The sequence below is a fragment of the Osmerus eperlanus genome, chromosome 23 (genome assembly GCF_963692335.1).
Source record: "Osmerus eperlanus chromosome 23, fOsmEpe2.1, whole genome shotgun sequence".
NCBI lineage: Eukaryota > Metazoa > Chordata > Actinopteri > Osmeriformes > Osmeridae > Osmerus > Osmerus eperlanus.
Genome location: NC_085040.1, coordinates 9,654,508 through 9,942,865, shown reverse-complemented (window position 1 = coordinate 9,942,865; position 288,358 = coordinate 9,654,508). Strand labels below are relative to the sequence as shown.

General features: G+C 40.7%; 4 protein-coding genes and 1 long non-coding RNA gene across 8 annotated transcripts; 2 read left to right on the top strand and 3 right to left on the bottom strand.

Moving 5' to 3' along the window:
* Positions 1-7,490: 7,490 nt before the first annotated feature.
* larp7 (La ribonucleoprotein 7, transcriptional regulator) lies at positions 7,491-43,610 on the bottom strand. Of its 2 annotated transcripts, XM_062449602.1 has the most exons (13): positions 43,488-43,610; positions 42,907-43,138; positions 32,349-32,449; positions 32,081-32,164; positions 25,401-25,565; positions 25,167-25,272; positions 24,367-24,660; positions 21,288-21,420; positions 20,126-20,271; positions 19,874-19,986; positions 14,231-14,390; positions 7,988-8,079; positions 7,491-7,897 (listed from the first exon to the last, which is right to left on the bottom strand). In XM_062449602.1, the coding sequence occupies exons 2-13, from the start codon at positions 43,121-43,123 to the stop codon at positions 7,820-7,822; spliced, it is 1,689 nt and encodes a 562-aa protein (XP_062305586.1). In that variant the 5' UTR covers positions 43,124-43,138; positions 43,488-43,610; the 3' UTR covers positions 7,491-7,819. The 2 variants fall into 2 exon arrangements, with proteins under 2 accessions (XP_062305586.1, XP_062305587.1); XM_062449603.1 differs by lacking the exon at positions 32,081-32,164.
* Positions 43,611-73,947: 30,337 nt separating this feature from the next.
* c23h4orf54 (chromosome 23 C4orf54 homolog) lies at positions 73,948-85,049 on the bottom strand. The gene is made up of 2 exons (XM_062449610.1): positions 83,497-85,049; positions 73,948-75,322 (listed from the first exon to the last, which is right to left on the bottom strand). The coding sequence occupies exons 1-2, from the start codon at positions 84,770-84,772 to the stop codon at positions 75,231-75,233; spliced, it is 1,368 nt and encodes a 455-aa protein (XP_062305594.1). The 5' UTR covers positions 84,773-85,049; the 3' UTR covers positions 73,948-75,230.
* A 25,142-nt stretch (positions 85,050-110,191) lies between these two features.
* Positions 110,192-115,025, top strand: hacd4 (3-hydroxyacyl-CoA dehydratase 4). Its single transcript, XM_062449612.1, has 7 exons — positions 110,192-110,606; positions 111,023-111,129; positions 111,226-111,353; positions 111,508-111,620; positions 111,827-111,933; positions 113,077-113,208; positions 113,369-115,025. Exons 1-7 carry the CDS (start codon positions 110,602-110,604, stop codon positions 113,452-113,454), a joined length of 678 nt encoding a protein of 225 aa, XP_062305596.1. The 5' UTR covers positions 110,192-110,601; the 3' UTR covers positions 113,455-115,025.
* A 10,781-nt stretch (positions 115,026-125,806) lies between these two features.
* focad (focadhesin) lies at positions 125,807-275,285 on the bottom strand. 2 transcript variants are annotated; one of them, XM_062449575.1, is made up of 44 exons: positions 275,184-275,285; positions 273,158-273,229; positions 267,473-267,535; positions 267,147-267,301; positions 233,440-233,538; positions 221,799-221,900; positions 221,235-221,451; positions 213,448-213,657; positions 200,492-200,579; positions 200,185-200,378; positions 196,899-197,159; positions 195,199-195,303; positions 194,329-194,430; positions 193,977-194,107; positions 193,623-193,749; positions 193,007-193,141; positions 192,761-192,811; positions 192,254-192,337; positions 191,972-192,113; positions 161,231-161,419; positions 160,819-160,940; positions 159,073-159,165; positions 158,597-158,685; positions 158,124-158,165; positions 147,365-147,473; positions 146,884-147,000; positions 146,419-146,657; positions 146,248-146,337; positions 145,989-146,136; positions 144,653-144,772; positions 144,398-144,520; positions 143,578-143,655; positions 141,712-141,783; positions 141,503-141,605; positions 141,145-141,225; positions 140,891-141,019; positions 140,577-140,692; positions 140,163-140,423; positions 139,881-139,970; positions 139,339-139,516; positions 136,613-136,710; positions 127,542-127,793; positions 127,193-127,268; positions 125,807-126,809 (listed from the first exon to the last, which is right to left on the bottom strand). In XM_062449575.1, the coding sequence occupies exons 2-44, from the start codon at positions 273,212-273,214 to the stop codon at positions 126,736-126,738; spliced, it is 5,412 nt and encodes a 1,803-aa protein (XP_062305559.1). In that variant the 5' UTR covers positions 273,215-273,229; positions 275,184-275,285; the 3' UTR covers positions 125,807-126,735. The 2 variants fall into 2 exon arrangements, with proteins under 2 accessions (XP_062305559.1, XP_062305560.1); XM_062449576.1 differs by lacking the exons at positions 267,147-267,301; positions 267,473-267,535; positions 275,184-275,285 and having other exon boundaries at positions 273,158-273,212.
* Positions 162,590-188,216, top strand: LOC134009899 (uncharacterized). Of its 2 annotated transcripts, XR_009928280.1 has the most exons (4): positions 162,590-163,696; positions 187,542-187,736; positions 187,830-187,932; positions 188,122-188,216. It is a non-coding gene; the product is annotated as an uncharacterized LOC134009899 (long non-coding RNA). The 2 variants fall into 2 exon arrangements; XR_009928281.1 differs by lacking the exon at positions 162,590-163,696 and having other exon boundaries at positions 186,946-187,736.
* Positions 275,286-288,358: the final 13,073 nt, after the last annotated feature.

Below are 288,358 nucleotides of genomic sequence, written 5' to 3'. Positions count from 1 at the left end.
GGTAGTGTAGATTCACGCTCTACAACATCCGGAAGATCAGGAGTTACCTGACCTGTCTGATCATTCCACCCAGCTGCTTGTCCAAGCACTTGTCCTCTCCAAGTTGGACTACTGCAACTCGCTGCACGCTGGTCTCCCAGCATGCGCAACCCACCCTCTCCAGAGGATTCAAAACGCAGCGGCCTGCCTGGTCTTCAACCTACCCAGATGTTCCCATGTTACCCCGCTCCTCATCTCCCTTCACTGGCTACCTGTGGAAGAAATTGGGATTTCCTGTGTGCTTACACTAATCACTAATCAATAGAACTAGTCATTGGATACTAGTTAGTACGTTTATCATGTAAGCTTGCTATTAATAACAGTATATTGTGTCTATGTGTCAGGTTAATAGATGTTCGGGGTCAGGAGAAAGTACTGGCTAAACGGTCCTTGTCATGACTACAAGGAGAGCTCCAACTATGAACTCTCTAGTGTGAGAGTTGTCATGTGTTGGGAGCAGTGAATCTTTATCTCTGAGACTGTTGTAAACGTCATTACTGCCTGACTGTCACAATCTATGTTTACATTCTTGTGCCCTATTAAAGATGGTCCTTCGGCTTTCGGAGCGGAGAGAGACCTGGTTGAGACCTAAGCTTGGTGTTGTGTTGTCATTTATGGTCAGAAGACTGGTTTTCTCTCCCAATCTGCAGATTGATAAATACTTATTAAAATCCAAAACTCAACTGAACTTAGTCACTCCGTTTATGAAGAGACGGACAAAACACTTTCTTCATCATACCCATCATGGCCCGTATCAGATTCAAGACCCTGCTCCTTCAGGCGACACCCCCCCCCCCCCCCCCCCCCCCCCCCCAGTGTCAAGCAGAGAAGACTGCTGATTTTCTCACGATTTCAAAGCCTAATTTAACATACTTGTCTGTGTTTTTTTTCATTCGAATTTGGATGGGTAGTTAATAACACATTCGGTGTTCTTCGGTGTGGTTAACTTAAAACTTGTTTTCAATTCCACTTTACAGGATATTTAAATTAGGCTTTGAAATCGTGAGAAAATCAGCAGTCTTCTGCCTGGCCTGGGGGGGGAGGGGGGGGGGTGTCGCCTGAAGGAGCTGAAGCTCTGCCCCCTCGCTGGAAGGCGCTGCCTCTCTCAAGTACCTACGACCCAGATAATGGACGCTACGTCAAGCCAAACAAAACAGTATAGAATCAGAATGTATTTGTTCAGAGTGAAACATACAGATGCATATAAATGAAGCATGTTCCCCTGAGCTGTAACACAGGAGTAAAAATGGACACCAGAGACAGCAGACAGTGAGCTCTCCAACTACTTCTAGCACATTAGCTACCATTTCACCAAAATACCATCATTCTACACCGAGTAGCCCAATATCAAGTTAGTGGTTTGCACTAACTCATAGCAGAGATACCTCTGGAAAAGTTATCTAGTATTATCATAACAAGCACACAGAACTGAGTGATGAACTGCTGGCGGCGGTGGATGGTCCAGGTGCGACCAGAGGAGGAACGGCTGGGAGGACGATGCTCGGTACGGCTCCGCGCTGCAAGAGAAGCCATGTGCCCGTGAACCCCTTCTGTCTCTGGTCCATGTTAAAACTATCCGCCTTGAAATGGTCACTGAGGAGGCGACTGTTGGAGTTTATCCGAAGCTTTCATCAGCCTGGCTCTTTTCACAAAATCAATCCACCTATTTTTCCTTTCCTCATCAATAGGGAAATTAAATAGCGTTGCAGCGCAGCTGAAGTTCTTGCATCCAGGGAAGATGCAGTTGCGACACATTAATTGATCAAACGTGTCATCAGTATTAAACTAAATTAGAAACTGCATTTGTGCTGTACTATTTTACAATTATTAATGTCATATTATTCTTACAATAAAAAAAACAATCTTTACATTGAGACTGCTCAGCAAAAAGCAGTTACACAGTATGTAGGCCTATACTAGCTGGCTAAATAACAGAAAGACAGTATAAAGTGGACTTTATTTGAGTATAGATCTGTGAAATTTGCTAAATGAATGCGTTTACTGATGCAAAAACTCTGCACATTGCAAATTGTGCAGAGTTCTGCCTCCTTGGTCGGTTTCTTGAGGTACAGATAAAGCGAGCCGCAAACGGGCATATGACAGAAGCAATGTTCTTATGAGTTTAGCCTGCTCAGTCCGTTAACAATCTTATTAACATCAATGCAATACAGACAGTTCAATACTATATTACAGCGCTGTATGGTGAATTAAGTCTACAATTATGAGAACTGGCTCAGCCATTTAGCATGTAATGACTTATGTAATTAACTAAATGTCTAGATGTTTGAGGGAAAGACTATTTAATAGAGAGTTAACACAATATATGTATCAACATGACATCAGCAATTTATAATGTAGGAAACAGCAGACAATTGTAAGTTACATAATCATATGTATGAATCAGAGCCATAGAGAATTTTTCCAATATGGCCGTTCATGGAGAGCAAAAAAGTTCCAAACACAGTAGCAGCATCATTGAGAAACAGCTGTATGACGGCACTGTTTGAAGGTAAGAAGTTAAATTTGCACTCTTTGAAATTTTACATCAGAACTTAAAGTACAGAGATATGTGATCCTAGCTAGCAATATCTCTAATATGTCTTTAATTTCCCACGATAAGCTCAAGAACCTGGCACTCTGCAAAGTTCTTCTTCTGCATGTGTCCCCTTTATAATCAAACGGAGTGCAGTTGTTTGGATAAGCATTTCGACATCAAATAGCGAGTTTCCCACGAAAAGGCTCCCAAAACACCTTGTGGTGTATTTTTAATAATCCAATGGACTGCAGTACCAAAATTTAACTAATGAGATTAATAAAGGCATTCGCAATTAAAGTAAACGTAGTAAGAAATAGGGAAATTCTGTTTTGTTATTTCGAAGTGAATTCGCTTTTACAACCGATATACAGCTTCTTTCAAAGGGGCTGGCTAGCAAACAGAACGACAATGTAAAGTGGATATACTCTCAGTATAGATCAGTGAATTTTATTACTTAAATAAATGTGTTTACTGATGTCAAAACTGCCTGCACATTGCAAATGTACAAGTGCTGTATGGTGAATTAGGCATACAATTATGACAACTGGCTCAACCATTGTGCAGTAATGACTTGTTTGTGATGTTAAGACAATTTAACAGAGAACCTATATAGTACATTTTGATCAACATAACATAAGCAATTTATAACAGCACATTTATAAAAGCAGATAAATTAAGGCTACATAACAATTTGCATGAATGTAGGTCTACCGCAACATTGGCAATTTGACTACAATAGATGTGGAGGTTGTACTTGAGATGACAATTTCATTGTGATCTGAGAAATATAGGTACCAAAATCACTGAGAAGAACTGTCATCACTAGCTGCATCACAGACACTGCTTTTATCTATTATCCAGTGTTTTCCCTAACATTATATTGGGGGGGCGCCCCGCCCCCCCAATATTTACACGACGGCATGTAATTTCTGTCTACATGGTCGCCGTCGCTGCCCCCACCCCCCAAAGCTGTAAACCTAGGGGAAACACTATTATCTATAATTCCAGAATTCTGTGTGCGTCAGTGACATTATCAAGGGCACTGTACCTTATCTATAATTCCAGGAATCTGTGTGTGTCACCAATTTTATCATGGGCACTATGCACTTATAGTTCAAGGAATCTGTATTTGTGTTTCACTGAAATCTTCATCATGCACTGGACACAAGTGTAGTTATTTTAGCAAAAGTAATGCATAAAAGGTTACTGTAGCTAAACCAACTATTTAACCCTTGTGTTATCTTCGGGTCATTGTGACCCATCAGTCATTGTGACCCACCGTCGTATTGCGTCAAATTTACCGCATACAAAAACAAAGTGAAGCATTTTCTTTTAACCGTTGGGCTGTCTCAGATCCCCCACATTGCAAAGGTAAAAAGAAAATTATTTGTATTTGTTTTTGTATTGGGTAAAATTGGGTAAACACAACGATGGTTCGTTATGAACCTTTGGGTCATGTGAGCCGAAGGCAGCACAAGGGTTAAACAATGTGCTACAGTGTGTTATGAGCCGTTTATGTAATCTTTGTGTAATTTAGTGTGCTATTTATTTATTGAGACTAATCCAGCCAAACAAGTTTGTGAGAGGAAACGTAATAGAAATCGCTTTGTATGAATAATCTGGCAGTTGGTAATTGGATGAGATTAGGCTATACATAATGTCAAGGAACCATCAGACCAGAGTACAACATGGCTAATCTATTCATAATGTGAATGTTTACTAAGCAAACTGAGTTACAGACAATTATAACATACAGCCAATCATGTGATTATCAACAACTGCTTAATGTGTACAGATAGGTCCATAAATATTTGGACATTGACACAATTTTCATCATTTTGGCTCTGTATACCACCACAATGGATTTGAAATGAAACAATCAAAATGTGCTTTAACCCTTGTGTTATCTTCGGGTCATTCTGACCCATCAGTCATTGTGACCCACCGTCGTATTGCGACAAATTTACCGCATACAAAGACAAAGTGAAGCATTTTCTTTTAACAGCTAGGCTGTCTCAGACCCCCCACATTGCGATGGTTAAAAGAAAATTATTTTAATTTGTTTTTGTATTGGGTAAAATTGGGTAAACACAACGATGGTTCGTTATGAACCTTTGGGTCATGTGACCCGAAGGCAGCACGAGGGTTAAGTGCAGACTTTCAGCTTTAATTTCAGAGTATTTACATCCAAATCAGGTGAACGGTGTAGGAATTACAACACATTTTATATGTGCCCCCCCCCCCTTTTTAAGGGACCAAAAATAATTGGACAAACTAACATAATCATAAATCTAATTGTCACTTTTAATACTTGGTTGCAAATCCTTTGCAGTCAATGACAGCCTGAAGTCTGGAACCCATAGACATCACCAGACGCTGGGTTTCGTCCCTGGTGATGCTCTGCCAGGCCTCTACTGCAACTGTCTTCAGTTTCTGCTTGTTCTTGGGGCATTTTCCCTTCAGTTTTGTCTTTAGCAAGTGAAATGCATGCTCAATTGGATTTAGGTCAGGTGATTGACTTGGCCATTGCAGAACATTCCACTTCTTTGCCTTAAAAAACTCTTTGGTTGCTTTCGCAGTATGCTTCGGGTCATTGTCCATCTGCACTGTGAAGCGCCGTCCCGAGTTCTGAAGCATTTGGCTGAATCTGAGCAGATAATATTGCCAGAAACACTTCAGAATTCATCTTACTGCTTTTGTCAGCAGTCACATCATCGATAAATACAAGGGAACCAGTTCCATTGGCAGCCATACATGCCCACGCCATAACACTACCTCCACCATGCTTCACTGATGAGGTGGTATGCTTTGGATCATGAGCAGTTCCTTCCCTTCTCCATACTCTTCTCTTCCCATCATTCTGGTACAAGTTGATCTTGGTCTCATCTGTCCATAGGATGTTGTTCCAGAACTGTACAGGGTCTTTTAGATGTTTTTTGGCAAACTCTAATCTGGTCTTCCTCTTTTTGAGACTCACCAATGGTTCACATCTTGTGGTGAACCCTCTGTATTTACTCTGGTGAAGTCTTCTCTTAATTTTTTACTTTGACACAGATACGCCTACCTCCTGGAGAGTGTTCTTGATCTGGCCAACTGTTGTGAAGGGGTTTTTCTTCACCAGGGAAAGAATTCTTCTGTCATCCACCACAGTTGTTTTCCGTGGTCTTCCAGGTCTTTTGGTGTTGCTGAGCTCACCAGTGCGTTCTTTCTTTTTAAGAATGTACCAAACAGTTGATTTGGCCACACCTAATGTTTTTGCTATCTCTCTGATAGGTTTGTTTTGATTTTTCAGCCTAACGATGGCTTGCTTCACTGATGGTGACAGCTGTTTGGACTTCATATTGAGAGTTGACAGCAACAGATTCCAAACACAAATACCATACTTGAAATGAACTCTAGACCTTTTATCTGCTCCTTGTCAATGAAATAACGAACTCCCATGAGGGAATAACATACACCTGGCCATGGAACAGCTGAGCAGCCAATTGTCCAATTACTTTTGGTCCCTTAAAAAGGGGGGGGGCACATATAAAATGTATTGTAATTCCTACACCGTTCACCTGATTTGGATGTAAATACCCTGAAATTAAAGCTGAAAGTCTGCACTTAAAGCACATCTTGATTGTTTAATTTCAAATCCATTGTGGTGGTATACAGAGCCAAAATGCTGAAAATTGTGTCAATGTCCAAATATTTATGGACCTAACTGTATATAAGCACCTCTTTCTCCTCACAATAAGCTGGGAAGCCATAGCACACCCACCCAACCATTGTGAAATTGAAGATGCTAGGTAAAGGACAAGACTTAAGTTTAGACAAAGGCATTCACTTTATGAATGTGTCACCCTTAACACTCGTCATAGCAGAGACTATAATAAACATGTATTTTAATTCATGTATACAGTACATGACAGTCACATATGAGTTGTTGGCCTCTCACAACCCAATCCTTGAGGGTTAATCATTGCCCTACACATGCATAAAATGTTATTAAATCTGTTTTCCATTTCTATCAGTTCATGGTCATAATCATCTAGTGTGTTGTCAGTTACTAATGATTCAATACAATTTTAACTGTACAGTAGGGTAAGATTTAATACAAATGCAGATCAAATGACTTGTTTGGAAGTTACATTAAATAACACCACGTGAAGGGTATGAAGAAATCCTTAGAGTACAGCTTTCATACTGAAGATATTAATACTGTAAATTTGATTCCAAGAGTGGGAAGTTTTTAGGCAACAGGATACGTAGCTAGGACATTAGCTAAGAGTCTATTTTCCGACCAATTTGAGTTCATTTACCGTAATCCATGAATATTCCAGACGTCCCACAGGTGAGTTATCTTAAGATATCAATTCACATATACATTATGCAAATATTTATTTTTGTGGAGCTCCGCAATAGCTTCAGTAAGTTTTCCTATTCATTTTAATCTCTCTCTCGGTTTTGTTTGGAACTAGTTAGAGACACATGAAAAACGTGAACACCTAGCATTCAGAAAATATTGCTTTTATGCTGTGCATGAGTTAGAAGATGTGGAGATTGAACAAGTACTTTTGAGAATTTCAATTGTGATCTGAGAAATGTAGGTACCAAAAATCACCAGCTGCATCATGGGCAATTCCAGAAATCTGTGTCAGACATTTTACTCAACGACTGCGTCACAGGAACTGTGCTCGATCTATAATTTCAGGAATATGTGTCACTGACTTCATCAAAGGCACTGTGCACTATCTATAGTTCCTGCAATCTGTGCATGTCTCACTGACATCTTAAGCACCGACTGCATCATGTGCACTAGTTTCTATCAATAATACTTAACCCCATTTTGATGATTTTTCAAATCAGTGTTAAAGTGCTGTACTATAGTACTCCAAAGACCCATAGATGTTATAAAAAAAACACTTATTACCCAAATTAAATCTTTATTTCATGATGTTCAAGAAAAAATGTCTAAAATGTAATGAAGAATTAACAGCGGCATGTAAATGTATTCAAATTCACCTTTTGTGCACATGGCACATATTCCACAAGATGATGGTATGAATTTGTTTATGTTCCATCTATAATTGCATCTACACAACAACGCTTATTAAACAACATTATTAGCCAACCTACTTTAGGGGAACTGTCTTGGATTAAAAAATTTTTTTAAACAAGGCTATCAACCAATCAACTAAATGAGTGCCAAATGCAGAAGAAAATACATGTAGATCCCCATAGCCAATTATCATGCCACTATCAATCCTCCAGGAAGCGTATGTGCTTACTAGCCTCCTTAGCCCTGGCAATGATTATCTTCTCTGCTTTGGAAATCAGCTAGAAACAAAAGGAGAAAAGAGACTTAAGAAAGGAGACACATCATAATAGTTATTGTTGGAACATACATTTTAAAAAGACAAACATTACCTTCTCTGTGCCCCTTTTCTTTTCCCTTGGTCTGTTCAACTTGACTTGGCGGTCCACCAAGATTTTCTGCCAGTATCTTTGTTCATGGTCCCCTGTAATCCATGAATTCCATAATTAAACTTTCAAGTCTGGGCTTCCATCAAAATCTCTTTAATAATGCCAGGAATCTCTGTGTGTGTGTACAAATTAGAATGGGTTTAGTTTCCCATGATCATCTCAAGAACCAGGCAATCTGCAAAATTCATATTTTGCAGGTGTCCTTTTCATAATCCAACGGAGTGCAATGCCACGATTGACGTTGTTTGGATAAGCATTTCGACATAAAATTATGAAAAAAGAAATCACCGCCAGTTTGGCTTGCTCTCTTCGTTGCACTAAGCTAGCTTTCGCGAGCCGAAACGATAAGGATATAACTAGTTGAAAACAGTCATAAGACAAGAACAATATCATTTATCTCAGTGCGATACAGAAAATCCAAGACTTTTACTGATGAAATACTGACCAACTAAGAAAAATACTATATTTACAGTGGATGGTTTATTTCAGTAGGTGTAGCTGGAAGGTTATTATCTACAATTGTTGCTGTGTAGACTAATGGCTCTCGATTACACAAAGTCACAACTGTTTAGCCTAGAAAGACAACAGGGATTTGATTTTCATTGCTTTAGGCATCATCACTTGCTGAACAACCTTTTAACTGGCAAAATCACAAATACGTTTTTGGGTACCCTATAGCCTACTGTTATTTAGAAGCAAATTTGCTTTTTTAACCATTATGGCCAGGTAAGCAGTGCTGACTAGAGGTGCAATGGATCACAAAACTCACGGTTCATATCACTGTGTGTAAGTCACGGATCAAAATATTTCTTTCAATCTGAAATAAAGGCACATTTGACTTTTCCTTGCATTGATTTATTATCACTCATCACAAGGAACTTTTCAATATTTCAAGGAATATTTCTATAAAATGTTGATAAAATCTTAAATACTCAGTTGTTAAATAAAAGTGTACATATATAATTAATTTATTATTTATTAACACTTTACACAAGGACCCTTCCAGTATTTAAATAAAATATTAAATACTATGAAATAGGAAAATAGTGTCCACATCATATAAATAAGTAAAACTGTTTTAAAGGGTTTGAGTAGCTGGAGAACATCCTCTGCCACTTTCACGTCAGCATCAAAGGGAGTCTTGTCTGTCAGTGCAGAGTATACAGCTGCCAGCTGCTCATGATAGCGCTAAAACATTTCATAGGTGGAGTTCCATCGAGTTGTGACATCATGTATGAGTTTGTGGGTCGGTCGCTGTAGCATTTCTTGCTTGGTCTTAAGCACATGAGCGGCTGTTGTGCTTCGGTAGAAAAAGGAAACCACCTTCCGGATCCTTCCAAGGAAGTGGTCCATCTGGTTCACCGAGATTCCCCTTTGGGATGCTAAATTGATCATGTGCAAAGCAAGCCATCTGTGGGCCCTGTCCAGCGTCAATCACTACATTAACTTGGTTCTTAGCATTATCTGTGGTGATTGGGATATTACTATTGGGCCTCTCTAGCTTCCACTCTGCCACCTCTCCTGGTAGTACCTGAGCCGAATTTGACTTGTGACTCATACAGCGGCTGTGTCTGTAGCACCGCACTTCGCATCTCCCACTCATCTGTGGTAGGGATGGGCGTGGTTAATCGAATATCCCTAACACTATCCTAAAGTTAGTATTCAAATACTTTTTTCGAATACTTATGAGCGTAGTTTAATTAAAAAAAGTTTTTTTAATGAAAAACCGTCGTGTTGTGAATTCTAATAGTTGTGACGTTAGAAATGATGAACATAATCAAAAAAGCTAGGCTACGTGACCCTGCGTTCTGCTGCGAGTCCCTTTTCATTTCATTTGGCTTTGTGTCCTAGCTAAGCAGTACCTCGCAGCAACCTCAGTTCCTGCAAAGTCTTTTCTACGTCGGCCTGTTCGTAAAACGACTCTCCCCTGAACATGTTTATATGCTAATTTTCCTGAATAAAAATGCGTAGGGCTAATGCAGTTGTGGCTTATAATTTTTTTTTACCAGTAGCCATGTAGCGTAATCGGCTTTATGTTTGTATTGTGTGGTGGCGCACCGTATCCTATAGGATTCCGGTTCAAAGTTGATATCCAAGTTAATATACAATATTTCTCCATGTGTGTCTTTCGTTTTTATCATGGATAGCCTACCCAATGTGTTTAATTTCGTCCAATGTATTTTTTTACTTTTTATTTCACATAATAATAGGCTAAGCGCTATTCCGCCAATTTAAGAGCATGCGTCTGAAGACGCAGCGTTTTTTCAAGTTCATTGTCTTTTCGTCATGTTAATAAATTGATCTTTCATTTGTTTTTTTATTTAACCCTTATTTAATCTAATAGCTGAACAGTCACAATTATTGCCAGAATGTGTGGTGGTTCATGTGTTTACTGTATGCTTTGCGTCATGTCAGGCTAATTGCATAACGTAACCGCATTAATAAAAATAGATTATCCGGATAGTCGAAAATCATTTTGGATACTATTCGAATAGTGAAATCATTTCAAATCCCCATCCCTACTCTGTGGTGTAATGAGCAGTCACAGTCACGTAGCTTTCCGTTGCCCTGGAGGTACATCCGTCTGTGGTGAGGGCAACATAGGATGCCTTAGATAATTAGTCGACAATTTGTCTCTTTTCCTGTTCATAAAGATCTGGCACAATCTTCATACTGAAGTGGATGCGTGAGGTTATTTTGTAGCGTGGCTCAAGCACCAGCACCATATTTAAATCCTTTTTTCCACAACAGAATATGGCCTCATGTCTGAAGCGATAAACATCCCAATAGATTTGGTGATGGCTTTAGCCCGGTCTGATTCGGCGGCAAAGGGCTGCTTAAATGCCGCGGTGAGAAGTTGTAGTGTCTTTTTTGCTACCCGTCACTAAAACACCAGGGTGATGACGCTTTAAATGTGTGGCCATGCTTGATGTTTTTCCACATTCATACGATTTCCTTTTGTTACAGTGACGTTAAATAATGTCAGCTGCATACCTCTCCCAACTAAATAAAGTTAAGTTAAATGCCGTAGTACCGCGCTCATTCACTTGGGTGAGAGAGATGTGAAAGCAGAGACCGAGTACTAATGCGCCTTCATTTCTATGAAAAACAAAAAACAAACATTAAATAGTCTGCTTTGCCTGGCCATAATCACACGGCACCACTTTAAGAGTGCTGATTTTGAGTTCAAATACACAGTTACAGATCAAATCAAACTTTTTACCTAGTGAAACCCTACTGCTTGTGTGTTTTGAGTGATTTGGTTTTGACCCGGTCTCACCCTGCCTTGGTCTTGACTGTCTCGACCCCTCAAAGTCTTGGTCTCGTCTCGGTATCGATACACTCCGGTCTTGGTCATGACTTGGTTCCGGTTTAGGTGGTCTTCACTACAACACTGGTGTGTAAACTTAGATGTTATCTTTTCTTTTTCTTCAACCATGTTTACGTCAGGCTCTTCCAAACTCGTTTACCGTTCTTCTTCTTTCTACTCTCATGAGGCAGTTTGCCAGGACTTTTCTCTCGCTTACGGGCTTCTGGTTGGTAACCCCGTGTTTTCATGTCACAACGCTGTGATTTGTGCACTGGCAATTCCCGCAGGGAAAGTCTGCGAGAGAGCCCTCGTGCATTTAACGATTTGACAGTGGGACAGCCCTAAGACCTCACAGAGAAAGCGCTTCAAAAGTCTGTGAGTATGGACAATGGGATTGGGTAAAAGTAAAACATTTTATCAAGAATAAATACATACATTGGGTTGGCATATATGGTTTTGCTCACACCGGTTCTCTGCCGACCCAACTGATACTGCCTGGACATCCGAGGCAAAGAGCTGTGATACACATTCCCCCAAGGTAGAAGAGAAACAGATCCAAGTTGGATCTCTGAATATGTTGTAAAGTACACCGATTCCTTGTCCGGAATAAAGATGCTGTTTTTAGTGCTGTCAAACGATAAAAATATTTTATTGCATTAATGTCATTGTTAACTCAAAGTGAAAAGTGGATTGGATTGCTTAGTTAGTGCAAATGCTTTTTTTAAATTGAAAACATTGCCTGGCTTTGACGAGGGGGCGGAGAAATCGCATCAGCTGTGTGCTTGGCCATCAAGTGGTATTTCAGACTGGACGTGCTGCGATGATAGCTCAGTTCACAAAGACAAAACACACAGATCAATTTGGTCTTGTCAATGGAACCATTTGGCAACTTTTTAAAAGTAACCTTTCCATTCAGAATCTAATTGGCATCCATTTCGGCATCTCGCGCTCGCTATCCACTCTAAACGTAACGTTAGCCTACTACTCTTTAGCCGGCTTGCAAGCCCAAACAAGTGTGTGCAGGCGTGCCTGTTTTGTTTCCGGTCTAGCTAGATCCGGTGCGCTGTTGTAGTTTTTCTAACGTCAGTAGTCGTTGCAACATCATGTGAAACTACAAAGTTTGCTAGGCCAAAAAGAACGTTAATATTGCGATAAAAAAATGAACGCTGTTAAAATGGGTTTGCGTTAATGCCGTTAACGCGTTTAACTGACAGCACTAGACATCTCTTTTAAGACGAGGTGAGTATCTCACTGCACACCAGCAACGTATAGCCATGCCTCTGACTAACCTGCACAGACGGTGGACAAATCAGAAATAGCAGTGCATTCTTTGTAAAATTGGAATGGATGACCTTCCTGCAATTTTCAAACTTTTGCAAAGTCATCCATTAGGCCTGAGTGGACCTTTTAGTGGGCTGGTTCTGGCCCACTGGCCGTATAACTAGGGCTGTCAAAATGGCTGAAAAGCGCCAATCGACTTTCATACTTGAATCATATAATCAAATTATATTCAAATTGTTAAGACATTCTTTTTCTGTCAAGGGGGGGAGAAGGGTAATGTGTTGCCTCCTAAACCCATGTAGCGGGTGTAGATTGGTTAAAGTCAATCTTCATGTATGTATACAGGCCACCCGCTAGCGAGCCACTACCTTTTCGTTAGCGTAGCTAGCAGTGGTCTTGCTTGAGGAGTCGGAGGGTGGCAGGTTAATTCCATTCAACAGACAGCAAATGTCTTATGTTCAGACACATATGGCAAACTGCCATTCCAAAACTGACTTTCAGGATGAGATGACTGCATGTGTGTTCTCGTGTTTGATGTTATGGAGTTATAGAGCAGCGGTTTCTTTCACAACATACAAATTACCTAAACATCTTAAAAGTGCTGTGTGGCACTTCGGCTTCTGGAGTATCTAAGGCTAGATTGTTGACACAACCAACATAATTTGTAAGTTGTGTAAGAAACTGCTGCTATATCACTCCATTGCATGTGTGTTCTCAAGTTTGATGTAGTCTTCTCATCCCAAAGAGTTCTTGAGAATGTCAGTTGAATGACAGTTTGCCATTTTGTCAAAAGATCCTCTGCAGTCCCCACTCTCAAATAAATAAAATAATGGGTTAAGCTGGATAGACTAACAAAAACAATCCGTGTCAGCTACGTCATCATGTCATGCACACTTCCAGACACACCCAAAATTCTAATGCACATTTTTTGCATTTTGTTTTCAGATTCTAGTTCTGTATTAAAGACACCTGCTTTAAAAAGTCCACATAACACTGTGGAGTCAGATAATTTGGGAAGACAGGTGACAACAAGCATCAAATAAAGTATTTAAGGCAAATGATTATGCTAGACTAATAGTTACATTTACAACTAAGATTTTGCCATTTAGCTTCTAGTCTTCAAAATAATGCATTACTGCGTTGCATGCTAGTCAGGCTCAGTCACACTGCTGTCTATAGATACACAGCAACAGACAACATGGTTAGCATTCAATCAATTACGCTTCAAAGACAGGTAAGCTGTCCATCGCTTTTACACTATAAAATGCCTTTTTATAAATGAAATGTCCATGTGACCTACAGTTTGCCAAGGAGAAACATTAGAAGGACAAAGCGGAGGTAAATTGTGTGTGGGGGCCATACACATGTACTGTAGCATGACAGTGAGCCATTTACCATCATAAAATGCACCCGTGGTGGCTTTCAGTCAGAATTTAAATCTGGTTTCAAAGTAAACAGTGTGGAGCGTGAGCCAGGTTCTTATTTGTGAGTTATCATGGCAGTCCATCATTGAAACACATGGAAAATGACTGAAATTGAATGATACATTTGAGGTATATAAAGATGTATTTAAAAAGAACAAGAAGATTTAATACCAGAAAGGATTGCCAGTTGCCAGTTGTGCTTTTTTTGGAGCTCTGCATTTGCGTTGATTATAGCCTTGGCATCTTCTGGAGACTTGAAGCGGACATGACCCTCAGCATCTCCCTCCACGATATCCACATAAACCACAGGTGAAACTTCTGAGAGTACCTCCTGCACAATAATTGTCGGAATTAATTGTGTCTAGCATATACACAAATTAAACGTATTTCCAAGCATATGTTGACAATCACAATTTGTTTCTCAAATTTGTTGGTACCCTTACAGCTCATTTAAATAATTCTTAATTCCTCCTGAAAAGTGATTACCGTATTTCTTCGAATAAATGCTGCGGCGTTTTTTAAACAACGTTCATTTTTGGTGCAGCGTTTATTCGAGGGCGCGTTTAATTAGTAAGGGTGATCTCGTGAATTGTAGCTGCAGTGCAGCCATAGACAACTTTGTTGATGGCATTGTGACAAATTAACCGCTGTCTTCCTTGTCTATTCTTTGTCTATGATTGCGGCAACTCCCTTTCTCATTGGCTATCAATTAGATGTGCGTTGGTAATACTGTCTCAAATACAGATGTTCTACATTGTGTAGAAATCTGAAGCAGCATGCCTAAATGTTCATACACGTTAGCTTTCAAACAGAAAGTTATGTAGGCCCTACACGTGTAATGAATACTGGGGTTGAATTTAACCAATTAAATAACCGTTTTCAGATTTTTTGGGGGGCGGCGTTCATTACACAACGTTCATTTTTGGTGCAGCATTTATTCGAGGGAGGCGTTTATTCAAAGAAATACGGTACATTGAAAGCTATTGCATCATGTATACTTGCATGCCTTTGGTATGTCATAGAATAAAACCAACTGAAAAGAGATTCATTAAAGCTGATTCTACAAAGATATTGTAAAATGGCCTGGACACATTTGTTTGGTACCCCTTAGAAAAGCTAATAAATAATTAGATTATAGTGATTTACCAAACCATGTTTCTTTAATTAGTATCACACGTCTCCAATCTTGCAATCAGTTATTCAGCCTATTTAGACCTTGTCCACACAAATACGTTTTCATTTTAAAACGCATCTTTCTCTCTCCGTGTTGGCCTTCCGTCCGCATTGCAAGTGTATACATTTGAAAACGACGTATCGCTGTTTTGGCTCCTCCAGTTTGTGTCTTACATTTTACTCATGCGCAGTACAGACACAAACTTTTTAAGATGTTTCAGTGTGGATTAAAGAATGTATAATACATTACAGTACAATTCTTGAACTGTCATCACCAGCTGCTTCACAGGCACGGCACTATCTATAATTCCAGTTTTTAATATGTGGCATCTTAATCACCGAATGCATCACAGGCACTGAATATAGCAACAGGAACAATGTTCCTATGAATTTATAAAGGATGCATGTCTTAAAGTTATGTATTGTGCTTATTAAAGTTATGTCTTATGAACTTAGAAGTGTGCTCAGGCTTAAACATTGTGTTTCACACAGGGTGTGGGAAACAGGCTGTACTTTGTGTCTTAATCTCTCCATTTCAGAAGCAACCTTGAAACCGGGCTGAGACGGCACCCGAGCAGGTGGGATGCGTCGGCAAGAACAACTCCCTGATGCACGAGAGAACAAGCTCAACCCTCTTTTCATCTTTCTGTTTTAATTGCACTGTATAATATATGCTGGGGCAGGGACAGATAGCCAGTTGGACTTCGTGAACCAACCCAAACTCTGTTGCGGGTAGGGAAACGTAGACAACCCCAGAGCTCTGTACTTGTTGATTTCCAACTGCTGCATTAAAGCTGATATTATCGGACCTCTGTGACTCCAGACCACTCTTGCTAGAACACAGACTTGTGTCATTGAATACCATCAATACATATTGGAATCGACACAATGATTATGAGTCCTTCAGGATGAGCAATGTTTGGAATACGCTTGAAAACGCTAGTGGGAATGGAGAGCGTTTTGAAACGAAAACGCATTTTTCAAATATGTCTGGATTAATGTAGACGTAGCTTTAAATGGTAGAAAGTAGTTACTGTGCCGTTTGGCATCTTTGTGGTCACCGCACTGAACATGAACCAGAGAAAGCAAAAGCGAGAGTTGTCTGAGGAGATCAGAATGAAAAATTTACATAAGCATGGTAAAGGTAAAAATTGCTAAATCAAACAGCTTGATGTTCCTTTAACAGTTTCAAATATTATGAAGTTCAAGGTCAAATCAGACAGGGACATTGTTACTGACACAAAATGATTGCTAGATGGTGCTTCTTACGCAAGGTTGGAAAATGAATTTGCCTTTTTCAATCGGTCATTCATTTCCGTGTTGTTAGTCAGTTAGTAATTCATTATAATGTTTGTTTGTCTAGCCCTTCAAGCATTCAACAAAATATAATTTATTGGCTAAAGGATTTCACGCAAGTTGTGGGTTAGACTGCAGTTTGTCTATAAATGTGTATCCCGACATTATCAAAATGTTATAGTCGGCTGACTGATTGCGTTCTTGTCCCCAGTCAAAAGTATAAACACACAAGGACATACAATATTCAATGGTCTAATTAGATCCAGCTATCCTGGCAAAACATGTAATGGGGAGTCAGGTGGCTGAGCGGTGAGGGAAGCGGGCTAGTAATCTGAAGGTTGGCAGTTTGATTCCCGGCTGTGCAAAATGACGTTGTGTCCTTGGGCAATGTCCCTGTACTTACTGTAAGTCGCTCTGGATAAGAGCGTCTGCTAAATGACTAAATGTAAATGTAATGTACTCAATTTTTTTGTCAGGACAAAGGTCCAAGTATTGCAAACTTGCTGAGCCAAGTGTAATTAGTTTGGAAATTCTAGACTTGTACAATGTCTATTGTGGTTTTATGTAGGCTCCTGTCATATTGGGACTCCAGTTACAAGTGTGTATGGCGGGTTACGCAAGAGTAGTAGCGCATGTTTAAAACGAAAGTTGCATTTGATAGGACGCCTACTTGATTTATCTACTACAACTATCCTTTTGATTTGTATTGTTACATTACAGCTCAAGAATAAATTTAATTTAGCCTATTGCTACTTTTGTGCACCGTTTGTACAGAATATGGGGATTCACTGAAGCCAGATCAAAGTAGTAGTAAAATACTAATTTACTCATTTATACCTCTCGACATTGCTATTGTAAGCTATTTTATTGCATGGCCTGTTATTATATTTGGCAGGGTAGGAGAAAAGAGGTCATTTGATTAAAAATAAGGAAGTTGTGTGCGAAGATAGTGGAGACAAAGTGTGGCCGGCCGCATCAAGGAGTCCTGTAGTTTATCCGTGTCTCCAATTATTATACATAAGCCTACAAAGAACAATCGGTTACACTATTGTGAACCCAATGATCCTAACAGCCCACGTCAATGCTGTAGCCTAAACTCCTTTAATTAGGCCTACCTTATTATATTCGTAAAAGGTTTAGCTACCATTAGCAAAATAGTTGCAAACTATGTCATAATATTATTTATTTTGCTCAAGTGTGAAAATGCAAAATGCATTTATTAGTTATGTTTATCCGCTTTACAAAACATATTTGCATTTTAGCATTAAAACGATTGTTCCCGCTATGTCAAGACAAAAGAATTGCGTGTCGTTCGTGAACGATTAGTTCATTTCGAACGAATCATTAGTATGATTCGGGAGTAACGAGTAGTCAGAGTGATTCGATCATTTTCTCGTGGCCGAGATAAAAAATAAATAAAAAAAGCACAAAACCTGTAATTATCACTTGTGAACGAATATTATTCACGTCTTACTAAACCTAGTCTGGTGAAAGTGAATGAAGTAAACAAATCCTTTCTGTTTCCTCTTCTGAGTCTATGCAGGTCACGTGAAAAATGATCCAAAGACTCGTACCTGGCAGAGGAACGAATCATTGATACGAAGACTTGGTTGGCAGAAGAACAAACATTGATCCAAAGACTCAGTTGGCAGAAGAACGAAACATTGATCCGAAGACACGGTTGGGAGGTGAACAATTCGTTCATCTGCCGGCAGGGATGTAGTGGGGGCTAAATGTACGTAAACGCCGTTTACGCACCTCCCGAAATTCGGAAATAGCGTTTATCCACCTCTAAATTGCAGAAATTGCGTTTATCCACCTCTAAATAGCGTTTATGCGCATTTATGCACATGCAAGTTCCCTGCGCCTCGTATTCTGCCGTTGGAATAATCCGAAATAAATTTGGTGTAATTTTAAAACACCCAAGACTAAATTTCATATTGTTTAATATATAAACGCTGTAGTCTGAATCATTTCATCTGAGCTGTATGGTCTGTGACCCTCCAATCAATGCGTTGCGGCGCCGACACCAATCAGGATCCACGAAGTACACACATACACGTTGTGGATTAGTCTACCTGTTCGGAATGGATTAATTAGCCATGGATATCAGGCGATTTTTGAAGAGACCATCGAGTGCTCCCACTCCCACAGATGCCCGCAAAAGGCCTCAAGTAGAGTAGGATCAATTCACTTTTGTAAACGTTGTTTTGGTTTGCACAACATCGCATTAAGACAGGGACAAACGGCTTTTAAATACGATGATGCAGATACAAGCCAACCTTACCGGTTCCATCCAAATAGGCCTAATGAAACGTAAAAATGAATAAATAAACAGGGTTCTCAAGCCTCTGTGAAGGGGCTGAAATGCGTGTCTCACGGTCAATGTGTGGGGGGGGTGGTGGAAACAGACGTGAAAGCTCGTCTCGGGGGAGGGGGGGGGGTGCTTGACGACCCTGTAAATAAATAAATAATAAAATTCATAGTTTACCCACCTCTATTTTTACCACTACACCACTGTCTGCCGGGTACGAGTCTTTGGATAATTTTTCACGTGACCTGCATTAGTTACATTGTTGTCATCATTTTGTACATAGGCTAGGACTGTATATAAACTATACACACACACACACATATATATATACATATATATATACATATATATATATATACACACACATATACATACATATATATAAATATATATATATATACACACACACACACACACACACCTGATTTAGGCTACATCATCAGTGCCTGAATGGCAGACTTGTGCAAGGGAATATCTGTTAATAAAAAGTGAATTGCAGGGATAAAAATTGTGGAATGGGCAGCTGGCAGCAATTAAACCGCAACATGAGCTTAACAGCTATGAATTAGCTTTTCCCAGTGTGATTTAGAAAATGTACAAATACACATCTAGGAAAATGAAAGAAAGCAGGGTCCTGGAATTTAATCGAGTGCAACGATAAAAACAATTATTGTCTTTGATGGGGTCAAATGACCCCTGCTCGGTGCATCTGGTGTTAACAAGTGTAGAAGTCTAATTGAGAGCTACATAAAACCTTGTGCAACTAAATATTAGGTTATGGGTCCCATCAATTTTGTCCATGCAATTTTTGTTGTTGTTGATCATTAACAATATTATGTTTGAAAGCAAAAGCAAAGACCGATTTGGCAATTACCAGTTTCAAGTTATTTCAGAGGAAATTGTACATTCTTCGTTTTTTGTAGAGGGGTACCAAGAAATTTGGGCACGTCTGTATATAGAAATACATGTATATAATACACCTATTATATTATGTGTATTAAGGATTTTCGGTCGTCACATTGTCATTATACCTTTATACACTTTCTCCCAGGTAAAGGCATTGTGTGTGTTATCTTCACAATGACTCCAGACTCGAAGAGAGGCCCCTTTGGTTTGTCCTTAACAGCTTTTTCACTCTCATCAACTACAGGACAAAGACAAAACATTACAACATTTCTTAATTCTAGGTTCTAAATTTATCTTGAGATGATTTAGCCTAGACACAAATCTAGTTGTTGCATACAATGTAAAGAAAAAGAGAGATCGTCAGCCTCGGAACATACATGTCTGATCCTTCTGGAGAACGCTGTTTGCCTCCATTTGTTGTCGACCCCCCCTCTGGTGGATCTCGGTCATGCATTTCTTTAATGTTGACATACTCTGTTTTTGCAAGGTCAGATACTCCTGCTTAAGTGAAAGCCAGTCATGCCTTAATACAGACAACACGCGAGCGAGGGATAGATGGAAGAAAAAGCAAATAGTTAAATACAAAATAGAGGGTTGTTAATTATTTCCTCAGCTGGCCGTTTGTACACTTCACAAAAATAGGCTTGCTACTGCCGTTTCTATCCAACGCAACAAAGAGGGTGACTTGAACCTGTGATGTCTTCTTTGTTATCTGTCTATCTGCTGGCAAACTACCACTAAACTATACATATCCCCAATTATTATCATCCCCAATTATTATCATTGTCATTGCTATGACCATTTAGGTTTGCTCCCCTTGTCAGTCTTTGATTGTTACTACTGTTCTTTCTGATCTTGTTCCTTTGTGATTAAGTATTTTCCAAAATGTTTCAGCCCCCTATTTGTTCCAGTTTGTAACCATGTAGCATACCTGGGTTGCTGAGTGTTTTGTATTTTTTGAGTTAGTAATACATAACATTAAGACCACTGACAGGCAGGGCTTTCAAGCCTAACGCATTCCCGCAGCACTTTTCAGTTGAGGCGGCCGCCTAAGCAACACACGCCTGCCGCCTTAACTACAAAAAAAAAGACGGCAAACTTAGTATTTACCTGGAACCTTAATAAATATTACTATTTAAATACCGCTGGTAGTAAGTTGGTAACTACGGGAGATATATATATGGTAAATTATAATGTGTTATTGGGTAAATACCACTGCTACTAAGTAGGTAAAGACGGCCAAGCTCCAGCAGAATTACGAACAAAATACTCTACTATTACCCTGCAGTTACCTAAGGTTTATGTCGGTAACAGTCCACGTCTAATGAGAAGATAAGATAGTAGGCTACTTTACAATAAAATACCTTTTCAGATACATTTATCGATGATGGCCTCATTTACTTGGCTGGTAGGGGGGGGAGGGAGGGATCTCATTTACATCTTATAGTATTAGTACTACTTTACATAAGATGCAAAATATTTTAATACAATATTTATACAACCTAATTGGACACATGTGCTGTTGGTCGGCTTACTTACTTGGAAATAACTCTGAGCGGTGCTACCTCATCTCCCATCTTCAGTCTCTCCTTATTTTTATTTTTCCTTTTCCTTTTGGTTTTTAACAGAGAGTCTTCCCTCTTTTCCTCTTTATCACTTTTGACTACCATATCTGAGAATAAAGAAAGATGATAATAAAGCCTTTGCAGCACTAGGTCAGTCACTGCACATTGTTGAACACAACCTATACGTTTTACAATAAAAAAGTGAGATTTAAATCACAAAAGCCTACATTTACCATTCACTTAATGATAAATTTAGGCAACAATTCTGCAATGATCAAACACCCTTGGTTTTAAGTGATGAACCGAAACAACTACTACTGACAACACAAACAATCATGCAGATGTTGGTATAGATATCTCAGATATAAAATGGCAGGCCATTTGGCAAGGCACAACCTATATTCTCTCTCATATACATTTATTAATTGGTGTGTTTTAAGTTTCTGTGGCGAAAAGCGAAACTAGTTATCCAGTCAGAAACGTCAGGATGTTACGACCTCACACGACGCATGCGTTAATAATGTACATTAAATACAAGCTGTAATTCAATGGAGACCAACCCAGTGAACAAGGTTGAAGTAATTTTGCTACCTGCATAGCTAGCTACAGCTGACAAAAAAATACAGCTCAGGGGGGTAATTGCAAGAACAATAGCTGGCTACATCCGCTGGGTCTGACTTTTTTTGCTGATATTTTTCAGCCTTTTGTTAGCTAGCTGGCTAGTACCATTCCAGACCGCTTCCGGGCGGTGCTGTCTGTATAACCAGTGTACTACCACTCTATGACTGACTGGTAGTACTGCAAAACGACTAGACTAGCTAAACAACAAAAACTGCTAGATCGCATTTTACGACCATTTTTGAGACTGCGTTTTTTTATTTTTTTTTACAACTACTCACATGTGCAACCTCCAATTTGACAAGTTGAAAAACGAGGAGGGAGCGAGTCTGCCAGAGTTGGCCAACGTGTGTGAGGGGGGATGATTCGTGAGTGATTATTCAACTGACGTTATCTACACTCGTGTCTCGCTTGGGTGTCTTGCAAAGCGTGTGACGGGCAGCTAATATCTCATCTGCATTCAAGTTAAGAATCTGAAGATGAAGTTTAATTGGTTGTGTAACGTCGGATAGAACGGTAGACCGGTCACTGCATCAGCTCACAGCAGGCACATTCTACTGTGCAATAAGCGAGCATTTTGTAGAGAAATAAAAACATGTTGCGCCACAACAGTTATTTGCACTCCTGTAAGGAGTAGGAAAGATGGGAAAATACATATCTTTCTTTTGGCAGACAGCTGTGTGTGTGTCATTTATTCAAGTAGGCCTACAGGACAATACTTTTTGAACAGAAAATTAGCTGGTGAAGAGGTCTGTCCTTCAACCATTGATCAGTTAACAAACATTAAAGATAATGATTACTTTATTATTTCTATACTGTATGAAATGTTCTGAATATAATAAATAATGTTTGATCTATACCTTGCAATATTAAGCTCATGAGCAGATAACCAGGCAGGTAGCATTGGCTATCTTACAGCAACAAGTAGGCCTAGGAACAATCAATTATTTGAACAGCACAAACGCAAAATAAAGTTTGAACGTTGACGGGAGGCTGAGTGACGTGTGAAAAATAAAACGGTAATAACTAATAGCACAAATATTTCTTTTGACAGCACAAATCAGCACAAACGATTGCGACTATTTACAAATCAGCACAAACGATTGCGACTATTTACAATCAGTTTGGAGCAAGTGGGGGGCTGGTGACGTCATCGGCCATAATTAAATGTCTAATATAAAAAATACCACTGCAGCACAAAACAAAAATGTTAACGGCACAAACGAAGCACAAACGATTGAGACTATTTTGGGTTCATTCGGAATATGTGGGGGGGCTGAGTGACCTCAGTATGACCTATAAAACATTCTTTAATATCTAAAAAATGATAGCAGCACAAACGATTGAGACTATTTTGACGATGTTTTGCGTTGGGTGGGGGGGGTCTGTTACCTATTACCTAGCATATTGATTACTTGGTAAACTGAACTTGCCATGTTCATTTTAATACCAAGTTTATTTGTATACAGTAGACTAACTTTTTACAGCAGTGAGAGTAGGATGTATGAATGTCCACACAACAGTTGTATTATAAATGTTTGCATGCATGTCTGCTTATAACAAGGTAAATACAGTTAAATTGCCCCAAATTTTCCAGTTTATTCCTGTTAATTCCGGTATATTCCCGTTAAGTTCGGGAGCATACGCAAGCAAAATGGCCGCAATTTTGAGCCTTAAATTTGAAAAATCTAAAATAAGTATTTTTTATTTGTTGAGTACATAAAATAAATTGGCCTCTCCATGTGGTTATTTTATATAAAACCATTTTTTCATTGAACTTAAGGAAAATGCACCATATTGTGATATGAAGCTAAAATAGCTGAAATAAAACAGTACATTATCAGAAATGTGCTAATTATTGTTGTACTGCATAATATAAGTTAGCAAAAAGTATTGATTACATTTGAGAAAAATATTACTACATTAAAATAACTAATAATTAGACAAGCACAGTTGACAGTAACTACACTATATTAAAACCAAGTCACAGATGTTTGTGGAACTTGTGGACTGGGTTGCTTTTTTCCTCCCTTTCTACTTAGTGGACTTGACTGGAACATGTGTGACCTTCCACCGCAGACCAAATGATGATTGAACACGGTTCTGGCGTTTAGTGGAGAGGACTCCAGAGCACATCCACAGCAGGGCACTTAATGTGTTAGTCGGAATGCACTTTAAAACTGAAATTCCTACGAGGATGAGGTGGTGACGTTTTGATATTTTCAGTTCCCTTTCTAGGTTAGTCATGTCTATTTGTTAGGTAAGCCAGGGGGTGCCCTTGCTTAGCCTTCTCATTGTGGGGAGGCTCAGCAGCTCTCAGATTTTTCGTTTGTCACCAGCTCATAGTATTTGTTGTTCACTAAATCATACCCTAGTTTGGTGGCTGTAACAGGAACACACAACTATGGTAAGGCTCAACGTAATAAATTCTTTACCCTTCTCGTCTAACTCCTCTCTTTCCCACTGAGACTCCTCTTTCATTGTCCTCCTGATCTTTGATGGCAGGTCGTCCTGGACTTGGCTCTCCAAACTTCCTGATGATTGCGAGCGCCGTCTCTTTTTTTCCATAATTTGTGCAGGGAGCCTTTGTCTGCTGGCCATTTCCTCATCATTTATCATCTCTGTCATCTTCCCACTAGTCACCATTTCCTGTTCATTGACCTTAACTGATGTCTTTGCTTCAACCTTAGCACTAAACACAGACAACTTATTTGTTTGCTCTGCTTCACCTGCAACAGAGTGAAATAGAATGAGACAGGTAAAGATATGTTATATAAAGATATAGAAATCAGGGTTTCCCGCAGCACTTTGCAACTAAGGCGGCCGCCTAAGCAACACGCCTGCCGCCTTAGCTACATTGTCAAAAAATAAATAAAAAAACAGCGATATCCACCGTGGTACTCTGTCCCGTTTTCTCCCTTTCATTCCAAACCGTGACCAACGCCTCTCCCTTCTCTGCAGAACAAATTAATCGCACAAACTAGCCCCAGCCCCCCCCCCCCCCCCTGGTCTGACGGCAAAGCCCACCCTACCACCTTAACTAACACATTTTCTGCAGGGAAACCCTGTAAATGTTGAAGTGGTGCAGTTCAACTGACAGGGAAAGTAATGTACCATTACTGGGATGCACTGTACCATTAATCACCACATAAAATGGATGATTCCCATTGTACAAATATTTGCATCTACTTCCAGTTTTATGTACTCAACTTCTTCTATTCCACACTACACTAACCTTGTGTGACATTTTCAGTGTGTTCAAGGGGGATTTGCTTTCCATTCTTGGTTTTGGGAAAGATTCCAGGTTTCCTGGGAGCATCTTCAGGAGGATTATTTAGCATCTATTTGAGGATGAGGTTTCATATATTAATAAGAGACTTGTAGAAGGAACATTTACATTATAAAGATTTACTGCATATTTTAGTATTGATACATTAACTACTAATTGATAAAACGGATGTAATGTTACCTCTATAGCCTTCTGTGCTTGCTCTTCTGTTTCAAACTCGACAAAAGCAAAACCTTTCGACTGTCCAGAGGTCTTGTATTTTGGGATGCTGACATAAACCACATTCCCACATTTGCTGAAGACCCGCTCTATCCAGCCATGTTTGACATCCTTGGGCAGAAGTTCCTGTAATACATATAGTTTTGTTTACCATTATGCACTCAGTGAAGTTACCTATTTACAGATACACAACACTGAAAACAAGAAACAGGCAATACATGTTTTTAAGATTAATATCTCTATTAATGACAAAAATGTGTGTGTGTAAAATTACAATCGGTGTAGTTTCCCACACATCTAAAGAATCGGACATTCTACAAAGTTCATATTCTGCATACATCCTCTTTATAACCCAACGGAGTGCAGTGCCAGGATTGACGTTGTTTGGATAAGCAACAGGGGAAAAGAACATCCGAGTGTCACCTTTCAAAAGAGACCACCACCATGCATGTCCTCCAAATTGTTCAAGAACAGCTTTCAATTTAGTTTGGGTATGCTTTATTTAAAGATCCTGTAAAGTGGACCTGGAAACGAGCTTTAAGTTCGCCACACCACAGAATAATGTGTTATTAACTACCCATCCAAATTCGAATGAAAAAATAGACAAGTATGTTTAATTAGGCTTTGAAATCGTGAAAAAATCAGCAGTCTTCTCTGCTTGAGACTGGGGGGGCGTGTCGCCTGAAGGAGCTGAAGCTCCGCCCCTCGCTGCCTAGTGCCTACCTCCGACCCAGATAATGGACGTTATATCAAGCCGAACAAAACCGTATACAATTTGAATTTATTTGTTCAATGAGTGAAACATACAGATGCATATAAATGAAATGTTCCCCTGAGCTGTAACAGTAAAAATGGACACCAGAGACAGCAGACAGAGAGCTCTCCAACTAGGCTACTTCTAACACATTAGCTACCATTTCACCAAAACACCATCATTCTACACCGAGTAGCCTAATATCAATTTAGCGGTTTGCACTAACTCATAGCAGAGATACCTCTGGAAATGCTATCTAGTATAATTATAACAAGCACACAGAACTGAGTGATGAACTGCTGACGGCGGTGGATGATCCAGGTGCGACCGGAGGATGAACGGCCGGAGGGGCGATGCTCGGTACGGCTCCGCGCTGCAAGAGAAGCCGTGTGTTGGTGAACCCCGTCTGTCTCTGGTCCATGTTAAAACTGTCCGCCGTGAAATGGTCAGTGCAGAGGCGGCTGTTGGAGTTTATCCGAAGCTTTCCATGAGCGTGGCTCTTCACAAAATCTATCCACCTATTTTTCGTTTCATTATCAATAGGGAACTTAAATGGCGTTGCAGCGCAGCTGGAGTTCTTGCATCCAGGGAAGATGCAGTTGCGGGTGGTGGGAGACATCCTGAAGCAGCAGGAGGAGCCATTCAGTGATCTGGCGTAGATAGGGCGAAATGACGTAGATAGGGCATTTTTTGGCTCCGCCCATTAAAACCTGATCTGAAAACGGAAGAGAAACTGTTCTTCGGTTTAACTCCACATTTCAGTGTGACAAAGTTTTAGCGCTTTGCACATGCTTTCAGGAACTCATTTCACACGTATATAATGTACTTAGAAGCAAAACATGGAATTTACTTTACAGGATCTTTAAGCGTAGGTGAATTTGGCAGGATTGTCATAAGCATTCGCAATTAAATGAAACTAAGCGTAGCCTATATGAAAATAGAAATTCTGTTTTGTTATTTTAAAGCGAATTTGCGTTTAGGCTCCAACTGATATTCAGCTGCTTTCAAAAGGGGCTGGCTAGTTAACAAAACAATATAAAGTGGATATACTTTCAGTATCAGTTAATTTTGTTACATAAATGTGTTAACTGATGTCAAAACTGCCTAAGTAGCCTACCACGATTGAACTAATGCAATAAACAAAGGCATTCGTAATTAAATATAACAAAAGCAAGGAAAATATGGAAATTCTGTATCGTTATTTTGAAGTGAATTCGCGTTTAGGCTACAATCGATATTCAGCTGCTTTCAAAGGGGCTGGCTAGTAAACAGAAGACAATATGAAGTGGATTTACTTTCAGATATATAGATCAGTGAATTGTTGCATAAATGAATGTGTTTACTGATGTCAAAACTGCCAGCTCATTGCAAATGTACAAGCGCTGTACGGTGAATTAGGCCTACAATTATGACAATTGGCTCACCCATTGTGCATGTAATAACTTCTGTTGTGCTGGTAAGACAATTTAATTGAAGTTTACTTGAATTAACTTGAATTTGAAATGAACTTGAAATGAACTTGAATTTAATTCAAGTGCAGTGGGCACAGCACTATAGTTCCAGAAATATGTGTGTCACCAACATCATTGCGGGCACTGTGCCCCATCTATAATTCCAGGAATCTGTGTGTGTGCATGCCACCAATTTGATCACAGGCACTGTACACTATAGTTCAAGTAATCTGTATTTGAGTGTTTCACTGACAACTTAATCACGGGCACTGTGAACTAGTTTCATTAGTAAAGAAACCCCTTTGAAACAAGCTGATTCTAACAACGCTGTCAACTTGGCAGTATTTTAGCTGGAATTGCGATTCAAACATCGCAATTACATCTGCCCATTTCTTGCTGTATTGCAAAAAGTGTCCTGTGTTTCCTGTATCCATATAAATGTTCAAATTCTTACATTTGTTTGAGTTTCATCACATTTTATTTGTCCGGCCTACTGTGAGATTAAAATGACCAGTGATGGCTGGTGGCGATATTGGGTGGGTGGGCTACAAAAGTGTAGGCTATATTCATCTATAGTTCACGCTGCAGCAAATGCAGAATTATATCAGAGATACCAACTTACAACAAAATAAAATTATTAACTACACTTGCCGTTAGACAGTCCTTTCTTTCAAACCAACTTACACAAAACGTACTATTTTGTCATTTGTCCTTTTGTGGAATTTGGACATTTGGATGGTGTGTCAAGTCGCTTCACTTCTCATTTTTCAGAAAACAGAAGAGAAAGTCAATCAACCTCATTCAAAATGTTTTTTGTGAGGCTATTTGGTGTTGCTGCTCTAGGTGCCATCAACATTTTAAACAATCTGTTGCAAGGTTTTTTTAACAATAATTTTCTCCACTTTATTGTTAAAGATAGGGAGGGCTTAGCCCTGTTACCCCATGTATAACAACTGCCCCTGAAAATGACTGCAATGACATTAATGCAGAACACTAAAGCCTTGAAAACCCAATGTCCTCTACAACAAAAAAAGGGCTGATCACCCTAATGCGTTTTGCAGAGAAGGGAGACTGGCGTTGGTCACGGTTTGGAATGAAAGGGAGAGCGTAGTTAAGGTGGCAGGCGTGTGTCGCCTTAGCTGCAAAGTGCTGCGGGAAACCCTGATTATTTAACTTTTTCACTCCCTCAATATTTATCTTTGACACGGTCACAACAGAAGATGCCACTGGAGTAGTCAAGATGTTCGTATAAGAGAGTTTCTTCTTGTTTGCAGCACTGGCAGAGAACGCCACATTCTACTCTGGATGCTTTTTGAGGTGGTACATTAAATATGTTGTGTTGAACACCACCTTAAACAGGCTGTGTAATAGGTGCTACCGGCTACATCATTCAAAACGCCAAACACAGTAGCAATATGAAAACTGCCGCTATTGACAGCAGATTACGCCATCGATATGGTGAACTCAGATGTCCGTTGACCATTTTTGGGGGACTAACATGACCAAACAGTTCAGAGTGAACCAGACAATATCTGAGTCTCAATCAACACAGATGTTCAAAGATGTGCGAGTTCTCCCATTCTGTTCACATTATTTATGTGCCGTGGCGCATTTCAAGAGCGGCCCTCCACTCTGCCTCGCTTTAGATAGGTAGCTTCTTGACGGTTGAAGCCGCACAATTCACAGTGAAATATATATAAAACTAGAGAGGGTACAATTTCAGGGGAAATTGTAGGGTGTGCTTGCTTGCGTCGGTTGCACAGGGGTCCGTTTTTTAATGACATTTTTACAACTGATATTTCTGTATTTTATATAAAAATGCATACTTATTATTTATAAAGATTACATAGATTTAAAAGCATTTTTTTGCTGCTCATTTACAACTGAAAATACGAGTGAAGTGTAGAATGAAATGGATGTCTTCTCATTTCCCCTGCAAGAGGCAGCCTCATCGTTGAATCAAAATGAATAAATTTGGCAGACCGATGTACAAATTGACCTAATCTCTATGATTTAAACGTCCTTTTAAGTTTTTCCCTTCTCGTGATATTTTCATGCATTTAGCCTACTCATTGCATTCATTCATTAATAAAGGACCCCCTTTGAAGATTATTCTACGACGTTACCGGCAGTAGAAGATGGAATCGCGATTCAAACAGTACCATCTGCTAACTGAAAATATGCACCCCAAAACGTAAATAAGCTTGACATGTATTTAGTGGAAAATCGCTCATTCATAAAAAGCTCACTGGTAGCGATCATTGTCAGTAACAACGCAAAATGCGATATAGCCCTGTGTGGAGAAGCTGCCCCGGTAAATTGTACTACTACGGTACAGTACTAGACTAGCGTTACTGCTGTGTTCGTCTCGGTAGCGATTGCGTTGGTTGAATTGGATTTAACGTTCCGTTGTACGGTTTAGGCTGAAATTAATTATTTTCAGACTGACAAAGTTTAGGCTGTGGCAATGAAGTTCAGGTTAGTAGTTATATAGACTTTTGATTTAAGTAAGGGGAGTGCCGAACATGTTCTGTCGCCGTTTGACTTCCTACAGCTGTGTAGATGTTTTTGTAGTGTCTCGCGTAGGCTACAGCGTTGCAGTGATACACTGGATTGAAACCACAGGTAATGATAATTTCACCCACAAATCGTTTACTTGTAATCTAATGTCATAATAAATCCTACAACGAAAATGTATATGAGGAATGTTTATTTTAACGATTGAAAACAGATACATCATAGACCACTGTAGTATGTGTTGCCCGGGCAACACAGGCTAACGTCATGATGCTAATACTTCAGTGAAATAGTAGACTACTGTTTCCGAAAGTAGATGTACTTCCTTAATAATATCATCTTATATTGTACATTACACATCACAATTGTGTGTCATATCACAAAGTCAAATGAGTAAATAGTTATCACCCTGGCCTCTTTGCTTGTGGCGTTTCTGCAGCTGCCTTGCAGTAAAGCTATAGTTAGCCTAGCTATCCCCCAAGTTAACAGATGCGAAACGAATGTTCTGCCAAAGGTAGTCACGCGTGTTTTCGTGACGTTAGTGACGTAGTGACGTTAGTAACGTCAGTGACTGTGGCTAGCAAATTAGCCACCGTTAGCTTCACTTTTCGCCACAAAAACTTAACTTCAGCCTAAACCATGCAACGGAACGTAAATTCCAATAGAAGCAACTCAATCGCTACAAAGACAAAACTTTTGACACCTACTTTGTCTATGTAGGCCAAATATTGACTGAGTTTTAGGGGGGCAAAAAGAATAATAATAATATATATGTGAGAGAACAAAGGTTGTGCTCTCGCCGAAGGCTTGAGCACACCCAATAATTGAGGATGAACGTAATGAGTAAAGCTAAAAACCTTTTATCTATATCGCTCAAAACTGGTGTTTTAAGTGTATTAACTTTGTCAGAAGGCTACAGATTTTTGGGACCCATGAAGAGGTGATATTTGGGGACACCCCCCTCCCCAATTTTGGTTATGTCTGTTATTTAAACTATTTTTTTGTTTTTGAGCCCAGACATTTGGTTATGTCTGTTATTTAAACTATTTTTTTGTTTTTTGAGCCCACCCATTGGGGCCCTGGGTAGTCAGTCCCACTTTTCACCCCACTTCAACGACCCCTGGTTACAGCACAACAAATTAGGTTATAACAACAATGAACACTATCACCACAATAAAACCAGACAAAAAAAATAAATCAACTACATTTAGCCAATTTAGCATGCTCAAAAAAACTTTTACCTAGCGTACAAAATGAAAAATAATTCAACATAGGACAGGCAAAGTAGTTTAGAGTTGTTTGTTGATCTCACAAACTTGGCAATACAGCTACCGGGAAGAGCTCCTCGTCTTAAATGCTGTGGAGGACAGAACAAAACCTTTAACGGGCCTGGTGTAAATTGGCGCCACGTGGAAGGAGGAACAAAACACGCCACAGACACACCCGCACTTTTTTGTTTTATGCACTTTACTGCACTATAATTGTATATTTTTATGTGCAGTACCGGTCCTTGCACCCCCCCTAACGCCCCCACCCCCGGGAGAGCAAATTGGGGTGCCGCCCCCCCAACCACAACACGGACATATGACGTGGCGCGGTTGGCGCCCTTCGCTGGTAGTGCGGGAGGGTTAATTAATGGATGCACTTCGGAAAATGCCGCCCCCTCTTCATGCCGCCCTAGGCGGCTGCCTATGTCGCCTATAGGAAGGACCAGCCCTGCTTATGTGGTAGCATTTGTCAAAAATAAATGTACCTTTGGACAGAAAGTTATCTTGAATCCTGAACTAAACACGCAAACAAGCCATCAGTGGCCTATGCATCGGGGGGGGGGGGGGGGGGGGTTATATGAAACATTTCAGTTTTTCAAGTCAAATGGCTAGTTCTAAAATTGTAAAATGTAGTTGCCCTGAAATCTTTACCACATAGACTGTGCGAGTGTCAACATCTTTTGGATCATCTCCCAGTGGATCCTGTCTTCGAACTTTCGTTCCCTCCAGGTTAACCTAACATTTTTAAACAAATGAAGTGATATTTTAAAACTGCACCAAAAATTATAGATAATATATATATCTGGACCCATATCTTAAAATAAATGTGACTCGACAACATGAGTAGAATTGTTTCAGAAAACCTGAAAACCTGTATTTCAGAAATAAGGTTACAATTGTTAAACATTTCTACATTTACCTCAACTAATGATGAGTTTTTCAGCGCCCTTGCAATCAGCTTGCAGTCAGTTGACATCTTCTTCATTCGGTTGAAGGTGGTTAACACTGATAAATCTACATCTAAAATAAATATCACAAAATGTTTTTAGACAATATGTACATTTTCCACTGCAGAAATGTACAGTGCTACACTTAAGGAATAGGCAAGGATTCCAAACATCTTGAATATTTGGGTACTGTTAGGTTTTTGACACAGGCATGAGAATGACAATTTGTCTTTCACTTTCATGAAAAACGACAATGACAACACTTGGCTTCAACAGGATGGTTCACAATTTACTTTAGTCCATGTTTTTTTACGCTATTTAACACACGCAGCGTATTCGTTCAGCTTCATTTCCTTTTCCTGCTCTCCCTCAATCTGTCTCACACACGGCACACACACACAGCCCCCCTCCCCTCTGTGCACACCGCGTCTGTCTCCATGAAAACGAGATCATCCCTGGAAGCTTGGCCTACTTGGTGCAGAAAAGATGGCTGCCGAAATTCAAGTTCACAAAAGTTTGGCATCTCGTGAACACCTTCATACACAATCATACATTAAAAAAGTGTAATAAAAAATATTTTGTATTCTAAATACAATGTTGTCAGTGTGTTATTGTTGGAGCACCGACCCGACCCTTAGCAAACAAGTGATTGCGCCTTCTTTAGAAAGTTAACTAGTCGCAAGTTGCGGTAAAATGCAGTTGGCTACATATAGTGTCAAAACACTATGTAGCAGCTGTGAATCAAATAAACGTATTATAAATAATGCTGTCATTTTTTTACTCTTACGCCTGGGACACACAGCCTGCGAAGCGCCTTGAAGCGCCTTGATCGGCTACGACTGGCTCAAAGCTGTTCACACCAGACGCGCATTTCTCCGCGCCGGTCACCAAGCCTTTCAGCTACTCTGAGCTTTCCTTTACGCTGACATGGTACATAAACATGGCATTGGCTATATCCCAGCAATGGGCCTCATTCACCAAATGTTCTTAAGAACCAATTTGTTCTTAAATCCCACTTGCGCAGTTTTCACAAAGATTCTAGCATTCATCAATGTTTTCTTATTTGGGATTTGTTCTTAGGTAAGAACAGAATTTACGCACAGCCAAGACCACTCTTACACACATTTAAGAGCTGACATGTTTGCACAAAATAAGTAGTTATACTGTTTTCATCCGTTGTAATTTAAAATGTAATATTTCTCTCCTTTATAATTTTGCAACTAATAATTTACATTATTTTACACAATGTTTGTTATAATAAATACACACTACACAGTGTTTCCCCTACCATTATATTAGGGGGGCGCCCCGCCCCCCCAACGGCACCTCCCTCCCCCCCTGGAAGGTCAAGTAAAAAATATATATATACATTTTATATATAGCGCCCGATCACAAAATAAGTCCTTTCCTATAAAACAGGTGTATAGCTTGCTCTTTTATTAAACAAACTAAATGGTCTTATGTTATTTATCTTATTTACACGACGGAATGTCATTTCTGTCTCCCCCCCCCCCCCCCAAAGCTGTAAACCTAGGGGAAACACTGCTACACTTAAGCTCATTTGTAAAGCACTTTGAATTGCCATTGTGTATGAATTGTGCTATGCCTATATAAATAAACTAGCCTTGCTTTGCCTTCAATTCACATCAATTATGTTAACGGGGAACCTTGCATTCAATAATAAGTGACTTATTGCGGTATTTATAGTCCCAAAGTAGGCTTATTCCACACACTAGGACAACATCACACAATGGCGTATTTATTGCTGCAATTTTGCAGATCGTGCCCTGAGGAGGGAACGCATCTTCCATGACCATACCAATTTATTTGCAGAGTGACAAGTACCTGTTGGGACACTTTAGGCTACCAAGAGCAGTCCTCATGGATATTTGGAACAGTCAACTGTCTTCTAGGCTGTGTTTTGAAATATGTTTTTTTTTTTGAGCTGTCAGTTAAACGCGTTATTAACGGCGTTAACGCAAACCCATTTTAACAGCGTAAATTTTGGCAAACTTTGTAGTTTTTTTTCACATGCTGTTGCAACAATTACTGACATTAGAAAAACTACAACACCACATCGGATCTTGCTAGACCGGAAACAAAACAACAGGCACGCCACACACACTTGTTTGGGCTTGCGAGTCGGCTAAAGAGTAGTAGGCTAACGTTACGTTTTGAGTGGATGGCGAGCGCGAGACGCCGAAATGGATGCCAATAAGATTCTAAATGGAAAGTTAACTTTTAAAAAGTTGCCAAATGGTTACATTGACAAGACCAAAGTGATGTGTGTTTTGTCGTTGTGAACCATCATCGCAGCACGTCCAGTCTGAAATACCACTTGATGGCCAAGCACACAGCGCTTCCAGGCGCTTCGCAGCAGATTGCAGCCAGTGTGTCCCAGGCATTACACTGAATGTTTGCTGCTTCAATCCATATGAGTATTGAAAAGTATTTTCTGCGACTGAAACATTTTGTATAGGGTGTTAAATGTGTAGATTTTGGTTTAGGCGTTTGTGAAGGTGTGAATCATTTTTGGTTAATATTGGTCCGTGATATTTCTGTTAAAAACTAAACATGTCCCGCTTTCTGTATTTATTCAAGAAATTATGTATCTTATCCTGTACTATACACGATATAGCCTACCTACAAAAAGCATCCAAAGTTGATGTCAAATTATGAGATGGAAATAAATATGAGTGAGGGGTTGCCTAACCTATAATTTCTATTGCTGGGAAAATTGTTAAAGATCCTGTAAAGTGGAATTGAAAACGAGTTTTAAGTTCATCACACCACAGAAGAATGTGATGTTAACTATCCATCCAAATTCGAATGGAAAAAAAAAACACCGTCAAGTATGGCTTTGAAATCGTGAGAAAATCAGCAGTCTTCTCTGCTATAAACTGGGGGGGGCGTGTCGCCTGAAGGAGCTGAAGCTCTGCCTCCTTGAATTTAACAACAGCAACACTAGCTAAATCAATTGCAGACATCAGAACAGACCTACCTGCAGTCTCTGAGTGTTTTATGTGTTAGTTACTTTGTCTTTGCATCGTACCAGCTGAGTAACAGAATTCAACCGTCTGATCTGACGTAGATAGCGAAACGTCTGTGACGTAGATCGGTCGGGTTTTGGCTCCGCCTATACAAAACCTGAGCTGAAAACGGAAGAGAAACTGTTCAACGGTCTAACTCCACATCAGTGCGACAAATGACCGCGCTTTGCACATGCTTTCAGGAACTAATTTCACACATATATAATGTACTGAGAAGCAAATCATGGAATTTGCTATACATGATCTTTAAGTTTACTTACGAGTCCCCCCATTTGTGCGTCATGTCCGACCGTGCTGCTATCAATTACCAACGTCAACACAGCTGATACAGCTCTGCAGCTAGCTAGCCAACCTACTATCGGAATACACACTGCTAGCTTACTCCTATGTTCGTCAAGACATCTTAGAATGTCAAAGCTCTAATCAGCAGAAGATTGTCTGTGGCGACAGCTACTTTCTAATCCTCAATATCCATTCATTCATTCCTATTGGCCATATTTTTCCACAAAATATCTGAGCTCCGACGAATTAGATTTTCAATTTTGCCTGTTTTGTGCCCCACTGCCATTTTTGTTTCATTTTGCCTGTTTTGTTTTTTGCGATCATTTCATGGAGAGGCAGTGAGCAAGAAACTTTTGGGCTTTAGCCTATATTTGAGCTGTAAAGTCAACCAATCAGCCTGTAGCCATGTGAAAGTCCCAACCGGGGGAGTACAAGCGACAGTGCAGAATAAACCTCTTGCAAATTTATCGACGGAAAAATACCACCAAGGCATCATAATACGTATCGTAATAAAGTTAGGAACCGAAATGAGCCCACAATTCACAGCATTGTGACATGAAACACGAGGGTTACCAGGGGAAGCCCGTAATGAGAAAAGATCCCGGCAAAGCCACCTCATAACACAAGAAGAAGAACGGTAAACAAGCATGCATGGAAGGAGCAACCAACCCTAACGTAAACATAATTAGAAATACAAGTTAACATGTAAGCTCACTGATGCTTAATATAGCCAGAACTGTGTGTAGGTTGTCCTTTGATGATAAATTCCAAATATGATTTTCAGATTTGATCCAACTTTACAATTTTGACAGTATGCAGCAAAGTGCTGACCTATTCCAAATTATAGTATTTTGAGCCCTTGCATCCTCTTGCACTTACTACAGGCAGGGTAAGCAACCCTGGTCCTCTGTCCTGCATGTTTTAGATGTTTCCATGCTCCAGCACACCTGATTCAAATGAATGGTCATTACCCGGCTTCCACAGAGCTTGATAACAACACATTCATTTGAATCAGGTGTGCTGGAGCATGGAAACATCATGGAAACACCCCCCCCCCTGCCCACATGCACCCTGTGAAATAGCCCTGTGAACAAATTACAGGTTTTCTCCCTTTTATGGTATGCTCATGAATAGGGATGAGTATTGATAAGATTTTAACGATTCCGACTCCTTTTCAATTCCTGCTTATCGATTCGATTCCTTATCGATTCTCTTATCGATGTTCCCCTCTACAGCCAACTAGGTCTGTGCGTCCTGCACCCCCCCACACACACTCGTTCTAAACGAATTTCTCAAACTGGCTTTGACTGGCTCTGAAATGAGCTAATACCTTCCACCTCTAGGCCTCTTCAGGCCTCTGTTTTCAAAACAAAATCTAGTCGGAGATAGAAACTTTCAGTTTCCTTGTGTTCAAGCTTCTATTACTCAACACCAGTAGGACTTACAGGGGTCCTAACAACAGGGGAAATAACTTCAGTGTCACCTTTCAAAAGAGACCATTTACATGCATGTACTCCAAATGGTTCAACAACAGCTTTCAATGTACTTTGGGTATGTTGTTTAGGCGTTTTCAGTCACATTTAACAGGACTATTCAAAGGTTAAACAATTAAAATGCTAAGTTTCGCTAAAAATCGATATGCTCAGTTTAATAATGCGACACGCGAACGTTTGCTGATAACACACGCCGCCCCGATAACGTGAAATGATCACTAAGATCAATACTAATGGGAGACGAATGCCGGAGCTAAAATGTATGCTTCAAACGAGGGGACAGAAGATAACTTGATCGACTACACACAATAAAGGCACATTTCTTCACACAGTAACAAGTGGTTGTGATCACTTTAGCTCTACCTTAGAGATGAAGCGCGAACGTTAGCTGTGCTGCTGCATGCATCGAACACATGACATTCCAGTAACGTCATTCCATGCTGTGTGTTCAAATGCTTCTTCATAATGTAGTATTTCCTCCCTTCGACGAAATAGACTTTTTACATGCGTTACAAGTGGCGTTGTTGTCATTTTGTCGTGTGAAATACAACCAAACTTTAGAACGCTTCTTCCTAGTTGCCATGTTTGCTGCATGCACAAACTTTTATAGTTTATTTAGACAGACGTTGGCGTGTCCCATTATTAAACTGAGCATATCAATTTTTAAACTTAGCATTTTAATTGTTTAACGGCACAGAGAATCGTTAACAGAATCGTTAAGGAATTTTGCTAACGATTCCAAGGAATCGATTCACTGGGAACCGGTTCTAAACAAGAACCGGTTCTCGATACCCATCCCTACTCATGAATATATAGATGAGCTGCGTGCTGATTAGTTGGTTTACGACGAGTGAAGCTGCGGAGCAAAGACGCAACACGGCCAACGCTCACTGAAACATCGAAGATGGAGACTTGAAATAAAAACTTACAAATCTATTTTGTTTACACAACACTGTTTTCAACAGTGACTAGATATAATTTGAAATTATTACGTTAGTTGTTTCCACTTCTGTTGTCGAAACAAACAGGATCGACTTAGGTGGGTAACGTTGGGTAACGTGAAGAACAATACTTGGAATGCTGAAGCAGCATCCCAACAATAAACTGCTTAAGTATTGTAGATCTTGTAGTATTAATTTTTACATGCAGTTACACATTGTCGGTTAAAAACAAGAAAGTGGCTGGTAAAAACATTGAGTGGCCGGTAGATTTTGAAATCCACAGTGGCCGGTGGACAAAATGTTTTATTTCCATCCCTGATAGAGGACCCGCCAGCCTTTTTAAGATTGCAAGTTTGGGAAAACTTCTGTTTCCCATTCAGTTACAGTAGTACAGGCGAGAGTGGCGGATAAGACGAGCAGTGTGTCGGCGTTGTTCAGCAGTTGTGGGCAGTGACGTGCAGTCTGGGTAGACAAGGTAGGCACTGCCTACCCTGCCAAAATTCTAACGTAAAAATGTTTATTATATCATTTTATTTAATAAACTTGTATTTTTACTGTTTATTCTATGCAATATGTGTTTTATTCCAATTGTTTAAACGTTACGATGACAAATGTAGCAGTTACGCATAATCAAATAAAAAAAATTGTAGAATAAGCAGTGCTTTTACTGTACGTTCACTGCAGACGACAAGCGAAAAACTCACTTGTAAAAGCTACGGCCTTGCTCTAAGCGTAATCCCCGCAAAATTCAAGTCAAAATGACAGCAGCGGTGTCTGCCGAAATTTAGGAATTTCTCCAAGCTCGATTTTAATCACAAAAATGAGTTAAGAGCAAGAGGGAGGTCTACGCCAGAAAATTATTTTTATTTGTTTTTGTATTGGGTAAACACAACAATGGTTCGTTGTGAACCTTTGGGTTATGTGACCCGAAGGCAGCACAAGGGTTAATCAGATAGTGTGGCATTCAATACACGACCAGCACTACCCCCCCCCCCCCCCCTCTTCGACCCGACAAAGTGTCCTCTTTTTCACAAACTCAAATCTGGTCACCCTAATAAAACCATTGAGAAATGGTCCCCTAAATAACCTTACCAACATGCCAATTTTCATCATATCCAATTTTTTATCCTTATCCCACCAGGATTTATTCGCATTGAAGGGAGGAATCTCCCTTGTTTTAACAAAAAAGATTGAAAGCTGTCTGCAGTACCGCTCTCGGCCTCTACGCAACTTCGGCGCTCTCACGCTTGCCAGGCATAGACAGTAGAAGAAAGCACATGCAGCGATTGACTGGTTGGGCAACCCTGGATAAAGGACTGTTAACGGTGTGTTTTTCGCCTGGAAGTCTCTAGAAATCTAGCACCTTATTTAACGAATTTAAAGAGTGAAAGAGTTCACAGACACCAGAATGAACGTGTTCACAGTATCGTTCATCAGGCAGTAATACAGTACGTTCACCAAAATTATGAACCAATTCATGAACTTTCGTTCAATGAACGCATAGCGCAGGCGCAACACCGGATTTAACCCCTACTGGAGAGAGTTGTGGGAGACGACGATGATTGGTCAAAGTTGCGGGAAAATTGCGGTGATTGGTTAAAATTGCAACGTCGCGCTGAATTTGCGGGGAATCGTTGAATTCGCGTGAATTGGTGCGATCGCGAATTCGTGGAGGGTCAAATAAATGCTTTGCAGTGGCCCGATTGGGACAGTGAGTTGCTAGTTTTACTGTGCCGACGTTACTTTCTCCTGGCCCCGGGCCATCATTATTGTCGAGCCCTGCTACCACTAACGCTAGCGCCACCAATGGGTCAAAGTTGGAGGTGCGTTTATGCACTTAACTTTTTAACCATATGACCACTTTTTGAAAATGAGGTATCATTATCAGGGCTCGACATTAACTTTTTGAGGCACTTGTCCTTTGGACAAGTACATCAACGTTTCACTTGCCCATGCACAAAAGTCACTTGTCCGGGTAAAGATTTATCATTTTATTTAAAAAAAAAACATTATGTTGACGTTTCTAGCTAGCTAGCGTCGGCAGCTGTGTACATAGCAAGCATTTGTATCGGTTAAATGTACATAGTTAAATATCAGCTCATATTCAACTGTAAAGTAGGCTATACACCTTGTAATACAGGGCTGCCAAAGCTCACGCATTGGCCGTGAGACACGCAATTCAACCAGTTCACACGCTCTCACGCCAAACCTTGTACTTCTCACGCTAAGAAGGCAACGCCAACCAAGTAGTCCTACCAACGTTGTAAACAGTAATGGACGAGGCACAGGCAGAAGGAGTGAAGCAACATAGACGCACGAACACCCGTGAAAGCTCTTCTCGGGGCTATTTATCTTATTTTAGATACAGTATAAATTTAGCTAGCTTGCAAAAACTGAGGATAGCCTACCGAAGTAGAGTTAGCCAAATGTTGTAGCGATGCTAGCTAATGTTAGTTTCTTATCTGTATAAAATTTCACTGGGACTTAAGCGCTGCATGATTTACTGGAATTATTATGAAATGTTATGTTCTACTTGCCATTTTCTTACTTGAGCAAGTCACAGTATTTCAAAGCCCTGATAGTGTAACTGAGACGACACAGTAAATAATTCCTCTTTCAAGTAATAAGCCCCCGTTCAAGTGTTGAGCATGAAATTAGATGCATGGTCTGTAGAGATATTGGGACGAAGCCACTTCTTTTGTGTTTTGCTAATGCAGAATTCGGTCAAATAAAAATCGGTAAAATAGACATAATGAGTGGAAACATAACGTTAAACATAACGTGAAGTAACATGGCATTTTATTTTGTTTGAGTTTTAACTTGTCCAGTGGGGCAAGTAAATTTATCTTCCACTTGCCCTACAAAAAAATTCCACTTGTCCCGGACAAGCGGACAAGCCTTAATGTCGAGCCCAGAATCATTGGAATCCAACTTAGTCAAATTAGTTGAATCACAGGTAATAAGGGGAGTCAGGTGGCTGAGCGGTTAGAGAATTGGGCTAGTAATCAGAAGGTTGCTGGTTTGATTCCCGGCCATGCAAAATGACATTGTGGCCCTTGGGCAAGGCACTTCACCCTACTTGTCTCGGGGGAATGTCCCTGTACTTACTGTAAGTCGCTCTGCAGGGCTCAACATTAAGATTTTTTTATTTTATTTTTTACTTACTGGCCCCAAGACAATTTTTACTGGCCCCCCCTCCAAAAGTTGTAATTTATCATTGTTACAACAAAACCAAAGACTTATAAGTTGTGTTATTCTGTTGACATGTTTAACCATTTATTAAACACATCCTGGATATAAAAAGAACAAAAATGAAATCACATTTCTAGTGATAAAAAATAAAAAAGGTAATAGTCAGCAAAACAATTGACTTTTAACCTCAAACGTGACGTGCTCTCTTCCCTGCTGACAGCCATCTCTGCATAACTCTGGCTGAAACTGAAACCTCTGGTCCCTCAATGCTAATATATAAAAGCTTCCATAGCATTTCATCAGTATGATACTAAGTACCCAAGTCGACACCAATCTTCTGCTGCAGTTCAATAGCCTGGGGGAACGAGGCGAACGGCTGACCCGTCTTAATTACGTGATATGCCGTTGTTATAAATCGTGCAATAACACGATGGGCATCTACATTTAAATTCCTGACCAGCATGGTTAACGGCCTGGAAGATGGATTGTCAACCATCCGCTTAGGTGTCACGCAAACCAGGTGCTGTCTGCTAGCATGGCTGGTCAGGTATTGTTTATTTTTTATAAATTGTCGGTGCCTCTGTAAAATGTAAAAATATCCACTTGTGTCTGCTTTAGACGGGAACATACGACAGACGACACAGTGCATCTTCGTTCCATAAAAAAAGTTGCTTCCGTTTGAGCTCGTAGCTCTACTTTGCTGCCATCTTCACTTTATTGTCTCGCGCCAGTTGTTAACCCTTGTGTTCTCCTCGGGTCGTTCTGACCCATCAGTCATTGTGACCCACCGTCGTATTGCGACAACTTTACCGCATACAAAAACAAAGTGAAGCATTTTCTTTTAACCGTCGGGCTGTCTCAGACCCCCCACATTGCGATGGTTAAAAGAAAAGTATTTTTATTTGTTTTTGTATTGGGTAAAATTGGGTAAACACAATGATGGTTCGTTATGAACCTTTGGGTCATGTGACCCGAAGGCAGCACGAGGGTTAAAAAATGTATGGAGATTAGAGAATTACAATTTGACAACCACTCGTCACTCCTCAACTCTTGATTTGCCAAATGTGCGCCCCACGAGCTGCAAAGTTATTTATGCATTTAGCAGATAGCAAAACATATGAAGGATGTTAACTTTTACAATGCGGATTTTTTTCCAATCAATAATTTGCAGTGGCCCGATCGGGCCAGTGAGTTGCTAGTTTAACTGTCCCGACGTTACTTTTTACTGGCCCGGGCCATCGTTATTGTCGAGCCCTGCTCTGGATAAGAGCGTCTGCTAAATGTAAATGTAATAAAATTGCATTTATTTAGACTTTAAATTCTTCCCTAATTGTACGTGTGTTTTGAAGTTGTCCAGCAATTCTGGACAGCATACTTCCCCTGCACATGGCTACAGCGTTTTGAATTGATTTGGCTGCCAATCAAACATAGTCAAAGACAAAGTGAGTGCCTTGTAAAACCGATACGTTAGCGCTTGACTGTGTTTGATTAACTATTTGTTCCAATTTCTCATGAAGTTGCTAAGATATCGAGGTGATACTTAAAATTGTTACGGTTACTGTGTAAACTTACATCCATCTCTTGAATCTTCAATCAGCTGTTTTAGAAACCGGTCCTTGTGCAGGTTTACATCCCCAAACCAGAATTCAACTTGTTTCTTTATATCTGAAAGGAGCTGTTTCACTCGAGACCTCTTCTTCTTCTCATTTTCTCTGTTCTTGCTGCAAGGGTCAATGGAACAACGCTCCCCTGCGACAGCACTCATAACCTCCTCCGCAGAGTCGATCATTAATGTGCCTACGTACTGTAATCACATAGCAAAGTTAACATATAGTCTAGACTAGCTCTAACATTGACAAAACGCTGACTAAAAACAAAGACGTATGATCGATATGCCAAATTTGAGCATTGGTTTAGCCAGGAAACAGCCAATTACTACCTATCTAGATAAAACTAAGGCTCTAGCAACAGCTAGCTCTATCTAGCTAGACAGTAGGCTAAACAACGGCAAACTAGCTAAAGCTACAGTGGCTACTAGTTCGCTAACAAATGTTAAGGCATTAACACTGGGTATTCCGGCCACGTTGTGAGATCATTGTTAGACTATAACAAGTAGTTACAAGCACTCACAAAACATTTAGCTTGCTATGTACCTTGTCTTGTGTGAAGTCAAAATCCCTCGAAGCATGTGAAGCTAGCTAGCTAACCATTGCTAACAGTTTACCAGAGAATGTTTAATAGGGCTTAAACAGTACCCGGAACTCTCTCCTCAGGCCCCTCTTTTCAGGTGTAGAGAAGGTATTACCAGTATTACCGCCATCGCTGGTCGGAGGATATTGTAGTTTTTTTTTTTTTTTTTTATTGCTCGAAAAAGTACAAAGTATACAGATAATAGTACACAGATCAGTATACAAGTGTATAAACAACTGACATTTAAAAAAAAGACAACAATAAGATTGCCAGGGGTATTACAAGACAATCAGAATCAGAATTCGGTTTATTCGCCATGTATGTTATACAAACACGGAATTTACTGTGGCAGGGAGGTGCAAAACACTAAACATATACAGATCTGAAATTAAGTAAAAGTACAAAAGTTTAACTATTTCTAAGAACTAAACAATCTAAGAATACAACAATTTAAATATAAAATACAATATATATAAAAATAAGAATAGAATGAGCAGCGTGAATGGTCAACATAGAGGGAGTCAGGTGGCTGAGCGGTTAGAGAATCGGTTAGAGAATCGGGCTAGTAACCAGAAGGTCGCTGGTTCGATTCCCGGCCATGCCACATGACGTTGTGTCCTTGGGCATGGCACTTCACCCTACTTGCCTCGGGGGAATGTCCCTGTACTTACTGTAAGTCGCTCTGGATAAGAGCGTCTGCTAAATGACTAAATGTAATGTAAATGTAGTGCAATCGGATACTGAGTCCTTGGCCTTGTTGAAGAATATTAAATGAGGTCCTAAACGTTCTTAAGGCCTTTTTGTTGTGGGATTTGGAAAGTAAAGATATGCAAACTCACAAAGGAAAAGTATAAAATTCTTATTGCTGAATTTACATTTGTGAATGTGAAATTTTGTCATTGAGATCAATACATTTATTACAAAGTATTCATTTTCTTTTCTCTGATTCTTGTATAAATAAAATATCACATTTTCCCACATCAAAACAAAATCATTAATGGAGGATATTGTAGTCTATTTATATTAATAGGCTAATTTGAACTTCGGTTTTAGCATAAGTCAATAGTGTTTAACATAGCGGAAATAAGCATTGCAACTACTGTTACGTATGGCGAACATAATCACAAAATATTTTTTTTAATTATTAAATTAGCTGTCTAGAACCACATTTATATCATAAACATACAAATAAAGGGGAGATCATTTTTCGTTTTCATTTAGCAGACTTTTGGATAGAGACATTTTAAGCAGATTTCAACTTCCAGCTGCAGGCAACGATTGTTGTAGGCCTAGTGATCCAAACACAGGTAAGCCAATAGTCGCAAACTGCAAATGTTTACTTCTCGACAGGTCTGCAAATATGGCAGGCCGTTTTAACTTTTATTTCTATAAACGTACTAGTCACTATTTTAAAGTTACTAGTACTCATTCTTTAGTTACTAGTAACTAATCCAATAGTTACTAGTATCTATTCCCGTTTTACTAGTAACTTTTCATTAGATACTAGTACCTATTCTTTAGTTACTAGTAACTAATCCAATAGTTACTAGTATCTATTCCCGTTTTACTAGTAACTTTTCATTAGATACTAGTACCTATTCTTTAGTTACTAGTAACTATTCAGACATATCCCGAAACCAATAAGTATGGCAGGCCGTTTTAACATTTATTTCTATAAACGTACTAGTCACTATTTTAAAGTTACTAGTACTTATTCTTTAGTTACTAGTAACTAATCCAATAGTTACTAGGATCTATTCCAGTTTTACTAGTAACTTTCATTAGATACTAGTAACTATTCTTTAGTTACTAGTAACTAATCCAATAGTTACTAGTATCTATTCCCATTTTACTAGTAACGTTTATTAGATACTAGTAACTATTCTTTAGTTACTAGTAACTAATACAATAGTTACTAGTATCTATTCCCGTTTTACTAGTAACTTTTCATTAGATACTAGTACCTATTCTTTAGTTACTAGTAACTATTCAGACATATCCCGAAACCAATAAGTACTAGTAACTATTGCCAACAAGATATCTAGTTAACATGCAAATTAGCTCCTTAAGATATCTAGTTAACATGCAAATTAGCTTCTGAAGATATCTAGTTAACATGCAAATTAGCATTTGAAGATATCTAGTTAACACTACCCTCAAGTTCCTCGGGGTGAACATCAGTGATATGCAGATTTTCTATACATATGTGAGGTCTCTTGCTGTGGTCAAGAGGTCACGCAGCGGGCCTTTGACAATACACATATAGATCAGGGAATGTGCTCTGTTTAACCTTTGAGAAAAGTACAAACAATGAGTTATGACGCATCACCTGTGTGCTGTTTCTCCTGGGCATTAAGTTGTGAAATGTGTACAGTTTAAGGGCATGTTTTGGTGGTTACTATATCTGTATGGGCCAGCTCATGTATATAATGGACCTCTGAGAGACTTGTTTCTCACTCATGCTATCCCTCTGTCATGGACTGATGGCATGATCCGACGTCGTTACTAATAAAACCGAGTCAACCCTTTTTTAATTGTCGTGCCTCCTTCCGGCTTGCCTGGAGACAGAGATATCATCCTTACAATCAGCAATGATCTCACCCTGTCTGTTCACACGGACAAGGTGGTCAAAGCGGCCGTAAACGCCTATTCTTCCTGAGGAGACTGAAGAAGTTTGGCATGGACTCAGTTATCCTCACTAACTTTTACAGATGCACTATAGAGAGCATACTGACTGGTTGCATCACAGTGTGGTATGGGAGCTGCACAGACAGGGACCGCAAGGCCTTACATAGTGTGGTCCGTTCTTCTGAGTTCATCATCGGCAACACAATTCATGATGAATTCTCTTAGCCTTCATATATAGCATCATCAAGAAATAGCTATTAAATTGAAATGTACTCAAAACAGAAAATGTCACTGATAATCATCCAGCTTGTTGTAGTGCTGATTCTTTTGGCTTGTACATTTAGCCATTGAACCACAACTTCCACCAGTTATTCTTGGACAAAATACATATGAGATATATTAATTATACATTGATGATACCACACTGGTCCCATGGGAAAATACAAATAATCATTAAGATATATTGTCTTCTTTCTCTGGTGTCTCCTCCGCACCGACAGATCACGCGTCAGACATGCAGCCCGTTTATGAGATAATTTAATGTCTGAGTGTAAAATACAGAAGGCATATAACAAATGATCGTCAGATATGTCATGAACTATAATAACTGGTGAACAAAGGGTATCGATAGTGTTCCCTCCAATGTAAGAGTGGATGAACTACTGTACAGCCCTTAAGCCATCAACGCTTAATACAAGGCATTATTATGTCGAAGCTAACTCGAGCTCTGGCATTTTTCATTTATCAAAAACTTAAAAAGAATATAGCATGCAGCGTATGAAGAACGCGTTCAGCATCCCGCGAACATTGTTTAATTTTGAGGCTTGTCGCCTGCAGGCTATATAATTCTGACCGCGATGAGAAAAAAACTGCTTCCATTGTGAGTGGGCCGGACAAGGAAAGCATGTGGTTGTCTGCCTCATGTTTATTCATGAGAACATTTGAATGAAGATATCTCCAAATTTAGGATATCTCCAAACAGATTCTTACTAGTAACTATTGGATTAGTTACTAGTATCTATTCCAGTTTTACTAGTAACTATTCATTAGATACTAGTAACTATTCTTTAGTTACTAGTAACTAATCCAATAGTTACTAGTACTTATTCCTGTTTTACTAGTAACTTTCATTAGATACTAGTACCTATTCTTTAGTTACTAGTAACTAATCCAATAGTTACTAGTATCTATTCCCGTTTTACTAGTAACTTTCATTACATACTAGTAACTATTCTTTAGTTACTAGTAACTATTACAATTGGTACTAGTAACATTATTATTCTTACTAGTAACAAATGCGTTTTTACTCGTCATTGCTTATGACGAGTAAAAATGACTACTTGATAGTAAAATTTAAAATGTTACTAGTAAAACGGGAATAGATACTAGTAACTATTGGATTAGTTACTAGTAACTAAAGAATAGGCACTAGTATCTAATGAAAAGTTACTAGTAAAACGGGAATAGATACTAGTAACTATTGGATTAGTTACTAGTAACTAAAGAATATGTACTAGTATCTAATGAAAAGTTACTAGTAAAACGGGAATAGATACTAGTAACTATTGGATTAGATACTAGTTGGACACAAATAGTAGATATCTGTAAAGCAGAGCCCTATAGAATACAATTGTAAAATTGTGCAATTTGTTACTAGTAAAACGGGAATAGATACTAGTAACTATTGTATTAGTTACTAGTAACTAAATAATAGTTACTAGTATCTAATGAAAAGTTACTAGTAAAACTGGAATAGATACTAGTAACTATTGGAATAGTTACTAGTAACTAAAGAATAAGTACTAGTAACTTTAAAATTGTGACTATAGTACGTTTGTAGAAATAAATGTTAAAACGGCCTGCCATATGCAAACGCCTTTGTAAACCAAGATTTGTTAACAAATCGAGGCGACAAAGAATTTGCTGACCTGTCGAGGAGTAAACATTTGGTTTCTTATATACTATTATAATACGGGTGGTTGAAATCAAGCATTCTGATTGGTTGAAAGTGAGTCACGGGGTGTGCTTTATTGAGCATAAAGTACTGTACGGTGTACAGGTGTTTACAGTACGCCTGTTTACATTTGCCTTAAAATGGAGCGTTCCATATTAGTGCACACTCAAAATAACGGTTACATTTTTGGTTGTCATTGGTAATTTTCGTTGTCACTTGGTTGTCACTTGGTTGTCGTTGTCATTTTGTTGTCATTTCAAGATTAACAGTAAGCAAACATGTTTCATGTTAACTTCGATCTTTTGGGGGGAAGAACTTTTGATGAGTGGTTAGCCGAAGATGAGAGAGCAAGAGTGAGCAAGGGTGGTCGAAAGCGATGTCATCAGAGATGAAGGGGACATGAGAAACGTTTTCCATGGATGCACAATTAGTGGAAATATCCAAATCAATATAAGCAAACCGTAACATGTTTAGACCTAATGTTTAAAATAAATATTATTTTATTGAAAGTGTCCCATTGTCATTGTTGTTATTTTAAAGGCAGCTTTTATGAAATGAGCAAAGTCAATTGCGAGATCTAGCTAGCTAGCTAGACTAACAAACGTGAAGTTCACAATGCTGTTTGTCCGTTGCATAGCAACAGCCACTGTTTACAGGGACTATTTTCTCTCGGCTACTGAAATGCGATACACAATGTTTGTTGTCTATAACTATTTTGTGCTGAAAGGCAGCTTACTATTTATTTACTATTTATAATTTCGCTGGCAACCGTATTATAAAAGCAATAAGGTACGAGAGTGTCGGGCCTAACAACACCCTTGAACACGTACTTTATTGGCGATAAAGTACTGCCTCTCGTACCTTATTGCTTAACAACAATACGTGGGAAGATCCCAAATCAAACAAGTCGAATCTGGAGCAGACGCCATGTTGTCAGAGCAATCAGCTGCACTTGCACTGGTGACGTCACTACATCTCCAAGGCAACATAACAACATCAATTCGTCTTCGTCTGCTTCAGATACTTCTTTAAAACGGGAAGCGATTGCGGGGCGTTTGCGCAAAAACCATATTTGGTTGTTTTAGGGGTTTTTAGGCAATTTAGGCTACTTTGTTGCCGAGCAGATGCCACGTTGTTAAGGTCAATTGCTACATCTCCAAGGCAACCTCTTGTTGCTAGGTCCGTAAAAACGTTTATTTACCTCGAACTTTCAGGAGGTATATAAACCATAGAGTTAATATTACTAGAGGAAGCAACTTTTGTCTTCCCATTAATTTCTATGAAAAGTGCTCAGTGGCGCAGTGAGGCAAGCGAGAGCACGAAACTGGACCGCGCCATCTTTCCACTTCCGACTCTTCCGGTCTAGCTTTAAACAGTGGCTCTTTTTTTCCCTAGCTCCGAGACCTCGTGCACGCTTGCAACTAGCTGTACACGTCATACTTTGCGACAACCAGTCGCGAGCATAGATTTATATGCTTGCGAGCGTGTGAGCTAAGGCATTGCAGTGGCAGAATGGGGTACAAGTCCGATAAGAATCAGAGACATGATGCAAACTTTACGGAAATGTATGCTGTCACTGTATAGTATTCCTTTCACTTGGTTTTTAGAAATAGGCTATAGGGCTAAATAGGCTATAGGGCTATTCTAGATGGAACTCATCACATATGTTGCTTTTTTCTTTGTGATATGAGTATGATTTCCAACGCATTGTATCGGATTAAATAAACTGTTAACATGAACAGCTCCGTCGTTGTTCTCGCCAGGCAAAGAAAGCTTAATAGTTATTTTTGTAACAGAAATCTTCCATAATGCAGACTTACCATAGCTTACTCTCAACTTTATATTCAAACGAAATGCCACGAAATTCACACTGCCTTCAATTTAACATCAGTGTAGAAATGTGGCCTGTGTTTTATATGTTCAACCTACTAAACCAAACGCCTATTAATGGATATAACGTGATCTAACAAGACTTGGTAATAATGTAATCAATTGAGAAGTGTGTCTAAAATATAGTCTACTTTATTGAACATGTGCCTTTGAAAGGGGCATATTAACAGAACTATATACAAGACGTTTCCATCAGATATAAGTGGGGGTGAAACAGAGTCACTGAGGACCTTCATTGTCCCACAAAAGCAGTCTGGCTTGATGACACGATCAAAAAAAGAATAATGAGTGTGTTTAACAAAAGCTTCTGAAGGCAAGACTACTATTATTTAAATATATATAATTTCCTATTGTGGTTATCAGTAAAGTATTAATCTTGGTCTTTGCTCCAGATAGACATGTCAACAATCTATGCTCACGCTTAACATAATATAATATTTGCCATCATGTCATGAACGTTTTTACGAAAAATCAAATCTTTTTTTAAATAACGGGAATAAACTATATTAACAACATTTCATGTATGTGTGACTACCATTTGCTAAACTTGCTACAACAGGGCAGGCAACTCAAGCCATTTCTTTCAGCTCCAGGTAAATCGGCTATCGACCAATGTGAACTTTTGTGCTCGTGCCCTGTTAGTATCCGCCAGCACATTTGCAGGCAACTTTTATTGGCGTAAGCAAATAAATGGGGTGCTAGTTTACCCATTTCGGATTGGTTTCAAACTTAGCAAAAATCAGGAAAATGTATTCTATGAAAAAGCTAGTAGTATGAGCCAGGTTCGAGAATCGAACAAAAATTATTGGGGGAGATAGTTTTGTAAATGTTGACTGGAGTTAATAGAATAAAAACGACCGGAAGAGCCGGAAGTCTAACAAGAAATGCAATACCACCTACATCCACCGGGGCCGTTGCTTCAAGTCGAGGGGCAAGGGGTGGGGGCTTGGTCCCGCTTTGCGCTGTATCGCACAGCATTTTCAATATGGGACGTGCGGGACAAGGGGTGAAAATGCCCCCTACCAATAGTCTGGATCAGAGCCATAGAAAAAGAGAGTTGCGACACTTCCATAGACTCCCATTGTTATCGAGGAATGCGGAAGTAAAGCGTGTCACATGCGACCTGTAGTTCCAAACATTGCATTTTCCACCGTTCAACCCCATTCATTTTCAGTGTCTCCGAAGCAAGTTAGCTGGTAAATTGATGAAAATCCTTAATTTTTTCATATTTTTACCACCACATATCAATTGTTTTTAGTAGTATTTCATATAGCTAGCTTTAGATAAAGTTTATCGTAAGATTATAGCTTGTTTGATTCGAAACGCAGTTAGAGCTAGACTGTAGGTCTAGTATCTAACATAAGCAACACTTTTACTGAAGCTAGCTAGAGAGCACGTGTAATCATAACCAGAATTCAGTTGGCTTATAGTATGTCAAATTAGTTCTAGTTATTGGTGTTCATTGGCATACAAAGTAAGTCTTTTATAGAGCTCTTATTAGCCTAGTTAGTAGAGCTAGCAACAATGAATTGCAGATTAAGGTGTCCGAAGCAAGTTAGCTGGTAAATTCACGAAAATCCTGCATTTTTTCATATTTCGACCACCACATATCAATTGTTATTAGTAGTATTTTATATAGCCAGCTTTAGTTAAAGTTTATCGTAAGCTTGTTAGATTCTAAATGCAGTTGGAGCTAGACTGTAGGTCTACGTAAGCAACACTTTTACTCTAGCTAGCTGTACATGTATCATAGCCAGAAGATCACCGGATCACTACAAACAAAAGGAGTGGAAGAACACTGGACATATTGTACAATAAAATGTTTTATTGAATGCAGTTGGTTGCCTTGTTTATTCTGTTCTATTTACCAAACTCCTTTCTTGTCTTAAATTGAGCAGTTGCTGGTGATAATGGTTAGATTCAACTTGCATCAAGTACTACAAATATAAGTGTTGTTAATGTGGTAGGCTAAATTGTAAGTGGGCTGATGAATAAAAAAAACTTTAACAAGACCCATTTACTTCAACCGTCTAAGGTTAAACGTTAAGTGGAACAATATAGTCCTCATTAGGCTACTGTTTGGTATACAGTATGGTACAGTACAGTTTGTACAGTATAAGCTAGCATAGCCATTTCTAGCTCTGCTTCACAATATTGCGTTATGTATAAGTTCATGTAATACATACATGTTGACATTATGTGTTAATATACCGAAAATGTCCGTGAATCGAGATGGTGCTGCTGTCTGTCCCGCCGAAAACCATTCAAACAGGTTGACAGCAGTGGGGGTTTTGTTTAACTACAGGGAGCTACCGGAACCACGTGACAAAAAACGTCAGGGAGGACTGCCTTTTGTAGATACGAGTCTGCTGAAGATAGCCAGAATATCGGATTTCTTTAACCGAGCCTGTTTCATTCATCATTTGCCTGAGAAAGCGACTTCCGTTGGCCAACTTCATTGAAAACCATTCAAACCGGTTGACAGCAGTGGGTTTTTTTGGAACTACAGCGAGCTACATGAACCACGTGATCACGTGTCGGCGAGATCAAAGCGTCTCTCAACTCTTTTTCTATGGCTCTGGTCTGGATGAACTCACAGAGGCTGTGACATCATACATCAGCTTCTGTGAGGACTGCTGTATTCCAACACGCACCAGGGTGAACTTCAACAACGACAAGCCCTGGTTCTCAGCAGAGCTCAGAAGGTTGAGGTCAGAGAAGGAGGAAGCATTTCGGAGTGGGGATAGAGACAGATTCATGGAGTCTAAGAACAGGTTTAGCAAGGCGGTGAGAGAGGCTAAACGACTGTACTCAGAGAGACTGAAGCGTCAGTTCTCTGCTAACGACTCTGCTTCTGTCTGGAGAGGGCTCAGGCAGATTACCAACTACAAGCCCAGAGCCCCCCACTCCACTAACGACTCCCGCCTGGCCAACGACCTGAATGAGTTCTACTGTAGATTTGAAAGACAATTGGACTGTCCTGAACTACCCCTTCCCACCCACGAGGCCTCCTCCCTCACCCCCTCTACAGTGACAACTCTCTCCATTCAGGAGGGTGAAGTTAACAGACTTTTCAAGAGGCAGAACCCCCGCAAAGCAGCTGGGCCGGACTCTGTCTCTCCTGCCACCCTCAAGCACTGCGCTGACCAGCTGTCTCCGGTGTTCACCTACATCTCACCTTTAACACCTCCCTGGAGACATGCCATGTGCCAGCCTGTCTCAAGTCCTCCACCATCATCCCTGTTGGTCTACAAAAAGCAGTCCTCCGTGACGTTTTTCGAGTAGAATTGAGTGAAATACAAAATTGTTTACACACTGCCAGTTGGTGAGCCGAGTCTGACTCTGAGGCAAACGTCAAAACAATGTACCCCCGGGACGCAGTATCACTCCAATTGCAAGTCCACAAATCACAAAAATAATCGGAGCATCTGGCTAAAAGCACAATTCCCACATCTCCTAAAGGCTGCCCTCCTCGACCTTTTTCGTGTAGACCTAACTGTAAAATGGTGAACTTATGAACATGACGCGACCAAAACATGGCTGCCGCCTAAGCCTATGTCTCCCTGGCGCATAGGCTTATTACAAAGACTTTCACGCCCCAAATCAAAATTCGGAGCCGACAGGTCTGTGGGGAATTGCTTTTTCTCCTAAAGGCTGCCCTCCTCGACCTTTTTGATGAACAATTCGCAGAGATGCAAAATTACTCACTAATTAAAAACACAGAGGAAATAAGCTAGAGCTACAGTAGCTACTTTTCGAGTTCGGTTTTCCGTCACTCCAGACTCATTCAGCTTTTTTCTTCAGATCTAAAGTTCTAAAAGTGCTAAAACCTTCACCATAATTAAAGAGTAGTGTACTTTCACGAACCCAATCATTGATTCTAGCTTAGAATGTGTAAAAATAGGACTTACCGAACGTGGCTGCCTCCAACACTATCAGGCGATTCCAGTTGAAACAACAATGGCTGCCGAAAAATAATTTATATTCGTAACAGCGAGCTGCGATTGGAAGCGAAATGAAACAGGAGCTAAAAACAGAGGGTGGGGGCTTGGTCAGCACACAATTTCCAGAAAGGATGTGTGTGCATCTCACCAAGCTCGCGCGTGTGTCAAGTAGGGTGACCACCTGTCGCGCTTTGCGCTGTATCGCACAGCATTTTCAATATGGGACATGCGGGACAAGGGGTGAAAATGCTGTGCGACACAACGCAAAGCGCGACAGGTGGTCACCCTAGTGTCAAGGGGCAGGATGAGTCTGAGAATTTTGGAATGTTTGAAAAACCATCAGTCAAAATTATATTTGATTTATTAACACAAAGATATTGTGGCAATGTGGACATTTACATAAATACACTTCTTTCAGCCATTTTGTATTGCATTCCTTATTCAATTTCACCCTATAGAAAGACATGTATTCTACAAATCTGTAACAATTTTCAAGTTGATTGGATCTATGGTTCATGAGGAGAAGGGTTTTGAAGGTTGTACCAAATTTGGACAGTACAGCAAAATCTATCATGGCGGACCTTATGGGTTCTTGAGGCTTTTTTGTTCCCCATGAGAAATAAGGCATGGCATTTTGGAATAATGGGGCGCTGGGGAAATCACGTAGACTTTGGGCGTGGCTTATAGCGCCACCTATGGGCGTACATGTGCCATTAGCGGTCTGGGAGTAGTGAGTGACCTGTTGTATCATTGGGCCAAATTTGAAAAAATCGGGTCAAGGACTTTTTGAGCTATTGGGCCATTTAGCGGAGAAATATAATAATAAGAATAAGAATACTAACAAAACCAATAGGTTCCCTCCTACCGGAGGAACCCTAATAATAGGAATACTAACAAAAACAATAGGTTTCCTCCTACCAGAGGAACCCTAAATACTAACAAAAACAATAGGTTCCCTCCTACCGGAGGAACCCTAAATACTAATAAAGACAATAGGTTCCCTCCTACCGGAGGAACCCTAATAAATACATATGTGAGAGAACAAAGGTTGTGCCCTTGCCGAAGGCAAAGCACACCCAATGATGACATTTTGATTCTTGAGTCTTCCGGCTCACTGATGTTCATACCACTAGTACGGTCAGTCTGACAACGACCCATAGTCAGACATCCCAACCTGCAGAGACTCATTTCAGGGAGGTGGATCCCGGGTGAGATCGGCGGAGTTTGAGGGGCCCCTAATTGGCACGGGGCCCTGCCACCCACGCTATCTCTGCTTCTGCGAGCACGTCAACCTAGACACGTGGCTACCTAGTCTAGGCATGAACAAATTCGATTTTTGGGGCTCATATTTTCAATTAGTAGATGGTTGTAAGAAATATTAATTCTTATCAAGTATTGCACAGTCAGTCGGTGAAGAAGTTAAGAAAGTTTTATTGCTTGCGGCCAGCCCACAAGGAGACGCAACATCAAACGCCATGGTATTAGAGAGTTTGTCTGCTCGCATGTTGTGCTAGCTAACCTTTTAAACAAAACCGGTCTTCACAGTCATTGGTTCATACAACTGTCACATGGCTCTCCTTTCATTGGCTCCCTTGCAAAGACCTTGCGCGTGCATGCGTGTTTGCGTCCCTTGCAGTGGACATATACAACATCAACCCTACCCCCACTAGGTTACTACATTTTTTATTTTTAGTCATTTAGTCACTAGCTAATGGTCACCAGACCTCAGTCTCCCTTCTAGCTCAGTCAAACAGTCTCTCCTTTAAACAAACAAACCCCCAACTATTCTTAGTCCTCAGCCCCAAGATAAGGGTCTTTTATGTTTACCTAAGCCTGGACCTTGCCTACAGTTTCATTTTGGGGTGGCCTCTCTACACACAAGGCTAACCACAGTAATCATTTTATACAGAATAAAAGGTTACATCTTCAACTTTTGGTTGAAGATGGTTGAACAATGATACTGTTTGAATCATGATCCCATATACTGCCAGTGACAACGTTGTTTGAATCAGCTTGTTTCATTATTGGCAGGGCTGCCAACTTTTCTAAAAACCTTGGCGTGCGATTTGGTAGTGTTACCCCCCCCCTCCCCCCGGGGCGAGTTTTTGAGAGCTTCACTCCCCCCCAAGGCGAGTTTACACGGCTGTTTGCGCGTCAATGCTGCTTCACTCCGTTAACCTGCGCCTCGTCCGTTACTGTTTAACAACGTTAGCTTGGCTAATTGTTTGGCGTTGCCTTTTCAGCATGAGATATACAAGGTGTGGCGTGAGAGCGTGAGAAATGGTTAAAATGCGTCTGTCACACGGTGAAACCGTGAGAGTTGGCAGCTATGTATTAATGAAATGCAATATGAATAAACGCTTAAAAATAACAGTAGAAGGGGAATATTAAGCCATAGTTTAGGAAATTTTTCTTAGTTTTGATTCAAATGTTTCAACTAGGCTATGTGAGGCTCCCACATCACCATTAACCTACCTATTGCACGGAAAATAAGAGAAACATGTTTCATTCTACACTTTCACGCTTTGTATTTTGTAAATAAGCGCAACAATTGTATGTTGTATGCTTTTAAATCTATGCAATCTTCAATGGTAAGTATGCATCCTTTTTTCAAATATAGAGACATATGAGTTTAAAAATTACACTTATGTATTTAAACTACACTTATGAAAAATATTATCTTTCTGCAAATGTTTGGATGTTTGATATTAGTTTAAAGAATAGGTTTGGAGGCAATACAGTGGCAAACAAGTTCACCACTTTGGAGTCAAGTCTATGGAGAGAATTATGTGAAATTAAATAAAATGTAAATAATTGGGTAATTCCAACCTAGCAGCTGCACTGGTACCCTATATATTGCCTATGGCTTATCCTTAATGTCATAGCATGTTAAGTAACTGAATTAGATGTAGCCTTTTCAAAAATAGAGCTAGCCAGATGCAAAATATTTACGGTCCAGGCCCACAGGACAGAAACGCTGCCCCCTCTCCCCCAGTTAATGGGTCATTCTATGAAAACCTGCCATTTTGTGTCCCTTGAACCAAACTGCTCTGTAAATCAGAGTAAACAATAGATAAACAATAAAATATTGTGTAATGTAGATGACATGATGTCCTGTAACATAAAAACACATATATATGTAAACTGTATATATATATATAGGTATTTTTAAGTGGTGGGCCGTTATCGGCGTTAACGCGCGTTAACGCGCTGCGACTCTTATCGGCCGTTAATCTATTCTCAAAGTTGGGTTGGGAGCTGGGTCTATACTACGCAAGCTATGATGACTTTCACCTTGATATTTTAGCGCGGATGTATACCTAGCCGAATTGCACTGTAGGGGGCGAGAACGAGAGAGTCTTCGAACCTGTGTGTATGCCTTGTGTATGAAATTATCACATCAAACGTGACGTGCTAACATGGATGCAGCTATGAAGCCGCCTGGTTTGCTTCAGGGAAAATGTATTTTTAAGAAGCTTCCCAATGGAAACCTCGACAAGACTAAGGTTGTTTGCACCTTGTGCTATGCGGAATTAGTTTACTGTAGGAGTTCTTCCAGTCTCAAATACCACCTAAACGCAAAGCATCCCTTAGCTAATGCGGAAGATGCCGGGCCAAGCACTGATGTAGCGCAGGGGAAGAGTCGTCGTCAAACTACGATGTTTGAGTGCAACCGAGGCAAGCCCGTCAGCACAGCTCTATCAGCCAAGCTAACTAATCTAATAAACAGTTAATAAACACAAGTACATCTTATTGAACATAATTAATTTTTATCACCAATTATCATAGTAGAACAGCTTTCTCAAGCACTTTGTGATGCGTTTTGGAAACAGGAGATGAGCTCCTGGTCTAATGCCCCACCTGGCTTGAGAAACCCGTTCTCATTATTTGGGTAGCACACATATTCTGAATGCCTTCGGCGGAATTCAAATGAGCCATTTTAATCTAGATTAATCTAGATTAACGCCAATATTACAGTGAGATTAATCTAGATTAAAATAATCTATGCCCACCACTAGTATTTTTACACTTTTTCGTGCAAAGCATCTTTAAAATGACCTGTCCCTCAGTATGATATTTCTATTTTAACTAGCTATTAAAGCCAAAAAAAGTCAAACTTTCATTAAAAAAAGTTAAACCTACATAAAGCCTCAACTGTTGTTTCATTACTCCCTGTGAAATATTTTTTACTGTTGCTTGCTTTTCTACAGGTACACTTGCACTTATAGCGATTCATGTTGCTTAATTGTAACTTGTTTAACTACTTGCTCTTGTGGTTCTTCCCTTTGTCACTTATTTTGGTTGTTCACAATGTGTGCTTCATGTTTTGGCTACCCGCTACTTGTTGTTCTTATCAGTGACCTATGCACTTTGTAAAGCTCTCTCTTGGAAGTCGCTTTGGATAAAAGCGTCTGCTAAATGAATAAATGTAAATGTACTCATTAAAGAGTTTTAATCTTCATATGTGCCCAGGTTCTTGTCAACCCTGTTACTTTTCATTAAAACACCCCTTTCGGGATAATGGACTGTTCCGAAAGTTGCATCATTTCCAGGAACTTGTATCATCTGTCTTTTATGAAGATGATGGTTACATTTTACATTTAGTCATTTAGCAGACGCTCTTATCCAGAGCGACTTACAGTAAGTACAGGGACATTCTCCCCAAGGCAAATAGGGTGAAGTGCCTTGCCCAAGGACACAACATCAATTTACATGGCCGGGAATCGAACCTGCAACCTTCAGATTACTAGTCCGATTCCCTTACCGCTCAGCCACCCACCGCTCAGCCGCTTTTTTTTTTTGTAATGTGATGTCTGATCTCATTTGTAATGTGTCGTTTGTGTCAGCCCTGTTACCACAAAAGCATAAGTTAAAAAGTTATTTGTTATAAATTTTAAATATACATATATAACATAATTTACCTTTCTCATGAATGCACACCATGTGGTGTCTTTATCTTGACCACATGGCTAGTAATGGCTGCCAATACAGTTTTCCGTCAACCCTGTTACCGTCAACCCTGTTACCGTCAACCCTGTTACCATTCTAGGGTAACAGGGTTGACAAAAGTTAATGCTTTTGTGTGTAGCTACATTAATTATCTATTATTACAAGTTTCAAAATTAAATTGGTTACTGTTAACAAGAACGTTGTTGTTTTTAATATGATTTTGTTAGGATGCCTCTTTCTGCAGCTGAGAAACAGCGCTTGTACAGACAACGTAGAGATGCTGATCCCGAGAGACGAGCAGAATATTTAGAAAAGGAGAGGGCAAAATGGAGAAAGGACCGAAATACAGGGAAAAAACTGTCTGTTAGTGAACTCAATGATCGAGAAAGGAGAGCCAAGTGGCGGAATTGGAGAGCAGCACAAGTGAAATGCAGAAGAGCCAAAGTAGGAAATGCAGTAACAACACATCAATGCATGACGCCACCTTTAAGACCACATTTACACATAGCCGGGTATTTACAGAAACAAATATTTCTGCCCCCGTTTTCAAAAATAAAATTGTACACACAAGTTCGTTTTCAAAAATGTTTCTGTTTACATGAACCCGCATAAATACGCCCTCGAGCGCCATCATAACTATGCCAAACCTGTAGGCGGCAGTGTAACGAGAAGGATGAAGCCATGCAAAACAATCAGAATTCTCAAAATCAACAACAACTACGAATAAAACGATCGACTTCCTTTTCCTTTCAATAGTAAATATGGCCTCCGTGCAGTTCTTCGCCTACAAACAGGCCAAAAGGGTTTGCATTAACGCATAAATGAGCAATACCTTAACTGCATCCATGATCAGGAAGCAAACTAACTGTAAACATAGGACCCTCACATGACGTGATGCATTTTTTATGTCGCATACTGTGACGTTTGAGAACCTAAAACTACGTTTGACTTAGTGCACACGCAAACACAAAAACGGAGTTTTCAGAAAAATATGGTGTCTTTTAGCATTTTGTATATTTAAGTTTCTTATATACTAGTGTAACAATTGGACCAATACGCTGTTCCTATTGGTCCAGAAGATGTTCTCAAAAGTTAATAAATCCGTTTATATACCTCCTGAAAGTTCGCAGAGGTAAATAAACGTTTTTACGGACCTAGCAACAAACGGTTGTCTTGGAGATGTAGCCATTGACCTTAACAACGTGGCATCTGTTCGGCAACAAAGTAGCCTAAATTGCCCCCCAAAAAACTAAAACAACCAAATATGGTTTTTGCACAGGTCCGCAAACGCCCCGCAATCGCTTCCCGTTTTAAAGAAGTATCTGAAGCAGACAGAAGACTAATTGATGTTGTTGATATGTTGCCTTGGAGATGTAGTGACTCGACCTGTTTGACTTGTGATCTTCCCACGTATTGTTGTAGTATATAAGAAACCAAATGTTTACTCCTCAACAGGTCAGCAAACGCTTTGTCGCCTCGATTTGTTAAAACGTTTGTTAAACCGAGACCGTAGGTCGAGGTTTACAAACAAATCGGTTTACAAAGGCGTTTGCAGACCTGTCGACGAGTAAACATTTGCTGTTTATTAGTGTGTGTGCGTGTGCATGCGTGTTCATGTGAAAGTGGGCATTTGAGTGTGTTACATGCATAACGCTATATATTGATGATTATCAGTACAAATAATTGATGAATGTATCATTGTGTTGCAGACAACGCGAGGGGGCGTTTAAGGTCAAAGAGGGAGAAAAAGAGGCTCAACCACAACCTTGGGAAATTAAGGCGAAGCCTGGAAAAAGAACAACAAAAGACAAAATATAGCTGCAAGCAGCAATGGGGTGGCCAAGCAGGTCAGATGACCCAGAAGAAACTTTCGACATCCTCAGAAGAGTGTTCCGAATACACGCAGCAAGTTTGGCGTGAATCCATCAAAGATTTGCTGAGATACAACACAACTTTCTGTTTGGCGGCTCTGAATAAAACGGCATCCCCATCTTCTAAAGTCAAGCATCCCCTGAGCACCTCAGCTGTGTGATCACAAGCACGAAAACCCCTCACATTTCATACTGCACTGTTGAGGGATTTGAAAAGCAAATATAAAGCTTCACATGATGAATGAGAATGATGCAGATTATCTCCCAATTGGTATCTGGGAAGATAGTAAAAAAGTACCGCATGCAGAAATAGGGACAGAGTGCCATTGGTCTTCCAAGAAGAAGTTGGAAGACTAGAGAAATACACTTTCTTTTACTCGTAAAGAAAAGTTCTGCGTCCCAGCACAATTAAAGTCAAGTGTAAAAACCTTCTATGACTGAGATGATGTCAGTTGGCTTACACCTGGAAAAAAAACCATAACGCGACACAAAGTTCAAAAACAAAAGAGATTTCTTGTGGATTCACTGTTAAACCTTCACAGGAAATTCCAAGCTGAAAATGCAAACAGAGCTTTGTCCTATAGTCTCTTCTGCAGACTTCGTCCATTCTGGGTCATACATCCAACCATTCAGGACAGAGATACATGCATGTGCAAAATCCATGCAAACCTTGGCTTTGTGGTTGACAAGCTTAAGCAACTAAGTTTGCTTCTCAACTCAAACCTTGAGAGGTTAACAGAGGAGGTCTCTTGCAGCACCAACAATAACATTGCATGAATGGAGTGTAGCCTGTGCACCTCTTTCTCTCTCTCCTCTGTGCGCTCTTTTCCAGTGCCAATGACGTCACTAATTGGGAGTGGAGTGGGCGTCTAGTGGGCCACTTAATTATCGTAGAGGTAGGCGTATATAAATAGACACCTGGGGTCCTTACACCGGTAGGGTGTCACTCTGCTGCTGGCACTGGTGTTATGTAAGCCATGATCTGGGTGCTGTCTTAAAATACGAAGGTATGTCGAACCGTTTTTGTCCTCGACTATGAGTTTACTGTGGGTGAGCGTACTAAAATGTTTGTTTCAATAGTGTGTGTGTGGAGGTGCAGACGCTGACCAAACCGTGGTGTACCAGTGGTTGCGTGACTGTCCGTAGACAAGCACCCGCTGGGTATTGTGGCTGCCAAACGCACAAACGTAGCGCTCCTCGCAAATTTGTGACGTAGGCGGCAGGTACGAGTTATGCTCTGCCCGCAGTTGTGTAGCTCATTTTCGCTTTGTTGCCCTGATGAATGTGCATAGATATGGGCGCATTGGCGCTATGGCATATTTATTCTGTAATGGGTGCTGACTGAATCCAGATCACATTGTATTAACTATGAAATGTGACCGACCCGTATTAATTGTCTGTATGTTTTTAGACTTGTTCAACTGCAGCCGGCATTGTTGGTTGCTGTTCTCTACACGCATGATTGTGGTGTTGCTCATAGCCTAACTAGTGTATTGATTTGTTTTACCTGTTGATCAACCAAACCAACACCTCTATACTAATAAAGACTGTATTTTTATACTTTTCTAAGAGCCTGTGTCTGTACAGATTATTAGTTCAGAGTTCCCCTTGCTCTGGCATTAGCACAGACAAGTTTAGCGCAAGGGGTGGCGTAGTCTGCTGTACACTAGGGGGCGCTACAGGAGTGTCCCACATGCAAACTGAAAAGCATTCCACTGCCTACTGTTCATGATACCACAATGCCTGTTACATACACACAGTGGGTAATTGAGGAGAAAGAGAAGACCATACCACAAGAAAATAAGGCTGTATTATATAAAGTCACAGCAAAAAAAACAAATTGAAAGCTCTGTAGAAGAGCTCATTGAGCATTTCACGTGTCTACTGCATAAGTTCAAGAAGCATGTGTTCAACATCAATTAGCAGCAGTTGTCATTCTCCAGAGAACTAAAGAGAAGTCTGTCCTCACACGAATGTATTATACATGTAGCTACACTGGTTCAAGTAATTAAGTCCACGAATCAAACAGATGTTCCTTGATTTATTTGTATCTCTCTCTCTCCAAGTGACACCGTGAAAACTAAGAAAGCAAAAGACAAAAGTTTTAATCATTGATCTGCCATCTTAGGTGGGCTAAATGGCGCAGCATACATTGAAACATGCACAAACTTGAATCACTTTACAAACTTAATTACATGACATCATGGCTCCAATCAAATATAAAACACATTGACGGCAAAATAAAATAAAATACTGTGTACGCCTTTGGTGAACCATGTGCAGATTGTAGTTGTGACTCGTTCTTCTGCAGCCATTAACTCCTCTCTGACCCACAATGCCCTGTTTAACCCTTTGTAGCTCTGGTCACATGACTCGATCAAATAAAAGCATTAAACCGGAAACCAAAACATATTTCTTAGTTAGTAAACCCTATTATTATCCTTTGTTAAATTAAAACAGATGACTTTACCTTAAATAATTCTTGAAAACTGAAACCTGTCTCTCCAAGACAGTTACAATACATGTGGACTTCTCAGAAAAGGACTCGTGCAAGTACAGTTCGGAGATACAGACTGTGCATTTCGGTGCCTCGCACCAACAGGCAACAATGCACACAGGTGTGTTGGTGTGTTGAGATATGTTGGTGAAGTTGCAAGCCCTCTCTGTTTCTGCACCATCTCAGAAGCCAAGCAAAAAGGTCCTCCGGCAATCTGGCAACATCTTGAGCCAATACTGGACTATGTACAAGCCCATCATCCATATGTGTCTGTGGTCCACTTCTTCAGCGATGGTCCTTGAACTCAATACAGGCAGAAGGGTAATTTCTTACTGTTCAGTACGGAATTGAGCAAGAGAGGCTTTGAGAGTGACACCTTGAATTTCTTCGAAGCAAGCCACGGGAAAGGAGCTCCTGATGGTGTTGGGGGAGTGTTAAAAAGACTGGAAGATCAGCTTGTGAGTTAAGGGTGTGATATCCCTGATGCCACCACACTCTACCAAGCACTACTGACAACTTGCACCACAGTGAAGCTTTTTTATGTGGAAACATACCGTAACATGCCAGCAAACATCCCATCGGTCCCAGGAACAATGCGAATACACCAGGTGGTCACCAACAGAAAAGGCCACCTGATCTCCAGGGACGTCAGCTGTCTGTGTGCTACATTAAAGAATGGTAAATGGACTGCATTTATATAGCTCGTTTTTACCTTAGCGGCACCCAAAGCGCTTTACAATTTTTGCCTCTCATTCACCCATTCATACTCACACTCATACATACTGACGGCGGCGAACTGGTTCTGCCATGCAGGTTCTGCCATGGTTCTGCACATGTTTCAGCATTCACCACTTCATCTTCCCTCCACTGGCCCCTCAAATGATCCAGGTTGAGGAACCTCAAGCAACCTCAAACATCCCAGTCAGGTCTCAACCAACCTAGTCAGCAGTGTGCAAATTACGGGGGGGTTTGGGGGTGTCTGACCCCCCCCGATTAAGGCTCCGGCCCCCCCAAAAGAGGTAAAAACCACAGGTCGGGGGGGTCGATACATTTATATATCGTTCTTACCTGTAATCGTAAATATCACAATATAGTTACCATATTCATTCAATAACAGGTTGGCGATACACAGAAATGTTGACTTTATGGCAGGGAATATCACACACTATTACACTGACTGCCATAGTCAAAATTCACTCAATAAACACAGCGCGAGTGACCAGTGCCCAATAAAACTCAAGAAACACCGCACGCGAGTGACCAGGCAGTGTGCAATACAGAAGCTTGTTGAATCACCTCAGTGTAGCGGTGCGTTCTGCGTCGTGAGAAAGTGCAAGAAAGGCAAGTTTGCTATCCCTTTACCCCAAAAATCTGTCACAAATGTATTTGTAGTGGCAATTGGCTGTAGAATATTCACAAGAATGGTAATGATAGAAACATGGTTAACCACCAACTTAAAAGTTAGCTATCGCTCCCTCTATATCAAGCAAGATAGCTTCATTTGTCTGTCTCATTGCTTGTCAGAATCTGGAGAGATTTCCAACAACCCTATTTTGTGATGAACAGTCAGATATGTTCCTCTGGTAATTTTGTAAAGATCAAAATTTTTATTTAAGAAATAAATGACGAACAATAGTGTTTGTAGTTTTAGTATTGCGTTCGTGTGTGCCATTGTCGTGCCGTTTACTTGGTTGGGGCAGCGGCAGGGGTCAACTTCGTCCCGGGGGGGGGGGGGGGGGGGTCACTGAGTTGACCCCCCCGATTGTCATTGTATAATTCGCACACTGCCAGTCAGAGTAGCACCTGACAGAAGAACTTCCGGGATCCCAGGAGATCAACTGGAAAAATGAGGGGATAATTGGGGAATGGTGTGTCCTGCAATATGACAACGATCTATACCCAGGAATCATTGTGGCAAAAGACGAAGGATATGCCCAAGTGAAGTGCATGCACCGTGTTGGCCAAAATAGATATTTCTGGCCAGCCCGTGAGGACAGTATTTGGTACATGTTAGATTATATCTTAAGATTGATTCCAGCCCCTGTTAGAGTGACAGCACGGCACGTAGAAATACAAAAAGACATCTGGTCAAAACTTGTTGGGTAGGCAGACAAGAATGGTACAGCAGATGCAATATTAGGCTTTTGTTAAACATCCTGTAAAGTGGAATTGAAAACGAGTTTTAAGTTCACCACACCACAGAAGAATGTGTTATTAATAGTGGTGGGCATAGATTATTTTTTTAAATCTAGATTAATCTCACTGTAATATTGGCGTTAATCTAGATTAATCTAGATTAAAATGTCTCATTTGAATTCCGCCAAAGGCATTCAGAATATGTGTGCTACCCAAATAATGAGTAAGTCTGAGTAAGTCTTTGAGAACGGGTTTCTCAAGCCAGGTGGCGCATTAGACAAGGAGCTCATCTCCTGTTTCCAAAACGCATCACAAACTGCTTGAGAAAGCTGTTCTACTATGACAATTGGTGATGAAAATAAATTATGTTCAATAAGATGTACTTGTGTTTATTAACTGTTTATTAGATTAGTTAGCTTGGCTGATAGAGCTGTGCTGACGGGCTTGCCTCGGTTGCACTCAAACATTGTAGTTTGAGGACGACTCTTCCCCTGCGCTACATCAGTGCTTGGCCCGGCATCTTCCGCATTAGCTAAGGGATGCTTTGCGTTTATGTGGTATTTGAGACTGGAAGAACTCCTACAGTAGCCTAAACTAATTCTGCATAGCACAAGGTGCAAACAACCTTAGTCTTGTCGAGGTTTCCATTGGGAAGCTTCTTAAAAATATATTTTCCCTGAAGCAAACCAGGCGGCTTCATAGCTGCATCCATGTTAGCACGTCACGTTTGATGTGATAATTTCATACACAAGGCATACACACAGGTTCGAAGACTCGTTCTCGCCCCCTACAGTGCAATTCGGCTAGGTATACATCCGCGCTAAAATATCAAGGTGAAAGTCATCATAGCTTGCGTAGTATAGACCCAGCTCCCAACCCAACTTTGAGAATAGATTAACGGCAATATTTTTTTTATCGCCGATAAGAGTCGCAGCGCGTTAACGCGCGTTAACGCCGATAACTACCCATCCAAATTCGAATGAAAAAAAACACTGACAAGTATGTTCAATTAGGCTTTGAAATCGTGAGAAAATCAGCACTCTTTTCTGCTTGAGACTAGGGGGGCGTGTCACATGAAGGAGCTGAAGCTCCGCCCCTCGCTGCATACGTCAAGCCGAACAAAACAGTATAGAATTATAATTTATTTGTTCAATGAGTGAAACATACAGATGCATATACAGAATAGTAAATGTTCCCCTGAGCTGTAACACAGGAGTAAAAATGGACACCAGAGACAGCAGACAGTGAGCTCTCCAACTACTTCTAGCACATTAGCTACCATTTCACCAAAATACCATCATTCTACACCGAGAAGCCTAATATCAAGTTAGCGGTTTGAAAAAGTTATCTAGTATAATTATAACAAGCACACAGAACTGAGTGATGAACTGCTGGCGGCGGTGGATGGTCCAGGTGCGACCGGAGGAGGAACTGTCGGGAGGGCGATGCTCGGTACGGCTCCGCGCTGCAAGAGAAGCCATGTGTCCCTGAAACACGTCTGTCTCTGGTCCATGTTAAAATTATCCGCCGTGAAATGGTCACTGCAGAAGCGGCTGTTGGAGTTTATCCGAAGCTTTCCATTAGCGTGGCTCTTCACAAAATCAATCCACCTATTTTTCCTTTCCTCATCAATAGGGAAATTAAATAGCGTTGCAGCGCAGCTGTAGTTCTTGCATCCAGGGAAGATGCAGTTGCAGGTGGAGGGAGACATCCTGAAACTAGCTAGCTAGCTGATGTAGGCTACAATAACAGTACAGCAGGAGGAGCCATTCAGTGATCTGACATAGATGGGTCAAAATGACATAGATAGGTAATTTTTTGGCTCCGCCCATTAAAACCTGATCTGAAAACGGATGAGAAACTGTTCTATGGTCTAACTCCCCATTTCAGTGCGACAATGTTTTCGCGCTTTGCACATGCTTCCAGGAACTAATTTCGCACGTATGTAATGTACTGAGAAGCAAATCATGGAATTTGCTTTACAGGATCTTTAAGGCCAAACATGTTCAATATATTATTTGTTTGCAATGTAATTTCAATATCCTTCATGTTTTGAAAAAACTATTTGTTTACATTTACATCCGCAGTATCATCATAATGTTTCATCATCTTCTTGGCTAAAACCTCTTAATAAATCTTTTTCCAAACTATTCTGATTCATCATGTATAATTAAAGGTTTATCAATATCCCATTTTAACTCCATTACACTCATAATTGTAACTTAAACAAGCAGTATAACTAATATGGTAACTGTTGTCAACCCTGTTACTGAGGTGTCAGCCCTGTTACTTGTATATTATTCTAATATAATTTATAAACTGTAAAGACAATTGTCAAAGCAACTTACTGTTTTTGTTACGTAAGAGACCAGGGGGGTGTTCCATCAACGTCGATTAAGGAAAAGCTAGACTTATCTCGCCAAGTCTCACTTACTTTAGCGAGAGTTCCGTTCCATTAAGGTGGCTTATTTTAGTTCTAGCTACGTAACCAAGGTAACTTATACTTCGGAACTAGCCTGATCCGTGTCAGGCTAAAAGTCAAGCTAAACTAAAATGTGTTGCAAATAATTTCAAACAGGCGGAAACAGAATCTCAAAAGACAGTTCCGTCGAGTAAATTCCTGCGCGCAAACCACTTTAGTCCGTGTTCGGAAACGTAAATTCAGACTTTTTGAAGTGCAGACATTAATGATTTAGCTACATGTTTACTTCATCTCCAAAAAATATATTAATTTAAATAAACAAGTTAAGAAATAATGTCACTTTTGTTTTCAAAAGCCATTGGTTAATTGACATAAAATAAGGATTTAGAAACTAAGCAGAGCGTCTAGACAAGTTACAATCAATTATGGCGTATCCGTTCTTTGACAACCCTGTGGTGGATGAAGGTGCTCAGATTATACAAAGAGCGTTTATCCCACCAGCCCCAAGGGTCTTCAGAGACAGAAGTAATGGTTCCCTGACCAGTATCTGTGGAAGAAGTATAGGTTCAGCAGGCCCAACATAGTTTATCTAGATAAATGTAATTGTCATTCTTAAAAAAAAAAAAAACATAAATATATATATATGAAATAACACTTTAGCAACTCTTAAGGATGGCAATGAACACATAAGAGCAGCCTACCATCCTTTGTAAAAAGTAATAGAAAGGAGAGTAGACTATAATAGTAGAAAGGAGGGTAGTAGACTGCAGTCTATGTAGGTAGGCCTAGACTATGTAGTCTGCTGGAATCACACACAAGGAAGCAAACCCACTGTAGCCAAGCCTTGACACTGTTCAGTCTGTCTGCATCTGTCTATGTCTTTGCATGTGGGACATTCTTGAACGGGCAACTATGCCAGGAAATATGAAGGGTATACCTTGCTCCAAAGCAGTACCTGAATATTATCATCAGTTTTTCAGGTAATCTTGAAACGCAAAGAATCAAGGAGGACTTTTTATTCAATTGTATAAAGTATTTTCATTGTTTAAAGTAGCCTATATGTTGACAAGCCTCTATATTACCTCCCCCCTGGCTTCCCCAATATTATAGGTGCAATATACTGTCCCCATGGGTGTATCCGGGCCCATTGGAAGACTCAGGGGGTGACTGCCTGGTGCCCCCATGGTTGAAAGTGTTTCTAAAATGCCCAGTGGCAAAAATTAGACCAAGTGCCCTACTGTCTGCCATTCATATTGTGAAATATGCTTGAGTGCACAGGATGCCCCATGCAATAAATGACAGTGTGCCCTCTATAAATGTAAAAACATGTCTTTATGAGTTCCTTTATAGTATAGAAAATGTGATGCAGTACCCTATAAGGTGCCCTTACAATGGCCTAAATTGGACTGTTCCCATGCCCTTACTTCCAATGGAAAAAGGTGCTGTTATGAAGTGCCCTTTATGCTGCCCCTACATGACAGTGTCCCAAATGTTGCCCTTTCTAAAGAAGACAATTAGATTCTGTGCCCAACAGTCTCCCCTAATGTTCCCAGTAGGGCATGCTTTCCCAAAGTGAGGCTGTGACAACACTTGGCACAGCCACAGTCTGTCACTGTCCAAGCCCCCTCTGGATCTGTGGAGGCAGACTATGTTAATTGGAAATACTCGTAATATAATAATGATAGTCATGCTGAGCATTTTTAAATGACTGTTCTGCCAAACAAAGTGTGCAGTTTGGGTCACCTTCTGATCTAAAAAGTCAGTGCTGGATCTGTGCAATACTAGTCATTTCAGTGAATCCCCATTATAGTCATGGTTATCTTTCCATTTTATCTTAAAGCTCAGCATTTAGCCTATCAGTTAATAAATGTGTGTGGCAAAGTTATTTTGAAGTAATTTTTGATTTTGTTCAAGATGTGAAGACAAAAACATTATTAGCCCACATCAAGTGCAATTAACCATGGCCTTCTTCAGTGTTTTGAATATTATCCTACAATTTTCAATTGCTGCCACGTTCTTTTTTGGGCTATTATTCTCAGTCTCCTGTTGAGAATATCGACCATAGGCTAGCCTGTCAGAACGGTTTCAGACAGCTCATCAAATTACGCTAATTATCAGTAGGCCTAAATGCATATATATATGTTAAGTAGATTTGGTAAGTCTACAATTTACGCATTTTAACGGTCGTAATGGTTTGACAAGTTGTCTCCCTTGCCATGTTAATTGCGGAAACATTGCCCTTTTTGGGGACAAAAAAACTCAAAAAATCAATTTACGCTGCTGAAACAACACACCTCTGCTGCTTTACGCTATACTTTTTGCGACATAACTCCTCTTTTCGACGATCGCCTGATCTGGGCTGCACAGTCTAAGCTTATTGAGGTCTAGCTTGAATTAGCGTTGCCTGTTAGTGGAACGGAACGTTAGTGGAACGGCTTGAGGCTTAAGTCTAAGTTGACGTTTACCCAAGTGAGACTTATTCGTGTTAGCGCGACTTGCGTTAGCGACGTTGATGGAACACCCCCCAGTAAACCACTAAAAAAATATTAGGATAATAATGTGCTGTTTCCACAAACTTTTCTTAACCCACAAAGTGAAGCATTTTCTTTTAACCGTTGGGCTTTCTCAGACCCCCCACATTGCAAAGGTTAAAAGAAAATAATTTTTATATTGGGTGAAATTGTGTAAACACAACGATGGTTCGTTATGAACCTTTGGGTCATGTGACCCGAAGTCAGCACAAGGGTTAAAACAGAAAGTGCTGGAACAGTGTCAATTGTAAATAAACATCATCTTTGGAAAAAAAGTAAATTTCTCAATATTTTCACGTTACAAACACACTTAGTGTAACAAGGGGGAATTTATCTTTCATAATATATCAGATTTATTCTAAATATGGATTTAAAACTTTTTCAAACTGTGATTGATGTGCAGTAACAGGGTTGACGAAACACACACATGCATGTTGATTATATGTGAAAAGAATAAAAATAAAAATAGTCTAAGATGGCCAAACATTTTTCTGAGGTGTAAGGATCTACATTATCCAAATAGAGGCTTAAAAACTTTTAAAACTGTACTCTAGAAATCAAACATTAAGTATGGGAAATGGCACGTTTTCATAGAATGACCCTATTGTGCACTAAATTCTAACAAATGTACATTTTAGACTGATACACATTCCATTGTCACGGCCACAGCCGTGCCCCCCCGGTTTCAGTTTTTTGCCCTGCCCTAGTGTTTCCCTGTCATTGTCTTCACCTGTCTCGTTAGCTTCATTGTGTCCAACTGTGTGTCGTTTGGTTCTGTGTATTTAAGTTTCTGTTGTGTCCAGTCTTTGTCTTGTCCTTACTACCCATGTCCGTGTGAGTACCCTATCTGTTCCCCTGGCTTTTCGAGAATAAACTAGTGATGGAGGAAACAAAGCTTTCCGAAGCAACGAGCTATTTGACACAATTGTGTCGAAAAAGTATCGCTTTTTCGAAGCGTTCGATACATCTTCTCCATTGGGACATCTGCTGGTCGAATTATGGTATGACGATTGTATCGAGCGATGGAAGGAATCAAGTGACGTCAAGTCCTCGAGACGTCAGTCTCACAATTGTCATTGACAACATGATAAATAAAGGTTATGTGTCGATTTGTTAGTGTCAAAAATATTTTAGCATATATATTGTATAATAAACAACGTATAGTCTTTGCTATTTTACATTCATAATATTTTCGTTCCAGTTCTTATAGCAATATTCTCATGAACAGTTAGGTTCAGTTTGGCCTTGTGGTAAGAGCTCTGTCTTACAGACTGATCTTACGAGTTCGAATCTCGGTGACCTCGTTTAAGAGGAAGTATATGCTAAATGAATAAATTATTGTTTGGTAATGTAGACTATCGGCTCAGGTTTTGGAACATGCTTTTGCAACTGGGAAAGGCCACATTTGAAGGTAAAACTAGAGAAAGATGTATGTGCTTGTGTACACCTACTCTCTCACATCTCACATCTATCAGTTTGTCTCAGCTGCTCGTGTGACGTCCGAAGCTTCGGACATCACTTCGACACTTCGACAGGTGATCACGGGGTTTTTGCCCATTTGAAGCCACACTCGACACGTTTGTGTCAGTACAAATTGTTTCGAAAGGTCAATACCGCTTTGTGAGCACGGTATCGAGAGTAACATCACTAGAATAAACCCTTTGTTGTCAAAATGGCTGCGTACTCCCTTGCATTTGGGTCCTACCCCTCCTCTCACCCTGACAGAATGACAAGACCCAAAGAGGACCCAGCGGAGAGTTCCCCGAACCCTTTCATAGGGACCAGCCTCGGTCCTGCCCGGTGCCCCGGCCACTGCCTCCTCCGCCGGAGGAATTCTGGACACCTCCTCCGCCCGAGGACTTCTGGCCGCCTCCTCCTCCGCCCGAGGACTTCTGGCCGACTCCTCCTCCGCCCGAGGACCTCTGGCCGCTGCCTCCTACGCCTGAGGACTTCTGGCTGCTGCCTGCCACGTTGCCCGCGCTCCCAGACGCCCCCGTGCCCGCGCTCCCATATGCGCCCCCGTGCCCGCGCTCCCATGCGCCTCCTGTCTGCGCTCCCAGGCGCCTCCTGTCCCCTGTGCCCGTCCCCTGTGTCCGGCCTCCGGGCCGCCCCCCGGACCTGCGCCGGCCATCTGCCCTGCCTCCGGGTCGACCCCCGGACCTTCCCCGCCCTCTGCCCTGCCTCCGAGCCGACCTCCGGACCTGCCCCGACCCTCTGCCCTGCCTCCGGGTCGTCCTCCGGACCTGCTCCGACCCCCTGCCCGGCCTTGTGGGATGTCCGGTGACGTCCCTTGAGAGGGGGGTACTGTCACGGCCACAGCCGTGCCCCCCCGGTTTCAGTTTTTTGCCCTGCCCTCGTGTTTCCCTGTCATTGTCTTCACCTGTCTCGTTAGCTTCATTGTGTCCACCTGTGTGTCGTTTGGTTCTGTGTATTTAGGTTTTGTTGTGTCCAGTCTTTGTCTTGTCCTTACTACCCATGTCCGTGTGAGTACCCTATCTGTTCCCCTGGCTTTTCGAGAATAAACCCTTTGTTTTTGTAAATGGCTGCGTACTCCCTTGCATTTGGGTCCTACCCCTCCTCTCACCCTGACATCCATACATCATTGGAAAGCTACGATTCTTGTGCTTCCATTGATGTACACCATTTCAAAATCGAGTCGCAACAGCAAGTACACTTAACGTCTTTGTGATATACTACCTTTGTTGAAAGCCTGAGGAAACACTTTTTACTTATCTAATACGGCTCACAGCTGTCCAGTTATGCAAAACATCCCAACAAAAATGGTCTGGTTACATTCCCAAAGGTCCGAACTGTCTAACCATGTCAAGTAGTTCGTCCAAAACAATGTATTACCTCCACACATAGCGACGATCTTGTTGCATCATCCTGCCTTCGCCAGTCACTCACGCCAGTCACTCACGTATTATCGCTCATGGAAGGAGTTTCACTTAGAATATTTACAAACAGTAAACGTGATGATGGCCGCTACACTCTAACCTTTCGATTGACACCTTGTTTGACCCAATAGGAGCTTCCATGCCATGGTGATAGCCTTCTAAAGCCAACTAGGTCTGTGCATCCTGCGTCCTGTCACCGTCACCCCCCCCCCCAATATTTGCAACCAAATAATTGTTCATTTAAAGTCAGGCAGTATTGCGTTCTCTCTTTAATTCCCATTACTCCCATTTTTTTCAGGGCACATTTAAACTGTAATTTTGGTTATTTACGCACAAATGTTATAGACTGGGTTAAATGATCACAAAGATATGTTGTTACAAGATTTCATGTCCAAATCTATTTTGATGTTTGATGTTAGATGGGATAATGCATTTCTACATTGGTTATAAGAATACTAAACAAAAGTCCATACACTGTGAGACTGTAAAAACGTAAACTTAAGTTTCATACCTAAAATATTTTTGTATAATTCTTTGGGGTACATTTGTGATCAACCAAAGAACACAACAGATTTGACATTGTGACACAATAAGGTGGGGGTCAGATATAATTTCATGTTAATGTTGTGTCAGTGTCAAGGTTTGTATTCAGGTTAGGCATTTGTCATAAATTTGTTTGGGATATCACAAATTGCAAATCAAATACTGGAAATCATATTATTTTATTTTTTTATGGTGTAGCAAGGGCGTTGTTAGACATAAAGCTCTACTGGGGCACAGGCCCTATTCATATCCCTTTTTTTCTTCCAAGCTTGCTGCGCGCAATGCACAACTAGGCTGTAGAAACTCCCCTTGCTTAACCCACTATACAAGTGGCCGCAAGTTTAATATCAGCTTTGGCAGGGACATCAATAGTTAATGCGAGCGTGCACATTTTTTTAGCATTCATTTGAACGCAAATACTGTTTTTTGAGCTTCATGTAATATTGTTTTTATGTTTTTGTCAAAATAAGATGATCGGTAGGCCTATCATTTAGAAACGTTCTTTAGTTTTGTAATGTTTTCTTAGCCTACCTCAATTCTGACTTGTGTGCCGAGTCCGACACCTGGACTTCTGTGTGCGCGCTGCAGTGGCTATTTGGCAAGCTCAAGACATGGAATTCTGCAGGCATTGGTTTGTGTTTTTGGTTAAACTGCTTTGATTAACAAGCATTGATTGTGATACTGCGTTTATTTTTCCGGGATTATCAATCTAAATGAATGCACTGACTAATAGTAACTCAAATTTTAGATTTGACTGGGGCACAGCAGATTTATACTGGGACACGTGCCCCAGTAAAAAGGATCTAACGACACCCCTGTGGTGGAGGTCTCACAACTTACATAAGGAGTGCTGTAGTTATCCACTATACCAGCTCACACATTTTTTAAGACCAGACAAATGTACAGAACTATGTAAATCTGTAGAATAATACAAATAATTAATACAATTAATTAATTATGAATACAATTTGAGTAATTAAACATTCCAAGAAATATATATTATGACATTACATCGAGTACCTTACCTAAGAATTATTATCATTCAGCAACGAAAGAAGATATATTTAGTGTTAGTGTTATATTTAGTGTTTCAATTACATATTGTAAAACTGAGATATATCTCCATATGATTAAGTGTGACAACTCACCCACAGTATCCTCTACTTGAATTTAAAAGAACACAAAATAAAATGTACGTAAGGTTTATAAAAAAAACCTAGCCGAAGAGTTTTGCACAGTTGCAGTGTTACTTATGTGATACTGTTGCACTTCACAATGATGTATAATATCATACGATTACAATGTTTTACATTAAAGTGCTTAAAAATCTGATGTAAAATTAAAGAATATGAAAAAGAGTTGTATCTGGCTAATTGTCTCCAAATAATCTGATTCATTGTCTTTCTTTGACATTGAGTTAAAAACATATTAGTTCAAATTTTACTAATTTACATATATTTTGCAGTCAAAGGCAAGCTGGTACTTCAGAGAAGGCTGAGACAGCATTGATTCCAAGAGTAGATCACATGTCCTTCCTAGTGTAAACACAGAAGAAGAGATTGTGTGAGATAGGGAATACGTTGTTTTAATTGTCACAGGAACCACAAAACAAGAACAATAACGCTGGATTCAGGCAAATTTCATTTTTTATCTCACAAATGGCTTGAAGGGCAAGGCCTGCAGTTGAGACAGATTCAGTTCCTTCGAACCCTATCTTTACCCATCCGATACCTCATCAGATTTTCATGTCTAAATGTATTCTAACATTCATGTTAGCCATGCCATCCAGTACCAAAATATGAAGTACCAAAAAATGCTGTGAAATAATTGGCTGAATATTTCTGATTTAATAAAGTGCATGTCCACATGCAGTGGCAGATTAAGGTAGTCACGGGCCTCTGGGTCAATCTTTGTATGCATGCAGCGCACACATACACACACACTCTAATTGCACTGACATTTACTATATGTAGGCCTAGTATATGTACTGTACCATACACATTGCCAGAGTTTACTATAAACAGCAATACCATAGAAAAAAAACATTCTGTGTCTGCGCTTGTCTGCAAGCTCGCAACTTTTATATTTTTACTCACGTTTTCTTCATGGCCGATTACAGCTAAGATTAATTACTAGACCTCTGACTACTAGATTATGAAGATTTGGCAGCTTTGAAATAACCAGTCAATTTTTGTATTTATTTAGCAAATCTTGGTTGCGATGGTTCTTTAATCGCTGTGCTTTTCATTTTTGAGCTCCACTGTCTTATCTGACATTTCTATCTGCCTCGATGATTAGCTAATAGTGGTGTCGTACGCTGTATTATTTGAAAACCGGATCTGATTTCATCTATCAGTTGGGAATGATTCTTATGGTCCAATAGGGGTCAAGTTTATTTCTCTAACTAGAATGATGTTGTGTCACCAACATCATTGCGGGCACTATGCCCCATCTATAATTCCAGGAATCTGTGTGCCACCAATTTTATCATGGGCACTAAGCACTATCTATAGATCAAGGAATCTGTATGTGTGTGTGTTTCACTGACATCTTAATCACTGACTGCATCATGGGCACTGTGCAGTAGTTGTGTGAAAGTTACATCAAACAGGATGTCATGGGTTCACATGTCTCCCACCAGACATGTTTGTAAGACTTTTGTAAGGCTGACAAATACTCCCCTTTATAAGCTTGCATACATTTTATGCATCCACAGTAATGGTAGTATCTTGTAAGGCCACTTTATTCTCTTTTAATAAAAAAAAATGTACATTATGTAAATGCAGGCACTAATTAGAAATTGGTAGCTTGCTTGATTCTCTGACTAGCTTGTTTACGTAGGTACATATTAATAACATATTCTCAGTCTATTTTTATAGCACATATTTGGGTGTGCTCAAGCCTTCGGCGAGAGCACAACCTTTGTTCTCTGACATATATATTATTATTATTATTTATTTATTTATTTTTTTGCCCCCCTAAAACTCAGTCAATATTTGGCCTACATAGACAACGTAGGTGTCAAAAGTTTCGTCTTGGTAGCGATTGAGTTGCTTGTATTGGAATTTACGTTCCGTTGCATGGTTTGGGCTTAAGTTAAGTTTTTGTGGCGAAAAGTGAAGCTAACGGTGGCTAATTTGTTAGCCACAGTCACTGACGTTACTAACGTCACTACGTCACTAACGTCACGAAAACACGCGTGACTACCTTTGGCAGAACATTCGTTTCGCATCTGTTAACTTGGGGGATAGCTAGGCTAACTATAGCTTTACTGCAAGGCAGCTGCAGAAACGCCACAAGCAAAGAGGCCAGGGTGATAACTATTTACTCATTTTACTTTGTGATATGACACACAATTGTGATGCGTAATGTACAGTATAAGCTGATATTATTAAGGAAGTACATCTACTTTCGGAAACAGTAGTCTACTATTTCACTGAAGTATTAGCATCATGACATTAGCCTGTGTTGCCCGGGCAACACATACTACAGTGGTCTATGATGTAGCGTTATCTGTTTTCAATCGTTAAAATAAACATTCGTCACATATACATTTTCGTTGTAGGATTTATTATGACATTAGATTACAAGTAAACGATTTGTGAGTGAAATTATCATTACCTGTGGTTTCAATCCAGTGTATCACTGCAACGCTGTAGCCTACGCGAGACACTACAAAAACATCTACACAGCTGTAGGAAGTCAAACGGCGACAGAACATGTTCGGCACTCCCCTTACTTAAATCAAAAGTCTATCTAACTACTAACCTGAACTTCATTGCCACAGCCTAAACTTTGTCAATCTGTTCATGAAAATAATTAATTTCAGCCTAAACCGTACAACGGAACGTTAAATCCAATTCAACCAACGCAATCGCTACCGAGACGAACACAGCAGTAGTCTAGTACTGTACCGTAGTAGTACAATTTACCGGGGCAGCTTCTCCACACAGGGCTATATCGCATTTTGCGTTGTTACTGACAATGATCGCTACCAGTGAGCTTTTTATGAATGAGCGATTTTCCACTAAATAAATGTCAAGCTTATTTACGTTTTTGGGGGCATATTTTCAGTTAGCAGATGGTACTGTTTGAATCGCGATTCCATCTTCTACTGCCGGTAACGTCGTAGAATAATCTTCAAAGGGGGTTCTTTATTAATGAATGAATGCAATATGAGTAGGCTAAATGCCTGAAAATATCACGAGAAGGGAAAACTTAAAAGGACGTTTAAGTCATAGAGATTAGGTCAATTTTTACACCGGTCTGCCAAATTTATTCGTTTTGATTCAGCTATGAGGCTGCCTCTTGCAGGGGAAATGAGAAGACATCATATTTAATTCTACACTTCACTCGTATTTTCAGTTGTAAATGAGCAGCACAAAAAAAATCTTTTAAATCTATGTAATCTTTATAAATAATAAGTATGCATTTTAATATAAAATATACAGATATATCAGTTGTAAAAATGTCATTCAAAAACGGACCCCTGTGCAACCGAAGCAAGCAAGCACACCCTACAATTTCCCCAGAAATTGTACCCTCTCTAGTTACAGCATACTATTCTTTTTAGGAGGGGAAGTGGGTTGTGTACTCATGATGATTAGTTTCTGTAATTGCTGATCACTGGCCATACTAGACTTCTCCTCACTCTCTCCATCTGTGAATTGCTGTGTCCTATAAAAAGGTGACCCGGTTGAGGCCTGCACTGCTACAGGGGAGGCCTTGATTTCCAGCAGCAGCTGAACCCACTCTGTATCAGCATAACAAATGGCTCCAATGACCTGAACTTTAATTTCACTCAAGCCTTTGCCAACTGCACCTCTTCTCTTTCCCTATGCACAAACGCACACACCACAAACTCTGCAATGTACAGCCCATTATATTATTGTAAAAATGTTTTTTTCTAAGAATCAGTTATAACCCTTCATATGGTCTTATGTGCTTTTGGCTGGTTGTGGTTGGGGAGGGACGGACTGGGAATAAAAATAGGACTTTGATCCAGACCGGCCCACTAGAACCAGCCCCTGTATACACCACCACAGCTGCCCTGCTAATGCATACACATTCTGGGTTTGATGTGATTGATGCTAGTTAGGGACTTCCACACTTAATTTGTTGGCTGATTTGAGCGAAAAATAGTTTTTGGAGCTTTATGTAAAATAAACATAGACGTTTTTAAATTGGTAAAACCTTGTCTAGTGAAGGCGATGTCTTTTTATCTCTTAATTTTTCAGCCCCAAACTTACGTTTCTTAGCCTGGTTTTCCATCGTTATATTGTCTCTACTAGCTAGCTTTCGATCTGTCAGTGTCACTGTTGTGTGTAAGCGAGACTAAGAGGGCGGGGATAAGGGCTGCATAGACGTTCATTTGGAATAGACCAACCGGCCTGGGGGAAAGGGGGGCAGGCCAACCGTGTCGCTCAATCTTCTACCAACATTTTTATTAAAATCCTGTAAAACAAATTCCATGATTTGCTTCTCAGTACAGTATAGTACTGAGAAGCAAATAAATAAATTCTAATTCTATACTGTTTTGTTCGGATTGACGTAGCGTCCATTATCTGGGTCGTAGGTAGGCAGCGAGGGGCAGAGATTCAGCTCCTTCAGGTGACACGCCCCCCCAGTCACAAGCAGAGAAGAGTGCTGATTTTATCATGATTTCAAAGCTTAATTTAACATACTTGTCAGTGTTTGGATGGGTAGTTAATAACACATTATTCTGTGGTGTGATGAACTTAAAACTTGTTTTCAATTCCACTTTACAGGATCTTTAATAGTAAAAAAAAACCTATAAGACAAGCGGCCCTCCAGCCCGGAAGTGTTTAGGCCCGCCAGTCCGCTACTGGTTGTGGGTGCAAACTTTAGCTTTATTCAATCTGTAACACTGGTGTAACTAATCAGGGATGTGAATCTTGTTGTGTTAGTTTAATCAGTTGTGTTACTCCACTGTTTGGCTGAAACAAAAGCATGTACTTTAAATAGACTGCTAACATAACACAAACTCTACATGCATTGTACATAGTTTAATTTTGTTTCATAATTGTGTTTATATAGCCAGTATTTTATTTTTATGCAGTCTGTTCTATAGTTTGTTTATTAATTATATGGGCCTGCTTTAAGTTTGCCATCTTATTTTGGGATACAAAGGGACACATGCTAATTGATTAGTTAAGGTAAATTGCTTAAACTGGGAACACTAATGAACTGTGTTAAAGATGCTGTGAAGCAAATTCCATGATTTGCTTCTCAGTACATTATATACGTGTGAAATTAGTTTCTGAAAGCATTTGCAAAGCGCAAAAACTTTGTCGCACTGAAATGTGGAGTTAGACCGTTGAACAGTTTCTCACCCGTTTTCAGCTCAGGTTTTGTATAGGCGGGGCAAAACCCAACCAATCTACGTCACAGCCACCTATCTACGTCAGATCACAGACGGTTTATATAACCTGCATTCTGTTACTCAGCTGGTACGATGAAAAGACAAAGAAATTAACACATAAAACACTCAGAGACTGCAGGTAGGTCTGTTCTGATATCTGAAATTGATTTAGGTAGTTGTTGCTGTTGTTGCTAAATTCAATACATTTGAGGAGGCGGAGCTTCAGCTTCCCCCCCCCCCCCCCCCCCCAGTATCAAGCTCTCACGATTTCAAAGCCTAATTTAACATACTTGTCTGTGTTTTTTTTCATTCGAATTTGGATGGGTATTTAACAACACATTCTTCTGTGGTGGGATGAACTTAAAACTAATTTTCAGTTCTGCTTTACAGCATCTTTAAAATAGTTTACATATACTGATTGTTGAAATTAAGTCTATTGATGCAGCCTTAAAAATAAAAGTGAAAGTCAGAGTGACATTCATTGAGTGATGGAATTATAATACTTTTGTGACGTATGTATCAAATTACAAAAATACACAAAATCATTATTGAATCACTTAAATGACTTTGCGAGGTCAACACAAGCCAACACTGACATCAATGATGTAGGCTAGCAATATATATAAAAAAGTGAACTGTGTGACATGTAATAAAAAAAGTTCACATAGGAGACAGTTCAGCAGTGAACTGATCATTTATTTTAAATCATTGTCATGTAACAATTATTTTAATCCAAATTTTATGAAATTGAATGGAAAATCTGTTTACCAATGCAGCTCTCTAAATCTACCAGACAGTTCCAGAAGAATACCCTATTTTTTGGAAATAAAACTGTGGTTTATAACCAGATTTTACTTTTTTCTTGTGGTGGTGTGGTTTATATTTAGAAACGGCCTATAGAAAGATTTTATAATAAAACAACAGTAGAAACACTTTTTTTTTTTATGCTATTAATAGTTAATTCCCGGGCAATAGAAAACATACATTACGCACTTACTTACTTTCGTTTTCGAAGTGTGTTACACAACGGCATGCTGTACTGCCTATACTCATGCATTGCTTGGTATCATTGTTCCCGTATCAAGTGCAGCATACATTCCAGTGCGGTTTATAATCTGATTTACAAACACAAAGCTCCCATTCTGGTGGGGTATGGTTTATAGAAAATGTGTCTTATTTTCCGAAAAATACGGTATATTGCTGAAGCAAGACAAACAAAACACAACAATATAGGACATTGAATAACATAGTATAAGCACTTACAGTAGGTATAATGTGACCAGTGGTTTTATCTGTGCTCAACCACAAAGCTCATGGTTGTCCCATCAAAGGAGGGTGGTGCAATGATCCTAGGACCTTGCTGAGAGGCCATGTTGATGACGGGTGGCTTGTCATTGATAAATCCGAGTGGCGTTCTAACCTTTGTGAGGCGTTGAGGCAGTGGCGACTTCCCTGTGGCCATGTAGTATGGGCTCTCAATGTAGACCCCATCACTCTGCTGGGAGTGGGAGCCTTTATTTCCATTGTCAGCCTCAGAGTTCATGGACATCTGGGACTGCATTGTCCGTCCTGAGATCACTGTTGGTGTAGACATAAATCCTGGGTACATCATATAAGACTGCCCAAAAGCCACAGGGCTCAGTGCCAAAGGAGAGATAGACATGGGCATGGGCAAGGGAGTCATAGGTGGCTGCGGCATGGGAACATCTACATACTGGCCCGTCTCAGGGTCAAAGAGTCGTTTGGTTGCTGGCTGGACAGGTGTGTCGACTAGGTAGTAGTTTCCAGTGGTAGGGTCCAGAAGCATCTTCCTTTGGGTGGCCTGGAAGTGGTCAATGGTTGGTATAGTTGCCATGGTGGGGGAGAAACAAATGACCTGGTGCTGAGCTGAGGACATGGTCATGGGGAGGGAGTGGTGATAGATGGTGGTGGTAGGGGTGTCATGGGATTGTGCTTCCATGACAATGGTGGTGTGCTTTGGGGACTGTCGGCTCTCTTCCTGCCTCCTGACAGCATCAGCTTGGCTCGTATGCTCCGGTGGGCAGACAATAGTTTGGGTATTGGCACCTATGGCGCTGAAATTGTAAACAGATGCCTTATCATGGCCTGACCCTTCAATTTGTTCGGTGCTGGTGGTATGGGACTTTAAAGGTATGGTTAGATAATTCTCTGGTACAGCTGAGATGATGGATTGGGTGTGTGTAACTGGCCTCCCTGCCTCATTTATAGGTTTCTCACTGTCCTCTACTAGGCATCTTGCCTGAGAAATCTTCAATGACACTGGAACTTTAGGTGATTTTGTAAAGAAGCCTTGAGTGCTGTAAGGTGCTTGGGAGATGACATGAGACTGGGCTGTATTCATATTAATACTTGCAGTTGTGTTTATTGAAGTATTTTGACTGGAGCTGAGATAAAATGTTTTGCTACCTGTTCCACCACCTTGTTGTGAGAGCCATTTGGGACCATTTGTCACCACTCTGCTGTGAGGGATGTAAAATGTTTTGGTTGGTTTGTTTCCTTTTGTTATCTCCGTACTAGGGGAGGATGTCATTGCAGGGGGATGTTTGTCTGTGCTTGGATATGAGTCCCTTCTTTCAAGCTTCTCCATGATGGATGTTGGCCTAGCATTGCTTACATGTCCATCCTCTTCTACAGGCCTACCAAGTTCCTTATTGGTAACAAGGGAGAGGACATGGCTATCTGTTATGGGATTGGACTTTCTTTTCCATTCATTTCTATCAAAAACATACAACTGCTCCATGGTTTTCACTGCAGCCTGTAGTTTTTCTAAGGCAGCCTTGTTGGCCATCTTGGTTTCATTTTTTTTCACAGTTACATCAGGTGTTTTCTCTTGTTTTCTAGAAGCTGTTCTAGTTTCAATTCTCAATCCAATGTGTCCCTCTGACAAATCTTTTTGTGTATTACCTAATGGCACTATTTCTGTTGGTCGGTGGATAAGTGATGCACCCTCTGGAGATGACCTATCAATTTCAAAAGTATCCTTATTGAGTTTACATTTAGAGACTGCAACTAGATTTTCAGATTCCCTAACATTACTATTTGTATTCACAGACTGACACTTTATCACTATGGGGGAAACTGACGCACGGTTTTTATGACAGCTGTGTTTTTGAATCCTTTGCTCTGAATGAAGGTCCACTCCAAAAGAACTGAATTTGTTGTCGTTGTTATCCAAGGAAACAAAATGATAAGAACTTTTAACCAATTTACGCACATCTCTAACTTGATGTATGGGTGTTTGAAGCTTTCCCTTGCTGTCTCTTATGTCTCTGACCATAAAGTGTGGTACTTTGTCGGAGGACTCACCCTTTAACACCGGAGCGAGCGCATGGCACCTGGAGTCATCAGCTGTCTTTATCAGGTTGGAACTATTACAAACTAGGTTGGAAATAGGACATTTTGAGATGTTAAACTGGTCACTTTTGTTGTCTTCCAAACTCTTCAATTTGATTTCCGGTGATTTTGATGGAACAGAAGTTCTTGATGAATCTGGGACATATAAGGTATTGTCAGAGCGCAACCTCATGCCTTCTCCCTCTTTTTGATCGTTGGTCGCGCGTGTCGAATAATTCATAGTCTGCAGCTGATAATCAACTTTTCTCTCACTTGATGGTAGTTGGATATTTGGCACAAACAAATGTGACATTTTTGTCAGTTTACTAGTCCCCGAATCGGCGCACAAGTCTGTGTCTTCGAGGTTGTCTTTAGTCGAAGGCAGTTTCCACTCTGGGGTTTTATAATTTTTTTGTTCCTTTTGAAACTCTAGCTCACCGTCACTCCAGGATCTGAAAGCGCTATTTTGGCTTCGAAGCAACGTGCTTTTAGCCGCTTCGAATGCTCTTTTTTTAGTATCGAATCCCACTTCATTTGCCGACTCTAAATTAGTGCAAGAAGCTTGTCTCCCAGAGCCGCACTTGTCATCGCACGAACTGCTGTCCACAATGTCCCCTAATTCTTGAACACAAACTATTTTGTTGTCAGTACCGGCCTCTGAATATTTTGAGCTCTGCCTATCCCTGGACTCATTTGTTGTGCCATTTTCCTTGGGATTTTCTAGGTCTTGATGGACAAAGCAGGGTGATGAGACTTGATAGGGTTCGCATATCTCCCCCCTTTCCATTTTGCGCTCCTGCTCAAACTGCATTTTTTTGGAAATAACATTTTTAAGAAGACTTGATGCGAATACTGCTTTCTTGTGTGTGTCTTCCATGGTTTCCCTTGCATTACAGGGTCGTCTTCTAGTCTCACTACCCTGTCCGCCTGGCGAGGCGTTGGTAACTTCATCTGTGGAACGTGATCCTGCTGCGTTTTGTGCACATTTTGAACGCCTTTCTCCCCCAGGCACCCCTGATTTGACATTGCAGCGAAAATTTAATGTTTCTGTAAGCGTAATAACTCCACTATGGCCCTGCCCAAAGGTTCCCATGAGAGCTATTTTCTTTTTTGAAGCAGCGTTATAAGGATTGCCATTCAAATTAAACATATTGCTCGGGGGTGGCTTTATGTTAGTTAATGCACCGCCCTTACAACCTTGATTGTCTTTATTCTTTGCCATTGTACAAGATGACATTTTATGGGACATGCTATTTTGTCCTCTTCCCTGTGATATGTTTCCATATTTAAGGTCAACAAACGTTGACCACCTATTTATCCCCAGGCCACGTTCTGAAGCAGAGGAATCGCTGGAGGTGCAAAAATTTATGGAATCAAAATAGGGGTATGCTAAACTCTTGAACGCTCTGGCTGTCAAATTGCGCACTTCCTTGTCGGCGTCGTCAAGTTCACTCACAGCGCTAGATGCACTGCTGGAGTACTCGTTACCATCTTTGCCTTTTAATTTGCTGCCAAAGTGCAACCACCCGGGGCAGCAATAAAACACTTCGCATCATCACACAATCTATCCGCTTTCGCATCAGCACCTCTGAAAACATACCGACTCACGTCACCGGCGTGCTTAGCATGATGCAGAGTATTTTCATTTTGCTGGATGTTGCTAGGCTCATGTATAGCACAGGAAGTTGTTTTGATAGACAAGTGAATCTGCCCCTCAGAGTTCCCATTACACTTACCAAGACACTCCGAGGAGTTGCACGTTGCCTTACCACATATATCATTTTGAAGTACACCGCTTGCTATTCTGCCAATAGACTGACCCTGTTTGTTTTTAACTCTCTCGCCTATATCTCTCGTTTCATCACAATCAAAAGAAGCATAATCGACAAAAGAGTACATTTGGTTATCAGCCTCAATGTCCCAACAGGACCCCACTCCGATGTCATTATCCACTTCATGATCTGAAAGCTCAGAGAGCTGGATTTCATGAGTAGTAATGTAATGGGACTCATCCTCCATGAGGCACGGTACACAATCATCGGACAACACTATAACATCATCATCTGACTCACTTGTCCTGCTTAGATAGATATCTGTGTATTGCAAATCTTCATTGTCATTCCAAGTGTTTACAGTTTCTTCTTTCAGTGGTAAAATAAATCCAGCTGATTTCGAGTTGGACTCCTGATTTTCAGTGCATATTTCGTGTATGCCTAATTTGAGGCAATTATTAACATTTTCGTTTAAATGTAACTCGGATGTAAGTTCCAATAAGTCTTTGTTATCCATACATTTCTTAGCTTCGGTATTACTACTGCATTTGCTGACCGTTTTGGAGGGATTTACCAGATCTTCGTTTTCAGGAATATTGTCTCTTGCCTTCAAACTTGTATCACTACAACCTTTCTGAACCACATCATGGCACCCTTCTCCAGTAGAAGACACGTTTCCATTCGTTTCGCATGTATTTAATGAATTGTCTAAATCAACGTATTTCAATTCATCATGTGTCCCAGTAGCATACTTATCAGATAAGAGCTTATATTGCGTACCACCGATGCTACGGGGATGTAATGTATTCTCAGTTGCTTCCATTGTTGGCACTGCGGCTACGCTACTCACTTTTGGTCATTAGAAATGTAACAAGTGTCACGGACAGAAAGGAAAAATAGACCTCACGATTTGCAGGACTCCAACTTAATTATCTATTTCCCATTCGTCCACGAGTCAACCACTGGGATGAGGACCATGGTGCCTCTAGGCTATCAGTTTTATGCGAGTCGAGGAGACAGTTCGGATGCCATTGGTTACGGAAGCAGACTACACATCAACCATTCCAGATCCTTGCCTTGCCACCGAAAGCATGAAGTAGGCTAAGATATCCAATATCGTGTCAGCCATCAACCTATTTCCGAACCAGCGTACAATTACAAACCTCTAATTGCAGAAGCATCACCTTCAACAACGCCTTGATATAATAGGCTGGTGGTAATTTATTATTAATACTTCACACTGAACCGCACCATAGGCACATTTTCTGTCTGGACGAACTCGCCGCACGGAGTAGGCTACAGCTATGGGAGGCAACAAATATAGAAAAGGTGACCAAATGTCAAAACAGCTATTTTAAACAGCGATGTTATGTGCCAGGGTGTTTTATTACACACTTGAGACAGATCTTTCTTGCAGACTAACCCAAGTAACCGACAAAACAAATAAACGATTAGGCAGAGGCCTATGATCAACAAGCTACTTCCACAAGTGATCCAAAAAAAGGCTACGGTCAACTCGTTCACGCACATGGCTGTAGTCTCACCCACAACATTTCAGTTCAAATTGTATTAGACCCTGCATGGACATTTTAAAACAACATGGTATAGAGATAATTTTGTGGGTAGAATAAACTACAAGGACAAGTAGCCTACACTTGATCATGTTGGCTAAAAGCAATGTCTCAAAAACTTCTATTGTTTAGTGTCATACTAATAAGTATAATAATGTGAACATTAGTCTACCGACTTGCAACTATTTGTTTAGTGCAGTGATGCTGCCGGTGATTAAGATGTTGGTGAGCCTGTAGGCCTAGTTGATTCAGTGCTATTCTTAGCTCAGGTTATTATCATTTGATAGGTGAATTATTCAGTATTATTAAAATTCGTAAATTATACAGTTCATATAGTCTTTGATTAAAGTAACACTGTTAAGACTTATTTAACATAGGTTCCGATGATTTATAGGCCAAATGGGTTTAGATGGGTTAATAGGGATTGTCAGGAGGAGCAGGACCACATCATTCCAAGCTACCTGCAAAAGGCAGGTTGAACTTGAGGAGTTCAAGAGGTCACTGGAATAGAGTATTACACAAAACGTAGCGTTGTGGGTCATGCTAATTGCCATATGCCTTTGTACCAAGGCCGTAATCATAATATATATTGGAGGGGGACACATCCCCCAATATTCAAATCTGGTCAAAATGTCCCCCCCCCAATATATTGAATAACAAAAATAAATAACAATATATAAATACAAATATAAATACACACATAAATGTGCTACGCTACGACAGGCAACCACGCACGCTGTCCGAAATTATCATTAAAAAAAATATTTGGCCCCCCCAATTTTGACTCCATGGCTACGGCCTTGCTTTGTACTGTATACTGTGCCAACCAAAGAGCGTAGCCGCTTGAACCGCACACAAATCCAGATACTATACAATACTTAGAAATACAGAGGGACAATTCTATATATAATATCACCTGACACAGGACTAAATCATAAAAGACATGGGATTGTTAACACAGAGGTGCAGTGCAGTATTGCACTGAATCCTAGCTAGAAAGCCATACATTTTCTGACATATTTTTCTTGGTCGAACATAACCATGCTCAAAGTGGAAATGGGTGGAGAGCTAGAATCATGTTTCTGTGTAAACACGTTGGCATTTTTAGGGCCATGTATCCACTGGTCTTACTCCTTCACTATAAATAGTTCTCCTTTCACTATGGCAGCAGAAATCTCATCTGGTAGTGAACTCCTACCCAGAGACAAGAGTCCAATTAAAAACAATTTTGTTAAGGCATGTAACTCAAAAATATAACATATCTTTCATAAATCAATTCTTACGCTTTAAAGTGCCTGTAAAGTGACAATAAAATATGTGTTGAGAAGGAATGCGTATTGATACGATTTTAACGATTCCGACTCCTTATCAATTCCTGCTTATCGATTCGATTCCTTATCGATTCGATTCCTTATCGATTCTCTTATCAATTCTCCCCTCTACAGCCAACTAGGTCTGTGCGTCCTGCACCCCCCCAAACACACACTCGTTCTAAACAAATTTCTCAAACTCGCTTTGACTGGCTCTGAAATGAGCTAATTAAAATGCTAAGTTTAATAATAGATTAAAAATCGATATGCTCAGTTTAATAATGGGACACGCGAACGCTTGCTGATAACACACGCCACCCCGATAACTTGAAATGATCAATAAGATCAATACTAATGGGAGACGAATGCCGGAGCTAAAATGTATGCTTCAAACGATGGGACAGAAGATAATTAGAGAGGGTACAATTTCTGGGGAAATTGTAGGGTGTGCTTGCTTGCGTCGGTTGCACAGGGGTCCGTTTTTGAATGACATTTTTACAACTGATTTCTGTATATTTTATATGAAAATGCATAGTTATTATTTATAAAGATGAAATAGATTTTTTTTTTAAACAGACAAAAATGCTGCTCATTTACAACTGAAAATACGAGTGAAGTGTAGAATGAAATAGATGTCTTCTCATTTCCCCTGCAAGAGGCAGCCTCATCGTTGAATCAAAACGAATACATTTGGCAGACCGGTGTAAACATGTAAATGCGGTATAGCACTGTGTGGAGAAGCTGCCCCGGTAAATTGTACTACTACGGTACAGTACTAGTAGACTACTGCTGTGTTCGTCTTGGTAGCGATTGCGTTGGTTGAATTGGATTTAACGTTCCATTGTATGGTTTAGGCTGAAATTAATTATTTTCATGAACAGATTGACAACGTTTAGGCTGTGGCAATGAAGTTCAGGTTAGTAGTTAGATAGACTTTTGATTTAAGTAAGAAGAGTGCCGAACATGTTCTGTCGCCGTTTGAATTCCTACAGCTGTGTAGATGTTTTTGTAGTGTCTCGTAGGCGTTGCAGTGATACACTGGATTGAAACCACAGGTAATGAAAATTTGACCCACAAATCGTTTACTTGTAATCTAATGTCATAATAAATCCTACAACGAAAATGTATATGTGAGGAATGTTTATTTTAACGATTGAAAACAGATGCATCATAGACCACTGTAGTATGTGTTGCCCGGGCAACACAGGCTAATGTCATGATGCTAATACTTCAGTGAAATAGTAGACTACTGTTTCCGAAAGTAGATGTACTTCCTTAATAATATCATCTTATATTGTACATTACACATCACAATTGTGTGTCATATCACAAAGTAAAATGAGTAAATAGTTATCACCCTGGCCTCTTTGCTTGTGGCGTTTCTGCAGCTGCCTTGCAGTAAAGCTATAGTTAGCCTAGCTATCCCCCAAGTTAACAGATGCGAAACAAATGTTCTGCCAAAGGTAGTCACGCGTGTTTTCGTGACGTTAGTGACGTAGTGACGTTAGTAACGTCAGTGACTGTGGCTAGCAAATTAGCCACCGTTAGCTTCACTTTTCGCCACAAAAACTTAACTTCAGCCTAAACCATGCAACGGAACGTAAATTCCAATAGAAGCAACTCAATCGCTACCAAGACGAAACTTTTGACACCTACTTTGTCTATGTAGGCCAAATATTGACTGAGTTTTAGGGGGGCAAAAAGAATAATAATAATAATAATAATATATATGTGAGAGAACAAAGGTTGTGCTCTCGCCGAAGGCTTGAGCACACCCAACTAGATCGACTACCCACATTGAATCCTACTAAGAAAGCCGAGTAAACGCACTCAATGCACACATCTGCTACTGCTATTACTATCACAGCTATAATTTCAGCTGTTAAGACTATAATATTCTTTTTATGACTAGCTAGCCTAGGCCTACTTCTTCTTCTGTTTAACAGTTCAGCTTTCAGCTTCTCCCGCATTGTATTTCAGCTCTTAGCGTTGTTAGATGATGCAGTTCAGTTTCCACACTGCCTCTTTTGTGTGACTCACACATTTTTGACATTCATTTCAGCTTGCGGGTATTTTCTAATTTCTGTATTTTCTGCAATTTAAGAAAAATAATTTCATCTTTCAGCATTCCAACGCATTTTCAGCAGGAAATGCCTTTCTAGTTATTATTGGAATGCTGCTTCAGCATTCCAAACAAACTTCAACTTCCAAATCCTTCTTCTTCCTCAATCTTTCAGCTGGAGCCACCATTTAAACTTTAAAATGTTGACAAAATCCTAAACTATTTTTAAAAAATTCATCTTTTTGATATCTATTCAACTTTTTTCTATATCACTGATTATGTTTCATGAGTTTTTCAAACCGTTTCTGAGATTTACATGGGTTTCTATGTAGAGAGCTACTCTCACAACAGTGAGTTTTCACAGCGGTACAGATTTACAAAGGAATCTGTCATATACCTGAATGGGAAGGTTGGACCAGCAATAAAGCATGGAAGTGAGAGGAATTTTGCTGTGCCACCGCTTATCCAGCTCCTAGTAGCTTTGCGATTTTATGCTACAGGGTGTTTTCAGATGGTTGATGGGGAACTTTTCGGAGTTCATAAATCCACAGTCTGCAGAATTGTCAGCAGAGTGTCCAAGGCAATTGCAAGTTTAAAGGCTCAGTACATTCACTTTGAACCAAGGAGAGAGACAACAGCTGGATTTTATGGGAGAGCAGGTTTTCCAGGAGTAATTGGGGCTATCGACTGCACCCACATTCCCATTACCAACCCAGGTGGTGAGAATGGGGAACTGTTTCGGAATCGAAAGGGCTACTGCTCAATTAATGTCCAAGTTGTGTGTGATGACCAGGCCCAGATCACACACATTGTTGCAAGATGGCCAGGATCCACACATGACAGCCGAATCTTTGACAACAGTCAACTTTGTGCACTGCTGGAGAGGGGAGATCCGTGGACACCTAGTGGGGGACAATGTCTATGCATGTCGCCCATACCTGATGACTCCACTTTTGAACCCTCAGACCCAGGCAGAAAAAAACTACAACTACTCTCACATTCAAACAAGAGGGGTAATAGAGAGAGTGTTTGGGGTGTGGAAGCGGAGATTTCCATGTATACAGGAGGGACTCCGCACAAAATTGGACACTACCCTGACCATCATTGTTGCAGTAGCTGTTTTGTACAACTTTGGGAAGAGAGTAGGAGATGAGCTACCCGAGGAGGATGAGCACCCACTTGAGGATGATCTGGAAGATGCTCAAGTGCAGAATGCTGCAAACGCAAATGGCAATGCTGTCAGGAGAACACTGATTGAAAACCACTTTGCAGTGTAATTAAGGTCAGTATTGGCAGAATATTGTTATATTTTGATTGATATGTGCACTTATACAATAGATGACCTTAACCCATACTTATGAACTAATATGCTTCTTACTTTCTCATCCATACAGGGAGGAACTAATAAGATCAGCAAGACAAGGGGACAATTTCAGTTTCAGAATTCATTCAAAAATCTTTCTATTTCTTGTGACTGGCTTAGATCCAGTAGCCTCTGCTTCTGAAGAGTTAGGACCTCTTTCTGTAGCAACAGGACATCTTTTTTAACCCTTGTGTTCTCTTCGGGTCATTCTGACCCATCAGTCATTGTGACCCACCGTCGTATTGCGACAACTTTACCGCATACAAAAACAAAGTGAAGCATTTTCTTTTAACTGTCGGGCTGTCTCAGACCCCCCACATTGCGAAAGTTAAAAGAAAATGCTATTTATTTGTTTTTGTATTGGGTAAAATTGGGTAAACACAACGATGGTTCGTTGTGAATCTTTGGGTCATGTGACCCGAAGGCAGCACAAGGGTTAATTTTTGCATTTTCAATGTCGAGCATGCATCTCTCCTTCTCTAATGTGAGAAGCTCCTGGTGAGAGCTAAGCTTAGGGTGCTTAGCAGGGGGCTTCACAGGTGATGCTGCTGCTTTGATGTTTCCATGAGGCTCCACTTGCTCCAGTACGATGATAGTGTCAGCTAGACAAAACAAAAAAACATATAAAACATTAGGAGGCTACCTACAACTGTATATTCACAATGCACTTTACTCTTGAGGTCTCTTGAGGTCCAATGACATAGGAAATAACTAATTTAATAAATTACCATAGGCTACTAAAGAGAACATGGAACTGTTATTTCTGTAGTATGATGTGCTATTCAATTTGAAAATGATTAACATCTGAGGGGTATGTACAGTAATACATAGGCTCTAACAAATGCTTTGTAGGCAAAATTATAGCCTATTTTCGTAATTTTTGTCACGTTATTGCTGCAACCAACGGCGTTGAAGTTTGTAGTTACTGACTTGCAGCTTCTGTGGCTGTACTGTCATCTAATGCGCCGTCATCGTCGTAGGGGTTGGGGAGGGGGGAAATCTGCTGCGGGATCATGTCAATTATCTTCTTTGACAGAGGATCCGTAGCATTGATTGGTGGTCCTCCGCCGGTTTGAAATTGGCTACGCCTCTCTTCCGCCGCATCTTTTTTTGGCTTTAGCCTTGAGGTTTTTCCAGCAGGCTTTAAGTTGCGCCCTGTCCCTCGTCTCTTTAATACCGGTAGAGCCATTGAAGCGCTCAGCTAACCGGACCCAGTTCCGCTCCTTCGTTTCTAGAGTACTGCTGTCAGTCCTCTTGTCCTCAATTATTACCCCAAACTCCTCCATCAATTCAGTCAGCAACATCTTTTCAAATGTTGAAAAGTTTGACCCTCTTTGACGTGCCATAGCTAGCTAGCTCGCTATTTGTAACAGAGTTTATTATAGCCGCTGTAGTGGTAGCCTAGGCTATAAACGGTAACTAACGGTATCAGTAACGGCATTTATTCAAAAAGCAGCTAGTTTAGGAAAAAGAGCGCATGCATTCATTTAGGGCTATTTAGTTCCGTAGGCTATTTGTTAAACATACGTTGTGAATTCGTTTACATTTCGTCGGAATCCATCATGGCGGACATTGAACATAAACTAATCCTGTTTTAACCCTTGTTTAAACTAGTTTAACTAATCCAGGGTTAAAATTAAGATGTGCAACACATCTCTGATGAATTATAAACCAGTTTAAACATAGATTTACTAGCCCTAGATTAATTCTAAACCAGGATTAATTTAATCCATGTTGGTGCAACCCAGCCTTAGAGTGGAGGGCAGCTTCGGATGTCGTTGAAAAAATTTCTAGTTTGCCAGCATTGCCACAATTTTCGTTCTTCATGCTTCATTTTTGGATCAATAGATAGCTAATTTTATGCTGGTCGTAGACAGTTGTCTGTTGAATCCAACAGACGTACACATTTGTTCAGAGCCCCACGAAAGCGAGACAAAGTCCAACTCTCGCCCCATAGAGACCAATGCAAATCTGGTGACAAAATCGTCAGAGAAAGCAAAAAGAACAAGATTTTGAAACTGCCGGTAGAGTCGTATTTCTGACCGCACAGAACTATAAAGGACATCTGTGGTTTCGGCAGAGTCTTGGGTCTCGGAAAATATCCTTATTTTTTGGATTGGACGTATAGTTTTGCGTCTAGGTTAACTTGTTTGAGGTGTGGATTCTAGCTACATTTCTGTTATTCTCTGCCCTCAGCGCGTTAGCAATCATAGCTGCACCATCACCGTGGCAACGACAGACACGCACCACTCAGTCTCACGCAGGTGATTGGTATTAGCTGATTAGTGGAGTCACAAGACAGTTTGATAGTATTTCAACCTAATACAATTTACAAGAGGTGACTCTGCAGGTGCTGCTAATATCTCTTTTACTACTATTGCTAATGGAACTGTTTTATTCTACTACGCCACTGAGTGCGTTTACTTGACCACGAGAAACCCGATTACTAGCAATTGTCGGTTTATGCCATACGATTACTCCGTTTACATGTGTAATTAGTTATGCGATTACTCAATAAGCGCGTCTACATGATTCTTTTTATTAATCGTTGTATGCTCCACGGACAAAACTTGCACCATCATCCTTCAGCAACAAAGTGTCGCCGTGTCTTCCTGTATCGGCCCTACTGCTGTATGTTTCATTCAATCAGCACATTGAATCCTACTGAGAAAGCCGAGTTAACGCACTCAATGCACACATCTGCTACTGCTATTACTATCCCAACTATAATTTCAGCTGTTAAGACTATAATATTCTTTTTATGACTAGCTAGCCTAGGCCTACTTCTTCTTCTGTTTAACAGTTCAGCTTTCAGCTTCTCCCGCATTGTATTTCAGCTCTTAGCGTTGTTAGATGATGCAGTTCAGTTTCCACACTGCCTCTTTTGTGTGACTCACACATTTTTGACATTCATTTCAGCTTGCGGGTATTTTCTCATTTCTGTATTTTCTGCAATTTAAGAAAAATAATTTCATCTTTCAGCATTCCAACGCATTTTCAGCAGGAAATGCCTTTCTAGTTCAAGCATCTTCTTCTTCTTCTTCTATTTCTTCCAAGACACCTTTCAGCGCCTTCAAATCTTCAGCTATTAAAACCGTTCAGCTATCATAAAATTCAGCAGTTTCAGGCCATGGGTACTATGACTTTTCAGCTTTGTACCTCTTATGCTTGAATTAATATAAATCAATATTCACAATATTTTTAACATGGGTTTCCAATGGAGTTTTCTTTCAAATCCTCTCAAACTTAAAACTTCTTCAACTTCCAAATCATTCTTCTTCTCAATCTTTCAGCTGGAGCCACCATTTAAACTTTAAAATGTTGACAAAATCCTAAACTATTTTTTTAATTCATCTTTTTGATATCTATTCAACTTTTTTCTATGTCACTGATTATGTTTCATGAGTTTTTCAAACCGTTTCTGAGATTTACATGGGTTTCTATGTAGAGAACTAGAGTGACGCATTGGAAGGTTGCGCAAATTCAGAGTGACAGCAGAGTCCGAAACCGTTTTTTTTTTTAAATGGCACTTTTGCCCTCACGGTATGGCAAGCCGCACAGAACTATAAAGGACATCTGTGGTTTCGGCAGAGTCTTGGGTCTCGGAAAATATCCTTATTTTTTGGATTGGACGTATAGTTTTGCGTCTAGGTTAACTTGTTTGAGGTGTGGATTCTAGCTACATTTCTGTTATTCTCTGCCCTCAGCGCGTTAGCAATCATAGCTGCACCATCACCGTGGCAACGACAGACACGCACCACTCAGTCTCACGCAGGTGATTGGTATTAGCTGATTAGTGGAGTCACAAGACAGAGTTTGATAGTATTTCAACCTAATACAATTTACAAGAGGTGACTCTGCAGGTGCTGCTAATATCTCTTTTACTACTATTGCTAATGGAACTGTTTTATTCTACTACGCCACTGAGTGCGTTTACTTGACCACGAGAAACCCGATTACTAGCAATTGTCGGTTTATGCCATACGATTACTCCGTTTACATGTGTAATTAGTTATGCGATTACTCAATAAGCGCGTCTACATGATTCTTTTTATTAATCGTTGTATGCTCCACGGACAAAACTTGCACCATCATCCTTCAGCAACAAAGTGTCGCCGTGTCTTCCTGTATCGGCCCTACTGCTGTATGTTTCATTCAATCAGCACATTGAATCCTACTGAGAAAGCCGAGTTAACGCACTCAATGCACACATCTGCTACTGCTATTACTATCCCAACTATAATTTCAGCTGTTAAGACTATAATATTCTTTTTATGACTAGCTAGCCTAGGCCTACTTCTTCTTCTGTTTAACAGTTCAGCTTTCAGCTTCTCCCGCATTGTATTTCAGCTCTTAGCGTTGTTAGATGATGCAGTTCAGTTTCCACACTGCCTCTTTTGTGTGACTCACACATTTTTGACATTCATTTCAGCTTGCGGGTATTTTCTCATTTCTGTATTTTCTGCAATTTAAGAAAAATAATTTCATCTTTCAGCATTCCAACGCATTTTCAGCAGGAAATGCCTTTCTAGTTCAAGCATCTTCTTCTTCTTCTTCTATTTCTTCCAAGACACCTTTCAGCGCCTTCAAATCTTCAGCTATTAAAACCGTTCAGCTATCATAAAATTCAGCAGTTTCAGGCCATGGGTACTATGACTTTTCAGCTTTGTACCTCTTATGCTTGAATTAATATAAATCAATATTCACAATATTTTTAACATGGGTTTCCAATGGAGTTTTCTTTCAAATCCTCTCAAACTTAAAACTTCTTCAACTTCCAAATCATTCTTCTTCTCAATCTTTCAGCTGGAGCCACCATTTAAACTTTAAAATGTTGACAAAATCCTAAACTATTTTTTTAATTCATCTTTTTGATATCTATTCAACTTTTTTCTATGTCACTGATTATGTTTCATGAGTTTTTCAAACCGTTTCTGAGATTTACATGGGTTTCTATGTAGAGAACTAGAGTGACGCATTGGAAGGTTGCGCAAATTCAGAGTGACAGCAGAGTCCGAAACCGTTTTTTTTTTTAAATGGCACTTTTGCCCTCACGGTATGGCAAGCCGTTTTATCATTTAACCAATGAATTATTGATATCCAAAATTCGAATTTTTGATATCAAGAATTCAATTTGGGATATCAAGAATTCCAATTTTGGATATCAAGAATTGCATTTGGGATATCAAGAATTCGAATTTTGGATATCAAGAATTGCATTTGGGATATCAACAATCCGAATTTTGGATATCAAGAATTGCATTTTGGATATCAACAATTCGAATTTGGTTATCAAGAATTGCATTTTGGATATCAACAATTCTAATTTTGGATATCAAGAATTGCATTTTGGATATCAACAATTCGAATTTTGGATATCCAGAATTGCATTTTGGATATCAACAATGTATGTTAATGATCTTAATGGGGGCGGGATTATATTTGCATGTTCTATGTTATATCTTGGCAAGCCGTTTTATCATTTAAACAATGCTAGTTAACATGGCTGCGCGTGTACTGAATGGTCCGTGTACCTTGTGGCCATTGGTTTTTCTATTTTGCAACCCGTGTTGACAAACGCAAAATAGGGCCGTAATATCGTTTTGTCACTTTAGTAAGTCGAACACACATTTAAGTATAACGGCTTGTTTTTGGTTGTTTCGTTTTTTTTTTGAATAATGAAATAACCATATAACACAAATGGTATAACGAGCCATTAATCGTTGTTTTGATTATTCCATATCCTTTATGCTGATATCTGCAAAAGATAAAAAATAGGCTCGTAATATCGATTTGTCCATTTCGGAAGTCAGAACCAGATGATGGGGAAATGCGTGGTATCCGTTGTTTTGTTTTATTTTGGAATAACGGAATAACCATATAACACAAATGTTATTACGAGACAGTGAAGATTTTCACTGTCGGCGTTTGCGCATGTGTTCACTCTTCAACTCCATTGGTTTAGTTTTAAGTACGCAAATTTGATGCAAATGTATGCTAACTTGATATCCAGAATTGCATTTTGGATATCAAGAATTCGAATTTTGGATATCCAGAATTGAATTGTTGATATCAAGAATTCGAATTGTTGATATCCAAAATGCAATTCTGGATATCAACAATTCTAGCTGTACTCTCCTGTTTCTGAAGAGCTACCTGCCAGTAGGTTTAAGGTCCAACACTAGCACGCCTGATTCTAATTATTATCTGGTTGATCAGGTAACTCGTATCAGGTCAAATGAGTGTTGTTGGATCAAAAACCTACAGGCAAGTAGCTCTTCAGAAACAGGTTTGGAGACTGCTGGACTATATAGACTAGTAGCTTGCGAAAAGTAATGCCAGAGCCTGTCTAAGGAGACATACTCTGGTAGCCTATGGTGTATGGTGACACAACGTCCTAATTTCCCCAGACATGTCGCCTTGATGTGTGGGATGTGGAACTAGGGTCAGTCACAATTCTGATGATGGTATTGTTTTTAATCTAAGTCCCTTAATATGTAACTCTGGACAAGCTAGTTTTTTTATTCATTTGAAGGCTCCAATCAGGGCATACATTTTATCTGTGACACTGCTGGGAGGGTGAGTGACGGTGATGAGGTAAAACAGAAAGACTGCAGACTCAAGACTGCATAGAAGTTGAATACCCCTGATCTAAAAAAATTTCCCTCTTATTTCTTTCTCTTATTTATTTATTGTAGGTGGCCCAGAGTCCTTGGATCATGACTACCTGGCCTGACAACACCAAGCTGACCTTGTCCAAAGCCGCTGTCCACAGCCCACATGGTGGACCTTGTCTACCTGGTTGAACAGCTCATCTGGATTCAGTCTGAAGAAAGGACACAGTTCACCTATGTTTATTGAGCTACTGGTCTTCTGAACATGCACACATATGAATGTGACTTTAAAGGTAATCCAATCTGATCTCACCAGCAAAAGCAGAAGACAACACCTCATACTCCGACTACTATTTGATTGATATTTGATATGTCAGCAACGTTAGATCAGAGGAATGTGCCCATATTGTGTACAAACTTTTACCTTTACATCTCATGTGCTAGGGATAAGTAGTTATTAGAGGGGGCAGGTATCAATGTAATGTTTTATGTGAAGCTATTAAATAAATCCAAAGTCACATTTATATTGTACGAATTATAATCACTTTCTTTTAATAAAGTTTGTTTGCGATACAAAATCTCCATTGTGTTTATTTCATTGTATTCATAAAATTGATCATATCTGCATTTATCTCACTAGCTAATGAATTGTAGTGTGGCCTCTAATTATTGTGGCTGTCTATTCTGTTGCTGCGGGTTCTCCATTGCATCATCACTGTGGGGATGAGATGGGTTGTCCATGATGGCCATCAGCTACTCTCAGCCTCCTTCTCCAAGCTGTCCAGCATGATCCCCAGCAGAGAACTCACCTTTGATGAAGAAAGGGTCTTGTTCGTCTTCATTAACGGAGACTTAAGTTCTGTATTTTTGTATTCTTATAAGTGACTAGATGTATTATTGATCTGCAGATTGGGAGAGAAAACAGACCTCTGACAATAAATGACGGCACAACACCAGGCTTAGGTCTCAATCATGTTTCCCAGCTTCAAAAGTCGGGGGAACGTGTTTTATAGGGTCAAATAAATTCAACATGGATATTGATAGTCAGGTATTAATGGTGTTACAACAGTCACAGAGAAAGATTCCCAGCTCCCAGCCCATGACCACTCAGGGCAGAGAGAGATCATAGGTGGAGCTCTCCCCGCCATCACAAGGGACGTTCACCCAGTACTTTCTCGTGACCCTGAACATCTATTCAACCTGACTACACACAATCTACTCTTATCAATAACAAACTCACATGACAACATACTAAGTATCCAATGACTAGTTCTATTGATTTGTGAAAGTTGTATTGATTAGTGTATAACTTAAGTACATGGGAAATCCCATACATGCATGTACAGTGAGACAGACACAGTGATGCAATGTGTGTCCAAGTTAGGACTGTAATTGGAATGCTTCAAGTTCAAGTCTTTTATTTGTCAGGTACACAGAACAACACAAGGTCAGACTGGGCACTGAAATTCTTAAGACAAGACAACGCAAGCACCTGGCATAACATATAAGTACACAGATCATAATTTACATCTATGCTGAGCTTAAATAAGTGAAACTTTCTAAATATGCAGATAGCAATAAATAATCGACTATACTAACCCTAATACTAAAACTTCCTAAATATACAGATAACAATAAATAATACACCATACTAACCCTAAATGCACATAATACCTATTACAACCCTATAACCTATTCTAACCTAGGTGGAGTACAGTACAATAGTGCAAAATTGCAGATCAGTGACTATGTCAATGACCATACAGGAGCCTGATGGCGAAGTACAGTGAGGTACAGTAGTGCAGTGTTACTGATAGTGCAACCAGTACTGAAAGTGACAGTGTATAAGTGACTAGTCTGCAGTGAATCAATGTCCATATCAGTGTCCATTCAGAAGCCTGATGGCCCTTGGGTAGAAACTATTGTCCAGTCTGCGTGTGCGCGACCGGATGCTGCGGTAACGCCTGCCAGAAGGCAACGGGGTAAAGAGACTGAAGGATGGGTGGGAACAGTCTCTTAGAATCCTGCCAGCTTTCCTGAGGCAACGTGTGTGGTAGGTGTCCTGTAGGGCTGGGAGCTTCCTGCCGATGATGAACTCAGCAGAACGCACCGCACTTCGTAGGGCCTTGCGGTCACTGTCTGTGCAGCTCCCATACCACACTGTAATGCAACCAGTCAGAATGCTCTCTATAGTGCATCTGTAAAAGTTAGTGAGAATGACTGAGTCCATACCAAACTTCTTCAGTCTCCTCAGGAAGAAGAGGCGTTTACGGGCCGCTTTGACCACCTTGTCCGTGTGAACAGACCAGGTGAGGTCGTTGCTGATGTTCACCCCGAGGAACTTGAAGCAGTTGACCTTCTCCACTTCAGATCCGTTGATGAGTAGGGGTGCATGCTCCTCCTCCTGCCGCCTCCTATAGTCCAAAATCATCTCCTTGGTCTTGCTGATGTTGAGAGAGAGGTTATTGTCCTGGTACCATGATGTCAGGGTGTCAACCTCCTCTCTGTAGGCTGACTCGTCACTGTCAGAGATGAGGCCCACGATGGTTGTGTCGTCAGCAAACTTAACAAGGAGGTTGGAGCTGTGCGTTGCCACACAGTCGTGAGTGAACAAGGAGAACAGGAGAGGGCTGAGCACACAGCCCTGGGGGGTGCCTGTGTTGGTGATCAGTACGGATGAGGTGCGGTCACCGATTCTCACCACCTGTGGCCTCCCCGTCAGGAAGTGGAAGATCCACTTGCAGAGGGAGGTGCTCAGTCCCAGGTCCACAAGCTTGGAGACCAGTCTGGAGGGGATGATGGTGTTGAATTCTGAGCTGTAGTCAATGAACAGTATCCTCACATACGTATTCCCTTTGTCCAGGTGGGAGAGAGCGGTGTGCATAGTCAGAGCGATGGCATCGTCTGTAGACCTGTTGGACCAGGGTGGGGGGCAGCGAGGAGCAGATGAATGATTTGACTAGCCGCTCAAAGCACTTAATAACACCCATTGGAAATGCCAGTCCTAGGAATTAATGACTGCATCTTTTGTTATGAACTGCATCATTTCAACATATTTGTGAAATAATAAAACACAATGCCTGCCTTTTCCCTCCCACATGAACAACATAGGCCATACTTATGTAAAATGAGCTGGTTTTGGATTGTGTTGGACGGTTTAGCATCTATAGCTCCAAGAGGAAAGTTTAGTGGTTTTATTACAAATAATTGAAAGCTTAATGTATGCCAGTAGTGCTTCAAATTATTGGGTGGTATAGTCTCATAAATTTTCGTGCGTATGTTACTCGTGTGTACCTGCTACTCGGAGCAGGTACACATTTGAACAGTAGATGGCGTAGTTCTGCCAATTTAGTGGAATTTAATCTGAACCCAGATAACGATGTTACACATACAATACATTCATAAAAATAAAAAAAGGACAATGATTACGTTTTTTGGGGTCTCAAAACATCCAACTTCATCCATTTTCAAAATCAATGTTGAACTAAACCGAACGCCAACGGATGGCAAAGTCTACAATGGCCGCAGTGGCCAACGCTCTTAGCGTAGAAAATGTTACGCCTTTGCAAACAGAATTTACGTAGCCTGCCTACTCCCGCCCACATGAAAGTCATTAGCATACATTGTTGATATCAAGAATTCGAATTGTTGATATCCAAAATGCAATTCTTGATATCCAAAATTCGAATTGTTGATATCCAAAATGCAATTCTTGATATCCAAAATTCGAATTGTTGATATCCAAAATGCAATTCTTGATATCCAAAATTCGGATTGTTGATATCCAAAATGCAATTCTTGATATCCAAAATTCGAATTCTTGATATCCAAAATGCAATTCTTGATATCCAAAATTGGAATTCTTGATATCCAAAATTGAATTCTTGATATCAAAAATTCGAATTTTGGATAACAACAATTCATTGGTTAAATGATAAAACGGCTTGCCATATCACGGCCACAATATTAACTTTTCAAGCTTCATTTTGGATCAAAACGATGCCGTGCTTGTGCTGGTCGGACTCATATGGGTATGGAAACCAACAGTTATTTACTTTTTGCGTGAGGAGCCCGAGAGTGAGACAAAGTCTGTCTCAAGCCCCATACAGTAGAGACTAATGCAAATGTTGGGACAAATTCGTCAGAGAAAGCAAAAAGAACAAGATTTTGAAACTGCCGGTAGAGTCGTATTTCTGACCGCACAGACATATAAATTGTGGTCATCTCTGGTTTCGGCAGAGTCTTGAGTCTCGGGAAATATCCTTATTTTTTGGATTGGACGTATAGTTATGCGTCTAGGTTAACTTGTTTGAGGTGTGGATTCTAGCTACATTTCTGTTATTCTCTGCCCTCAGCGCGTTAGCAATCATAGCTGCACCATCACCATGGCAACGACAGACACGCACCACTCAGTCTCTCACACAGGTGATTTGTATTAGCTGATTAGTAGAGTCACAAGACAGAGCTATTCAGTCAACTCGTCTGCGCATCATTCCGTCCTGACGCCTTCTCTGGTGAGTAACTGTGAGCCGCTAACCGATAATGATTTAAATGATATAAATACAATATAACATGAGTGTTGGTGGAGCTAACTAATAATTGATCGTGGCAGCTTTAATGTTGTGTCCCATCCTGAGACAGTTGCATTATGTTTAAGTCCTTGACATGCAGTAACACATATTGAAGGTATACAATTGAATGCTGTTGACAACACAGGATTACCTCAGTCACACTTAAATGTACATTTTACATGTGATGTTGATAATAAATAAAGAACCTGAAAGTACTTAAAGTGAGCTATGAGGTTGGTTTTCTGAAGTGAACTGAAAATGTCTTTCTCCCTCTTCATCCCTCACCCTCCTTTGTCCTGCAGGCTGACTCTGAAGAGTAAGTTCCCATACATTGTTATGGTTTATGCTAGAACTAAACTGATATTACATTGGTTTACAGTTTAGAATGTCTTCCCATCATAATAATCCGTCTTGACACAAATTATGTCCCTTACCTACTTAACAATAATCACCCAACCTTAAGTTCTATAGTGAAATGGGATGTGATACACTGTTTTTTGGAGAAGAGTGGAAATATAATGTATTTCTCTCCTCACTTTTCCTGTTTCCTTTCTGTTTTTAACTACAGACCATCACTGCTGGTGACTTCACAGTAAGTTCACACATGAGTTAAAACTGAATGCAGTTTGTTAAAACGCATTGTGAAGAGACTTGTCTAACACGCCCCCGAGCGTGGTGTACTGTGTGCAGTGTGAACGCACTGTAACAGTGCGTTCACACTGCAGCGTTTTTTAACGCTCTGCATCGCTTGCCTTCCCACAGTACACCACGCTCGGGGGCGTGTTAGACAAGTTAATACAGAGTTGTAGTTCTCTAAGGTCACTGTTGTAGTCATGGCCAAGCGTGCAGATTTGGGTTCATGTACTCACAATATCGATCAAAATACCACTTTTACACAACATTTATGTAAGTGCAAGATTTTACTAGTGCAAGATTACAGTAGAATACATGTTACGCCACCGGTCACTCAACCAGTCGTTTGTAGGCTGGGCTAGCAGTGGCACAGAACAGTCACGTAATGTGACGAGACTGAATTTAAAAGTAGGCTATAAAAACACACTAGGAACAATGACGACATCGGCAACCATGCACCATGCATTATTAGTTTAATGTAATCTTTAAATTCAGGCTCGTCACATTAGTAACTTTGTTCTGAACAGAACTGGGTGTGCAGACACATACGAAAAGTTTCTCCTCCATCTTGAAATTGTGAAACCTAGAAATGTTTATCATGACCAAAGGTTGCTACGTTACAAGAAACAAGAAAACAATCCGATTGGCCAACGCTAGCGTTTTCACGCTCCTCATTTACATAAAGTTGAGAAAATCCAACTTGCAACGCTCCGCTCCGCTCCGCTCGCCTTCCCACAATGCCCTACGCGAGCGTCAACGCCTGGTTTCATTGAAAATGAATTGGAAGCCGACGCCACGCGCCGCCCGCTCCGCTGCAGTGTGAACGCACTGTAAGCCTTTACAGTGCGTTCACACTGCAGCGTTTTTTAACGCTCTGCATCGCTTGCCTTCCCACAGTACACCACGCTCGGGGGCGTGTTAGACAAGTTAATACAGAGTTGTAGTTCTCTAAGGTCACTGTTGTAGTCATGGCCAAGCGTGCAGATTTGGGTTAATGTACTCACAATATCGATCAAAATACCACTTTTACACAACATTTATGTAAGTGCAAGATTTTACTAGTGCAAGATTACAGTAGAATACATGTTACGCCACCGGTCACTCAACCAGTCGTTTGTAGGCTGGGCTAGCGAGCTAGCAGTGGCACAGAACAGTCACGTAATGTGACGACTACATTTAAAAGTAGGCTATAAAAACACACTAGGAACAATGACGACATCGGCAACCATGCACCATGCAAACGTTGATCACGCATTTGTTAACCACCAAACTTGGGATTCATCTAAACGAACACATCTATCAGCATTAATACTCACATAATTATGCAGAACTATACCCTCTGGGATCACTTTTGTAAGATCTCAAGTAACAGGACTCTTTTAGCCCCCACCTTTCTCCAACTCTCCTCGGGATTTCTGTAACTTCTTGGTCAAAGAAAAAAAAAACACGAGATTGATAAAAGTGAGTGATCTCACAATTTGACAACTTGTTAGATGCACTGAAGGCAATTATGGTCCTTGGAGGACACCTAGTGGATCTTTTTATTTTTTATTTTATTTTTTAAAGAACGACAGATCTGTTTAAAATACCGTTCAACTCAACCCGACTCCACACAAATATTACTTTTTCACATCAATTCAATTCTGTAACCCTCTTGTACCGGAGAGGACAAATAAAAGACACACCACACTCCTCTCTATTTTTATTAAACTCAATCTGACTCCACACAAATAGACAGTGTTCAGGGATTCTAACCCTTGGAGAGGACTCTAACCTCCCCTTGGACAAAGACAACGAGTTTAGGGACTCTAACCCCTGGAGAGGACTCTAACCTCCCCTTGGACAAAGACAACGAGTTTAGGGACTCTAACCCCTGGAGAGGACTCTAACCTCCCCTTGGACAAAGACAACGAGTTTAGGGACTCTAACCCCTGGAGAGGACTCTAACCTCCCCTTGGACAAAGACAAAACACAAAAACGGTTGATTTCCCACCACTGTTGGTTTGACTAGGTACGATGAAACATAGTAATCGTCTAAATTTGGTTCTCAGTTCCGAATAGCAGTACTTTGAATTAACAGGTGTCTGCTTACCTTTTTTTTTTATGTTGAGGCGCCTCTGACGATTACGTCTGCCTCCTCGTACCGGTGTATGGGTCTCTCTCCCGATCTGTCGGTCGGGCCGGAACCCTCTGGACTCCCTCTTTTCAGCGTTGGGGTCACCATTTGAAGGATTCATATATCTATGTGTCTATTCCAATATGTAATGATAGTATTCAATGACACAAATCTGTGTTCTAGAAAGAGTGGTCTGGAGTCGCAGAGGTCCGATAATATCAGCTTTAATGCAGCAGTTGGAAATCAACTAAGTACAGAGCTCTGGAGTTGTCTAAGTTTCCCTACCCGCAACAGAGTTTGGGCTGGTTCACGAAGTCCAACTGGCAATCTGTCCCTCCCCAGCATATATTTATACAGTGCAATTGAAACACAAGTATCAAAAAAGGTTCAGCTTGTTCTCTCGTGCGTCAGGGAGTTGTTCTTGCCTACGCGCGTCCCACCTGCTCGGGTGCCGTCTCCACCCGGTTTCAAGGTTGTTTCTGAAAATGAAGAGATAGAGACACAAAGAACAGCCTGCTTCCCACACCCAGTGTGAGACCCAATGTTTAAGTCTGAGCACACTTCTAAGTTCATAACTTTAATAAGCACAATGCATAACTTTAATAAGCACAATATATTCTTTAACACGCACCACTCAGTCTCTCACACAGGTGATTGGTACGTTTACTTGACCATGAGAAACCCGATTACTAGCAATTGTCGGTTTATGCCATACGATTACTCCGTTTACATGTGTAATTAGTTATGTGATTACTCAATAAGCGCGTCTACATGATTCTTTTTATTAATCGTTGTATGCTCCACGGACAAAACTTGCACCATCATCCTTCAGCAACAAAGTGTCGCCGTGTCTTCCTGTATCGGCCCTACTGCTGTATGTTTCATTCAATCAGCACATTGAATCCTACTAAGAAAGCCGAGTAAACGCACTCAATGCACACATCTGCTACTGCTATTACTATCCCAACTATAATTTCAGCTGTTAAGACTATAATATTCTTTTTATGACTAGCTAGCCTAGGCCTACTTCTTCTTCTGTTTAACAGTTCAGCTTTCAGCTTCTCCGCATTGTATTTTCAGCGTTGTTAGATGATGAAGTTCAGTTTCCACACTGCCTCTTTTGTGTGACTCACACATTTTTGACATTCATTTCAGCTTGCGGGTATTTTCTCATTTCTGTATTTTCTGCAATTTAAGAAAAATAATTTCATCTTTCAGCATTCCAACGCATTTTCAGCAGGAAATGCCTTTCTAGTTATTGTTGGAATGCTGCTTCAGCATTCCAAGTATTGTTCTTTGAATCTTTATTGTTGGAATGCTGCTTCAGCATTCCAAACAAACGTCAACTTCCAAATCCTTCTTCTTCTTCAATCTTTCAGCTGGAGCCACCATTTAAACTTTAAAATGTTGACAAAATCCTAAACTATTTTTTTTTAATTCATCTTTTTGATATCTATTCAACTTTTTTCTATATCACTGATTATGTTTCATGAGTTTTTCAAACCGTTTCTGAGATTTACATGGGTTTCTATGTAGAGAGCTAGAGTGAGGCATTGGAATGTTGCACAAATTCAGAGTGACAGCACAGTCCGAAACCGTTTTTTTTTTTAAATGGCACTTTTGCCCTCAAGGCCACAATATTAACTTTTCAAGCTTCATTTTGGATCAAAACGATGCCGTGCTTGTGCTGGTCGGACTCATATGGGTATGGAAACCCACAGTTATTTACTTTTTGCGTGAGGAGCCCGAGAGTGAGACAAAGTCTGTCTCAAGCCCCATAGAGACAAATGGGTGTGCATGATTAGTTTCTCCTCCGTCTTGAACCTGAAACCTAGATTCTAGGTTAGAATTGTTGCCAGTCTGTTGCCAATGACCAACGGTTGCTATGTTTTTCCAGCAAGTTCAAGTCATTCCAGTGTTGTCCTTTTACCTTCAAATTCGTTCAACCCAGACTTTAGCAACTGGTTTTTCTGCTAAATTTTCACATTTTCGTGCAGCTCATATTTCTGAATTTTTGCCCTTATTGTTTTGCATTTTTCTTATTCTTTTCTTCTGTTTTCTGCCTTCATCTTGCTCCAGGTCCTTTCAAAAATACCTTTCACAGCAGTACCTTCCAACTGCCAGTACTTTTGCATTTTTCTTCTCTTTTCTGCCTTCATCTTGCTGCAGGTCCTTTCTAACATACATTTCAGGCCTTTTGAAACTCCAGCAAATAATTTTCTGCTAAATTTTCAAATTCTTCAGAATTATTTCTCTTTTTGCATTTTTCTTTTTTCTGTAGTTTTATACCTTCGTCCAGCTCCAGCCCCTTTCAAAAATACCTTTCACGCGCTTCAGCTTATAACTTTCTACTAAATTTTCACAATTTTCCGCTTTTTTAGCATGGTCAGCTATCCCCATTCAGGTTTTCAGCATTCTCACTGCTGTTTCGCAGGAACAGCCGTTTCTAGTTATTGTTTATTTTCGCGCCCCTAAGGATCCCTCAATATTTGGACTACATACACAACGGCGGTGTCAAAAGGTTCGTCTTGGTAGCGATTGCGTTGCTTAAACCATCCAACGTTCCGTGGATGGTAGCAGAACATTCGTTTCGCATCTGTTAACTTGGGGGATAGCTAGGCTAACTATAGCTTTACTGCAAGGCAGCTGCAGAAACGCCACAAGCAAAGAGGCCAGGGGTGCGTTTCCCGAAAGCGTTGTAAGCGTAAATTGATCGTAGAATCCATCGTAGGGCGAATCTTAGTTTTACGGGCCTTTCCTAAAGACATCGTAGCTAAAGTGTCTCTTGAAAATTCGTAACTCTTGAAAGTGCATAGATTAGCCTACTCCTTACGAGCATGTTTGGGAAATGCACGTAAGAAATATCGATGGTTTCGTTTTTTGCTCAATCATTGCTACGATCCATCGTTATCGGGAAACGCAGCCCAGGGTGATAACTATTTACTAATTTTACTTTGAGATGTGAAACACAATTGTGAAATGTAATGTACAATATTAGCTGATATTATTAAGGAAGTAGGCCCACATCTACTTTCGGAAACGGTAGTCTACTATTTCACTGAAGCATTAGCATCATGACATTAGCCTCTGTTGCCCGGGCAACACATACTACAGTGGTCTATGATGCATCTGTTTTAAATCGTTAAAATAAACATTCCTCACAAATACATTTTCGTTGTAGGATTTATTAAGACATTACATTACAAGTAAGCGATTTATTGGTGAAATTATCATTACCTGTGGTTTCAAACCAGTGTTGCTCACTGCAACGCTGTAGCCTACGCGAGACACACAAAGTCAAACGGCGACAGAACGTGTTCGGCACTCCCCTTACTTAAATCAAAAGTCTTTCAATAGGTGAAACTATCTGACTACTAACCTGAACTTAATTGCCACAGGCTAAACTTTGTCAATCTGTTCATGAAAATAATTAATTTCAGCCTAAACCGTACAACGGAACGTTCAATCGAATTCAACCAACGCAATCGCTACCAAGACGAACACAGCAGTAGTCTAGTACTGTAGTAGTAGAATTTACCGGGGCAGCTTCTCCACACAGGGCTATATCGCATTTTGCGTTGTTACTGACAATGGTCGCTACCAGTGAGCTTTTTATGAATGAGTGATTTTCCACTAAGTAAATGTCAAGCTTATTTACGTTTTTGGGGGCATATTTTCAGTTAGCAGATGGTAGGACTACTGTTTGAATCGCGATTCCATCTTCTACTGCCAGTACAGTAATGTCGTAGAATAATCTTCAAAGGGGGTTCTTTATTAATGAATGAATGCAATATGAGTAGGCTAAATGCCTGAAAATATCACGAGAAGGGAAAAACTTCTCGTGATAAAGACGTTTAAGTCATAGAGATTAGGTCAATTTTTACACCGGTCTGCCAAATTTATTCGTTTTGATTCAGCTATGAGGCTGCCTCTTGCAGGGGAAATGAGAAGACATCTATTTCATTCTTCACTCGTATTTTGAGTTGTAAATGAGCAGCAAAAAAATATGCTTTTAAATCTGTAATCTTTATAAAAATAAGTATGCATTTTTATATAAAATATACAGAAATATCAGTTGTAAAAATGTCATAAAAAAACGGACCCCTGTGCAACCGACGCAAGCAAGCACACCCTACAATTTCCCCAGAAATTGTACCCTCTCCAGTTTCTCTGATCTTTTCCGAAACCCTGATTTGTGTTTACGGCCCGACATTCTAGCGACTAGCGCATCTACTGACTGCAACTAAACACCGTCACCGATAAGTGCGCTAAGGCAGGATCAAACCATTTCATGCAGATACAGGGGGATGGTCGGTCAATATGGATGTTTACTTTTTGGTCAATAGGGATATTTAACCTTTATTGCCAAACACAAGTAAAAACAAAGAGATCATTCATTGTATTATTATATTTTAAATGTATTATATACTCGATGATGGTTTATATAATATAATTTTATATTACTTTTTGCCTATTTTTTTTAGAATCGTCCTAACTTTTCCCCCCTATACGGCGCCCCTGTGTGTGTGAATACACACACTGTAACGCGAGTGTTGTACCCTTTATTATTTGGATAACCGTTCTGCTGTTGGTGTTATGGCGTGCGCGATATCAGCCTCTCCCCTCCTCATTAGCATTTCAAGCTACAGACACAGAAACTGCAAGTCCTGAGGAAAGCTCATTGTGGGACTACTCGTAGTGGCTGTAATTCTGCACCAAGGCTGAATTTAGGGAAAGAGACTTCAGATACAGTATTAGAGGACCACTAAGGCCTATGTAAAAGCATCCAAAAACAGCATGTCATGGGACCTTTAAATATGAATGCCGCCAGTGAGTCGGAGGATATAACATTACAGTAAAATGTTCTAGCCTGGTGTAGAGTTTTGTTCTCTTTACTTTAGTTTGTTGCGGTGTATCAGTTTCAGCCTATGCATACTGAACAAAAGAAAATATAAATATCGGACAATTAGTTGTCACTCAACTTGCATGAAGAAACTCGAGTTCCTCTCTATTTCTAGCATTGCTGTATTAGGATCGAAGGAAAACGGCTTTTCGTTTGTCTTAAAATGAGGTAAGACAATGAGTTTTAGTGAATGTGTTGCTACCTCTTGCACATTGAAACTTAGCAATTTCGCCGCGTTAAACCCGTTTCAATAAAAAGTTTAGATGCAACTGAAGACCTGTGATATACGTGATTAATTGCAAACGTACGTTATCATACGGAACTGTTCAGTTTACAGGTTTGACTTTTGTGTATTTGGCATTGGTTTCATTGTCAGGGTAGGCTAGGTGGTTTGTGCATGTGATCATTCGGCAGGGCGCTGGCAACCATGAACATATTCCTGCATATTGTTTCTATATGATACGGCTCCTTCGTTCCTTTCTTTCCATAAAGCAAAATGTAAGAACATCTGGCCAACATTTCATTTGGAGGGGGAGGGTTAGTAATGTTTGTCAGTGTTGTTTTTTTCCGTTATTCTATCACAGGTTTAACATCAGACGTGCCTACCTTTTTTTGTATAATCTGCTTCAATTCTGTGGCCACACATGGACATTTGCAAATATGATGGCCAGATTCTTAACCTTTGGTGGAGGTACAGACATCAAAGACCAGCACTGCACCACATTTTAAAAGTTTGCATAGTCGGTATGGAAAGTATTCAGTTAAACACAATTGACTTGGTTTTCAGATGCCTTAGCAGATACATTTTATACAGTTGGAGTTGTGATGAGTCTATGTCAACTGCTGTCAATTCTGGAGCTATTCCATATCGTTGATGGCATCGAGAATGGATGGCTTCTGCCACGGTTTGTTCAAGTGCGTACCACTCTTAATATTTACTACCTACCCTTTTACAATTAGTACTTTCACTTGCTGGCACTGCAAGGATTCGTTGTTTGACATGTTCTACAGTGATCATTGTTAAAATAGAACAAATGCAATGTGTTTTAAGTTACACTGTATTTTACAGGTTTTGGAGAAGAATATCCTGCTGTTTGTAGTGATAATTGGTTTGGAAGAAATCCAAAGTAAACCAATAGTGTGTATACAATTTTTCCTGTGGAATATTCTGGATCTCCTAAGGTATGCTTATACATCTTGACTGTGCAAATGTATGACAGGGTAGTAGTTTTTTATTATTATTTCAGTCTTGATGTTACTTCAACAATGATCATACAATATTAGCATTTTTCAAATGTGTATAACTCAAATTTAGAGCATATAATGCACACTATTTTTGTCATATTGTTCTAGAATTTGAGTTCAGCATTATTGCTTGTCATTAATAGGTATCCCTATGGACTCCTGTGCGTAATGGGTACTCCATCCTTTGACATACTTTGGGCTCGATATACCCTGCCAATCCCTATCTACATACTCTCCGTTGCCTCAGAAGGTATTTGCTCTAGTACTCTCAAATTTAGTCAATTACTCAATACAGACATCCCAACCTGCAGAGACTCATTTCCGGGAGGTGGTCTGGACCCCCCCCCCCCCCCCGACGCAATCAGGCCGCGCGATATGCACCTATCTCTACCAGAAATGACCATTGGACAGTCTCTCGCTCGCTCGAAATACAAAATCCCCGATTTCCAGGAGATTGTAGAGCATTTGCGGGCGTCAGGGAGCCGCTATTGAAATGCGGGAGACTCCCGGACCTTCTGGGAGACTTGGGATGTCTGCTCAATAGAATGTTAACTCTTAACCCTTTTCTGTGAACAGTGACCCTTTACTGTATCAACATCTGAGCACCTTTAAGCTAAGAAGCACCTTGATATTGACATTTCCCTCCTCTGAAGGACCTAGAAAAGAGAAGGCGGCAACACCTTAGCTGTAGTAACATATGAACTGTTCTGTTGTTACACTTCATTACAGTGTCGCGGTACAAGTTCTTACACAAGTGAAATATGTCAGGGGGGGGGGTTGGGCTATCCAGGGGTAAGTGGATGGTAGGTCTAGGTTTTGTAACAACCTATACCACTAACACTTAATGCTATCTAATACATAGCAAGATAATTCTCATGTACCTACATTGTTTGCACTATTACATGGTAACGTGTAATGTAACTGTTACATGGTACTTAGTGTAACGCAAATGTAAAGTGATGCAGAGAAGGCTAACTACTGTATGCCTACCATCAAATTAACTGTTCTTTAAACAATAGATTGTTAGGAAGTGTTTCTTGAAATTACTGTCACAACATTTTCAAAATTACAATTTTTAAGGCATCAACATTACTACTGGAAATTACAGTTGAAGTTGTGTCAAGAATGCTGTGTTGAAACATTCAAACAAAAAGGAAATGGCAGACAGACCGCACAGGAAATATGTGGGGAAGACAAATCCACATTGCCTCTCCTACTACTATAAATACTACTAATGTATTTTAACCAAGTTTTTTTTTATGTGTTGTGGACCAAAAACTTGCCTGCCATTTCAATTAAATACAGTGAAAAACAATAAGCATTTGTATTTATGTGCATATTAAAGACTTTTAAAGATTTTTGAGTTTTCAGAGTATATCTTTGACCTTTCCAGGCATGACTGTTTACCAAGCCCAGCCTTACTTTGAGTCCATGGGGAACAACTCCTTTCAGCTCACACTCCCTGTGTTTGCAGCCACAGACTTTCCAATTTTCCTGAAGGCCTACTTACCTATTCTTGTGGCTAGTAAGTAAAACATTAAATCAGTTACAAACTTTGCACACATTTGTAAAAAAGAATGCCTAGCACTGTCTGTAGCACACAGACCAATTAAGTAAAGGTTTCTTTTTGAATATACTCTCATATGTTACTACACAGCTCACAGAGTGCCCCTCTTCATTTCTAGGTGGCTGTGTTACAGTTTGGCAGCTCATAAAGGAACGGAACCAACAACTTGAAAATTGGAATGAGAAGAAAAGAAAATTACATTGAAAACATTACATGTTCAAGAATAATGAATTGGTTACTGAGCAACCAATGAGGGCTGAAACAACATGCTCATTCTTGGCAACTAGAGGAAGTTGACATTGTCAAGCGTAAAACATCTCTAGTGTTTTATTTGACAGCATTTAAAAAGGTCAAGAGGAAGCGGTAGTATTCTACATAAGTAAGGACAACATAAACTGTAGCAAACCTTTGTATCCAAGTAAACTAGTTTGATGGTAACCCCAATTCAAAGAAGGTTGGGATGCTGTGTATAATTTAAATAAAAACAATGCAACGATTTGCAAATCTCATAAATCCAAATTTAGCATATCAAAAACACATCAAATGTTTAAACTGCGGAACTATATGTAACGGGTGTGAACCGGTGAAACTGACTCCTCAAGTACGTAACAGGCCACCCGCGTCAATGAATAACTAGCTTTTCTTTGGCGTAGTTGGTAGTGGTTGCGCTTGGCAAGTCAGAGGTAATGCGTTCGAGCCCAGTGAGTGGCGAACGACACCTTGTTGTGATGGAGCGTGGCTACGTCTGTTACATACCTGTCACATTGGTGCCGTGACCCGGATCACTTGGTTAGCAATATCTGACCTACCGGAGTGAGTTCAGAGGGGTGAATGTAACGGGTGTGAACCGGTGAAACTCACTCCTCAAGTATGTAACAGGCCACCCGCGTCAATGAATAACTAGCTTTTCTTTGGCGTAGTTGGTAGTGGTTGCGCTTTGCAAGTCAGAGGTAATGCGTTTGAGCCTAGCGAGTGGCGAACGACACCTTGTTGTGATGGAGCGTGGCTACGTCTGTTACATACCTGTCACATTGGTGCCGTGACCTGGATCACCTGGTTAGCAATAGCTGACCTGCCGGAGTGAGTTCAGAGGGGTGAATGTAACGGGTGTGAACCGGTGAAACTCACTCCTCAAGTATGTAACAGGCCACCCGCGTCAATGAATAGCTAGCTTCTCTTTGGCGTAGTTGGCAGGGTTTTTCCTGCGTAGAGAACATTTTGGCGCGCGCCAAAGCCGTTTTCCCGAGCGCCAATGACAAATCCCGAGCGCCAAAGGCAAAAAAAAGTCTGAGATGAAGAAAAGAAATAAGCTGTGTTCATTACGCGTGCAATGCATGTCAGCGAATATGTTCTCAATAGTATGTTTCAAGTAGGCTACAGCCGAACCCTCGTTCTGTTTTGATCAATAGTAATCGAGTTGATAAGCGTGTCTTTTTGTCTGATCAATACGCATCTGTGCGGTGCGCGAATGGACAGAGTGGACAGTAAACGGTCGTTCCGCTTCGAGGGCCAGCCCGACGTGCACGAATACAACTGTACAAATGCAAATGAAATTTCCACTCAAAATGCTGACAAAAGTTTGATTTACGATTTCCAACGCAGCCTCCATTGGTATTCTTAACCTGGAATGATAATATATAGTGCAGTGTTTCCTCTATGGCTACATTTCTGCCGCCACGGTATCAGAAATCAGGCTGTACACAATTTTAGGCCATCTATCAGCAGCGATTTTTAGAGTGCATGTCGGAGAATTGCACGGACACGCGCTTCACACCGCAATTGAGATTGCGTGTGCAATACGACTTATACGAGTTATACGACTTACAGTTCTCAAGGATCCTTGAAAACTGTAAGTCGTATAACTTATGTTGTCAGTTCATTTAAGCCTGTTATTGTATAAGTCTATAGTTCTTGCAAATTTAAATCAAGTTAACTGGTGATTTTCGTTGTTTGTATTCTGCCCCTGCTAGCTAAATTGTCTGTTGATTCGATAGCGATTGCTGCCCTTGCTCAGGTTTGTATTTTAGGTGCATTATTATGCTGAAGTAGTTTTAATTAATAAAACGTGGGTTTACTGTTATTATTTGCTACAGAATGCTTAGCCTATCAAGATCAAATGAAGCAGGCAGTGTACATGCTTCAGAGTGGACTACCTTAATCGATAGTCTAGGGGGGGGGGAGGGGGGGGGAGATGCAAAACACCTGGGAATAAATACATTGATTAGAAAAAACAAGAAAAAAAAGAATATATACATATATATATATATATTTTGGAGCACCGAAGACCTTTTTTGACCCAGGAAAACCCCTGAGTTGGTAGTGGTCGCGCTTGGCAAGTCAGAGGTCGTGCGTTCGAGCCCAGCGGGTAGCGACACCTTGTTGTGACGGAGCGTGGCTACGTCTGTTACATACCTGTCACATATACAAAAATTTTGGATATGATGATCATGTCTCCAAAAAATTGGGACAGGGCCATGTTTACCACAGTGTAGGGCAGTGGTTCCCAGACTTTCTCTGCTGGGACCCCCTCCAGAAAAAACAGGACATTTCCATAGCACAGTGAAGTATTAATTCTTCCGCTATTGTGTGCAGCTTTTTACAGGGTTAGGGTTAGCCTAACCCTAACCCTAATTGTTTATAGTACTTCATACAAACATGTGTAGTGCTTCACATAATAAAGACAATATGATGGCATTACATGAGTGTTGTGTGTTTGTTTGACATAAAATACAAATGTATGTATCATAGAAACCTCACAAAGTTTCCTGGACGCTGGTCACAAATAAATTCGACACCTTCAGTACTGTGTTGCGGGTAGAATATTACTACATATACAGGCTACTCCAAATACGTGCTGAGTAGCCTACATTCGGGTAGTGTCTACGGTAACTAGTTGATTCAGAAGAACCAAAACAACGTGTTGCCTGAAGGCCAACGTAGTTAATAATTTGATGACTGAATTCCTTCCATACCCATGTGCTTCAGTAGCTCGCGATGTAATGCAAAGCGTTGCAACGATGGATGTGTTTTTGCTCGTGGGATCGAATCCCACTCGAATCTTTTATTTTCTTAGCTTCCATTTATTATGGTGTGAATGGCTGTAATGGAGTAATCATTACATTTGTTCAGAATATAAAATTATGAAATGAATTGATTTCAAAAGATATAGCAAGGAAACACTCAGCCATAGGCTACACGAAATCGCATAGGAAACGAATGTTTCCATGTTGTGTTACGCGTATTTTGATCGTATTGTCTGGGATAGCAGCGACGTTAGTATGAATTTTTAATATGTGGTGTCAGAAGGAGCTTTGATGTCGGGGTAAATACGGCTATTGCCTCGGAACAAACCCCAAATACGTGATTAGTAGCCTACATTCGGGTAGTGTCTATGGTAACCAGTTGTTCCAGAAGAAGCCAAATCAAGATGTTACCTGAAGGCCAGGGTGGTTACTACCCAGGTAGCCCGCCGAATCGGGCCGATTGCGGGTAATTGTCGGCTGGCTCTGGCCCAGAATAGGTTGCCAGATTTGGATAGGTTTTGGATGTGCGGACATGGGCCGAGAACTGGCATATTTCGACCAAATTATGGAGTTATCTGGACCAGTTTATTTGAGTGTTGGGAGTTGTGGGTTGGGCTTGTTCTGTTCTGTAGGGCCTATTTCAATAATAAAAAAATAAGGATAATTTTTGTGTGTATGGTATTCTTGATATACGTATGTATCATATGTTGCACAAAATTTGAAAAACAACACAATTTGAATTGGCCGCGGGAATATAGGCTACTCGCGCACCCATCCAGCGCCTGTGTGTGAGAGGCGCTCACATTTTTCAACTGTCATTCTGTTAACGGTCATTAGAGGGAGCAGTTCGTTGTCAGGTAAGGCCATTTAAATAGAAAAATACACTATATGATACTTTTCGGGATATTTAATATTACAATAATAATGTGTTGCTATGCTAATGAGTCTATCTAACGTTTGATAATGTTTATGATATTTAGCTTACTAGTAATAGTAACTTAGCTAGCCTAGTCTAATGATGTGTTGCAGCTAGCTAGCTACAATGTGTCAGGTTTGGATGGACTTGTTACAGTAGCCTACCACCATCCTCTAATAGAGTGACATCAATAATTGTATTCATTATACAGTTTGAAACGTTCTTACTTTGCTTCATTTTGAGATGCAGCTTTTTAGTCGATCTATGTCTAACATGTTACAGAAGCGGGTGAAAACTCGATAGCCACTTGTACACTTTAACACAAGAAACGTTCAATACTCATTCAAGTAAGCGGATCGTCCGCTTATTTGACTGAGTATTGAAGAAAGCAGCTGAAAACGACCTGTATTTGTTGTATAATGTGTTGGTAGCCATAATCGCCTCTGACTTGATGCTGGTTACAAAACTGCTCGAGAACGTCCTCTCGAGCAGGAGATTCGCGCTCAAGTCAGAGGCGCCCACTTTAAAAGGTAATTTATGTTCACATCAGAAGGAGTAGCCTATGGAAGATTATTCCTGTCAAAATTCAAACAATAAATGACATTCTCAAATGATAAATGAAATGCTTAAACGTGTTACTAATTGTCTATGTGTTTAACTTCTAGGCCCAACACAATTGACCACAGAAACAGCCTCAGGAATCGAAGGGAGCAGTCGTTTCTGTTGTAAGTCAACTGAATTAGAAAAATATCAGCTCATTTAGCAATATTTAATTCTAAAGGGTATTTTGGTCAATCCATTTCTTCATGTTACTAATTGTGTATGTGTTTAACTCCTAGGACCAACACAATTGACCACAGAACCAGCCTCAGGAATCAGAGGGAGCAGTCGTTTTTGTTGTAAGTCAACAGAAGTAGAAAAATATCAGCTCATTTAGCAATATTTAATTCTAAAGTGTATTTTGGTCAATCCATTTCTTCATGTTATTAATTGTGTATGTGTTTAACTCCTAGGACCAACACAATTGACCACAGAACCAGCCTCAGGAATCAGAGGGAGCAGTCGTTTTTGTTGTAAGTCAACAGAAGTAGAAAAATATCAGCTCATTTAGCAATATTTAATTCTAAAGTGTATTTTGGTCAATCCATTTCTTCATGTTACTAATTGTGTATGTGTTTAACTCCTAGGACCAACACAATTGACCACAGAACCAACCTCAGGAATCAGAGGGAGCAGTCGTTCTTGTTGTAAGTAAACAGAAGTAGAAAAATATCAGCTCATTTGGCAATATTTAATTCTAAAGTGTATTTTGGTCAATCCATTTATTTTCTTAATGTGTTTAACCCCTAGGCCCAACGCAATCGGCAAAGGAACCTTGTAGGCTACTGTAAGTTCATCATTTTTATGTTTTTTCAATGTTTTGCCCAAGACTGGTGCTCTGAAATTCATCTGCACATCTGGACTTCTTAGTTGTCACAAATTTAATCTCCTTTACCATCTGTAGTCTACCCTTTGGCCATAATGACTGAGCGTTATTCTGAATACGTTAAGTCATCAAATCATGGCATTGATCCGTCATGACTTTGTACAGGCTGTCAACTGGCTAACATATGGGCTAGTTCTGGCAGTTTTGTCGGGGTGATTCCGGCCCAATGTTGGAAATACTGGTTCAGTTTCGGCTGCCGGACCCGGGCCAGTGTACTTGGGCCGCTTCTGGGGCGTCATTCAAACCAGATTCGGCCCGAGTCCGGCAACCGGACTCGGGAAACAGTAATTTATTCTGGCCTGCCGTATCTGGGCCACGATCGGGCCAAACCATTTTGGCTACCTGGCTAAGTACGTAACTGATTTGAGTAATTTCCATGAGCTAAAATAGCTCGTGGTGTAAAGCAATGGCCTTCGGTGTATTACGTGTTTTGCTCTAGTGCGATCGAATCCCACTTCATGCGAGCCTGCAAATGTTTTATTTTGTCTCCATTTATTTTGTCGTTAATGGTAATGTAGTGCGTACGCAGCTTATACTTTCATATTCGCCGCAGCAAATATGAGATCCGACTTGAAAATAGCCAGTAATATGTTTGTGAATTTGTGACGAATCTGGTGATAGAGGCAGACTGATAGGTGCACGCACCGCTGGGAAACCAGTTAGTTCGGAAACCAGTAGGGACACAACACCGGCACGGATGCAGCTTTAGTAAAGAGAGACTGTTGAGCATGGCAGTTTACGAGTTTTTGTCTGAAAAACTCAACTGGCTTGTCTTTGTGGTCTGGATGTTTTGTCTCCAAGTGGCGTCTTAGCTTGTTCGGCTTCAAGCTGTCACAAGCAAGCACTTGACAGACAACACACTGCGGCCTCTCCTCATTACCAGGCCCAAACGAAAACCCGCAGATTTTCAAATAGAACGCATTGGTCTGAGGCAAAATGTAAATAAACTTCTCAACTCAATATTACGTCTCTATTATTAAAACGTGAAACAAAAATGCTAAGAATTGAATGGAAACACTTATCGACCAAAATTACAGCAAGAGACAGGGCCAGGGAGTTTTCAGGCGATCTTGAGGATGGATCAATACTGTTTTGCAGTCTGTCAACATTCAGTCGACCATATTCGGTGTCAAACTGTTGTGGAACTTCTTCGGTCGCTCCGACATAACAACAGGAAGTCTAGCGGAATTCCGCAGATTTTCAGTCTGAATAATCGCAGAAATGCTTCATCCTCTGCTTTGCGTTTACGTGGGAGCACCGTCAAAAACTTGTCCATGTTATGCTAGCAGTGTCATTTATTGATTAATTATTTAATTCCATCCGCGCCCCCCCTGCAATTGCTCCGCGCCCCCCTAGGGGTGCGCCCCCCACTTTGGGAACCACTGGTGTAGGGTGACCATACGTCCTCTTTTTCCTGGACATGTCCACTTTTTCAGACCTTAAATTACTACATTGGGGAAAATGTCTGGGATTCATCTTTAATTGCATTTTGATGCGCATCTGTAAGTCCCGCCTTCTCGCACACCAATTGGTCGATTGTAAGAGGCTTGCAGCAACTATTGGCCAAATTCCTGCCTGTAAATTTCTCCGCGAACGCACAAAGCACTGTTGCATTCAGCATCAAACAGTTGCTTGACAGTAGCAGCAAATGACAGCTGAGTGGAAACAATGGCCAAAATATTTATGTTTGCTATAAATATGTATTCCTACATGTACTGTATGTATAATATTGATGTTATGCTAATATAGTGTATTTTTTCACTGTAATAAAGTCTGCAATCATAGTACCCCCCCCCCCCTCGGTGTCCTCGTTTTTGGCAAACGAGAATATGGTCACCCTGCACTGTGCAGCATCCCCTCTTCTTTTAACAACAGTCCGTATACATCTGGGAACTGAGGAGACCAGTTGCTGGAGTTTTGGGAGAGGAATGTTGTTTCCATTCCTATCTGATACAGGATTCAAGTTGTTCAACAGCCAAATGCTTTCAACAGTGGCGGCTGGGAAACCCCCACAGCCACCGCAAAGTGGGGGGGCCCTGCATAGCAAAAAACAGACTAGGCCTATATAAAAATATATATATTTTAAAAAAGTAAAAAAACTTTGAGGGCGCTCATTGAGAGCCCCAAGTTTCAACTACCGGGTAAAGGAATCCCTTAATGTTGGCAACGTAACAGATCTTCATCCACTTCCATGGTCTAGTCTCAAAATCCCTAAATCTGGCAACAATGGCTTTCTTGTATCTTACGTGCACTACTACGCCTCATGAATGCGCACATTTTGAAAAAATGCTAATCATTTACGATAGAGACATAAGTAAGCGGCCTCTGCAAAGTCTCGGCCACTACTTTCAATTGATAAAAGGTCTGGACTGCAAGCAGGCTAGTTCCGCACCCCGGACTCTTCTACTATGAAGCCATGCTGTTGTAATAGATGCAGTATGTGGTTTAGCATCGTCTTGCTGAAATATGCAAGGCCTTCCCTTAAAAAGATGTTGTCTGGATGGAAGCATATGTTGCTCTAAAACCTGCATACCTTTCAGCATTGATGGTGCCATTGATGGTGCCTTTCACGATATATCCAGTTATTTTTACATTCATGGTACTGTAAGTGTAGAACGAAATGTTTGAGTCCCGCCCGGATCCCGCCCCCTAATTAGCTGGAGAGGCCATAAAAGATGTGTAACCTTATCTGTATTAAGTGAATCATATGGTCAAGCTTAGAGGGGTCAGAGAGCGCTCACGCGCGCACACACACACACACATGTGCGCAAGGTCTATGCAAGGGAGCCGATGAAAGAAGAGCCATGTGACAGTTGCATGCCTGTGTACTAACCAATGCGGTCTGGACCTTGATAAGTATCACTCCCTCCTCAAATCCTTCTCTTCTCACATAACTGGTGCTAAAACCCTCTACTTTCTGAACAAAATTAACTCTGCTTCAAACCCCCACAAACTTTTTTCTACCTTCTCCACCCTTCTTAACCCACCTCCCCCACCCCCTCCCTCCACCCTGACAGCAGACGACTTCTCCTCCTTCTTTGAGAAAAAAGTCGCCGACATTAGCAGTCGGTTCCCTAAACCCACCTTTCCTACCCTCTCACCCTCCATGACTGCATGAGCGGCTTCCAGGTCATCCGTCATCATTCTGCTGGACCTTTCTGCAGCGTTTGATACGGTTAACCACCAGATCCTGCTCGCCAGACTTTCTGAGATGGGCATCACTGGCACTGCACTCCAGTGGATCTCATCCTACCTGTCGGGAAGATCCTACCAGGTTTCCTGGGGAGGCAAACTGTCAGGCCCTCGCCAGCTCTCCACTGGTGTCCCACAGGGCTCCGTCCTTGGACCCCTCCTCTTCTCTCTGTACACCACCTCACTTGGACCAATCATCACCTCCCATGGCTTCTCCTACCACTGCTACGCTGACGACACGCAGCTGTACTTGTCGTTCCCCCCGACCGATCCGGGGATCTCAGCTAGGATTGAGGCCTGCCTCACAGACATCTCCGCCTGGATGACCGAGCACCACCTCCAGCTGAACCTCGCCAAAACAGAACTTATCATCCCGGCTAAACCCTCCATCTCCCACGATCTCTCAATCACCCTGGGATCTGCGACGGTGACCCCTTCATCCTCTGCCAGGAACCTTGGGGTTACCATGGACGACGAGCTCTCCCTCACGGCCCACATTGCTGCGGTCTCCCGGTCGTGTAGATTCACCCTCTACAACATCCGGAAGATCAGGAGATACCTGTCTGAGCACTCCACCCAGCTGCTAGTCCAAGCACTTGTCCTCTCCAAGTTGGACTATTGCAACTCGCTGCTCGCTGGTCTCCCAGCATGTGCAACCCGCCCTCTTCAGAGGATTCAGAACGCAGCGGCCCGCCTGGTCTACAATCTACCCAGACGCTCCCATGTTACCCCGCTCCTCATCTCTCTCCACTGGCTACCTATCATGGCCCGTATCAGATTCAAGACCCTGGTATTGACCTTCCGAGCAGTGAACGGGACTGCACCCGTCTACATCAAGTCTCTCCTGCAGCCTTACACCCCCACCCGTCACCTACGGTCTTCTTCAGACAACCGCCTGGTGGTCCCACCGCTCAAGACCGCCCGGTCCCAACACAAGCTCTTCTCCTGTCTGGCCCCCCAGTGGTGGAATCAACTTCCCACCTCCATCAGAGACACTGACTGTCTCTCCACCTTCAAGAAAAGGCTCAATACGCACTTGTTCCGGGAGTACAACGGTACTTAGGAATGGTTCGCTTGACCCGATGTTAGTTTCCTCAAGGATCACAATGACTCTTGCTTAGAGACTTGTTGCTCTTGTGGTTAGTGGTAACTGACTTAAATTTTTGTACTCGCTGTGATATATTGTTTTTATTATTGTTGCTTGCTTTTTCCACAGGTACACTTGCACTTATAGCAGTTCATGTTGTTTAATTGTAACTTGTTTAACTACATGCTCTTATGGTTCTTCCCTTTGGCACTTATTTTGGTTGTTCACAATGTGTGCTTCATGTTTTGGCTACTCGCAATGTTTTGTGGCTATCTCGTTGTTATGATCAGTGACCTATGCACTTTGTAAAGCTCTCTCTTGGAAGTCGCTTTGGATAAAAGCGTCTGCTAAATGAATAAATGTAATGTAAATGTAAACCAATGACTGGAGAGCAGTTTTGTTTAAAAGGTTAGCTAGCACAACATGCTAACAGACAAACTCTGTAATACCATGGCGTTTGATGTTTCGTCTCCTTGTGGGCCGGCCGCAAGTAATAAGTAAGGGATAATGTATAGAATGCCGGTCATTATCGGGAAAATAAGCCCCGACAGGGCGAACAGCACCCCGACGCGATGACAACGGCGTTCTATACATTATCCTGCTTATTACACGGCTACTTGCCGAAAAAGTTACTTATGACAGTGTGTCTTTTTACAATTTGTTACCATTTGTAGTGTTGATGAACAGAGAAATAGTTCGCCAAAGACGTTGAACTTCATAGACGTTGAACATTCTTTAGGCTTCAAACCAGCTGACGTCGCTAAGCAACGGAGTACGCTGGGGTTGAAAAGTTACCGGACTACTTGGAGTGCTACGAAAGACGTGAATCCGAGGCAAAAAGGCCACTTCCCTTGAAAGCGGTCAATTATACATAGCAACAGTCAATTATCGAAAAATAATTGACCACAGAATGTTGGGAAGCCCCATTCAAGTGAATGGAGCATTCTACAGCATTAAGAACAGCCGTGTAATGAAGCTTTCTTAACTTCTTCACCGACTGACTGTGCAATATTTGATAAAGATTAATATTTCTGAGAAATGTACACAGAAATAAATAAATACAGAAATAAATTACTTGGAAAAAAATAACTATAGTAAATTCATTTTAAAATTATTTCTATGTATGAAATATATATTGATACGTTTATTTCTGCATTTACTTATTTATGTGTACATTTATTTCTGTATTTCCTCATCCTAATTAGGGGGCGGGGTCTGGGTGGGACTCAAACGTTAAGCCAGCCATGCTAGCTAGCTCTCCATCTACTATCTACACTTACAGTACCATGAACGTAAAAATAACGGTGATGATAGAAGGCAATCAATTGACGCAACTATTTCTCTCTATGACTGGATGCAGCTAAATGTTACAAATTAGTAACCAGAGCCTCAACGCGAAAAAGTAAAACATCAGGATTAACACTTGTGCAGCCATTTTGTTTACTGAGGTAGTTATAGCAACCCAAGGCATGGTAAATCAGTATTCGCACTCTGATACAAGCAGAAAAATTAGGCGACACCGTGACATACATTGATTGACAGCTTACCTCATGAACTTAAGGACAAGGAAATTCAAAAATAAATGAACAAAGAAATAAATACAGAAATAAATGAGGAAATAAATAAATACAGAAATAAATGGCCATGTAAATAAATCAATACGTAATAAATATTGTTTTTCCTTTTTTTATGTATAAATACATGTATTGATAAATGTATTTATTCATTCATTTATTTTTAATTATGGCAGGTAGGTCCTCCATACTCTTGAAGTCCGTTAGGTTAGGAGTCAGGTGGCTGAGTGGTTAGGGAATCGGGCTAGTGATCTGAAGGTTTCTGGTTCGATTCCCAGTCGTGTCAAATGACGTTGTGTCCTTGGGCAAGGCACTTCACACTACTTGCCTCGGGGGGAATGTCCCTGTACTTACTGTGAGTCTCTCTGGATAAGAGCGTCTGCTAAATGTAAATGTAAAATCATCAGTCAAAATTATATTTGATTTATTGACAAAGATATTGAGGCAATGTGGACATTGACATAAATTCAGCCATTTTACATTTAGCCCTACTATTTTGCACTGTATGCCTGATTACTTCCCAAACTATAGACAGACATGTATTCTACACATGTATACTAAGTTTGAAGACAATTGGACTTACGGGTTAAGAGGAGAAACGTTTTTTAGGCTTTCCCAAATCTTCACTGTAAAGCAAAATCTATCATGGCGGACCTCCTTGAGTTTTTTTTGTTCCCTATGAGAAATAAGGCTTGTATACCAATTTTCAGGCAATTTGGAGAAATGGGGCGCAGGGGAAATCCCATAGACTTTGGCCGTGGCTTATAACGCCACCTATGGGCGTATGTGGGCCATTAGCAGTCTGGGAGTAGTGAGTGACCTGTTGAATCATTGGGCCAAATTTTAAAAAATCAGGCCAATAACTTTTTGAGCTATTGAGCCATTTCATGGACAAATATAATAATAAGTATAGCTGCAAGCAGCGATGCAGGTTCCTTTGCAAAATGGCAAAATATTATAACAATGTACATTGTAGAAGATCGAGAGTTGGACAACAAGAGAGCAAAACTACTTCATGTTTGGCCAACAACAATAGGCTGAATGGTGATTTGAACTCATGAGCATACGGTTACAAGTCAGTCTCTCTATCCTCTCTGCTACACACCAACTGTTGAGATTTTATGAATAGAAAGGCCAGAGTATTAGCTTTGGGACAAAGGTTAAGAAACGGTTGAGATTTCAAGGTGAAACTGCATGAAATTGCGCATGGTACTTCAGAATGATGTCATCTTGAAGCCAATAAGGTTTGAAAAACCATCAGTCAAAATTATATTTGATTTATTGACACAAAGATATTGAGGCAATGTGTACATTTACATAAATACACCCCTTTCATCCATTTTGAATTTAATTTCTTATTCAATTTTAACCTATATAAAGACATGTATTCTACACACCTGTAACACATTCAAGTTGATTGGATCTATGGTTCATGAGGAGAATGGTTTTGAAGGTTGTCTGACGATATGGGTCCTTGAGGCCTTTTTGTTCCCCATGAGAAATGGCATGTCTACCAATTTACAGGCATTTTGGAGTAATGGAGCTCTGGGGAAATCACGTAGACTTTGGGCGTGGCTTATAGCGCCACCTATGGGCATGCGTGGGCCACTAGCCATCTGGGAGTAGTGAGTGACCTGTTGTGTCATTGGGCCAAATTTGAAAAAATCGGATTGAGGACTTTTTTGAGCTATTGAGCCGTTTAATGGAGAAATATAATAATTATAATAATAGGAATACTAACAAAAACAATAGGTTCACTCCTACCGGAGAAACCCTAATAATAATAGGAATACTAACAAAAACAATAGGTTTCCTCCTACCGAACCCTAATGAATATATTTGACCACTTTTGATGTAATTTAATTATATTGAAATGTTATCAATAATGTCAAATACATTTTCTGAAGAATTCATTTAATGTTGATGATCATGTATGTTTACATATGAAAAACACAGTATTTTGCTTTAATGTATCAGTAAAGCCGACGTACAAGTCTCAAACAAAATGGCATGGAGCTCCAGGATTCTGTGAAAAATCTCGGTCAAACAAGCCAAATGGCTGAGAGTAACAGAGACTCAGATTACAATCATAAGCAGCTGTTGCTCTCGTGCATGAAGTCAGTATTCTTTCACATCTGAATAAGGTTTTGGGGATGCTTCCATAATTGCCCTCTATGCATAGAAGGCAGGAAGGGTCTCTCTCTGTGCTACCAACCATAAGCTCTGGTCCACACTGCTTTTTTCTTGAATTCTGGAGTGTTCCTCAGAGCTAGCAGGGCAGCTGTGCAGGGTTAACAATAAAGTGTTACTTCTAAGAGGAAATGCTCAGCTAATGTGTGAAATTGGCATGCCACTTCTGTTCTTTGTCTACTAACTATTCACCCAAATGGAAAAAAATAGATGACTACAACCTTCTTTACAATTATTATTAATCTCCAAAGTTTTGGCTTGACTGACTTCTTATCAAATTCTAATTTAATACGCGTGTAGTCACTGTGAATACAGTATGTATGTACATATGTCTGTTAAATGTTGGATACTTACAGTAAATCACTTACCAAATTATCTGGCAAATGATAAATATGCTTTGATAAGACTATAAACTTAGTATCAAAATGATCAGTTTTATGTAATGGTCGTAGTCAAAAAATGTTGACATCTGACCTTTGGCAGCACTGATGGATGTTGCTGACAGGCCAGCCTCAGGACCCTCTGTGATGCTGAGGAGCCAGTCTATAAACTGTTACAAAAGCACAATGAGCCTTTAATTTTCACAAAATTTAAAATATTTCCCTTTCTACACCACCTGTTATGTTATTATTATTTGATTGAAAATGAAAGTAACAATGACAAAATGAGATGTACTTGAAATAAATGATCCTTGAATAAATAATCCTTCATTATTTGTATTCAGGCTACACTATGTGCTAATATGATCAGAAAATGACTTACAATTACCATTCAGTGTTAGATAACATTTAGGATAAGGGAGGGAGATTATGTGAAGACTAACCTTTGGTGATTGGCTGCCCCAGGGCTCCTTGACCAAGAGGTGCTTCAGACACGGGGGTAATCCCAGCAGGCACAATGAAAGTGACTGCTCAGTTAGCAACCCATCACCATAAAAGGAGTGAGGCAGAACAGGCAGCTTGCATTCTTGTTTCCATGGCAACCACTGGGCCCTTATTCCTACAAGGAGGGGTATTGTGTGGTCACTCCAGGACACCACAGCAGCTGCAAATACTTGGATAAGGAATTGTGTCGTCTGCATGGGAGAATATAGGAAACAGAGGAAATATAAAGTTGTTTTGGTCTGTTCTATTCTAGCATTGGATTTTTGAAAAAAAAAAAAGATGACTACAACGTGTAGAATATTTACATCCATAAACCTTGAACCACATAGAAATGAGTAAGTCCCCCTATTTTAGGGGAGAAAGGGTAAATGGACAATGTAACTATCTTAAATAACTAATTTTTAATAATTAATTTTAATATTTAAGAATATTTACATGCATTTACTGCCAGAAGTCAGTTTCACACAACTCCTGCAATTTTTTTTCAGTGGATTTCAGTGGACCTGACTGCTCTTAATGGCTAAATGAGTCATCAAGGGTTGGTGGTAGCAAACAGCATCATGCTCCTTCTACCGAAGTTTTTGATACAGTAGGTACTTTGTAAACTTTTTTACTATAAAATTGGCACCCCAGCTATAACAGCTGCCACTCTTCTGGGAATGCTGTCCACAATATTTGGGAATGTGTCTGTGGTACATTTGTTCCCATTAAGACAAAACATTATTCGTAAGGTCAAGCACTAATGTTGGAGGGGAATGCCTGGCCTCACTGTTTCAATTCACCCCAGAGGTGTTCAATAGGATTGAGGTCAGGGCTCTGTGCAGGCCACTCGAGTTTCTCCACACCAGCCTTGTGGAACCATGTCTTTATGGACCCTGAATTATGCACTGGGGCACAATCTTGCTGAAACAGGAAATGGCACAAAGTTGGAAGCACCCAATGATCTAAAATGTCTGTACCCTGTAGCACTGGACACCGTTTCCCACATAATAAGATTATATTTGTGGTGGTAGGCAGGGGCGGAGCCAGACATTGTAAACATTAGGGGCTTAGCCCAAAACTAGGTCCTAGTATTGGTTTGATATGAGTGTAGATAGAGACTTCAACAAGTAATGCAAGCGTGCGAAGCGCGCAGCTGAAATTTATTTGCATTAATTTGAGCGCAAAATAGTTTTTTTGAGCATTATGTACTGTAAGCATTACGTTGGACTCATATTGTTATATTTGCCGAATGTTTTTAACTATGAATATTATTGTACTTAACTTGAATGTATCCGTTTTGGACAAATTTGTGCAGAGAATTAAGACCCAATTCCAATGTACCCCCCAAGCACTGAACAGTTACTTGATGTCACCTAGTAAGTGGGCTGGGCTGTTTTTTTGTGAAGAGTGCAAGAGGAGGCAAGTACGGTGGCCCTGAAGTGCAAATCACACCCACTAACATGAGTGCATCCCCCAAATGAAAACACTCCCCCCAAATACGAGTCAACTCCCCCCAAATAGGATGACTTGCTCACCTCCCCCCAATACCTATTGTACCCAGTGGTGTAGTGGTAAAAATAGAGGTGGGTAAACTATGAATTTTATTATTTAATAAAATAATAAAATTATCGAGACGAGCTTTCATGTCTAATTCTGTGAAAAACACACGCATTTCAGCCCCTTCACAGAGGCTTGAGAACCCTGTTTATTTATTCATTTTTACGTTTCATTAGGCCTATTTGGATGGAACTGGTAAGGTTGGCTTGTTTCTGCATCATCGTATTTAAAAGAACGTTAATAATAGTAGGCTAGCCGTTTGTCCCTGTCTTAATGCAATGTCGTGCAAACCAAAACAACGTTTACAAACGTGAATTGATCTTACGCTGTACTTGAGGCCTTTTGCGGGCATCTGTGGGAGTGGGAGCACTCGATGGTCTCTTCAAAAATCGCCTGATATCCATGGCTAATTAATCCATTCCGAACAGGTAGACTAATCCACAACGTGTATGTGTGTACATACTTCGTGGATCCTGATTGGTGTCGCAGCCGCAACGCATTGATTGGAGGGTCACAGACCATACAGCGCAGATTAAATGATTCAGACTACAGCGTTTATATGTTAAACAATATGAAATTTAGTCTTTGGTGTTTTAAAATTACACCAAATTTATTTCGGATTATTCCAACGGCAGAATACGAGGCGGAGGGAATGTTTATGTGGGTAAACGCGCATAAACGCAATTTAGAGGTGGATAAACGCTAGGCCTATTTCTGAATTTCGGGAGGTGCGTAAACGGCGTTAACGTGAGTTTAGCCCCCGCTACATCCCTGATTGTACCTACCCTTTCCGTTTTGAGTTAATGTAATGTGTTTTTGAGTTAATGTAATGTCGTTTCCCATTTGGGGGAGCGTGTCTTTGTATTGGGGGGAGGTGAGCACGTCATCCTATTTGGGGGAATTTGATTCGTATTTGGGGGGAGTGTTTTCATTTGGGGGATGCACTCATATTAGTGGGTGTGATTTGCACTTCAGGGCCACCGCAGGCAAGGGCTCAAAATGCTATAAATTGGAATGGGACAGCACTTTGCTGCATTATCGTCAAAATAGTAATGTTGTTGGATCAAATCTGATGAAAGCATATTTAGAACTAGAGAGGGTACAATTTCTGGGGAAATTGTAGAGTGTGCTTGCTTGCGTCGGTTGCAGGTGGGTCCATCCCCTTAAGTTTTTCCCTTCTAGTGATATTTTCAAGCATTTAGCCTACTCATATTGCATATTTCATTAAGAACACCCTTTGAAACAAGCGAACCCCTTTTGAAACAAGCTACTGTAACAACGTTGTCACTGGCAGTATTTCAGATGCAATCGCGATTCAAACAGTACCGTCTGCTAACTGAAAATATGCCCCCCAAAACGTAAATAAGTTTGACATTAATTTACGGGGAAATGGCTATTTCAAAAGAAGTTTGCTAGAGGCAAGCTAGCTGCTGTTGCTAGCCACACTTCACTGATTGTTTGAAAGCGCCGGAAATTAGAATGTTTCTTTTGATATAAAGTTTAGCTGTGGCATTGAAGACAGTACTACACACAGTGGGCGAGGCTAACGTCAAAACAAGCCGCAGTGTCACTCAAATTCCAAATTCCAAGTTTAAAAATATGCTGACCCGCTGGCTGTCTTCGCAATCGCCATATCTTTAAAACACTGCCCTCCTTCTAATTTTTTATGTAGAATTGACCCTGGTACGAAATTAAGAAAATACTCATCAGAGATCGACAACAGCTGACGCAATCGTCAATGGAGGCTGACGTGGCTCTCATGTAGCAAACCAAGATTTTACAGAAACCTACATTAAAATGTCACCATCTGGCTGTCTTCACAATAGTCATATCGTCATATCATTGCCCTCCTTCAGTTATTTGGTGTAGAATTGACCGAACTATAAAATTACGAAAATACTAGACTACCATGACGCTTGCATGGCTGCCGCCTAGGCAGTCTCACGGGCGACCCGCACTCGCTCAAATTACAAAGACTTTCACGACCTAAATCAAAAATCAGAGATGGCAGTTCCACTCAAAATTGCTTTCTCAACAAAGCCCAATGGTTGGTAATTTTGGGAGTTGGCACTTTTCACTCATAATCCAAGCTCCAACTTGCGTGCTAGAACGTCTCTATCACGTTGTATCCATGCGTCGTTGCTAACGTGTGCTGACGTAGTGACGTAGGCTAGCACTGAGTACCCTTCGTTGACAGAAGGCACTTTTTGGCACAAAAAAACAATTTCTACTTAAACCATGCAACGGAACGTAAATAAAAATACAAGCAACTCAATCTCTACCAAGACGAAACTTTTGACCAGGTTGTCTATGTAGTCCAAATATTGACTGAGGCGGGGGGGCAAAAATAAATAACAATAAATATATATGTGAGAGAACAAAGGTTGTGCCCTTGCCGAAGGCAAAACACACCCAACTAGAGAGGCTACAATTTCTGTGGAAATTGTAGGGTGTGCTTGCTTGCAAATGGGTCCGTTTATTAACTGCTACTTTTACAACTGATATTTCTGTTCATTTGTTGCTGCTCATGTACAATTCAAAATACAAAAAGTGAAGTGTAGCATGTCCCTGTACCCTGTATACTCGCTCTGGATACGGGCGTCTGCTAAAATGACTAAATGTACTGTAAATGTAGAATGAACTTAACCTATATGACTAAAACGTCACCTTAAGTTTTTCCCTTCTACAGTAGCGATGTTTTCAAGCATTTAGCCCACTCATATTGCATTAATTCATTAAGAACCACCTTTGAAACAAGCTGAACCCCCTTGAAACAAGCTTTTATAAGTAACAACGTTCTCACTGGCAGTATTATTAGCTAGATGGAATCGCGATTGAAACAGTACCATCTGCTAACTGAAAATATGCCCCCAAAAAACGTAAATAAGCTTGACATTTATTTAGGCAGAAATGGCTAATTCAAAAGAAGTTTGCTGGAAGCGGTCATTGTCAGTAACAATGCCAAATACGACCATTTGATCTTAGACTAGAGCCCTGCACGGCGGAGAGGCTGACCTCAATAAATTGTGCTATGAGCAAGCTAGCGTAGCTGCCGTTGATAGCCAAACTTAAGGGGATTGTTTGAAAGCGCCGGAAATGAGAACGTTTCTTTTGACATAAAGTTTAGGCTGTGCCACTGAAGACAGCGACGCACCACACAAGCTTGAGTTTAAATACATTATTTAATGTTACATTACTTACTGTACATGCAAGTCTTGATTTGCTTAAATGTACAGTACATGTATGATGCTGCTAGTACACCACGGCACGATACTCGCTGTGCAACAGCACATCTATGCACGTTGTGTCCATGCGTCGTTGCTAACTTGTGCTGACGTTGTGACGTAGGCTAGCACTGATACCCTTTGTTGACACAAGGCACTTTTTGCCACAAAAACTTAAGTTCATCCTAAATCGTGCAACAGAACGTAAATCCCAATAGAAGCAACGCAATCGTGACCAAGACAAACATTTTGACACCGACGTTGTCTATGTAGTCCAAATATTGACTGATCCTTAAGGGTGGGAAAATAATAATAACTAGAAACGGCTGTTCCTGCGAAACAGCAGTGAGAATGCTGAAAACCTGAATGGGGATGCTGACCATGCTAAAAAAGCTGAAAATAGTGAAAATTTAGTAGAAAGTTATAAGCTGAAGCTTCAAAGCAACCGAAAGGTATTTTTGAAAGGGACTGGAGCAGCATTCCAACAATGATTTGAAAGGATTTACCATTACTTTTAAAGGGAGAATAATTTGCACAAAAACCTTAATATTTTAAAAAGTATAAAAGTGAGAAATGAGAAAATACCCGCAAGCTGAAATGAATTTCAAAAATGTGTGAGTCACACAAAAGAGGCAGTGTGGAAGCTGAACTGCATCATCTTAACAAAGCTAATAGCTAAAATAGCCTACAATGTGGGAGAAGCTGAAAGCTGAACTGTTAAACAGAAGAAGTAGGCTAGCTAGTCATAACAAGAATATTATCGTTTTAACAGATTAAATTATAGTTGGGATAGTATTAGCAGTAGCAGATGTAGCCTATGTGTTTACTCGGCTTTCTTAGTTGGATTCAATGTGTTGATGGAATGAAACATACAGCAGTAGGACCGATACAGGAAGACACGACGACACTTTGTTGCAGAAGGATGATGGTGCAAGTTTTGTCCGTGGAGCATACAACGATTAATAAAAAAGAATCATGTAGACGTGTTTGTTAAAATGTAAGCCTATTTTTTTATGTTCTCAGGTTACATGACCGTAAATATTATTTACTCTTAGCGACACAAGAGGGCGCAAGAGCACACAATAATTAATGTGATGAATGTTCATGTATTGTATTGTGACCTAATGGACTTCCCGTACATGGACATTTTTATGCGTAACGTCTTTACTTTAAAAAAGTTAGTTCGCGATCAACCCAACTGGCAGATGGCCACATTTCATTGTTCTGAAATAAATGTCCTATAATGAGAGAAGTCGTCAGTCTCCTTCATACGCATCGTCAGCAGCACCACTCTGCTGATAAAATTCAACAGTGTTTATTGAGTAATCGCATAACTAATTACACATGTAAACGGAGTAATGGTATTATTGGCATAAACCGACAATTGCTAGTAATCGTGTTTCTCAAGGTCAAGTAAACGTACCAATCACCTGTGTGAGAGACTGAGTGGTGCGTGTCTGTCGTTACGGTGATGGTGCAGCTATGATTGCTAATGCGCTGAGGGCAGAGAATAAGAGAAATGTAGCTAGAATCCACACCTCAAACAAGATAACCTAGACGCAAAACTGTACGTCCAATCCAAAATATAAGTATATTTTCCGAGACCCAAGACTCTGCCGAAACCAGAGATATTCTTTATATATCTGTGCAGTCAGAAATACGACTCTACCTGCAGTTTCAAAAACGTGTTCCTTTTGCTTTCCTGGTGCTTGTTTGTTTGGTTGCCACGGTGATGGCGCAGCTGTGATAGCTAACGAGCTAGGCAGAGAGAAAAACGAACATTTACCTAGCACCCACACCTCAAACAAGTTGACCTAGACGCAAAACTATACGTCCAATCCAAAATATAAGGATATTTTCCGAGACCCAAGACTCTGCCGAAACCAGAGATGTCCTTTATATGTCTGTGCGGTCAGAAATACGACTCTATCGGCAGTTTCAAAATCTTGTTCCTTCTTGCTTTCTCTGACTGATTTTACTCACCTCTCCATTGAAGTTAGTGAGATAATTTGAAAGGCTGCTCTCGCTTCAAGGCTCATAGCTGAAAATCTGTAAATGTGAGCTCTTTAGTAGTTACATTGGCTGAAAGAGGACAAATTTTCCTACATTTTAAGGTATAACTTGTTTCTGTAAGTTAAACTATATGAACGTTAGAGGAATTTGTTTGACAAATTAGTTGAATATCAGAAAAAGAGCAGCAAGCAGAGTGTGCCAAGAGAGTGTGTCATTCATAAAAATCAAAAAGGAGCAAACATTTTAATGTATTTCAAACTGTCATAATTCAAAATTGGCTGAACATTTTAAAAAGCTGAATCATTTGGGAATAGCTGAATGTCTTGTGAACATTTTAAAGGTTGAATGGTGTCTCTAGCTGAAAGTAAGCTGAAGTAGTTACGTTTGAAAGAGGAGGAAGCTTTTTAATGATTTGAAATGATTTACCATTACTTTTAATGGGAGAATAATTTGCACAAAAACCTTAATGTCTTAAAAAGTATAAAAGTGAGAAATACCAAAAGTCATAGCCATCATCTCCTGAAGGAGCTGAACGTTTTGATACAAAAGTTGTAGGAATCGGTTAAAGTATGCAGAACGAGTTAAAGGCCAAAAAACGGCGGAAGAACTAAGAAGTTGAAAAACAATAGTGAGAATGCTGAACAGCATTCTCACAACTAGAGAGGGTACAATTTCTGGGGAAATTGTAGGGTGTGCTTGCTTGCGTCGGTTGCACAGGGGTCCGTTTTTTAATGACATTTTTACAACTGATATTTCTGTATATTTTATCTAAAAATGCATAGGGCCTACTTATTATTTATAAAGATTACATAGATTTAAAAGCATCTTTTTTTTGCTGCTCATTTACAACTCAAAATACGAGTTAAGTGTAGAATAAAATATGATGTCTTCTCATTTCCCCTGCAAGAGGCAGCCTCATAGCTGAATCAACGAATACATTTGGCAGACCGGTGTAAAAATTGACCTAATCTCTATGACTTAAACGTCCTTTTAAGTTTTCCCTTCTCATGATATTTTCAGGCATTTAGCCTACTCATATTGCATTCATTCATGAATAAAGAACCCCCTTTGAAGATTATTCTATGACGTTACCGGCAGTAGAAGATGGAATCGCGATTCAAACATCATCAACATTTTCGCCACAAAAACTTAACTTCAGCCTAAACCATGCAACGGAACATAAATCCCAATAGAAGCAACTCAATCGCTACCAAGACAAAACTTTTGACACCTACGTTGTCTATGTAGGCCAAATATTGACTGAGTTTTAGGGGGGCAAAAAAATAAATAAAAAAAAATAATAATAATATATATGTGAGAGAACAAAGGTTGTGCTCTCGCCGAAGGCTTGAGCACACCCAATAATAATATATATGTGAGAGAACAAAGGTTGTGCTCTCGCCGAAGGCTTGAGCATACCCAATAATAAGATATATGTGAGAGAACAAAGGTTGTGCCCTTGCCAAAGGCAAAGCACACCCAATTACAACAAGTGCCTTGCAGCTTCGCTGCTTGGCCTCTAATAATAATAATATATATGTGAGAGAACAATGGTAGTGCTCGCCGAAGGCGTGAGCACACCCAATTAATCATGAAAGGACAACCTACACACAGTTCTGGCACCATCAGTGAGCTTTGTGTTAAAACGTACATGTTAACTTTAATTTCTAACTACTTCCCTTAGCTTAAGTCTGCCAAAATGCGGACACACGAAAAAGGTGCATAAAGGGTTCAAAATGTCTGGGAAAGAGCCCTCGGGCACTTGACGATTTGACTGTATGACAGCCCTAAGCCCTCACAGACTTAGCGAGAACGCACTCAAAGTCTGTGAGTTTGTGAGGGTGGACATTGGGACCGGGCCTAACCATTCGTAAACTCCGGATTGATTCTCCGGCCGTCTTCTCTGAGGGAAAAAGCTGTTCATCCCGCGCATTGATTCAGAGCGTGCACAGAGAGGGGGCTTTTCACAGACGGGTCCGTTGTAGTGAGAGACAGAGAGAGAGAGAGAGAGAGAGAGCGAGAAGAAGAAGGGGGTGAGCGCAACTCTACAATGAAATATTGTTTTGCCATATTAAACAGTAAAAACAACACAAACAATTGCTAAATAATTACTGTTCCATTTCTCACCAATATGTAAAGATTGCCCTCTCACATTACAGTCAGTGTCATCGGATGTACCCTGCCCCTCCCCAACACACACACATTTGTAAATGACCAGAAATGTGAGTACACACCTGCTTGGCATTTCCACAATTTGGAACGGTGGCTCCGTATGCAATATTTCTTATGTGTCCCATCAGTTCAAGGAGCCACTCCATCCGCTCTGAGACACCTAAGAAAGTACACTTGAATAAATACATTGGTATGATGACATGTAGTGGGCTACAGCATGCTCCTTTTTGTAATATAAGTTACTGTAGTAATTCTTTCATTATTGATCTTTTTTTTAAGCTCAAAAGGCAAGCAACTGAAACTAACGCTATGAAACATACAGTATGTTACATAGCTAATGCTAGCTAAATCTCTTTGTGTAATGGGGAAAAGATTTCTTAAGAGTTTTGGTACCGAGGCACATTGCAAGCGTTAGGTAGCTTTGCTAGAGTTACTTACGCCTAGCTTACCTTTTTTAATGTTTTCTTTCTAAATGCCGGTAAAGGTTTGATGTAGGCCTAGTGCCAGCCGTCTCAGTGAGCGTCTCTTTGCAGAATGTACACAAACTGTGTGTTTTCTTTTGGACGTTATTGTAAACTCTTTGTGGTTCAGGTAACCAAATCAAATTATTGCTGATTTGGCCAACATCTTCAGACAGCCACTGTTTCGCCTATCTTCCTCATTCACTTTTGGGGTGCGAGGAGGGGTGATGGGTTATTTCAAATTAGAAATGAGTTAAGTTATTGGTTGCATCTAAAGCGTAACATTTTATATCTAATAACAGTAATGATATTAACAAATAAATTAAACAATGCACCGGAAATTTCGTGATATTCCGGCAGTTGTGGTCTTGAAAATCTTTGTTCGAGACCGAGACAAGACCGAGTAAAAATGTGGTCGATTCAGAATCAGAATGGGTTTTATTCGCCATGAAAGTTTGCACAGACAAGGAATTTGCTTTGGCAGGAAGGTGCAACATTAAACATATAGGAATCTAAAATGTAAATATGAGGACTAACTATATTAAGGGTACATAACTAGCAATACTAAGTGGAATTCGATTAAAATAAACTATACAATAAAATATAAAAATATAGCTGCAAGCAGCAATGGCGAATTCCTCCTTCAAAATGGCAAAATGTTGTAAAATTGACATAATAGATAGTTACACTGGGATTAACCAGAAGACTTGAAACTGTAATTTCTGTCTTTAAAAAAAAAAAGTTTATAGCTTTGCCTGGTTTAGAACCCACCACCCTTCACACATCAGCACTGCGTCTCATCCTACTAAGCCATTCGCAGACTTAGACATTTGATTGTTCAGTTTTTGTATCAGGAAATAAGACATTTCTCCAATGGCAAGCATTGTCAGATTTGGTTAAAATTCAAACAGCTGTAATTTAGTCCTATTTGAATATGGGACATAAAAATGGGACAACGGGATGACTGGGTTGCTGCTGTAAAGAAGAGCTTACTCGTAGTGCTTTAAAAAGGTTGTTTGGGGTGCCATGGAAGGGAATTTCAAATCATGCCTAGCATCAGGACTTTGCTTCAGGCTTTGCTTCTTTCTGAAGTAACTGAACCCGGCTCTTCATTGCTCAGGTGTTCTTGAAAAGCCAGACGAAGATGCACTGACAGCTACAAATACATCCTCACACATCCTAAAATAACTAATATTAGCATTGCCTCTTCATAAGGGGTTTATTAGATCTGATTGGCCTTATTAAACAAACTGAATTAGCACAAATTCAATAAAATATGCTAGTGCAGTGATACATTTGTGAGGTAGTGTTTGAAGTTCTATATTCATATATAATACAAAGATATACAAGTTGTTTCAAGGAAATCTGTGGAGAATCAATAATAACATTTTCTTCACATTTCTTTCTGGCCGCAATTTATCTTATCCTGTAAAACACACAGTAGGCCAAGGAAAACATTTAGCAAAACTGTGATAGGACAGGGAAATAGCACACCTTCCCAAATCATTTATTATTGATATATATTATATGAATTTATGATTATTCCACTCATTCGATGCACACAGTCCCACAGAATTGCGGCAAAGAAAAAATGTATTGTTAATTTTGCGATAAGATCGCAATCATTTAAAAAAAAATATATATATATATAAAAAATATAGATATATGTTTTTCTTTGCTGGTCCTTGTGTTGCTTGTGTTTTAAGATCACTGTCTGGCTCCTCTGTGTTCACACACACACACAGACACACACACACAGAGCATGTGCACAAACTGAAAATTGCACTCGCACAGGCACTCTTTTGCTCTCTTTTTGTCCTGTCACATAAGGACCTATGCATGAATTGTGAATGTGAAGTCCATTTTGTCAAGTTGCAAATACCATGTTATGGCAAATGCTTAAATTTGCACGACACATTTTGTACTTTGTAACAATAGCTGTTCTATCTAAATTGTTTTTGTTGTTTTCTAATGGGGGCAAAAGAAAGTAATGTTTTTTTATTATTTAAATGCAAATGCAAACATATCAAGATATATATCGAATATCGTAAGAAATTTGACATATCGAGATATCATTTATTTTATATTTCGCCTAGCCCCAGTACCATTTGACTAACCGTAGTGTTAAGACAGTACCCCATTGACAAACAAAATCTAAATGAAGTTTTAGTAAATTTTCCAAATTTAGTTCCAATATTGTTCAGCACTTCGAAACATTTGACTGTAAACGCTTCAAACATTATTCCCGTCAACCTGGAGATGGCATTTGCTTTTTTTAAAAGGTGTGGGTGGTTAGCTTTTTGACCACAATTCTGAAGATGGCTGACCTGTGTTAGGGCTGGATGCCAAACGGCATTGATGGAAGGTTTGCAGGAGAAGCCAGCCGACCCGCTGGCTAGGCCAACCATGCAGCACTGCGGAAATAACATTGTTCAGCCCCAGTAGTGGTACTCGTCCCTGGGAAGTCAGATGGGCCAAGACAAAGCATGTCTTTTCCACCTGAGTCTGAAAGAGTGTGGACATAAAGCCTTTACAAACTTAGAAGAGATGTTTGTTGTTCTTTACATCCCTTTTAAATCTGCAATCTACTTAGAAACCAAGAGCCACAAAACAATTTTGAACATTTAGCTTGTTTTGCACTAGGATGAATGTAACTGAATGTATTTGCGATAGTGTTCCAGACACTTCTAGAAAAATCTGCAATAACTGGCCATACACCAGGCCAGCTACTGTTTATGGTCAAAAGTTAACTTTCAATATATATACAAATTCCCTGTGAAATGCGCTTCATTGTGGTTGTTGTTCCAAAATGTATAATTTCCCACTTCTGGCTTATATTGTTATTTTATGTAACAATGTGAGACTGTACCTCTGTGACATGAGCAATCCGGTCAATCTCCATGTCAGGCAATTTAGACAGACATTTGGAGATTTCCAAATACAAGCCAACATCATTGTCCTACAAATAAAACAATCAATAATTTATGAAATTTTACAGTTATAGATCACTGAGGTGTTGTCATGACTACAGTTAGGAGGGAAGTACACACACAATCAAGGTGCTCCATCAGGCTGTTTTTTTTATGTAGCCATGTTATTATTCAACAAAAACAAGAAACTGATTTATAGGTATGTTTTTAGGGCTTGTTACCTGTATGTTGTTGGGGAGGAGGGCAAATATTTTCTCTGTGGTGGAACATAAGATGGCCCAGCAGTGGTTGGGTGGGTTGGGGAGGGCCATAGCTTGGCTCAGGCCTCTGAGGAGGGAGAGACAGAGGTCCAGGCGCTGTGGCTGGAGCTCAGGGTGGAACTGCTGTACCCCCAGGGTCTCCACAAACACTTTAAGCTTATCCTCTGGCACGTACTTCATCCACACACTCAGAGTGTCATATAGGTGGCCTCGTGTGTGACACTAGAAAAAGGGAAAAGTTGGTAAAATCACAGGGGACAGAATACTTCAAATACTGTTTGTAACCCATGTATGTAATCTAACAGTCTATGCTATTTGTGCAATTTCCAAGTAGGATACTCATAATTCTTGTATTCCCACCCTGCCCAAACGAACCGAAAGACTGTATACAAGAGGTGAGCATAGCCAGGACCCTAAGAAGAGAGAGGCACTTTGGGAAGATTGGGCCTGACTCGCTGCCAGCTCCATACATAGATGCTGGACTTCTTCACCTACAAAAGGCACAATAACACATTTCCACAGATGTTAAGATAATTTGCTTTGACAACTCTAGAAAATTGTTTTAGGTTTAGGTATATAGTATAAGTGAGAGTGTGATATGTGCGTTTGCGTATGAACAAGCATACCAGTGTGAGTGTGTGTATTTGGTGTGTGTGGGTGTACTGTACATGTTCTATGGTAAAGCACACCAAAGTTTAGCCTCATTAAAGGGGAGAGTATGGCACTCCAGTTGATTGGAGGGTACTGGAAACTTTTGCCTACTGCTGCCAGAGGACCAAGCGCTGTCTTAACCAGTTCAGGAAGGGTCACCTCAGGTCCTTGACAGAAAGAATTGGAAGTGGGAAGCCATGAACTTAATAATTTTAGGGCAAAAGGAGGCATTAATATGTCTGAAAGGTTGCTACTGACAAAATCAATTGGAGGGAAGTGAAAGTTTCCAAACCTTTTCTTCCTGCCTCTGTGATGAAATCCCCTAAAGATCTTATGACACTCTTCTCTGTTAGGTAACTGAAGCCTTGAGGAACTGGATGAAAAAGAGAAATGTATAAAAAAAGAGAAAATAGAGATTGTGTCATTGAATCTACTAGATAAAATAGGTGGCACACTGTCATGGAAAAATTCAAGTGGCACTGTGTAGATCTGAATAGTCAAGATGGCGGTTTCAATACAATTTATTTAGTTTGTACAAATTAAGAATTAACAGAGTACTCTGGACCGGTCATAGCGAAAGACATGCAGATGTAACCTACAGGTCGTTCGAGAGAGTGGTCGAGAACTCTTTCTCTCTCTTGGGGCCTTACCTGCTGTGGGACTATGACCCAACGACATCTGGGCCAAGTGCAGGTGGCCCAGTAGACACGCACTGTTAGACTGCAGCCCGATGGCCCTTGAGTAAGTAATAATCTATGATAGAAGTGTGGTTATAAGTAGTTATCAGTATGATATCAGTAACAGAAAATTACATCATAAATTATGCTTCAATAATGTTGAAAAGTTGTGAAGGTATTACCTGTGTTGTTGCCCGGATTACTTCATTTACGTTGCTCTGCAGCAGAGAGGACTGCTCTGATTGATTTTTCAGCTTATGGGGAACAAATCAATCACTGTCACAGTCAGTCAATCAATTTAATGTCTCACTGTTATTTACTGGGCCACTGTAGCAATGAAAGATCTTTGACGCCATCTTGGGGTCCATTTTGGAACAAATTTTACGAGGCGCAGCAGCCCAAAACACAAGGCTGAGAATTTGGAACCCCGAGAGCACTAGGGCAGGGTATAACCCTCTACAGCAGTGTTTCCCAAACTTTTATTCTGGGGACCCATATTTTAAAAGTCACAAGCCTTCGCAAACCAAGCCAATAGACATTATTCGTAAATCACAAAATAAAGGGATTTGACCATTAATGAGGATATTTTATTGTTATTTTATAAATTATATTTTATTGTTATTTCAGAACTTGTAGGCCTACTGCCATTGTTAATAAGCTATCTCAGACGGAGTGATCACATATCTCTGAACAATTGAACCAGCAATATTTAAAGAAGGTATCCAATAAGTGCCTATTTGGACATAAATGTAGGCTATTAAAAAAAACATTTCCATTTCTTCTTCTTTTCAACATAAGATTTCAACAAAAGATTACAAATTATACAAAACATGTTGTACCATTTCAACATTAGCCTACTAATGGGATAGGTGGGCCTGTCTGCGTTTTTGTAGTGCTTTCCAGTCCGGGGTGCAGGAAGAGGGCGCAACACGCATATCAGGCGCAGCATTCAGTCTGTTTCTGTGCTTTGTCTTAATTTTTGTGAGCACAGAAAATCCCAATCAAACGATCAAAACGAAAAAATATTAAACTCGAAGGAAATGTGGGAATTAGGTTAAACTGAAACAAGGAACGTAGTGTATAATTATATGAAATGTATGATGAAAATTGGCTAGCAATTTCGGCAAGCAAATACCAAGAAATAGGTTGCAGCAGTTTGTCTTTCAATTACAGTTGCAAAGTCCTCGATGGGACTGAACTTGAATACTCTTTTTTTATAGTACAAAATCGCTGTCAATCAAAAGTAGATGCAGTCTTTCGACAGCCCTCCAATCATCACGCAGAATGCCAGCGTCCAGGCCAGCCCACTCCTCCATTCACCCCCAGAGATGATGAGCGTCCGTGGGCAGGACATAATCGCAGCATTTATCCAATGAGCGTATAGTTTCGAAGCACTGAAAAAAAACTGTTCAAAGCAGCCCCACGCTACGGGAATGTATGAGAAGGAAATCAATCAGTTGACCTGCACGAATACGTAGCTGATTCTGAACGAACTCGTCTTCGAGTTGAACGTGTTCAAACGCATTTAAAATGTTAACACAATAGTAAATACTTGACCATTATTTTTTTGATATTTGCAGTCTTAAAGAAATCGCCACTGGCAGAGATGCAAATCGTAACAAGGCGACCCCAAAAAAATCTCTTGCGACCCACCCGAGGGTCGCGACCCAGTCTTTGGGAAACACTGCTCTACAGTACCTACTAACACACCGATGTACAATATAGTCTAACACTATTGTTCAAAGCTTGCAGGTGAAAATTATTTGTTTGTGAGATCAGCTCCATCATGTGGGTGGAATAATTGCATAATTTACAAATGTACTAATTTGCCTAGTCCCTAACCAATCAGGTGCCCAACAATACAATTGGGATTGGTGTGAAAAGCAGTGAGTAACTATGCAGAGATTAACACAACCTAAATCCAATAGGCTGAGATGGAATAAACTGGAGGACTTACTGTAGGTTCACATTATGGCATATTTTTACAGATCTCTCTGAAGGGGGAGGGGGGGGGACTAGCAATGCCCTTGCTAGTCCAGATTCATTACCTGAGTAAGGTTACTCTCAGAGCCCACCAGTGCCACCAACCCATTGACAGCAGCCAACCTCTGCATGGTAGGACAGTCCTGAAATGGAGCATGTGGTCAATCAACAAGAAACAACATTCTCCAAACTCCTTGGTACTACTATTCCTGTCCAGAAAGCGCTTTGAACAAATGAACTTTAACAATTAGTTAGATTTAGTCAAAGTTAATTTAGTCAAAGTTGGTTTGCACTGCAAACAATTAGACAAAGTTAACCAAGGTCTGATTTATGGTAATGATGTTCCATTTGTGAGCAATCCATTCACTTTGAACAAACCTCTTATATGACTCAGGAGTAGTGATTACTCTCAGATAGTGATTTGTTCATTATCTCGTGGCCATGAATCGGGACTGTTGCATAGGCTTAGTGGAAGAAACAGAAATGATTTGTTCACCTCTCGACTGTGTCTTCGGGTCTTTAGTTTTTTCTTCACGTAACAAATGCATGAGTTTAGAGGTAAACAAATAATTTATGTTTCCTCTACTGAGCCTATGCAAGTCACATGAAAAATAAATGAGACTTAATACCAAAAACCCAGTAAAATGCTGAACTATTTCTCTTTCCTATAGTCTAAAGTAATTTCTCTTGGCTGGTTTAGAGCCATTAAGATTTCTTTCTTTGGAATATGATTGGAACAGTGGACGTATTCAGGGGATTAGCATGAATAAAATGTTGAACCCCCTCCCGAAAATTTACAAAATTACTTGAAAAAACATTCTGAAAGAGATTCCAGGAACCTAGTCAGTCAAATGATCTGAACTTCCCATCACTAATCCACAGTACCTCTGCAAGTAGGATCTTGATCCAGGCAGCTAAGAGACGAGGGTGAATGTCCTCAACCTTGCCATGGCCGCATTGTGACAGTCCATGAACCACCAGACCCAGGGCTAGTGAGAAACCTGGAGTCTGAAAAACACACAAAGGACTGACACACATCTGACACACCTAATCGGCTACAGTAACAGCAACATAGAGTGTATACATACTATAGCCATGAAAATAACGCTTTTACACGCACACACCAAGGTGTCTCCTAACCTGTTGACTCTCCTCTGTTTTGTTGCGGATTGTGTTCATGACCTCCTCTGCTTTGGTGGCACTTACAATTCCTACACTAAAGGCTGACACACCCACACAAGCTAACGAGTAGGCAAACACCTAAGAGAGGGGATGGGGGGAAATGGAAAAGAGAGGAGGAATAAAATGAAGAGGGAAAACAAAATGTGTTAGTATTTGTTAGTATACGTTTGTATATGAAGTTTTGGTATATGAGAGTTAACCTGGATTTTGTGACTGATTACACTAAAAATATTTCTAATATTAATATCAATCTATAACAATAGGAATAGTTACTTTTTTATTTTCCTGTCAGGTTAAAGAAAGCATTTATTAAGTAAATACACAGTAAGTGACCTACAGTACCACAAACCTAAGGAAAAGGTATTTTTTTTAAGTGACAAAACTGAAGGTGAGACTAACAGTATTGCCTTATGAATTCACTTTAAGAGGGCATTGTTGTCACTATTAGGTGTTGCCAACTTCAACTGCATATTGAGCCAATTATTGTGTGTACAACTGAATAAGGTATTTGTCATTTGCTACATATATTTAATTACAAATATATATATTTTTAATATGTACATATTAAGTAATATAAAATGTTCATCTGAGGACATGTACCTGTCCCGCTGCCGCAAGAGAGCCATAACTATCACCATAGACCCAACCCACCCAGCACACGAACTGTTCACCCTCCTACCATCTGGCAAGCGCTACCGCAGCATGCAGTGCAAGACTACCAGACTCAGCAACAGCTTTTTCCCACAGGCCATCAGACTACTCAACACACAAGAAAATCTCATGAACAGGTGCTCCTGCACCACATACACCCACTAAGGACCAATCTGACTGCTAAATTATTTATTTTTTAACTCTGTAAGCTCAATGTCTGCACTATGCACTTCATATGCACAATAACATATAGTATCCATGCTGCTATTCAGCACTTTGCACTTCATATGCACAATAACATATAGTATCCATGCTGCTATTCAGCACTTTACTTCTATATTGTTGTTTTTATCGTATGTTGTTTTTTTAACCTGTTGATGTCTGTTTGCACGAGTATGTCAAATGTTAAAATCGATTGTCTGTGTAACTACTTGTTGCATGGTCTGATTGAAAGTTCACTTTGACTTTGAAATTACATCAGTAATTTGAGTTGATTTTTTTTTTATTCTAAGGAGATAAAATGATAGTTTTAATCTTCGTTGCTCATTCTTAATTCAAACTACACTGGACATCAGGACAACAAACCCACGGCCAATTATTTCAGTAATATACGTTTTTTATTATTTTATTTTATTGATGGTACCTCTTGAAGCATGCGTCCCTGGTTTGCACTCTCCTGGAGGCCTAATAGCAGTTTGTCCAGGGTGCCGGCAACTTTTGTCTTGTGGTCAACCTGCCCGCTGCCACACAGAGCCACCAACACCAGGCCCATGCCAAGCACACAGCCCATACTAGCAAGGTACAGTCAGAAAAAGAAGAGAAAGGTAAGATGGTATTGACTGTACTGATGATTACTACCAATGTGCTGCATTATAAGACACCAACACAAACACACAACTGACTTGTACTCCAGGTTGGTGTCAAAGCAGCAGGCTTCTAGAGTATCCAGTGAGTTCCTCAGCATATCAGTCATCTTCTTATCTGACACATCACTGTTAACGAGAATGAGAGAGTTTTGTATGCAGAAAGTCTTTAAAACTATTCAGTTAAGAATTGTTTTACTAAGAGACTACCTAAGACGTTCCTCGTGCAGACTGCAAAGGACCAATCCCAAGGCAAGGCCACTATGGAACTGGACAGTTTGTGATTCATCTACTGAGGGCGAATCGGGCAGGCCTGCTCTCAGGATGGACATAACCTCAGGGAGATACTCCTTGTGCCTGGAGACCAGCACAGGCACCATCAGGGATAGAGCCAGGGCAGCACAGGAGCGGGCGATGATGCTAGCTGTGTTTTCTCCAGAATAGGATCGCTGAGACAGAAGGAACAGATTGTGTAAAGTAGAAAAAAAGAGTAAAGTTGGATAAGGGAGGAGAGCAGAGCAGTGGAGAGATAGGGTTGAACAGTGCAAAGCAAAGAAGATAAAAGTGAAGAGCAGATAACAAGAGTGATGTTCAGCAAGTGCCCTTTATACACTGTTCTGTGTGGTACAGTGAAGTCTGACTAGTGTAGTACTAGTGTAGTACTGTTGTACTCACGTGTTGGAACCAGGGGAAGACGAGTCCTTTGGGTTGATAGGTGCTGCTGATGATGCTAAGTAGTGTGTCTATCAACATGGCTAACCAGGTGGCTGTGGGTATGATTTCCGTCCCTACCTGTAGCAGCAGAGCAAATAACAGAGATATACAATACACGAAAGTAATTCAGTGGTAGTAAATCGTTTGTCTTAAGACCCAAATCCATTGAATCCCAAAAGATCAATGAATTAATGTTCTGAGAAATACAATTAGTTACTAGGGGTGTACATGTAATAACAGAATTGGCGTGGCCGAACGTGCCGACTGTTCAGTGTTATCCAAGTCACTGAACGAGGAAGTGACCTTGGTTAACGTCAAGACTCGCCTTGATGAGAGGACTGACAGATTGCATTTCCATTTGCATTTTGCGAATGGGGCCATGTAGTCTGATTAATAATTAAAAGTAATGGGTTAAATGGACTACTCCACACCAGATTCCTACCTTAAATCCGACCTCTGTTTCTGTATGTAGATCAGTCTCATACTTGGCCAAGACAGTGGCCAGAACGCTCAGAGCCAAGATGGAGTTCCCTTGCACCACAGGGCTGTCTCTGTTACCAAAAACATAAGCGTGAAGAGGAGTAAAAGTAATTTAAAGTATACCAGTTTGATAGCATGGGTTTCGTCTCTACAGCATTTAATGCCAGCATCCATTGCCAAGAAAAAGGGAAGATTGTACACTGAATACTGCACTTTACTAATAAGTTATTTGGATTAGGTAAGAACAGGTCAAACTGATTTACTGTCATTATCAATCTATCTTCCAAATAGCAATCTTCTTATCTTTAGATTTGTAACCTCTGTAACATTCTAGTCTGTGAAGTTTTGGCACATGGCAGTTAGCGATACAATTTAGTTTGTGAAACACAAATCTATAATCTGTGCAAGTGTACTACTTTATTTTAAGGTGAATATTACAACAAGAAGTATTTATCTAGTTACCATGAACTAACCAAGAGGGTATGAATAAGGTTTTCTTTTTTCTTTTACATTTTTAAGAAGTTAGATCACAGGATTACCCTGGATTGCAATTGTAGTAGTGTTTGATAAACAGTATGAATGTGGTACTCAGTTGTAAGGTAAAAAGAGCTATTAAGTACTAATCACTTAAAATATAAATCACTAAAGAAGGTAGATTTTCTGGGGAAATTGTTAGGTGTGCCTGCGTTGGTTGCTGAAGCGTCAGTTTTGTTACTGACATTTTAAAATGGATATTTCTGTATATTTTAAATACGTATGCATACTTATTATTTATGAAGATGGCATAGATTAATAAGCATACATTTGTTGCTGTTCATTTACATTTCAAAATACTAAGATTTAAGTGTAGAATGAAACAGGGTTCTCTTGTCATTTCCCTTAGTGAAAGAGGTTATGGTGATAGGCTATGTTGCAGCCTCACATAGTTGAAAAAGTTCCATCAAAACAAATAAATTGGTCAATCCTGTGTAAAAATTGTCCTAACCTAATATCTAACAATGTTGTCACTGGCAGTATCTCTGATGGAATTTCTAAACTGAAAATATGCCCAAATAAAATAAACAAGTATGCTTTTTTTTTTTTTTTTTTTACTGAAGCGATTATTGTCAGTAACAACATCCCTTCCTGAAGACTCAGGGCTCATGTGACCGTCTATCCAGAGAATCCGTGTTGTAAGTATGGAAAAGCACATTCAACTTTGTTAGCTTCTTATAAAAGAAAGCTTCTCTTTATGTATATTTGAGACCACATATTCCTAGATACTGTATTTTTCGGAAGTACAAGTTCTTGTGCTGGTGCAGTTTATATTTCGAAGTGGCTTATAGAATGTTTTTATAACAAAACAACAGTAGAAACACTTTTTTTCGTGAATTATATTTAACCCGTTAAGGAGTAGCGTCGCACATATGTGATTGTTCGAATGCGAGTCTCACAGCATAACGTCGCATATATGCGTAGTCGGTGAAGCCACCTCCCAGAAATTAGTTTTGCAGGTTGGGATGTCTGCCTGCATGGTAGTAGCATTGCTACGAGTATTTCGCTAGATTTACATTTACCATTACATTTACCATTTAGCAGACGCTCTTATCCAGAGTGACTTACAGTAAGTACAGGGACATTCTCCCCGAGGCAAGTAGGGTGAAGTGCCTTGCCCAAGGACACAACGTCATTATGCACAGCCGGGAATCGAACCGGCGACCTTCTGATTACTAGCCCGATTCTCTAACCGCTCAGCCACCTGACTCCCTTCCGGGCTAAGATAACTTAGCCCGGAAGCTAACTAAAGCTAGCTAGCTACCGTTTCAGAAAAATAACTTACGCTTTGGGGACCGTCGGAAATATTGAGAACTCACGCGTCTAAGGGTAAATATGAGTTAATTCCTGGGCAATAGAAAACATACATTACGCACTTACTTTAGTTTTTGAAATTTTACACAACGGCATTCTGTACTGCCTATACTCATGCATTGCTTGGTATCATTGTTCCCGTATCAAGTGCGGCATATATTCTAGTGCGGTTTATAATCCGATTTACAAACATAAAGCTCCCATTCTGGTGGTGTGCGGTTTATAGAAAATGCGGCTTATTTTCCGAAAAATACAGTATACGTTTCCACTATATGGAAACGGATTATGAGCAGGGGTGCAAACTCAAAAAAAGGTGACAAGGATCCGAACCCCCTCGGGGGTCCAGGGCATGCTCCTCGGGGAATATATATTTTTAAATATATATATATTCTCATATGCTTCAATGTTATTCCAGTAAAACACAAATAAGCTGCGGCTATTCAGCTTGGATGGTTTTCAACTTTCACAACCCCTTTAACTTGTCTTTGATCCTTTTCCAAACAAGGGAAAGGGAAATTAGAAATGAAGCCAGTTCTTTTGGACAAACAGCGGAGACTAAATATTAGCAAGGGGGAGGGGGGGGGGGCTTCTCACTCCTCATTCGCTAACATTACATTGATATCAGAGTAAGCCCTTGCTCCATTGATTACCCATTATTTATTTTTGGATTTTTAAATGTGAAGCAATTTAACATCACACAAGTGGTTGTAATCACTTTGAACCCAAAACTGCTTTTTATTGGTAGGCTAAGCTGATTTTGAGAAAATAAACTTAAAGATCCTGTAAAGCAAATTCCATGATTTGCTTCTCAGTACATTATATACGTGTGAAACGAGTTCCTGAAAGCATGTGCAAAGCGCGAAAACGTCGCACTGAAATGTGGAGTTAGACCGTAGAACAGTTTCTCTTCCGTTTTCACATCAGGTTTTAATGGGCGGAGCCAAAAAATTACCTATCTACGTAATTTTGACCCATCTACGTCAGATCACTTAACCCTTGTGCTGCCTTCGGGTCACATGACCCAAAGGTTCATAACGAACCATCGTTGTGTTTACCCAATTTTACCCAATACAAAAACAAATAAAAATAATTTTCTTTTAACCTTTGCAATGTGGGGGGTCTGAGACAGCCCAACGGTTAAAAGAAAATGCTTCACTTTGTTTTTGTATGCGGTAAAGTTGTCACAATACGACGGTGGGTCACAATGACTGATGGGTCAGAATGACCCGAAGATAACACAAGGGTTAATGGTTCCTCCTGCTGTACTGTTATTGTAGTCCACATCAGCTAGCTAGCTAGCTTCAGGATGTCTCCCTCCACCCGCAACTGCATCTTCCCTGGATGCAAGAACTTCAGCTACGCTGCAGCGCTATTTAATTTACCTATTGATGAGGAAAGGAAAAATAGGTGGATTGATTTTGTGAAGAGCCACGCTAATGTAAAGCTTCGGATAAACTCCAACAGCCGCCTCTGCAGTGACCATTTCACGGCGGATAATTTTAACAAGGACCAGAGACAGACAGGGTTCAGGGACACACAGCTTATCTTGCAGCGCGGAGCCGTACCAAGCATCGCCCTCCCGGCCGTTCCTCCTCCGGTCGCACCTGGACCATCCACTGCCGCCAGCAGTTCATCACTCAGTTCTGTGTGCTTGTTATAATTATAACTTTTAACTTAGATAACTTTTCCAGAGGTATCTCTGCTATGAGTTAGTGCAAACCGCTAACTTGATATTAGGCTACTCGGTGTAGAATTATGGTATTTTGGTGAAATGGTAGCTAATGTGCTAGAAGTAGTTGGAGAGCTCACTGTCTGCTGTCTCTGGTGTCCATTTTTACTCCTGTGTTACAGCTCAGGGGAACATTTCACTTATATGGACAGATGGGTGGCCTCTTACATACCTGAGGAGCGAGTTTAACGGTTCTCACTCCGTTACAACAGCGTTACAGTGAGCTACACTGGTTTAAATGATAATTTCACCAACAAATCTTTTACTTCTAATCTAATGTCATAACAAATTATATTTATTAGTGAGGCATGTTTATTATTTTAATGATTGAAAACGGACCGCTGTCGCGTGTCGTCCAACAGATGCTAATGCCTCAGTGATGTGAAATAGCAAAACTGAACTAGAGAGGCATCTACATTTATCTACGTTTATCTACGTTTATCTACGAAAGTAGATAAACTGCTTTTCTATGTAAAAAGTATCGGTATTGGCAATACTGGCCCTGTATTTACTCCTTGGTATCATATCGATACCACATTTTGCAGTATTGCACACCCCTACAGCTGCAGAGTGAGACGATAGAGGATCCCTCTAGATCGAACAAAGAGAGCTTGATCGACTGGTTGAGTCTGCCTGGTGTGTAATACTGTTCATTCACCAACCAGAGGCTTTAACCCACCCCCTGACTTGGTGACGGGGGCCGACAGATTTATTTTGCTGCAGCAAGTTACACCGTGGATAAATGTAAGTATAAATAAATAAATGTAAGTATAAATAAATATATGTATTTATATACATCAGAGATGTCGTTATGCCACTGCATACTTCTATTCTATTTAAAAAAAAACTTATAATAATAACGACATCTCTGACGTTGATAACAAACCAAACCGTTTAAAAATCGGTTGAAAATTGAGCAAGTTATGGTCATTTAAAAAGTACCTGTAGCACCAACACAATGTTATGGGTGAGCAGGTTGACTTTAGCAAGATGGCTGCCATGTGCGGACGTTGTAGACTCTGCCGTAAGACATCTAGTCTTTATATATATCTATGGGGAGAACTCCCACTCGCGGGAAACTTCCGGGTTCTGCAGTTCCACTCATAGACATATATACATATGTGGTTCAACTCTAGTTCCATATGAGGGCGCTAACGGTCGAGGGCAGAACGAATGGAGGTCTATGGAGCCATACCCCTCAAAATCCACTTTTCTCAGGATATAATTCTTTGTCTAGTAATTTGAATGTTGAATTCGAAAGGGGAGGCAAAAAAAATACACACTGCTGGGTTTAAGATTTTTTTTAAGTCGCCTTTTGTTCTACAAAGCCTTTTAAAATGTCAATGACGTCATACACATTGTACGGCCAGAGATACCCCATTACGGCAAGCTCTGGTCACTTCCTTTTTTCTCTCGAGGCATCGACAACACTGACAGGTTAGGCTCTCCCTGTCAATACACATGCTAGAAAGAGTTTTGGCTTGCTAATATTGTTGCTAATGTTGCTAATGCTCTGACATTCTGATTCCACTTTGGATGCCATCAAGCGGGATCTGTGGTGTTTGTCAGTCCTTCACTAACCAATCAGCATTCATTAGCAGAATGCTAGCGTGTTATGGGCAATAACGACTCACCCTCCACTCATCCAAAGGACATAAGTACTCGTACATTCAAATTTTGACCTATAATCAATGTTGAACATGCAAAAACTACTATCAAATCTGAGATTTCTCAACGAAAATCAGGTGAAAGAGACACATTTAGCAGTTTAGTTTAGCAATTTAGCAGTTTAGCTCCATAGACTCCCATTCTGCACTCGACCGAGATCACTCCCAGTGGAACGCTGGTGGAACTGCAACAAAATTCGGTACAATGGGGCTTAATAGACCAATTTGCACCCTACGTCACATGACTGTCAAGCATGCTCAACTGCGCATGTCGGATGCAAAAGACAAACTTCTCCCGGGTGGAGTGTTGATCAGGTCATCATATACAGTTAGGTCCATAAATATTTGGAAATTGACACAATTTTCATCATTTTGGCTCTGTATACCACCACAATGGATTTGAAATGAAACAATCAAGATGTGCTTTAAGTGCAGACTTTCAGCTTTAATTTCAGGGTATTTATAAAATTACACATATAAAATTACACATATAAAATTACAACACATTTTATATGTGCCCCCCCCCTTTTTAAGGGACCAAAAATAATTGGACAAACTAACATAATCATAAATCTAATTGTCACTTTTAATACTTGGTTGCAAATCCTTTGCAGTCAATGACAGCCTGAAGTCTGGAACCCATAGACATCACCAGACGCTGGGTTTCGTCCCTAGTGATGCTCTGCCAGGCCTCTACTGCAACTGTCTTCAGTTCCTGCTTGTTCTTGGGGCATTTTCCCTTCAGTTTTGTCTTTAGCAAGTGAAATGCATGCTCAATTGGATTTAGGTCAGGTGATTGACTTGGCCATTGCAGAACATTCCACTTCTTTGCCTTAAAAAACTCTTTGGTTGCTTTCGCAGTATGCTTCGGGTCATTGTCCATCTGCACTGTGAAGCGCCGTCCTATGAGTTCTGAAGCATTTGGCTGAATCTGAGCAGATAATATTGCCAGAAACACTTCAGAATTCATCCTACTGCTTTTGTCAGCAGTCACATCATCGATAAATACAAGGGAACCAGTTCCATTGGCAGCCATACATGCCCACGCCATAACACTACCTCCACCATGCTTCACTGATGAGGTGGTATGCTTTGGATCATGAGCAGTTCCTTCCCTTCTCCATACTCTTCTCTTCCCATCATTCTGGTACAAGTTGATCTTGGTCTCATCTGTCCATAGTATGTTGTTCCAGAACTGTACAGGGTCTTTTAGATGTTTTTTGGCAAACTCTAATCTGGTCTTCCTGTTTTTGAGACTCACCAATGGTTTACATCTTGTGGTGAACCCTCTGTATTTACTCTGGTGAAGTCTTCTCTTAATTTTTGACTTTGACACAGATACGCCTACCTCCTGGAGAGTGTTCTTGATCTGGCCAACTGTTGTGAAGGGGTTTTTCTTCACCAGGGAAAGAATTCTTCTGTCATCCACCACAGTTGTTTTCCGTGGTCTTCCGGGTCTTTTGGTGTTGCTGAGCTCACCAGTGCGTTCTTTCTTTTTAAGAATGTACCAAACAGTTGATTGAGCCACACCTAATGTTTTTGCTATCTCTCTGATAGGTTTGTTTTGATTTTTCAGCCTAACGATGGCTTGCTTCACAGCTCTTTGGACTTCATATTGAGAGTTGACAGCAACAGATTCCAAACACAAATACCATACTTGAAATGAACTCTAGACCTTTTATCTGCTCCTTGTCAATGAAATAACGAACTCCCATGAGGGAATAACATACACCTGGCCATAGAACAGCTGAGCAGCCAATTGTCCAATTACTTTTGGTCCCTTAAAAAGGTAGGGGCCACATTTCAAATGTGTTGTAATTCCTACACCGTTCACCTGATTTGGATGTAAATACCCTGAAATTAAAGCTGAAAGTCTGCACTTAAAGCACATCTTGATTGTTTCATTTCAAATCCATTGTGGTGTTATACAGAGCCAAAATGATGAAAATTGTGTCAATGTCCAAATATTTATGGACCTAACTGTATCTCTGGCCACTGGATTTCAGGGCTTGACATTAACTTTTTGAGACTTTTGTGCATGGACAAATTAAACGTAAATGTACGTAAATGTACTTGTACATTTACGTTTAATTTGTCCATGCACAAAAGTCACTTGACCCCCAATACCTTTAATTAAAATAGCCTGACCAAGTGATAGGGCAAAACTAGCCTGGCTAACGGAGGTCACTTTCTCAGGCAAATGACGAATGAAACAGGCTCGGTTAAAGAAATCCGAGATGCTGGCTATCTTCAGCAGGCTCATATCTACAAAAGGCAGTCCTCCCTGACGTTTATAGTGTAGAATGGAGTGAAATACAACATTGTGCACACTGCCAGTGAGCGACCCGAGTCAACAGTGTAACAGGGACGCAGTCTCACTCAGATTGCCAGTTTTACACAAATCACAAAAATAATCGGACCAGCTGGCTAAAAGCAGAATTCCCATATCTCTTTAAAGCTGCCCTGCTCGACTTCTTAGGTGTAGAATTGACTGTAAAATTATGAACTTTGTGACATGACGTGAAGACATGGCTGCCGCATAAGACTATGCAGTCTACCGGGCGACATTCTCACTCAAATTTCAAGACTTTCGTAACCCAAATTAAAATTCAGATGTGACAGATCAATGGGGAATCGCTTTTTCTCTTAAAGGCTGTCCTCCTCGACCTTTTTGGTATTTTGAAAAATTGAACTATTTGTATAATCCGTGTACTTCTCTAGCCATTATAAAGGCTATCCTTTCCCGGTTTTCTGCAGCCACATTGCGCGCGCATCCCGAATGTTTACAAACAAAAAATTGGTCTATAGGGAGTGGGCAGGCTCTCCTTAAACAGGCTCTGCTAGTAGTGATGTGTTGTTCGTGAACGATTAGTTCATTTTGAACGAATCATTAGTATGACTCGGGAGTAACGAGTACTCTCAGAGAGCGATTCACCATACAAATGATGATGCATAATTTTAATCCAGGAATTTCTTTTAAAATAGTATCTTCTGGTTTACATGCAGGACTACATGCGAATATGATAAATGTTTTCAGTGGACGTCTTTAGGCCAGGGAATTGGCTACAAAATGTACACCCCCCCCCCCCCCCGCCGTTGAAATGAACGAATGACTAGGATAAAGAATCGTTCATTTTACTGAACGAGATTCAAAGAACCGAGTCAGTAAAATGATCCGAACTTACCATCACTAGTACCATCTATGCACGTCGTATTTATGAGTCGTTGCTAATGTGTGCTGACGTTGTGACGTTAGGCTTGCACTGATTCCCTTTGCATTTCTGCAGCTGTCTTGCAGTTTAGGTAGCTAGCTATCTCCCAGAAGTTAATGAGCGGGCGGGTTTGTGATGTTAGTGACGTTTGTAACTATGGCTAGCTAGTTAGCTACAGTTAGCTTCACTTTTCACTACAAAAACTTAAATTAAGCCTAAACCAGACATCCCAACCTGCAGAGACTCGCGATTTGCACCTGTCTCTACCAGAAATGAACATTGGACAGTCTCTCGCTCGCTATAAATACAAAATCACAGATTTCAGGGAGATTCTATAGCATTTGTGGGCGTCAGGAAGCCACTATTGAAATGCGGGAGACTCCCGGAACTTCCGGGAGAGTTGGGATGTCTGCTAATCCGTCCAACGGAATGTTCGGGAAGATACATGCAATTTGGACCAAGACGAACATTCGGACACCAACATTGTCTACCTAGTGCAAAAACTGAGGGACGGGTTAAGGTGGCAAAATAAATAATACATAATAATATATATGAGACAGAATATAGCCAAAGGCACACACACCCGATAAAGTAACTAATAACTAGAGAATTGTGAGGTGTGCTTGCATCGGTTGCTGATGGGTCTGACCAGCTATCTGCGCTGAAAACCGCCTTGCGCTTGTTCGGATATTGAATGACAGATTGCTCTAGAACAGTGATTCCCAAACTTTTATTCTGGGGACCCATATTTTAAAAGTCACAAGCCTTCGCAACCCAAGCCAATAGACATTATTCGTAAATCACAAAATAAAGGGATTTGACCATTAATGAGGATATTTTATTGTTATTTTATAAATTATATTTTATTGTTATTTCAGAACTTGTAGGCCTACTGCCATTGTTAATAAGCTATGTCAGACGGAGTGATCACATATCTCTGAACAATTGAACCAGCAATATTTAAAGAAGGTATCCATTTCTTCTTCTTTCCAACATAAGATTTCAACAAAAGATTACAAATTATACAAAACATGTTGTACCATTTCAACATTAGCCTACTAATGGGATAGGTGGGCCTGTCTGCATTTTTGTAGTGCGTTCCAGTCCGGGGTGCAGGAGGAGGGCGCAACACGCATATCAGGCGCAGCATTCAGTCTGTTTCTGTGTTTTGTCTTCATTTTTGTGAGCACAGAAAATCCCAATCAAACGATCAAAACGAAAAAATATTAAACTCGAAGGAAATGTGGGAATTAGGTTAAACTGAAACAAGGAACGTAGTGTATAATTGTATGAAATGTATGATGAAAATTGGCTAGCAATTTCGCCTTACCAAGAAATAAGTTGCAGCAGTTTGTCTTTCAATTACAGTTGCAAAGTCCGTGATGGGACTGAACTTGAACTCTTTTTTACAGTACAAAATCACTGTCAATCAAAAGTAGATGCAGTCTTTCGACAGCCCTCCAATCATCACGCAGAATGCCAGCGTCCAGGCCAGTCCACTCCTGCATTCACCCCATAATCGCAGCATTTATCCAATGAGCGTATAGTTTCGAAGCACTGAAAAAAAACTGTTCAAAGCAGCGCCACGCTACGGGAATGTATGAGAAGGAAATCAATCAGTAGACCTGCACGAATACGTAGCTGATTCTGAACGAACTCGTCTTCGAGTTGAACGTATTCAAACACATTTAAAATGTTAACACAATAGTAAATACTTGACCATAATTTTTTTAAATATTTGCAGTCTTAAAGAAATCGCCACTGGCAGAGATGCAGATCGTAACAAGGAGACCCCAAAAAAATCTCATGCGACACACCCGAGGGTCGCGACCCAGTCTTTGGGAAACACTGCTCTACAGGACTTATGATCATCATTATACAGGGTGTTATCACAGCCTGGAAACATAGCTAAGCTACATGTTATCACCCTGGCCTTTGCCTGTGGCGTTTCTGCAGCTGTCTTGCCGTTTTAGGTAGCCAACTATCTCCAAGAAGTTAACGTTTTTAGGGGTGGGAAAATAATAATGAAGAATATAATGACAGAGAATATAGGTTGTGCCTGGCCAAAGGCTGGGTGGGGTTGGCTAATGTGATAGTAGCCCACACACTGTGTGGATTTGGCACAAACAACAACATCACTCTGAATAATAAAAATATTAATATATTATTTGTCACATTGTTACATGCACATAAATCATAAAATATAGAATTTCTTCACGTTTTGCCAATAAATGTACAAAAGAGAGAAACTGGAGACAGACTAACTTTGATGCAGATTTGACGACATCAGTGAGCTGGTCCCTGACCCTGTTTGATGGAAAAACATGTTTCCAGAGAGAGAAGCATTTGTAAAATATGTTTCATGTTATTTATTTACAAGCACAAATGCTTTCCCCCTTTTCCAACACACAAAACTACATGCATATATAACCACACACCCTGTCTTTATATTATGTCAGTGTATTAGTCACATGGTTGACATTGTAGATAGTTGTAGTGTGGCTAGCCAATAACTCTTGGCAATAAAGACAATGTTGTGTGTCAGTGTTGCATTTGTACACTGTACAAACACAACCATTTACCATTTCTATATTCTGTTCTGGAGGAAGAACCAGGCCTCTTTTAATCTCTTTTAAACAACACAGTAACTACCTTAAATGTGATGCTGGATGACTAAAATGAAAGTTATAGGTTTGTTTGTGTACAGTATGTTTTGTATGTGTGCTTGTGTTTCTAACCAGAGCCAGACGCAGTGCTGTTTGTATTGTAGCTCCTCGAGACTCTCCTTGGCCTGCTTCTTCTGAATTTCAAGTTCTGCTCGTCGACCCTAGTGCCAGACACAGTCACAGAAAAAATGACCACAACTGGAGCCCATTTAAAAGTTGTGAAAACTATAGGTAAACTAAATCCACTGACCATATTCAAACTACACCCATAAATGAATTTTACATAGTCAGTGAAATATATCTACTAGAAAAACCATGATAACTTCAATGACTGTTCACATGGCCACAATGAGAAATGAGCAAGCAGTAAGTAAGTAAGTAATACTTTATTTATATAGCACTTTTCATACAAGACTCGGATACAGTGTAGTATCCGAGTTTGTGTCTCATGCTACGACTATTAAATACAATGCTTTTTTTGTTTAGACGTGTATTTGGAGACTGCACCCTGGCATCCGGGGTTCTAACTGAGTTAAAGAAAAACATACCTGTAAAACGGCATGGAAGGCTCGAGTCATGAACCCATGCCAGCCTTTAGGAAGTAGGAGTGCACGATGCCACTCTGATGGCTGTATGTTCACCTGTCCACAGAAGTACAGAGAAAAAGCGAGAATGCTGAATAATTGTCATCACAAAAGCAACATTCTCATTCTCAAAAATACTAGAAAATAATGTGATATAACTAGGGATGGGTATCGAGAACCGGTTCTTGTTTAGAACCGGTTCCAGTGAATCGATTCCTTGGAATCGTTAGCAAAATTCCTTAACAATTCTGTTAACGATTCTCTGTGCCGTTGCGCATGCGCGAACTTTTATAGTTTATTCAGACAGACTGCAGCAAACATGGCAACTAGGAAGAAGCGTTCTAAAGTTTGGTTGTATTTCACACGACAAAATGACAACAACGTCACTTGTAACGCGTGTAAAAAGTCTATTTCGTCAAAGGGAGGAAATACTACAAATATGAAGAAGCATTTGAACACACAGCAAGGAATGAAGTTACTGGAACGTCATGTGTTCGATGCATGCAGCAGCGCAGCTAACGTTCGCGCTTCATCTCTAACTATCTATGGTAGAGCTAAACTGCTCAAAAGTGATCACAACCACTTGTTACTGTGTGAAGCAATTTGCCTTTATTGTGTGTAGTCGATCTAGTTATCTTCTGTCCCGTCGTTTGAAGCATACATTTTAGCTCCGGCATTCGTCTCCCATTAGTATTGATCTTATTGATCATTTCACGTTATCGGGGCGGCGTGTGTTATCAGCAAACGTTCGCGTGTCCCATTATTAAACTGAGCATATCGATTTTTAATCCATTATTAAACTTAGCATTTTAATTGTTTAACCTTTTAATAGTCCTGTTAAATGTGCCTGAAAACGCCTAAACAACATACCCAAAGTACATTGAAAGCTGTTGTTGAACCATTTGTAGTACATGCATGTAAATGGTCTCTTTTGAAAGGTGACACTGAAGTTATTTCCCTGTTGTTAGGACCCCTGTAAGTCCTACTGGTGTTGAGTAATAGAAGCTTGAACAAAAGGAAACTGAAAGTTTCTATCTTCGAATAGATTTTGTTTTGAAAACAGAGGCCTGAAGAGGCCTAGAGGTGGTAGGTATTAGCTCATTTTAGAGCCAGTCAAAGCCAGTTTGAGAAATTTGTTTAGAACGAGTGTGTGTGTGGGGGGGTGCAGGACGCACATACCTAGTTGACTGTAGAGGGGAGAATCGATAAGGAATCGAATCGATAAGCAGGAATTGATAAGGAGTCGGAATCGTTAAAATCTTATCAATATGCATCCCTAGATATAACACACTACAAACATCTTTTCCACTATAGTTGGTACAGGATTGATGTTTTATGAAGTGAAAAATGTTTGTTTCTGTTACATCTGGCCTGTTCAGTGGAAGTTATTTATGCAAGTTAACCAGAATGTATCTGCTGTTAATACAGATATTCCTTGAGACACTTCAATCTCATACACACACATTAAGAAGAAAAACAAAAAACTTTTTGGAGCACAGTATATATACACAAGTGTATATTCACAAAGTATAAAATAATTATTATAGAGAAAGGTAGGAAGAAATTCAGAAAAGAGGAGTTCATCAGGGAGATTTATCAGACAGAAGTAAGGGGCAGGATAATATGGGAGATTCTGTTTTGAGGTACAAGACAGAGAATGTAAAATGTTGCAGAGAGGAAAATGTAAGAAGGGTGCACAAATGAGGTCACCTCGTGAATAAGAGCAGATAGCATCTGTTGGTAACTGCGGCTCTGGCTGAGCAAGAATCGGTTGATAGGTTGACCGTTGCGGTCCGTCTGAACAGGCAGGTCGTAGGAAAGAAGCAGGCCAGCTGAAAAACACAAAGACATCCCAGACACATGCAATCACATCGGTAGTACGCAAAATAATTAAATAATTAACAATGTGAAGTGTTTGCTTTATGTTTTTAACTGTCATGAAAAGGATATTAGACACCAATTTTAAAACAGGACTGTGTACTAAGTGATTCTGATCAAAAATGTATTTGTGGAAAGAAATCGTATTTACGAAATACAATTTTGTAAGTAGAATGGGTGTATTATGCCAGGTCTCTCTTTTTACTACTGTAGTTTACGTACATAGAGAGGGGAGTGTAAATACCTGCCAGTCCTGGTTTCAAACCAGGCTGTTTGTTTTTCTCATAGGTCTTCAACATGAACGCTGGGATCCCTGCCACTGTTTTCAGTTGATCTGAACGCAATACCCCTCCTTTCAAAGCTGTGTGGTACACCCCACGGGGCATCTTGCTCATCTCCTGCTTTACTAGTGATGTCAGCAGACTCTCGAGGGCTGTAAGAGAAGAGGGTGAGGATGTAAAAACTGCATGCAATTGCTTGTAGTCTATGGAGAACTGGGTTACTTGTTACTTTTGACAATGTGTAATTAATAACAAACATAATAACAATAATAACTTAACAGAATTTGCATACACTTAAAAAAGAAAATGTCTTAAAGAAGTTGAACCAGTATTAAAAACAAAACAAAAAAACATCCACCCTACTCTCTGTCACTGCCAAATCATTTGAACACCCTTATGTGATGCTAACTGATCCTATCAAATCACTCTTAGTTGTCCTCTATTGCCCACCAGGACCGCTAGCCGACTTTGTGGAAGAGCTGGACATGCTCCTCGGCGTCCTCCCGGATGATGGAACCCCGCTGATAATCCTTGGGGACTTCAACATCCACCTCAAAGGAACGCAGGCCGTCGACTTCATGTCTCTCCTGACTTCCTTCGACCTGACGCTGCTGAACTCACTGGCGACCCACAAGGCAGGAAAACAGCTCGACCTCATCCTGACACGTAACTGTATCACTGACTTAACCTCTGTTACCCCACTACACATCTCTGATCCTTTCTTTATCTAGTTCTCTGTCTCTCTCCCCCCACCTCCTCCTGCCTCCCCACCCCTCGTAACTTTCCGTCGCAACCTCCGCTCCCTATCCCCCTCCCATTTCTCCTCCATTGTAACATCCTCCTTCCCATTGACGAGTTCACGTCCCACCCCACTGACACGGATGTTCTTCGTGAAGAACGGTCCACCCTTCGGGCAGCTGAGAGGAGATGGCGCAAGTCCAAAGACGGTCTGGACCTTGATAAGTATCACTCTCTCCTTAAATCCTTCTCTGCTCACATAACTGGTGCTAAAACCCACTACTTCCGGAACAGAATTAACTCTGCCTCAAACCCTCACAAACTTGTCTCTACCTTCTTCACCCTTCTTAACCCACCTCCCCTGCCCCCCCTCCCTGACATCAGACGACTTCTCCTTCTTTGAGAAAAAAGTCGCTGACATTAGCAGTCAGTTCCCTGAGCCCACCTTTCCTACCCACTCACCCTCTATGACCGACCCAACTAAATGTCTCAAATATTTCTCTCCCCTGTCCGAGGCAGAGATATCTGACCTCATTCTCTCTCATCGCCCCACCTCCTGTCCCCTTGATCCAGTCCCCTCTCCTCTCCTTCAAACCATCTCTCCCTCCTTCGTAACTTTTCTTCTCCATGTCCTTAACTCCTCTCTGACTTCCGGCACCTTCCCATCTGCCTTCAAACAGGCCAGAGTTACCCCTCTACTCAAAAAACCCTCCCTTAACCCAGCCGTCCTCCATAACTACAGACCAGTATCACCACTATCCTTTTCAAAAACAATTGAACGCACTGTGTCTAACCAACTGTCAAACTTTCTCTCTCAGAACAACCTGCTTGACCCCAACCAATCGTGCTTCAAGACTGGCCACTCCACAGAAACTGCCCTCCTGTCAGTCACCACTGCCCTCCAGTCTGCCAGAGCGGCCTCAAGGTCATCCGTCATCATTCTGCTGGACCTTTCTTCAGCATTTGATACGGTTAACCATCAGATCCTGCCTGGTTATTTAACATTACATTTACATCTAGTCATTTAGCAGACACTCTTATGCCAAAGGACACAACGTCATTTTGCACCAACAACCTTCTGATTAATAGCCCGACTCCCTAACCGCTCAGCCATCTGACCCCAACATTAATATGAGTTCCCCTAGCCTGCCTTTGGTCCCCCAGTGGCTAGACATTTTGATATGTGTGAACCAAGCCCTGGGTATTCTTATCCACCTTTGAGAAATGAAAGCTCAAACGCTGGGTTTTGAAAATGTTTGTCTTATGTCGTCATAAGAGGGAAGGGTACCTCCCCTTTCTCTGCTTTGCCCGCCCAGAAAATCTGGCCCGCCCATGAGAAACTGAGCTATGACTGTGCGAGTGTGATATCGTTTTTTCCTCGAGAGACATCATGGCTTGCAAACGAACGAAGCATAACAGTTGCTCAGTGTTTGGATGTACAAATGAAAACCAAAGTATTTTTTTGGTTCCTTCATACAAGCCTCTGAAGAACCAGTGTCTTAATTGTATTTTCTCACGAAATGCGCCGACACAACTTCCCAAAGTTTTGTATGTCTGTGCCAAACATTTCAGCATTTCAAGATGACTGTTTCCTCAACTTGGGCCAATACAAAGCTGGCCTTGCTGACCGTCTGAAATTCAAGTCTGGATTAGTACCAACTCTCCTTGGTCCAGCTACAAACCTCGGACAAGTAAGTTAATTAACGCTATATCATTTTGTTGCTTTACTGTATAGCCTGTGGTTACCTAGCTTGTTACTCTTAGAATGTGGCTGTAACATTAGCTCTGCAGTTAACAGCCCAGTTACTGTTGCTATTGTAAAGGTAGATAGCATAAAGTATGTGTGTGAATACACACACTGTAACGCAAGTGTTGTACCCTTTGTTATTTGGATAACCGTTCTGCTGTTGGTGTTATGGCACGCGCAATATCCGCCTTTCCCCTTATTGACTATGAGTGTGCACCTTTGGAAACCTGGGTGATCAGATGAGACTAAAAATGCTTATCTTCTATCTTCTTCAGAATCAGAATCAGAATGGGATTTATTCGCCATGAAAGTTTGCACAGACAAGGAATTTGCTTTGGCAGGAAGGTGCATACAATAAACATATACCTAAAATTTAAATATGTGGACTATCTATACTAAGGGTACATAAACTAGCAGTACTAAGTGGGATTAGAATAGAATTAAATATACAATAAAATAAAATATAAGTGCACCTGGAATATATACAAAGTAATACATTGAGTACTAATTTGACCTTGTTGTCTCTACACAGGCCAGCACACCCCCACCCTCCACCTTGCCCCGCCTCTGTCTGTAGCTTTAAATGCTAATGAGGAGGGGCCTCATTAGCATTTAAAGCTACAGACACAGAAATGGCACGTCCTGAGGAAAGGTCATTGTGGGATTGCTTGTAGTGGCTGTAATTCTGCACCAAGGCTGAATTTCGGGAAAGAGACTTCAGATACAGTATTAGGGGACCACTAATGCCTATATAAAAGCATCCAAAAACAGGGACCTTTAGAGAAAGAGAAAATAACCTTGATAAAGGGCCAGTTAAGTATCAGTTCATTGTAAATCCTCAATGATCTACAAATATATTTGTGTATGCTCAAAGCTTTTACACAAAGTGTAGCATGTGTCCTAATTATTATATCGAAAATCATTTTTGAACAAATCCAGTTGTACATCCCTGCCAACAACCTAGTGCCAGCAGGTTAGAGCTGTAATCGGGCCTTAAAAGTTAAGCCTCGATAAGGCCCGAGCCCGACAGAATTCGGCCCGAGCCCGACAAGTACATTTTGATTGACAGCTTTTTAAAAGCCCAAACTCGTTTACAGCCCGACATTATTCAAATATGCGCACGTACACAGCTTTTGCTTTTTGTCAAGAATTAGTCATTTATAAATGACTAACGTAGGCTATAGGCCTGGCCTTGGAAGTTGGAACAAATAAATAAAATAAGTCCTCTGTAACATCTCAGCACTCTAAATAGGCCTAGGCATACACTTTGCCTATAAATAGGCCCACTATCGAGCTAAATCAGGGCCAAATGTTTTGTGAATTCGAATTAGTTAATTCTCACGAAAAAATTGGACCAGCTGCTGAAACGATCGCTGTAGATCGCAGGAAATCGCGATCGCAGGAAATCGCGGCGCTTCGCAGCCAGTGTGGCCGGCCCCATTTGATAACATGGGCGCCGAAAGAAAAAAGACGGCCCTTCCAGGCGCTTTGCAGCAGATCGCAGCCATTGTGTCCCAGGTGTAGGCTGTCACTCATAATTCCCGCCTCTAAGTTGAAGCCACGCCCCCTACGCAAAATCGGGGCCAAAAGTCTGAAAAAAAGAATGAAACTCAAAAAAAAGAATGAAACTCAAAAAAAGATTTGAAGCAGTAAAAAAAAGCTTTTGAATCTGAAAACATGAAATGTGTAACTGTGAAAATATAAAAGTGAAAAATGAAAATTAATTATTTATTCAAAATAATTCCAGAATTTAATTGAAATTTTATTCAACCTGAAAAAATTGGTAGGCTCCACAAATTTTTTGTTTGAATACATGGTTTTATTTTTCAAGTTTTAGACCAAAACTTCTATAAATCTATAGTTTTTCAACTATAGATTTTTTTTTCGAATTAATAAAACATTTGGCCCTGATTTAGCTCCATAGCCTACGGGCCTATAAAAATGAGTCTTTCTGAACAAATAGACCAATTATTTGTTTGTAAACATTTGGGATGCGCGCGCAGCATGTTGGCAGAAAACTGGGGAAAGATAGCCTTTATTAATGGCTAGAGAATTATACAAATAGTTAGATATAAAAAGACCAAAAAGGTCGAGGAGGACAGCCTTTAAGAGAGAAAGCATTTCCCCATTGATCTGTCACATCAGAATTTTGATTTGGGTCACGAAAGTCTTGAAATTTGAGTGAGAATGTCGCTCGGTAGACCGCATAGTCTTAGGCGGCAGCCATGTCTTCACGTCATGTCACAAAGTTCATAATTTTACAGTTTTACAGTCAATTCTATACCAAAAAAGTCGAGCAGGGCAGCTTTAAAGAGATATGGGAATTCTGCTTTTAGCCAGCTGGTCCGATTATTTTTGTGATTTGTGTAAAATTGGCAATCTGAGTGCGAGACTGTGTCCCCGTTACACTGTTTTGACGTTAGCCTCAGTCAGACTCGGGTCGCTGACTGGCAGTGTGCACAATGTTGTATAGAGCTCCGGGAGTTGACGTTACACAATCCCAGCATGCACCGGTCATCGCCATTTTGGCAGGAAAGTGGAGAGCCAAGTGGAGCACCAGAGTGTACATACATATATACTTACATACATTGATAGAGAGTTGTAAATATCTGGATACAGAAGGTCAGGGAAGTCTTCCGTTTCACTCGTAAAGGTCGTAAAAATAACTCCGGGAGCATTATATGGATCACTAATGTTTAATCGATCAAGTTTTGCTTTATAGCTGCCTTTTGAATTAAAGTGCGCAGTGAACTCGGACAGGATGAAATCCGTGCTGGCGCCGTTCATTTTAGCCACTACTTTCTTGCCAAAATGGCGACGTAAACAGTAAAGTCACGTGACGTCCGGAGCTCTATTTCACTAGGGTGACCACACGTCCTCTTTTACCCAGACATGTCCTCTTTTTGAGACCTAAAAAATGCGTCCGGCAGGGATTCAAAAATTGTCTGGGATTTTGCCTCGTCATATATTTGTGTTTCTCTGGGTCTTTCACAAACTATTACGCCCTTACAGGTTTTGGAAAGGGTATCTCCCTTACGTTCCACCTTCTTGCGCGAGCTCTGACTGTAGAGCGAACTGTTTTGATCAGATAGTACGGCACATCATAAAGAGTAGACGCTGCATCGACCGCTACTGCCTACTGGCACTGACGAGCCGTGGGGCCGCCATCTTGGAACGGGCAACTGCTCCACTCAGTGTAATATGTTTGGCTGGGGCAATGAGCTGTCAGCGCATTTAATTAATCATACCAAACTGAATACCAAACAGATTTTCACGCGGTTTGCTTTGCTGCAAAGGTCATACGTATGTATGTAGCCGTTTGCGATTGTCCGCCGATTTGAGCAGGAATATGCTGCACAGTGCTGGCATCTTTTTTATTCTGATGCTACGCAACTAGAAATTTGCCCTGTCGAGGATGGCGGCCGCATTTCTCTCGCCCAGCAGCCAATGCGGCACTACTATTTATTATGTCTATGGTACGGCATGCAATACAAGCCACCGACATGCGCAGTTGAGAAACATTTTTTTTAACGTTAGCCAACTCTGATATTTCTAGTCCGCTCATAGAACCTAGCCTGGCTCTGCCCTCCTACGTACTTCCGCTCAATTTTCATTGTGCTTCTGTACTGCGTCTGGGCTTGAGGTACGTAAGTCAGATGTCTCAGGTAAACTTTTTACCGGTCCAATCAGCGAACAGAGGGAGTGGCTGAGAACGATGACGTTGATGTTGTGCGCTAGTTTGAGTTGTAGTTACGTAATGGCGGCGGAGAAAGATGCGAGCGAAGCCTTAAAGGTCCGTTGTGGCAACGCTGCCGAATATCCAGAAGTTAAAGCCGGAGCAAGAGCAATCTTTTGATTTTCCAGCTAGCTCCGTTAGTGGTGAAGGAGTTGGCTAAGGCGAACACTAGCGATTGGTTCTGCCAGATCCAGAGTGGCTCTGGGCAGATCCAATAGTTTTAAACTTCAACAGAGTACCCGCCTTCAAGGAAGTTAATGCTTGTCAATGGATCGAGCCCAGACTCTATGTACAAATGCAATGTACGAGAGTCTGGTTAGGACCAGGGGTCCGTGTACTTTGCGGCCAACGGATTTTCGTTTTGAAATTAGAAAACCGAAAACCAAAATCCTCCATAGACTCACTACCATTTAGAAGTAGGAAAACAAAAACGTAAAACGACCCATTTTCCGTTTTGATAATAGAAAAACGAAAACGAAAAAACGACCCGTTATCTGATTTTATTTGATGTGCTTAAACATGGAAATCGGGAATTAAAATAGTGTGGAAATCTTTCTCAAATTTGCGTAGATATTTGTGTTGTGACCTGGACGTTGCTCCCACGAGCTTGACAGTCACATATTCATGTCAGCAGAGGGCGCACAGCAGAGCATATGAACGATAAAATTGCTCGCAGAGCAATCGAGCCTCAATGCAACATTTGATCACATCGGACTCACTGGAGCATGGTTCCAGAGTCTCATCAGCCACGTCACAAAATAAAGAAGGTTCTACACCAAATTTGAATATTTTTGTAAGAAAGTCAGCAACCAGATATATTTTCTAAATTATTTTAAAGTGAGTCTCTTTGACTTTTGGGGGAAATGGGCCATTTAATGGATTTAAAATATGGACAATGCAACCATATTCGGAACCTGTAGGCCTACACACAATCCTCTGTTATCAAAAAAATATTTAGATTTCAAATCATCACTAATATATGTATTATTACATTTACTGTCAAATAAAGTACAATCATTAATAAAAAAAATTGGTAAAGTTGGTGAGGGTCTTATTCTTGCATGTAACAATATGCTTTGAACTAATAATGGTATAGGTATTGCTTTACAGATGTTGTTGTATTCTCTATAAGTATAGTTTAAATTATATTTGTCAAAGAAAGCTTCATATTCCAAAAGGTTACCATTATCATCTATAATATCATTCACAAACACAATGCCCTTTTCATGAAAAGGGCGACTTTAACAAAGGTAATCTCAGCCACGAACTCCCTAAATACAGACAATTCATCAATTGCCCAACCAGAGAAGAGAACACTCTGGATCACTGCTACACTACAGTCAGTAGAGCCTACCACGGCGTCCCTCGTGCAGCACTGGGTCACTCTGACCATACCATGGTCCATCTGATTCCTGCATACAGGCAGAAATTAAAGCTCTGTAAACCTGTTGTGAGGACATCAAAACAGTGGACCAGTGAGGCTATGGAGGATCTGCGGGCGTGCTTGGACTGTACTGACTGGGATATGTTCACGACTGCTACCAATAGTCTGGATGAACTCACAGAGTCTGTGACATCATACATCAGCTTCTGTGAGGACTGCTGTATTCCAACACGCACCAGGGTGAAATTCAACAACGACAAGCCCTGGTTCTCAGCAGAGCTCAGAAGGTTGAGGTCAGAGAAGGAGGAAGCATTTAGGAGTGGGGATAGAGACAGATTCAAGTAGTCGAAGAACAGGTTTAGCAAGGTGGTGAGAGAGGTTAAACGACTGTACTGCGGTTAAAGAATCGGGCTAGTAATCAGAAGGTCGCTGGTTCGATTCCCCGCCGTGCCAAAAAAAAATGACGTTGTGTCCTTGTGTCCTTGGGCAAGGCACTTCACCCTACTTGCCTTGGGGGGAATGTCCCTGTACTTACTGTAAGTTGCTCTGGATAAGAGCGTCTGCTAAATGAAAAAAAAAAAAAAAAAGAGAGACTGAAGCATCAGTTCTCTGCTAACGACTCTGCTTCTGTCTGGAGAGGGCTCAGGCAGATTACCAACTACAAGCCCAGATCCCCCCACTCCACTAACGACTCCCGCCAGGCCAACGACCTGAATGAGTTCTACTGTAGATTTGAAAGACAATTGAACAGTCCTGAACTACCCCTTCCCATCCATGAGGCCTCCTCCCTCACCCCTACTACAGTGACGATTCTCTCCATTCAGGAGGGTGAAGTTAACAGACATTTCAAGAGGCAGAACCCCCGCAAAGCAGCTGGGCCAGACTCTGTCTCTCCTGCCACCCTCAAGCACTGCGCTGACCAGCTGTCTCCGGTGTTCACCTACATCTTCAACACCTCCCTGGAGACATGCCATGTGCCAGCCTGTCTCAAGTCCTCCACCATCATCCCTGTGCCCAAAAAGCCAAGGCCAACAGGACTCAATGACTACAGACCCATCGCCCTGACCTCTGTGGTAATGAAGTCTTTTGAGCGCCTTGTGCTGGCACACCTCAAATCCATCACAGACCCTTTCCTGGACCCACTGCAGTTTGCCTACAGAGCCAACAGATCTGTGGATGACGCCGTTAACATGGCCCTCCACTTCACCCTACAGCACCTGGACTCCCCAACATCCTATGCCAGGATCCTGTTTGTGGACTTCAGCTCTGCCTTCAACACCATCATCCCCGCCCTGCTTCAGGACAAGCTCTCCCAGCTGAACGTGCCTGACTCCACCTGCAGGTGGATCACAGACTTCCTGTATGACAGGAAGCAGTGCGTTAAGCTGGGAACACAAGTCTCTGACTCCCGGTCCATCAGCACCGGATCTCCTCAGGGCTGTGTCCTTTCCCCTCTGCTCTTCTCCCTGTACACCAACAGCTGCACCTCCAGTCATCCGTCTGTCAAACTTCTGAAGTCACGGAAAGTTTTGAGCAGACGTGAGAATGTGCGAACCGTCCGCAAAGTCTTGTCTGGCTCTGTAACGTGGCGAATTCTAACTGAAAAGTGCCGAAACTCACCAAACATTACAAAATAAAGTTTCCAATACTACGTTTATGATGTTGACTATTCAAAAAACATAAAAATAAAAGTTTGATCATTAATGTGGATGATCACATCAAAATGCCAAAACCCAAAACGGGAAATGCTATATAGCCTTCTGTTTAATCCGCCACCACTTAATAACTTCTGTCAAACGAACGACAAAATCACTCAGGAAATGCATGTCACGCTAACCCTATAGCTGCCATGCTGTTACAATGCGCCACCACTCGTTTGTTCATTTAAAGTTTTACATCGGACCATTTCTTCTTAATTTATGCCATGGTCCGGTTCTCTGAACACACATCATTTATGGCCCTATAATAATAATAATGATTTTATTTGTAATGCACTCTACATTTAGCTAAATATCAAAGTGCTACAGGTTAAAAACAAGAAAGGGCGCAAATACTGACAGTTTTCCACTCCGCCGACTTTCTTTTGTTGCTAATATCTGATGACAGGCCAACAAACAGGACACATTTTCTCGCCTCCACCTCTGTTGTCAGAACCTCGATCTCACAGTCACCGTATTTCTTAGAATAAACGCTGCAGCGTTTATGAAATAACGTTTGTTTTTGGTGCAGCGTTTATTCATGGGCGGCGTTTATTCGAAGAAATACGGTAATTCAGACAAAGAAATTACCTCAGGAGCGCATTTATAGTCCATCTGCATATTCATTTATGGGAGGAGGCAGGCGGGGTCAGTGGCTCATTCACGTGCGGTCAATCTCACGTTGATTGTGATTTATAAAGGAAAGGTGCGCAGGACCTGGTGTACGACCGGTTTTATACATGTGAATATTTCTGTGCATAGGTACTTTTCGAGTTTTGGCCATACGCCATCTTCTGGTATGAAAGCTGCGCAATCCTTTATACATGAGGCCCCTGGTGTAGCCAGAATAACTTAGAGCTCAATGCTCTTAAGACAGTGGAGATGGTTGTGGACTTCAGGAAGAATACAGCCCCACTCACCCCCATCACCCTGTGCGACTCCCCAGTCAACACTAAGAGTTCCGCTTTCTGGGCACCATCCTCTCCCAGGACCTCAAGTGGGAACTGAACATCAGCTCCCTCACCAAAAAAAGCACAACAGAGGATGTACTTCCTACGGCAGCTGAAGAAATTCAACCTGCCAAAGACAATGATGGTGCACTTCTACACAGCCATCATTGAGTCCATCCTCACCTCTTCCATCACCATCTGGTACGCTGCTGCCACTGCCAAGGACAAGAGCAGACAGCAGCGTATCATCCGCACTGCTGAGAAGGTGATCGGCTGCAATCTGCCTACCCTCAAGGACCTGCACACCTCGAGGACCCTGAGGCGTGCAGGGAAGATTGTGGCCAACCCCTCCCACCCTGGTCCCTCCCTGTTCCAGCTACTCCCCTCTGGCAGAAGGCTGTGTTCCATCAGGACCAAAACCTCATGCCATAAGAACAGTTTCTTTCCATCTGCTTCTGGCCTCTCCAACAAGGCCAAGGACTCCCATTGACATTCATTCACTTATTTAACTATTATAAGTCCATCAAATGGCAATTCAGTATGCATAAGCCACCTTATCTCAGTATCCGATTGCACTATGTTGACCACTCACGCTGCTCATTCTATTCAGATTTTTATATATATTTTATTTTATATTTAAATTGTTGTATTCTTAGATTGTTTAGTTCTTAGAAATAGTTAAACTTTTGTACTTTTACTTAATTTAACCCTTGTGTTATCTTCGGGTCGTTCTGACCCATCAGCCGTGTGACCCACCGTCGTATTGCGACAACTTTACCGCATACAAAAACAAAGTGAAGCATTTTCTTTTAACCGTTGGGCTGTCTCAGACCCCCCACATTGCGAAGGTTAAAAGAAAATTATTTTTATTTGTTTTTTTATTGGGTAAAATTGGGTAAACACAACGATGGTTCGTTATGAACCTTTGGGTCATGTGACCCGAAGGCAGCACGAGGGTTAAGATCCGTATATGTTTAGTGTTTTGCACCTCCCTGCCACAGTAAATTCCATGTTTGTATAACATACATGGTGAATAAACCGAATTCTGATTCTGATAACAATCATATTTAAACAATGATTTCCTATTGATTACAATTACCCTATTGTTCCATAAGGCTCAAATTTTTTAAGCTAGACATTTTTTGGCTCGAATTTGATAGACTCTACATTTTTTAAGGGGTGATTGACTGGGTTTTTTGGGTATTTCACACTGTTCCTTAAGGTCTCCGAATAGGGCATGTAACATTGGTTGGGCTGAAAATGGCCCGGGTGCTCTTCTATGCCCCCTTATACATCCAGTGAAATTTTCCTGGGAAAAAACGCTAGGTTTTCTCCTTTTATGGTATGCTCATGAATATATAGATGAGCTGCGTGCTGATTGGTTGGTTTTCAACGAGTGAAGCTGTGGAGCAAAAACGCAACACGGCCAACACTCACTGAAACATCAAAGGTGGAGACTTGAAATAAAAACGTACAAATAAATCTATTGCAGGGCTCTCAAGTGTCACGCATTGAGAGTGACAGTCACTCATTTCGGTCTTCTGTCACGCACTCCCGCCACACATTGTATTTCTCACGCGGAAAAACTATTTATAATATATTTAATATGCCACAGCGTCCAACCGAAATTTCTCTGGCCGCGCCTCTCTCACTATGGAACCGGCAGGAATCAAGCGCGTCTCCCCTGGAGTTCTTAGTCGAGCCTGCCACTTATCACCCAATCCAAAAAAAGAAAAGGTCTACACAATAGCTAATCAGAAAATAGCACTATTGTATCTGGGTAAGATTTAACGAAACAACCAATGGAAAAAAAGCATATCCTGGAATTGTTCACGTGATTCTGCTACAACGTCTTCCGAAAGTTTCTTGCACCTAAAGAGGAAACCACTGGAGCTCGAGCATCACTTTGAGCACAGAGTAAGTCATGATCTCCTGTTTTAATGTTACAACTAATTCACAACTTGTTTGACACAAACAATGACAACTTAGAAAATGTTTCCCAGATAATTAGCATCAGTTTTTCATGTGTCTGTAACTTAATCAACAGTTTTACAGCCTGTTCACTGACAACACCTGCTCAGAACAAGTAGTCTAGGCCAGTGTTTCCCAACCGGGGTGCCGTCTGATGAGAGTAGGGGTGCCGTGTAAAAGTCCTTCAACCAGTAGCGGACTGGCCATCCACTGGCCGGGAGAATTCCCGGTGGGCCGAGACACGTCTGGGCCGGAGGACCGCTTGCCTTATAATTTTTTTAACTACTAATAAAATGTCGGCAGAAGATTGAGCGACACTAGAGATGCTCAGATCAGGTTTTTTGGTGCCGATCACCGATCACTGAAATCAGTATCTGCCGATCCGATAATACCGATCATCTTAACTGCAACATAAACAGGCTATATATGTTTCAAGTCAGTCAGTTTCAAGTCAATTTGTCTGCATTTAGGAGGAGATAACAGACAGAATAAAGATAAAAGGTGCACAGGAAGTAAGCAATAAAAAAAAATAAAAAAAACATGTATATCTATCTGTATAGTGTCTCACTCACTCTCACATCACTCACTTCACGCACGCACTCACTCGGAGAGGGGGCATACTAGAGTATTCAAACCTTTCTTCTGATTAAGCAGCATCACTGGAAGATTTGCCTTGATAAATATAAGCATATCAGCATTTTTAGGAGTCAACCTGTTCCTCTTCTCATCTAAAATATGTCCTGCTGTGCTGAAAAGTCGCTCGCTATCTACACTTGTACAAGGTGCAGAGAGGAAGACTCGTGCTGCTTGTGCGAGAGCAGGAAAGAGGTCTTTATTGGCCTTCCAAAAAGTAGTGGCTGTCCGTGACTGTTTTTGTTCGAATGCGGGTCTCACAGAGTAACGTCGCACATGTGCGATTCTGAAAATTCCAACCGACTATTTTCCGATAGGCAAAAACTATGACAAACGCTATAGTATGGCTTCAAAATGTACAATTAGAGGCTAACAAGTAACACTAGCAGGGAGTAGCATTGCTACGAGTATTATGCTAGGTTGCTAGGTAACGGAAGCTAACTAAAGCTAGCTAGCTTCCGTTTTGGAAAACAAACTCTGGTGGAAGCGTCGGAAATATTTAGAACTCACGCATCTAAAGGTTAAAGAATAATTTCTTACCATTGGCGGCCTGAAATACCTATCTAACGTTTTATTGAAACGTCTCTGATAGTAGTTCTGCAGAATTTATGTCATCTGATCGGCCATGATCCATGATCTGGAGAAACATGCATCTTGAATTATAGACTTATATGACAACACGGTTATTTATTTGAATGAAACAGTCAGGAACATGAAATAACGTTAGCCCCTTTGCCAATAAACTAGGCTAAATCATCACACATTCTCTCTATGCTCTTGCGTTAGCAAGCTAAACTAGTTTACATACCTACAGTCTAGGTGTTTTCGCTATCTAGCTGTTCTTGCATTCCTTGCAAATCAGCGTTAATAAAAAGCAGATGAGCTAGAGCAGTGTTTTTCAAACTTTTTTTTCGGCGACCCACATTTTTAAAATGACAAACCATTGCGACCCAAATTATATGAAAAGGGGTGTTTGCAAATATAGGCTACAATTTCCCTATCGTTATTATTTATTTGTTCATGTTTAAACAGAATAATTCGTTCTAATTGTCATCAGTAATAATATATGCCACTACAGCTGCCCTGCTAATGCATGCACAGTCTGTGTTTGATGTGATGCTAGTTCGGAAAGAAAGATAGGTACATCCACACTTAATGCGATCGCGCGCGCGAGCAAATATTTTGGGCCTTTATTTGAGCGCAAAATCAAATCAATTTGTATAGCCCTTTTTAAATGCAAGCATGTCACAGAGGGCTTTAAAATAAAGCTTTATGTAAAATAAACATAAGGTTTTACCAATGAAAAAACGGCTGTCTCGTGAAGGTGACGTATTTTTGTCTCAATTTTTCAGCCCCACCCTTATGTTTCTTAGCCTGGTTTTCCATCGTTATTCTTCTCCCGGTGCTCCCGATGGCCAGTCCGCTACTGCCGGGCTGTGCCGCGGTGGTGGATTTTCAAGTCATATCATTTTAAATTCTCGTGCTGTCAGGGGGTGCTGCAGCACCCTCAGCACCCCTAGTTCCCGCGGCCATGCATATGTATGTATTTATTTAACCTTTTCATGTTCCTGTTAAATTTGCCTGAAAACGCCTAAACAGCATACCCAAAGTAAATTGGAAGCTGTTCTTGAACCATTTGGAGTACATGCATGTAAATGATCTCTTTTGAAAGCTGACACTCTGAAGTTATGTCCCCTGTTGTCAGGACCCCTGTCAGTCCTTCTAGTGTTGAGTAATAGAAGCTTGAACACAAGGAAAGTGAAAATTTCTATTTCCGCCTAGATTTTGTTTTGAAAACAGAGGCCTGAAGAGGCCTAGAGGTGGTAGGTATTATCTGGAAGACTAAATTGGACCACAGGTTGAAGCCTTACCCAATTCAAATCAAAAGTCAAACATAATACCACAATATATTCATATTTGACACATGTTTTTATAAGAATACATCCAGGAATTTTCTAAAAGGGTCTTTTGGAGACTCCAAAATGACCCTTTGTAACCAAGGTCAAGGTCAAATAAAAAGGTATTATTTTTCATAATTGTTATCTCTGGCCCATCTCTGGTACTTAGAAATATCATATATAATAGCTAAATCCCTAATTAGTAATACTGAAACACAAAAACTGAAGCATGAACACATTGGAGTGCTTTATCTGATTCCAAGGATTGGCGCACAAAGAACACTGATTCTGTCAACCATATTGCGCAATCGACTGTTATTTTGAAGGCTCCACAGACGCATACAAATGAGGTATTGGCATTTTCAGCTAGCTGTCAGCTACAAGGCTAACGAGCTAATTTCAGAGCCAGTCGAAGCCAGTTCGAGAAATTTGTTTAGAACGAGTGTGGGGGGGGGGGGGGCGGGGGGGGGGCAGGACGCACAGACCTAGTTGGCTTTAGAGGGCTGTCAACGGGGCATGGAAGCTCCTATTGGGTCGAACAAGGTGTCAATCAAAAGGGGAGGGTTCAACGGACATTTTGAGACCTTCATTTTGTAAATACTCCGTTGATAAACCGGACAAAATAACACTTTTATGTGAACAAGTTGTTTCTTCCGTCGGCTAACTTGCATAATGAAACAAAGGATAATGGCTATTCATGAACGTAAAACATTGTATTTGGACGAATTACTTTACATGGTTAGATACTTTGAACCCTTGGGACTTACGCAGATCAAGTTTTGATGGCATGATTTGCACACCTGGACCTATTTGAACAACTTAGGGTGAGTACAACTTTTTTCTTTGGCATTGTTGAAGGAATGTTCACCGGAAAAAGACGTTGACTTTGCTTGCTATTGTGACTTGATCTTGAATTGGTTTATTTCAATGGAAGCACAAGAATCGTAGCTTTCCAACGATGTATAACATGTGTAGCGTCTAAAAAATATATTTGTTAGAATTTAGTGCGTCGTAACTGAGGAAGGGGGAGGCAGCATTTTTGTCTCGCGGGCGAAACAGGAGCGTAAACAGGTTAAACAAGTTTGAAGCTCATAATTCATACCCGATGTTTCTGGTTGGACTTGGACCTCTGTTGACGTGTCTGGCTCTGGCACATGCTTTCATTAAGTACCTTTCTGAAGCCAGGCTAACATAACGACTTACAAACTCCGAAACTCGACACACTTTTTTCAGTTTCTAGGTTTTCAGCAGTGAAAAATCTGTTACGCACTTACGCAGGCATCAGACAGCTTTTTCGAACTAGCGTCCGTGGAGAAGCGAACTTCTGATAGGGTGGGCCGACTGCTTGCCTTTACGTGATTCGTCAATATCTGAGGTAAGTCACGTAGTGATAGGGTCATTACCAATCTATCTGACGCTGACACTTTCTCTGTCAGTGGTAGAGTACCGGGCCGGCTACATGCGAGAAGTAGCGGTACGCAGGCAAAAGTGTGTGTACGCTTAAGAGTAAAATGTAGAAGTGCCGGTACTGCGTACCAGTGAGTACCGGCCCACTTCGAGCACTGCCTATGACAAAATAATTATGAAAACATATTTGCCAACCCAATTTTCATCCCCCGGACCCAGACTTTGAAAAACACTGAGCTAAAGTCTAGCTAACATTGACTAGATGGGCATGAAGTTTGTTTATACCGTAGCGTAGAAGATCCCTGTGCAGTTCGACCCTCGACACATTTGCGCAAACCATTTCACCAAAGACGGTTTTGAAAACCTGGGACAATGTAAAGCAGGATTTGCTATGAAGCTGTTGCTGAAAAGAGGTGCGTTCCGACCTTATGTTCATCACAACCGCAAGCTGTAGTATGATTTTGTTGGTAACAGTTATTAGCAATGCTAACGTATCCTGTATCTAGCACATGCCTTTTTCCAGTTATTTTAAATAGATAATTATGGAAGCAAATCAGTGACATAATGTTTTGATTTTTATAAGGCATTGAATAGTTAATATTGAAATTTAAACAAGACCGAATTCTCATATGAATATATTTCAATGTAAAATAAAATTCAGGTTGCTCAAATTCGAGTCATGTGATGTAAATGTGATCTTAAAAAATGTGATCTTAAAAAATGTGGTCTTAAAAAATTTGATCTTAACAAATTCAAGGCAAAAAAGATTTCGACCTGAAAAAATTTGAGCCTAAAAAAATTGAAACTCTCAAATTCGACCCGGAAAATTTCGAGTTTCAACAATTCAGATTGTAACATCCGGGATACCAAGGATAGGTAGAGCAATGGAGCAATAGAGAAGAGAAAACGCATGATGACCACCAGGGAAAACAACCATGCTTCGGTGAGTCCGATGTGATCAAATCTTGCATTAAGGCTCGATTGCTCCACCTATCCTTGGTATCCCGGATGTTATAATCTGAATGTTTTCAGGTCAAAATTTTTCGTCTCTAATTTTTTTCGCTTGAATTTTTTAAGATCATTTTTTTTTAAATCTAATTTATTTGACTCGAATTTGAGCAACTTGCATTTTATTTTACATTGAAATATATTCATATGAGAATTCGGTCTAGTTTAAATTTCAATAGTAAGTATTCAATACCTTTTAAAATTCAAAACATTATGTCACTGATTTACTTCCATAGATAATCTAGACAGGCGTTAGCAATAGGCTAGACTGCTATTCGTTTTCTGGAAGCTTCCCTTCTAATGCCGACTACAGCTAGTCTAGCTAGACTCATTTGCTAAGTAAGGTATGTTGATGCTTTTAGAAACGTATTTAGCATTCTCAGGGTTCCCACGCTTGCCTTGAAAAATAATTCCATGCTACCTCCTGATTTCCCAGGTACCATATTTTAAGTGATGATCTATAGGCCCCTGAAGCTTTCCGCCCCCATCCGCGCCCCCCTCCCCTAAAACACCCCCCTAGGACACCTGACTACTTACTTGATTTAAAAAATGTGCCAGTCAAGTCTACATTGTAAATTGTAGATTATGTCTTATTGGGTGTGCTCAAGCCTTCGGCGAGAGCACAACCTTTGTTCTCTCACATATATCTTATTATTCTTTTTGCCCCCCTAAGGATCAGTCAATATTTGGACTACATAGACATTGTCGGTGTCAAAAGCTTCGTCTTGGTAGAGATTGAGTTGCTTGTATTTTTATTTATTTTTATTCTATTTATTGCACGGTTTAGGCTGAACAAAAGTTTTTGTGGCAAAAAGTGCCTTGTGTCAACAAAGGGTACTCAGTGCCAACGTCACAACGTCAGCACACGTTAGCAACGGCGCATGGATACAACGTGCATAGATGTGCTGTTGCACAGCGAGTATCGTATCGTGCCGTGGTGTACTAGCAGCATCATACATGTACATTTAAGCAAATCAAGACTTGCATGTACAGTAAGTAATGTCACATTAAATAATGTATTTAAACTCAAGCTTGTGTGGTGCGTCGCTGGCTTCAGTGCCACAGCCTAAACTTTATGTCAAAAGAAACATTCTCATTTCCGGCGCTTTCAAACAATCCCCTCACTCAGTGAAGTTTGGCTAGCCACCGCAACTAGCTTGCTCGTAGAAACTTCTTTTGAATTAGCTATTTCTCCCTAAATAGATGTAAAGCTTATTTACGTTTTTGGAGGCATATTTTCAGTTAGCAGATGGTATTGTTTGAATCGCGATTCCATCTGAAATACTGCCGGTGACAACGTTGTTATAGTAGCTTGTTTCAAAGGGGGTTAATGACAATGAATTATGCAATATGAGTAGGCTAAATGCTTGAAAAATTTCACTAGAAGAGAAAAACTTAAGGGGACGGACACACCTGCAACCAACGCAAGCAAGCACACCCTACAATTTCCCCAGAAATTGTACCCTCTCTAGTTGATAATATCAATGCATGAAATAATGCAACAAGCTGTAGATGAACAACAATTTATTGAACTGGAACTTTGAGACTCATGAGCACTTGGATTGATATATGTGATGATATATGTTCTCTCTTACACTCCTCTCCTATCTCATCCAGTCCTCTTCTCTCCACACCTCCCCTCTCGTGTCCGCTCCTGTCTTCTCTTCTTACTCTTCTCAACTCCTCTCCACTCTTCTCCCTTTTCCTCTGTCATCCTCTACTCTCTTATTCTCCTCTCTTCTTATCTTTCATCTTCTCCCCTCTTCTCTTCCCCTTCCCTTTTTCCTTCTGTGCCCTCCTGGCTCCTCCCCCTCTCCACTCCTCTTTCTCTACAGTCTGAAGATCTGAAACAATGTTATTTTGAGTTAAAATTGGTCATCTCCATAATCTAAAATGGTGTTATATTTGTCTTTAGGAGGGTGACCAATAAATATTACAATATTTCATACATCCATAAAGGCTATTGCACATACCTCATTGCTTTAACTTATCTTGAAGCTCTTTCAGGGCTTTGTCTAGAGCTGCCACCTCTTCCATTTATCAGAAACCCCTTTCCGATAGGCATTTGATTTTGACAGCAGTGTAAAATCGTGCTTCTTCTCTGCCATGACTGCCATTTCATGTGCTTCTTTCTCCATTGTTTCAGCGCTTGTCATTACTTTTTGCCGCTTTGTTTTCACTTTCTGGATTTCCTGGCAGAGCTCCTCTCAACTTCTTCTGGTCTTCCAGATACATCTCATATCTTGTCCTTGCTCCTCTGCAGTGTTGCTTGAGGTCTTTTGGAAGAGCTTCATCTGTGTGCCCAGCCATTGCTCGTGGACCAAGCGCATTGCTATTAGCGTCTTCTCCTGTAGGTTTTCAACAAGCATATTCTTGTTAACAGAGTACCCCCTTTCTACTGCAGGTTGTCCATGAGACAGCGTGAAGAGACATTTCATGATGTTCCACAGTTCTGCATACTCTTCTTTGCCACTGAGATATCTTCCGAAGAATTCATCAAGTCTGCAGCTGTAAACAAATTCTTGGAACTCTGCTTTGTGGTTTGTTTTGACATCGAGTGAGAATGCTTTATACTGAGAAAGGACTTTGTCACACTCTGTGGCAGGGCACCATCCAGCATTGAGGAGAACCTGAAGGAGTTTCTCAAACATTGCTGTTGCACTTTCGGTTTCTGTCACAACCATCACAGGGTCAAGGGACCTCATATCCCGCACAGCTGGATACATGAGAGGACTTCACTCCATCATTTTCTTGCAGGTCATTGCGAGTAAGGAGACACATTATTTTTTGAACTCCACGATTTTCACTGGATTTTCCTGGAACTTCTCAGATGCAGAGCCTGCTTGGTTGAAAATCCTATGTCCAGGTGTTTGAGTGGGACATGGGTTTGCTTCTCTTGGGGGTCCAGTTTAGTGAGCTGGAGAGGTGTCTTGATCTTTGCCCTTTCTGCTCTTTAAAATGAGGATACAAGCCAAAACATATAAGGTAAGCCGATTTTGTTGCGTAAATGTAAATTGTAAATTGTTTGACAATTTCGCTGTCTCGGAACATCTGAGCAAATGTGTTTGAAATGTCAGAGTTGGAGTTGAACGAGAAGTGTTCCCTTACCATCTTCATGACCCAGCGAATATCTGCTTCAAATACAGCTTGGCTTGTTTTCCCCTGAGCTCCAGAGACTTTTTCCGTAGGCTGTTCACTGCTGGTACTGGGCACCTGGCTGTCACTTTCGTTATCCTGGCTTGTTGGGCCGCTTCTTCCCTCTCCTGTTGTTGCAGTCAAGAAATTTGTCATTCTTCTTTCATTATTTAGCTGTCCAGCTACCTTGGTGTGGGTTTGTCCTTTTGAATGGCTCTTGAGGGAAGTGACCCCCATATTGCTGATGTCAAATGACAGTCCTTGTATTGGGAGTCATCTTTCCAATAGGACTTAAATCTGCAGCGTGTCATTGTCACTCACTCCTGTAATGCATCCCACATTTGAGATTATGAGTCTTACGTAGAAGGGGTAGTATGCCTACTCTTACTCTGTAAAAGCTTTTGTAAATCAAAGTAATGAACCTAAAAGGGAAAACATAAGGCCGGTTCCCCTGTGGTTCCTCAGTACAGCAACCTCACTAGTAAGCTTAGCTTAACAGTATTAATGTATAGAATCAGTCTGGTCATGATCAATGATTTTTTTTAAATGTCTCACAAATGTTCCTATTTAGTAGTATCATTTTTTTAAAGAAAAAAACGAAAAATCACAAAATAGCTAAAAGTAGATGTAAGAATGAATGTTACAAAATTTATCAAGATTAGACTCGTCATGTCAACTAGTATAGACGTAATGTCACAGCCTAATGTGAAAATGTATTGGTAGTTAGCTAGCATTGCAAGCTAGCCAACACTAGCTATTTAGTTAGCAAGCTGAATGTTAGCTGAATGCTAGCTAGCAAGTTGCAGCTAGCTAGTTAGCAAGATTGCACTGGTTGCTAACTAACGTTGATAAACCCAGGTTTACCACACAGTTAAAACACAGCTATTGTTTCAATGTAGGTGTCAAGGCTCCCGTGTTGGCTGGGAAATGCATGTATTTGACCCTTCTATTGAGATCGCGAGTAACGTTTCTCGGTTATTATTCCTGACATCCACCAATCCGAAACTATACTTTTAAAGTCCATATCACCAGGTTGCCTGCATCAAATTCCAATCTACCAGATAGGATGCCAAGAGCATGCTCTACAACATGGGATCAGTGGCGACTGGTCATTAGGGGTAGGTGGGGCAGTGCCCCACCTGTTATCAACAGAAAGAACTGCAACAAAATTATGTTATTTTTTATTTCTCAATTTTTTTTCGTTTACTTCGAATCATTTATTATCTATGAATATAGCATCTTCCTAAATTGTTTCGTTTCATTTGTTTGTGTTAGAATTTTATTTCCTGTTCATTGGTCCCTGCCTTGCTGCTTCAGACTGCGTTCTGCCGATTCGAGTTAGCAGAGGCTAATCGTGAAGGTGGGGCTCTGGTGGGGCTAGCCCCTCTCTCACAATGCAATGTACATTGGACGAGGAAAAGTATTAATACGCATGCTCAGAATGTAATGTAATGTAGATCACACAAATTTGATGCCAAGTGGGGCTGAGAGCCGGTAGCCCCACCACAGCGTCATCTTGTATTTCATACCTGATTGGCTGTCTGGCGCCAACATTAGTCGGCAAGAAGAAGAGCGAGTAGTCCTTTTTTGCTATCTTCTGTTGAAATACTACACTACCCAAAATCCTAAGCAAAACAACACTGATATCTCTGATTGGTCGAACTCGCGGTTACCATGGCGACGTTTACCACCCCCGTGACCGGTTTAAGCGATCTGAAGGTTAAAATGTTAGTTTGAGCAGGAAAAGAAATGAAACGCACATACAGTTAGGTCCATAAATATTTGGACATTAACACAATTTTCATAATTTTGGCTCTGTATACCACCACAATGGATTTGAAATGAAACAATCAAGATGTGCTTTAAGTGCAGACTTTCAGCTTTAATTTCAGGGTATTTACATCCAAATCAGATGAACGGTGTAGGAATTACAATACATTTTATATGTGGCCCCCCCCTTTTTAAGGGACCAAAAGTAATTGGACAATTGGCTGCTCAGCTGTTCCATGGCCAGGTGTATGTTATTCCCTCATGGGAGTTCGTTATTTCATTGACAAGGAGCAGATAAAAGGTCTAGAGTTCATTTCAAGTATGGTATTTGTGTTTGGAATCTGTTGCTGTCAACTCTCAATATGAAGTCCAAAGAGCTGTCACCATCAGTGAAGCAAGCCATCGTTAGGCTGAAAAATCAAAACAAACCTATCAGAGAGATAGCAAAAACATTAGGTGTGGCTCAATCAACTGTTTGGTACATTCTTAAAAAGAAAGAACGCACTGGTGAGCTCAGCAACACCAAAAGACCCGGAAGACCACGGAAAACAACTGTGGTGGATGACAGAAGAATTCTTTCCCTGGTGAAGAAAAACCCCTTCACAACAGTTGGCCAGATCAAGAACACTCTCCAGGAGGTAGGCGTATCTGTGTCAAAGTCAAAAATTAACAGAAGACTTCACCAGAGTAAATACAGAGGGTTCACCACAAGATGTAAACCATTGGTGAGTCTCAAAAACAGGAAGACCAGATTAGAGTTTGCCAAAAAACATCTAAAAGAGCCTGTACAGTTCTGGAACAACATCCTATGGACAGATGAGACCAAGATCAACTTGTACCAGAATGATGGGAAGAGAAGAGTATGGAGAAGGGAAGGAACTGCTCATGATCCAAAGCATACCACCTCATCAGTGAAGCATGGTGGAGGTAGTGTTATGGCGTGGGCATGTATGGCTGCCAATGGAACTGGTTCCCTTGTATTTATCGATGATGTGACTGCTGACAAAAGCAGTAGGATGAATTCTGAAGTGTTTCTGGCAATATTATCTGCTCAGATTCAGCCAAATGCTTCAGAACTCATAGGACGGCGCTTCACAGTGCAGATGGACAATGACCCGAAGCATACTGCGAAAGCAACCAAAGAGTTTTTTAAGGCAAAGAAGTGGAATGTTCTGCAATGGCCAAGTCAATCACCTGACCTAAATCCAATTGAGCATGCATTGCACTTGCTAAAGACAAAACTGAAGGGAAAATGCGCCAAGAACAAGCAGGAACTGAAGACAGTTGCAGTAGAGGCCTGGCAGAGCATCACCAGGGACGAAACCCAGCGTCTGGTGATGTCTATGGGTTCCAGACTTCAGGGTGTCATTGACTGCAAAGGATTTGCAACCAAGTATTAAAAGTGACAATTAGATTTATGATTATGTTAGTTTGTCCAATTATTTTTGGTCCCTTAAAAAGGGGGGGGGGGGCACATATAAAATGTGTTGTAATTCCTACACCGTTCACCTGATTTGGATGTAAATACCCTGAAATTAAAGCTGAAAGTCTGCACTTCAAGCACATCTTGATTGTTTCATTTCAAATCCATTGTGGTGGTATACAGAGCCAAAATGATGAAAATTGTGTCAATGTCCAAATATTTATGGACCTAACTGTATGCCAGTGGTGCTGAACATATCGGACAACAAAAGAAAAGCTTATTCAGTCTACCAAAAGTGACCTCTTTCTTTGGTCCAGTATCTGTAGAGCTAGCTCTAACCCTGCGCCCGGTGACCTGCATGTCCACCGTGCTGAAACGCGGAGCCCATCGTTGCTATTTATGATACCAGTAGTCTAAGTTCGGTTCAGTGTCAGTCAGACACTTTCTTCTTTGCTTTTGTTAAATAATTCAAGTTGAGGGGATGTTTGAGTCAGCCCAGACAGCTGAAAATATACTGCGCTAATCAATTAGCTAAGCAGTGAAGTTACCGAAAGGGCGAGGCTTATTCCAACATAAAACGCTGTATCGTTTTAATCAAGTAAGGTTGGATTATTTCTATGTTTAGTTGCCTGTTCATGAAGATGAAAGTGCACATAATTAAATAATAAACCATTGATGCAAACCAACAGGAATCCTTGCGCTTTCTGCTCTATTATGTTTTATGTGGGTAGGGCCCCATATAGTTATTGAAACAAGCTCCCAGATGCTTAACCCTGTGAAGCCTGACATCAACTAATAGACAGAAAATTCAGTTTTTTGTTATTTTAGTGTTTTAGTGTTTATTTTAGTGTTTATTGAACCTTTAGTCAAAACCGCTTTGTTGGGGCTGTCAGTGGTGTTGAGCTCATTGCTGTTCGGGTATGGCCCTGTAGGCAAATTGGTTCTGAGCTTGGTTGCATTCCTAATTTAGGTTTGCAAATGTGACAGTGGTAATTTTACATGTGTGTGTGTGAGAGAAGGAGAGCAATTACACAAGAAGGTCTCTCAAGTAGGCCTGTGTAGGCTACTACAACACCTGGTAGAAGCAAGCAGCTCTGTCGTTAAAAGTGTTTTGTGGAGCCACGCTGTTTGTTGATGTGTTAAATAAACACATCAGTAGCAAGAGGGAGTTTTGTAGCTTTAATGGTATGTATCCTATATTTCGAAATGGTTTGTGCCCCACCAATTTTTTACATATAAAAACGCCACTGCATGGGATCATCCATTTCTAACTACAGTAAAAGCTGTTCACATGTAAAGGGTTTTTATAAACTCATCTTAATTCTGTGCTCAAAAGTTTCATTTTATTACTATTTTACACATCATCCAATACAATTTTCCAGGACAACTGTTTCAATTTCCATGTAAGTGTTCACTTTTGCTCAGTTTCCATGACTTTTCCAAACCTGGAAAATGAAAAAATTAATTCCATGTTTTCCATGGTTTCCAGGTACCGTGGGAACCCTGATTCTACCTATGCTCCGGCTAGGGGAGCGTATTCGAAAAGCTCAGTTTTCAGTGTCCGAATACGCCGTATTAGTGTGGACGGGAGGTGCAAACGCAGACATATGTATGCGTTTCTAAATTTACCCGGGCTAGTGTGGACGGGGCCTTAATAAACAGTTGTAGTTTGCAAATAAATCTATAGAGTACAACCATACAACAGAACTCAGATATAGTCCAGTCATTTTAAGCCAAAATGGGGGTCAACCTAGGACAAATTGCAACAGAAGCAAACTCAACTGATTTTGTATCCTCAATATGTCCTGAGTAAGGAAAAAAAAAAACAGAAGAATCCCATTAGGGGAAAGTAAAAAAAAAAGCCTATTCATACGCCTATTCATTCTTTTTCTCATGTGAATAGGGTAACATTTTTAACCTTTAGATATCACCATAAAAATTACTAAATTAATTACTTGCATTAAGACGAACAAAAAATGTATTAGGCCTACAAGTTTTTAGAAATTGTTTGTTAACATGGGCATCGGAGTGTTCTTGTTTCTCGTAACATAGCAACCATGGTAAACATTTCTAGCTTTCAGTTTCAAGATAGAGAAACTAATCGCCTGTGTGGCTGCATATCCAGTCCTGTACGATACTCTGTATTTGTACAGAGACATTAATAAAAAGAATGAGGCCTGGCGCAGGGTTGCCGACGTTGTCGGTGCTCCTGGTGGGTTTTTTGTACTTTCAAATTCAGTCTCGTCACATTACGTAACTTCGTTCTGTGGTACAGTAACTAGCTAGCCCGGCTAGGATTCCCTACAGTCGTCGTTCGACAGATTAGACTTTGAGTAATATAATAAAACGTGTTTACACGTCAACGTGTATGTCTATTAAACATTTTTGTATAGGCTACAAGTTGTATTTTGATCGATATTGCGACTACGTAAACCCAAATCTGCACACTTTTCCATGACGTTATACGAACTACAACAGTGGCTTTAGAGAACTACAACTCTGCATTAATCTGTCTGACATCCTTCTCCAACCAGGAGTCCGCAAATTTACATTTCCCCATTTCGGAGTCTGTTTCGCTGCGACATGTAGAGGGCGACACATCACCTAACAGTGCACAAGTGCAAATATAAGACACTCAAAAAAATATATGCTTTGTATACAACCATTCAAGGTAACATTTGTTATTTACATAAATGTTACAGCTAATCTAGAAGAACCACAGTGTATGCCAATCATGCTAACTCTTGTAAACTTGTTTTACTTGTCTTTAATGACAGACACATTACAGGTTATGCTCCGGAAGATGGAGACATTGGAGGAGAACCAGCGAGAGGCTCTCCTATTCAGGCGACTACAGGGCAGACACACTGCCAGTGCCAGTGATGGACCTACAGGTGGCCCAAACACAGGCTGAACTCCAAGACGCCTTAAGCGAGGAGCGCCTTAAGGTGCTGGAGTTGCGAAAGAGAGTGGTAAGTGTTTGGAGATGCCATGAACTATGGCTTACACGCAGCGTTCAACGTTCACATTGGTGCTGACAATAAGTTCATGACTTCTAATTCCAGACGCTGTAAAGAAGTGGAAGACGGGACTGGGAGAGAAAGCTGTGGAGCTCCTCATAGAGGAGACACTCAAACACAACCCGGCAGCCCGTTCAAAACAAGCCAGGTGAATGAATCATGATTGCAGCTTCCATATCCAACCTTTCACATGGCTATGTGACACAAATCTAGAATCACATGTTTTTTTGATGATGTATATTATTTTAGATGTGATTTTTTTATGACTTGTATAGCGCCTTTTTACACGTGCAATTATGTTGATAGAACACTAACTTATTTTGTGCTTCATTGTCAGGGCCAACAGACAGGACCTGTAGCGGGGACTGGCAGAAGATTTTAATTCACTGTTTGGCACTTTGTTTGAAATAAAATGACAATGTTACATGGAAATGCTGCCTTGTTTATGATTAGCTGGAGTTAGGCTACACATCACACAAACCTCCTAAAGTTGGCTACCATGTAGCCTATTATACAAGAACAAGTAGCATTTTGGGCAAATGAGGTCTGCATATGAACCGCCCCAATATAAGCAGTAGAATTGAGAAATATAGGTTACTTAGTTAACGTTGCAGTTACGGACTGGCAACGTCACAAAATTACGTTGCTAGGAGGTCGCGGTTACGGACTGGCAACGTCGGAAAATGACGTTGCTAGGAGGTCGCGGTTACAGACTGGCAACGTCGGAAAATGACGTTGCTAGGAGGTCGCGGTTACAGACTGGCAACGTTGGAAAATTACGTTGCTAGGAGGTCGCGGTTACAGACTGGCAACGTCGGAAAATTACGTTGCTAGGAGGTCGCGGTTACGGACTGGCAACGTCGGAAAATTACGTTGCTAGGAGGTCGCGGTTACAGACTGGCAACGTCGGAAAAATAACGTTGCCACGACGTCGCGGTTACGGACTGGCAACGTCACAAGATTACGTTGCGGTTACGTTCTGGCGTCCCACAGATGCACGGTCCCGCAACGTCGCCAAAGACGTTGCGGCAACGTATGTTTGGTCATCGAGTGACGTTGCGGCAACGTAAGGGCAACGTAACTGTGTTAGCTGGGATGTCGTTGTTTATAATATGGGGAGGAAAATACATATATTCAGGCACTTTTTGGAGTCAAACTCTTTGGACAAAGCTTGAACAAAATTTAATACCTCATAAAATCGGGATTAAGACTTTTTAATACCTTTTAAGGGCCTTAATTTTCCAAAAATTGATTTATCAACTTTTAATACTTTTTAAGACCCTGCGGATACCCTGTAGTAGGTGTCCGTATATCACCGGATAATGGACACCCCTGCAACCCCTCTCCACATCTGGTGTACCAGCAGCCATGGTTTGCAGAAGAGTGCGGGCATGAGCATGTACGGCATGGTTGGTTAAATTTTGGCCAGAGGAATGTTGCGATCTTGTGGAGGTCCTGTATTATCACTTTACGCTTTACGTCTTCGTGCTGTTTATGCACGACAGCTTGCTGAGGGGAGTCCAGGGCATTGGGCTGACAGTGGCGTTTCAGTTTCTCACACCAGACACACACACACTATTAAGTGTAATACTCCCTCATGTTCCCGCTATGCTTCATAAAACGGCTTCAGAAAGTCTATCAAAAAGCCCAGTGTCCGGTGCTATTTTTTCAATGCGCGCGCTATCTCCTCGTGCCTCCAGCTTTTCATGGAGCTCATGATAAATGGCCTGTATATAAGTCAGTGTGACGTACACCGTACTGAACCGAGTGTTTCCCATTTGCAGCAATGTTGTTGACAGTTGCGCAGCCAACCCCGACTGTTTAACGTACCTCACTAATGACTTAGTGTGACTGTGTGGTCAAGTGTGTGAAATTCCATCAGCCCACGTGGGTAGTCGGGTCGAGCATTACATATGGTACATCATTATTTTATTATTTTAATATTTAGCATTGTTTGATTTATAAAAAGTGTATTAATGTACAATTTTATGTTTTAATGTAGACGTTTTAAATTACATTCATTTTATGTAACATTTGAGGCTAAGACCCTCCCCCATGTGTCTGCAAGCACGCACGTTCATCAGTCTGAAATAAACGGCTGATGAAACAGGTTGGTTAAAGTTGACTCCTATAATTTCGGTTCTGAGTTGTGAAATACATATATGTATGTAAAAAAGCAAGTGTAATGTAATTAATGTAACGTAAACATGCCTACGTTTTGCTCGACGCAAACTGCGTGATTCAATTGTATTATTTTGTTTAGTTTATTGCTCACATCATGTAGCTACATGCTGCCATTAGCTTAGCTTTGATGTTTAGCCTGTAGTACTGTAGCGTCACTGTGTCCAATCCCGACCGGTTTTTAGATAACATTCTAATAAAATGCCACTTCAAATATTGATAAAAATAATCGTATCACGTCTTCAGCTGATTTACTGATTTCACGTTAAGCTTTAACTTCTTACCTTTCGAGCTAAATATTGTTTAAAAATTTAGAGTTAGCTTAGCCTTTACTAGAGCCGGTCAAAAGACGCTGGCGCCGGTAAATTAGCCGTGCGCTACCCTTGTCCAAACCCGACCGCACTTCTAAACACTGGCCGCTGCTGTTTTTCTGGGGATATTAACTTGATCCAGGGTCACCAAACTGACCATCAATGCTGTCAACATATCCGGGGACGTAGTTATGTCCTCCACAATAAGATATCACGCTTCAACATCTCCAAACTATGCGATAAAATCTCAATTTGACTGTATACCACCACCTGCTGGATGTTTTGTTGAACTCTTCTCAAAGTTTGCTAGCCCCCATCCCTTCCTCCCCTCGACTACAGATCACGTCACACATGATCGTGTATTTTCATTGGCAAGACAAAGTAGTGTTAAGCTAGCATTGAAATACACTCATATGAGTGTCGCCGAGTGGTCTTTCGGCCAAAGTAACTTTCCTATATTATTTAGACATGTAAACGTCCATATATGTTCATGAAATTTTACACGTAGATTGTTTGGTATGCCTAAAATAATACTACTTACACTTTGCTGGCGATAGCAAAAGAAAATGCTGGCAAAAAGACCGGAAACTGAGTGTCCAAACCCCGTTCGGGTTTGGACAATAGTGGTTTACAGCGGTCGGGATTGGACACAGTGACGTTAGTTAAGACTGCGATTCTGTGCCTATCAGTGCCGTCTTTACCACAGTGGTTACATTAGCAGCAGAAATGGTATCTCCTATGTCCGGAGCACCGTCGGCTTTGGATAACTCGGCAATGTCGAGTCCAATGGTGCAGTACCGTATTAATGACATGGTTAATGCAGTCCAATCTCTGGTATGGCCGCAGAGCTAATTAAATGTTTGCCCCCTCATCGGTCACCCATACAATTTTGCTGAGAGGAATCGTCAAGGCCAAACTTTTTCACCAGTAGTTTCAGTATCTCCAGTCTGATATTTTCTCCCTCACTATAGCCTTCTGATAGTTCAGCACCGCCACTGAAATAACACACAATCAATGGAGGGAAAGGAAAACATTTATTCTTGACAATAAGTAAGCAAGTACCGTATTTCTTCTAATAAACGCCACCCTTGAATAAACGCCGCCCTCGAATAAACGCTGCACCAAAAATGAACGTTGTGTAATAAACGCCGCCCTCGAATAAACGCCGCACCCAAAAAATCTGAAAATGGTTATTTAATTGGTTAAATTCAACCCCTGTATTTATTACACATGTAGGGCCTACATAACTTTCTGTTTGAAAGCTAACTTGTATGAACATTTAGGCATGCTGCTTCAGATTTCTACACAATGTATTTGAGACAGTTGTACTACCAACACACACCTAATTGATAGCCAATGAGAAAGGGAGTTGCCGCACTCATAGACAAACAAAGAATAGACAAGGAGGTCAGCGGTAGTAAATGAAACCTGCGTTTTTAGCAGCATGATTCATTTGTCACAATGCCAGCAACGAAGTTGTCTATGGCTGCACTGCAGCTACAATTCACGAGATAAACTGATAACTATGACAGATTATAAAATCCTGCTTTGCTCCAAGCAATACTAGTAACAGTTACAAATGTTGATTACTGGATTTCCTCCACCTAGTAAGGACGTCGGAGGGGAAAGAAAAATATTTTAACTGGATGCAAAAATAGAAATCAACACAAAAGCTAGTTTCAGGGGTACAAATACCTGGTAAGACTGATGAAGAGGTGACACCAATAAGCTTCACATAGGATGAACCTGGAACTGACAAATCTGGCTCATTCTCACTTTCTTTATCAATGTCCTGTTCACCCTTTTCACTTTCAGGAAGCTTGGCTGATGGCCTAGCCTAAAATGAAAAACAGCACAACATTAATCACAGCAAACATCAAAGCACAGGAGGGGCATTGAATGAGAATATTTTATCGTAACACAGCTTTCAATTAAATATAAATCTGAAGCATCCATCTATAAATCATTTGCACCTACCTGCTCAGGTAGGTGCAGGGTTGTGAATGCTGCCTCAGGAAAATATGACAGAGCTCTGTAGCCACAGCTGGCCACCTCATGGTCCTGTAACACATACAGGGATTAACAATCAACCAAAACCTCCATCTTTTCACTCACTCTTTACTGTCTTGTCGAATATAATCTTTTTATTCTGTCTCATCAAAACATAGGCTCACAATTACAAATTTGGAGGACATGGGTCTAATATGACTGATGGTCATAGGTCCCATACACATTATCCAATGGCTAGAGTATTGGTCTGGTCTAGACATCACAGACTGAAACCTACAATCTACATCTGATGGGATAAGTAAAGGTTTTTGGAAAAGTTGGCAGCCCTGCACACAGTTTACTCCACTTCTGTAATTTCAGGAAGCCAGCAAAGTATACTTGCCTCAAGCTAAATATGTAAGTACTGAATAAAATAAGAAAGTGGGAAAAATATGTAAATAATAAGGGTTATACACTATGACATATGACACCAACCTTGTTCAGAGCATAGCCCCAGAGCAAACTGGTCACCTGCTCTTTGAGTTTCTGAGAAAGTACAAAACATTTACTTTTGAGTTAAAAGAGTACTTGACAACGGATATTATGAGGCAATAAAATGATAGTGCCGTTGTAGTGACTAACCCATTTAATCAAACCAAACAAGTTAGCTTTAGAGATTAAAACACAGTAAGTACAGTATAAAAGTATGGTAAAGTATTATGTTAACACTTCTAGAGGTACCTCATACTCTTCAGACTTTACAGTCAACTGTGGGACCAAAGCCAGGAGGTCAGCTATGGTCTTAATCACCAGGGTTCTGGAGTCACAGCTCAGCTTGGAGCCAAGGGTCTTCCACATAGAAAAAATGTCTACTACCTGCAAGGCAATTGATTAAAAAACACATCCAGTTTGTTACAAACTGTGTTTTAACACTAGACTAGTTTTCCCTACTTATAATGCGGCTAGGCGGTCAAAAGGCCACAGAGTCTTCAGACAGAGATGCTGTTGCTGACACAATGATTGCTAAATGGAGCTTCTTGCACAGCCAAAGGCAAAGCAGTAAAATGTTTGGAGGTAGATTTGTGTATTTTGTTTATTGCAAATCTTTTGACAGTGTCACCCCCCAAAATCTGAAAACAAGCCCCATAAAAAGGCATTCTTTGTGTTTTGAGAGCAAACACAAAGAACACCATCCATTTTGCAAAAAATAAAATAAAATTCTTCCCAACTGCAGTCAAATGACTGGAGCTCAGCTCTTCTAGTGTTGCTGTATGTTATTAACTGGTACAGAGGGAAATATTTATCCTGCACTCATGAGTCTCTTTGAGTATGTTGCACGCATGTATGTTTCACACACCTCAGCTCGACAGAGCTCGTGTAGACCTTGCAGGGCCAGGGCTGCAGGGGTGGCCTGGTCACTCCTGGTACACTGGGTTAGAATGTGTGTTATAGCAGCCAGCATATCACCTCCGTGTTGGTAAGGCCTGTAAAAACACACACACACTAGAATGATTGTCTTCAAGTAACTGCTGCTATATCACTCACACAAATGAAGGACATAAACAAAACAAAATATCTAACAGAGTTGATTCCATCTGAGGTTGACAATTTTCTTATAAAAAATGTTTTTTTATTAGCCACATTTGAATTTCCCAGAGAGCATATTCCAAATGTTGGTTTGGAGCAGCAAAAAGGACAGAGTAAAAGTCACCTCTCCTTGCAGATGTCTCTTATGCATGTTGCTCGGGCCAAGACCTGCTCCCATTGGTCCTCTTTTCCCACCACCCCAGACGTTTTGTCCAGCTGGCCCATTAACCTCTGGAGCTCAGGGTAAACACGGTCCTGGAATGAAGAAAGAGAAAAAAATATAGCACTCCAACGAAGACATAAATTGTAAGATTCTAAACTAATCTTAAATAGACTGGCCATTTTTTATATTTATGTGGATTTTTCAAGAACACCTATCAGTACCAAAACCTTTTTTCATGAAAAGAACATTGATACAAATTACACAGGCTCAAAGACTAAGCTTAATAGCTGGTGACGCAACTGCTTAAACTGACCTGCTTCACCCAAAGAGCAGTCATTAGGCGCAAAGCCACTCCACGCAGCTTAGAGGTGCCAGCAAGGATCTGGAGAGTGTGCAGCACCTGAGGGACAACCAACTGACAGCCACAGAAACCTCAACAAGGGGAAAGCCACAAGGATTTTTTTTGAGAAGGTAGCCCCTACACTTCAATCGAGTTATGTTTATGTTTACACTGAAGATGATAACTTGGTCCAGTCAAATATTATGATTGCTTTCCCAGAATTGGCTTAACTTAATTTACTACTACTCAAAGATTGCTCAATATAATCCAATACAATTTTACCTCCTCAATTCAAAACCTTGGGTTTTTCTTAAGTGCCCCAAATAAACGTAAAACATTATGTTGTTCCTGAGCCTCAGTTACAGGGGACAAACACCCCACATTTCAACTGAAACACCCCCCATTTTATTAAGTGCACAAACACAAAATATTAACTGGAAATCATATTTCTTACAGTTTGAGCAACACTGAAACCTGAGTATATATGAAGATAGAGTTGACAAATAATAAGACATTTGTTGATCTAGAAAGCAGTAGTTGGCATGGTTGAGTTCCCCTCTCTGTCCCCCTCTCTGTCTCGAAAATTCAAATAGGGGGTATTATGCATGATAACATGTCAGCAATTGGACTACATATTAAACAAGCGTATACACTTATACTCGTAATCATCTAGACTTATCTTCACACTGTTGCATTATGACATGGTTCAACATTACCAATAAAACAAAGTATGTATTGTAACATCTCTATTCCAGGGCTCTTGAGCTACGATCTGTAATGGCTGTGTAACAACTGAATAGGTCACAAGCTGTAAAGGCTGACCAGACATATGCAGCACTTTACCTTGTGGGTCCCAAGACTGGGCAAAGAATAGAGAATAGTGTGAGTCAAGGCTGGGTCACACTTCTTCCCAAGCTTAAACAACATAACAGGAAGAAGGGATGTGACCTGCAGAGTAGGGGACAAAGGGTTGGAGAGAGACAGAGGTAGACAGAGCATTAGTGAGACAGAAAATGGGGCTGGGGGATGATCTTGTTGAAGCATGTCTTTTCAAGTGCTTTATGAGGTGTGGTTGGTGGGGGGAGACTCAAGAGGAGACAGTTTCTCATCCACATCATTACTGCCTCAGCTAAACTGCACAGACTGTTGAAACCAATCCATCTTGGCAATGCCACAAACTACACAGACTTGGACCACCAGACAACAACTTTCAGAAGTGGCTGCACTGGGGTTTTGCCGAACTACTTTAGCTACAATGTGAGTTTGTACCTTTTCACTGTTTCCAAGACACTAAACAAACCATCACCCCCATCAAATAAGCGTCATCTATTTGGGGTACCATCATCCTAATTCAGCGCAATTTAAGTGTACAGAATTGAAAAGTTGTTATAGGAAATGAGGACTATGACAAGGAAAACCTAAATTCCCTGTTAAAAGTGCTGGCGTTGAAAAGAGACAAAAGAAAGTGAACCAATGGCTAATTATCCCCCAAAATATTTCAATCTGTGCAAGATTGAGTTTTTCTTGTACAATGCAAACATTGGAAAAACCTCAGAAATAGTTGATCAATGTATTTGACCCAGTTTTGGTTACATAGAATAATGCAACTTCATTAGTATAACAGTTATTGCTCTCTGCTTTGTGGCACTTGGCCCATCACCAAGCAACCTCAAAATCTCAATGCCTCATCGAGATGAGTGGGGATGGTTAAAGGCAGGGATTTTTGGGAGGACAGTTAAGCCATATTCTCACAAGTAAAATGACAAAAATCCCTTCCTAAAATTATGCTTAACCACTTTGAAGAAGTGAAAGATAAAAGACACATTCAGAGGAAAGACTAAGATTGAAAGATACTGCAGTACGCTCGTCTACAGGCTACAAAGGCATCTGTGGTTGAGTTGTTAGCGTTCCTGTTAAAGAGAACAACTTGGGATCAATGGCAAAGGGTCAAACTAATACACCCATAAAATGCTAGGGTATCATCAAGAGATGCAAAGCAACAAACCAAGAAGGTGCAGAATTACAAATGGAGCATACAACAACCTACTTCTGCCCCACCTAACAACCAGAGCAACTGGCACTCTGGGAGCAATTATAAAACCAAACCAAACACTAAGCCCTCTAATGAACAATGGTAATAAAGGAGAAATACAAAGTCATTTCTCAGTATCTAGCTAGAACAGGTGGCAAAATGTTCAGTCCTCAAGGGTTGTGGGTTGTGTCTACAAATTTTAATATCTAATCTCTACACTAACACATCCCTGTGTGACAAAATAACTTATACATAACTTTAGTAAAAACAATACATTACACGACTACTTACAATATGTCTTAAATTTCAGTTTCTATAACTACAATACTTCTTAAGCAAATATAGCCATGAATGACGCACATGAATAAAAAAATATTAGAAATTGCATACATTTATTTAAAACAAAGGCTGTCAAACATTTGTTTAATTAACCAACTTAATTGTGTGGTGGTAGTAATTAAAACTGAATCCTAACATCAGTATTGACTATGTAGAGTATGCACTTTACTACCTGTGCGGGGTCCATGTTAGCGATGACCACTGCAGCCTGCAGGGCCAATTGACAGACATCCCCATGGCCGGTGACAATGAGGTGGGCAACGATGAGTGTCAGAGGCTTGGGGACGCACTGGCTGGAGGACAGATTTGAAATGACTGACAGGAGCCACTCTCTGGCAGCTATCAAATCCCCTGTCACCCTGCGTAACACGCGTGTGACCACCTGTAACTCATTGTGCCATGGGCTGAGGGGTAAGGTCAGCTCAATACTACCCTGAGAAGGGGAGAATGGTATGGGAAACATGGGGGTTGAAAGGGGAAGGAAAAGGAAGCAAATTTAGAAATATCTGGCCCTATTTGGGGCATGCTACATTTACAGTGTTTCCCACAGAATGTGATTATATTTGTGGCGGTAAGCAGAGGCGGAGCCAGACGTAGTAAAAATTAGAGGCTCAGCCCAAAATGTCCTAGTATCGGTTAGATGTGAGTGTAGATAGGGACTTCAACAAGTAATGCGAGCACACGTTGAGCACCAAATAGTTTTTTGAGCTTTACGTAATATAAACATTACGTTGGACTCGTATTGTTATATTTGCCGAATATATTTAACTATGAATATCGTTATATTAAACTTGAATGTATCCATTTTGGACACATTGATTGGATTGATTCTCTTGCCGGTGTTATCGCCCAACTGGTTTCCACACTATCTGGTTCCCCAGCTGTGCGTTCACCTATCAGTCTGCCTCTATCACCAAATTGGTCACAAATTCACAAACATATTACTGGCGATTTTTAAGTCGGATCTCATATTTGCTGCGGCGAATATGAAAGTATAGGCTATGTGCGCACTACATTACATCCATTCACGACAAAATAAATGGAGACAAAATAAAACATTTGCAGGCTCTCATGAAGTGGGATTCAATCGCACTAGATCAAAAACACGTATTACACCAAAGTCCATTGCTTTACACTGCAAGCTATTCTAGCTCATAAAAGATTTGCTAAATCGTTACGCATTTATTAACTACGTTGGCCTTCGGGTAACATCTTGTTTTGGCTTCTTCTGAAACAACTGGTTACCATAGACACTACCCGAATGTAGGCTACTAATCACGTATTTGGGGTCTCGAGGCAATAGCCATAAAGTTACCTGGATGTTAGATGTAATCATTGTTTATAGTACTTCATACAAACATGTGTGCTTCACATAATAAAGACAATATGATGGCATTACATGAGTGTTGTGTGTTTGTTTGACATAAAATACAAATGGATGTATTATAGAAACCTCACAAAGTTACCTGGATGCTAGTCACAAATAAATTTGACACCTTCAGTACTGTGTTGCGGGTAGAATATTACTACATGTATAGGCTACTACTCGGCAGTGTTCGCATTTAAGCTGATATTGTCTGGGTTAACAGATATGATCTAAGTATTACTTTGCAGTATGTGGTGTCATTAGGAGGCTGTGATATCGTGGTAAATATGGCTATTGCCTCGAGACAACCCAAAATACGTGATGAGTAGCCTACATTCGGGTAGTGTCTACGGTAAATAGTTATTTCAGAAGAACCAAAACATGTTGCCTGAAGGCCAACGTAGTTAATAAGTACGTGAGTGAATCATTCTATTTTCCATTAGCTTCAGTAGCTCGCGTTGTAATGAAATGGACTACAATGATGGATGTGTTTTTGCTCGTGGGATCGAATCCCACTTCATGCGAGCTTGAGAATCTTTTATTTTCTTAGCTTCCATTTATTATGGCGTGAATGGCTGTAATGCAGTGCTCACTACATTTGATCAGAATATAAAATTATGAAATGAATTGATTTCAAAAGATATAGCGAAGAAACACTCAGCCCTTACACCAAATCGCATAGGAAACGAATAGACCCATGTTGTGTTTCAAAGGGTTACGCGTAGCCTATTTTGATCGTATTGTCTGGGTTAGCAGCGACGTTCTTTGTATGAATTTTTAATATGTGGTGTCAGAAGGAGCTGTGATGTCGTAGAAAATACGGCTATTGCCTTGAAACAACCCCAAATACGTGATTAGTAGCCTACATTCGGGTAGTGTCTATGGTAACCAGTTGTTTCAGAAGAAGCCAAAACAAGATGTTACCCGAAGGCCAACGTAGTTAATAGATGCGTAACATTTTAGCAAATATTTTATGGGCTAGAATAGCTTGCAGTGTAAAGCAATGGGCTTTGGTGTAATACGTGCTTTTGCTCTAGTAGTGCGATCGAATCCCACTTCATGAGAGCCTGCAAATGTTTTATTTTGTCTCCATTTATTTTGAATGGATGTAATGTAGTGCGCACATAGCCTATACTTTCATATTCGCCGCAGCAAATATGAGATCCGACTTGAAAATCGCAAGTAATGTTTGTGAATTTGTGACAAATTTGGTGATAGAGGCAGACTGATACGTGAACGCAAAGCTGGGGAACCAGATAGTGTGGAAACCAGTTGGGGATAACATCGGCTTCTCTGAGGGAAAAGGCGCATTGATTCAGAGTGTGCACGGAGAGAGGGGGCTATTCAAAGACAGGTCTGTTGTAGTGAGAGAGAACGCGTGTGGGGAAAGAAGGGGCTGAGCGAATTACAAATGTTCTTTTTGCATGTTAAAACAGTAAAAGTGACAGGGCCGCCACAAATACCGTATTTCTTCAATTAAACGCTGCAGCGTTTATTCCACAATAATCATTTTTGGTGCAGCGTTTATACAAGGGTGGCGTTTATTCGATGGCGGCGTTTAATTAGTTCGAGAGATTTGGTGAATTGTAGCTGCAGTGCGGCCATAGACAAACAAAAAATATACAAGGAGGTCAAACACAAAGCCTATTTAAATTTGAAACGCGTGTGTGTCTAAATTGTGTAGAAATCTGAAGCAGCATGCCGAAACTTTCTTACACTTTAGCTTTCTAACAGAAAGCTGTGCAGAAAGCACTCACCAGCAGCAAAAGATCTGTAGCATGCGAACTTGGGGTTGATGAAAGGTGAATTTGCGAGGGGCAAAGTCAGCAACCTCATATATTTTACACTTGTGATTTACTTGTGTAATAAATGCTGCGTTTTAATTTACCCTTTAAATAACAGTTTTCTGATTTCTTTGGTGCGGTGTTTAATCGAGGTCGGCGTTTATTACAAAATGTTTATTTTTGGTGCAGCGTTTTTTCGAGGGCAGCGTTTATTTGAGGGCTGCGTTTAATCGAAGAAATACGGTAAATCAATGTATGGGAAACACTGATCTAAGATTCTGTGCCCATCTTAGTGGTGGTTGGAATACCTCAGTAGGCATTAGGGTCTCTTGCTGAGTGCTCTGCAGGAGGCTTTGAGCCAGGCTTTGCTTTTGTGAGTAAGTGCCAGGGTCTGTCAGGGGCTCCATGAGAGCAGAGCAGGAGACCACCTGTAGGAGGGGCAGCACCAGCACAGGAGTGCCCCATGGGGTCCGCTCTGACTCAGGGGGGGCCAGAGTGAGGGCTTCAGGAGACACAAAGATGGAGTAGAATGACTTAAGGAGACACAAAGAGACAGTAGAATGAGGAGTACGTAAATAATTTTCCTGTGTACGTGTGGGGGGGGGAAGGAATTACCCAGGCTTAATAGTGCTGTCTGTTGGGATGCTGGTGCCTCCAGAAGGAGAAGGGCCAAACCCACCATCACCTCCTCTACTGGTAACTCCTAAAATGAAGAAAACAAAGTGTGAATGGCAAACGGCAAATTCATATGCTGGGTACGAGTCTTTGGATCCTTTTTCACGTGACCTGCATAGGCTCAGAACTGGTAGCTAGAGGAAACAGAAATGATTCGTTCATTTCCCGACTGGGTCTTTGTACGAGTCTTTGGATCCTTTTTCACGTGACCTGCATTGATTTAGCAGAGGAAACAAGTTACCTCTCCCGATGCGCGGCCACAAGAAAATTAACGAATCTCTCTTTGAGGACTTGTTACTCCCGAGTCTGTGTAAGGATTTGTTCAAAATGAACAAATCGTTCACGAACGACACATCACTACCACTTACTAGAGCTAAATACATACTGTTGGAGTGTAGATGGCTAGTAATCTGTTGTCATGGTCTAAGTAGAACTAACGCTATGTTAGATGTGAGATAATACTCACAAAACTGGATTTTAGATGATTACTTACTAGTATGATTAACTACTGCTAATATTATCATATAGTGGCAAGATACAGCGTCAGTTGACAACATTATTGACTCTCCCCTCTAAACTCCTGAATCTGTGTACCCTTCGTTCTTTCATTTTTCCGTTTCAAAACCAAATCGAAAAAAACGAAAAACAAACTTGTTTTTTGTTTTTCTGAACCAGAACAGAAAAACAGAAATCACTAGTTCTGTAGCGGTTTTTCTGTTTCAAAACCAAAATGGGAAAACAGAAAATCAAGGCATATAAATTCACTTCAAGTTTGGTTTTACTCATGACCGCAATGCGGAAGTGGAACTTTTCCCGCCAAAATCACCCAAGTCCAAAAAAGTTTTTGGCAAAATTGGCATGATTTCCGGACATTTCACACTGAGGTACGCAGTAAAAATCACTGTTCGGATTTTTCAACATCTGGTACTTAAACGGTTTGGATAAATACATGGTCTTCACAGTTAAATAATTTAAAACGCCCAAAATGCTCATAATAATAATAATGTTATTGTTGATTATGTGAACTAGCTGGGTTTGCCGTTGGGTTAGCACAGCAGCGGAAGTGGTGAGACCTGTTTTCCGGTTTAGTCATGTGACGTTCGACATATACCCTATTGTTTTTCCATCACATTTCGCAATTGGCAAGGCATATATTTGTGCCCTGCGCTACCAATTAACGCTTGGTAATTCGCGAGACACACCTACAAGTGTTTTCGTTCCCCAATTCCCATCACAAAATCGGCAAAGGGGAGACAGATACGTGAGGGGGGTGAAAGGAGGGGCCACCATTAAACATATTTCAAAGTAAGTACTGTGGCCTAGGTGTCAGATATATTTTTGTATTTTCAGTTACCAGATCGTAATTTTTTTTTTTGGCATTTGCTTTTAAGTTATCAAAGCAACAGACAACTATAGCAGGCCTATTTATGGCCAAATGTTGACCAAATAGTCATCTGACAACTATAACACTAATGATAGCATATATTTATAGCCTTTAGCCTATTGGAAGAAGATGGATTCCAGGTGGAATCTTTTATTTGCCATTTTTGTCACACATGCTTAGTGACAAGGAATCATGATAACCCACAATAGATACAGAAATGTTTTGTTGAGTTTGGTGTGAACAAACTTGACTGGCCTGCACAAAGTCCTGACCTCAACCCTATCGAGCCTCTTTGGGATGAACTAGAATGGAGATTGCGAGCCAGGCCCTCTCGTCCAACATCAGTGTCTCAGCTCACAACTTCTCATCTGGATGAATGGGCAAAACTTCCCACATACACATTTCAAAATCTTGGAGAAAGCCTTCCCAGAAGAGGGGAAGCTATTATAGCTGCAAAAAAGCTGAAACTCCATATTAATGCCCATAGGTTAGGAATGAGATGTCCAACAAGTACATATGGGTGTGATGTTCGGGTGTCCACAAACCTTTGTCCATGTAGTGTATGTATTGTGATCTGTTTAGAATAACGTTTGCTGATATTATTACTTGATCTGTATATTTAATTTGTATTGTATGTTTTGTAATGTTTTGTATTTTATTCATATGTTGTTATGCTGTAAGGTGACTTTGAGTGCCTTGAAATGCACCTCTAAAGGTATTATTCGGGTTCCTCCGGTAGGAGAACCCTATTGTTAATGGTGGTATTATTCTTGTGCAATGGGAGTCAATGGCAGCCCCTAGACCACTACTGTAAAAAGTTGAGAAATTTGGCATGTTGAAACTGCAGAGCATTAGTAACTACCATACCAAACATGGGCCACGTGAGACCAGGCCACGCCCCAATTTGCCCATTTTCAAAGTGATGCCATTGGCAGCCCGAAGGTCCCAAAATTCTGATATACAGTTAGGTCCATAAATATTTGGACATTGACACCATTTTCATCATTTTGGCTCTGTATACCACCACAATGGATTTGAAATGAAACAATCAAATGTGCTTTAAGTGCAGACTTTCAGCTTTAATTTCAGGGTATTTACATCCAAATCAGGTGAACGGTGTAGGAATTACAACACATTTTATATGTGGCCCCCCCCTTTTTAAGGGACCAAAAATAATTGGACAAACTAACAATCATAAATCTAATTGTCCCTTTTAATACTTGGTTGCAAATCCTTTGCAGTCAATGACAGCCTGAAGTCTGGAACCCATAGACATCACCAGACGCTGGGTTTCGTCCCTGGTGATGCTCTGCCAGGCCTCTACTGCAACTGTCTTCAGTTCCTGCTTGTTCTTGGGGCATTTTCCCTTCAGTTTTGTCTTTAGCAAGTGAAATGCATGCTCAATTGGATTTAGGTCAGGTGATTGACTTGGCCATTGCAGAACATTCCACTTCTTTGCCTTAAAAAATTCTTTGGTTGCTTTCGCAGTATGCTTCGGGTCATTGTCCATCTGCACTGTGAAGCGCCGTCCTATGAGTTCTGAAGTATTTGGCTGAATCTGAGCAGATAATATTGCCAGAAACACTTCAGAATTCATCCTACTGCTTTTGTCAGCAGTCACATCATCGATAAATACAAGGGAACCAGTTCCATTGGCAGCCATACATGCCCACGCCATAACACTACCTCCACCATGCTTCACTGATGAGGTGGTATGCTTTGGATCATGAGCAGCTCCTTCCCTTCTCCATACTCTTCTCTTCCCATCATTCTGGTACAAGTTGATCTTGGTCTCATCTGTCCATAGGAAGTTGTTCCAGAACTGTACAGGCTCTTTTAGATGTTTTTTGGCAAACTCTAATCTGGTCTTCCTGTTTTTGAGACTCACCAATGGTTTACATCTTGTGGTGAACCCTCTGTATTTACTCTGGTGAAGTCTTCTGTTAATTTTTGACTTTGACACAGATACGCCTACCTCCTGGAGAGTGTTCTTGATCTGGCCAACTGTTGTGAAGGGGTTTTTCTTCACCAGGGAAAGAATTCTTCTGTCATCCACCACAGTTGTTTTCCGTGGTCTTCCGGGTCTTTTGGTGTTGCTGAGCTCACCAGTGCGTTCTTTCTTTTTAAGAATTTACCAAACAGTTGATTTGGCCACACCTAATGTTTTTGCTATCTCTCTGATAGGTTTGTTTTGATTTTTCAGCCTAACGATGGCTTGCTTCACTGATGGTGACAGCTCTTTGGACTTCATATTGAGAGTTGACAGCAACAGATTCCAAACACAAATACCATACTTGAAATGAACTCTAGACCTTTTATCTGCTCCTTGTCAATGAAATAACGAACTCCCATGAGGGAATAACATACACCTGGCCATGGAACAGCTGAGCAGCCAATTGTCCAATTACTTTTGGTCCCTTAAAAAGGGGGGGGCCACATATAAAATGTATTGTAATTCCTACACCGTTCACCTGATTTGGATGTAAATACCCTGAAATTAAAGCTGAAAGTCTGCACTTAAAGCACATCTTGATTGTTTCATTTCAAATCCATTGTGGTGGTATACAGAGCCAAAATGATGAAAATTGTGTCAATGTCCAAATATTTATGGACCTAACTGTATAGTGTATATGCCTTATTTCTCATGAGGAACAAAAAAGCCTCAAGAACCTATAACGGGCAGATTTTTCTGTACAATAAAGATTTGTCCAAAATGACAAAATTCTTCTCAAATTGAACCGTAGCTCCGATTGACTTTAAATACAAAATTGATTTGTTAAATATATGTCTTTGTATAGGGTGATAAGCACTAAGGAATATATTACAAAATGGCCAAATTATTAACATAAGGGTGAATTTGCACCTGTGGCACATATTTCATGTGTCCATAAATAAGTGCCACATTGCCCTAGGGACTTGATCTGTTCCACACAAGTGAATGCAATTAGGAGGGCAGCTTTGTCCACATTACATTTTTCTTGTTGTTTTGTTAATAATTTGAATATAAATGTGTACACAACAATTAGTTCCAATCAAGTAGGTCTACTTTCTGAAAAGGCCCTTGTCTTGATTTGCAATGCAGCTAGGGGAGGTTCTAGACCATGGGGGGCCAAGCTGGGGCCAGTTTTACTGTTAAAAAGGCCAGTAACCTTAAACATTATTGTTGTCATATCGTTTTCTTCCCAGCATTGCAGGCACTAACAGGCAAAAGGACTGGCGCCCCAGAAATGTTTCATAGGAGTGGCGAAAAAGAGAAGCAGAAAAGTGCAACACTACCCTCCCACTACCTTTATCTCTAATTCACTCTCCTGAGTCTCATCTGTATGTCTGCAAACTGCTATAGTATGGGCCTACACGGAAATTATCAAGTCATTGGACTTGTTTGGGGAGGGTGTTGTGTTTTAAGTTTCTGTTAATTTGTTACTGACAGTCTTTAGTGTAAGTGACGTGGTGACGCCATTGCATGAGCGCAGCAGGTTCAGGCATGGCACTCGGGCAGCGCGCGTCATATCACCCATTGCCGTGCTCTCAGGCCATAGGCTTAGCTCGATAAGCGGCGCTATAAAGTCGCACCATGCACGCACACGCATTGTCGATACCTACTGTCTGCGCTACTGCCAGTGCTGTGCGGTCCGTTGTATTGATCATTGTATTCGCGTTGTCTCCGCGTCGTCATTTCCTCTTCGGATCCGGACGATGCAGGCTTCTCTGAGGATCTGGTGGACTGTCTTGATCAGCCCCCTGACGGGTCTCCATCGGAGGATCTCTGCGCTGATGGAGTCGGCGAGGACTCAAGTCAGGCACAGTTCACGCTTGGCCGGGAAAGTGGCCAACATTAAGGGCTGGCCAGTGTCCAGGATCCTGGACGACAAGGGAATAACACCGCCTTTGGGATGCAGCCACGAGGAACTGTTCCCGTTCTTCCTGGAATACGTCGCAACTGCTCCATCCGCAACCCTGGGAGCTCCCCCGGGAAAAGCGTTGGCGAAAGGGAAGCGGGGCTCCGCTCCGTCCTACTGCCGTGCTGCCCGCGAAGAGGGCTTGCATCCGGAAGCCAATCCCGTCCACGAGCGCCCCGGGTGATCCTGTGCTGGCTGCCCTCATGGACATCCAGCTTTCCCTTCTGCGACATGGCTTCCCGCATCGCCGTCCTGGAGGCTGGCGTGGCAAGGGTTCCCGTTCCGACTTTCTCCAAGCTCGTGGGTGCTCCTGCGGCCTCCGACCGAGACGTGGTGCCACGGAGGAGCCTGGCCTCGGCGGTACCGGCTGCTGCCTCCGGTGCACCGCTCCCGTCCCCTGCGGCTGGCGTGTCATTGCACCTCAGGAGCCAAATACTTTCAGGTATGGATGTCAACCTTGTTCAGATATTGCTTGGTGCAACCAACCTTTTAGACAGACGTCTGGTCGATTGCGGGGAAGTGATGATGAGGTATAAACATCCACCACCCTGGAGTTTTACACAGATGCCGCCCCGTCCGTCGGGTTTGGGGGTTATCACGGTCGTGAATGGTTCTGTGCTGCATGGCCCGCGGAGATCCTGTCCCTACCGCCGGAGCACTATTCAAGTGCGCTTCACGAATTGTACCCGATTGTCTTCTCCTGTCTTTTGTGGGAGCATTGATGGTGCAGGTGTTCTGCGACAACGAAGCGGCAGTCCATATGATCAATAAGGGAAGGTCTTCGGTGCCGTTCATTAACCGACTGTTCAGATGCCTCACCTGGACGAGCGTCCTGGGCAATTTCGTATTGCGCGCAGCATACGTTCCTGGGCTCGCCAACCAATGCGCTGATTCCCTATCTCGCTTCAAATTGCAGGAATTCCGCGTGCTACGCCCTCACGCGTCGCCTAACGGCCTGGCATGCCCCAAGTTCCACCAAACCGTGTTAGACTAGGGTTGGCTGGTTCCGCTGAGGTGCTACAGCAGCATGCTTTGTCTGCCTGTAGCTATATGAGGTTGGGTGTGTGCACCTCCACATTAAAATCATATGACTCTGCCTGTCTTCAATTCTCTAGGTACTGCGGTACATTCTCTGTGAGCTGTGGTTCACGCAGCGGCTCCGGAACCTGTGCGAGCACTGTGGCTTGCCCCAGAGCTGCATACAGCGCATTCCTTCCGGATTGGGGCGCCACCTCCGCTTCTGCGAAGGTTCCCACGTCTATGCTGAAACTGATGACCTGTTGGACGTCATCGGCTTAAGAGCGCCCAAACGCGTCGGACATTGTGGATGCGCAGAAGCTGATGAGCGCTTGAAACGGATGTGTTTACCGTGTGAGCAATGTCTGCGCAGCTGGTTCACAATAAAGATGCTTGATCAGACAACGCTCAGGATGTTCTTACTCTAGGCGCTCAAGCTGAGCGTGTCCTGGACTTCATTAACCGATGTGGTCCTCATGTTTCCTGTGGCTGGGTGGCTTCGTACATTTTACTGCTAGTATGTCTCTTCGGATCCCCATGTAGCCGTGGTGATCCGCAGACGTGCTCTGATGCGCTAATAAGCCATCGGAATCCACAGTGTCTACATGGGTTCGTTAAGACGCCCTGGACTTCCAGGGAACAGCGGATGCTCCGCTGACACATTTGTCTCACATCCTCAAGTAACATCCCACATCTGGTGCACACAGACGCCTTTGCGTACATCCTTGGGGTCGCCGACGGGCGCTAGAGGACGGGTCTCTGGAGGTAGCATAAATCTGCCCTGTATGGATGAGAAGGCTACCGGATCACTATTGCTAGAATATCTTGTGGGAGCTCCGCTGCCAATGTGAATGCATGCTGCACGTTCTATGGCAATCTGCGAGTACCTCAGGGGATACCCGTATACTGGCCGGGAACAGCATGGTGGGGGCGTGGCTGCCTGTGTGCTTTCACACATTTAGTTTTCTTCCCACTAGATAACATATCCCCGTTCTTATCCTTGATATCCTTTATATCAAGGATATGCACACATAGCCATAGTCATCGTAATGATAGCATGACCGGGCATCCAGAAAACATAGTTTTTATCACGAGTAAATGGTGGGATGTCATGTGGTCTCAGGAGGAGCGACGCTCCGCTCTACACATAGTATCCGCCTCACGTCATGCATGTGCAGTGAAGGCGGAGAGCGCTTCCCCATGTATATCCATTCCGCCAATGTAAAACCATTTGTCATGTGTAGGAATAAATGGTGAAATCAATCACGTGAGTGTCTTGACTGAAATGAGCGAAGCATGTTCAGGCATGGCACTCTTATCAGTCATATCACCCATCGCCGTGCTCTCAGGCCATAGGCTTAGCTCGGTAGGCGGCGCTATAAAGTCGCACCATGCACACACACGCATTGTCGATACCTACTGTCTGCGCTGCTGCCACCCTCCGCCATCCCCTTCTCCCCCATGTTGTCTGTCTGTACTCCCCGTGGGGGATTTAACTCGTTGCTCCCACCTCACGTCATGCATGTGCAGCGAAGGCGGGTGCTTCCCCATGTACATCCATTCTGCCAATGTAAAACCATTGTTCATGTGTAGGAATAAATGGTGAAATCAATCATGTGAGTGTCTACATATGTTTCACGTTGTGTCGTTTCAGTTGACGCAGCCTCGAAGTCAGAACTGTTCATGCTACATAGCCTTGTTGTTCATCAATTGTTTTTTTAAGCTCTTTTATAGCATCTTTGGTAAGATATGTGGTTTTGAAATGTTAAAATGTCACGCAAGTCAATGTCATTGTCATTTTTCAAGTTCTTTAACTCAAACAACCATAACAACCATAAATGATTAAATAAAAATGACTAAATGTAAATAACACAGTACATATGGTATACAAAACTGCAGTCAGATTTGGCGAAATTGCTAGCTTGGATGTTATATTTACATATAGATGGGGTCTTGTGTTTACAAACAATGAAGATGCGCATAGCTTCAAGGCTCCAGGTTCCATTTCACTTTTACTGTATATGTTCCCACCACCCCCCCCTTTCTGAATAAAGTTCAATTGATCTGATTTGTTGATTTCTGTTGCTATGAAAACCAGTTTAGCCAAGCTAACTAACATTGTTTTTATCTAGCTTGCATTACCATTCCATCGCTAACAAAACATTAGTAGAAATAGCTTGCTAATCGGGCAAAACTGGTTCATGCAGGAGACTCTGAGACCTTAGCGCGTCACTAGCATCTCGTCATATCACGCAGTCAGGGCACAGCTCAATAATCATATTAGGTGGGTTTCACATCGACTGCGGCTGCATGAAACGACCGGCGAGAGTTGCCGCTTGCAGTTGGGGAGGGGTTAAAAACAGCTTTGTAAAGTCGGACATTCCAGCTTTGCGTGGTTTGCTGCGTTGACGTCAGTCATGAACTCAATCGCTAACCCCAATTAAACCCAATTAAACTTAGTCTTTCCGTTAGTGAAGAGGCGGACTAAAACCATTTCTTCAACAAATATTTAATTAAATTAAACAGTTTGGTCCGGATTCGAGCATTGGCTAAACTGAAGGTGTCAGAATAAATACAAAACACTCGTCAAAGTTGTTGTGTGTGAGTCTGGGCCTGGTCTATCATGAAATAGCCATTACATTTAGTCATTTAGCAGACGCTCTTATCCAGAGCGACTTACAGTAAGTACAGGGACATTCTCGCCGAGGCAAGTAGGGTGAAGTGCCTTGCCCAAGGACACAACGTCATTTTGCACGGCCGGGAATCGAACCAACAACCTTCTAATTAATAGCCCGACTCCCTAACCGCTCAGCCATCTGACCCCCAGCTATGTCTTCATTAGAACCTGTGAAGTTGCTCTTCAGAAAATGCGCTCGGCTACACAGCTGGCTGTTCTCAAATCGATCTCACGGTACTTTGATGGATACGTCACAGTGACCTAGCCTCGGCGCCGTCTCAAGTCGGACAAAAAGTCTAACCAGAATTCACTGCTTCGAGTCAGCCGGCTGCAGCCAGCTACATGAAGTCGAACACACCTATTGTAGCGTCAGTGCCTTTGGGTACCCAGCATGCAGTGCGGCATGCCAAAAAACATAGATATTTGGAAAATGGTTTGGTTACAAGAGCCGTGCCATGGATTTCAGTTGTATTGTTCATTCAGTAAAAAGTGTGTAATGTCATTGTTTGTTAGTTGAGATTATCCTGTTGGTCACCCTGATTGTGCATGTTGTGTAGTTTAATGGGACCAGAGTCTGACCATATTTAATATATATCTATATATTATCATATATCTATATATATATAATATATAACTATATATTTTATATAGTTTGCAATGTTGAGGAGGAAACCGCCTATGCTGCCTGCAGCTATATTTATTATTGTTATTATCGCCTAGAGTAGATGTCTTGGAGGTGTGGTCATGCGTGGTGATGCTCCCTGCTTTAGATTGACAAGATCGACCCTGCTGCGTTTACTGTTCAATTTATGCTACGTGTGATGGCCTCCTCCCTCAGTCTGCCATCCTCTGCATTCCCTTGTTTTTTGTTGTTGCTGGAGGTGAGGAGGTCGTTACTTTGAGTGTACACCTGGGCCTGGTGTGTCTTAACGTATGAATAAAATACAATACAAAACACAAACATACAAGATCTAGAGTCTGTGTAGTGATCGGGTGTTGGAGCCACTGTATCGAGGTCCCACCCATACACTCACCCGACCCAATCGCAAGCACACAATAACCCATTTTCATATCGGCAAATAACAAATTGAAAACAAACTGATGAGAAAAATGAGCACTTGACCATACATCAGCGGGATAAGAACTACCTTAAATGACAGAAACCATCTTTGGGGAAAAATAATTTGATGTGCACTTTGATTTTTTTGTTTGGCTCATGTCCCATCCGCTAACATGGAGGGGGCGGGACTTATGACCTGTACTGCAGCCAGCCATTAGGGGGCGATCAAGATTTTTTGGCTTCACTTTTCAGAGCTACCGTCCAGTCTTTTACAGTCTGGCGCAAACGTGTAGCGCACTAAGCCAACCTTCAGGCTACAGTTCTTACTTTGAAATATGTTTAATGGTGGCCCCTCCTTTCACCTAGCCTGGCTCTGCCCTCCTACGTACTTCCGCTCAATTTAGATTTTTCTTCTGTACTAGGTCTGGCCATGAGGTACTTAAGTCATCTGTCTCCGGTAGATTTTCTACCGGCGAATCAGCGAACAGAGGGAGTGGCTGAGAACAATGACGTTGATGTCGTGCGCTAGTTTGTGTTGTAGTTCCGTAATGGCGGCGGAGAAAGATGCGAGCGAAGCCATTCGGTCCGTTGTGGCAACACTGCTGAATATCTATAAACTAAAGCCGGAGCAAGAACAAGTTTTGCTGAGTTTTGTTGGTGGCCATGATGTTGTGGCCCTCCTCCCCATGGGGTTCGGGAACAGTTTGATTTTCCAGCTACGGCAGCTAGCTCTGTTACAGTAGTGGTGAAGGAATTGGCTGAGGCGAATGCTAGCGATTGGTTATGGCAGATCAGAGTGGCTCTGGGCAGATCCAATAGTTTTAAACTTCAACAGAGTACCCGCCTACAAGGAAGTCAATACTTGTCAATGGAGCGAGGCCAGACTCTCTGTACAAATGAAATGTACGAGAGTCTGGTTAGGACCAGGCTACCTTTCACCCCCCTCACGTATTATCTGTCTCCCCATTTGCATTTTGTGATAGGAATTGGGAAACGAAAACATGTATAGGTGTGTCTCGCAATTTACCAAGCGTGAATTGGTAGCACAGGACTCAAACATATGCCTTTATAATTGCGAAATATGATGGAAAAACAATTGGCCACAATATACCCTGACCATTAACAGACATTAGTGGAAAATACAAGTAATTTGGGTCACAAAACTTCCGGGTCACAAAAACTACATTTCTAAATCAAATTCGGCAAGTGGCCCGTTTAAAATAAAATAAAATGAAAGAACGAATGATACATGGATTCCCCTGGGGTACTTGCTATCAGATTTGTATGTTCCGTATGGCATCTTGCTCCTTAATGACCGAAAGCTTGACGGAGCTTCTTCAAGTAGTGACCGGTAGCTAAGGTAGGACTGGTCAAAGCCGTTTTGGGGCATGGCTTTTGCAATAGGTCAATTTTTGCACAGATTAGACAATTTCTAGACAATTTAAAGGGGATACTGTTATAGATCAGTGAATTCTGTTACATGAATTACTGTTTTTACTGATGTCAACACGGCCTGCACAATGGTTTGATCTGAAATCTGAGGCAAAAAAACGTAGAAGACAGATGACTGTTACAAATATCCATGAGGACTGCTCTTGGTAGCCTAAAGCATCCCAACAGGTACTCGTCACTCTCTGCAAATAAATCGGTATGGTCACGGAAGATGCGTTCCCTCCTCAGGGCACGATCTGCAAAACGTTGCAGCAGCAATAAATACACCATTGTGTGGTGTAGTCCTAGTGTGCGGAATAGGCCTACTTTGGGCCTATAAATACCGTGATAAGTCACTTATTATTGGATGGCAAGGTTCTCCGTTAACATAATTGATGTGAATTGAAGGCAAAGCAAGGCTAGCATTCATACACAATGGCAATTCAAAGTGCTTTACAAATGAGCAGAAGTGTAAGTGTAGTGTGTATTTATTAAAACAAACATTGGTGAATGAGGCCCAATGTTCTTACAAATCTCCTCGGTCAGTTGCCGTGTCGTATTTATGCAAATGCAAAACAGAAAATACAAGACTATTTTAGAGCATTGCATAGCACAAAGGAAAAATACAAATGTTAATGTAAACATAGCAAACACCTCTTAGGCAGAACTGTACACGCAAGCGTTGTATGGTGAATTAGGCCAACAATTATGACAACTGGCTCAACCATTGTGCATGTAATGATTATGAACTAAATGTCTAGATGTTTGTAGTGGTAAGACAATTTAACAGAGAACCAATATAATACATTTTCATGAACATAACATAAGCAATTTATAACTTAGGAAACAGAAGACAAATGAAGGCTACCTAATAATTTGCATAATGTACCAGAGCATTGGCAATTTGTTTAGTATTATGATAAATTGCTTTTATGATGTGCATAAGTGACTAGACTATATGATTTGGAGGTTGAACAAGTACTTCAGAGATGACAGAGAACTTCAATTGTGATCTGAGAAATATAGGTACCAAAACCACTGAGAAGAACTGTCATCACCAGCTGCATCACGGGCACTGAACTATCTATAATTCCAGAAATCTGTATTTGTGTGTTTCACTGACATCTTAATCACCGACTGCATCACAGGCACTGTGCACTAGTATTGTCAATTTGGGATGACATGTTGTATTTTTATAAAATCATGGAAATAATATTTGGGTTTTTATCTCATTCATCGATTAATTGAAGAATGACAGATACATTGATAACTAACATAGTTGGTAATCTGAATCTAAATCCCATATCTAAATCCCGGCGTCAAAAAACTATTTTGACCCCACTCAATGCTGCTTACACATTTAATGTTTTTTATATTTTGTAGATAATTTAAGCCATGTTTAGATAAAACCACTGTTGAGGTTCTTACCATTGAGTAAGTTGGTAGGAGCCGCTGTAATAATTGGAGCAAGGGATGACATTCCCCTATGAGCTTCAGGCTTAGCCTGCAGGCAGAGAGCAGCTGCAGAATCAAACAAGCCCTCATGGATCCCCAACAGTCCCTGGAGGCTCTACCCAAGGTCGGGAGCAAAGCCTCCACAAAACTCTGTATCTCCAAGACTGCCTCGACAGTATCCACCTGTTAAAACAAACAGATTTCATTCTCCATATCACAAGCAAAACCAAGTGAGTTTAATAACACGTTCATTGTAATTTAGAAAGGATAGCTCAAGAGGGTGGACCACTTAATGGTTTCAGTAATTTACCCTAAATGTTACTTCACTTGCACACAATTAGAGTATATAGTCAATTTCAAATTGCATTCAAGAACTAGAAAGGTACAATTTATGTGGAAATTGTGAAGTGTGCTTGCGGCTGCCCCAGATGGGGTAGTTCGTTTAACTACATCACCTCCAAACCTATTGTTTAAACTAATATTAAACATCCAAATATTTGGAAAGAAAAGTTTGAATTGGTGTACTTAATTTTTACACCAGATATTTCTGTATATTTTAAATATACAAAATAGACAGAAGTATTAGGACACCTACACGTTACACATACAGGAGACATCCCATTCTAAATTAATAGGCATTAATATGGAGTTTGTCCCCACTTTGAAGCTATTACAGCTTATTTAAGTCGTTTTTTATATATCTGTACTTTACTATTTATATTTCTGTTGACTTTCACTTTGTGACATTTTGCAAAGAAAACTGATACTTTGACTCCGATACATTTCCCCTGAAGCCTTCGTTACTTGCTACAAAATCAAATCTATCTTTAGGAAAAAAAAGAATCATGAGACCAACGTCGGGGACTGTGGTGGAACACAGACTGCAAGCAACCAGGTTTGGCGAATCAGTGGTCCTAGCTTGCAAGTTGAATTATTGGTTAATCACGTTAATGCGCAATTGCAAACAAGTGCTCTCAAAGCCGTGGTTTGTTGATTCCCAGTGATGCCCAGGATGCTAGCTAGCAAACGACTACATGAGTAGAATTCCACTCTACGAAGACTGATTTCATGATGGAAGCAGAAATAGAAGCACTTTCTACTCCCGCAACAAACACCTGTGGCCATATTTGCGAGAAATGTATTCTTATTTTGGAGTGAAAGATTCTTCGTACCGGATGAAGTGCCTCTTATGCTTACCCAAAGCTACTGAAATATTGGCATTCAAAACCTCCCCATCCAACCTCAGGAAACACATTGATGTAAATTAAGATTAATCCCATGAGCCGCAACGTTAATGTTTATTTATCATAATTAGCATAAACATTAATATTTTCAAAACAACTCTTTTTCCTTGGTCATGGTGGCCACAGCACTTAAAAGAATAAACTTCATTATTCTCAAAATTCTGACCTTTTACTTTTTTATTAACAGCATTTACTTTTACTTTCAATACTTAACTAAATTTAATATCAGAAAAATACTTAAGTACAGTAAATATCACATACTTTAAGACTTTTACTCAAGTAGTATTCTAATAGGTGACTTTCACTTTTACTGAAATCATTTTCCAGTAAGGTATCTTTACTTTTACTCAAGTATGGTTTTTGGTTACTTTATACACCACTGCAGCTTACACTCCTCTGAGAAGGCTTTCTACAAGATTCTGGAGTGTGTCTGTGGGAATATGTGCCCATTCAGCCGCAAGAACATTAGGGAATTTGGGCATTGCTGTTGGGTGATTAGACCTGGCTAGCGAATGGTTAGAATCTGTCCCAAGTTTGATGGTGTTTAGGTCAGAGGTCTGTGCAGGCCAATCAAGTTTTTCTACACCAAACTCAACAATTTTGTAAGCCGCCTAGTTACATATCATACAACTCCTTGAGTTGGTGATGGCAATCATGTGGTGAATGTGGATCCAGCATAAAAGAAAGCTTACAGCAGGGTTTTTTCTGGTAAAAGATTTGGCTTAGGTGGTAACTCTGCTGTGGAGCAGAAAACACGTTTTTTGGTGCATTCTATCACATTTTTTTTTATTGTACGCCGTAGCAACGCTGTTAGGTGAATATAGGGGAAACACTGGAATGTTATGTTGGACAAATAAATGGGTAAGTTATTTACCACATGTGAAAAATCACTTACATTACTATTGGAATGAAACAGAAAGATAGAAATGTCTAGTAATACAGTTTATTAACAAAATATTTATTGTTATTGTACAAATGGATAGTCAAGTAGGCAGCTGCAAGGTTTTCTTCTGGTTTTCTTCTTTCTCCCCTTGGAGAAATGCCACGCTGGTCAGAATAGAGAAAAGAGAGTTTCAGAAAGCTGAGCACAGATGGCTAAAAACTAATCTCCAGGTTCACTTTGTTATCTATAAAGAGAGACTTCGCAGCAAGGCATTCCTTCTTCTCTGACCGTTGACTAACAAATCTCCGGTGTCAGTAACTGCTACGCTACAATCCACCTGGGCATGCAATCGATTTGCCTCTTTTACTGACAAAATTCAGAAAATTAGACAAGCAGTCGGTGCCTCCACACCAAACACAGGATATGTGTTGTCCCCATCTTTAAATAACATCCATTCAAATATCATGACACAATTTCATTCAATCAACCAAAGAAGCCTAGACGACATTATACAACATCTGAAAACATCCTCCTGCAGCTTGGATATTCTACCAACACACCTTTTCAAAAATATTTCACACTGCATGATCACTGATCTTTTACAAATTATAAACACATCCCTTCTCTCAGGTGTCTTCCCACAAGCCTAAAAACTGCAGTTATTAAAGCACTCATAAAAAAGTCTAGTTTAGACCCTGAAATAATTACAAATTATAGGCCCATATCAAACCTCCCATTTTTAAGTAAAATGATTGAAAAAGTGTTTTTTCAACAGCTGAACAACTTCTTGGCCAAAAATACCTGTTTTTATGTCTTCCAGTCTGTTTTCGTCAGCGCCACAGTATTAAAACTGCTTGTTAAGGTCTTCAACAACATCCACTTAAACACAGACAGTGGCAGAACTTCAGTTTTAGTATTACTGGATCTTAGTGCTGCATTTGACACGGTCGATCATGACATACTACTAGACAGACTGTGGCGCAGCACTGGTTTGAATCCTACTTGAAGGACCGTCAATACTTTGTGTCTGTAGCTAATTACAGATAAAAGCTGATGAGGATGACGTGGTGTTCCCCAAGGTTCAATACTGGGGCCTCTTCTGTTCAACATCTACATGCTTCCACTGGCTCAGATTATGAAAAACAAGTGTTTTATCATAATTATGCAGACGACACACAAATCTACAGTACTGTGCAAAACTCTTAGGCACAATAAAAATAAAAAAGGTTAAGGAAAAATGCTTTAGAAATAATGAAATTTAAAAATGTAACAAAAAGTTTTGCAAAATTGCACTTTTATACTGCTGCACAAATAAAAACATTATATATTTCTTTGATTAAATGTTGCATTCAAATGTGATACACTTAAACACCGCCCTAAAAAAAATGCAGCAATATTACATTTAGATTTACTATAATTCTCATTTATTTTTACTACAAATAGGTACGGTACAAAACTTTCTGCATCACTATTAGTATCCTCATCTGCCTCCTCACCGACGAGACACCAGAGATGTCGCCTACTAATTAATAAACTGCTTTGCGCAATTCCTGTGTTGTTCTTAATTACGAATTAAATAATAATAATAATAAAAGCTGCCCTCGTGTACACACCGCCCTCATCGGAACATGTAATTCAAGAAAAGCTGTAGCATTTAATATACAGAAATACAGCATTTAATATATAGAAATACAGTATAAGACATTATTTGTGTAAACATTCTTGGGTGCCCAAGACTTATGCACAGTACTGTACATAACTTTATCACCTGGGGACTATAACCCCATACAAGGGCTAGGTAAATGCATTGAAGAAATCAACACCTGGATGTGCCTGAATTTTCTTCAGTTAAATAAAGATAAAACATAAGTAATTGTTTTTGGTCCCAAGGACGAACGATTGAAAGTCAGCGCTCAGCTTCAATCACTGATGTTAAAAACCACAAACCAAGCCAGAAATCTAGGTGTAGTTATGGATTAAGACCTCAACCTGACCAGCCATATCAGGACAATTACTAAATCAGCCTACTATCACCTGAAGACTGTATCAAGGGTTAGAGGACTTATGTCTCAACAGGATTTGGAGAGACTTGTCCATGCATTTATCTTACATTTACATTTAGTCATTTAGCAGACGCTCTTATCCAGAGACTTATCCAGACTTACAGTAAGTACAGGGACATTCCCCCGAGGCAAGTAGGGTGAAGTGCCTTGCCCAAGGACACAACGTCAGTTGGCATGACCGGGAATCGAACTGGCAACCTTCGGATTACTAGCCCGATTCCCTCACCGCTCAGCCAACTGACTCCATCTTCAGTAGACTTGACTACTGCAACGTTGTGTTCACAGGTCTCTGTAAGAAGTCAATCAGAAAGCTGCAGCTGATTCAGAACGCTGCAGCTTGAGTCCTCACTAAGACCAAGAAAGTGGATCACTCCAGTTCTGAGGTCTTTGCAGTGGCTTCCTGTCCAACACAGAATTGACTTTAAAATCCTGCTGCTGGTTTATAAAGCATTGAATGGTTTAAATACATTTGTGATCTGCTGCTACCTTATGAACCATCCCGACCCCTCAAGTCATCTGGGACTGGTCTACTTTGTGTTCCAAGAGTCAGAACTAAACATGGAGAATCGTCGTTCAGTTTCTCTGCTCCACATATCTGGACAAGGTCCCTGAAAGCTGCAGGTCTGCTTAGACCCTCAGCTCCTTTAAATCCAGTTGAAGACTTTACTGTTTGCTGTTGCCTTTAATTGAACCAGATTCAAGGATATCAATCAATTTCTGCATCTCACTCCTGCATTTTTATTTCTTGAACTGCACTGCAACTTTTATACTATTTCTTTCTTTTCTGAATGTTTTTAATGTTTATTGAATGTTCTAAAGTGTTTTTAAATCTTGTTTTGCATTATGTTTTGATGCTTTTAATTGTTTTATGTGAAGCACTTTGAATTGCCTTGTTGTTCAAATGTGCTATACAAATAAACTTGCCTTGCGGCAAACTAAGTGGGTTTAAATCAATGAATGTAAAAAGAAAGGACATAGTAACAGCCCTCAAAAGTAAAGCCAAACATCTCGGTCATCCCCTAGTGGCTGACTGCAGTATTTGTCCCACCTCCTCCATGTTAGCGGAAGCATGAGGCAAACTAAAAAGTCTAAGTACACATATAATTGTTTTTTTCCCAACTATATTTGTGTCATTTTAGGTCATTATTATCACGCTGGTGTCTGTTAAAATGCAAATGTTTCTGATCAGTTTGTCTTAAATTAGTTATTTGACGATAGAAAAAGGGGTTAGTGTGTGCCTGCGATTGGGTCGGGCGAGTGTTGATCGGGACCTTGATACCGCGGCACCACCAGCCGATCACTACTGTGCAGACCAAATTACATTACCAGCGCAAGATGGCAGCACCTATATCCGGGATATTTTGGCTTCATTTTCGTACAGTGGGAGGAAGCGGAGATGTTGCGCCCTATGCGCCCTACCTAATGCAAAATAGCCTTTGGTGGACCCCGAGGTGGACCCCTGTGAAATAGCTCTGCAATAAAACGAGAGGGTTTTCTCCCTTTTATGGTATGCTCATGAATATATAGATGAGCTGCTCTCTGATTGGTTGGTTTACAATGAGTGAAGCTACGGAGCAAAGACGCAACACGGCCAACAGCACTCACTGAAACATCGAAGGTGGAGACTTGAAATAAAAACGTACAAATAAATCTATTTTGTCTACAAAACACTGTTTAACAGATTGATTAGATATCATTTGAAATGATAACGTTAGTTGTTTCCACTTCTGTTGTCGAAGCAAACTGGATCGACTTAGGTGGGTAGAACGTTACAGCTTAGCAACCTAGCAACTATCATGATTCAACTCAGCTTCAGTTAGCCATCTTGCTAACTAATAAAAAATAACCTGACAAAGATATGAACAAACATGCATCGTGAATTGTAGATTTTCATGACAACAGGTTATTTATTCGAATGAAACAGTCAGGAACATGAAATAACGTTAGCCCCATTGCCAATAAACTAAATCATCACACATTCTACCTATGCTAGATACAGGATACGTTAGCATTGCAAATAACTGTTAGCGACAAAATCATACTACAGCTTGTTGTTGTGATGAACATTAACGCCTGTCGATTCCCATACCCTATTGTGATCATTTAGTAAAATGAGGGTCAGTATGCCTTGTCGGTAGGGGCTTAAAATTTAACAAATTTTACGACGATGATTTTTTTTTTTTTACTGGTCCTTGTGTTGCTTGTGTTTTTAGATCACTGTCTGGCTACTCTGCTCCACACACAGACACCATTTGTGCACATGTTCACAAAGACCATGTGCACAAACTGAAAATTGCACATGCACAGGCACTCTCTTTTGCTCTCTTTTTGTCCTGTCACATAAGGACCTCTGCATGAATTGTGAATGTGAGGTCCTTTTTGTCAAGTTGCAAGTACCATGTTATGGCAACTGCTTAAATTTGCACTACACATGTTGTACTTTGTAACAATAGCTGTTCTATCTAAATTGTTTTTGTTGTTTTCTAATGGGGGCAAAAGAAAATCATGTATTTTTATTACCAAATTTTCCGGAGTACAAGTTGCACTTTTTTCATAGTTTGGCTGATCCTGCGACTTATAGTCAGGTGCGACTTATATATATATAAAAAAGATAATTTAACATGTTTTTAAATGTTAATTCATACTGACTGACATGAACCAACAAGTTCAACAGATTCAGTGATGTGGAATGAGATCGGGAGCTTGGTGAACTAGCGTCCCTGTAACTTGCTTGTTGGACTCGCTAGCTTGTTATGTTAATTTAGCCTATTCAGCCTCCCAGGTATGTTATGCTATTGTGTAGCTGAATAACTGTCAATGTGTAACGTTAACATACCGGACACCTATTCAGCCTGTTGTTGTATGTGCTATTGTGTAGTTGAATAACTTGCCTTTCCAGATTAAATGTCTGTTCTTGGACTTGGATTTTGTGAAATAAATTTAGAAATAAATGCGATTTATAGTCCAGTGCGATTTATATATGTTTTTTTTTCCTCTTCATGACGCATTTTTTGACTGATGCGACTCATACTCCGGAACAATGTATAGTCTGGAAAATACGGTATTTAAATGCAAATGAAAACATATCGAGATATATATCGAATGTTGTACATTTTTTGACAATATCCATATATATATTTTTATATCTATATATATATCGCTGTCGGTCACACTTTTTCCAGCCGTAGTAAATGTAAAATTGCTGTTCATGCTCCTCAAGTATTATATTCCTGGTTCCTCCATTTAAGATGACCTTAAAACTGGGTACTTAATATTAACCTTCGTCACCAGATGGTTTGTTACACATATCTGAGAAGTCGTCCTTGGAAACATATTTGGCAGGTGACCGGATGAACCATCTATCACCGTCTAATTTCAACCACATTTGTAGCTGCCAGTAGTTTCTTCACAGAACGCTGATTGGTCCAAACCACTGTGGTTTGGGCAAAAAGATTGACACATTTGAGCTTGGCAAGATGGATTTATTTATTTTGGATGGTCGAGATCTTGCTAATCAAGCTGAGTCGCAAAGTTAACTGAAAATACAACATGTGAGTAAATAGGCCTTACCTGCATATATGAAACCAGGTCATAGAGACAGCAAACCAAGCTGTGGAAGGCTTCAGTGGTTTGCGCCTGATTGCTGTGAGTACTCTCTCCTGGTTGTGTGGGCAGTAAGACCTTGAGTAGGCTGTGTCTAAGCATAGCATGCTGAGGCAGTTGTTGAGGCTCACAATACAAGTAGCGTAGGAAGGGTGCAAACATGGTCACGTATGCAGATTCATCCCTGCATGCACACAGAAAACATACATTTCTGGCAGCATAACATGGTAAACAGCAGGGTAAACATGGATTTAATTTGATCTAAGTGTAATTTACAGGGCTCAGAACTGTGAGCAAAGCATATACTTATATGCTGAACTTGGTTAAAATTCTAAAAACATACACTCAGAGCTCCAAAAATACCTTCACTCAAATGAATTCTCAGGTTGAAAAAGTTGATAGCACCAGTGCCCAACTGATAACCTTTTCATGGAACCCTGGTTGTAAATTAGCATTTTGTAACCACTATCAAACAGTTATGAAAGGAAAGGTTAATTCCCATTCTGATCACATAGACAACCTGTCCATTACCTGTCCATTGCTTCCTGGAGGATTTCATTCATCTCCATCAGCAGGGCAGTCCAGCAGTCCGGACAGTTCTCCAGCACAGTGATGTACGGGTGTGGGTTGCTTCTGCAAAACACACATTCATTTCCACTTAATATCAGTAAGTACATTATAACATTTCCAGTATTGTAAGAAGATCTTAGTACCAGGCCACAAAAGAGTTTAATCAAGTTTAGCCTATCTCTGAGTTTCTTTGACCCCCTTTCTCTAACTCTTGCTTGTTTCACCTCCCCACATTAATCTTATGTTAATCATCTCTATCTTCAGGATCCTGGCACCTGGTTTTGCAATGACCTCAATACAGACCAATCAGGCACACCAGACAGACACACTATTACCTGCTTTCAGAAGAAGACAAAGAAAATGTAAGCAAAAAGGAGACAGAGAAAATCCTTTCTCAGTTGCAGTTCAACTGCATGTTCAACAGGTCAGAGGTTTAGACTGATGAGTTGATCATTTTTCCTCAAAATAAAACCGCCTGTTTTTGTAAAGATGCATTCTATTGCACACAAAGTGTGTTATCATAATCATGCAGACGACACACAAATCGACATAACTTGATCACCTGGGGACTATAATCCCATACAAGGGCTAGGCAAATGCATTGAAGAAATCAACACCTGGATGTGCCTGAATTTTCTTCAATTAAATAAAGATAAAACAGAAGTAATTGTTTTTGGTCCCAAGGACGAACGATCGAAAGTCAGCCTCAATCGCTGATGTTAAAAACCACAAACCAAGCCAGAAATCTAGGTGTAGTTATGGATTCAGACTTCATTCTGAGCAGCCATATCTGTCAGGGTGTGAGGAGGGGTAGGACCCAAATGCACGAGAGATACGAGGCATGGTAGAACAAAGGGTTTAATTCTCAAAACGGGGAACAGATAGGGTACTCACAGGGACAGGTAGTAGTAATGACAAGACAAAGACTGGACACAAAACAGAAACCTAAATACCCAGAACCAAACGACACACAGGTGGACACAATGACGCTAACGAGAACGAGACAGGTGAAGACAATGACAGGGAAACACTAGGACAGGGCAAAACCAAAAACAACAGGGGGGCACGGCTGTGGCCGTGACAGGACCCCCCTCTCAAGGGACGTCACCCGACGTCCCACAAGGCAGGGCAGGGGGTTGGAGCAGGTCCGGGGGACAACCCGGAGGCAGGGCAGAGGGTCGGGGCAGGTCCGGGGGGAGGCCCGGAGGCAGGGCAGAGGGTCGGGGCAGGTCCGGGGGGCGGCCCGGAGGCAGGGCAGAGGGTCGGGGCAGGTCCGGGGGTCGGCCCGGAGGCAGGGCAGAGGGCCGGCGCAGGTCCTGGGGGGCGGCCCGGACGCCGGAGCAGGTCCGGGGAACCACCCGGGGGCAGGACGGGCACAGGGGACAGGCACAGGGGACAGGAGGCGCCTGGGAGCGCGGACGAGGGGGAGCCTGGGAGCACGGGCACGGGGGCGCCTGGGAGCGCGGGCAACGTGGCAGGCGGCAGCCAGAAGTCCTCGGGCGGAGGAGGCGGCGGCCAGAAGTCCTCGGGCGGAGGAGGCGGCGGCCAGGAGTCCTCGGGCGGAGGAGGATGTGGCCAGAAGTCTTCAGGCGGAGGAGGTGGCCAGACGTCCTCTGACGGAGGAGGCGGTGGCCGGGGCACAGGGCAGGACCGAGGCTGGGGCACAGGGCAGGTCCGAGGCTGGAGTCGGGGTTCAGGCTGGGGCTGGAGCCGGGGTAGGAACCCGGACTTTGGGTGGGCCCTCCGCTGCAGGCTTCGGGGTCCACCAAAGGCAAGTCGGGTCCCTAGGAAAGGGTTCAGGGAACTCTCTGCTGGGTCCATTTGTGGTGTTGTCATTCTGTCACGCTGAGAGGTGGGGTAGGACCCACATGCAAGGGAGTACGCAGCCATTCTTGAAAACAAAGGTTTTAATCTCGAAAAGCCAGGGAAACAGATAGGGTACTCACGGAACAGGGGTAGTAAGGACAAGACAAAGACTGGACACAAAACAGAAACCTAAATACACAGAACCAAACGACACACAGGTGGACACAATGACGCTAACGAGAACGAGACACAGGTGAAGACAATGACAGGGAAACACTAGGGCAGGGCAAAACCAAAAACAAGGGGGGCACGGCTGTGGCCGTGACAATATCAAGACAATTACAAGACAAGACAAAATCAGCCTACTATCCCCTGAAGAATGTATCAAGGGTTAGAGTTATGTCTCAACAGGATTTGGAGAAACTTGTCCATGCATTTATCTTCAGTAGACTCGACTACTGTAACGGTGTGTTCACAGGTCTCTGTAAAAAGTCAATCAGAAAGCTGCAGCTCGAGTCCTCACTAAGACCAAGAAAGTGGATCACATCACTCCAGTTCTGAGGTCTTTGCAGTGGCTTCCTGTTAAACAAAGAATTGACTTAAAAATTCTGCTGCTGGTTTATAAAGCAGTGAATGGTTTAAATACATTTGTGATCTGCTGCTACCTTATGAACCATCCAGACCCCTCAATTAATCTGGGACTGGTCTACTTTGTGTTCCAAGAGTCAGAACTAAACATGGAGAAGCAGCATTCAGTTTTTCTGCTCCACATATCTGGAACAAGGTCCCTGAAAGCTGCAGGTCTGCTGAGACCCTCAGCTCCTTTAAATCTAGATTGAAGACTACTGTTTGCTGTTGCCTTTAATTGAACCAGATTCAAGGATATCAATCTGCATCTCACTCCTGCATTTTTATTTCTCAAACTCCACTGCAACTTTTATTTTATTTATTTATTTTTTGAATGTTCTTAATATTTTATTGAATGTTCTTAATTGTTTTTAAATCTCGTTTTCTTTTGCATTATGTTTTGATGCTTTTAATGATTTTATGTGAAGCACTTTGAATTGCCTTGTTGTTCAAATGTGCTGTACAAATAAACTTGCCTTGCCTATTGATTTCCTTGGATTTCTATTCAAGTCAACATGAATACAAATGTGGCATGTGCTCATAAAAAAATAAACACTTTCAGGGATTTTTCCTAATATAAAAGTCTTGAAGAAGACACAAAAATAAAAATGTAAAGGATCATTGAATACTCAGTATTGTCAGCAAGGTAGGCTTGTTAAGGCAGTATCTCCCTAAAAGCTCCGCTAGCCCAGAGATGAATATCATAGGAATATCAAAGGACACTCTTAGGTTAAAGGAATTAACAACAAACAACCTTCTGTAATCTATGCCAGGAGAAGGTGATCACCAAATGTCCTTCTGCTAGCCCATAGGATATCAAAAGATCTGCCGCAGACAAACGCAATACACAATACTCTGCCTCTTAGTCTCAGAATTATTCAAAAACTGACATTGTATGGATTTACAAACATCCCTCAAGAACCACACTGCCTTTGGACACTATAAGGAAGACAGGAATGTCAGTGTGATAATGTGTGCTTTTCTTTTCATACGGTCTTGATTGAAATTTTATGATTTAATTAAACTACCCTTCACCTAGAGATGAGTCAGTCAACTTTGGTATCCAACTTATTGTAATTTACTAACAAAGCCATTTATCCATATTGTGTAGATACTTTATGATGCATTTACAAGGTATGAACATTCATGATTCTAGAATTACTCCTGTTCACACCTAGCTGTGAAACTTTAGGAAAAATCAGCTTGGATCATGTCCAACCTGGGTAACTGACCAATGAACTGTCTCACCTACTTAGACACTTTTTATAACTGCCAACGCTTCTCTTAACTAAGTAGTGACTACAACGCTGCCTGACCGATTCTACAAAGAAGCACTCAAATCACACCTGGATTTTTTTTGTTCTGCATCAGGGAGGCCAAAAAGGATGGAGTTGCAATAATCTAAACGGGAGGTGATGAGACTGTGTAAAAGAATGGCGGCAGTGTGGGGGGTAAGGGAGGGGTGGAGACGGTTGATATTTCTCAGGTGAAAGTAGGCAGACCGGGTGGTGTTATTGATGTGGGGCTGAAAGGATAGTGTGCTGTCAAGGATGACACCCAGACTCTTAACCTTGGGGGATGGTGAAACGGAGGAGTTGTCAATAATGAGAACATTTTTCCGGATAAACTGGATTTGGTGCCAATGAGGAGAACCTCGGTTTTATTACTGTTTAATTTGAGGAAGTTTTGGGTGAACCAGATTCTTATTTCAGTGATGCAATCAGTAAGGGAGGTGGGCGGAAGAGTGGACGAGGGTTTGGTAGAAAGGTAGATCTGGCTGTCATCAGCATAACAGTGAAAGTGAATGTTGAATTTGCGAAAGATATTGCCAAGGGGAAGGAGGTAAATGATGAAGAGTAGGGGCCCCAGGACAGAGCCCTGGGTCACACCTGAAGTGACAGAGGAGGGAGTGGATTTAAAACTCGAGTTAGATGAAATGAGTGCGGTCAGAAAGGTAAGATGTGAACCAGTTTAACGGAGTGTGGGTGATGCCGATCGAAGATAGCCTGTTGAGGGGGGTGGGGGGGTGACATATGGTGTCAAAGGCTGCACTGATATTGAGAAGTGCTGTTTCAGTGCTATGGAGTGGGCAGAAACCGGACTGGAACTGTTCATAAAGGTTATTGTGGGATAGGTGAGAATGGAGTTGAGAAGCAACTGTTTTTTTCCAGGATTTTGGAGATTAAAGGTAGATTGGATATAGTACAGACGTTATTGAAGTTGGAGGGGTCGGCACCAGGTTTTTTCAGAATTGGGGTAATGGCAGAATTTTTTAAGGATTTAGGGAGAGTTCCAGTGGTGAGAGAGGATGGGGAGAGTGGATGATAGCATAAATGAGGGGGGCCAGGGAGGGAAGGCAGGCTTTAACAAATTGTGTGGGGAGGGGGTCAAGTTGGCAAGTGGATGGCTTTGATTTCAGGATGAGTTCAGTGATGTCTGAAAGAGCGGGGAGCTGGAAGGAGGAGAATGAGTCTGTAGATGGGTGGTAGTTTGTTGAGAAGTTGAGCTGAGGGATTGAGCCAAGGTACTGGTGGATGTTATTGATTTTTTTCATTGAAAAAGGACATGATGGAGTTGCAGAAGGAGGTTGTATACAGGTGAGGGGGAAGAACGTCCTGGGGTTGGGTGATATTGTTGAGTATGGAAAACAGTGTCTTGGAGTTTCATTTATTGGCAGTGATTATACTTGAGTAGTAGTGGGTTTTGGTGCTAGCAATCTCAGGTGTCGGTTTGGTCTCGGAATTGATGTTGCCTGCGTGGTTCAGGTACAGTGAAAATTTTTATTTATGAGACCAGGCCACCTTCTTCCATTGCTCCATTGTCCAGTTCTGATGCTCTATGCTATGTGCCCATTGTAGGTGCTTTCGGCAGTAGACAGGGGTCAGCAAACAAACTGAGATAGAAAGGTGTCAAAACACAGTGCATCAGAACCAGCATTAACTTTTTCAGCAATTTGAGCTATAGTAGCTTGTCTGTAGGATCAGACCACACAGGCCAGCCTTTAATGCAAATATTGCAATTCATCAACGCAAGCATCCACATAACCAATATTGCAAAGATGGAGGAGAGACTCGTTTTGTTGGTGTCTAGCCACCCAGCTTTAAATGACAACTTCAGACATTTACAGAGACAAAAATGCAGCATGAAAGAGTGTAGCCATGGAAATAAAGATGCCAGGTTAGGGTAAGGCCTACAGAATCTTGAGCGTAATGAGCTATTTAACTATTTATTAAAGCTAGCTCACTACAAATATCCCATAAACATATTTTTGAAAACTACATATTAGCTCTCCTTCGGTGGTAGATCAACTTCCGTTTCTGATCCATTACGGCAAGGCACCGCAAAGGTTAGAAAATGTCAATTAATGTGACACCTGTGCGGTAGATGGACTTCTGCTGGAACGTATTAAATAAATGAAATGTTGGGCTCTATTCAGGTCTTTTCCTGCAATACTGTATTTGTCATTGTTTTTTTTTCACTGTACTCACACTGTACTGTGAGTGTCCTAGAAATACGGTTAAGATTACAGTAATAGCTGCTTTGCAGTTGCCATACCAGTGTTTTACCCCTTCAGATGCAGACATAAAAATACAAAAAATGAATATACTGTGATATATACCATTACTGTCCATGCTTCAAATCATACTATAACTAGTGCACAGTGCCTCTGATGCAGACAGTGATTAAAATGCCAGTGAAACACACAATTACAGATTACTTGAACTATAGATCATGCACATAAAATTGGTGCCACGCACACACACACACAGATTCCTGGAATTATAGATTGCAGTGCCAGTGATGCAGCTGGTGATGACAGTTCTTGTCAGTGGCTTTGGTACATATATTTCTCAGGTCACAATGGAAGTTCTCTGTCATCTCTGAAGTACTTGTCAACCTCCACATCATCTCTTCTAGTCACTTATGCACGTCATAAAAGCAATTTCTCATTATCTCTCTAATAATGAAAGAAATCTGTGTGTGTGTTTGCAAATTAGAATGGGTTTAGTTTCCCACGCTCAACTAATGAACTTTACAAACTTACAAAGTTCACATTGTGCATGCATCCTCTTTATAATCCAACGGAGTGCAGTGCCGGGACGGACGTTGTTTGGATAAGCATTTCACCATTAAATAATGAAAACAAATTATTGCCGCAGCTTGGCTTGCTCTCTTTGCGTCACAGCCCAAAGCGGCTGGCTAGGTAAAAGAAAGACAATATAAAGTGGATATCCTTTGAGTATCAGGGAATTTTTTTACATAAATGTGTTTTCTGATGTAAAAACTGCTTAAGTAGCCAACCGCACTAATGCGATTAACAAAGGCATTCGCAATTAAATGAAACTAAGTAAGGAAAATTGGGAAATATGCTTTTATAACCGATATTCAGCTGCTTTCAAATGTACAAGCGCTGTATGAGCGTCTGCTAAATGACTAAATGTAAATGTATGGTGAATTAAGCCTACAATTATGACAACTGGCTCAAACATTGTGCATGTAATTACTTTAGTTCACTTTTATGAATTAATATGTAGATGTTGGTGCTGGTAAGACAATTTAACAGAAAACCAATATAGTAAATTTTGATCAACATAACATAAGCAATTTGTAACGTAGGAAACAAATGAAATGAAGGATAATCATTTGCATGAACGTAGGCTACCAAAACATTGTCAATTTGACTAGAATAGATGTGGAGGTTAAACAAGTACTTCAGAGATGAGAAAATTTACTTTGTGATCTGAGAAATATAGCTACCAAAACCACTAAGAAGAACTGTCATAACCAGCTGCATCACGGCAAACTGCACTATCTATCTATAATTCCAGAAATCTGTGTGTATCTGTTTTATCATGGGCAATATGCACTAGTTTTAAACAAATTGCCAATTCTCTGGTACATTCATGCAAATGATTATGTAGCCAAAGGGATGTTTGCTATGTTTATATTCCCTTATACCCCTTAAAGTAGCTGATTAACTGTTATGCTATCAGTCAGCACTGAAAAATAATTGTAGCTTATAACCTTCCAGCTATATCTACTGAAATAACCCATCCACTTTAAAGGCCATATGGCAGGTTAAACACTACTGTTGATTAATGGGTACATGAAGCACTCAAGATATGTATATCATTTAAAATATCTCCAAATGGTGTCTCCAAATGGTGTTAAAGACCAGTTTTAGTAGTTTTTGGTGTTAGGATTAGCATATTAGCGCAATTCGGCGATGACGTCACATTGGGGAGTCGTGGAGGAGAGTAGCCTCAGCCTAGTACAAGAACTATGGCGACTGACTAGGATGAAGAAGAGGTGGCAAAAAACACTAATGTGTATTATGGCCCGCAGCCATATAATTTGGAACCAAGTACACATGAGAGGGCAAATGAGGAATTGCCGAGATTAAATGGATGGTCCGAGGAGATTGAGTGGAGAGTTGGTGAAGTGTCCTGGTGAGTTGCTATCATTTAGAAACGCAGCAACGAGCTCTGGAGCTATAGTCTACGAACAGCAGTGCACATATACTTTTTTTTTTTTTTACTGTCAGTGAATAGTACCGAGTGAAAGTTTTCTTTATACCTAGTGACAGTGATCATTCAGGGCCTGACATTAACTTTTTAAGGGCACTTCCTTTGGACAAGTAGCCTACATTTACGTTTCACTTTTCCATGCACAAAAGTAACGTCCGGGTAAAGATTGTGCCTTTGACCAACAAAGATGATCTGTAATATTATACAAATTATAACAATTGAGGTGTTATACATTTTTTTATTTGTTACATTAAACATTTACACAATTTCTGCAGAATGAAACACTTTCTGTTATGTACTGTATTGCAGCTTCTTCCCAATATCTCTACAGACCGTGCAGCTAATTTAATGCTCAACACTTGAACGGGTGCTTATTACTTGAAAGAGGAATTATTTGATGAAGTAGGCAAATGGCTAGTAGAACATAACATTTCATAATCATTTCAGTCAATCGAACAGCTGCAGGACCCAGTGAAATGTTATATACAGCTAACAAACCAACGTTAGCTAGCATCGCTAACGACATTGGCTAACTCAACTTCGGTAGGCTATCCTCAGTAATTGCAAGCTGGCCAGTGCAAGTAACATGGCATTTTATTTTGTTTGAGTTTAAACTTGTCCAGTGGGGCAAGTACATTTCTCTTCCACTTTCCCTACAAAAAAAATCCACTTGTCCCGGACAATCATGTCGTTAGCTGTAGTTCAGATAAGTAGACTAGCTCTAGTACTACCGGTAAACTTATCTAGATCTAGAAATAGAATGCTAGCTATGGGCTAGCGATGGGATAACCTGTAAAATCCCCCCCAAGATCCCCCTAATTAAATATTTTCCCCAACGTTGTAAGAACATTTCCGATTAGATGTCCCACGTTTTGATGGTACTACGAGAGACCATATTAGACATTATCTGGTACTAGACTAGTGTTTATTTCTAATCGATTTCAATGGTCTCTAAGTGGGCTTTGGTCTGTCGTTTCCCCAACGTGACGTCATGCAATGCATTGTGGGGGAAAGAAGACTCATTGCAAAAAGTAGCAACTTTTTCGTATTATATTCCGTTTTGTGACACCCAACAACATCAAATACAATGGATGTTTATTACCAACAAGCAAATAGCGCAAATTCGTTGGAAAAATAAACCTGCCATATGGCCTTTAAGTATTTTTCTTAGTCAACGAGCCAGCATTTCATCTGTAAAATAGTCTTGGATTTACTGTATCACACTAACATGAATGATATTGTTCCTGTGCCTGTTTTCTGATTGCGATATCCATGTCATTTCGGCTTGCGAGAGCTAGCTTAGTGCAGCCCAGTCAACTCAACATTGCAAAATGCTTATCCAAACGTCAATTGTGGCACTGCACCCCGATGGATTATTAAAAGGACACATACCAAATATGAACTTGGCAGAGTGCCCGGTTCTCAACATAATCATGGGAAACTCTCTGCCCTAACATCCCATTCAAAATACAGATACACAGACAGACAGAGATTAAAGCCATACCACCCATCCTGAGTACTGACCACTGAAGACCCCACAAGAGCTGCAGTTTTGGAGATGCTCAGACCCAGTCATCTAGCCATCACAATTTGACTATTGTCAAAGTCTCTCAAATCCTTACGCTTGTCCGTTTTTCCTGCTTCTAACACATCAACTCTGAGGACAAAATGTTCACTTTCATGCAATATTTCCGCTCTACAAGACAAATATTGTTTATACTGTACTGAATATATATCTGCAATCATATATATATATTTTTGGTGTGTTTTATACACACTGTACTGTATGTAGTTTTGTTATGCTCCAAGTATGAGCTTGAAATAGGCCAATGTCACAAGGACGAATTCCTGGAATTTACAAAAGTATTGGAAAAGAGATTCTGGTTATGATTATGTGTGGTGGATGGAAAGAGGAAGGATGGAGGGAAAGGAGATGGCTAAATTATGGCAAAAAGGAATATCAAAAAATAAGGAATGAGACTCCTTTTAGAAAATATAGTTTAGACTAAGGTTGTGTTCGAGATAAAAATAAACTCTGGTGCGATTGTGCTGTTAGTGCGGTTCATTTGAACCTGTGAACGCTGTCATCTGAACCCTGGTGCGCACCAAACAAGTGGACAGAGACCGCTTTAAAAATAGGTCTTGGTCCGCTTCTACACAAACTCTGGTGTGGTTTGATTGATTTGTGAACACAGCATGAACCAATGATGTCAAAATTGACCAATAATAGGATGTAAAAAAAAAATGCAACCCATTAAAGCGTCCTTTTTAACATTTGGTCCAAGTCGTCCGACAACCATATTTCAAGTATATACTCTGAAAACTCAGAGATCAATGTTCAGTCATAGGTTTAAAAGCTTCCAATCAGGTTGCAACCGTTTCCATTAGCCTTTTTTTGGGTTTGCCAGTGTGAACACTAGGGGTATAACAATATATCGCAATACACATTTTTTACAATATGTATCGTAGAGTTATGGCAATATTTTTACAATACGACGTCCGTTTGATCCAATTGGTTGAGCTACCAGCACGCAACCTACTCTGCACCTGCGTCATGCGTGCATTCATTGCATTCACATAAATCGCTTGAACGGAGTTAACTAAATTGTATGAACAAAGAAAATTATCCATCCATCCATCATCTGCCGCTTTTCCGGGGGTCGGGTTGCGGGGGCAGCAACCTAAGCAGGGAGGCCCAGACTTCTCTCTCCCCGGCCACTTCCACCAGCTCTTCCTGGGGGACCCTGAGGCGTTCCCAGGCCAGCCGAGAGACATAGTCCCTCCAGCGTGTCCTGGGTCTTCCCCGGGGCCTCTTCCCAGTGGGACGTGCCCAGAACACCTCACCAGGGAGGCGTCCAGGAGGCATCCTTATCAGATGCCCGAGCCACCTCAACTGGCCCCTCTCGACGCAGAGGAGCAGCGATTCTACTCTGAGCCCCTCCCGGATGACCGAGCTTCTCACCCTATCTCTAAGGGAGAGCCCGGACACCCTGCGGAGAAAACTCATTTCGGCCACTTGTATTCGCAATCTCGTTCTTTTGGTCACTACCCACAGTTCGTGACCATAGGTGAGGGTAGGAACGTAGATCGACTGGTAAATAGAGAGCTTCGCCTTTCGACTCAGCTCCTTCTTCACCACGACGGACCGATGCAGAGCCCGCATCACTGCGGACGCCGCACCGATCCGCCTGTCAATTTCGTGCTCCATTCTTCCCTCACTCGTGAACAAGACCCCGAAAGAAAATTATTGAAAATGTTAAATGTTTTGGAAAAAAATCTGTTAAGTGAATTTCAGTATAATTTAAAATGTTGTTCAAAATATTGTGATATGTATTGTATTGTACACCCAGTATCGTGATACGTATTGAATTGTGAGCTGAGTGTATCGTTACACCCCAAACGAACCAGGACTAAATGTATCATTTTATTTTTGGTCCGGACCAAGAGAACTGAACTACAAGTGTGAACACGACCTACAAAGGAAAGGACTGAGGAAAGCCTGAGGAAGGGTATTTTACAATTCTTCAATTTCAACTTGTAGTCTACTTGCCATACAGTTTGAATTCAGTCTACAACTTGAATGTATTATATGGGGGAAAAAACAGATAAAATATCAGAGAAGGCACATCAGGGAAACTTACCTTATGTTGTAGGGGCACGTGAAGGGGACCTCCCTGTCTCGTTTGTCTGCTTGCATTTGAAGTAGCCTCCCAATCACCTTTATTAACCCGTGTACATTCCTAGTCACAAAAGGAAAAAAAAACAAAGTCACTCTAGACAACTTCAAGCTACCAGAATGGTCTACCATCACATATTTCGTTTTAGTTCATGGAAAGTCAGGAAAGTACATCAAAATAGAAAATGGACACACCCTTTGTGGAGACAGTGTGACCAGAGTCATCAAGATGTTCTCTATAGCACGGTTTTCTTTTTACTTTTAGATATAAAGGTAAAAAGCCACACCTCTATAAAGAGTCAGCCCATATCATGTTTCACGTGTGTAATAACTGTGTGTAAAAACGCTAATATATAAAGAGAATGACTTTTAATCTAATGAGCTCAGAATTTCATCGGTACTATAAGTGGTTGATTTTGAGGTGTGTAATCCTCTGGGGACATCACAGACATCACAAAATTACAGCTGTATACTGGATGTTAGCAAACATCCCTCCCACATTTCGATCCAGTCTTACCTCAGTATACCTTGCCATATGCAAAGGACATGACATAAAAAGATTTTGCTACAGAGAAGTCCTAGAGCCTCTGTTGAAAGCTATCTTGGAACAGGAAGGGATCTATGTTTCCGGTGTCAGTCAAAATATAAAATGCACTGTGTATTGTGTAGTCACCGATAACCTTGGTGCACACTCTATTGGTGGACTTTTGGTGGACTGGAAGTTTTTCAGGACCATTCATATGTAGATTTAGTCTTGGAGAGCGATAAAAGTTCCAAGACAACAAGGTGAGGTTAGGTGCGTTTCCAAATTGCACCAGAGAAGATCACACCACTCATATTCTGACATGTAAAAACAACCCTGCTTGTGCTTTGACAAATTATTATGGTGTTAAAGGCCCTGTCCATTAACAGAAAATCTGAGGTACTTTCACTTTGTGACTGATTACCCACCAGACATATTACATGACTTTTTTGAAGGCATTGTTCCCTTGGAACTGGTGCTTTGTTTTCATGTCAAATAAATATTTCACATTAAGTGACTTTAACAGTGCCATTACACAATTTCCTTATACAGTGAGGGACTTTTGTTGTTGTTGATCCCCTGCTGATTTTGTACATTTGCCCACTGAAAGAAATCTGGTCTATAATTTTAATAGAAGGTTTATTTGAACAGTGAGAGACAGAATAACAACAACAAAATACAGAAAAACACCAACATTTTTATAAATTGATTTGCTTTTTAATGAGTGAAATACCGTATTTTTCGGAAATAAAGTCACGGCTTGCACCCCGATTTTACAGTTTTGTGGTTGTACAGCTTATATTTTAAAGCGGCTTATAGGCCGGTTTTAGAACAAAAAAGTGGTTTCGTCCCAAGATCTCTACAGACCGTGCAGCTAATTTAATGCTCAACACTTGAACGGGGGCTTATTACTTGACAGAGGAATTATTTCTACTGTTTCAGTTACATTATCATGGCTTGGAAATACAGTGACTTGCAAATGGCTAGTAGAACATAACATTTCATAATTTCAGTAATTAAAACAGCTGCAAGACCCAGTGAAATGTTATATACAGCTAGCAAACTAACACTAGCATTGCTAACGACATTGGCAAATTCAACTTTGTTAGTGTAACCGAGCTCTTTGTAGGTTTGTTTTGGATATAATTGTATATGGTCGTGTGGACAATAAGACACGGACACGGTCTCTTTTCACAACTTGTATTTTCCCACTGCTCTTCTTGACATTGCCATTCGAACAGCCCTCACTGACTTCACGTAATGCTTATGTCAGCATCATGCCTACGGCAACTCCCGAGGGACAAAACATCCTTGTCCGTTGTCACATAGAAAGGTCTGCTACAGTATCCTCAGGATTTACAAGCTAGCTAAACTTATATTATATCTAAAATAATTTTGTAGACATACCAATGGATTCTGCCACTAAATTAGTGACTTGGCTTTATTTCTGGACATACTATCCACAACCGAAGTGTGTTAGATAATTTGAGTGTTCACCCTGATTGTGAATGTTGTCTAGTTAGATGGCTATCCAAGCTGTCCAATAGAAAAGTGCTTCTGGGGAAATAAACAGTCGTGAACATTGTTCCGCTCAACGCTAGCCAGCACTACGGTATCGTTGACCCCGTTTAAAGTGTGGCCTATATTCCAGTGCGGCCTGTACTCCGATTTACAAACACAAAGCTCCCATTCTGGTGGGGTGTGGCTTATAGAGAATGCGGCTTATTTTCTGAAAAATATGGTAAGTGTTTGACCCCCTCTCAATCAGAAAGATTTCTGGCTCTCAGGTGTCTTTTATACAGGTTACAAGCGAGATTAGGAGCACTCCCTTTAAGTGTGCTCCTAATCTTGCTTGTTATCTGTATAAAAGACACCTGTCCACAGAAGCAATCAATCAGAATCCAAACTCTCCACCATGGCCAAGACCAAAAAGCTGTCCAAGGATGTCAGGGACAAGATTGTAGACCTACACAAGGCTGGAATGGGCTACAAGACTATCGCCAAACAGCTTGGTAAGAAAGTGACAACAGTTGGTGCAATTATTCACAAACACAAAATAACTATCTCCCTCGGTCTGGGGCTCCATGCAAGATCTCACCTCGTGGAGTTGCAATGATCATGAGAACGGTGAGGAATCAGCCCAGAACTACACAGGAGGAATCTTGTCAATGATCTCAAGACAGCTGGGACTATGGTCACCAAGAAAACAATTGGTAACATGCAAGGTCCCCCTGCTCAAGAAAACACATGTACAGGCCTGTCTGTTTGACGTTTTCCAATGAACATCTAAATGATTCAGAGGAGAACTGGATGAAAGTGTTGTGGTCAGATGAGACCAAAATTGAGCTCTTTGGCATCAACTTAACTCGCCGTGTTTGGAGGAGGAGGAATGCTCCCCAAGAACACCATCCCCGCCGTCAAACAAGGAGGTGGAAACATTATGCTTTGGGGGTGTTTTTCTGCTAAGGGGACAGGACAACTTCACCGCATCAAAGGGACGATGGAAGGGGCCATGTACCGTCAAATCTTGGATGAAAACCTCCTCCCCTCAGCCAGGGCATTGAAAATGGGTCGTGGATGGGTATTCCAGCAATGACCCAAAACACACGGCCAAGGCAACAAAGGAGTGGCTCAACGATGTGGTTTCCGGTGCGCCTGCAGGTTGGCCGCACTGACGAGAGCTCCGCGAGTGCCTAGCATTTTGTTTGTTATGTTAGTGTTCGGAATTTGTTTTGTCAATGTTACATTGTCGCTCATTCAGTACGACCGGCAGACACTTCTGGACATTAGGTTGTCACTTGGCAAGGATTATTTTACAAACTTTAATTCCACTTTCCGGAGTACGAGCATGGACTGCAGCGGGCCCTTTGTTGTTCCGCCACCGCGTTGTTTACCTGCAAGGCGGAGGAAGAAAAAACGAGGCCGACGTGCTGGAGTTCTCGTCCGAACTCGGAAACGGTGCTTCAAACCTGCTCTTCCAACCATCCTACTTGCTAACGTTCAGTCCATCGACAACAAAATGGATGAACTTAATGCTTGTGTCAAATTCCAACGGCACATCAGGAACTGCTGTGTATTGCCGTTCGTCGAGACTTGGCTGTCTCCGCAGATCTCCGACACGGCTGGTACACCGTTGGGATTCAACCACCAGGACAGGACAGCTGATTCAGGCAAGTGCAGGGGCGGAGGGGTCTGTGTTATGGTTAACTTTCTATGGGCCACGGATGTAGCGGTACTAGCATCTCACTGCTCCCCGGACCTTGAGTTAACTGCAAAAATAAAACCCTTCTATCTGCCTCGGGAATTCACTGTGGTGGTCATGAGTACAGTCTACATGCCCTCCCAGGCAGATAAGGCTGCTGCTTTGGATGAACTGTATGGGATTATCGACGGTCTGGAAAATGTGCACCCAGAGGCAGCCTTCATTGTTGTTGGTGATTTCAACAGAGCCAACATGAAGAAGGTCCTGCCCAAATACTATCAGCACATTGACTTCTTCACACATAGAGACCAGATCCTTGACCATTGTTATACAGCATTCAAGGGCAGCTACAAACCCCTCCCCCGCCCTGCTTTTGCGAAGGCTGATCACGCCTCCATTCTTCTTCTCCCTGCTTACAAACAAAAGCTGAAATGGTCAGACCGGTTGCGAGGTCAGTTCACCTATGGAGTGACGAGAGTGTGACGACCTTCCAGGACTGCTTTGATACCACTGACTGGCTGATGTTTAAGGAGGCAGCAGATGGGGACATTAACGAATACACAGACACTGTTTCCAGCTACATTCAACACTGCATCGATGACGTTGTCCCCAAGAAGGCTGTCCGGTCTTTTCCCAATCAGAAGCGCTGGGTTGATGCCGCGGTCCGGGCCAAGCTAAGAGCACGCACTGCTGTCTTTAACTCTGGGGACCCTGATCAGTACAGCAAGGCCAGATACGACCTTCGGAAGGCCATCAAAGCAGAGAAAAGGGCTTGCAGGACCAAGGTGGAGTCCAGCTACCATGGCTCTGACCCCAGGCGCATGTGGAGCGGACTTAGAGCCATTACAGACTACCAAGGAAGAGGCTACAGTGAGACCCAGTCCTCTTTCTTACTGCCAGACAAGCTGAATCCTTCTACGCTCGCTTTGAGAGGGACAGTGACCCCCCTGCAGTGGAGCTACCTGAAAGCCTAGCCAGTGGTGTGCCTACACTAACTGTAGCTGAGGTGAGGCATTGCTTCAAAAAGATCAACCCTCGCAAGGCACCTGGTCTAGACGGCATATCAGGTAGCCCCCCTCAGGGGCTGTGCTGACCAGCTAGCAGGGGTCTTCAGTGACATCTTAAACCTCTCCCTCAGCCTGTCTGTACTCCCCACCTGCTTCAAGAGGACCACCATCGTCCCTGTGCGCAAGAACACCTGCATGAACGACTATCGCCCGATAGCACTGACCTCTGTCATCATGAAGTGCTTCGAGCGGCTAGTCAAATCATTCATCTTCGTCAGTTTCTAAACTAAAACGGACATTTAACATGACACGGGTGCACAACATTATACATAATGGGCTTGGTGCTCTGGGGAGACGGTGCATTGCCATCCATTTGGCTGTGCCGTGAACCTGGGCATCACACAAACATGAAGGATACTGTTGTAGTGATTGTAATTAATTTAGATGTCTTGCCGGGCTGAGCAGAGACTGAAGTTCAGGACCCTGAAATGCTGACTATGAGGATTTGCCAAGAGCCAGGTGCAGTGAGCATCATTATTGAGGGGACCCCAGTGCTGACTGGTCTCGGAAATGTTGCTCGGGCATGCTGCCTTCTCCTTGGTCTGACATATGCTCTAAATCTTGAGTATCCTCCCAAACTTAAACGCATGTTTGAAGTCTTCCAAAGGCTCTTTGTGGGACTTGATACACTCCAGCCAAAACCAACCTCCAGGTTTATTAGCCTCAAAAACAAACTCCTTACATAGATATCATGACATGTAGCATGTGAAATGACATTTGACTGAACAACAAATTATAATTTCCAGGAGAGTTTGGGTGTTTGTTCAATGTAAATAAAAGTAAATGTTATGGCTTTTAAAGTCATCCACACCCAATCCTATTCATTTCTTTAAACTTATATAGTGAAGTATAAGTTCTGTCATTTGGATTGTTCCAAAATAAAAGGTTTCTTTGGAACAAAAATAATGCAAAGTTATTTTCCTGACCAGTTAGAAACACATGATTGAAACTACCAAAACAGGAATGTAAAATATATAGCTATATTAGTTACGGTAATCATTTGTGAGTTTATTTGTGTTCATGCTAATAATTTATTAGATTATTAAAAGTAGATTTTACACTGGGAACAGCCCAAGAAAGAGTTGCTAAAACTTAAATATTTTTGTTTATGATAATGTCACTATCTCGGAAGTCGGTTCAACTTAATTTACTGACCATTTTAAGTAGGCTGTACTTTTGTCACAGTAAAATAGATATTATTGACTTTGTTTAACTAAAAAAGTTCACCCAACTTAGAAAAATATTATTGGAAATTCTTACCTCATTCTTTATTAGTTAGATTAAGGTAATAGTTTGCAGTTTGTACAGATCGATGCATTGTTAACCCCAAATTGATATACTAAAAGGCTTATTTACCATTCATTAGTTATTATATTATAAATAATAATAATTGCGTAACTATTGTTGCAAGTATAACTATTGATATTCTGCATACTAATTAAAATTAATGTGCTTGGTGAAAGCAAAAATTATATTATTAATCTGCATACTTATTCTTAAGTATTAACTACCAAAAGTAGCGACATTATATATCATACACTGCTTCCGAAAGCAGGAAGCAAAAAATTATGTTGGCTAATTGTGTCATGTGTGGTGAATAAAAAGTTAGATTCACCACTGCTCCCTTCATACAATTAGCTTAACAGTTAAACCGCCACTTCATTCTTTGGTATGTTGTTGTTAAAGGTCCCATGAAATGCTGTTTTTGGATGCTTTTATATAGGCCTTAGTGGTCCCCTAATACTGTATCTGAAGTCTCAAATTCAGCCTTGGTGCAGATTTACACCCACTATGAGCAGTCCCACAATGATCTTTCCTTTGGACGTGCCTTTTCTGTGTCTGTAGCTTTAAATGCTATGAGGAGGAGAGAGGCAGGACTAACTGCCATGCTTCGGTCGTTTGCAAGCCATGTTGTCTCTGGAGGAAAAAACAATATCGCGTTCGCAGGTCGTAGCTCATTATCTCATTGGCGGAAACATTTTCAAATCGGAAATGAGCTTTCGTTTTCTCAAAGGCGGAGAAAAATACCCCGGGCTTGGTTTAAACTATCAAAAATTTGCTATGTGCAGGCAGTTGACATGAGTAAACAGGTTAATTTATGTAACAAAATTCATTGATCTATGCCAGGGGTCGGCAACCTTTTTGATAGGATGTGCCATTCAATTTTTTTCTTGGCATTCACTGTGCCATATTAACATTAATGTATACATTTAATTATATCACACTTTAATTGTTAAGTAGATTCAAACTGTTCATATACATAAGACACATAACAGCAAAAACATTTTTGAATATCATTTGTATTTTTTGAGGACACAAAGCAGCAAAAAAAATATTAGGCTACTCTATTATAGACTTATTTTACCATAGTTCCATTGCATCAATGCATCGCTGGATAGTTAATCCAGTAGGCTAGTAGGCTGACATGGGAATATCTTTGATTCTAGATTTGATAGTCTCTTTGTTAGGTAAGCCATCAAATAAAACGTCTGAGCCAGAGGAAAGCATCCTTAATAAATTCTCCATCAGTGAACGGCTTTCCGTGTTTTGCAATGCAGTGAGTAATTTGGTAGCTTGCTTCAGTGGCATTTTTTTAGGTCAAACAAAAACTTGGTGTTGGTTTGCTTTTCAGAATTGAACACAGAGCATCGGATGGATTCTGCCCTTTCAGCCTGACTTTTATATGATTTGTCATGTTTCGATTCAAAGTGGTGCTTAACGCTGGATGTGCGGTACACAACATTTTCTAAACATAAAGTGCATACGGCACAATCTTTTTGATAAATACATCTATATTCTTCTCTCCAAAAGGGCTGAAATGACCGAACATCAATTTTTGCCTTCTTTGCGTTGCCAATTCTCAACCTCGTCAGAAAGTTCAGTATTGCGGTGTGCGCCAACTGCACAATTGCTGACATGTGACGTCAACGTCACAGTGAAAACTATTTTTTTTTTTTACTTACTTGATTATGATTATGGATTAATAAGTAATTTGTCATGTGAATACGACCAGGACCTAAACATTTTCTTAAACTAAACAAATCATTATAATTTTGTAATAAATATAATATTATCATGTGCTTGACGTGCTGCGGATTTTCCCTCAGCGTGCCAATAGTGGCACGCGTGCCTAAGGTTGCCGACCCCTGATCTATATGTTGTTCTGTTAGCTAGCCAGAATTTTATCCATTAAGGAAACCCTTTGAATGCAGTTGATTCACAGTCAGCACTGCAAACTAATAGCTAATAACCTTCCAACTATACCTACTGAAATAACCCATCCACTTTAAATATTGTCTTTTTCTTAGTTAGCCAGCCAGTAAATCAGTAAAACAGTCTTGGATATTTTTTACATAAATAATTGTTTCGGCTCACGAGATCTAGCTTTGTGCAGCTCAGTCAATTCAACATGGCCAAGAGTTGCAAAACTGGTAGCAAATGATTTTGGGGAAATGTCAAAATGCTTATCCAAACAACGTAAATCAGCACTTAGATTATAAAATGGACACCTGAAAAATAGGAACTTTGCAGAGTGCCCAGTTCTTGAGATAATTATCGGAAACTTGCTGCCCTCAAGTACCCTTCACATAGACACACAGTCATATATACAGATACACAGAGATTCCTGTCATTTTTTTAGAGATAAAAAGAAGGTGAAATGCTCTGAAGCAGGATGTAACCTCTGCAACTGACTCCCCTCCCAACCCCTCCCCCCCTTCCAATGTGGCAATACTTGCTGTTGTTCTTTTTTAACCAGTTTTGTTAATGGGGTTTCATTTATTCATGCATGACAAACAAATGAATATCAAGTGGTCAGAAATAACAAGACAATGTATAGATTTCTGTCATAAAGGTAACTCATTGCCTATAACTGCCTGTAACTCATTGGCTATTCTCTCAGGTACAAAACAAGTACTGTGGACGGCAGAAAAGCCGGTCCTGTTCAACTTCAATGGTTTAAAGATTTCCATTATCTTACATTGTGTAAAACGCAACACGTGTTCTCGTGATTAGGAAAACTAATGAACAAGCCCTCTCTGTGTTTGGATTCCTAACACTGGAAAAACACTGTATGAAACCAGTAAATATCACAGACAGGCCGTGGCTTACTACATTGTGTATCTGTCCCAGCAATCCATTGCGTCCCAGCTTGACGCCCCGATGAAAAGTCAAAACCTTGAGATGTGAAATGCTAGTTAAGGAGATAACCTCCATAATTTATCTGATGGGCACGGACTTGGATAGCGATGATCTAAGGCAGTGATTCTCAAATGGGGGTACGCGTACCACTAGAGGTACGTTGCGGTACTGTAGGGTGTACGTGAGATTTATAAAAAATACATACAAAATCATCCATGATTACTAAAATTATACTACAAGAAAATTTAATAAAATGTTTATGTAAACCACATTTTATATAAAAATTTTCTATTTTAAATGTGATTGTAAACTACCTAAATCAGAGAAGAAGAATTTTGATTTATGATGAATCACGCCGAGCGGGAAGCCAGTTGCTTTACTGGAAACAAACAGACTAAATGAAATCCTGGTTCAAACGTAGCAATAGGCTACTACAGCAGAGAACGGGGAGGATGGAGAAAAAAAGAAAGCCAAAATGGAGCCAACAAAATACCGTCATTATCAGGAGGAGTATGTTTTGATGGGATTCACGGCAACAAATGGCAACCCTCCCCCAGGCATTGTGTTTTTTCTGTGGGAAGAAACTAGCTAACGGCTCGATGAAACCGGCACACATCCAGAGACATCTCAGCAGCAAACATCAGTGTTATGTTGGTAAGCCACCAGAATTTTATAAGAGAAAACTTAACTTAAGATCATCACAGGAAACAATGCGAAAAGTCTCCAGAACATCAGCTAAAGCACTGCAGGCGTCATATGCGGTGTCACTGCTCGTGGCTAAAGACAAAAAGCCATACATGATCGCTGAGGACCTGTTACTCCCAGCCGCTGTTGTATTAGCTGAGACAATGCTGGACAAAAATGCAGCGGATAAATTAAAAACAGTGCCTTTGTCTAATGACACCGTTTCCCGCAGAATATAAAGAATGGGAGTGGATATTGTTGAACAAGTTGTGGGAAAACTTGGCAAAGCATTTTCACTCCAGCTTGATGAGTCAACCGATGTCAGTGGCAAGGCACAGCTCATTGCTTTTATGAGATACGTGGATATCGACAACATTTATGAAAATGTACTTTTCTGCAAGAGCTTCGAGGGGAAAACAACAGGAGAGGAAATTTTTAATGTTGTGAATAATTTCTTCGTTGAAAACTAGCTGGACTGGAGAAACTGCAAGAGTGTCTGCACTGACGGAGCTGCGTCAATCACAGGCCGTGTTAAAGGGCTCATGGCGCGTATTAGAAATAAACATCCAGAATTGCAGTGGAATCACTGTTACCCCTTTTCCGCCAACGCGTTTTGGGTGCTGGTTTGGAGCTTAATCTTGAACCAGTTCTTTCCCTTTCGACAGCCTGAGAACCGGCTCCGAACCTCTTAGCTGGGCTAGTGTGGGAACCAAGTAAGAACCGCTTGGGGCGGGGTTACTGTGACCAACAAGACGAACAGAATCCTTTGACCGCCATTGCTCTAAGTTTTTCCAATTCATATTTCAGCTAAAGGGTACTTCTGAATTAAAATGTAACGAGAAGTGGGCAGTGTAGTTGCTGAAAATGTGCCTATTGTATTGCTGAAACTGCTAATTTGTAAATTTGTGCCGACTTTTCCATAACCTAGTTAGCATCGCAGTGCAGTGCAGACACTAGTTGCTGCATTTTATCATAATCCTATCAAATGAGTGAAATGAATAACACAAATATTATGAGCTATTGAGCCTATATTTAACACAAATGTAATACACAAGCACTATACAGCAAAAGTTTATAAAATGTTGCGCTGATAATGCCAGTGTTGTCACAGTGCTGCGAGTCCGGGGTATTGCGCAATAGCCAAGAAAACACGCATCTCAACCTCGCGTACTTAGCGTTCTTCGGATTGAAAAACAGCCTTTAGACGGGCTCTTTGGACGGGCTCTGCTTTGTGTTTGGTTCTGCCGCACTAGCGTTGCTGGGAAAGATGAGACGTATACAGTGACGTAATGACGTGGCTCGGTGGTGGCACTCTAGCCTGTGGAAAAGCAAACCGGCTCTTAGAAGGCTCGCAAATTGAACCAGCTCCGAACCGGCTCTAGCACCAGCTCCGAACTAGTTCCCGGTTTACTTTGGTGGAAAGGGGGTATGTGTCATACACAGGGAAGCACTGGCACCCAAAAATATAAGCCCTGTGTTGCATGACGTTTTGAATGACAGCATTAAAGTGATTAACTTCACTAAGTCAAGGCCACTCAATGCAACTCAATTGTTTCACCGCCTTTGTGAGGACATGGGAGCTGAACACACACAACTGCTGCTACACACAGAAGTGCGCTGGCTATCTTGAGGTAGGATACTGAACAGGCTGTTGGACCTACGGGCGGAGGTGCACACCTTTTTGTCAGAGCAAAGATCTCCATATGCCACCCTGTTTGAAAATAAAGATTGGCTTGCAAAGCTGTGCTATCTGGCAGATATATTCAGTAAATTGAACGAGCTGAATGTGTGTCTGCAGGGCAAGGACACCCACGTTCTGAAACTGTATGAGGTGGGTGGCTTTCTGAAGAAAGCAGAGTTGTGGAAAAGGGCATGTGTACAGGGGGATCTCACCTGCTTTTCTCAGGTGGATGCTTTCCTCTCCATTCAAGTCCATCATAGAGGAACATTTGGCCAACCTGATAGTGAGTTTTAACTCATACTTTCCTGACATGGAGGAGAAATCTGCACAGCTCAATTGGGTGAGAAACCCATTTCTTTTGTCAGAAGAAAGCAGAAACAAGCTCCCTCTCTGTCACCAGGAAAAACTCTTGGATGTGTCATCTGACTCTGGCCTACAGATGAAAAATGAAAACTCCACTAACGCAGTTTTGGGCGTGTGTAAAAAAGTACACACACCCAAACACGGTACCCTGAGCTGGGAGAAAAAGCTTTGCAGCAGCTACTTCCCTTTGGATCCACATATGTGTGAGGCCTCATTTTCAAAAAAACAAGTGTTTTTGAGCTAAAATGTTATACATATCACTATATATATAATTTATATCTTTTTTTATCAAACATGTTCAGGGCCAGTCAAGGGGTACTTGAACTGCATGATCGGTTATTACAAATCTCATACTGATGGCACATCACTATATCGTAGTCATAGGCATTATTTCTATCTCAAATGTTTGGGAGCGGTCAGGGGTACTTGGCCGATGCATTTCTTTTTTAAATCGGGGGTACATTATTGAAAAAAGATTGAGAAGCACTGATCTAAAGGACAACAACAAGCACAGTTTAGTACACATGAAAGGTGTCAAAATGTGCGTCTCGGTCCAGTCTCGGACAGTGGGCCTCATTCACCAAATGTTCTTAAGAACTAATTTGTTCTTAAATCCCACTTACGCAGTTTTCACGAATATTCTGGCATTCATCCATGTTTTCTTATTTGGGATTTGTTCTTAGGTAAGAACAGAATTTACGAACACCCAAGAGCACTCTTACACACAATTGAGAGCTGACATGTTTGCGCAAAATAAGTAGGTTATACCGTTTTCGTCCATTCTAATTTAAAATTGAATATTTCTATCCTTTATAATAATAATATAATAATAAAAATGTTTTTGTTTTAATCAATACACACTACACTTACACTTCTGCTCATTTGTAAAGCACTTTGAATTGCCATTGTGTATGAATACTAGCCTTGCTTTGCCTTCAATTCACATCAATTATGTTAACGGGGAACCTTCCCATCCAATAATAAGTGACTTATCACGGTATTTATAGGCCCAAAGTGGGCCTATTCCGCACACTAGGACTACACCACACAATGGCGTATTTATTGCTGCTGCAACATTTTGCAGATCATGACCTGAGGAGGGAACGCATTTTCCGTGACCATACCAATTTATTTGCAGAGAATGACAAGTACCTGTTGGGACGCTTTAGGCTACCAAGAGCAGTCCTCATGGATATTTGTAACAGTCAACTGTCTTCTAGGCTATGTTTTGAGATGTTTTTTTGCTTCAGATTAAAGTTAAACCATTTCTTTTTCACTTCATCAGTTCTGCGCCCTTCTCCAGATACACCGTTCACTGCATGAGTAATCACATTCCATGCATCGGTTTTATTTACTGCTTTGTATCCACCGCTAACGCTATTAAATATGATGTGTCGTTTGACGCTAACTTATGGCAGCTGTACCTCCACTTCAGAATTACTAAAGTTTTCTGTCTTTTGTTGAGGCCTCCACCGTCTTTACCACATTTCTCTGTGTGTGCACATGGCCCTGCCATCTCATGCCCTTTTATGGGAATTAACGGGGCGTTTACCTCTGCTAAATAGGAGCAACGGGGCACAAGCTTTCAACTTAAGAAATATTGGGATTCATCATTCTAAAGCAGCTTGCACACTGCCCCAACAAACTCCAACAAATCCCAACATTCTAAAGTTGGCAGTTGTTGGTGATTGTCCAGAAAACCAATGCCAACTCCACACTGCTCAGACAGTAACAGACAAGAGCAAGATAATTAGTTTTTCTGTGTGTTGTAGTATCATTTTAAGGTAATTCTGCGTTATTTATTGTGATAATAATATTTAACTCACAAAATAAAATTATAACTATTGAAATTATAATTATTGAAATTAACAGATTGTTTTAGACACAGAGCCATCATTCTGTCATACCCTATGACCCGATTTTCACGTTGCACGCGTAAACGTTGACGTTATCGGATGGTTGAAGGAGAAAGCGAGCTAGTGCATGATAGTTTCAAGTTAACATCAACAATGCATCGGTTTTTGCTACCTAAATGTACACTTTTGGAAGAACGATTAAGAAACAAGAGTGATGTAGAAGAAGAAGAAATGGCAGGGGTATCTGGTGTGGATTTTTAAGGGGAGGAACGTTGTGGTCAAGGAGGTCAACCCTCCACCACTACTGAGGGTGCATGGTGCTATAGCAGCATCAGTGACATTAGCATGGACGCTCAGGATGGTCCGAGAAGACCAAAACTCCAGAAATATCCACCTCGCATCTTTGGAGTCCAACAAAGGAGTTTTTGTAAAAGCTAGTTGGAACAGTTTGCGTGGTAACAGTAAGCTGTGTAACATTAATGAATGCTGTCTGATTTGTTGCGTGCATTGATTGCAGTGTCGCTGAAGACTAGTTTCGGTTGATTAGCAACGAAGAGGCCCTTTTTTGCCGAAGATTGTAACTTTTTGCCTTTTTATTTTTTGGAGCCGCCTCAAAAAAAATCAGAGACTCTTAAGCCTAGGACAAGCAGTCTGTCTGTGTGCTAGGTAGCCTATACATAAGGTACAATGTGATTATTGATGATTGTGAACTTAAATAATATATACCTTAACGCATTTCTGACTGTTTTAGTTAATTCTATCTGCTATTCTAAGATTCATTTCACCCTGTCTGACATGGTAGACTAGTGGTCACCTGCGGACTCTAACATGCTGTATGCATTTTGTCAGTGACCGTCGCAGACCGTGCGCGTCCGTCGGAAGTAGCCTAGATAATGATAATAATAATACAATCGGTTTGTTTAGCGCTTTTCATGGACCCCCAAGACGCTTCAGTGAGCAAACATGGAAACAGATGATAGACATATGGTGGGGAGGTGTAGTAGAGTGTGACACATTGGCTATCACCCTCATTTCATAGCACCCTCGCTAATACGCCGAGCTCCCCAGAAAAAAATGTCTGGCGCTGCCACTGCAATACACTGATACTTGTAGCCTACTAGATCAGGGAGCAGTGACCATAGTCTACTAATGAAACAAATGTGTTAGCAACTAGTTAGATAGGTTATCTCTCCCTTGTACGTCGTTTTGGATAAAAGCGTCTGCTAAATGTAAATAGGTTATCTTGTTAACAGATTAAGATGGTAGACCTAGTTAGCTAGCTAGTCGCGATGTTTCTCATTGCGGCACTTTTGCTGTCTCGGTTGGAGTATGCTGGGTTCTCTCTTCCCATCACTCCAGGGCCCGGTTTTTCAAAAGTAATCCACTAGGATTTTGGATAACGGATTGGATCAAATCTTGAAAATGGGTTTTTCAAAAGAAAAAACGGATTACATAATCGGATTAGATCACGTAATCCAATCTTGGTTTTGATCCGGATCAAACCTTTAGTTTGGGTTTTTCAGAACTTTTTTGTAGGATTTGGATCACTTTGATCCAAAAAATCTGGATTAAACCCATCAGAAGGGTGGATTCAGCGTGGATTTCATGCCCAAAATGTAATGAAAACTTAAAACATTTATCAAATAATACTATATTTGGATCATGCAGTATCTGACAAGATATCCTATTTATTCATAAGGTTTTAATTTTATTTGTACATCCGTCAGGCTACAATGATTAGGTAGGCTTTAACGTATTCAGCCTTTCAGTATAGGCCTACAGCAAAGTAGAAAGAGTTTGGCCTCATAAAATAATCCCCCAAACAGCTGTCAAAATTGACCAAAAACAATAAATTGTATTCTGTCACTAATTGATATATATATTCATCACAATCGAAAATATTTTTGTTTTTAGAATATTTATTAGTGATGCATGCAATGATTACAGAATAACCAAATAAATGCAAAGAATGGCAATCACTGATTTTTAAAATCCAAAACAAATCCAAATCAGAAATAGTGTCTAACTATTGCGTCCCTTGTTGCACGTCCCGTTTGCTCGTTCTGGCAGAATGCAGGAGGTTGGTTAGGGTCTCCAAGGGGCTCAGGTGCATCATTGTCAGCACAGAGAGGGACATTGTGCTTAGTAGCGATGTTGTGCAGGACAATACAGGCAAGGGTTATGTTGCATGCTTTCTGTGGTTCCGCTCTCAGGTAGTTAAGGCATGCAAAGCGCCTCTTAAGAACTCCATTTAAACGCTCAATTGCACATCTTGCTCTGCAATGAGCAGTGTTGAAGCGTGCCTGCGCCGGTGTATTTGCTGTTAGAAAAGGAGTCATCAGCCATGGTAGGAGTGGGTAGGCACTGTCTCCTAATATGATGCCATCCGGTCGGTTGGTTTGGAGGTCTCTATATAGAGCTCTCTCCCTCAGGATGCGTGCATCATGGACAGACCCAGGCCACTTGACAACGCAGTTGGTGATGATGAGGTCAGCATCACACACAAGTTGGACATTGATGCTGTGCCTCCCCTTTCTGTTTATAAACTCCCATTCATTCTCATGAGGTGCTTGTATATGCACATGTGTGCAGTCGATTGCTCCAATAGTATTGGGCATATTCCCCAAAAGAAAAAAGCTGCGCTTGGCCTGGGCAATCTGGTTGTCCTTTGGAAAAGAAACAAATTCATTGACCAGGCTGGCCAGTGCGACTGACACATCTCTCACCACATCACACACAGCTGATTTCACCACTCCCATATAGTCACCAACAACTTGATAGAAAGTCCCACATGCATAAAATCGGAGAGCAATGAGGATCTGGTCTTCCACAGACAGACTGTGACTCCTTTGGGTTCTGTGTTGAAGTTTTGGCCTGAGAAGGTTCACAAGGAACTCTATATCAGCCTTCCCAAAGCGAAACCGGACATACAGCTCCTCAGTGGTGTATTGCTCCAGTGGCTTGGTACGTTCAACATACACCCTTTGACGGTATCCTCTCCTGGCAAAGTGGTGGTGGCGGTGGACAACACCTGCCATTTCACTGTCTCTCTGTGAATCCTCTGAGAAAGGCTGATTTATATGGCTGTGTAGTTGGTCTTTTCAAACACACCTATTACAACTGATTGGTTTTGGCTTGTGTTCAATTGAGGCAATTGGACCCAAGGCCTATAATTGATGAACAATGTTCACTATAGTAAAGCAACGGAACCATGGACTCAAGAAGCTGTAACTTCACTGCTGCTGAAACCAATGCACTACTAGAGGGTGTTCGGTGCCATTATGGAACAATAGTGGGAAGTTTTAATTCTGCTAAGGATACCAACAAAAAGAAAAATGATGTTTGGATTTTAATCACAGAAAATGTGAATGCCATAGGGTCTGGCCAGAGGAGGACCACAGACCAAATCAAATTGCGGTGGAAGAATCTTAAGGCCAGGGCAACAAAGGACCATACTGAAGCCAAAAACCCACAAACAGGCAACAAGCCATTTAAGAGGGGAGATTACACAGATGTGGTCCTCGACATCATTGTAGGTGAGAAGTCACAAGCTCTCCATGGTATTCAAGGTGTTGTAGGGGATGGCGAGCCTTGGATTGAGGAGGATCTGCCAGTTCCTCCTGAGGCTGATCCAGAGAGCGTATTTATATTGGATCTCAGCTCTGTTCCTGAGGAAGAAGCTGGATCCTCATTGGTTGAGCCAGTGGTAGTTGCCACAGGATCTCAGAGGAAAGGCTTGAAGCGCCCTTCATCAAACAAAGATGATGATTACAAGGCACTTCTGCAAAAGGAGACTGAAAGGGCAGAAGCTCAGCTTCGTCTGGCAGAGGAACAACTAGCAAACCAAAGCCAGACTTGAGATCCGCCTCCTAAAGGCTACGCTCAGACAAGCTCTCCACATCAGATGAGGAAGTCTGAAATTATTGTGGAATATTTGACATTGTCTTTTTTTTAATTCAATACATCTATATTTGAAATATCCTCAATGTACAGTGTTTGTGTTGTAGGTCTCAGATGAGCGGACTGCTGGAAGATGGGTTTTTTTCTTCTTGTTTTTAGTTTTTTTTTAAATGTTTGTTTTCATTTCACGTTTCATTCCCACACTGGCTATTCTACTTGTTGCTCTTTACATATCTATAGTTCTACATTGTGATTTCCTATCCTGTTTGAGCACTGGTTATCCAGATTTGGTGATCCTGAAAAGTTCCTATCCGGATCAGATTGATCCAATCCGATGTTGCTTTGAAAAACTGGCATAAAAGTAAACTGGATTACGTGATCGCGGATCGCAAAAAAAAGGATTACTAAATCCGGATCAATTTTATCCGGATTGAACCTTTTGAAAAACCGGGCCCAGGAGTACATCCTCGCGTTCTTGGGTCCAGAAACCAACCATTGTTGAGCCTAGTTGTCAAGGTAACAAGCTGTCAGAATGTTGGAGTTCGTTGGAAATCCCTCTACATTGGTCAGACATTCAGCAACTTCACCCGATCCGACTGAACATTTTGAACTCTTCCGACAGTACCCGAAACTGACCAACAAACACAAACTGCTGGCCCACACTGACCCGACTGTTGGTGTTTGTTGGCGTTTGTTGTAGAATGTTGGCGTTTGTCGGGGCAGTGTGCAAGCTGCTTTAGACCACACCTGCGAACAATTCTGCTGTTTGGGAACACGTCATGAATCACATGTAGATTTTTCTTAGGAACTTTATTAAGAACTAATTTAAGAAATTACTTATGAAGATATTGTTGAATGAGGCCCAGTGTTGCTATTACTTTGTAGAACGGTTTTGCAAAGTTTAGGAAATGTTTACGTTTCGGGCGCAAAAGTGGGGTCTCTTTCTTCCAGTTAGCGTGGATACCCAAAGTAGTTACCATTGCTGTGTGCACAACTAAAATAAAACAACCTATACCTTTCTTTCCAAAGTTTTCTGAGCAGTGAAAATTGAAGTGAAGGTGGGTTCATGTCATCAGGAGGGATGCCTGATGTTGTTGTTAAGCGGTTCAGCAGAATGGAACATTGGGGGTACACATTACAAAAAGGAGTCAGCATTTGAGAAAGCTGGGGCATTTTTTTGTGGAGGACAGGGCATGGAAGCTGGATCAGATGCAGAGGAGCAAAACGGAGTATGGTTAGAAGAAGGTCCTGCAGCGAAGGACCACGAGAATGCCAACCTGCCTCTTCCAGATGAGTGCTGCACAGCGCACCGTTTGCGCTTATTTTGCCATTGTTTTCAAAAGCACAAAATGTAGTTGATTCCTATGGTACATTATGCCTGCTAGCATGTGCGCTAGTTGCTATCCTGTTAGTTCTTCAAAGCAGTGCAAACGTTGGTGTAATCGCAGTTTGACTTGCTAGGAAGTAAGCAGCTAAAATGTTGATCCATAACTACAATATTGAGCTTGCCTACGGTATGTAATTTGAAAAAATGAAGCTTGCAAAGAATAGAACACCATACCTTCAGTGAAACATGGAGGAGGATCGGTTATGTTTTTGGAAAGGATGCACCAATACCATTTTTTAAGGTACCACTTTTTCTGGTATTCGCCGATACATTTTTTATTTTTTTGTGGATGATGAGGCAGTTTTCCAAGCACAACACAGTGAGACTAATGAATGTAGGACAGCTTATTTATTATTACTCGAATGAAAAAAGTATTATTTTATGTGCTTATGTACTTAAAGCACAAATGTCAGTGAGTGTCCAATAACCTTCAAAGGGCATAATTACCAGTAAGAAAGGCTGGTGGGATCAGCCAATAAGAGACCGAATACGCTTGTCAGACATTTATCATATTATAATATGTTAGTTATTATAAATGATGGTTGGTCATAGCCACAATGACAGAGTTACGTGGACCAGGATGGTTGTTTCGCTATCGATTTTTATGTTTAACACGCAATTTATACTTTTGCATAAGTAGCCTACTACTTGCCAAACAAATGTCCTGGTGCACGTAACTGTCAGGCTATTGCATTTTGTACTTCTGTCGATCAATTTCTTATTTATTGTTAGTTACTGCATCCATTCAGCGACGAAGTGTAGTACCAACCCTTTCCGTTTTGAGTTAATGTAATGTGTTTTTGAGTTAATGTAATGTAACGTTGTTTCCCATTTGGGGGAGCGTGTCTTTGTATTGGGGGGAGGTGAGCAAGTCATCCTATTTGGGGGGAGTTGACTCGTATTTGGGGGGAGTGTTTTCATTTGGGGGATGCACTCATGTTAGTGGGTGTGATTTGCATTTCAGGGCCACCGTACTTTTGAGTCTTGATCTGAATCCTATTGAACTAGGCTGGTTTACATTTACATTTAGTCATTTAGCAGACGCTCTTATCCAGAGCGACTTACAGTAAGTACAGGGACATCGAACTGGCAACCTTCTGATTACTAGCCCGCTTCCCTAACGGCTCAGCCACCTGACTCCCTGGTTTAAAGTACTTCCTGCCTCTATGTATTAATGCTCATCAGGGCTCCAGACTAACTTGTTGCCTTGGTTGCACTGGTGCGCCTAACTTTTTTATTTAGGTGCACCAGCACAAAATTTAGGTGCACCCAAATCTTTCCTTGCGTCGCCACAATTTCAAGGTCACCTTTTTATCACGCTCCATATACATTCATATATATTATGTAAATGATCTTAAACAAGAATAAGGTGTAGGTAAATATTTTTTTTATTTGAAGCACAATCATACTGTATATATATATAAAAATATTTTAAGTGCTTCACTGAGCTACCAAACTAAAACATTTTAAGCAAAATAAAACATTTCAAAATAGAAAGTGCTCCAGTTTAAAAGTGCTTCCCTGAACTGAGACCTAACATTTCATGGCTCAAAGTCTTATAGCGGGTCCCACCTTGCTGTCCCATGCCCTTCAGATGGCCAACACCTGTAATTTGGCCTTCTTGCCCTATGGCCTTGGCTAAATAATCTTGCCACACTCTCCCTAGCATCAAAATCCTAGCTCCATGGGTTAGCTCCATGGCCCAGCTTCGTAACTCAGGGGTCCGCAATTCATTTTTACAAGGGGCCACATGAGAAACCTGAAATGTGTTGGAGGGCCTCATCAATTTGCTCACTATTCATTTTCTCCCATTGTAAAAAGCAGTAAAGTATATATTTTGATTAGCTGCTACTGGTTATCAGAAGAATAAGGATATTCTGTAAATATTTATATAAATATTTTAGATTTTGGTGTAGGTCAAATAGGAAAGATTAAGTAATAAACAGTATAAACAACAACAACAGTGTTTCATTTTATTTGTAACCAGTTAATCTTCACAAACACTGAAAAGTTGTTTTGCAGTATGTTAAAGATGTGGAATTGATCAACTTTATACAAAAATCAATACGTTTTTTCAGTTCATTTTGTTCTGTGAGAGAAATCCACTGGGCTTGAACAAGTGCATCGAAATCTGTCTGAATGTCTGAGGTGGATATGCGAAGGACAGCTGACAGGTAATGATCAGGGTCTGCAGTTCAACTAGCAAACCATCAGCCCACGCCCACTGAATCAGTCAAGTTCTTATTATGTCCGCGTTAGTTTTTTTTCTTCACAGCTTTCACTTTGACCTCAGTAAACAGATACTTAGAAGTCCATGTCTTGTTAAAAGTTAATCAGTGGCAAAGTTTTTCATTTTCGAGGGCTAACCAACAGCTAACTCTCCTGTCGGTGAGGTTGCGCAAGCGCACATATGTAAATCGCATGATCACTGTAGTCTTTCAGGACTACATATTTACTACCGCTCAACACATTTATTTATTTTACATTTTTGATTTACCTCACGTGGGCCGGATTGAGACAGCCTGTGGCCGGTTATGGCCCGCTAAACTGACTCTGGTGCTCAGGTCGTAATTTCAATCACACAGCACGGAGCTACAGGAATATCTGGACCACAGCCAATCAGAGGCAAAGACCCGCCCCATCTCTGTCTCTGATTGGTTTAGACCACGATATGATCCAACCATGAGTGTCAGTTCCGTTTTAGGATAACAAACGCTTCGTTTGTGGAGAGACAGCGGATGCGAGGAGGTTAGGTGCACCGGTGCGACCTAGGAAAAAATTTAGTCGCACCCGTACACATTTTGGTCGCACTCTAGAGCCCTGCTCATGGGTAGCCTAAATGGGTTCCATTCAGACCTTAACATTAAGTCTTTTACTGTAAGATGTCAACAAGACGTTTTCACCTGGCTATTTCCAATGTTTAGATATGTTGTGGTATTTATGAAAATTAACGCATACCTAATTAAATAATGCACCGTTTGCCCATGTTAAACAATTTCAAAAACCTTGTAATACATTTTTTGTTTGTCTTGATGTAAGTAGTCAACTCAGTCATTTTTATCTAAAGGTTAACATTTTCTACCCTATTTACATGAGAAAAAGAATGAATAGGCGTATGAATAGGCTATATTTGGGTCTTTTTCTCAACTTTCCCATAGTGGGATTCTTCTGGGCTTTTTTTTCCTTACTCAGGACATATTGAGGATACGAAATCAGTTGAGTTTGCTTCTGTTGCAAATTGTCCTACCTTTTTTCATAAAATAATTTGACTACTTCCTGTTATGATAAGCCAGTCAACCTTGATATCAAAATGATTTAAATCTACTAACCAAACCATTTATAATTATTTTAGATATAATATAAATTTAGCTAGCTTGTAAATCCTGAGGATACTGTAGCAGACCTTTCTATGTGACAACGGACAAGGATGTTTTGTCGGGAGTTGCCATAGGCTTGATGCTGAAAGCATTACGTGAAATCAGTGAGGGCTGTTTGAATGGCGATGTCAAGAAGAGAAGTGGGACAATACAAGTTGTGAAAAGAGACCGTGTCAGTGTCTTATTGTCCACAAGACCATATAAAATTATATCTAAAATGAACCTACAAAGAACTCGGTTACACTACCGAAGTTCAATTAGCCAATGTCGTTAGCGTCGCTAGCTAAAGTCAGTTTGCTAGTTGTATATAACATTTCACTGGGTCTTGCAGCGGTTTGATTTACTGAAATTATTATGAAATGTTCTACTAACCATTTGCCTACTTTAGCAAGTCACTGTATTTCCAAGCCGATAGTGTAACTGAGACGACACTGTAAATAATTCCTCTTTCAAGTAATAAGCCCCCGTTCAAGTGTTGAGCATTAAATTAGCTGCACGGTCTGTCGAGATCTTGGGAAAAAGCCGATTTTTTTTTCTAAAACCGGGCTATAAGCCGTTTAGGAATATAAGCTGTACAACCACAAGAAAACTGTCAAATCGGGGTACAGGCCGTGGCTTTATTTCCGAAAAATACATATTGTACAACATGACATACGCAATTGGTAATGTAGGAAACAGAAGTCAATTGTAGGCTACGTTTATTTGCATACATGTACAAAAGCACTGAATTTGTTCATAAGAATGAGTAATTGCTTTTATGATATGCATAAATGACTAGATGATGTGGAGGTTGAACAAAAAGTTGAGAATTTCAATTGAGATGTGATTAAAAAAACAAAAAAATTAAGCAACTGAGAAAAACTGCAGCTGCATAACGGCACAAAATCACTCAATAAATCCAGGAATCAATGTTTGTGTGTCTCTGATAGTTTCATCATCATGGGCACTGTGCATTTAGTGTCTCTAAAGCCCAATTTATACTTAGGTCGCCGACACTTTTGAAATGGTCGCCGACAGAAATTACGTCATGGTCGACACTTTTAACCGTCGCTTGGAAGTGTCGGCTACCAGGATATATTTCTACTGGCGCTGATGTCAATCCCATGCCAGAAATTAGGGTGTTATCTTTGATTCAGCACTAGAATTTGACAAATTAATCTGTTGTCAAAGGTAGTTTCTTTCATTTAAGGACTATTGCAAAACAAAAATCTTTCCTCTCTTTCAAGGACTTGTTATTATAAATTGTTATTCATGCACTTATATCGTCTCGAATTGATTATTGTAATTCTCTGTATTATGGCATTTCAATCATCATTATCACGCCTGCAGCTTGTCCAGAATGCGGCTGCTAGAATGTTGACTGGTACCAGGAAGAGGGACCATATCTCCCCGATATTGGCCTCTCTTTACTGGTTGCCAGTCAAATATACAATTGATTTTAAGGTGTTGTTACTTGTTTTTAAAGCTTTACATGGATTGGCTCCATTGTATATAACAGATCTTCTTAGGCTGTATCACACTTTCAGGCCCCTTAGATCATCAAACCAGTTCCTTTTAGCCATTCCACAGACTCGGATGAAAACAAAAGGTGATCGTGCCCTTTCAGCTGTAGCCCCTACTCTGTGGAATAAACTGCCAATTTTGATCAGGTCATCCCCCACCACTGAGACATTTAAGTCTCGTCTTAAAACATATTTTTATTCTTTGGCTTTTGAGTCAGTTTAGGGTCACTCGTGCTTACTGTAATTGTGTTGTTTGTCTGTTGTTCTTATTTATTGTTGTTTTGCCCTATTTGATGATTTTGTACAGCACTTTGGTCGGCATTGGCTGTTTTTAAATGTGCTCTATAAATAAAAATGACTTGACTTGATGTCGTCACAGTGTCGCGCAAGACTGATTGGCTAGATAGACGGAACGCGTCATTTGATATTAATTTAAACATTAGGTTTGAAGGTGATATAGTAAAACAAACTACACAGGGTACAATTTCTGGTGAAATTGCATCAGTGTGCTTGTGTCGGTTGCAGATGGGTCGTTTAATATACGTTACGTTTAACTGATATTTTTGTATATTTTATAGAAGAATGCATACTTATTATTTATGAATATTGCATAGATTTAAAAGCATACATTTGTTGCTGTTCATTTACACTTCAAAATACTAGTGAGTGAAGTGTAGAATGAAACAGGGTTCTCTTTTAATTTCCCTAAGTGCAGGAAGGAATGCTGATAGGCTGTGGCAGCCTCACATCCTAAACAGTTGCATCAAAACAACCGTTATGACTTAACCTCCTGGGAACCAAGTAAACGTTGTGTTTTCCATGTCATTGTTTTTGGTCTGTTTATTTAGGCTTAAAAAAAACATCTTACAATTTAGACTTTTTAACATTTATTTTTTATTTTATAGCATGTCCCCTGTAGTGGACCACAGGATCATTTTAGTGTGAAAAGACAGCCAAACTTAGAAGATTGAAAAACTGAACATATTATCTTTCTGCATGATTGATATCCACCATCTCTGGCATGTGCCTGGCTCCTAGTCTGCGCATAGCTCTGGTTGTGGGATCCTCATTTTGGTTGGTGTCTCATACTCTTCTTCACTGTCTTCACCGCAGTTATCAAGTTTTGGACTATCCAACAGCTCTTCTGCTAGGAGCAGTTTGAAGTCCAGGTATTGTTGGGTGTTCTTCGCTGGTTGGTTAAGCACTTTGCTGTCAGACTTGTACTGGATCCAGGAGTTTGTAATGGCAACATCAAAGAAGTGAGTAAGCACACGTGATGTCCATTTCTTGGTCCTGTTTGACATGCGATAAAAGCTTAGCATGCGGTCACATAGGTCCACGCCACCCATGTTGTCATTGTACTGCCTGATCACTGCTGGTCTCCTCACCTGAACATGGACCATTTCTTTCTTGGACCGTCTGGTGCAAATATCTTCACAATCTTTTCCATGTACAGTGGACGCCATCAGCACTGGTTTGTTGTCAAACCAGTGCTGATGGCAAAAATGTACCTAATCTCTATGACTAATACGTCCTTTTAAGTTTTTCCCTTTTTGTGATATTTTCAAGCATTTAGCCTACTCGTTGCATTCATTCATTAACAAAGAACCCCCTTTGAAGATTATTCTACGACGTTACCGGCAATAGAAGATGGAATCGCGATTCAAACAGTACCATCTGCTAACTGAAAATATGCCCCCCAAAACGTAAATAAATTTTATTTTGTGGAAAATCGCTTTCATAAAAAGCTCACTGGTAGCGATCATTGTCAGTAACAAAGCAAAGTGCGATATAGCCCTGTGTGGAGAAGCTGCCCCGGTAAATTGTACTACTACAGTACAGTAGACTACTGCTGTGTTCGTCTTGGTAGCGATTGCGTTGGTTGAATTGGATTTAACGTTCCGTTGTACGGTTTAGGCTGAAATTAATTATTTTCATGAACAGATTGACAAAGTTTAGGCTGTGGCAATGAAGTTACGGTTAGTAGTTAGATAGTCTTTTGATTTAAGTAAGGGGAGTGCCGAACATGTTCTGTCGCCGTTTGACTTCCTACAACTGTGTAGATGTTTTTGTAGTGTCTCGCGTAGGCTACAGCATTGCAGTGAGCAGCACTGGTTTGAAACCACAGGTAATGATAATTTCACCAACAAATCGTTTACTTGTAATGTAATGTCATAATAAATCCTACAACGAAAATGTATTTGTGAGGAATGTTTATTTTAACGATTGAAAACAGATGCATCATAGACCACTGTAGTATGTGTTGCCCGGGCAACAGAGGCTAATCTGTCATGATGCTAATGCTTCAGTGAAATAGTAGACTACTGTTTCCGAAAGTAGATGTACTTCCTTAATAAAATCAGCTTATATTGTACATTACACGTCACAATTGTGTGTCATATCACAAAGTAAAATTAGTAAATAGTTATCACCCTGGCCTCTTTGCTTGTGGCGTTTCTGCAGCTGCCTTGCAGTAAAGCAGTTAGCTTAGCTATCTCCCAGAAGTTAACGAGCTGCTAAACTAATGTTCTGCTAGAGGTAGTCACGCGAGTTTTCGTGACGTTAGTGACGTAAGTAGCGTCATTGACTGTGGCTAGCAAGTTAGCCACCGTTAGCTTCACTTTTCGCCACAAAAACTTAATTTCCACTTAAACCATGCAACGGAACGTAAATCCCAATATAAGCAACTCAATCGCTACCAAGACGAAACTTTTGACACCTAGGTTGTCTATGTAGGCCAAATATTGACTGAGTTTTAGGGGGGGCAAAAAGAATAATAAAAATAATAAAATAATAAATAATATATATGTGAGAGAACCAAGGTTGTGCCCTTGCCGAAGGCAAAGCACACCCAATAATAATAATAATATATATGTGAGAGAACAAAGGTTGTGCCCTTGCCGAAGGCAAAGCACACCCAATTACAACTTTTGGAGGGGGGCCAGTAATTTTTTTTTTAATGTTGAGCCCTGATGTGTTACAAATTCTAAGTTGACAAGTACATTTATTTCGGTACTGTTATACAGAAGATATTGTGACTAGAGCCCGACTGAAATGATTTTTAGGGCCGATACCGATACAAATATTTGGTGATTTAAAAATCTGATATTCCTTTGTATTTTTTTTAAATTAAAATCCAGAAACGTGTAACAAAACATAAACAGATTTCCCTAACACTCTGCCCGACTGTGGATGGATCAGCTGGTTGTAGGGTTTGTGACGTTCTTAACAAGAGTGTTGCCAACAGGGACATTGTAGGGCTTCCTCTGGTGGACAAACTATGCAACGCGAACTCGTCCATTAAAAAAAAAAAATACTGATATATATTATATATTTAATATTCATTTATCGTCCATTATAAATGCCGATACAGATAGTTTGGAAAATGCCTAATATCGGCGGATAATATTGGCCCGCCGATAAATCGGTTGAGCTCTAATTGTGACTTATTTTATCACAACAACACAATGAAACTGGCATTCAACTTGAATTATCAACAAAATTCTACGGCTTTGAAACGTGTGGGAGTCTAGTGTTTCATGTCAAAAGAAGAACTGGTCTGTGAAGCCATCAGAAAGCAATGACTGTAGGTGTTGTATTCTGTGAATGTTTATCTGTTGATTTTGATGTTTTGGGCTAATTCCAAATTTGTATAAATCAAATATTTTGTGTTTTGGCTATCAATACACTAATGCTGTACTGCAACATACTCCACAGGTGGCATATTTTGTAACTGTTTGTATTTTCTTTGTAGTTTCACTCTGATTTATCATGGTCATGTTAACTGTGACTTCAATAAAGGAGCAAGTGCGCTCAGTATCTTGGCTCATGAAAATGAATTTGACTATTTATGATAACGCTTTGGAAGCACAATGCATAGAGATCCGTATAACTCCCTTTGAAGCTGATTCTAACAACGTTGTCATTCACACAGGGGTTGTCCCTAATTTGAGTGACAGATTGTTTCACTAATTTAAAAACGAATCTAGGACTTTTGATTTCAGTAGAGTGCCGAAAATGTACTGTCGCCGTTTGGCTTCCTAAACAGCGATGAAATTCTGTAATCTTACCCGTTATAGCGTTACAGTGAGCTACACTGGTTTTACACAGGTATATAATGATAATTTCACCAACAATTCGTTTACTTGTAATCCAATGTCATAATAAATCCTATTAAGTTTGTGTGAGAGGGTGTTTATATCACAGCCTGGAAACAGAGCTAGCTCCATGTCATCACCCTGGCTTTTGCCTGTGGCATTTCTGCAGCTGTCTTACCATTTCAGGTAGCTAACTGTCAGGGGGGGCGCGCATGTTTTTTATTTTTGTATTCGTTCTGGGAGACTGACGTTGGTCACGGTTTGGAATGAAAGGGAGAAAACAGGACAAAGTAACTTGACGGATATCATTTTTTTTACGACAACGTTAAGGCAGCAGGCATGTGTTGCTTAGGCGGCCACCTTCGCTGCAAAGTGCTGCGGGAAACCCTGGGTACTAATCGCTCGGGGGTTTGTGACGTTGTGATCTAATGTCATAATAAATCCTAAAACAAACATTTGTTATGCATGTTTATTCTTTTAACGATTGAAAACGATGTAACACAGACCGCTGTTGTATGTGTCGTCCAACAGAGACTAATGATGCTAACGCCTCAGTGAAATATCAGAAATGGACTGTTCCCGAAAGTAGATGTAGGCTATTAATAATATCAGTGTATCGTATTGTACATTACATTTCACAATTTAACTTTTTATCACAATATTAAGTGATCAAATAGTTAAGTTTTGCTTTTGTTGACGCTTGGAATTTGGAGATTACATTGAGAGCAGAACGTTTGTCCTCCTAATGTACCCTTTTGCTCACCTTGGCTGGAGAGAAGCCGTTTTGCTCCGAGCTCTAGCTTCAGACCTGACCCCTAGACCAGTAAGTAAGTTGTACAGCGGAGCCAAGTAGACTACCGTTGCGTGGGGGACAGGGTGTTTATATATTCTGTAATCTTACCCGTTATAGCGTTACAGTGAGCTACACTGGTTTTACACAGGTATATAATGATAATTTCACCAACAATTAGTTTACTTGTAATCTTATGTCAACAAACAAAAAAACTACAAATCCTGTTATAAATGCAATACGTCTGCGCTTCCTCAGAGTTTGTTAAAGTTCGGCTACGTGTGAAAAATGGGAAAGTGTACTTTCAACGAGACATGGCTAGATCACAGCGATTTCCGCTGTTGGTTACAAGCGGTACCCAGCTCCAGGTACAAGGCTCGCTGAAAACTTTGCCCCAAAAATATTCAAAAATTACTAATGTGATTGTTTTATCTGTAAATTTAATATATGCTTTTTCAGTGACTGAATTCATTGAAATAAAATGTTTTTTTCAGAATTTCTTAGGAGTAATGCCTCGTGTAGGTCTTAAATTTCAATCTTTATGGTCTAAAAATGTCTTAAAAAGGTCTTAAATTTGACTTGCTGAAACCTGCAAGAACCTTGCTCTGGGAATGTCCCTGTATTTACTGTAAGTCGCTCTGGATAATAAAGTCTGCTAAAAATGACTAAATGTAAACTACAAATAATTAAGTTATAAATAACTGTTAGGGAAATCAGTTTGTTTCGTTACGCGTTTCTGGATTTTAAAAATATTTTTTTATATCGGAATATCAGATTTTTAAATCATCAATATTTGTATCGGTATCGGCCTTAAAAATCCTTTATCGGTCGGGCTCTACTCTGAAGTTATTTCCCCTGTTGTCAGGACCCCTGTAAGTCCTACTGGTGTTGAGTAATATAAACTTGAACACAATGAAAACACATGCACATGCATGAAGAGGCCGAGAGATTAGCTGGAAGACAAAATTGCATGACACAGCATGAAGCCTTCCCTAATTCAAGTCAAAAGTCAAATATAATACAACAATATATTCATATTTGACATATGTTTTTCTAAGAGTACATCCAGGCGTTTTCTAAAAGGGCCTTGTGGAGACTCCAAAAGGACCATTGGTAACAGAGGTCAAATACCTAGGATAAAAAGGTATAATTTTTCATAATTTTTATCTAATGAACGGTGGTACTTAGAACTATCATATATTATAGCTAAATCCCCCATTAGTATTGCTGAAACACAAAAACTGAAGCACGAACACATTGGAGTGCTTTATCTGATTCACCAAGATTGACGCACAAAGAACACTGTGCCTCATTCACCAATACCTTCCTAAGTTATTTCTTAAAGTTGTTCAAGAAAGTTCCTAAGAAAAATCAACGTGTGATTCATGATGTGTTCCTAAACAGCAGAATTGTTCGCAGGTGTGGTCTTAGAATGATGAATCCCAAAATTTCGTAAGTTGAAAGCTCGTGCCCCGTTGCTCCTATTTAGCATAGGTAAACGCCCCGTTAATTCCCATAAAAAGGCATGAGATGGCAGGGCCGTGTGCACACTCAGAGAAATGTAAAAAAGACGTGGTAAAGACGGTGGAGGCCTCGACAAAAGACAGAAAAACTTAAGTAATTCTGAAGTGGAGGTACAGCTGCAAGAAGTTAGCGACAAACGACAGATCATATTTAATAGCGTCAGCGGTGGATACAAAGCAGTAAATAAAACCGATGCATGGAATGTGATTACTCATGCAGTGAACGCTGTGTCTGGAGACGGGCGCAGAACTGATGAAGTGAAAAAGAAATGGTTTAACTTTAATCTTAATTCTGAAGCAAAAAAACATATTTCAAAACATAGCCTAGAAGACTGCTCTTGGTAGCCTAAAGCGTCCCAAAAGGTACTCGTCACTCTCTGCAAATAAATCTGTATGGTCACGGAAGATGCGTCCCCTCCTCAGGGCACGATCTGCAACATTTTGCAGCAGCAGTAAATACGCCATTGTGTGGTGTAGTCCTAGTGTGTGGAATAGGCCTAGTTTGGGCCTATAAATACCGTGATCAGTCACTTATTATTGGATGGCAAGGTTCCTCGTTAACATAATTGATGTGAATTGAAGGCAAAGCAAGGCTAGTTAATTTATATAGGCCTAGCACAATTCATACACCATGGCAATTCAAAGTGCTTTACAAATGAGCAGAAGTGTAAGTGTAGTGTAATTATTAAAACAAACATATAAAAAAATTATAAAAAATGATTAGTTGCAAGATTATAAAGGACAGAAATATTCCATTTTAAATTAGAACAGAAGAAAACGGTATAACTACTTATTTTGCGCAAACATGTCAGCTCTCAATTGTGTGTAAGAGTGCTCTTGGGTGTGCGTAAATTCTGTTCTTACCTAAGAACAAATCCCAAATAAGAAAACATGGATGAATGCCAGAATCTTCGTGAAAACTGCGTAAGTGGGATTTAAGAACAAATTAGTTCTTAACCCTTGTGTTATCTTCGGGTCATTCTGACCCATCAGTCATTGTGACCCACCGTCGTATTGCGACAACTTTACCGCATACAAAAACAAAGTGAAGCATTTTCTTTTAACTGTTGGGCTGTCTCAGACCCCCCACATTGCAAAGGTTAAAAGAAAATGATTTTTATTTGTTTTTGTATTGGGTAAAATTGGGTAAACACAACGATGGTTCGTTATGAACCTTTGGGTCATGTGACCCGAATGAGGCCCATTGCTTCTGTCATCCATTTTGCGCCTGGACTTTTATTTTAAAAGGGTCATTGATTACGAAACCGATTTTACCTTGTCATAGTTGACTAACGACAGTTCGGTGGGTAAAATGGACATACAGTGAACCTCAAAGTCTATTGACACCTCTTTCCTATCTAAATCTCACAACTTGAAACTGCAGCTGTAAAACGATCAGTTTCGAAAAAGCTGAATTTGTGAAGTCACAAATTCCGCATCACCTTTGTCACGACCCAACATTTACATACAGACCAGCCCTCTGGTGTTCTGGCCCAGGATTAGGGATGGGCGATACCAATCATTTTCTTTTCGATCCGATACCAAGTACTTTCAAGACTAGTATCGTCAATATCAATTCCGATAGCGATACTTCTATGAAATATTTTTATTTGAGTAATTTTATAATGCATTCTGAAAGCCATAGTTATTAATACATTTTATGTTCATGGAAAAGTATTTGGGGCGAACGGGTGCGAGCAAGTTATGTTTTTAACCTATTGCAGCTGTCAGTTACGTGAAAAGAAATGATAGAACCCGAAAATGCTCAAACCATTATTTGCAACAGGAAACATTTATTCATTTTTTCTGAGATCTAAACTACTAATAATCGCGACTTGGATAAAACTCATAGGCTGCGTCCTGCGTTGTAACAGCTGGCTACACTACACATATCAAACGAGTTCAACAATAGAAACTTAAACAATGCTTCCGTCAACAAAATTAACCCCCCAACTGAGTCCCCTTCTGTCCTGCCGCAAGTCATGCTGAAAACCAAGAGCGCAGTTGCGACCCTACATAAACAACGGTGCGAATAGCTACAACATAAAAACTAAATTTCCCATAATGAGTAGTTTGAATCCATCCACCACCGAGGACCTCATTTGGATCAGTTCAGTGGGGCCCTCCATGGAAATGTTTGATGTCTCTAAATGTGCTGAAAACTGAATGAATACAAAAAAGTAATAAATTAATATGTAATGAATAAATAAGTAACAACTCCTGTTTCTGGTCAATTTTGTTTAATTCATTCAATAGTCTAATACTGATGCAATGTTAAAAGTTTTTTGTTTTGGTGGTGGGGGGGTCCTTGGAAAATGTTCTCCACTGTAAGGGGTCCCTGGCCCCAAAAAGTTTGAGAACTCCTGCTCTAGCTCATCTGCTTTTTATTAACGCTGATTTGCAAGGAATGCAAGAACAGCTAGATAGCGAAAACACCTAGACTGTAGGCATGTAAACTAGTTTAGCAAGTTCTACCTATGCAAGAGCATAGGTAGAATGTGTGATGATTTAGCCTAGTTTCTTGGCAATGGGGCTAACTCATTATTTCATGTTCCTGACTGTGTTTCATTCGAATAAATAACCTGTGTTGTCATGTAAATCTACAATTCACGATGCATGTTTGTCCAGATCTTTGTCAGGTTATTTTTCATTTGATTTTTCAGCAAGATATGAATAGAGTTGAATCACGATATAGTTTGGTTGCTAAACTGTAACGTTAAGTCGATCCCGTTTGCTTCGACAACAGAAAGTGGAAACAACGAACGTTATCATTTCAAATGATATCTAGTCAATATGTTGAAAACAGTGTTGTGTGGACACAATAGATTTATTTGCACGTTTTTATTTCAAGTGTCCACCTTCGATGTTTCAGTGAGTGCTGTTGGCTGTGTTGCGTTTTTCTCTGCAGCTTCACTTGTTGAAAACCAACCAATCAGCGCGCAGCTCATCTATATATTCATGAGCATACCATAAAAGCCCTCTTTTATTCCAGGGCTGTTTCACAAGATGCATTAGGGCGCATAGAACAGCACCCGGGCCATTTTCAGCCTAACCAATGTTACATACCCTATTCGGAGACCTTAAGAAACAGTGTGAAATACCCAAAAAACCCAGTCAATGACCCATTTAAAGGCTCCACAGATACCCATAATGTTGGCTGTTAGCATTTGCAGAATTGCATTAGCTACTAGGCTAACAAGCTCATTTGAGAGCCAGATGAAGCCACTTTGAGTTGTTAGCTTAGAAAGAGTGGGGCGGGGGTCAGGACGCACAGATTTTGGGAGCCACCTGGTTGGCTACCTGTTCCCACTGCCAGGTATCTCACACTGCATTGCGGGGCCTGTCACGGGACTTCCATTGGAAATGAATGGGAGGCAAAGTTTTGGTCTACTGCCCCCCCTCCCTGAAATAAATCCTAGGTGAAACACTGCATATTGTTTAAAAAAACATTTCTGTTATCCAGAAATGGTTTTCTAACGATTTGCCCCAAGTCAAGGTGTTTTTTGACATAACTTATAACTTACTGCAGCTACGTGAATGTGTAAAACAGGGTTTGTGCATTTGTTTTAGTATTCAGTACCTGGCAGATGGTAAAAGGTTTAGGATTCTGTTGAGAACATACTGCAGGTCAGCCTGGCCTTGTTCCACCAGAAGCACCAGAGCGTTGCAACAGTCTGAGCGCACCACAATGCAATCACTACAGCACTGTTCCCACAAAGCCTCGACAGCTGGACCCTGCAACACAGTTATAACACTGTTATACACAGACTAAAAAGTTTGGTTTTGCCAGAGAACACAGTCAGTACACACACACACAACATTTTTACAGGTGGGCTTAGGCCTGCAAAGAAACATAGTGAGACACATGGTAGTAAAGAAGACAAAACTAATGTGAAACTCACTCACCAGAGAGCAGGATTGGGTAATTGTCTTCTCTTTAAGTACAGCAGCCACAAGACTTCTCACAGTCTGCAAAAAGGTACAGTTGCATCTTCTGATACAATTGATGCTTCACAGAGCCTAACTAAACATTTACATTTACATTTAGCAGACGCTCTTATCCAGACGACTTACAGTAAGTACAGGGACATTCCCCTGAGGCAAGTAGGGTGAAGTGCCTTGCCCAAGGACACAACGTCAGTTGGCATGACCGGGAATCGAACTGGCAACCTTCGGATTACTAGCCCGATTCCCTCACCGCTCAGCCACCTGACTCCCCATATTTTGTGCACTCTTCCTAATAGCCTTCACTATCTACACTAGATCGGTGACAACATGGGATCAAAGTCTAAATTGGGGTTGTACAACCAAGTAGTTAACATCAGCCAAGTCTTTTAGCCTATTCTGTTGTACACATACCAATGTACGTATTAGGGGTGGAACGGTACATGTATTCGTACCTAACCGTACCGTACAGTACAGGCGTCACGGTTCAGTGCATGAAATTACACAGAGAATACACGGTATAAAAATAAATAAAACTTGCATGCAAATTAATTAATGTAATGCGGAACTACTGTTAGATACTCGTGTTCTTTAGGGACATCTAATCTGAAGCTCTGATTGGCGCCGCCGTGAGTCAGAGATAGGCTAGCTAGCAGCACGAAGGACAAATATGGCGCACAAGCATAAAATAAATAAATAAAAATCTCTGCGCCGCGAAGCGGTTTTCTCTTTTCTATCATTTCACTGTGTGGGGAATTGGCAAATTGTCGCCCCCTTCAGGCAGCTGCAGGCACCCCTGCTTGCTGAGAAGGTGCCTTGCACAGAAGCTGTGTGAAAAAAGGGGAGGGGGACAGACAGCTCACCTGACTGGGTCTCCCAAATGGAACGGACAAGGGGGGGGGGGGGTCCACTGTATAGTGCAATACTCTAAATTAGTGGGCTAAAGTCAGTTGCACCTCGACTTTCTTCCAAATAACGCACATTTCATTCATAATATTATAAATATAGGCCTAAAGTTCCTGCACATTTTTTATTTTTTTTTATTGTGTGAAATGGCTAATAAAAATATGTAACACAAAACGATTGTGGTCACCAAGGTGAATTGGTTTAGTCTCGACTTCTGGTCGTGAGTGAGTGTTGGGGGGATGGGAAATCTGTTGACTGTTGAGTGCCAAAGCAGATGGACAGGAAAAGGTCAAGTAAGCCATCAGGTGCCGAATTTCGAAAAAAAAGAAAAGAAGAAGAGGAGAAACGAGAAAAAGATAAAGGTATGCAAATATGTCTCTGTATGATTATTACGTATCCATGTCATGAATGAAGGGCTAATGTTAATTGGTGGGTACTATATCGTATAGGCTAACTCTTAAGTTTGTTAGCCTTTTTGCTATGATGCTTGCTATGCAACAACAATATTTCGGTTTTAACTCAACAAACGAGATAACATTTCACCATAATAGTGTGCTTTGCAACAAAACTGTTACAAGTTCAGTTATTATTTATTTTCATTATTTAGGTTAGGCCCTGTAATTAGCCAACGGAATTTTCAAATCTGTAGGTAGTTTCAAAGACGAACATTTGCTATTTGCTACAACTATATTTTGTGACAAAGTATAGTTTAACGTCATAACTAAAAGTGTTCCTCCCTAAAAGTTATATTAATATAGCATGTAATAACAGACATTTAGCGTGTAAGGACATGTTTATGTAACCCTCCTACCAGTGTCAATTTGACCCCAGGCTGTTTTAGCTGTATAGAACATAATCGGTCTTACCATAACAGCCCTTTGATTTCAAGGGGGAGGGGGGGGGGCGAAGGGTGAGACGCGCGAAGGGCGTCTCACCCTTCCTGGGTGTAATTCAATGTAGAACTGCCACTGCCCACGATAGAGGACCCACCGGCCTTTTTAAGATTGCAAGTTTGGGAATCGGAATTCGGTTTCCCATTCAGTTACAGTAGTACAGGCGAGAGAGTGGTGGATAAAACAAGCACTGTGTGTCGGCGTTGTTCAGCAGTTGTGGGCAGTGACGTGCAGTCTGGGTAGGCACTGCCTACCCTGCCAAAATTCAAACGTACATTTTTTTATTAAATCAATTTATTTAATAAACTTGTATTTGTATATTTACTGTTTATTCTGCTGATTTATATATATGCAATATGTGTGTTATTCCAATTGTTTAGACGTTACGATGACAAATGTAGCAGTTACGCATAATCAAATACAAAACAAATGGTAGAATAAGCAGTGTTTTTACTGTCCGTTCACTGCAGACGACAAGCGAAAAACTCACTTGCGCACTTCGATCCTGTATTCTTCAACATGTACGTTGAAAAGCATATCTGCTGTACCTTTGCACGTAAATATGTTATGCCAGTAATCACCAACTGTACACAACATTGTGTACAGTTGACAAACAGTAAATATAATTTGACAATATGTTTGACAAGAAGACTAGCTAGCTAACCAGCCATGTCATTGTCCCCAAATCAATATCAAGATTTTCACGAACAAAGTATCAGCCATATACTAGTACCAGGCTACAGTACGGCTGCAGCCTGTGTAGCGAGTTGAATAGCAAATGGATTATTCGAGTATTCACCCAGACCATGGTATAAGTGTCATAAAACCTACTGTAGCCTATGACAATGGTAATCAAACAGTGGGGCTCAATCCCTAACAGGGTACCAATCTATTGCAGGGGTGGCACCCAAGATAAATTGAGAACTATATTGCTGCATTAATAAGTTGTTTTATGTGTTTTTCAATTTTCAAAATCCCAGGAACCAGTTGCATAAACTTGGTTTAAGACTAGTCTTAGCCTTAGACAGTCTTAAATTGTCAGGTTAGACTAGTCTAAGCGTACCTGTTGCATAAATAGGAAGACTGACTTAATTTGAGGTAGGAAAGTTAACCAACTTTCCCCCTGGCTAATCCTGCAGTAAGGGCTTTGTTGCTATGTCAACAATCTGTTGGTCCGTCATTATCTTAGCATTTTATTAAATGAGGGAGTAGATGACATAAGTCATCGCATTGACGCTAGCCATCTGTGTCGGAGTTGTTGGATATAAATATATATATATATTTTTGTATTGTATTCCTGCAACAGATACAGGTTTTCAGCATTCTTCTGCCGTTAAGTGTCGCTGTTATGTCCGCCATACTTTAATATTTTGCGATGTGTCTTATTTCACCCATAATGCATAGCACGACAGGCTATCTAAGTCAGTCTTACATTAGCCACTCATAGGGAAGATTTATGCAACAGGTACATTGAAGTGTCTATGGCAAGTCGGACTTAAAGTTACATTTAAGTTTAACGGTGTGTCCACTGCAGCGATGCGAGCGACGCAATGACATGCTTTCCATTTATTTTCAATGGAGCCAGGTGAATCGCTTGCGTGGTGCATTGTGGGTAGCGACGTGATCCAAGCGATTCAAGTTGAGATTTTCTAAACTTTATGCAAATGAAGAGCGATTTTTGCTAGCGATAGCCAATTGGATTGTTTTCTTGTTTCTCGTAACGTAGCAACCATGGTAAAAATTTCTAGCTTTCAGTTTCAAGATGGAGGACAAACTGATCGTCTATGTGGCTGCATACCCAGCCTTGTTTGATATGTCTCTGTATTTGTACAGATGTTAACAAAAAAAAATGAGGCATGGCGCAGGGTCGTTGTTGGTGCTCCTGGTGGGGTTTTTGTACTTTTAAAATTCTTTCTTGTATCAAAACATAAATGTGCTAGCTAGCTAGCCCTGTCGGCGGTACAGTACACGACTGGTTACCCTGAGGGCCCGGTGGCATACTGTAACATTTAATCTTTCACCCTGAATAAAATACCAAAATAATATCATGCTATATAGCTAGCATATTGGATTTATTGCATCATGTGTGTAAAAGTTGTTTCATCGATATTGTGAACTGCATTGCACACTATTAGTGGCGTTCTCGTCTGATCGCATACTACTGTAACATTTAATCTTACACTCTGATTAAAATACAGCAAGAACTAGTGTGTACAGTAGATAACATCATGCTACATCTAGCTAGTGTATCTGATTTTTGCTTAATGTGTGTAAAAGTTGTATTTTGAAATACAAATCTGCACAAAAACCCAAATCTGCACACTTTGCCATGACGTTATACAAACTACAACAGTGACTTTAGAGAACTACAACTCTGCATTCACCTGTCTGACACGCCCCTGAGCGTGGTGCACTGTGGGAAGGAGAGATGGCAAGCGATTTGCGTCGCTACAGTGGACACGCACCCAGGGGCGCAAAAAGTGGGTATGCGCTATATGCGGTGCATAGGGGCGCCAAAGCGATGGTAAAAAATTAAATATAAAAAAATATTTTCTATATATAGCTGCTGTTGTGCTTTTCTGCAGTTCCTCAATGTTATAAAACATTTTAGAACCGCTAGGGTAGGCGCCCTATCTCATAAGATTCTATCATAGAATTTTGACAACTAGAGGGAGCGGGGGCGCCGTGAGCGCTGAGCGAGCAGGTACGAGTATCGAGTTGTCGTCTATGGAAAATGATGGATAAAGCAAAAAAGCTGTCTGGGGCTAAAATTAGAAAAAGAAAGAGGGAAAAGGAGATGGCATGTCAAAGGATGCGACAGCAGTTGGATGGTGAAAGGCAACCGGTAGGATTTAAAGTGTGACGTCTGTGCTTGGAGGCTTGCAAATATTCATATTAACAGACTAGCTAGCATTTGCTAACACTGGGAATGTAGCAGCCAAATTTGGGTTTAAGGCTACTGTAGTTTCAAATATGCAAAACCGAGGTTGCTGAGCTGATAACTGGAAAATATAAGGTAGCATGTACAATAAATGACAAGAATCTGGAAAACATAACTAATGCAATAACTCTGGTTTACAATGGAATCATGCATAGATTTGCTACCAAACTTGGAGACTTGCTAATATTCATGTTAACAGACTGTTCTCAGACTAGCCAGTGTTTGCTAACGTGAGCTAAAGTGGGGTTGCTTACAGATGAAGTCTGATTAGTTCTAATGCCAAATCGAAATAATTTAACATGTTTTGTTATAGGCTAGGCTAATCTTTCCATTGCGAATGAAAAATGCATTTCTGTATCAAAACCCTGCATGTGGGAAATATAACAAATAGCCTATGTCTGACAGTGGGGACGTAGTAAACAAATCAGAACGCAAATGTAAACATCCGCAAAGCATATGCTTGAATGCCATCAATGATGATTTATTTATTGAAATGAAAATAAAGTACAAGAAAAAAGTGGGCTACAATAATGTGGTTGCCAGAGGGGGCAACCAGGGGTGATTAGGTTACCACTTGTCACAATTTGTCGAGCCCTGAATATACCTATATATACATATATAATGATTTATAATAATGGTAGCCCTACAGTGGCTGATATACTTTATTATAAACCTTTATTATTAAAAGCCCATACATGATTTAGACACTTTTTTTGGGGGGGGGGGCGCCAAAATTGTTGCTGCATACCCCTCTGACACTGGGTAGTTGCCCCCCTGCACGCACCGTAAGACTAGGTCTATTTTTATGCAACTGACCCCAGAATGAGAATGTTTCAGAAGCATTGGTGTATGGTTGGTATGTAAAATAGTGATTTAGATTTGACTGAATATGAAATATAACTGTACCTGGGCCTTTATCAGACGACTGGGGAACTCAAATCTTCTTTTCAAACTCTCACTCATCTTCTCAGATAAAGTCTGCGAATAAAGACAGGCACATAGTCCATGTATTAATATACTCAAAGAACAAATCAAACACATACACCTTCAGGTAGGATAGTAAAACATACAGTACAGGTACATCAACCAAAACAGATACCATTTGCCTTGACATTTTGGTATTTTCTTGCATTAACGTCTAGACAAGCATATTGGTTAATATCTGACGCAATTGAGAGAAGTCAAGGGGGGGGTCAGATGGCTGAGTGGGAATCGGGCTATAAATCAGAAGGTTGCCGGATTGATTCCCGGCTGTGCAAAATTACGTTGTGTCCTTGGGCAAGGCACTTCAACCTACTTGCCTCGGGGAGAATGTCCCTGTACTTACTGTAAGTTGCTCTGGATAAGAGTGTCTGCTAAATGACTAAATGTAAATGTAAAATGTAAGTACAAACACTTAAAGCCATCAGCAATGTAATGGTACTTTTCACTGTTATATTACATACTGATTTGGAATATATAGGCAAATTACTTTGAAATCAGATCCCTACAGTTTTATCAGTGCTCTGACGTGTGGCCAGTAGGTCTTTATCATTTTACAGAAATGAAGTTCCTACAAGTTGCAAACATTCAAGAGGCTCACAGCTTAGTAATTATATTGAGACTTGTGCGATCTAATTAAGGGTTCAATGAGGAAAAATACAGACAACCGGTTGTTTGTTAGCCAGGTCAGTGCTGGTCAAGTGATGGACGGTATGGGTCTGTTGGTTTAAGCTTATGTGCAAGTTTTACTCTGAACAGAGAGAATGTATGAGACAATGAATTTACCCAACATAAGCCCACCCTTTCCCCCACTCTATTATCTATCTGATAAACCGACAAGCCAACAATGTGCAACACTACACAATGCCTAATGCACCCTAATCGTTTACTCCCACTATTGCTGCATCACTACTGACAAAGCAAGCAGGTAAGACACCTATGTTCAATGCTGGGAAATACATACAACAATTTTACAAAATTGTGTTTGTAAAATAAATAAGGATATGATTGTTCTTTTCTATTCCTTGCATTGGACAAGGTTGGCAATTGCTTTATTAATTTAATTGGTCTAACCGATAAGTAAAGATCTCATTCAAGGTGATATATTAACAATGATTGAAGTTAAACATATAGCTAAAGAAATTGTCGTTGTGTGCCAAAATATTTATTTTTTCTATCTGTTTGGGGTGATGTGTTTAGCTAGTTTGGCAACCTTACTGGGGTTTGATAGTCACAAAAACACAAATAGCTAGAAAACTGAAAATATTCCAGGGGATTCTAGACAGCCTTCAACTTTTAACAAAACAATGTGTAGTCTGTATAGCTATGCATTCATGCTACTAGGGCTGAGTAGTGCACAATGTTGAATTGTTTACATAACTATATCTCATGCTTTAGAAATTACAAGACCACTTGTACTACCACTACTAGCAGAAATAGAATGGTTGATTAAACAAGTTCCAAGCAAAGCAGTGACTTAAACTAAGAATCTACTTCTGGCTAGCTGGCTAGTACCCAATCGTATGAGACCTGCTTGATTTCCTTTAGAATTAAAAGAGTCAAGCTATGAGTTTAACAGCTCTGGCTATCTAGTGTGAATACTATGGTTGTTTAACGCTGTAAAGCATCTAGCCTCAGTTAGCTAGAGCTACCTAAATATTACACAAACTAGAATCTTATGATCGTGAGTAAAAAAAGGTAGCTAGCTATCTGTAGTTGAAAACGTGCTAAACTATCTGTACAGTAGCGAGTTAACATTCGTACTTGGCCATTGTGTGTGAACTATTCAATGAACTACTTTAGCAAGGCTAACTGTCTGCGAGATCAATTAACCCAATATTAACACATCGCAATTACAACTACTGGCTAGTAAGCCACAAGTTTACATTACATGCATATCGCTGCAAGCACACAACATCTAGATAGGATAGCAACTTTTAAAGTAACTTACCTCCAATTCCAAAAAGGCACAATAACGCTCATGGAACTACGGCGAGTGGTACGGATCACAATACTTCAAACCCTTGTGGACGTTATTGTAAGCTTAGAGGAAGGCATCTGCATCGGCTGTGAGGGTTGTGGTGGTCATTTGAATTTATCCTATTAAGGCATTCCACAAACCCTAATTAACCACATTAAACTTTAATAATAATAACAAAAACATCATTACAGAAAGGAATGTGCGTCATACTACCTAATGGCCTGGTAAATACATTCAAATTGTATTCAACCAATACATATTGACACAATAACACATACTGTAGCCTACATCGACTAGGCCTACATCCTATTGAACTGAATTTGAAATAGCACAAAGGTTTTGTTAAATTAAGATATTGCTTAATTGAACTGGCAATGTGTTTAAAGGTGGGGTTGGTAATGTTGTTGAGAAGCAAATTTTGTCATATTTGCTGAAATAAACTTCACATCCTGATAGCAAACAATAAATCTAAAGGTTTGACAGTAGACTGAAATAAATCCGATATCTGTGAGTGTTGCAGGACTGTAATAAACACAACCAATCCTTAAGGTCGGACCGGCACTAATTATTGGGAGAATTCCGACTGAATGCAATGATTGGACAGGCTACTTGTCTGTCTGTCAACCTACCAGCAGTAGTCAGGCAGCACGTTCATGTGTTTGGAGGATTGTCTTTGAGGGGACGACTGGGACGGTGTTGCCAATTTAACTTCCCTAGCAACGAAAACAATTTTATCTAGTGACTACCGACAAACCTAACGACTTTCCATTACTCCGTTTTGGTTTTTGAGCTGCAGAAAATGTGTTGTCATAGAAAATTGCATCCTTCCCTAGGAGCTGAGCTGGGTGTGGACGGGGGTCCAATTTGGTTTGGATTTATGTCATCACGTAAATTAGAAACTTTTAGCAACTTCTCAGAGAGACAACATTTTTGGGGAACGACGACACTGGGGTGGAATATTTTGGTTTGAATCCTTTCAAACTCATGCTAAAATATTTCACTATACTCTACCATAATCTGAATTATGAATTCTGCTTGTACTGTGACATGGTGTGACATGGAGTTTGTACCTTTTCTGCATGTAGTATTTGAGATTGGGTTGTTACAGTGTTGCACTAATGATATGTTGTTGTTTTACCTGCACTGTAGGCTACTTTGCACAACTTTAATTGAGACATTATTGTTGCACTGGATTTAAGTCATTGAGATGTTATTATTACATCCTAGCTTTCTTTTTTGTTCACTGTTCCTGGTAGTTGAGCTGTGATTACTTTGCAATGTGCATGCAGACCATTCTGTAACTGACCACCAAAATACTGTGAAACTATACACTTCAGGGGGGTGTTCCATCAACGTCGATTAAGGAAAAGCGAGACTTATTTCGCCAAGTCTCACTTACTTTAGCGAGAGTTCCGTTCCATTAAGGTGGCTTATTTTAGTTCTAGCTACGTAACCAAGGTAACTTATACTTCGGAACTAGCCTGATGCGTGGCTGTGTCTACTACCGCGCACTTGTGCACTTCGAGCACTGACTTTCAGTGCTTAGGGCGCTTACACTGACTGAACCAGCAGAATTCAGTGCACTGAAAGTACCCGGATGACGCACTGCAAACGGTCAAAAAATTCAGTGTACAACGATGGACACTACTCGCCCTAAACAGGCGCCATATTGGCTACGTAGCGGAAGAGGAGGAGCCCTTTCGGCAGCTTTTCATTTCATTTCTAAAATAATGGCGGACGAAATGACTCGCGAGCAGATTCGCCTTAGATTTGCGGGTGTCACAATCAGATTTGCATCCGTCACTTCCCGCCAAGTGGTTAACTTAAGTGTTCCATTTGAGACAGCACTACTCAGTGACGGAGTGCACTACAGATGTAAGTGCACTGTATTGCAGTGCACTGTATTGCAGTGCAGTAAAGTGCGCGGTAGTAGACACAGCCCATGTCAGGCTAAGAGTCAAGCTAAACTAAAATGTGTTGCAAATAATTTAAAACTTGTAAATTCAGACTTTTTGAAGTGCAGACATGAATGATTTACGTGTTTACTTCATCTCCAAAAAATATATTAATTTAAATAAACAAGTTAAGAAATAATGTCACTTTAACTGTTTTCAAAAGCCATTGGTTAATTGACATAAAATAAGGCCTTAGAAACTAAGCAGTGCGTCTATAGCAAGCTTCTATATTACCTCTCCTTCTGGCTTCCCCAATAATATAGGTGCAATATACTGTACCCATGGGTGTATCCAGGCCCACTGGAAGACTCAGGGGGTGACTGCCTGGTGCCCCCATGGATGAAAAGGTGTTTCTAAAATGCCCTCTAGAGTGGCAAAAATTAGACCAAGTGTCCTACTGTCTACCATTCACATTGTGAAATATGCTTGAGTGCACAGGATGCCCCATGCAATAAATGACAGTGTGCCCTCTATAAATGTAAAAACATGTCTTCATGAGTTCCTTTATAGTAGAGAAAATGTGATGCAGTACCCTATAAGGTACCCTTACAATGGTCTAAATTGGACTGTTCCCATGCCCTTACTTCCAATGGAAAAGGGTGCTGTTATGAAGTGCCCTTTATGCTGCCCCTACATGACAGTGTCCCAAATGTTGCCCTTTCCAAAGAAGACGATTAGATGCTGTGCCCAACAGTCTCCCCTAATGTTCCCACTAGGGCATGCTTTCCCAAAGTGAGGCTGTGACAACCCTTGGCACAGCCACAGTCTGTCACTGTCCAAGCCCCCTCTGGATCTGTGGAGGCAGACTATGTTAATTGGAAATATGGAAATATGGGACAGCTGTCCATACACTGTCAGCCAGAATAGTAATAATTGTATTTGGATTAAATATGCACGCGTAATATAATAATGATATATTCTTAGTCATGCTGAGCAATTTTAAATGACTGTTCTGCCAAGCAAAGTGTGCTACAGTTTTGGTCACTTTCTGATCTGAAATCGGTGCTGGATCTGTGCAATACTAGTTATTTCATTGAATCCCCATTTTAGTCATGGTTATCTTTCCCTTTTATCGTAAAGCTCAGCATTTAGCCTATCAGTTGATAAATGCGTGTGGCAAAGTTATTTTGAATTAATTTATTAATTTTGTTAAAGATGTGAAGCAAAAACATTATTAGCCCACATCAAGTGCAATTAACCATGGCCTTCTTCAGTGTTTTGAATTTTATCCTACAATTTTCAATTGCTGCCACGTTCTTTTTTATTCTCAATCTCCTGTTGAGAATATCGGCCATAGGCTAGCCTACTGTCAGAACGGTTTCAGACAGCTCATCAAATTACGCTAATTATCAGTAGGCCTAAATGCATATGTTAAGTAGATTTGGTAGGTCTACAATTTACGCATTAAAACAGTCGTAATGGTTTGACAAGTTGTCTCCCTTGCCAAGTTAATTGCGGCAACATTGTCCTTTTTGGGGACAACTCCCCAAAAAATCAATTTACGCTGCTGAAACAACACCACTCTGCTGATTTACGCTTTGCTTTTTGCGACATAACTCCTCTTTTCGACGATCGCCTGATCTGGGCTGCACAGTCTAAGCTTATTGAGGTCTAGCTTGAATTAGCGTTGCCTGTTAGTGGAACGGAACGTTAGTGGAATGGCTTGAGGCTTAAGTCTAAGTTGACGTTTACCCAAGTGAGACTTATTTGTGTTAGCGCGACTTGCGTTAGCGACGTTGATGGAACACCCCCCAGGTCCTTGCTCTTCTGTTATGCACTATTTGTTTGTCACTTTGTATCAAAACATCTGCTGAATGAAACATCTTCTACGTAAATGTAATGGAACAGTAGGCTATGTAGAGATATTCCAGCAGTTTACTATAACAGGCACAGCGCAATGCACAAGGTTCTATGACAAACTCAGAATTCAGAATGTCAATCTGTCCTTTCAACCAAGAGAGTGGATGTTGTTGTTGTGGTGTCCTGACCCGAATTATAGAAGGGAAAAACTGTGTTAAGCTAATTTGGAGCCATAAGTGAGCCAGGAAAAACCATAGATGCTTAATGAGTCAGGTCTGAGGTGATGATGTTCACCTGGGCGGTGTTCCATCAACGTCGCTAACGCAAGTCGCGCTTACACGAATAAGTCTCACTTGGGTAAACGTCAACTTAGACTTAAGCCTCAAGCCGTTCCACTAATGTTCCTTTCCACTAACAGGCAATGCTAATTCAAACTAGAACTCAATAAGTTTAGGCCGAATCCCAATACTCTGTCTTACCCCTACCCCTTACCCCTAGCCCTTAGTTTTGTGGGTTCCTGTGAGAGTAAGTGGTGTCCCAATACTCTTTTTGCTAGGGGTAGGGCTAACGGTGCGTTCACACTGCAGCGTTTTTTAACGCTCTGCACCACTTGCCTTCCCACAGTACACCACGCTCGGGGGCGTGTTAGAAAAGTTAATACAGAGTTGTAGTTCTCTAAGGTCACTGTTGTAGTCATGACCAAGCGTGCAGTGTAAAAAACGTTTTATTATATTACTTAAAGTCTCTGCTAATCTTTCGATACGATAGGGAGTTCCAGCCGGGCTAGCTAGCTAGTTACCACAGAACAAAGTTACGTAATGTGACTCGACTGAATTTGAAAGTACAAGCACCAACAACTTCGGCAACCTTGCGCCATGCATCGTTTTTTATTAACATCTCTGTACAAATACAGCTATGTATCGTACAGGACTGGGTAAGCAGCCACACAAACGATTAGTTTCTCCTCCACCTTGAAACCTAGAAATCTAGAATAAATGTTCACCATGGTTGCTACGTTACGAGAAACAAGAAAACACTCCGATTGGCCATAGCTAGCGAAAATAGTTTGCTCCTCATTTGCATAAAGTTGAGAAAATCTCAACTCGGTCGCGTTGCTACCCACAATGCACCACGCAAGCGATTCGCCTGGCTCCATTGAAAATGAATGGAAAACATGTTGTCGCTCGCATCGCATCGCTGCAGTGGACACGCACTGTTATACATACTATGTTCTACGTATAAAAAAATCGCTAGTTTGCTGCGCTAACGTTACATTGCTGATTTGCACAACAGTCCCGCATTTCTCTGATTAGCCTTGAATGGACTCCATGCATGTCTACAGTTTTAATTAAACTTCATTAGCAGCGAATTTCAAACAAATTTTGTTTGATATCAGTGCATAACAGTGCATAATACTTGCTTTGGAGACATCGATATACGTAACTGTAACCAAGTGGCGTCTCATTTCATAAACTAAGGGCTAGGGGTAAGGTGTAGGGGTAAGACAGAGTATTGGGATTCGGCCTTAGACTGTGCAGCCCAGATCAGGCGATCGTCGAAAAGAGGAGTTATGTCGCAAAAAGCAAAGCGTAAACCAGCAGAGTGGTGTTATTTTCAGCAGCGTAAATTCAGTTTTTTTGGAGTTGTCCCCAAAAAGGGCAATGTTTCCGCAATTAACACAGCAATGAGATTTTTGTCAAACCATTACAACCATTAAAATGCGTAAATTGTAGGCCTACTTAATCTACTTAACATAAGTAGATGCAGTTAGGCCTACTGATAATTAGTGTGAGCTGTCTGAAACCGTTCTGACAGTAGCCTATGTCTCAATATTCTTAACAGGAGATTGAGAATAATAGCCCCAAAAAGAACATGGCAGTAATTGAAAATTGCAGGATAACATTCAAAACACTGAAGACGGCCATGGTTAATTGCACATGATGTGGGCTTATAATGTTTTTGTCTTCACATCTTGAACAAAATTAATAAATTACTTCAAAATAACATTGCCAAACACATTTATTAACTGATAGGCTAAATGCTGAGCTTTAAGATTAAAGGGAAAGATAACCATGACTAAAATGGAGATTCACTGAAATAAGTATTATTGAACAGATCCAGCACAAACTTTCAGATCAGAAGGTGACCCAAACTGTAGCACACTTTGCTTGGCAGAACAGTCATTTAAAATTGCTCAGCATGACTAAGAATATATCATTATTATATTACGCGTGCATATTTAATCCAAATCCAATTATTACTATTCTGGCTGACCGTGTATGGAAAACTGCCCCAGATTTCCAGATTTCCAATTAACATAGTCTGCCTCCACAGATCCAGAGGGGGCTTGGACAGTGGCAGACTGTGGGTGTTTGAAGGGCAGGGGCGGAAAAATTTAAAGGGCTGCTACTGCACGACATGGGCTCTCACCAGTGTAACAGTGGGAATGGGATGACACCCCAAGTGTCGTCACAGCCTCACTTTGGGAAAGCATGCCCTAGTGGGCACATTGTAGGGGAGACTGTTGGGCACAGCATCTAATCGTCTTCTTTGGAAAGGGCACCATTTGGGACACGGTCATGTAGGGGAAGTATAAAGGGCACTTCATAACAGCACCCTTTTCCATTGGAAGTAAGGGCACGGGAACAGTCCAATTTAGACCATTGTAAGGGGACCTTATAGGGTTCTGCATCACATTTTCTCTACTATAAAGAAACTTATTAAGACATGTTTTGAAATGTATAGAAGGCACACTATCATTTATTTCATTAAGGGGCACCCTGGGCACTCAAGCATATTTCACAATGTGAATGGCAGACAGTGCACTTGGTCTGATTTTTGCCACTCTAGAGAGCATTTTAGAAACGCTTTTTCAACCCTGGGAGCACCAGGCAGTCACCCCCTGAGTCTTCCAGTGAGCCTGGATACACCATGGGGACAGTATATTACACCTAAAATATTGGGGAAGCCAGAAGGAGAGGATGAAGTAATATAGAGGCTTGTCAACATATAAGCTACTTTAAACAATGAAAATGCTTTATACATTTGAATAAAAAGTCTAATTGATTCTTTGTGTTTCAAGATGACCTGGAAAACTGATGATAATATTCAGGTACTGCTTTGGAGCAATACCCTTCATATTTCCTGGCATAGTTGCCTTTGCTAAACCTTTTTAATTCACCAACCCTGTTCAAGAATGTCCCACATGCAAAGACACACAGGGATGCAGACAGACTGAACAGTGGTCAAGGCTTGGCTACAGTGAGTTTGCTTCCTTGTGTGCGATTCCAGCAGACTACATAGTCTAGGCCTTACCTACATAGACTGCAGTCTACTACTCTCATTTCTACTATTATAGTCTACTACTCTCCTTTCTACTACTTTCTACAAAGGATGGTAGGCTGCTCCATCAGTTCATTGCCATCCTTAAGAGTTGCTAAAGTGTTTTTCTATGTATATATTTTTTAAGAATGACAATAAAATCTATCAAGATTAATTATACCGGGCCTGCTGAACCTATACCTCTTCCACATATACTGGTCAGGGAAGCATTACTTCTGTCTCTGAAGACCCTTGGGGCTGGTGGGATAAACACTCTTTGTATAATCTGAGCACCTGCATCCACAGGGTTGTCAAAGAACGGATACGCCATAATTGATTGTAACTTGTCTAGACGCTCTGCTTAGTTGCTAAGGCCTTATTTTATGTCAATTAACTTTTGAAAACAGTTAAAGTGACATTATTTCTTAACTTGTTTATTTAAATTAATACATTCTTTGGAGATTAATTAAACACGTAAATTCATTCATGTCTGCACTTCAAAAGATCTGCACTTATGTTTCCGAACAAAGTGGTTTGCGCGCAGGAATTTACTCTACAGAACTGTCTTTAGAGATTCTGTTTCTGCCTGTTTGAAATTATTTGCAACACATCTTCGTTTAGCCAGAGCCCGTCTGTTTAGCTCGACTTTTAGCCTGACACTGAGCAGGCTAGTTCCGAAGTATCAGTTACCTTGGTTACGTAGCTAGAACTAGAATAACCCACTTTAATGGAACGGAACTCTCGCTGAAGTAAGCGAGACTTGGCGAAATAAGTCTCGCTTTTCCTTAATCGACGTTGATGGAACACCCCCCTGTGCTATTTCAGACTTATGGCAAATTGGTTGTACAAGTTCCCACTCCCATGACGGAGGTAGCCTACATGACATGACCCAGTCTGCTGATTATATGGGCACATCTGATTTATCGACATTTCCTGGCCTTGATCAGTATGGAAATGCTATGTAATCTTTTCTTTTTCTAAGGCATTGTATTATGGAACAACGTTTGATTCAAAATGAAATAAATAGGTAAATAAATAGGTAAATACATAAATAAATAAGGCTATGAAATAAACTGTGAAAAAAGATGGCAATAAATATCTAAATATAGCATCATATAAATATATAGCTGAATCAATTTACCTAAATAAATACATGTACTTATTTCAAAATGACTTTTTTCAAAAGACAACATTATTTATTTCATGGGACTTTTATTTCCTAATGCCACATTTATTTATAATTATAAATTTATTTCTGTGCTGTATTTATTTCCAATCCGACATGCAAATGAGAGGGGCGTGGTTATCCTCAGACCAAAGCAACTGCACTAGGTCATAGGCAGACCTTGTGGGGTCTTGTGTAATTCAAATGGCAATGCATTTTCTAACGGCAGTTCAGTGTGCAAAGTGGCAATGGAATCCGAATGTTATGATCCTGGTTGCCCGGGGAGTGACAGGTGAACCCAAATGCAACACTCAGACGCTGATGTGATATAAACCAGGTTTATTGTAGCCACACAGAGGGTGATGATTGTGAGGTCCGTGGATGCTAGACAGGAGGGAATGAGGAGGGAGGCGTAGGTTAGGTTTTAAATAATGGAATTAGGTAGCCGGTGATGTCTGTGGTACACAGGGACTGCGGATTAGTAATCTTGAAGAAGAAGGCAACGACCAGCTACCATCAAAGTAGCAACGTTGAACTGCAAACGAGTCTGTGGGAAGCTAGGGTAGATGAACTGTGCAGGTAATTATGGATGGGTAACAGGTGTATCTGGTTGGGAGGTGAACTGGAAGATGTGGACGTGTGTCTTGGGTTATGTGACCTGAAACACAGAACACAGACACACACATGAAACCAGGACTGGACAAGACAGAAACATGACACCGAAATTCAAATGGAGAAGCAATTTTCAAATGGCAATTCAATGTGCAAAGTGACAATGCAATTCAGACTTTATTCAAACTAGTGCAAAGTGCCTGTGATGCAGTTGGTGATTAAGATCTCAATGAAACACACAAATACAGATTCCTTGAAATATAGATAGTGCATAGCTAGTGCCCATGATAGAACTGGTGGCACACACACCAGATTCCTGGAATTGTAGATAGGGCACAGTGCTTGCGATGATGTCAGTGACACACAGATTTCTGGAATTATAGATAGATAGTGCAGTGCCTGTGATGCAGCTGGTGATGACAGTGGTTTTGGTACCTATATTTGTCAGATCAAAATTGAAGTTCTCTGTCATCTCTGAAGTACTTGTTCAACCTCCCCATCTATTCTAATGAAATTGCCAATTCTGTAGTAGCCTACATTCATGCAAATAATTATGTAGCCCTCATGTATCTGCATATTTCCTACGTTATAAAATGCTTATGTTATGTTGATCAAAATGTACTATATTGGTTCTCTGTTAAAATGTCTTACCACCACAAACATCTAAACGTTTAGTTCATAACAGAAGTCTACATGCACAATGGTTGAGCCAGTTGTCATAATTGTATGCCTAATTCACCATACAGCGCTTGTACATTTGCAATGTGCTGGCAGTTTTGACATCAGTAAACACATTAATTTATGTAACAAAATTCACTGATCTACTGAAAGTATATCCACTTTAGATTGTCATTCTGTTCTGACAGCCCCTTTGAAAGCAGCTGATTATCGGATGTAGCCTAAATGTGAATTCGCTTCTAAATAACGAAACAGAATTTCCCACTTTTCCTTACTGTGCTTTGTTTCATTTAATTGTGAATGCCTTTGTTAATCGCATTAGTTCAATCGCGGTAGCCTACTGCACTCCGTTGGATTATAAAAAAGACACCAGCAAAATATTAACTTTGCCGAGTGCCAGGTTCTCAAGTCAACATTTTCGTAGGAAACTCGCTACAGACCAGAGTATGGAAGCAAATCGTGACCAAAATTCAAATGCATTTGCAGAAATGCTTTTTCATTTTAAGAATGTGGCTGCATTATTTGACTCATAAATGAAATTAGTAATCAATCATCCTATTTGCATTTGCATTTTCTTCTTCAAGAGTGCTCAATCTTTCACTTAATTCAAATGAAAAAGAAATACACATTTGAGATTTAATTTTCAAAATATGCCCCAGCAAATAAATACCAAAATTCCATTTGAAATGTAAAATTTGAAAATTAAAATGCATTCGCAGAAATGCTTTTTCATTTTAAGAATGTGGCTGCATTATTGGACTCATAAATACAATTAGTAATCAATCATTCTATTTGCATTTGTATTTTCTTCTTCAAGACTGCACATTTTATGCCATAATCAAAAAGAAAACAGAGCGGACATTGCTTTTTCGTTTTCGTGGTCTGCCCGCAAAGTACTGCCCAGAATTCGAAAACGAAAAGCAATCTGAGCGGCGCAGCAGAGTGACGTCAGTAGCCGCTCTTCTTCAGCTCCCTGCTGAACGAGCTACCCATCTTGTTCGGTAGGGGGCGGTGTGCACATCTGCATTGCATTACATTGCAAATGTGCCTGGAAATTGATTGAATTGCCGGGTCTTTAGAGGACGCATCACCGATCATGGCGCTCCCTCAAATTGAAAAAAAACGGGATGTTGATGGTTGGTCGTCCTCGTCCCATTTGAGGCTCCACAGCATCCTTTTTTGTTTTCGAATACTGGGCAGTACTTTGCGGGCAGACCACGAAAACGAAAAAGCAATGTCCGCTCTGTTTTCTTTTTGATTATGGCATAAAATGTGCAGTCTTGAAGAAGAAAATGCAAATAGAATTATTGATTACTAATTGTATTAATGAGTCCAATAATGCAGCCACATTCTTAAAATGAAAAAGCATTTCTGCGAATGCATTTTAATTTTCAAATTTTACATTTCAAATTGAATTTTGGTATCTATTTGCCGGCGCATGCCAGAGGACCAATCAGAGTGAAGGGGCTGTGACGCGAAGAGAGCAAGCCAAGCTGCAGGGAATTATTTTTTCATTATTTAATGTCGAAGTGCTTATCCAAACAACGTCAATCGAATCATCTAAGTAAGGACAGACTGTGTACATATGGAGGATTATAGGGGCCAAAACGAAATAAATAAATACATAAATAATTAAATAATAGAATGGTTAAATACTTGGATAAATAAATAATTATACAACACAAAGATTAAATAAATGACTAATTATATAATTGAATGCCTAATTGACATACAAAATATATATATATTACAAATTAAATGAGACACTAAATATATAAATGTATATATGTGTATATATATTTACGTTTTCATGTGTTCACATTTATTTATTTATACTTACATTTATTTATTTATACTTACATTTATTTATTTATACTTAAATTTATCCACGGTGTAACTTGCTGCAGCAAAATAAATCTGTCGTCTCTCGTCAGCAAGTCAGGGGGCGGGTTAAAGCCTCTGATTGGTGAATGAACAGTATTACACACCAGGCAGGCTCAACCAGTCGATCAAGCTCTCTTCGATCTAGAGGGATCCTCTATCGTCTCACTCTGCAGCTGCTAGGGGTGTGCGATACTGCAAAATGTGGTATCGATACGATACCAAGGAGTAAATACAGGGCCAGTATTGCCAATACCGATACTTTTTACTTAGAAAAGCAGTTTATCTACTTTCGTGTCGTGGAAAGCAATGCCTCATAATTTATGAAGTGAATGCATCATCAATATGACAATTTGAATGAAAATTTGAATTTTTTATGATCATTGAATGATTTTTTCTTTAATTAATTGTTCATAATTATGATCATAATAAAACACAGGACAAAGAGTTTTGTCAAAAATACTGTTAGTGTGTGCCGCTGAGTCGTGTTACTGCACGTACACGCCGGCAACACTCACACTGTGTCAGAGCATAGGAGGGGAGGGGCAAAGTGAGCTTGAGCGAAGTTAGACGGTGTTTGCACAACCACTATGATGTAAAGGGAGTTGTGTACTGAATGTAGAGAACAGAAATTGAAACTTAAGTTTCGATCTTATCATGCCAGTATCAATCAATAGGCTGATACCAACGTTGGTATCGATACTATCGGTCTTCACATAGATTCGCCCACCCCTATGCTGTACCATCTCGCCGAGGATCGTGAACACATTTTCATTGATCTCTTGTCAGTCAGGTCCGATATCATTGCTATAATTTCAGCGAAGCTCTCAATATGATGTAAAACAAAGTGAATTGGCAGTGGCCTCCATCTCTTCAGCTTCTGCCAAAATTTCGACCATTGTAGCATGCAATATTTCATTCATTGAATCCACACTAGGTGCTGCCATCTTGAATTAGTCAAAAGCAGTCGATTCAAGTTGAAATCAGAGACTTTAACCAGCCCCCTGACTTGGTGACGAGGACGACATATTTATTTTGATGCAGCAAGTTACACCGTGGATAAATGTAAGTATAAATAAATAAATGTGAACACATGAAAACGTAAGTATATATATATACACACAAATACATGTAACATTTATATATTTAGTGTCTCATTTAATTTGTAATTTATATATTTTGTATGTCAATTAGGCATTAAATTATATAATTAGTCATTTATTTAAGCTTTGTGCTGTATAACTATTTATTTAGCCAAGTATTTCACCATTCAATTATTTATGTATTTATTTATTTAGTTTTGGCCCCTATAATCCTCCATATGTACATAGTGTTGTTGCCAATGTAAAACGTTGCCTGGACACACTAATATATGGGAAAAAACATGTTCATTAAAGTATTAATCACAGTAGATATTATGGTCTCATTTGGGCATCCAATCTCTCCTCCCTGTTAGGCCACAGCACTTCATCATCACACCTGATGTCATCATGAAGAAAATCCTTTGAAAGAAGCTGATTTAAACTGTATTTTGCCAGCGTTGTCAGTCAGCACTGCTTATCTTATGGATGCAATGCTGGCTAACTAACAGCCATAGACAATATAACGTGGATACTTTATTTTCGGTGTGTGCATGTTAATGCATAACGCTTTTACTGATAACCCATCTATTTTCGAACTGTTAAATTGTTTTACGTATGCTGCCTGCTTGTAGGCATACTCTTCGTATTGAG

Coding starts and splice junctions, on each gene's coding strand:
- focad (XM_062449575.1), bottom strand. CDS start 273,214: ATGAGTGAGAGTTTGAAAAGAAGATTTGAGTTCCCCAGTCGTCTGATA. Junction 233,539..267,146: donor AACCTTTTACCATCTGCCAG/GTACTGAATACT, acceptor TTTTGTGACTAG/GAATGTACACGGGTTAATAA. Junction 141,226..141,502: donor GGGTCATAGTCCCACAGCAG/GTAAGGCCCCAA, acceptor TTTTTCATCCAG/TTCCTCAAGGCTTCAGTTAC.
- hacd4 (XM_062449612.1), top strand. Junction 111,130..111,225: donor ATTCTTAACCTTTGGTGGAG/GTACAGACATCA, acceptor CTTGGTTTTCAG/ATGCCTTAGCAGATACATTT. Junction 111,354..111,507: donor TTCTGCCACGGTTTGTTCAA/GTGCGTACCACT, acceptor TGTATTTTACAG/GTTTTGGAGAAGAATATCCT.
- c23h4orf54 (XM_062449610.1), bottom strand. CDS start 84,772: ATGTCCCATAAAATGTCATCTTGTACAATGGCAAAGAATAAAGACAAT. Junction 75,323..83,496: donor GCTCGCTCCGGTGTTAAAGG/GTGAGTCCTCCG, acceptor TGTTTACACTAG/GAAGGACATGTGATCTACTC.
- larp7 (XM_062449602.1), bottom strand. CDS start 43,123: ATGATCGACTCTGCGGAGGAGGTTATGAGTGCTGTCGCAGGGGAGCGT. Junction 25,566..32,080: donor ACACTCGCACAGTCTATGTG/GTAAAGATTTCA, acceptor TATGTATTACAG/GAACTTCTGCCCAAGGATGT. Junction 24,661..25,166: donor CACTGAAAATGTCACACAAG/GTTAGTGTAGTG, acceptor ACTCTGTTGCAG/GTGAAGCAGAGCAAACAAAT.